Source organism: Nesoenas mayeri (assembly GCF_963082525.1).
Source record: "Nesoenas mayeri genome assembly, chromosome: 19".
In the NCBI taxonomy this organism is placed as follows: Eukaryota; Metazoa; Chordata; class Aves; order Columbiformes; family Columbidae; genus Nesoenas; species Nesoenas mayeri.
In genome coordinates this window covers 5,644,264-5,928,651 of record NC_137568.1, presented here as the reverse complement: position 1 = coordinate 5,928,651, position 284,388 = coordinate 5,644,264, and the positions used below count along the sequence as shown (strand labels likewise).

The 284,388-nt window shown below is 50.0% G+C and overlaps 8 protein-coding genes across 12 annotated transcripts; 2 read left to right on the top strand and 6 right to left on the bottom strand.

Moving 5' to 3' along the window:
• Window positions 1-61,993: 61,993 nt before the first annotated feature.
• Window positions 61,994-63,142, bottom strand: LOC308047812 (urotensin-2 receptor-like; the record flags this gene model as incomplete). Its single annotated transcript, XM_080356557.1, has 1 exon — window positions 61,994-63,142. The coding sequence occupies one exon, from the start codon at window positions 63,140-63,142 to the stop codon at window positions 61,994-61,996; it is 1,149 nt and encodes a 382-aa protein (XP_080212683.1).
• Window positions 63,143-90,646: 27,504 nt separating this feature from the next.
• Window positions 90,647-93,918, bottom strand: QRICH2 (glutamine rich 2; the record flags this gene model as incomplete). The annotated part of the gene is made up of 11 exons (XM_080356758.1): window positions 90,647-90,666; window positions 90,744-90,825; window positions 90,975-91,113; window positions 91,286-91,351; window positions 91,933-92,054; window positions 92,209-92,373; window positions 92,644-92,721; window positions 92,935-93,057; window positions 93,225-93,419; window positions 93,527-93,635; window positions 93,779-93,918. 11 exons carry the CDS (start codon window positions 93,916-93,918, stop codon window positions 90,647-90,649), a joined length of 1,239 nt encoding a protein of 412 aa, XP_080212884.1.
• A 4,399-nt stretch (window positions 93,919-98,317) lies between these two features.
• Window positions 98,318-118,455, bottom strand: PRPSAP1 (phosphoribosyl pyrophosphate synthetase associated protein 1). 4 transcript variants are annotated; one of them, XM_080356728.1, is made up of 11 exons: window positions 118,402-118,455; window positions 117,818-117,931; window positions 111,992-112,044; window positions 111,008-111,074; window positions 107,817-107,989; window positions 107,323-107,438; window positions 106,578-106,633; window positions 105,940-106,085; window positions 100,836-100,906; window positions 100,026-100,172; window positions 98,318-99,358 (listed from the first exon to the last, which is right to left on the bottom strand). In XM_080356728.1, the coding sequence occupies exons 2-11, from the start codon at window positions 117,898-117,900 to the stop codon at window positions 99,200-99,202; spliced, it is 1,071 nt and encodes a 356-aa protein (XP_080212854.1). In that variant the 5' UTR covers window positions 117,901-117,931; window positions 118,402-118,455; the 3' UTR covers window positions 98,318-99,199. The 4 variants fall into 4 exon arrangements, with proteins under 4 accessions (XP_080212854.1, XP_080212853.1, XP_080212855.1 ...); XM_080356727.1 differs by lacking the exon at window positions 118,402-118,455 and adding an exon at window positions 118,053-118,066; XM_080356729.1 differs by lacking the exon at window positions 118,402-118,455 and adding an exon at window positions 116,080-116,189 and having other exon boundaries at window positions 117,818-117,929.
• Window positions 118,456-127,297: 8,842 nt separating this feature from the next.
• SPHK1 (sphingosine kinase 1) lies at window positions 127,298-135,046 on the top strand. The gene is made up of 5 exons (XM_080356402.1): window positions 127,298-127,845; window positions 132,433-132,582; window positions 132,904-132,998; window positions 133,229-133,344; window positions 133,778-135,046. Exons 1-5 carry the CDS (start codon window positions 127,431-127,433, stop codon window positions 134,559-134,561), a joined length of 1,560 nt encoding a protein of 519 aa, XP_080212528.1. The 5' UTR covers window positions 127,298-127,430; the 3' UTR covers window positions 134,562-135,046.
• A 3,497-nt stretch (window positions 135,047-138,543) lies between these two features.
• UBE2O (ubiquitin conjugating enzyme E2 O) lies at window positions 138,544-198,811 on the bottom strand (the record flags this gene model as incomplete). The annotated part of the gene is made up of 18 exons (XM_080356578.1): window positions 138,544-142,340; window positions 143,937-143,994; window positions 144,685-144,888; window positions 145,413-145,549; window positions 146,461-147,118; window positions 149,444-149,533; window positions 150,657-150,782; window positions 151,853-151,965; window positions 153,306-153,460; window positions 156,222-156,727; window positions 157,517-157,667; window positions 158,496-158,605; window positions 159,256-159,399; window positions 161,165-161,228; window positions 162,733-162,830; window positions 163,738-163,848; window positions 168,548-168,607; window positions 198,437-198,811. 18 exons carry the CDS (start codon window positions 198,809-198,811, stop codon window positions 141,577-141,579), a joined length of 3,924 nt encoding a protein of 1,307 aa, XP_080212704.1. The 3' UTR covers window positions 138,544-141,576.
• Window positions 198,812-209,444: 10,633 nt separating this feature from the next.
• AANAT (aralkylamine N-acetyltransferase) lies at window positions 209,445-211,105 on the top strand (the record flags this gene model as incomplete). Its single annotated transcript, XM_080356481.1, has 3 exons — window positions 209,445-209,601; window positions 209,901-210,055; window positions 210,800-211,105. The coding sequence occupies 3 exons, from the start codon at window positions 209,445-209,447 to the stop codon at window positions 211,103-211,105; spliced, it is 618 nt and encodes a 205-aa protein (XP_080212607.1).
• A 937-nt stretch (window positions 211,106-212,042) lies between these two features.
• RHBDF2 (rhomboid 5 homolog 2) lies at window positions 212,043-231,822 on the bottom strand. Of its 2 annotated transcripts, none has more exons than XM_080356465.1 (19): window positions 231,753-231,822; window positions 223,249-223,381; window positions 221,970-222,119; window positions 221,741-221,865; window positions 220,886-221,078; window positions 220,611-220,814; window positions 220,321-220,449; window positions 219,683-219,816; window positions 218,732-218,944; window positions 218,473-218,584; window positions 217,898-217,972; window positions 217,143-217,304; window positions 216,594-216,694; window positions 216,094-216,157; window positions 215,853-215,947; window positions 215,556-215,631; window positions 214,893-214,993; window positions 214,536-214,689; window positions 212,043-213,954 (listed from the first exon to the last, which is right to left on the bottom strand). In XM_080356465.1, exons 2-19 carry the CDS (start codon window positions 223,333-223,335, stop codon window positions 213,535-213,537), a joined length of 2,595 nt encoding a protein of 864 aa, XP_080212591.1. In that variant the 5' UTR covers window positions 223,336-223,381; window positions 231,753-231,822; the 3' UTR covers window positions 212,043-213,534. The 2 variants fall into 2 exon arrangements, with proteins under 2 accessions (XP_080212591.1, XP_080212592.1); XM_080356466.1 differs by having other exon boundaries at window positions 220,886-221,051.
• A 10,963-nt stretch (window positions 231,823-242,785) lies between these two features.
• On the bottom strand, window positions 242,786-254,152 carry CYGB (cytoglobin; the record flags this gene model as incomplete). The annotated part of the gene is made up of 3 exons (XM_080356725.1): window positions 242,786-243,311; window positions 244,135-244,366; window positions 254,010-254,152. 3 exons carry the CDS (start codon window positions 254,150-254,152, stop codon window positions 243,147-243,149), a joined length of 540 nt encoding a protein of 179 aa, XP_080212851.1. The 3' UTR covers window positions 242,786-243,146.
• Between the last annotated feature and the right edge of the window lie 30,236 nt (window positions 254,153-284,388).

Here is a 284,388-nt window from a genome sequence, read left to right as displayed (position 1 = left end):
TAGAGCTGCTTTTGCCTCCTCCGGTCTGCTTTTTTAATAGCCTGGATGTGGATGGATGGAAAATATTTCCCAGGTCAATGCATAAATTGGAAAAAAGGTCATGGTTTTCTTTCACCTTTTTCTTAAGCCTTTCCTCTTTTTGTACAATTTGAGCCCCGTCTCAGCATCCTGAAACTCATGGAAGACATTTGCTATATGTAATACATAATGAATATTGCCTGTTGGATGCTGTAGCATGAGTATAGACTGCAGGGGATCCTCCTGGCCACTGAGTGTCATTGTTAACCCAGGAGAAATGGGGTAATGACAAAAATCAATGTAACTGGGGAAGAATGGGAGATGAATCTGTGTGGGGAGCTTGGGAAAGCATTGAGATAATTGAAATGGCTTGCTGAATGTCCAGGTTCATCTTCCTAAACACTGTGGTGTGTCTGCAAGCGTGCTGGAAGCTGGATGTGGTATAAACTTGCGAAATATGTTTCCATGTTCCCATGGGTGAATGGGCTCCTTGGCTGAGTTGAGTTTAATACTTTGAGTTTCGGGGATCCTCTCATCTGGGCATCTGAGGTTGCTCTGTGTTGCCTCAGCATATCTCCCCATCAGCCCAGGTCACTGGGTTCTCCCCCAAACTGCTGGCACTCCTGACATCTCTCTGAGCCCTCTTCATTGGGACTTGTGCCCACTGAGGTTATCTCTGTTCTGCGGGGTTAAAAACGGCACTTTTCTACCCTACGCAGGCTCTAGCTGGTGCAGAGGCTGAGGGAGAGGGGCCGGTGCCTCTTTCAGCTCACAAAACCTTGAAATGCAATAGTCCAGAAGAGAGCCATCACCAGCAGAGGCAAAATTATTTCCATAGAAGGAAAAATACTAGAAGAGAAATAGTTCAAATAGTGGTTTGTGCAGCTGTTTTCAAATAGCGAGTGAGTTTTATTACCTGTAAGTATCGCCACTTTTCTTTATGGCCGAGTGGGTTGTATGAGCAGAGTGCAATTTCCTCGTACCTAAACTTGTGAATTAATGCTCTCACTGAATGTATTATTCATAGGCTTGATTGGGAGCTTTAAAACTCCCCTGCCCTACTGTGGACTATTTGCTATGCGAGCTAAACTCACCTTCATCATCATCAACACTGGAACTAAGACAAGGATTCTGTTTTCAGGAGTTTGGGCTTAAAATTGTGCCCTGCATTAGCCTTCATGTTAATAACATTGACTTCAGTGATGGCAAGAGGAAAGGATGTGGCTGGAAGGAATGAGTGTGGGGTTGGGAGAAGGAAACTATCACAGGTAGGAAGGAATGTGATTGCTGGGGTTGCCAAATGAGTAGCTTTCAACTCTTCTTCTGAAAACCACCTTATTCTTATGTCTTTGTGCTACCTCTCAAAGAGCAGTTTCTCTGCAGGTTTGCCTTCAAGTTTGGAAAAAGCAGGGTCTCTGCAGAATGGCAGATCTCTCTTAGAGCCCCTATATTATTGGAAATAAGATACTGGTGTTTTACTGACAAAGCAGGAGAGAAAACCTTCTCCAGCTGCCTTCACCTCACTAGGGTTTAACAGCAAGATTGCTATTGCCTAGTAGTTACGCTGCCATGAAAACACCACCTTTCTGGCCTTAAAACCTACTTAAACTGGGCAGCTTAGGCTGGAGCAGGGCGGCCAGGAGGAATTCCACAGTCTGCCCGTGTCTCGGTGAGAGTGGAGAGGGCTGGTGTGGAGGGAGAGGCTGGTGCTTCGCCAGAAACCACCTCCTTCCGTTGCTCTTTTCCTTCTGTAGCCCCATAGCTGCGGTTTAGCAGCCCCAAAGTTGCAGTGGTTCTCTCCTACCTGCATTAAATCACTTTTATTTCTGGTGGGTGTTGGTGAACGCAGTGGAAGAACTTTCTGAATTGACTTGGAGGCCATTGTTTTCATTCCCATGCTGTGGAGCTTCTGTGATTTCTCCGGGTCTCTGGTTCATTTGGGCAAAGTTTCAAGTGCGAGAGGAGCATCTGGGAAGTCTTTCTGCCCAAACAACTTTGCTATAAATGTAGTGTGGGATTTTTTTGGTGGTTTTTTTTGTTTGTGTTGTGGGTTTTTTTGTTTGTCTTTGTGTTTGGTGTTTTGTTTTGGTGGTGGCTGTTGTGTGTTTTGTTTTTTTTCTTCCCAAAGTCACTCTGCTGCTGCGGCTGAAGATGTAATTCAACTCTCCTTTGATTTGCGACCGTTCAGATCCCTCTGGGAATCTGGGCATATTTTTGCTCCACTGTCTGCACAGTTCCCTGCCCACTCAATTCAGAACCACTTATCTCCAACTTCTCTTGTGCAGCTTTAGTTAATACAGGCTGCAAAGAGACCTCATCTGTTCTGGGCAAGGAGTAGCATTAGCATCACACCAGCGTGTCCATGCAGCTGCTGGGGGAAGCAGCACATGGAGACTAAGTGGAACACGAAAGGAAGATAACATTAAAAAACATCACATTTTCTCTTTCTTGTCAATGCTTATTTTTATGAATAGCAAATTGAAGTCCTTAATTGCTGCCTCTACCTATGTCAACACCAGCTTTTGATGCCGTGCTGCTAGTGTCCCCTGACCTGGAAGGTGTCTGCTTACACTCAAAAAAACCCTTCAACAAATAGAGCTACTTGGAAAGAGTAAATGTACGATTCATCTGACATAAGGCAATTCGGGCAATTTTGACTTAGTTGTACTTTGAAACAAACTGCTGGCTCCTTAGTGAAATTCTTCTTGCATTAGAGAAGCCTGATAAGAAGGCTGTAAAATGTGCTTCAGGCTGAGGAGTCATTATCTGTTGATCATTTCTGTCAAGTATCTGTCACTAATCTTTAATTTTTCTCATTCTCTTCCCAAAATACTTCAAATATCCTGATACCAGTATATCTAGTCTGGGGACCAGTTAAGTCTGCTGCTTTACTCCTTGCCCCAAGAGGGATGAGGGAGGGTTTCTGTGGGATCTTGCATCCCTCGTTGGACATGTATAGGGGCAGGATCAGCCTCAGAACCAAGACAGCAAGTCAAGGGTCACTTGGTCACTTTTGCAGTGGCTGAGATCAGCTGTGCTTGATTCTTGGACAAGGATATGTTGACCAGGTGACTAACGTTGGATAAGACTGCATAGTGAAATGCCTATACTTAATTCAAATGACTCATTCTATAGAAAGGCCTCTCTTTAGATTGATGCATAACATTTTGAGGTGATCACATTAGTCAGTTAACTTTAAAGCAGGGCTTGATGCATCGTCTCTGTTTTTATTTGGATTCAATTCTGTCCTGATTCACAACAAGACCCACAAAAAAACGCTAAGGTAAATACATTCCACCTGATGAAATGAAATGCATCACAGCTTTGGACTTGGCACTTTACTCTTTCCTCATGAAATAACGTTTGGGTGACTTTTGTGTTGGTGGGGCTGAAAGGGGCTAAGAGAAGTGACTAAGATCTGGCACGGCAAGGAGCTGCTCCGCCAACTTTTTCTCTGGCAGCTCTGCCAGAGACCTGTGGAGAAGCTGCTTTTGCATTCTGCTCTGCTTGGACTGGGACGATGATTATTTGTGGTCTGTGAGTGAGCACCTGAGCCGCAGGGCGTTCCCTTGGACCAAAACTCTTCATTTTTCTCTGCTCATTTCTAAAAGCCTTGGGGTTAACAGTTCCAACACAAAGGTTGACGTGGCAGTGTGCTGTGTTTCCATACATTTCTATCTTTCATGAGCCTTTTTGGAAACAAAAATTGTAATTTGTATACATGGAAGGCCAGCAGAAGATGTGTTTGACTGACCAGAGCGCTTGCAGAGCCTGCCATAGCAAAGGCGAAGCGCCATGCACCAGGGCGGTGCTTTTGGGAGGTACGTTGGCATCACCCCAAGCTGGGAAGCAGATTAAAATAGTGGCACACACTGTCTCTTTTCTATTTCTGAAATCCCATTTCAGCCTCAAAAATATGCCTTTTAAAAATAATTACATGCTTCCAAACTCTGTAGTATTCAGCCTCATAATAATGGTTCCATTTTTCCTGATGGTTTCTCTGTATGAGAAGGCAGTGACTTTCTTTTTCATTTCACATTTGGGGAGCAAAGCGGTGAAGTGACTTGGCCAAAGCCTGAGCAGAAGTCACCGCTGCACCGGGTACCAAAACCACATCTGCATTCCCGACTTGTGCCTTTCCTCTTGCAGCATCAGTCGTCTGCGGCAACCGCATTTATCTTTGGTATCTTTATTTTTGCAGGTACATCTGCCCACATCTCAGTTGTTATTTCATATCCAGGTGCTGGTTTGTGTACCCTGCCCTGGGGGTGCTCAGGAGTAGGGGGCTCTCCCATGCTTATTCCTTGGCTCTGCTGATACTACATCCATCAGCCTTACACTAACACCTCATGCTCTGGATGGGGGCTGTGGTGCACCCAAAATAAACAGATGATGCAATCACAAAGAGTGACCCAGAGCCTGCATGGGAAGGGCTGTCCTGGTGGGGAAGGGAAGGGACATGGCAGGTCTATCAGCTGCTTTCCTGCCTTGTTTTTAAGGCAAGTGAAACAAAGTGGGGAAAATTATAGTTTTTGCTGTGAAAATACCCGGACATATATATAAATACAACTATGCCTGCTAGAAATTCCCACCCCTGCCATCCACCCCTGAGTTCATGCTATTGTCTGCTGCTGCTCCCATGTCAAAGGATTTCTATTTTGTGAGACAAAGGCATCTTTAGCTCTAATGTAGAGCTTAAGTACTTTTCATTTTGACTGAGGAATGTGCTCTGTTGTCGGTGAAACTTCATTTCTGTGCCGTGCTCCTGCGGGATCAGGCAGTTAACTGAGTAGTGTGTGTGGTGGGATGCAGCCCTGCGTGCCAGCACCACTGGTAGCATTCGGCCAGGATGGGACCCTCCTCCATGGGCTCCCACCACATCCTCACGACATGGCTCATGTCCCTCCGGCTCAGCTGCCACAGGAATTGTCATCACTTTTAGTTATTTCCAGGGCAGAGGGAGCTGTTTGTTCCCTCCTCATCTGCTTTTACACAGCATTCCCTGGGCGGGACATAGAGATCTCCATCCCCAATCCTGCAGAGGGGTCCCTTGTGAGTGGTGTAATCCTGTTCCCCAATATTGAACAGAGGGTCATAACATGCTCCTTATCAAATGCTTGACCTGGAAAAGTGCTTATTTGGGTTAGTCTCACAATCAGATTGTGCTACCTGTGAACTGTTTGCTGCCTCAAACAATGTCAGGATGTACCTTCCTTTCTAGGTGTCATTTGCCTTGGTCAAAGACAGAACAGTATTTGTATTTTATTATGATAGTATGTCACTCTGAAGCAGTAGTATTTCTTTAATGAAGAAAAATGAAGGAGATGAAGGACTTTCACCATCACAACTTTGAGCTGTCCTCTACTCCCAGCTTTGTCTCTGATCGGCTGGGGAGTTTTTGGTTAAGTCAGACCCTTTACTCTGGGCAAGGCTCTGCTCTTGAACTCAGAAGTAACACAAAACCCAGCCAGGGCTGAACTTAGCAGGAGAGCTAAACATTCCAGCATGCTGCAATAATGCTGGCACCTGTATGTCCGAGTAACTTGATAACCTGCTGAAAACATGAATCCTTCTCACCAGTCCCCTTCCTTAGTCAGGACTTCCCAGATACAGAACAACGAAGCCAGTGGGGAATGATGTGGCTGTTGGCATGGCCAAAAATCAGCAACATTTGCTTGAAAACAGACCATTAGTGTTGTGGAAAGGCACAACAGGCTGTCAGGGCATGAATAGCTTGAGGCCTCCAATTTGCTTAGGAGACGGTTATTAAAACACAGCAGTAATTGCAAGAGGAAATAGGGAGGTTTTTGACAACCTGTTAGAGAGAATAATTAGTCTGTTTGGGGACGGTAAAGGATGAAAACATGAATTGGGGAAAACAATGAGCCAGATTTTCATTTCTTGTAAATTGGCTTTCAAGTCAAAGGAGCTTTTCTACACAGAGAATTTGCCTTGCTGTACTTCATTTTTTATTTTTTCTTTGTTTTTATTTTAAAATACAGTCCTCCCAAGGCCTCAGACATCTTTGAGTAATAGCCTAGTTTGTTAGTTGTGCTGAATTCCAGCCCTGAAGTCAGTCTGTGCAGGACTTCAGATGCTGGAGCCTCCAGCTTTTCTTTGTATAACAAACCAAAAAGAAAAAGCAATTCTGATAATTCTGATTGTCTTCCTTTCTTCACTTGTTAGAGGCTTAAATTTTAATGATTCAAACTCCTTTAAAGGACTAGTGTGACTTTTTATTGCTTATAAGCCACTAAAGTAATAAGCTTGAGTCTAAAATGGCATATCTTTTTAGAAAGTGCCTTAATAAGAGCAGTTGAACAGGGAGCTGCTGCGTGAGCCTGAGTGATGTGGTGGGGAAGAATAAGAAAATGCAAGTTTGGGAGTGGTGCCTGTCAGTGGGAGACAGGAACAAGAAATGAGAGGTTACAGCTCCAGGTGACCCCTCCAGTGCTTAAACACAGTAGAAAAGTAAATTAAATGAATAAATTCAAAAGAATTACTGAAGCCCTGTCCTTCTGGTCAAAGAGAAGCAGACAGGGGCAACACAGAAAGTATTATTTTCATGCATAGAAAAATAAGAGATGTGGCAGAACAGAACAGCTTGACTTATTAGAGGGTGTCTTGCCTGGGTACAGAGAGACAATTTTGTAAGAAATGGGTCCAAGTACTCTTCTCCGCAAAAAATACAAGACAAAAACTTTAGGAGAAGTACATTCCCTTAAGCTTAAGATCTCTTATGCATATCAGCAGATTTTCTAAACGCGGGAAATTATATTTACCTTTTGTTTTAGAAATGAAGGAAACTGAGGCATGGAGGCTCTGTACCCCAAGTGCCAGGTTCTGCAGAACACGGACTCTTCTGGCCGTGGCTCCGCTCTCTTGCACACAGCAAGCCCCATGGCGTTACCCACTGGGCACCTCCCTGTTGAGGCCCCTGCCCTGGAAAACTCTTCCTTTCCTCTCCCTTACTCCTGTGCAGAAGCAACCAGGTGCCCAGAGGGGCCGGTTGCAGCCTCTCAGGCAAAACCTTTTATTCATGACACCGAATTCCTGTGCTGTTTATTAACAGGAAACCTTTTTTGGGAAGGTGTTAATGACCTTAATCTCTATGAATTACATGTCTTGGTTAGAAAAGCCATTCAGAGAGGTGTCTGAGGAACATTTAAATGTTCCTTAAATAATCCCAGGAAATATTTTCCTCCTGGGCTATGTAAAAAGCACACTCCGCATCTACATAACTAATGACATATTCTTGCTGATTGGACCCTAAGCAATTACTGCATCCTCTGATTCCTAATAGCTGGGCTGTTAAGAACAGAAGAGGCTCTATTAGGTGACAGAGTCCCAACCGGGAGTGTCACAGGCGATGCCAGCTAATGCAGTCTCAAGTGTGCACCAGGAGTTCAACCCGCACATACCTAATTAATCAGAGCGTGAGTCACCTGCAGCTCTGGGTTGGTGTTAATCAGGCTGGGCTGGGGACCAGCACGCTGTCCTGGGCTGCACATGTTGCTAATGGGGAGGGCAAGCATCAGCTGCAGAGAGGAGGATGCTCATCTATTTATTAGCAGCAACTTCATCATGCTGCCCTCTCTTCCTTGTTTCCTGGTGCAGATCAACTAAGAGACAAAAGGTTGCATGTGACAGCTTTCTGGGCAGCTATTGTGGCCAAAAGAAAGTCTAGATGACAGTGTTTTGTTCTTGCAGAATAAATGATGCGGTGCTTTCTCTTCTTGTAACAGCAAAACAAAGTGCTGCCAGGAGCCTGGTTTTTCTGAGGAGCCCTGCGATAATGAATGGGAAAATGAAGCCCAGCTCTTGCGAAAAATTTTGTGTGTTAAATAATCAGAACAGCGAGATGTCGAGACTATTAGGAAGAACACGCGTTTCTCGTTGGTAAGAGGATCTGGAATAAAACCAGAATTATTGCTTTTGCTGTGTTTAGTTATTGATCAGCAAACACCACCACCTCGCTGTGGCCCATCTCACCTGGCTGTAAAGAGGGAGAAACTGCCTTAGTAGCCCGAGTTTGTTAGCATTCAAGATGTGCTTCAAAGTTCCTATTTTCTCTGTATTCTTCAGGGAAAAGGATAAATATGTGGAATTTGGATGATATTTCTTATGCGGTTTATAGTATAATGTTGATTAAGTCACTCTGTCTGTGATAATTTTGTTTAACAAATATATATATATATTTCTGGTGGCACAGATACAGTTCTGTGCCACTAGATATTCAATAAGAGTGATGAGAGCCATCTAAGCGTATTACAAAGGAAGTCTGGGGGTGACCTGGTGAGAATCTGTTGCGCTGGTTGTATTTCATGTGGCCTGCAACTGCTTTGAATTTGGGAACTTCCATGAGTGTCATAGCTCACTAATACTAGAAGAGCTTGCGAATTGTTACGAAGTTGGTTAATATTGGAGTTTCTGGTGTTGTAGGTATATTCCTTCTTGTGCATTGTTGCTTCATCTGCAGTAGAGCTTTTTTCAGAGTCCTTTTTTCACAGATGTTGTAATATTTTCCTAAACCTTTCATTCTTAATTCAACATTAGGGTATGGAGGACACTTAGTTTTTTCTTTCCATTCCTGTGGCAATGTTCACTTGCATGGCTCTCTTCTGCATATTTCATTAAAAAATAGCACTTAACCACCTTCTTCCAGCTGAGATTTGTCACTGCAAAATTAGGGTTAGGGTTTACTGTTTACTCCCAGAATCAAGTTTCCTTATTCCCCCGATGATAGGAGTTTGCAGATATATCAGCCCCCAGCCTGTGCATTGAGGTTTTGCCACAATAAAGGTGGCTCAGCTTTATTTCAGAGATCATCTGGCTCTACAAAGCCGAGGGCCCAAAGGGTGTTTGTATTTGTTTTGTATTGACAGAGTCTTGTTGACTTGAATGGGGAGTTTCCTCTGGGGATGCTCTGGAAAGAAAGTCAGCTGGGACTGGAAAATGAATGGAGATTTCGTGTAGTTTGCTTCTTTCTTTGTTTCCTGTTAAATATTTTGATTTCTTGTATTCCCCTAAAGGCTCAATTCTGGCTGTAATGAAGCTGTGGGTAAGGCGCCTTATCTAATCAGGCTAAAGCTCATGTTCCCAGAAGGAGCATCTAATCCATTAAGCCTCTCTGCCATCTAAACACTTCACTTTCCTTTTCAGACCTGCTCCTCAGCTCTGCCAGGTATTTTTGTTTGTTCTCCTGTCAGCCCGGGTCTTCAGTCTCTTTTCCTTCTCTTTTCTTTGATTTCCTCCAATTTGTCATTGCATATTTTTAAGTTTTTCTTCATCTTCAGATATGACTTTAATCTACAATCCCTGGAGACTCCTGGCTGGGAGAACAAGAAGAAAGTGTTTGAAGTGTTGTATTGTTCATTACTGAGGCTGAATTGTCTGCTCGTTAGAGAACAGGGTTACTGTGTGGCTACTGGGGAATCATCAGAAAGGTGGTGGGTTTCCTTTTCTCTTCATTTTCTGCAGCTCTACAGGAGCAGCTGCTTTAATTGCCAGATGGTTCTTCCTCTTATGTCCCATGATGTGCAGACCTCTGTGCTCCTGTTCACTGCTGAAGAACCTCTGTTAGCCAATCCAAGTGCTTTCACAACAACATGAGGGATATTTAAATAAAATCATATTGCAGTTATGCAACTCCTTATGTTGAAATATAATCCATTTTCTCTGGCTGGAATGCACATGTTTTTTGTCTGGCTTTGGCTACTCATGCTCTCTCTGTGCTTCATGATAAAATGCTAAAATGAGACAAAATGCAGTAAATGTAAATCACATGAAAAAGGAATTAGGCATGAGATGATGATGAAAGACTATTCTAATTTTGAGTGTGTATTCAAAGAAATTGTGAGTCCAACTTCAGTGGAACAGAACTGAGTGTGTATTTGAAGATGTCGACAGAGAGGACCTGTAGCATATATTATGGACAGATGTTGGTAGTAATTTATTTACTATACCTATACTTTATTTACTATACCTAAGTAGCTCTTTGCCTTGCTGAGGACTGGTGGCAGCAGCAGCCTGTGGTTACCTATCCAGACTGGCATAAAGGAGGAGGCAAAGAGAGGAGAAAGACTGATTTGAAAATAAAGTACTTCTGTTTTATTGATAGGGAACCAAGATCCATCTGACAGCGAGGGCTTGTGAAGACTTGAGAATGTGCCATGTATTTTTAACATCAGCAGCCTCTCCTGCATAAGTAGAGAAATTTTGCTGTCAGCATTCCCTGCGGGATGAGATGGCAAAGAGCAATTACAAATGGCGAGCTTTTTAGCAAAGAGCTGCTAAGGAGAAAATGTCTGTGACTTGGAGTCTCTGGAAGATCTACGCCAGCACCTTGTCCTCCAAACTGCTTGTGCATCTCATCAGGTCTGGGAAAAGGTCTCTGTAAGATCCAGCTCTGACCTCCCCCTGGTGCTTTATCCTGCCTGTTCTCAGCAGGTTTTGGGGTGGGAAGTCTCTGGAGGCTTTAAGGATGAAGCTTTTCCCAGACTCCTGGTAAAAATAGTTCCTCAGCTCCAGCTACTCTTGAAGGGCTGTTAATCTTCCATATAGATTTTAGACAGTCATAAATACACTTCTTGTTATCATTATGGGCTAGTACCACAAACCAAATTCTCAATTAAATGTACCGATCTAATGATCAGCCTGGAAGTTTCCAGAGGAAATACATATAGATGTCCACAGATGTGCATAGGACACATGTACGTAAGATTTCTGCTGGAGCACCCTAAATGTATTCAAGCAGTTTCAGTAACAAAATCCAAGACCTAAAGGTTATCAATTACACTATGAGAGAAGCAGTAGTTTTCCAGATTGCAGGTCCCTCGGTGATTATGAATGCTTCTCTAGCACCTGCTTTCCACTGATAAGGGGTAGGAGTAATAAATTCTTCTGAGACTGCTTTTCCCTGGCCAGGTAGACATGTGGATGAAAGACTGCAAGCTTCCATCTGTAATGCCACCTGTTGGGAAGTATATCGAGAGCAGCAATAAGAAAGAGGGAAATTGGAGTGGAATGGTGTTTTTTTTCAAAAAACAGCCCAATCTTTCTGCACAAATGGTTGAATAAATTAGAGAAATATGTTCATTTCAGCAGTATAAGCTTCAAAGAAACACCCAAGGTGCCCTGAGGGCGTTATGCATCCACTGCATCCCCTGCTTTTGGTATTCTCCCAGTTGCACCTTCACTCCATGCATCCCCTGTTCCTGCTGCAGAAGAGGCGGCTGCTCGTGAGCTCCACGGCTGGTGTGGGCAAAGGAAGCTCGTCCTGCAAGGGGCTTCTTGAGTAACTTCTCACCACCACTTGTCAGATATTCCTGAAGATGACACAATGAAAGCTAAATTAAGCCACCTAATTATTCATTTTCTAGCTGTTCATTTACATCCTGTTGTTTTTCTGCTCTATTGCTGGTTGGAAAATTTTCCTTTATTTCACTTTTTCTCCCTCCTCACCCTTTTTCTGGCAGGAAGTATTGACTTCTTCCAAAAACCACAATGAGAAACCACAGTTTTTCAACTAAGTACAGTCATCTGTCTGGGGAAAAAAAAAGTCAACTGGATTCAAATTCAACTTCATAACAAAAGGTACTTTTGCTTTAAAATGCAGGAAGTCTTATTTTCATTGAGACAGATGAAAGCTCTTCTATTGAGCTAAATCATGGTGTCTAACTGGACAAAACTCTCTGAATGTGATGGAAATGTTGACTTGATAAGGGCAGAGACATTCAGACTGTGTAAGGCTCCTTGTTCTGACTCTGCTTTTCAGCATGTAGCTCTTAACAGTAGTTGTCACCTGCCAAAATGGTTCAGATAAGTAATTCCTTTTTTCCCCTGAAATTCTGAAAAGACAACTGCTGCTTCTCACATTTGTAGCTAAGTTCAGACAGAATTAAAGTGTCTGTCTTGTTTCGCTGCTTCTCGTCCTGGCTTCTATTTCTAATTTGCAATTTGTCCCCTTGTCCCAGTGGTCAGTCCATGTATTTTTCTCCATTTTAAAGTCTATATATCTAGCATGTGTGAGGGCTTTCTATGTTCTATCTGAAGACATTGGGCATCTTTGGAAAACACAGAAACATGCGGGCTGGCAAAGCCTCTAGGTCGTTCTTGTCCTGTTGGTTATTTGTGATGGAGAGACAAACGCATTCTTTGGGTCAGTGGTTTCAATGAGTGCAGAAGCAACAGAAATGCGGTAGAAATCGCATTTAATGACTGTTTAATAACTGAAATGTAGGGCTTGATTTCCGCCTTTGCATTATGAGAAATAATGAAGAATATATCAGCGTGAAGGTTGCTCTGGGGCCTGGGAGCTTTGATCCTGGGTGGGCAGTGGGAGCATTCACTGGGTACATTTCATGTGCCATTTCCCAGTTTTTATGCTTTTCTTATTTCTTCCTGATTAAAATTGGTGTTGATTTTTTCCGCTTGAAGCTGGTAAATCACTTATTTGAAGCCGATCTGTGTTGCAAATTATTAGCCTGTTTGAGCAGTTTATCTTTTCATGAGCTGCTATGATCCTTATCTTATTTCAGTCACCCTGGCTCAGTGCCATGTCCATCTCATGGGAGTCTAGGAATTGCCTGCTTGTCTCTGCTGCAGCTTTTCGAGATTGTTCCTGAAAGTGGATGTGTCCTTCAAGACTTTGCTGGAGAGGTCAGTCCTGAAGCTTTCAACAGCAAGTCAGGGTTTGGATTCCTTTTGTGTTATATTATCAGGGCCAGGACGACTTTGTACGAAGTCACTTGGGATTGAAAAGAAGGGAACGAGGGTCTAACAGCCCCCAGTCTGCAGCTTAATATATGTACAGGTTCTTTGGATGTCTCTGCAGTGTCATTCTGAAGTTCCAGGGGTGTTATTATAATATGTATTGGAGCAGGCAGGGTGGAAGCACAATATTTGGATGGCTGCACTTGTGGGATTTGCACATGGTGAGAGCTTTGCCCCTGAAGCAAAGCTGGCTCCTGCCATCACTACTGCAATCTCTCCCCTTGTCATAAAATTGCACGGGCAGGAGCTGTGGGGTTTCCTGAGCTCATCCTTGCTCGTGGCAATCACTGCTTCCTGCTCATAGCAGAGTAGGACAAATCATCTGTTCTTCCTCCCCATCCTGCAGTCCAGAAAGATACTGATACGAGTCAGCTCCTCTTTGGTGGCACCTTCATTGCCACGAGCTCTTGGGAGTGCAGCTCCCGGAGTGTTTCTCAAATGGTCTGGAGTCTGGAAGTGATGGCGCCGTGGTGTCAGCTGGCCTCTGCTGTGTGCCTGTTTTATCACAGCTTCCAGCAGTCCTTTTGGTTCACCGCATCTTTCGGATAGCATTGATTTCAGATGAATGTTTCTTAGATCATATCTCCATTTCTGTGTGATAAGGAAACCTATTTTTTTTACTTATGAGATTATGTAGCATACATTTGTTGGAGGGTAATTTCACTAATTCTCCTTGGGTATACTGACAGCACAATTATCATCTCACTTGACAGCTGTTTCCTTGAATTTTAAACACCCAAAACACATCCAAGGGCATGCGAGGAATTTGGTGGTATTACTGTCTGTTGCTAAGAAGTGTTGAGCTTTTGGGGAGGAAAAAGTGTATTTCTGCAATCCCAGAGAAGACATATCAAAACATGTAGATGCCAGTTATCTGACTAGAAGGGATTTGGGAAATATTATCATATTTAAGAATGAAAACTTAAAACTAGCAAAATTACCGGAGGCAGCAATTATGATCAAACAGTTGAGCAAATGAGATAAAACAGAAAAATAGGAAACACTAATTTGGTAAAATGAGGCAGTTTTTGCAAGTTAAACTGCTTAAATAGAACATGCAAGTATTTAAAAAGAAAAAGTAGTGAGAATCATTAAACATGTATGAAAATCTTGATGCCTTATGGTGAATTGTGCTTTCTGCCCCCACTGTGGGCCAGGATGCTGCGTAAAAGCTTCAGGGAGAAAAGTTTGGGGACCTCACTGCGTGACACGTTTCCCCACTCGGAATGGACCAGAGGATCCTTTTGCCTGACGGCTGTAATGTCTTCTGTATTAACTGGTGAAACAGTAAACCAGGAAATAAACATTAATGAGATAATTTCATTTCTCACACTGCTGAGGTCTGCCTCTCGTTGCCTTGGAGACAACACAGCTATTGTCTGGCAGGGAAGGGAATGGGCCGTATAGGATTTGCCTGAAGAGTGCACTTGAGTTTCTGTTCTGCACCTGTCACGCAGCTCATATAGCCTCAGTTTTAGGAACAGAGCTGTTGTTCTAGGTCCTTCCTGCATCACAGAGATATGTTTGTCAATAAACACATTTTATTTTCTATTTATATAGATAGATAGATATTTATTTATATGCTTATATTTTCTCTTTATGTTTGACTAAAAGCTGAGGTCAGAAAGCTGGGGCTCATGGTACCCTCATAGCAGAGGAGGTGGTTCAAGATGGTGAAGCATTTCAAACTGCGCCAGTTGCAGATGGGTGCTTAGGGCAGAGCTCATGTCAATGCAGAGCACTTAGAACAAGGGAGAGACCCTGATCAGACAGAGCGGGATCCTGCTGTCCCTCCTGGGACGTGTTCAGCAGCTGCAGTAATTCGCATTCGTGCCAGGGAAGTTCTGGTTATTCTCTGTGTTGCTGTATGCTGGATCACTCTATACAATTACAGACTTCGCCTTTTTACGCATTCTGTTGGACTCTTCTGCAGAAAGTGCCACCGGACAGCCCCAAGTATTCAAGGACTAGAAAGTATTAATTCATGTGTGCTTTCTAACCAGTATTCACCAAATTGGGCAGCAGCTTCCCATCATTACCTAAAATTAATGTAATTTGTTCCTCATTCATATTGCCAAGGAATGAGCTCATGTCCTGATCAGCCCTTTCGATTGCCAATTGCTTATTTGATTCCCTCCTTCCCCTATTCCTGATAAAGTGAAACTGCTAAGATCCATCACCTTCCTCCTTGGCTGGTTTAATGAGATTATTTTTGCCCTTGAATCTTTGCCTTAGCTTCACCTTTTGCTCCCCAGTATATCTGCAAAGTGTTCCCAGGTCTTCTCTTGTAGATATTTGTGTACTCCCCTCCTGCAGATGTTTCCAATTCCCCTCCGTGCTCCATCGTCCCCCCAGCAGCGTCTGTCTGCATCTGGTGCTGCCTCCACAGCACTAGGTAAAACAGTTTCCTGATGGATGCACACTAATACCTTTACCTTTAGAACACAATCTTTTTTGTACTGTTATTAACTATGGTGATTGTTCAGGCCTGTGTTTGCCATTGAACATGTTGTACTTACTGTGCTTTGTCTGTGCAATCAGCAGGATACGGAAGGGATTCTTTGGCACCTTTGCTTAGTGATTAGTATTTGTATAGCACTTGAAAAGCTTAAAATGCTATAAGAGGGATAAGTAGTATTATTAATATTGACATGTTCTACTATGAAGAATGGAGCTTATGCATATTTCTGGTGATAATCCCCAGTCTCATCTTTTCCAAACACTGTTGTCTGTGTGATCTGCCTGGAGCTTCTCTTCTGAGCACTTGTCAAACAGCTTTTCTTCCTCTTCTGATTAAAAGCACCAGGAGAACAAAAAAACCACCCCTTCCTGTTAACAGAGAATTTAGCCTTCAGGTTTTGGTGGCTGTGCCCAGATGTGCTGGCCACAGTTTCCAGTATTCAGGGACATTGACCTAATCAGTTTTCCACTAATCTCCTGATTATCTGTTGCTGGCCTAAGATCTACCATTCATTAAAACCCATTCAGTTTTTGGCAGCATTTGGGGTTTGATCTTCCTGGAGGAGTGCTCTCCTGTGTCCAGGTAATGTTTCATCTGCGCTTTTTACAAATTAACTTATTTTTATGTCACTCCCTGCAGCTTCTCCTTGGAGGATCAGCTTTGTGACTAAGGAGAAAATGAATAGGTACATAGAGAATATCTGAAGCCTTTGTTCTTTTAATGCCTGACGCAGAGTTAATACGAAGTTTTCCCTCTCCTTTTTCAAGCTGAGAAAGGTGGGTGAATTTTGTGTGTTCACCTCTCAGCTGTGCGTTCCTAAAGTGGTGGGTGGCTGCCGGGCCTTGGTGCAGAGAGAGCTGCAAAGTCTTCAGAGGACCTTGTGTGCTTGGGATTGACCAGGTTGACTTGGCCAGACCTTTCTGGCCAGGGCACTCTGTGTTTTGACCTCCTGTTTTTGCACCCGTGAAGCTCTTTCTGATGGTTTCCCACACCCCAGAGCTCCAGCCCTGAGGGCAGCCTTCTTGCCATGCACCCCAACCTGCCTCGGGCTTGTAAGAGCTGTATTTAACCTCTCCATGAGCCCTTCAGAGCTCTGGTTTTGTGGGTTCTCTGCCACAGAAATCTTCAGGTGAGGGGAGAGGTTATTTTAGGCACATGCCAAGCCCCTTCTTTGTTATTGCTCTTAATCTCATAATAAAGTGGTGATACCAGTCTTACAGATCTAAATCCAGACCTTCTCTGGTATTAGTTAAAACCCCTTTTGAAACATTTGGTTTGGGTGACAGCAGTGAGGTTGTCATCAGCACTTCTACCTCTTCCAGGGTGAATAACATATATCATGGTGTGGCTTCCTTGGGTACTTCTATGCTTTTATTTTGAGGAAGTTAAGGCAGGATGTCCAGAAGAGTTTTGATGGAGTCAGAGGGGTTGTACACTTGCTGTGTGATGGTTGTTCCCTTTTGGCAGGACCCCTTTCAGCACAAAAATAGACATGTGCTCAGTAGCACAATGGCATCATCAGACTTCAGGGACTGTGCTGTAAAACTTATAGGAACCCCTGGTTCTGTTCATTGCCAGCTGACTGACCCTGGATGTTTTTGCAATACCTGCCCAGACTTCCAGTGCTAGTAGCAAAGTTTTGGGGTAACTGAAACCCTCCTGGTGCTTTACCAGGAGAAGAAAGATAATAGTATATCTTTGGGAAAGGGAGGCACAAAAAGAACAGTCTGGGTAGCAGGGCACCTCTGTAGAGCTTATAAACACGAATTAAAGAAAGGGTTAATTCAGATACATCTGTGTTCCTGAGGAGCCTTGAAGGAGTTGTTTTTGCTGAGCTCTTAAGTGTGCTGTCTGGGGATAATGGGAGGAAAGGAGCTGAAGACAGAAAACAGTGAGCCAATAATGAATTGTCAGAGAAGGCGTATGGGAGCGCTCTCCGATGATACTTTGCAAGTCCTTTTTATTTTCCTAATGTGACCAGGTTTTGAAGTTGTGAGTCAGAACTTGCAAGTGTACTTTGGTTTTGTCAGCTTTTAAAAACAATAGCTGTGACTTTTAGGCTGTGGAAGTGTCTTTACAACAATTTTGACTGTTTTTCAGCTCAACGTGGTGGGAGAACCGAAGCAGTGCAGGGACCAGTCTCAAAGCAGAGCAGAAATTAAATGACTGTGGCTCCTTCCTCCAACCTGGATCACCCTATGAACCAGACCACCAATTTTCATGGGACAGAGAGTCCTGAGCACATATTCTGGTGAGCAGAAGGGAGGTGGGGGGCTGGTTTTGGGGACAGATCAGAAACCAGAGCCATCAGTTCTCATTGTGGGATGAAGATTCTGGTTGCCCACTTTTAGACAAATCTCACTTTTCTATGTGTCCATGATGAATATTTTGCCCTGATGGTTAGAAGCGTTGAGCACTTCTTGTTCTTCTGTGCTTAAATGGAAACTGGTCATATTCGGGACTCGCAAAAATCAGTTGTCTTCATTTGATTGTCCGGAGTGTAAGCACAAGAAAAGAGGCCCCTGTTCTAGTGGGGTCTTTTTGGCTGCACACTCAGGACTAGAGGCTGGGAGTCATGTCAGCAAAGACCTTTGAGAAAGAAAATGTGAATATTATCAGGAAAGTTTTATTTGTCAGTCAGTTGTATCTTCCACTAGACTGGAGGGTAAGAGGGGAAAAAGGGCTGGTACTTGGGAACTGCAGCATTTAAAAGAGGCTGAAATCCTTGATGTACAGTGGAGACAGAACTTGCTGTGCCCATCAGGCAGAAGATGCAGAACTGGGGTGCAGTGCATGTTTTCTGGCTGTGAAGTAGCAGGAAATTATTCCAACCCTGGAGTTTTTCAAATGAAACTCAGTGCATGTGAGTTGGCAAATTCCATGTCCCTCCCATTCTGACCAAGGTCCTGGGGTGCGTGAGCCTTGCACAGGTACCCACTGCCAGTGGTCTGAAATTAAGAATTTCAGAATTTCCCCCATATACACATGGTATATCATCTCCTTTCTGACCCGATTCTCTTAGAACTTCAGTCATAAGTACAGTAACAGCCATGGAAACACGAAAATAACCGAGTGTGCTGAAGGGGAGAATGAGGATTCAGAGGAGACGACTTCTTCCTTTTTAGAAATATGTGATGACCAGTCCAATTACCAAATATTGCCAATAAAAAAATCAATATTGAGTTGATGCGTCTCTTTCAATTACCTGCAGAATGTTCAGAGACTTGAGTGTAAACAGCAATTCAAAGCTGCCTAGTGCGTAGAGGCTTTAATTAACTCTAATGATAATTGCAGAGCATGTGTTGCCATTTTGGGCAACAATTACCCAGCTTATGTGGGGAATTTTGTGTGGGTGAAAAGTGGTGGGGAAGAAAAAAACTCCCTAATATCTGAATATATATGCTGGATACTAACTCAGACTTTGTTAGATAGAGGAAGATGCTGTCAGCCCTGAGAGAGCTGGTCCTTGCTGCATGAACTCTCAGGCAAACTCAGGAAAAATGCTTTTACTTTGAAAAGGCAGAACTGCTATCTTTGTTTTTATTTCAGTATTTCAAGGATCTTTCAGAATGGGGACAAAAAGGCTGAGTTTTTCTTCCCTAGAAGCATGCACTCTTTGAGAACTGGAATGGATAGATGTTGGTAGTAAATTTAGGCTATTTTGAAAGCGCCTATGCTAATAAGGTTGGCACCCATGGGGTTTAGGCTTCAAGCTTCCCTTGGCTGTCTTGAAAAGCCCAGCCTAACTGTAGCTATTTTGAGAGCACAAACAGCCAGTTCTTATAAAGACCTATCTTTATTAATTCTGGAAGTTTTCTTGGAGGTAAGTGGGACGTGTCCTTAGTGAACAAACATAATTCCACCAGCAAACAACCTCAAGTGACCTCAGTAGCTTTCCTTAAATGTACCCTTCTTCTTCCTTCTCCTTTTCTATGACTCCATGAGAATTAAAAGTATTGAAGACTTGTTGTATGTTAATCTTGCCCTAGAAATGGAGACCCAGCTCCTTGGGGTTCCTGTTATTGTCCCTTGTTGTAGGGACAAGTCACCTGCTTGGAAGCATCGCTTCTTAAAAAGTGAGCATTTCATTTTTATTTCAAGAAGTTGGGAACTAACTCAATGGAAAAAACTTGCCCACTGTTCTCTTTTTTTCCTTCTTTCTTTCACTGAACATGTTTGGACTTTCAGAATGCTCTTATTTTTGTAATGAGGACAGTGAAATGATCTCTGAATGCTGCATTCCACATTTAACAATAATGTAAAGCATAAAAAAAAATGGATGAAATGCTGGATTTCTTACTTTTGACTAGAAGAGGTTGAAAATAAAAACTAGTGTTGTGGAGACACAAAAGAACCTCCCTTACAAAGACTTGTGAAGCTGTATACATAGACGTTTTGAAAGCTAAACTAATGGCCTTATTTCAAAACCCAAAAACAACACAGCCAAAATGTTTCTTTTTTTCTGCTTCCTGATGTTAGAAAACATATCAGATGGGCAAAGTTTTTTAGAGATAAAAATAAATTTCAGCAAATGCCTTGCTCCAAAGGATCAAGTTAGATTGTTTATAAACCCTCAGATATACTTACTGCTTGGAAAGGAAGAAAAAGAAGCAAAGAGAAGATAATCTGTAAAGAATATGTTAGTTCTGTATTTGGTAGAAACATTTCCTTAACCTGAAGACACCGTGGGGTCTCTTTCCATATCTATGCTGTGTCCTGGTCTTAGGTGGAATTAACTTGTTGCAAGCTGAGAGGAGGATTGCTTGGTTAATTCATATCTCCTTTATGAGTTCAGCCATATTCCTTCAGCCTTAGGGTTCTTGCAAAGGTGACTTCTAGTTTAATTGGCAGTATCTACTGCTTGATCTGACACTCTTTTGGGACCTCCCAATGGATCATTACTAATAATTTGGGTATGAGATGAGAGAGAACCAACAGAGAAAACTGAACCAATCACTGTGCTACTATAGTGATAGTAATTTTTGTCATGTTGAGTTTAAAAGGACCCTTTTGGACATAGATTGCAGTCACTGGGTGTCATTATACGTATGTGTCTTGGTGACTGTTCCATGCTGTGGCTCCCTGGAGTGTTCAAGATCATAAAAGGCTGATGAGTCCTGTTTTGCACCAACTCCAATCAGGCACTGATTCTACAATAAAAGGCCTGGAAATGATTCTGAAAGCGTTAGACCACCATATGATACATGCTTGCTGAGTATGTACATGTGCTTTTGTGCATTGAAACAAAGCTGTTCTTTGTCCTTACACAATTATGAATTCTCCAACAGTGCTTATTGTCCTGGAATTTTGGGGAACCACTCTTGACTCTTATCATGGCATAAAACCACATCTGGTCATGAAGAAGCAGGTCAAACCTAGAAGATAAAACTAGCTTTTAAGTTCTGCTAGTAATGCTGACAGAGAACGCTGCTCTAAGTAGTGCACTTTGAAGTAACACAGCAAGGTGAGCACTTCCCAAGGTTTTAATATATGCAGGACCTTTGCAATTATTCCTCGCTATTGTATGGTAATCAGAATTGCAGACTTGCAAATGACTGTGCTACTGCTGTGCTACCGCTATTTTTTCTCTCTCTGGTTGTGCCAGGAAAAGACCATTAATTAAAGCTTCAGCGCTCCAGCAACCAACCACTCCAGTCTCAAAAGTTGTATTTTCTTCTTTTCCCCTTTGTTAATCTCCCAGAATTTATTAATTTTCAAAACTATATTTTGCACCTTGGAGGAGTTCAGACTCCAGTAATAGTGCGAAGCTTCTTGGTCCCCACAGAATGGTCTTTCAGGAAAAAGTCCCTGTTCCTGTGTCCCATGACACGGAGACAATTCTTTGCTATGCTGGGTTGGTACACATTTGACATAACAATACTGGTGGTGACAGACAGACATTCTCTGCTAGTCTTGTTTTCTGCCTGAGCTTATGCAACCGCTGCTCTCAAATGATGCTCATGTTGACTTGGCTCTGTCTCCAGTGACAACAGCAATCCTGTTGTGGCAGGGGATTCAGGTAGAACATGTATTTCATTTCTTGTGGCTCAGCATTTTTTGTTGGTGCAATAAGTCCTCTTTGGTTCATGAGAAACTGTGGTGTGTCATACTCAGTTTGCCTCTTTGCCCTGATAGTGGGAAAATTAGGTGCATAGTGACACAATAAACATCCCAGGACAAAGTCTTGTGTTTGTGCTAGAAAAATATATAGACTGGGAAAGAAATGTAGGGTAACAGGCTGGATGGGATTGATCAGAGTGCCTTTGGTGGCTGTTCATGGGCATGGAGGAGGACATTGTCAGACCTCTATATAAATTCTCATGAATTAGACTGCTATGAAATAACTTGTCTTGTCACTTCTTGTGCTAATCCTGAAGTACGGGGAGAGCCCAAACTAGAGGTGACAGCAGTGCTTTTAAGATATGGATAGAGGAACCTGAAGTCTGTGGTGAACAGAGGGTAAGTGCTGGAATATGGGCTCTGCTGTACAGCATTTCCCAACTTGTCCTTGTTCACAGGTCCTTGAGGGCATTAAATTGATGCTTCTGTCAGAGCTTAGCAACCAGGTTAACCAAAGCCATCATGTTACTCAGACTGGCTGTTGCTTGAGCTTGCCTAAACAATGTGCACAATGGTCTCCCAAGTGTACACTATTGATTGTGTTCACAATAAGTGGCTGCTGAGAAGCCTCGCATCGCTGCTCTGCAAGAAGATTGTGTGATGCTAATTGCTCTGACTCAAGGGCAAAGCAAACTTTAATTTATAAATTCATTACTGCACTGTAGCTATGGCCTTTATTAGCTACTCACAGGTAATTGTATTGCTGGAAACTCCTCTGATCAGGAACAAAATTATTTATAAGATTTAATAGCAACCAGTTTTAAAGACATGGGGATAATTTTCAAAACCAGTGGAGCAAAAACTCTGCACACATTGGTAAGTGGAATAATTCTTGCAAACTCCAGAAATATATATCTCTCAGCACAGTGTCCTGTAAGTAATAGCAGATGCAGCTGTGGGTCCAGAGAGAAAGAAATGAGATGCACACCTGGAAATAGATAATGTTCTTTTTGGCAGAAGGTTCCCAGCCCTGTTGTGAACAGAGTCCCGTCCACATTTAGAGAATCTACCTGCAGATGTTCCAGACAGGCAAGGGTCATCCCTCTCTGAGTTCTCTGGCTGGAGCTTGGACCACTAAACATTTCTGTATGCGAACATACGGAGACCTCGATAACTCGATGAGTGAGTTGGAATGATTAAGCAGCCTGGATTTCCATTGCAAAGTGCAATCACACAGTTACACTGCCACAGATGCCCACCAAAGTTCTCCAGAGTTTCAAACAAGATAATTCAGCTAATGGGGCTACACAGGTACAGAAATAATGATAGCAAAGGGTTTCTGATTCAGAGGGAGAGATACGGAGTTTTGTTCTCCTTTAAAGATTTCAGCTGCCCTTATTTGTAAGATTTCAGGAATATTTATTCAAGTACTCGTGCTCTGGTTGTGCACAGCCCCACAGATCCTTTACAGCCGACTTGAGGTGCTTGAGAAACCAGAAGGACACCATTTCCTTCTGAAACGTTTGTCTGACTTGGTGGCAGCGGTGGGGTGAACAGCATCCCTGGCAAGGGAAGGTACCAGGTCAGCGCTGCACTGAGATGCTCAGGGAAAGTGCTGGAGATCAGAGGCTGAAAAATGTGCTCTTCTTGTCCCAGCAATAAGCAATTGTACAGCAATTCATGAAAACAGCAATTGCGAGGAAAAGGTGCAGTTGTCGCAAGGGTCTGAGGGACATGAACCCCAAGCTGTAGATCAAATCTAATATCTCTCAGTACATGGGAAACTGAGAATTGGCTTAAATGTTATTTTGGAGGAAATTAGAGACATTAAGGATCTTTGGAAATTCATATCCAGAACTAGACTGAAGAATAACAGTTTGGGCATATTTTAGTTGGAAAACAACCAAAGTGCAGATGACACAAAGTCCCTTTAATAGTGGTAGTAACTTTCAGTAGTGGCCTATGGCCCCTTTTGAAACAGAGCTTGGGCCGACCTGAATATTGGCTCATCCCTTTCTCACTTTGAACCGTGATGATCAGCTCTTTCCCTTTTAAACTAAGATCTGACTTGGTCTATAACAAATATGTTAGTTACCTGGGGAAATGCTGGCAATCCCTAATTTTTTCACAGCCATGAACAAATCTGCCTTTCCAAACAAACAGAAGCAAATCTCCTTTTCTTCTCTAATGAATCCCTGGAGGGAAGTATGGATTCTGCATGAAAATGTGCTTTGCTCAGATTACCTGGTTTTAAGTGTTACTTTTTCTCCCTCTCACTTATTACTCGGTTCAGCAGTATAAATACTTTGCCTCCTTCCCAAGCCTGAATGCTTCTGTAGCAAATCTTTCTCTGTGAACTTACGAGCCGACCACAGTGTCCCCAGACACTTAAAAGCGGAGCAAATAGCCCAGTTAAAAGCATTCAACAAGTGTCTGAGCAGAGATCAATGCTGTGCCATGCGTGTCTGAGGATCCCAGCTGTAAAAAGTCTTGCCATCGGCTTTCACTGCAGGAATGAACTTATCTGCCCACACCAAATCACTAAGCAACGTTCAGCTTCATTCAGTCTGTCTGTGTCTCATCTTGCAGCCATCCCCGGGGACTTCAGGCATCTCCTGGTCCCTTATGGAAAGCAGCATTGGCTGGTGGGTCAGCTTGCTGAGGAAGATTGTGCAGAGTCGTTTACATGGTGACTTGAGCCATTTCCAGGGTTATGGTGTTTGCGGTGTGGGAGGAGGTTTCTTCTCAGGTGGCCCTTGCGAGGGGTCCAGGTGTGACACTGTACCTTCTCTGCTCGTACCCCATTACCTACGGTGAAGGAGAAGGGGTTGCAGAGAGGGTCTCTGAGCTACGTTGGTGGAATAGAGGGAAAATCACCAGGAAGCTGTAGGATTTTTGTGTGTTTTCGGAAATAACTGTGTCTTCAGACTTGCTCGTTTTGTGGCTGTGTTCTGCTCTGGTTTTGTGAACTCTTGAGATCAGCGGAATGAGATTGGGAAAGGATTGATGATACTGTTTTGTAGGAGGAATATAGAGTTTAATCCTTACATGGTTTTATATGTAACTCCTCTAATTTACGCCATAGCTTTCTGCTGCTTGCTAAATGTGGCTTTCAAACTGGAGGCTTTTAGGTGATTTATGATCTTTCAAAAAAAAAGACCCAACAACAAAAAATGAAACATGTTTAATCAAGTTTTGTGAATAGTCTAGAGTTTGTTCTTTCTGAGAACAATAAAGTATTGGAGGTGACATTATGTGGGAGAGAGCAATGAAGAGCACATGCTGCAGGCATTTAAGCCCATTGCTTCAACCTGAGCATCCATCAGTGGTCACTCAAGTGAACCATGAAGCTCTTCCTGGGACCAGCTCTGGGTTGATGTTTGGTGTTCACTATCACCTAACGTGAAAGTTCATACATTTGCTACTGGAAACTCGGGTCTGAGGATAAAACAAATAGATGTTGCTTGATGTTTTTAAACAGTCACCAGGGACATACTCTTGTCTTGGCTAAATTGATATACCTCCAGGGCAGATCGCTACAGCTGCTCCACACTTCTATTTTAAAATATGTATGACAAATATTGAACTAGAATAGTAATTTTTAAGGCCACTTGCTCTGGGGTTTTATGATAAAATCACACATTCCGGCTTGGGTCCAGATGTCGTTTGCTATGCACTAAAGGGATAACTTCCCTCAGAGTAGATAGCAGTTTTATCACTAGATAAATCACTCCTGTGTGACTATATATGCTGTTATCAGACAATAACCAGATGATTGCATGTCGAATTACAAGCCAGAAATATTAGCTGTGTTTTTTTTCTTGCTTGCGGTAGTTACTGAAAACTTAATGTGGGAATTACAGCATGTCAGCTGCCGTGCACTGGCCAGGTATTTGTTGGATACCTTGTGTTTGCACAGGCAGTACACACCAATGCGTGTTATCCACCTTGAGGAGCAAACTCAGTGGTAATATGGTCTGTTATCTCCGGGACAGTGATTCCAGCCCACCTCCAGTTATGTGTCAAGGAACTGAGATCTGGATCTGGTGTGTTGGTATCTGCTCTCTTCAGTAATTTGAAAAGCTGAATCCTCAAATGTGCTCATTCATGAGTATATTTTAGACTGTAGGATCCCAGGCACTGATCACTGATTACATTACAGGAGTGATTTATTTCTTTCACTTGTGTCCAAAGGAAATACTGAATTTCCTAGCTTTCATTTATGCCATTAACGAGGCACAATTTTTTACTAATAGGCACTAACAGGCACTTGATCACACAAATTAAGATCTTTAAGATCTAATCTATATAATTATCAAATAATTCAGTTCTTGACAGTGATGGAGGGAGGAAGGGAATCAGGAACAGCATGTCTGCTTCCACTACCCAAGTCTTCCTCCAGCAGGAGAAAGCAGCAGCTGGGATAGTTGTGTTCTTCCTGCCCTGACCCTCCGAGGGGTTTGAACCCAGACCTCACATCAGACCTAGTTTTGCAATAGACAGAAGCAAAAGCCCAACTGTGGATAGTCCCAGAGCGTGGAAGATATTGGACCATAGCCAAGTCATGTTTCTTGACTAATCGTTCCGAAATGTGGTGATACCTTCTGGCTTCAGACTTCCTATCATTATGTTCCTTTGAAAGTCCATCCTTTTCTTGAGGATGGAACCCCCTAGAGAAAATTTGATAACTTCATTTAATTAAAGGTTAGAGAATAATTTCTTATTGTAAAAAAATGATAATTATTGCCAGGGCAAATGTTCCAAAACTTTAGAGGAAATGTCCCATTTTCTTGAGTTCAACACCTTCTGCATGACTGAGCCCTTGTGGATGGCCTGCTGCGTCGTTAGCACAATATGAATCATTCTAGCAGCTCCTTCCCCACAACATATGGTTCCCTAATGCCCTGGCCCTGGTAACGTGCTGACAAACAGCAGGTGCCCCTGGATGGAAAGTGAGAGATTTGCAAAGCTTTCCACCCACCAGCTGGACACATGCACATTGGAGCTGTTAAATGGCTTTTGCAGGGTGGTTTTGTGAACCACAAAGTGGTTCAGATGGGAGTGCACGGTACCATCTGGGCTGAGATGAGCAGGTTTTGTTTTCTTTCATTCCAGTCCTTCCTAATCATTTGCTTAGAAATAACTGGAGATAGCAGTGGCCGTTCAGACTTTACAGAAACGCAACTCTTCTGTGTATCCAGAGGGAAGCGGTCCCTCACTGGGGGACTGTCTCCATTTGGGGTTGTTTCAGAAAAATTAATATCTCTTTTATCATCTGCTATAACAGAGTCAAAGGTTCTGAACTGCTTCAAGCCTGACTCCAACATTTTTGCTGTCTGGCCTAGGTCAGCTAATGCTGAAGATATGGTCCAGTTTTACACAAACAGCATGAGTAGCCCCCTTGAGAGGTGAAGATTGTCCATGCGCTGCTCAGAACTAGCAGAGCTATAGGCCTTCAAAATGCTGGAGATTATGCGGCAAGTTAAGTAAGATAGAGCAAAGAGTTCAATCTGTTAATAATATTTGGTGAATATGTCTTGAATATATTTAGCCCCAGAATATCATGGTGATTGGCATGCGTGGGAAGGTGGGCTGATGTTGAGGCTGGAGTTCTATTGATTTCTTTCCTCTTTAAATAAAGCACTACTTCTATGAAGGTTAGTTAGCCAAGCAAGGCACGGGCATTAATGTCATTCAGTGCCCTTTCTATCCAGCTGGAGGATTTTTGTGTCTGCTGATGGCTGGGGCTGAGCTGCAGTGGCTTGTTTCCTTCTCAGTCATTTAGGGTGTTCATCCATCAACCCTACTAAGGCAAAACTAAACAATGGTGTTTATAAGCCATTGGATGCAAAAAGAGTCAGGAAGTGCATTAATGAGCCTATCATAATGGATGCTGTTATAATGCAGGCAAAACGTAGTTTACTATTAATCACAAGAGGAAAGAAGTCAAAGGCCAGATATCAACAGTTCTGATTGTACAAATAAGAAATCTTCTAAGAAAGCCTGTGTGAGCTGCACAGCCCATGAGCAGGGAGGTGGGGAGCACGTGTTTTGTCCCAGGGTGGCACCTTCTGAAGGGGTTTGCCTTGGTGGCGAAGAGCTTGGGTTGCACTTAGAGAGAAGGAAGAAAATCAGTGACATTTGGTGGCTCTTTAGTTTACATGAGAATTTCACTGCTCAGACAGAAAACTTACATTTGAAGGAGTAGATTTGTGGACTGCATTTTCATAATACATAATAGGCAGGAATAGAAGGTAGATGTGTTTTCTTTTTAGTCTCTCAAATCCTCCCTAATCCTTTTAAGAGTCATGAGATTAAAAATGTATTGGATAATGTTCCTGTCAACACCTACACACTGTTGAAATGTTGGGTCTGAGATAGGAAGCGGCAGTTGTGCTACATGACACATTCTCCTGTGCAGAAAAACTGCAGCTAATTTTTGGTGATGCTGTTGGAAATTTTCTCTTCAGGGAAGGAATTATCCATTAGGAAGGGGCTCGAATAACTGAGATAACAACTGGAAGAGGAGACAGTTCTAGGAGCTATTAGGAAAAGTATCCTTAGGTGGTCAGAAATGTTGACCCTATCTTGAAGTGATTGAAACATGGAATGTGAAATTGTAAGGAAACGTTTTTATTTTCTCTCTGGTTTTGTGGATGATCGTTTTCGGGTGTTATGAGGTACCACCACCTTTGCTGGGTGGTGTATTCCCCAGTATCCAAAGAAGTACTACTGTCCAGGTTTAGGATACTAGAGAAGCACTAATTGGGCAGGTGACACAATGTTATTGCATCTCATTGGCGTTGAAGAAATCACTGATGAGTGTTGCAGGAAACCTGAGCTTGCCAGGTACGTGGTGTAACCTCGTGCAACATCCTCTGGTCTTGGTGTGTTTGAGATGCTGCCAACTCCTCTTGCCTCTCTATGTCCTCTTGGGGAGCCTAGATAATTGGGGGGGGGAAAAAAAGGCCCTGCAGCAATCCAGTTTCTTTGCTTCATGGTTGTATTGCACGAGTTGAAATTCTCCACTCAACATTTATTTTTCATGGCCATGTTGATGTTCCTATGTGTGTCTATATACACACACATGAAATGTGAATCTCCCCCTCTTGATACTTGACTTTAAGACTTCTGTTCTTTGAATTGTTTTCATTTATTATCCACCTTTTACATATACAACAATTCAGTGCATACCCAGCTGTATGTGTGGCACCCTCTCAGTTTTTCTGTGGTGCTGTTAATGCATAGCTGGAGAAAATCATGTAATAAAAGACCTTGGACTTGAACAGCAAGGCAGTGTTGCTGGAGATCTGCCTACAGCAAAAAGCAGGCAAGTGGCGCTTAGAGCCTGCAGTACCCAGGGATGTTAAATTATAACATCAAGTGTTTTATGTGTTTCAGGTTTTTTTTAATATATATATATTTTTTTTAAGTTGTTTGTTTGGGGGTTTTTGTTTATGTTGGTTTTTAAATTTATTTTTATTTTTTAAGAGGTAATTTTAAGCTGGGTATCAGCAGCAGAAAGGCAGAAGGCCTGCCCTGTCTTTTTGGCAGGGTTAAGCCAAACTGCAAAACTCAGCCCATGTTCAGAGGGTGGACAGAGCAGCAGCACCACGAGAGCTGCAGGTTTTCTCTATATGGGCAGCTAGACACCCCAGCAGAGCTTAACCTTCTGCACAGCCTTCTGTGCGTTAGAACCAGCCAGCCCAAACAGAAACAGTGGAAGAAAGGGAGATTGTTGCTGAGTTTTGAATTGGATCTATTTCCAGAAAAGACCTTTGGCATCCAGCATTTCATCTGAGAGCTTGAGGTTGCTGGTTTGTGACGAGTTTAATAACTCACTTCTATCATTTAACTTAGTTTTATCTCCAGCTTCTGCCGTGCTCTTGTGCCCGTTCATAACTGGTTATGTCAAAATACAGTAAATTATTCTAAGCCGAACTGGCATAAAATCCTGTGTACAGAGTTGGACCAGTTTGACCAGACTGACATCACATCACATCTCCATGTGCATTTTACAGAGATGCACATATGGCGCCTCTGTATGTGCATAAAAAACAGTGTGTGTATCCCCAGGTGGGCTCTGTCACCTCCAGCAGTGGGAGGTGGCACTTCAGCCCTGCTCCCACTCAGACCCTCACTGGGCAGGGGGGTTCTGGTGTCTCTAGATCTCTGTTTCTGCAATCCTTGCCTGTCACCAACTTGTCCCTCTCCAGCTTATTATTGTCCCTTGTAATTGGCTTTTTGCTAATTTGTTTGGTTATCTCTTGGAATATAAAACATGAGAACGATGAAGGTGACTTGGCATAATGATTCTCTGGTGGGTTAATGGGGCCCTTCAATAAGCACACAGTGATTATAAACATTAAGTCCAATTAGGAACATGGATAACAGTTCTTGGGAGAGATACACTTCTATATTTTCTGAATTGTGATGGATTTCCTCCTTTGCAGAGCTCAGTGTGTTTAGCTTTTCTGTATTTGTGCAGTTCCTAGGAGGGGAAAAATGCCCATAAATACAGGGCAACAGCCCCTAGCAGGGTAACAAGAAAGGGGATGTTTTGACTTCTTTAGCCACTAGCCCTGTGAGTTGCAATAGGATCCTCCAGGAGGAGGAGGAATATATCAGCCTCTGGGGAAGTGAAATGGAAAACAAAAACCAAAAAGAATGAGGAATTGAGAAATTTTCCAGGCCAAAAAAGCGAAGGCATTAATAATGAAGAGCTCTGGAGGGCATGTGAAACAAGTTGCTGTGTGATGAGCGCAGGAGGCTGAAGCTTTCTCCAGGGGCTCAGGAGATTGAGGTTGGGTCCAGCACATCAAGAGGGAGGTGGTAGCCTGAGGTTTGGCTGGGGAGGTTTTGTGGAAGGGAAAGAGAGGATCAGAATTGTCCTTTAAATGCTGGTGAAATGTTACAGGGTTTATTAGTCACCCAGACTGCAGGAATGCAGCGTGGAGAAGAATGGACTTCTCAGACTCTGAAAATCTGCAAGTCACTTTGTCTCTTTTTGTTTTATTGGCCTCAGCCATAAAATCATGCTGAGTGGTATGTATTGCTGGCTTATAAAGTGCTTGGATGTCTATGTGCAAAACATACTAGACAGGAACTGACTGAAAAATCTCCTCTGTACTCTATTTGCAGTGCTTACCAAAAAATGGGCTATGAAAGTGATTATGTACTTCAGATGGCGGAGCCTGTTGTGGATGCAAAGGATTTGCTATCAGCATAAAAAATTGCAAAAAGTATAAATCTAAGAACCATGTGAGTCTTTGAGGTAAATGAGATGAAAAGGGTGGGAATGGGAAATGCGCAGGGTCATATTCTGATAGTTTTGCACAAAGCAGATGCTGCTGACAGTAAGTGAGGCAAGGCAGAGCTGGAAGATGGCGACTCATTTGCCTGCCAGGTATTTGCTACCAAGAAAAATACTCTTTTTCTGTGCCAGGTTGACCAGGCTGAGGACATAGCTCCAGTTGCTTTGATTAAAAACTCCCCTGCATAGCTGGCTTGTGTCATTTGTGCAGCAAGGAGTGACAAAGTGCTGGGAGCCGTGATGAGTCTGCTCAAGGTCACGATCACAAAATTTGCTAAGTAAACTGTTAAAATTAACAGTAGAAGAGAGTGGTCCCAAGTTGGGCTTTGGGAGGAGAACCAACAGGCAGCAGGTCATTTAGGCAGGGAAAATGCCAAGCTCTTAAATAGTCTGCTGAAAATACACTCATGGGGCAGGGACTCTTGGAAAAATAAGCATGGGCTCCAAAGAAAATGAGTGTGTGGTAGTGTGCCCAAAGCCAGGGCTGCGCTGGGACCTGCTGCCAGCTGCCTGCGGGGACAAGGCACCAGGCAAGGCGAGGGGCGGGCACCAAAACCCCTTCTGGTTTTCCTTGGCAGAGGTGGATATGCTGACCCTGTTGTTGCAAAGATGGGCTGAGTCCTGAGCAGCAAAGGGATGGATGGAGGAAAAGGTCTGTGGGTGTAGAGGAGCTGCTGTGGACAGGCTGTGGTCAGAACCCAGGCTGGAGCTGAGCTGCCAAATGCAGCTCCAAGGGAGATGAGCATCGTAAGGTTGTGCTGCTCTAAGACCACCCCAACAGGAGTACTCTGTGACACAGTTCTGAAGGTTGAAGATGTATGAGGATGAAAAGTCTCCCCAGGGCAGGTGAGGAAGGGTGTGAGCTCTCAGCTTTCAAGCTGAGAAGAATTAATAGCAGTGTAAGTCTGTCATCGGTGCTCTGTCTGCTGTGGGATTGACATAGAGCGGTGATGCAGGAAGCTGTTGTAGAGCAGGAATAACCTAGTTAAATCCGAGATACAAATTGGAACAAGACAGGCACCAGAAAAATCACTTAAAGACAAAAGTAGAGCAAGGCAAGGAGTAGAAAGCAACTGGTCAGTACAAGGTGGGAATTAAAGCAAAATACTTAAGAATTGTTTCTTGTCAGGCTCTGTCCCCGTAAAGTATTTTTGCTTGGCTTGCTTGCTGAAACCTCCTTGTACAGTGAAAATCCAATTCCCTCTCCATCAGTTCCTCTTGTAATTAAACAATTAGAAAGCATCCAGTTAGTTGTACTGGGGCTGCTCTCCTCCCAGACTGGTCGCGGTCAGAAGGGTCTTGGGAGTCAGCCGGCTTCCTGTGAGTTGTCTCTGATTCATATTTAATCAGAACTTGGACAGAAGACACCGGGTCTGAGCCCAAACCACTAACACTCAGTGGAAGACTATAGTTCAGAAAGCTGTGCTTAATCAGAGCTTGGGTACAGGTGGCTAGATTTTTGCCAGTCTCCAGATTAATTATCTTTTATTAGTTGTCTTTGGTCTCGATGCCCTGTACCTAACTTGTTCCACAGGAATGCAAATATGGTTTGGCTTGGCTCAAGCTCTCCTTTCCCCTGAAATGTTTTGGGTTCGTGCAAGTTGCTCCTGTTTTCCTTTTAATTTCCTGCATTATTTTGCTGCCCTGATTCCCTGATTGATGCTCGTGCTGCTGCATCTACCTCAGCCCGGGAAAGGCCCGCGTTGGTTAAACCTGCTCTGTCCGTGTCCTGGCTGAGGAAGCGGAGTGACCCTCTGCACCGGCGGGTGGACGATTTCCATAGGGAGAGCTGTTTAACTCCATGTCCACACAGGGTGTCTGCAAACCAACAGTCTGAAATGAAAAGCTCGGACTGTGTCCTGTTTTGAATCCTTGTGTGGTACAGGAAAGGGAGGAGGCTTTTATTCCCCAGGGAAAACCCATTAACTAACTCCAGACAAGATTCTTTTTCCAGCGTGATAAATATTCTATGGGATTTATACTGTAATCACGGAGCTGAGAGGATACCTGGCATCTGGTCCAATGTCACATTTTATCTTTGCGTTGTCTGGGAACACTCGCTTCAGGAGCTATTTTGAGAGGGAGCGATACTGCAGCTCCAGTGCCCATGGCCATGCGATGCTGAGCCCAGGCTGCTGCTTCCCGGCACCTCCGGCCTCTGCCACATCGCGGTTCGTTAGAGAGAAAGTTTAATTTGAGCTTGCGGTGAGCTAATTCTGTACTGTCTGGAGTTTTGGTTATGTCATGAGTTATGGCACCGTTCATCCCCCACTCTTCAAAGTGCTACCAAAGTATTTTTCATCCTTTTCTATTCTTCATCTAGCAAGTCTTAAACTAGTAATGTGGTGATGTTGCATCAGGGCACAGAATAGCAACTGTGTCCACAGTAACCAAAATAAAAGTGACACGGGCTGTTAATCAAGACAAGTCAGCTGGGGTCAGAGAAACGTTTCCAGCCATTTTGCATAAGCAAGATACGAGCTTTAAATCTTGTTGCTGAACAAGATTAAATATGCCTGTGGCCTCTTCCACCACAGAAATTCTGACATTGTGGCGTGAAAATGCCAAACATTTTTTTCTCTCCTTAACCTTGTGAAGTGTGGCAGCCAAAGTCTTTGGCCAGAAGGTGCTTGATTCATTTTATCCAGGGTCCAAACACACACGGAAGCCTGGATTTATCCCATGTAGTTTCAGCATCTGAAACTCCTCCTTTGTATCTAATCAAGGAAGGGAGAAACAAGCACTTCCAGAGGATGCTTCAGTCACACTAAGATTTAATGTATCCCTGATCAGCCCTGGCTCTCTGAACATGAGTCCCCATGACTGTGGTCCAAAGCTCTGTGCTGTATCTTGGCTGTTGGAGCTGAGCAGGATGAATGCACAACACACAGGTGGAAACCAGAGCTGAGGTTCATTAGCCGAAAGAGTAGCTTAAGACATTTTAGTTGGTCTCGAACTGAAGCTTCACCCTGGGATATCATATCCCTTAAGGCAGAAATTCAAGAGGAAAAATCTTGAATGAAATGAAAAAGAGTATATGGGGGTTTAAAATGTTCTATATTGTTGCCTCATGTATTCAAAAATGTGAGTGGATGTGTCTTTGTGTCTCTTCCCAGTGCTACCAAAGCGTGGCACATCAGCACGTTTTTGAGCAGAGCCCATTCAAATCTGTCTCTCCCTTGCCCCAGCGTTTCCCTTGGCAGTTTTGTTACTGATCACAGCTGTATCTTGTTTGACCAAGTTATTTCTTGTCTGCTTTCTTTAGCTCCCTTCTCTTAGCCAAGTCATAAATCTGGATTTGCAGCTGATATTGTTTGCAGGGAAGCAGGCAGGGAAAGCGCAGACGGAGGGTTATGACTTCCCTGAGGGACGTGGTCGAGAGGAAGAATTGGCCTATCAAGTGGAATAGACGCAAAGTAGTAGGCTGAAAATAAGGGACAAGTGAACTGATGTGGAAGGAAATCACCCTTGTTTTAATTACTGTCTTCAAGGGAAAGCCCTTCATCTCCACATCCCCTCCCCTCTGAGATCTCAGGCTGTTCTTGAGGATTTGAATCATGTCAGCTGTTTCATCACTTGCATTGCTTGTGGTGTGCTGTGTGTTTTGTTGTTTGTGTGTTTTGTTTTCTGGGATCTTTTTCTTTTACCAAGTTGTTTATGAGACTGAATTACAAAAAGTGATTCCCCAGGGACTGTCCCCACTTGGGAGCTAAAGTGGCTTCACAAACAGGTAAAAGTTCTCTCCGAAATCCCACAGTCCCAGGGGTAATGGCTTATGAAAAACAAAAGCAAGCAGCATGAATTTCTCAGGTACCATCTGGGTTTGGCTTGTTTGGGACCAAGGGTCCTATTTAGCTCCCATTTGCCGTACTGAGGAGCAGCTTTAGGGGTCAATGAGGAAACATTGCTGTTTCCAACTGCTGCAACCTGCTCTGGGGTTATCTGGCTGCTCAAAGTTGGCACCAGTGGAAATCCTGACTCCGGTGTATCCACCTGCCGCTGTTGCATGGTTATTTCTCTCCATGGCTCTTACTGAGGTTTAAGAACTTGGTTTGTTTAGTCCCTGAGTCTGTGCTCCACTGTGATGATGTCAAGGATTTTTCTGCAGTTGTAAAATTGACCATTCATGTAAATGCATCTGAATCGTTTCCATGGGAACAGGGCACTCAGCTTGCTCCACACTGGGAAATATGATTTGCATGTGTGAATAAATACGAAGCCTTGCTACCTTGGAGACCCTGGGCTGGAAAAGGAGCAACTGCTGGCTAAGAAATAGAGTTTGAGGGGCAAATGCAGCCAGCAGAAAGGCCAATATCTGGGTGAGAAGAGGCTCAGACCTGAGCTCTGTCTAAGCCTTTGGGCGCAGCACTCTTGGAATAGGACTCCTGACCATTTGAGAAAATTTGAACTTTTCATTTTCTGACCATGAGATTCAACAACTTATCACAGGTCTTATTGTCACCACACTGGTAACTGGTGTGAAGTGTTGTAGGGCTTTCATGTTGAGGGCACAAGGGTCTGAGGTGAAGGTTTTTCAATTATTTTGCAGTTCACACCACCATCCTGGGGCTCAAGAAGGGGCATGCTTTTGCGGCAGGAATTAGAAAGATCCTTGTAAATATAAATTGAAAGGCAGCTGTGAATGTACAGGACCAAGTCCATTCCTGCTGTATCTCTGGGGTCTTGATGGAGACACACAAGGGATTAGCTTTCTCTTTCCAGCTTATTTCTGCTCTCTCCGAGGATGGGCCTGAGAAACTGCTTCGGAGTTGTCAAACTGCCTGAAATTCTCACACCTTTGCACTGTCACTTCATGAGGTTTTATCTTCCTGGCAGATGACACTCCTACAGTTACAAGTTTCTGTAGCTCCAGGGCACCCCGTTCTGTTTTAACCCTGCGTGGCAGCACTGCAGCCACCTCCGAAAAATGCCTTGAGAGTCCTGCTCACCGAGCACAGGACCCTTATTTTTTGATAACTTTTCAGGACACTATCTTCCTCATATTGTTAACTATATCCCTGACCTCCTTCTCTGTCTCCTGTTTTCTCCATTTTAATCTTGCTCTTTTTCTCTCCCAACTCAAAACCATTTTTGTCTCAGCCTCACCACTTGCCCTGCCGCTGCATCTGTCGCAGCCTCCGTCAAACCTGTGGTGCTTGATAACATCTGAGACAAGTCACCTATCCCTACTCTCCATTCTCAATCAGACATACGTGAAGTGATGGTTTTCTGGCTTTATTAATTCCATGAAGTGTTAAACTCAGAGATAAAACTTAGGAGTAAAAACAGAACTGAAGAATAAAGCACACACTAGTGCTTTTTTTCACCTAGCATCCACGTTAAAATATGAGAAATGGTTGAATACTGTAACTGTTTGGTCCTTTTAATGAAATCTCTGATTTTCCAAAGGGGATGCGCAGAGGAGTTACGCCATGGTACATTTGGGCAGCAGAGGCCAGCAGAGGGATCCCCTGGTCCGCTGCTTTCCTCCTTTGGGTTATTCTTGCTTTGTTGAGAAATTTCCAGGTATGACGGAAAGAAAAATGCAAAGTGATGGGACAGTGTCCGTTGTCTGCTGCTGCATCCAGGCTACTGTGGATGATGTCCCCTGTCTGCCCCATCCACCGTCCCTTGGTGCTCCGTGTGTCTGTGCCAGCTGAATTAACGAGCAGGTCAAGCTGGGATTGATTTACCAGAAGGAGGGAAAGGCTCTGAAAGTCAGTGTCTGTATCACTGACCCCGTTAGAGCTGGCATGGTGCCCACATGTCATGGACACTGTGCAAGCATGGAGAGTGAGGATAATTTCAGTAAAATGGAGTTTTATTTTCCATCTCTTCTCAACACAGAAGTATGACAGTAACGTGAGTCTGTCCGAGTGACAGCATAGCTGTCTGATGTGCTCATGTGCTGGGTAACAAGTTCCTGCTCTGTAGATGTGTAAGGGCTGGAAATAGCAGGTGAAGGCATGAACTGTTCCCTCGGCTCTTTGTCTGTATCACAAGTTTTGCAAAGGTCAGCACGGTGGTACCAACCCAATTCCTGTTCTCTCAGCTGCGATCACCACTGGTAGCTCAGGGACTGAAGCAGCACCGATGCTCCCTGGAGCCGCTGGCTCATATCTGAGCAGGGCTTGACTCACTGGTGTTATTTAAAGCTGGATCCTGCTGTTTTCCTTTGAATTGTCTTTCAGACAAGGACTTAGTCACTCTCCTTTCCCCTCATCTGTGGTTACAGAGCGACCAAGCGTGTTGCACGCTGTGGGGTCATGCTGGGACACACGGTGACATGTATGCACTTGGACAGAATCTCAGAATCATTTTGGTTGGCAGAGACCCTCAAGATTGACTCCAACTGTTAACCCACCCCTGGCACTACCCCATGTCCCTGAAAACCTCATCTCTGTCTGTTCAACCCCTGCAGGGATGGTGACTCCAGCACTGCCCTGGGCAGCCTGTTCCAATGCCCCACAGCCCTTTGGGGAAGAAATTGTTCCCAAGATTCAACCTCAACCTCCCCTGGGGCAACTTGAGGCCATTTCCTCTCAGCCTGTCACTTGCAGCTTAGGAGAAGAGACCAACACTCTCCACGCTACCACCTTTGGTTTTCCTCTTGTGTCCCACCCTGTGCATGCTGCACTTTTACCCTCCCAAGGGCACAGGGTTTGCTTTGGTGTAAGGGCTGCTGGAGAACCAGCTGGAGGTGCTGGTGTGGGGACATCCCCACTGTGCTTCCCAGTGCCATGTGCCCCCATGTGATCCCAACACCACCTCATTTCTCTGCCTTCCTTACCCCAGGAGCTCCCTGTCAGTTCAGAGATGCTGAATTTTTAATCCTAGGATGCTATTTTTCACCACTTTTCATAATTTTCTCCCTCTTTCTTTTTTTTCCTGTGTTTCCTCCTGATGTCCCATGTCTCCATGAGGAGAGGTCTGGGCAGTAGCTACACAAGCCAGTGCTGCTAGAAGCCATTGTCCTGCTGCATGTAGCTTTGCATTTGCCTTCTTTACCTTTGAGACATAACAACCCTGAATTTTTTACATTGCTTTCACCCTTTTCAAGACAACAATCAGGGAGTTTCATAAAATGGCTCCACAAATCATAATCACTATTAAGCAAATCCTGTTTTACTTTTGCAGCAGCATGGCTGTTTCAGGAATGGCACGCGAAACCCTGAAATTTCTCTTGAAAAGCCATCGTCAAACAGTCTGTCTCACCCTGACATCCCAAAGACCACAGGCTGCTTAACATCTGATACATTTTGGCACCCTGACTAGTTTGTGGCCATTTTTTGGTGTGTTATTTAAGATGCATTTTGGCAACCTGACTAGTTTGTGGCTGTTTGTGTCTGTGTTATTTGAACTTGCATGAAAATACATGTGATCTATTACCAGCAAAGCCCAGCGACAGACCAATAGCACGATTTATTTTCTCCTAGAACTAGAAAACAGTTTCTGTCTCTATAAGGGCTTATCTCCCAGACAGTATCTTTAATTCTTCCATCTAATGTCAATTAAATGTATCTTTGAGAACATCTTTTCTTTTATCTTAAAACTTGTGGGTTTTAAGCCCTGGAGGTTAGTTTAATACTTAAAGTAAAAGCTGCACAGCTCTAAAACCACCAGGTCGCTGTTGTTGAGAAGGGGTAATATTTAAACATCAGGGCTTGTTTTCATGGTTCTCTGTAATAGAGACACATACATTTGCGAGCAAAGAATTACCCAGCCATTTGAAATATTGGTTTTTTACTTTATATAGATGAATTAAAACATAATGTGGGCCTTCAGTAGATTAGGAACCATTTAAGATCTTGTCGGATCAACTAAAGTATATTTACACACAGTAAATGATTTGACATGGGTCTTTGCAGCAGCTTCTTCAGATTTCAGAACAGCTGAGGTTTTTTACTGCTTCATTTTTCTTCTGTAGCTGTGCAGAGGCTTTGGGTCGCTTTATCAATGACCGGTGCAGCAATCTGCTCTTGGTAGCAAGAAAAAAACCACATTGCAGTGGAATTTCTTAGCTGTTTTTAAAACTGCAGGCCAGATTTTCAAAGGCAAATGCTTTTACGCTTGCTGAACAGGACAAAGGGAGGTGGGTTGGCAGGGGTGCAGCCCCAGAGAGGTGCTGGACAGCGGGCCATGGTGTGGTCCTGCTTTATTTTGGGGGAATTTGGCCTATTTTACCCTGCCCTGCTGGTGAAGCACTTTCCTGACTGTAGGAACGTTTCTGTTGAGCAATGCAGAACTGTTGCTGAGACGAATAATTCACAGAGTAAACAGCCATGGCAGAAACTTTCAACGCTTGTTCAGATATTTTTAATTTTTTTTTCCTTTTTTAATTCAGGCTATTGCTGACCTAATTTATATAGAGGATGAACTTAGCTGATCTGGACAGACAGGGATTAATTTAATATTAGAAACTGCAGGCAATGATGTGATAATGAAATACTAAACCCTTTTACTGCCTGGCGCTGCTACCCGGCCAGCACAGGCGCGTCCTGCGCTCAGTGTCCCCATTGAGCCTCGGGCACCGGGTTGAACACGTGGCTCGGTACCTGGGACCGGGACTCAGGGCTTTGGATCCATTTCAGCTTTGCCCTGTTGAGTGAATTTGGAGCTTTGGATCCATTTCATCTTTGCCCTGTTGAGTGAATTTGGAAACGTTGCTTCACTTTTCTGTGCCGATGCCACCGGCCGCCGTGGATTGCTTTGAGGGGCAGGAAACACAACCGCAGAGGATTGTTCTTGCAGTTTTGTGCCGAGACCTCCACAGAGGGGTTCTGCTTCTGTGCTCTGGTTGTGGAGATGTGTTTAGTATCAGGAGCATAATGGGGCTCCCATCTGAGAAAATATTCACAATGTTTTTATTATTCTTTGTGTTTTCAGGTGTCTGGATTTCTTGTCTTCCCCTGAATATGGCAAAGCACAGCCTGTTTTTGGGGTGGGAGGAAGGCTCTGAGGAGTGAGCATCATGTCAAGGATGACTGACGAAACCTGTGATACAAGACAAGAAACCCCGTCCCATCATAGCCAGAGGAGCCTCAATCTCTATCACTGTTTTCTGCTTTTCCTTCAGTGTACCTTTCTCTGTGCACTGTACAATTAACAGCTTTAAAATCAGAGTCATATTTCATTTAACTCCTAAATTGCTTCTGAATAAAGCTATCTGTCGTAAGACATAAAGATGACATGTACAAGTCAAGGGGCTGCTGGTCCTTTCTCTACACCAGACAGGCTCCTAAAGCCATGAAAGCATCAGCAATCACCAGCAATGTGCACAGCAAGCCATGAGCAGTGCACAGTTCCCAGTCCCTTCTGGGGCAGTATCCCTTGTTTGTGGCGGGGTCTTGCTTCGCCTGGCTGCTGCATGCAGTTTAATTTGAAAATTAACATGGCATTTTGAAGAAATTAGAAGAAGCAGTATTACAGAAAAATATCTTTTTTTTGTACAATTGCAATGACGGTTGAGATGGAATCCCCCGTAGCTGGTAGCGTGATGTTTGTTAAGTGCGCTGGTTATTTTCTGATCTCAAATGTTAGTGCATTTGCTGACTGACTGTATTGGTTTGCTCTCGGGGTTTCTCTACATGACTTTCAACCCGTATTCGATACTGCCTCTCACCACTGCTGGTATATGTTCTTATTTTGTAATTTCTCTGAAGGTATTGTGTGTTTTCTTGCCTACTGCTCTGGCCTATCCTCTTCCCTCCTGCCATCACTCAGGAGTCTGCGCTGGATGTGGAAATAGCTTCACTGCCACATCCACTCAAAGAAAAGTGATTTGTGTGTGTGTCCTGCAGGTCAGAGATATTCTCCTCACAGCCCGCAGCGGGTAGCATAAGCTTTATAGTCAGACAAGAATTTGGAGGCTAGCATTAGTGGTTTTTGCAGCCCCAGCAGCAGGGCTGGCTGTACCCTGAGTGCTTCCCATTGATCTGCTCTCTGAGATGATGCTCAGCAAACTCAGCCCTTCTGCCTCAATTTGTTAGGTGTTCCAAAATGAGAGATGAGGCTCAAAGGAGAACAAGTAGAGATTTTAGTAAGACTAAAGCTTGAAGGACTTGAGGCTTTCACTGTAAACAAACAATTACAAGCACAATCAGTCCCAGATAATTAGGTTTTTTTAGTTGTTTTGGTATGTCCTCTCCAATTTCAGGCCTTGCTGAGCCTGCAGTGTGGGCTGGAGGGGGGGTTGCATGCTGCTTGCTCTTAAAGTAGTGCCTGGGAGTCAAGACATTTCTTTTCGTTGGTGCAACAGAGTTCCCCTTTCCTGCCTGTGTTGGCTTTTAAATTGCTTCTGCACTGCTTTGGCTGAGACGGCTTAATGAGTATTCCTGAGCTCTTACTAGAATAACAGTCAGTTTTGCGTCATACAGGAGAGAATTAAAAAAAAAAGCAGGAGTTTAATTATAAATGCCTTCTGTGATGTGTATGCAATGCATTAATTACCAGTGTTTTATGGCGAGTGCCCAGGACACCTCTTGGTACATTATTAACATAGGTAACAAGGTGCTTTGTCTGAATATGTCTGTAAAAGCCTGGTTAGCTTACTTTGAGCAGCTGGCTGAGAAAGAGCATCCACTGGGCTGGGGAAGCAGAGATAGGACAGTGAAAAGCAGGAATAGGATATTGATCCCCACTGAGCTCAGGGACAGAACTATCTGAGCCGTGTACATTACCAGGACTTCTTCTTGGAAGTGTGATCCCACATGAGGTTATTTTTACAATGGGAACAGTGTACAAAGGGTCAGAGGACATTATATCCACCCTGGCTAAGCCCGTCGTGATCTATTGATAGCGGTCATTGGACTCCTCCTGAAATCATCATCATCATCACAGGAATTCTTCACCCCAGGTCAGCCTTAGCAGATTTTACTTTCAAGGACAAGCAAAACTCAAGTGCCAGGTGAAACCTCTTGTCTTGCTATAGCACTTACTTTTACCCTTGTTGAGTTACCCAAATCCAGGAGACTGCTGTGACTTCCAGCTGCCCAGGAGGACCATTCATGCGAAGGGTTTGGACAGGTCTCTGGCACATCTGGGTGCTCCGGCTTAGCAAGGTCCTGCCCACAGAGTGAAACCTCTGTCACCAGAGAGGTGACGGACAGGAGAGTCCCAGGCTGTCCTTGTTGGGGACCCTGCATGCGTGGGCAGTGACGAGGAGTTAAATTCCCAGGTCCTGTTGTGTGGATTCTCCTCTGTGGGGTGGTCCATGGCACAGGGGCATGATGAGTAGGTGGGGTAAACTCTTGTTTAGGAGTCCTTTTCCAGTTAGAAACCAGAACTAACAGGGGAGATAAAGTTTTACCCATGCCATCTCTCATCCTGGTGTCAGAGGAGGAAGGTAAATAAGTGTGAGAGGATTCCTTGAGCTTTCATTTGAAGTGACTTCGGTTGTTCCATTGAGCTGACATCCCACACACTGATGCATTTCTGCACTTGCACTTGCACGTCATGTCATGTCATGGTAGTTAATCAAAGCTATCTCCGGTACTATTGCTGTGCCCCTGAACAGGCTGATAAAATCTAGAAGCCATTAGGCTGCTTAGTTTGCAATGCAAAATGTTCCTGAGCTCAGCTGTTATGACTGCACCGTAGTCCCGCTTTATTTTTGTGCTTTTTGCTGCTCAGTGCAATTCATCTGCTAATTGTACAAGTACCTCCCAAATCACAGTAATTTAACATTAATAAGCTTACAGATTAGTAGGTTGACTGGATTATTGATGTGGAGGGGTGAAGGATGTTCTGGGGGTGAGAATGAGCTGTGAGTTTGAAGGTCTGTGCTCCATAAAGAGCTTGTGTTCACCCTGGGTTGTGTAGCTGGACCAACTCTGGCACCTCTGTGAACTCAAGTATCTCAGCATTGCATGGGAACCTCAACACAGCGCTTCACACTTGCTTTGGGTTCACCATGAATATTCATGTCACTGCACGTTTTGCATTGATGGTAAATGAGGTCTCTGTATCAGCTGTAGGTTGTGGGGGAAAGGGTAGACTTGGCTTTATTCCCTTTGGAGAAATTCTTGGCATTTCTTGTAGCTCTCAAATCTCTGTGTGTGGCCTAGGTCCTAGTTAGCTCTAAGTTGTGTTGTTGGGGCACTAGCCACACTGTCCCAAAACTTTCTGAAACTAAACTAAATAGCAACTTTCTCCCTTGGATTTCAATGATGCTGCTACAGTCACATCTCCTAGTCTGTGCCCTTTCACGTTGCAATTCCCACCTGAGGGCAGTGTAAAGACCAGTGGAGTCTGGGGAGGGAAACACTGAGTACATGCTTGAAAACACCATTATATTTTGTATTTTCTCCTTATTGAAAAGGTTTTGGGGATACTTTCAGAGCAACTCTGAAGGTCTCTTTTGTAGTATGTAGCTGAGAACTTGTGCTCTGTAGAAGAGCTCAAGTCTGCTCATAGCTGAAGACAAGATTTTGTCTATCATGCAAGTGTTAAAGGCCAGGCCGTGGAGCTGGTTTCAGTGCTCTGGGGCTTTTTTTTTCAATGGGGGCTAATAAAAGGTAACTCCAGAAGCATCCTGGCTGATGTCTTTTGGAGCCACCATAGCCCAGATAAGACACTGCAGAGTGTAAATGAGGGTGTTCCTGTATGTGCCAGGCAGTTCCCATAGATGTTCCTTAGGCTTCCAGGGGGGCCCGTGGAGCTGGGAGCATCCTTTGTCTACCAAACTTTGGCTGCCAACCTCATCTTTTAAAAAAGATTTTAGGCACCCATCTTGTGGACTGGACAGCTTCCCGATCTGTCCTAGAAGTGTCATGATTTCTTCTGTACCTTCTTATCTTGGTTATAGATTTGGGCATAGATCAATGCAATTATTCGTACAGGGGAGATAAAGCTGCTATTGCAATTTTCATCAAAAAGCCATGAGCAACTCCTGAGATCTTCTGGTCAGCCATAAACTTTCTAGCTGAAATCCGTGTTTGGTCATATCATTTAGGTCCCTTTTTGTGGGTTACAAACGCCAGCTCAGCTGGAGGCAATTATTATCTGATATGTACCCTGAGTAGAACATAATTACACTTGTCACTAAGTGGCACTGTGTAAATTACTCTTTAATTGCTACGCATCAAATCAGCAGCTATCCAGTCATTTTTCTGGGAAGATAAAGAGTTCCAGTATTAGCTTTGTCAGTCTGGCATCTGCCTTCACCCAATTTCTCTTTTGTTCTCTTTAGTGCTTAAGATGTAATTTTATGTGATAAAATCTTTTTAATGTGTTTGGCATTTGTCCTGTAAATCCTCTGTTGGACTTAAATATGGTGATCGAGTTTAATGTTAAAAACACAGGCAGTAATGTAGAAGATATGTCCTCCACGTACTGCAGTTGAGATGATTATTGCATTATCATCTGGGGCCAAAACCTCTTTTCTGGCTGGTATGTTGATAAAAGAGGGGCCATCACAGGGGCTGAGGAATGTGATCCTTTATCATGGCTTGGTTGGGCTATGCATATATATTTTTGGCCTTAGTATGGGGCAGATAACTGCATTTGAATGCTGTTAATGCGGATGCACTTTAGCCCTCTTAACCCTTGATAAGTTAGGAGCAGAGGGGAGGGAAAATCCGATCGCCGCAGTCCAAAGCTGTTTATCTTATCTGGGAACATCTGGAGGCCAGGACTTGGACTAAATGGCTTCATTTGGCCGCATTCCCATGCACTGGCCATGTTGGGGTGGATGGACACGTATCCTGCTGGTTCATGCCGCCGAGGCCGGGGCAGGTTGGAGCCCCAGTCCGTGCCCTCTCCTGCTCTTGGCTCGGGGTCCAGCCTTCCCCAAACCTGCTCTGCAGCAGCAGCTCTGAGCGTGTCCCACCCAAAACACTCCAGTGTGCTTTCCATCTCCGTGCTGATGGATTGAGAGGCCATTTCAAGAGGCTGAGTTGTACGGCGTTGGGGTAAAATCCAGATGTGGAGTGGAAATGTGAGGAGAGTGTATATTACAGAAGAATTGCTGGAGGGCTTGTTGTGCCCAAAATGTGGGCTCTTTCTACCCCTTTTTTTTGCAGCACAAAGCAGACAGGCTTGCTCGGTTGCATGGGTGGCTGCTAGAGCGAGGTGTTTGCTTTTTTTAATGCTTCTGCCCCTCTTTCTATTACTGACACCAGATACCCTTTGGCAAAGAGGCTATGAGGAGCAGCCAGGGCCAGCAGCCAGCCTGCTCCGGCTTTACATTCCAGGGCTGTAATTTCGAAAGCACTTTATGCCATGAAGCATGGACAGACTGTTCAGAATAACAGAAGGAACGTTTCCAGTTAGAGAGAACCTCAGCAGTGTGCTTACGTGAAGCCTTTTCAGCCTTCTGCCTTGGGGAGCAAGCCCCGCAGCTGGAGCAAATCTATCCAGGGAAGGTGCTGCTGCCCTGCCTGGAGCTCAGACATAAAATTCAAAAGGTTATTGATTCAAAGTGTGTGGAGCTGTATGTTATAATCAACATATAAGTGCGGTTGAAAGCCAGCATTTCAAATTCCTTGCAGCCTGCGAGCTTCCCGTCACAGGGGTTTGATTTGGGTCTGCTCTGGTGGTGCTTTCTCCAGGAATTTGCCATCATACTGAGGAAACGCTGGATCATGAGGACCCAAAGTTTGCCATTTTTAATTATCTTGTTTCTTTTATCTTGCCCCTTGTCTTTGTTACAAGGCTTTCTCAAGACGGATGTGCTGAGTGGAGGGCAGACAATGAATCTGTATGTGTTGGGGAGCAGGAGCATTAGCCCTGAGCTGAGCCTGAAGTCTGGCCTGGGACTGGCTTAGGTATCACAGGATGGTATGAGAAAATAGACCTGGATTTCTCTTTGTCATCTTTATGAGCTAATCTGCGCAACCCGAGGGGCTAGAAACCTAACAGTATACTATTTTTCTTTTTTTTTTTTTTTTTTAAAGAAAGTTGAGGTTTTCCAACAGTCCAGGGATTTCTACATCTGAGACTTGGTAAAAAAACTTGCAGGAGTTGGTGGCACAATGTCCTGCTGTAATCCTGATAGGGCAATGACAGATCTGGTTTTAGAAGTCCTTGATTTACATCTCTGTGTAGTCATTATTTCTGTCCTGTGTATACACTAAATAACATAGATGGACTTCGACATTTATTTTCCATATATTTGATTCATTGAGATCTCAGTTGGGGTGCTATTTAAATGGTGAATTTAATGTTATACAACACTGGGGAAATTCAGGACTGTGGTTACAGTTTATAGCCATAGACATTTACTCTAGACACCCTACCCCTAAGTGAGACTTCAACACCATCTTTAATACATTCAAACCATGAAAATCATTGTAGACTAAGTGCCTAAATGTGCACTGTTAATGAGAAGCCTTGGCAAACGCAGTGTTTTCAATAATGAGCTGCTTCTATCTGCCCTGTGGAAGGAAACCAAGATGTGACGGCTGGTTCCAGCTCCGGTGGCTTTGTCTGCACCAGGAGGATTTGCATGGTGAGATTCCAAGGGAGGGGTTGCTTTATTCCCACCTAACCAAACACTGAAGCTGGTCACTTTATTTACCTTGTGGGTATGATCATATGGTCTCCATCCAAAGACGACGTTACATTTTTCCTCTGTTGACTCCTCTGCTCTGAGAGCTCCAGGATAGCAGTGAACCTCCTGGAACTGTGGGAGACATAAATCTCTATGATTACATAAAACAATCTTCTCAGCGTACCCTGTGAAAGGTTTCTCACTGTCATCACTGGCAAGGGCAGATCTGTGAGCTCCCTCAGAGATGTGCTTTTCAGAACCTGTCTCACTTTCCCTTCAGAACACTGCCAGGAACTTACTGATGAGTCGACTCTTATTAAACATGGACTTCTGTAACCTACAGCTGGCAAAATCTGTCCTTAAGCTACGCTTGGGAGCTTGGTAGGGCTTTTGGTGGCTGATGGCAGCTGCTAGATTTTACTCAAGGTAAATTTTGTTTCCCCAGAAGAATCCTCATGATTTCCTTCCATTTGGGCTTTCTAAATTAGACACGGATGCAAGGAGTATAATTACTGCGGGATGGCTGCGGCAGAGGATAGGTGCCATTTTTTAGTAAATATTTGTCAAATTAAATGTTGCATTTGCTTCTGCTGCTTTTTGTGGCCCTCTGTGGTCAAATCCCCGAATACTTGAGCTAATGCGTTTGCTGGCAGGAATGCTTTTGGGTAAAGCTGCTGTGATTGTTTGCAGGAAGCAAATGTGTCGATTTGCAAGCGTGAAAATTTTCATCAGAAATTCCAGGTCCGTGAGTGTTTTTCATCCGGTGTGGGACCAGTAGCAATCCCATCTGACACTAGTGTCCAGTCCAAACCGAGCGACAAAAATCAGAGCGTACTTTGAAGAAATACCTGCTCGAAATGAATCCAGTTGAGAAAATAACTGGGTCTTTTGTAAATCATGAAAGGCAAAGAAGGAAAATACATGGAAGAAATTATTGTCTTTGCCTCACTCTGAGATGTGGCTTGCTGATTATAGTTATTTTAGACTACTTTGATGCCCACGTATCTCTCCTGGATGCAAAAGAGCCATGTCACAGGATGGACAATTGGGTTCAGGATCTAGTTAATAGCATCACAACGGATGCTTTCCCAGTCTGTCTTATTACGGCAAATGAGCACTGTCCTCATTGCACGATTTCTTGGAACTTGTCACTTGTAATTCCCCGTTAATACATCAGTTGCCCAGAGCATGAAGGTGACTGCTATCTCCATAGTGGTGCCAGCGAACTGTTCCCATATCTGTCCTTTTTTCTTCCCCGTACTCATTAACTGAGGGGCAAAAAGTGTTGTGGGGCAAATACATTACGCTGGTAGTTTAATGAGTTTGTTGGCTTGTGTTTGAAAGTGCAGATGAATCGATTTAGAGAAGATCATGAGTAGGAAACAAATGCCTGGTGGCTTTAGTGCTTCAGCATAAGGCACAATTTCTTTCTTCTTTTCAAGGAAGTTAATCCTCCAGCCAGCCAGCTTAGTCGCTGGTGAGAAACACCGGTGATGATTTCTCTTTACGTTTTGATCATCCCAAAAGTTACTCATTCCTGTGCAACTCTTTGATCTGTTACAACTGGGAGCAGCAAAGGAAAAGCTTATCTTTAATAAATACTGGATAAAAGACTATAGATGCGACTGTTTAGTTGTATTTATGTACCGTAGCCTGGGGGGTGTGTGTCTGTGTCTGCCACTTGTATTTACAGCTGGTATGAGATGCTGATGATAGCTGCAGCATCAGAAGTACCGGCACAGCCATATTGTACAATAGCATCTTTCTTCCATTTGTCTGATGCTTCAGGCTGTAGCTGGTGGTGTCTCGGCTCTTCCCTTATCTGCTGTTGTTAATTTTAAGCAGTGCTGGCTTTCCGAGTCCTTTGCACACGTAAAGTGAGGCAAAGAGGGAATTGCCTTAGGATGGCCAGATGTCTAGGTTTGGCTGGGGTAGCCACAGAATATGGGTCCCTGTCTTCCTGCCAAAGGTTTCTCCAGGATACACTCATTCATGGTTTTGGTCTTGGCTACAGGATTTTCCCCTTTTTTCCTTTTCTGATCATGATTTTAGCAATTTACCTTTTCCTGACCTGTGGTGCTAGACCAGGACACCAGTGACATATGCTGTTAGAAAACCTGCTGTGAGGTGTGTGCCTGCTGAATATCCCATACGGGGTCACATGCAGAATGTGTGCTTGTTTTTTGCTCACAGTCAGCACAGGTTGAGTTTTACCTGCCAAGAATAACACGGATAAATACTCTGGTAAAGCTGTGGAATAACAGGAGCAGGTGGGCTCTTGTCCTGCAGGATTTCTCTCAGCGTCCCCAGCCCTATCAGTGGTCCCACCTCATTCTGAATGTATGCATGTTCTCTTTGAGGCAATGGAGCTAATTAAAACAGGCTCGCTTGATAGAGAAAAGCAATGCCAGCCTCTGATGCTGTCCTGCTGGCATCAGCAGTGCTGGCAGTGGCTTGTGCTGGTGCAGCGTGGCACCCGTGTGCCCGCCCAGGGCCAGCATCGCTCCCCACCGCTGCTCCTGGCTGTGTCGAGGGCCATGTCAATGGCACAGGACAGATGCCATCAGGTCCCTGTTGCTCAGAGGGAGCCTGGCTCCATCCCCAGTCTCTGCAGTATATCACTAATTCAGCTGATGTGGGGTCTGACCTATGGAAGATTAGAAGGGGATAGCATCTCCTAGTGTCGCTTGCTTGTGCCTTTTGATCTTTTTCTTTCCTTTCTGCTAAGTTAGTAGCGTATCCCTGCCCGTTACTCGTGAGAGCAGACCTGCCCTGCACCTTCTTGCCAGCAGAACATGTCCCTGCAGATGGAGTGAGGCGGGAGCCTGAGCAAGCACGACCCTCTGCAGAACACAGTGGGGTCCCACTCAGTGTTACCCCATGAAATGCTGCCCCTTGATTCAGGTCACCTCCTGAGGAGGTAGATTTTCATGTTTGAGCCTGTAAAGATGATCTTTAAATTGCCATGAAACAGTTAGACACCAAAAGTCCAGGAGGCTTCAACCCATCCTGTTCTGCACTGTGAGGTACAAACCGGAGTTTGTTCCATTTGTTGGGCACATAGAGACCAGAATTTCTGAGTGCAAATTGTGCTGGAGTGCTTCAAACAGTTGCTGCTTCTGGGAGTAATGATACCAAGCCACTAAAGTCTTTCAAATATCTATTCAATGTGATATCAGTGCTGGCACTAGAATGTCTGTGGGTTGTTTCTCCCACCGCTGTCTGCTTTTTCACTCTGCTTTTTGCAGTCCAAAAGCCACTAGTGTTACTGCTGATTGGAATGAAACAAAATGCAGAGTCCCATCGGAGATTTAAAATCATTTAGGGAGGGGAAAAAAAAATAAAACAACAAAAAAACAAAAAAAAACAAACCAAAAGCCTGGAATAAATGTTAGTGCTTGTGGGAGATGAAACCAAGAGCCCTGTCCAGGGCTGGCGCTACGTGAGTGTGGGTTTTTCTCAGCCAAGTTCTCCTCCTCATGCTCCGCAGGGATTTCAGTCCGTGCTTTGTCTTGGATGGAGAGGGAAATTAAAAAGGCTGGTGACTTCATAAGGTGGAAAAGTGTCTGTTTGTGAGAAAGTTTAAACTACCGAGCTCTTTTGAAAAGGCCCATGTTGGGTGCCAAGGTAACATTTCCATAAAACATGATATTCCAGGATGAATCTTAGTTAAAAAATCGGTGGTGATAGCATCCCTTCCTCTAGGGAAGGATTCACATTCCTTTCTTGCCTGATGTCTGTGGTCTTGGTTTCTAGACATCTGTCCACTTAATCTGTTCTCATTACTGTAGTAGCACCAAGAGCCAAAGTGTTTGATATCCGTCTCTTGACACCGTGCCTTGAAATGGTAATTTGTTCTTCAGGCCTCAAAAGAGGCAGGACCTGGATGGTTTCTCCATCCCGATGTGCTGGGGCCAGCCCGTCCCGCTGGCTGCAGACAGGACTTTATCCCCGGTGCTTCTAGCCCAGCGCTGCTGGTGGGAATCTGAGCCCCACGCAAGGGCCCAGCTCTGCGGGAAGGTTGTTCTAAAAGTGCTTACAGGGATTTGATGGATCTATGACAGTTTTGAAGGTTATTCTTTGTGTAAATGCAGCTGCTTGAGGATACAGAAAACAACTCCCTTCCTTTCTTTGTGTGCCATGCTGGAAAAAACTTGGAGTTGTTTTATGAATTGTAAAATTAGAGGTTGATCTACAGCAGTTTTTGAATGGTGACAGTATGCTACTCTGGCTCTGGATGAGCTTCCATGTCTTAAGCATGTGGTAAATCTTTTTTCGAGCCTCTTGAGGCAATCTTGTGCTGTTAAATACTTTGATTTGATGAGAAGAGCGAGGGGCCAGGAAATGGGGAGACAGGCGAATGTGTGTGAGACCGCAAAAAAGGGAGCACACTTTTGAGGCTATATCCAGCATTTTTGTTCAAATCACAGCACTGAGCAAGTGGGAGGACAAGGGAGGAGCTGGGTGAATAATTGGACAGACGGTTCTCCATGTTTTAAAAGTGTTTTGAGAGTGAATGAAAATCTTCAGAGAAAAGGCTGTGAGATAAAACACGTATTTCTGTTGTGCCTGTGTGAGCGGAATAGGCGCTGTCAGTCCTGCCAGCTGTTAATGTGCCATTACCCATGTATCTTCAGATACAACATCATTATCTAGTAATTAATTTTAAAGTGCTTATTTTAAAGCTTTCCCACCCATGCACACCTGCTGTTTCTCTACAGTAGCTTCTTTAATTTCTGATATATTGAATGCCTTGGGGATTGTCAAAGAAAACAGAAGCAGTTGGGAGGGGATAAAAAAGATTCCTGTTTGTATCTCTGCCAAAACAGGCGGCATCCATTTCACACCCCAGGGAGCTGGGGCGCTGTGAGATGGACCTGTGTGCTGCAGAATGTGGGCAGGGACTTGAGACAGCAGGAACACGCAGTCCTACGGGGGCTGATCCGAAGCCCGCTAAGCACAACGGGGTACTCAGCACCCTCTGCAGTGGCCTTTGAACTGGTCCCATATTTATTGTGCTTCAGATAATAGTGATTTGCTGCAGGGCCCCGGTGCATTGAGCTGCAGAGTTATATCAAGCTCTTTTATTGTGGCTTGGTCCAGCAAGGTACAATTTCCTGTAGGATAACCACATACTGTACAATGCCAATTACTCTGATTTTTCTGTTGCTGTCACGTACTGCCTAATGGTATTCAGGCTCTGCTAGTTATAGAGGGTGCACACTGTTCCTGTGATATTTGATTTCAGAACCAGCCACATTTTCTGCAACTCCTGTGCTATCTACAAAATTATGAATCAAATTGGAGGATCAGACGTTGATGCTGTGACTCCTGAGTGATGCAGATCTATCCCAGGGCTGTGTGTGGAGACTCTTCATTAGGTTTAGTCCCTACTAAGAGGTAAATCCCTCCCAGGATGGAGAACAGCCATGGGGTGCACTTAACTACATCGACTGTAGGAGGGCATGGACACCAAGGTCACCTCCTTGAAACTGGGATGGGTTCTCACCCCTGTGCCTCTGGCTGTTAATAAACTGAGCTCCTGGGCAGTCTTTACATCCATTTTCACATTTGTGTAATTACAGGTGTGGCAAAGTGCTTGCAAGTGATGCTTTGCCCACCCTTCGCGTGCAGTGATGGGCCCTTGCTTTGTGAAATTGTGTTTGCCAGCTGTAATGCAGCTTGTTACTGCTGCTGAGGATTTTCCAATGTAATGGATACAGAGAATGTAGAAATTCATTGTAGCCCAGTATAATTTTCTGCTACAGGAATGGCAAAGGACAAATTGTTCCTCCCTTGCGGGAGTTTTAGGTGCTGTTATTACAAGGCTCTTGTATTCCCCTGGCTTTGTTAAGCTGGTTTGGCACCTTGCAGCAGGAGATGCTTAGCGGCTGTGGGGTGATGCTAAGCAGATGTGATACAGAAGTCTGGGAAAATTCCTTGGATGAAAATCAGTGCAAATGGCTCTTGATCGTCTCGCTGTGACCCTTTATCCAAAGCATACACTTGCTCTTTCCAGACCTGAAAGGCAGCTCTGTTGTCTTTGCTGCTGGCCCACTAGGAATGTTAAGGAAGCTGCCTCGGAGCGTGTCGGGAGGAATGTGGTGCCGTTGCTCATGTGCACAGCCATATGTGTGCACTGAACGTGGCACTCGTCTGCCTCTGTCATGCACAAAAGGATTACACAGTTCCTCTTCCCAGCACTTTCACGGTAACACAACCATGTGCATATGCCCACTGATGTGTATCTACTCTCCTATGTGGTTATTCTGTTCTCCATAGACAATTTTTGGTTCCCCCATCAATGGGCATCGGCAAGTCCCTTCTGCCACGTGGGCTCTGCACAGCCCTGAAAGAGAACAAAAAGTTCTCAAGATTTACATAAATACATAAAACAGAGAAACCTCCGCAAGAGTGCTGCCTTGGGTGGTGCCAGAACAATCCCATTCTGCATCCCCCGCCAAGCTTGAGTCTGAAGAAACATCTGCCATATAACTCAACTCGGGTATATTTTTCTTTCATTTAAAAAAGCGGCCTTATAAACATCACTTCAGCTCGGGGGAGCGCTGCCAAGGATAACTCGGCATTGTCGTGCCTCTGGGTGAGCGGCGGCATGCTGAGCGGTGTTCACATTTCAGCTTTTCCCCAGGCGTACCCCGGTGCTGCAGCGAAGCCATGACCAATCCCCCAGGGATGAAGTTGTCCTGCACCATACCAGGTAGATGGTTTCGGCTCAGCGTGGCCTTGGGCAGAGCTCTCAGGTCTCCCTGGCTTGTATCCGATATTACTTGCTCCCTTCCCCAACCAACCTGGCAGATCCTCTCTCTTCCTGAAAATTATTTCACTTAGAAATAAAGAAAACATATAACTCTGTGTTAGTTTATGCTAAAGCGAAGATCCAAGCAGTATAGAGTGTCCTGTTGTTTTGTGCATTGATCTCAAAGGACTTCAGTAAGGAAAGCAAATATTGTGAGCTTTTCTGTATTGACACTTGTTGAAGGTCCAGACCTTCCTGAGGAGAGGCGGAGGGGACACCCTGACATGCCGTTCCTCCTGGTCAGAGCTCAGCAGTTTGAGGTACGGGCTTTTCTAGAGGTAACCCCCAGGAGACAGCTGTGCACAGGCCTTGTCCATTCCTGTCTGGCAAACTTCTGTTACCCAAAGCTCAAAAGTCCTTTCCTCCATGCACACCAGCTCGCCTCCCTGTTTCACACCTTTGCTCCGGTCTAATGTTCCCACCTCCTACCCCAGAGGAGCAGTTCTGCAGGTTGCTGAGCTGCAGCAGTAACACATGCAGGCGTTCACAGGCTTGTGCGGAGAAGCCCCATGAAAGGCAGTTTCTACAGTTTCTAAACCCTTCCAAGCCAATTTTCAGATGTAGCTTGTAGGCTCAGATTGGCTGTGGGGGTGTCAGGGCAGTGCTGGGTAGTGCCATGGATACTTGAAGCTCCCAAAGCTGGAAATCCAGCTGCCCTCTCAAAGGAGAAACAACTGCATTGAACTAATACTAAGGTCATCTGACATTAGCCTGCTTTCCTTAGCCAAGATATGCAAAGTGATAGCTAAGCCATTTGGGCAGCATTTTTACATGTCAGTGATGGATTTACCTGACCAGTCAGAGAAACTCCAAATATGCCAGTGCAGCTCTTCCATAAGCACATATCCAGACAGATCCGTTCTTTTCACAGCAGGGCAGAAAGGCTGCTTTATTATTCATTGGGAAAATAAATAAATCCTGCAATGACTCTGGAGGCAGGTCTATAACCTGGCTCATGCAGGGCAGAGATGTCCCACAGAGCGAGGTCTCTGCTGCTGCAGACACGTGTGCTGTCCCTTCCTCGCTCAGGAGCACAGATGATGTGTGCTATATACTCTCTTTCCCCAAAAATAAGACCTGTCCTGAAAATAAGACCTAGCATGATTTTTCAGGATTTTTGAGGGTGCTCACAATATAATCCCTACTTCAAAAACTAGCCCTAGTTACAATTCATTTTAAAAAGTCAATTTAAATAGTGTCTAGGCAGCTATTAATGTAAAAAAGTAATAAGTTTTAGAGCAAAAATCAATAAAAGACTCTGTATTATTTCCTGGGAGACAAGGTATGTATGGACATCTGACACCACAGCAACAGCTTTGTCAAGGATTAAAGCCTCTCTGTAGTAAATACCTTTGCTTTTAACATTAGCAGCTGAAATTTGTTGTTTGTATCATAGCTGGTTTTGAAGTCACTGGTCACCTTCGTGGCCCTGCTGTACTGAGCATCTATGCAGGTTTTGCGAGAGGTACTCAGTGTCTTGGGGAATTTATATCCTAAATAGACACGAGGGACAAAATGTGGGAGAAAGAAAGGGCAAGTTAGTGATGAGAAACTCACAAAAAATTAATTGACTGGCCTGGGTTCACATGAAAGTCTGTGCTGGAGCCAGTTTAATTAGAATTTCGTCGATTTCAGCCACATGTTTTCAGCACAACCACATTGCTCCCCTTTGTTCTGGGGGACAGTGATTCCCTGGTGTGGGGAGGGCACAGGAACCACCGCCTGTCCCTGGGAAGGGTATTTTGTTGTTCAGCTCTGCGGATATAGGCTGGGATTTTGCTTTTCACCACCAAGGCTTTGAGGAGGGTTTTTTCCTCTAAGAAAATTCTCTAAAGCCGATATTTGTGATTCTTAAAGCACCCGAGATAATCCTCAAGCACTCCAAGCCCACGTATCAAAGCCTATAGGCTTCTGTTTGCAGGTAAGGATTTTAATAGTCCAGCATTCCTGCAGAATGGGAGAAAGATGACTTTAGGTCTTTGGTGGCTGAGCACCATTCTTCATGCATCACAGTGTTTGCTTCAGGGTATGTTCTGGTGCATATTGGCCCAAAAGCAGATCTTTTAAAGCACAGGTTTCAAATCAAAGAAGGAGTTTTAGACAGCAGAAAGCAAATCAAGCCCCAGCAGCTTACAAAGATGTTTTCTTCTTTAATTAGCTAACCTAAATTGTAATCAACCCACCAGCTAGCACTGCTAAATGAGGGATTGCTAAATGGGGAACTGCTCTTACTATTTTTGGTCCATCAAAAAAAGCCGGGGACACGATGATGTTTTAATGAAGCCAGATGGCCAGAGCTGCTGTACTGAAACCCAGCCATGAAGAAGAAGGCTGGAACAGCACAGGAAGGTTCAGCACAGGCTGCGCTTAAAGAGAGGAAATGCACCGTTTTCTGATGCTCCAAGGACTGGAAAACTTTGGAAATTCCACCTTATTTTATATTGTTCTGCACTGTTTCTGATGTGACTTGGGGTAGGCCTCCCATTTGAATACTGCAAGTCCTGGTAAATTGATTATCATTCATGAGACCATTTGCTATCTTGATTCTTATTAATGTAGAAAACTGAAATTCATATTTACTGGAGTCAAAGGGCCAAAAATGTTTTGGGTGGTGTTTTTTTTTGCCATAGCATAAATTGGTACAGCTGCATTGAATCCAATGAAAATCAACCTATTTGTATTGAGACTTGGCCCTGTAGGTTTTCCTTGGTAAGCACAGCTTGCATGAAATAAGAGATTCTTAGCTGTGCTTGAAAACATAGGCAGACTTTGTGCAAACTTAAACATGCCTGAACTGTATTATATCTCTGTCTTAGTCCTGGACTCCCTGTGTGGTTTGGCCCATAACCTTCACAGTTAGACTTTCTTTTCCATAGGCCACCTGCACATTTCAGCCAACGCCAGGTGGGACCCACCTACTGCTCCGCTCCTGCGTTCTTCCTCTCCGCGTTTTGCTCTGTGTTGCCAAACTATCCAAATATTTTGGCAATAATGTAAGGCAAAGATAAAATCCACAGATTTCTTTTTTCTCCCTTGACTTCAGTGGAGTTGCTTCTCAGCTGAAGTCAGGTCCAGCATCTCCCAAGTGGACTCTCTGGAGTGCTCCACCCCACCAGAGATGTTGTCCAGCAAGGGCACCTGGTCCAGGAGCTGCTGGGGCTTGTGTCACACTGTGTCATCCTGCCACAGCCTGGTTGTCCTCGGTACCGAGATCCCTCTGGTCCCTGTTCTGGGCACAGAGCAGAAATCTGCCTCTGAAGATGTCACAGAGTACTAGTGACTCACCAGCTCACACAGACATTTGGGATGCAACAATTCTGTTTGTAGAACGCCTGCAGTTAATGAATTAATTATGTAACTCTCTCCTTTGAGCAGTAAATCATAAACTAAACAAGCAATCAGCAGGAGGCTGGATGGGTGTGCTTCCCTTAGTGTTTTGAATAAACACAAACACAGGAAAAGCCGGAGCGCACCATTGTTGCCCATGTGCGCTCAGGTTTGTGCAGCAGATTCAGTAGTTGAAATAATTTGTGATTTCCTGCAAAAGAAAACCTTGGAAGGAGTGTTGCTACATTGGTTCCCAATGCATGTAGTTACCTGCTGCCATTGTGCAATGGATAAAACCTCCTTACTGATGCTCATGCTTCACTATTGGCATTTACCTTTCTTTTCCGTGAGGACTGATTTATTTTGAGGATCTGTCCATTGGTGGGTGCACCATTTGTGATGCCTTTGGCCCATCTGAAAAAACAGGTCTTGAATGTTTTGTGGCTGGAACTGCAGTTGATGCCAATGAATTAGCTGTAATGGGAGTTACAGGATGTCTGCGTGTAATGTGTGACGTCTGAATCAGCCAGGACGGTGGTTACAGTCAGAGCTGTTGTGATAAATCCTGTCCTGTCTGGTCCTGTGTCGGTGGATGTTTCACTCTCTCACTGAGTCAGGTTCTTTCACTGATTCTTTTTTTATATATATTTGATGTTATTCTGTTGTTTTATCCTCTTCCTAGATAGCTTTAAACTAGTAACAGCAGCTACTTGACATGTAATTAAATTTAATGACAGTTAAAATTATGCATGCTTGAGTGTTTTGCTCTTTGAAACTAGATTTATGATATTTGCACTTTTTCCTGTGGCAAAAACACGAGCTCTCCTGGCAGACAGATGCCTTGCCAGGTGATAAACATTGGGAAGACTGAATTTAGCAACAAGCCTTCAATTTGCATATAAAACTCTGACTTTTTTGACTGGTAGACTCCTTGATATCCCAATATATTGATGGGGTGTTTGTTCCTGGGAAAGCAGAATAAAAGCGAGCTAAATTTTCTCTTAAAATGTTTACTGTGCCAACTGCATTTGGTGAACTGCTGGGATTTGGCCTTATTGCTGCCTGGGGAGACTTGCAGGAGTCAGGTCCATGTTGGACTTATGTGCTGTGTCCTGTAGCATTCAGACCTGTAGCGTTTTTGGGTTTTCGCCACTCACAGTGTACACTAAGTGATGTGAAGTACCTTTGGTCATTGCATGTGACAGTCTGATGTATTTCAGTAACATGAGAGCTGAGAAACTGAGGAAAATCTCTCAGTTTTAAATCAGAAATGGCTGGGCTGGGTTGAACCAGTTTTGCTCTTGCTGCCTTTCTGCACAACTGGCCTGTTTGCTTCTTGCATTGCTGCTGAACATTTGGCTGGTGACGTGTTATAGCTCCGAGGTCCATTATTTGGTGTGTAAAACTAAGATTAATTTTCCTCGTAGGTGTTTCTTTGTTAATATCAGCAATGCATTTATCTGCTGCTTGACATTCACTCAACAAGGTGAGATATTTTTCTGCAACCTTTGCAGTTAGCTTTCAGTTTTACTGCCTTGAAACACCAGGAATCAGCAACAAATTGCCTGCTTTCCCTCTGCCTCTCCTTTTCCAGCACATTTTCAAATATGTCTCCCTATTCTTGCAGCATAATTTGTTTTCTATTACATTGTCTCCTTGATTGCCTTGATTCCACCACGTTTCTGATATGCCTGGATCAGTATCCTTATCGGCAAATCAGGTGTACCAGGGTGTAAGCAGCACTTACAGCTGAGATATTGAACTTGGACACGCCAAAGTGATCAGAATCACTTAGAATTGTCACTTTTTTTTCTAGAATATGGCAGCTCATGCAATAAATAGATGGTAGGAATCCCCATGCAGAGCTGGCCGAGATCCGGGTGTGCACGGGATGATATTCAACATGTCTGGGTGTCACTTTGACGCAAAACTGGCCAAATATGAGAGAAGGTCAGGTACTTTTAGTTTTTTATTTCAATGAATTCTCTAGTGTTGCACCGGAGACAGCTGGAGTTTGATCTGCAGAAGGAATAATAATAACTGAGGGTTTCGATCAGCTTAAATCAGAGAAGGTTTGCGCCTGTGGTTGCTGCGACTCTGGGACCTGGGCAGAGGGTGTTTGCTGCACTGCTCCCCACTGGGGGTGCCCACCCCATCCTGGTGGGTTTGGACAGGGATGCACAGCACAGGGAGCAGCTGCTCTCTGCTCTGCAACTTGAACTTCTTGTGAGAGTCCTTTGGTTTGAACAAAACGGGCAGAGGGTTTTTAAAATTGAGTGTAAGAAACCCGATGAATAAAACTTCATCTGGAAGTGAGAAATTGTGTTGTTTTGCCTCCTAAAGGCTGAAATGAGACAATTCAGTATTTGGAAAAATTAAAAGAAATAAAGAAAAAAAAAAAAAACACCTTTCCAGAAGGATTCTTGAATTTCTGGGTGGATTTGCAAATAGTTTGGGTAAACACAAACGTCATCCTTTTCTGGCAAAGACACTATCCAACTGAAAACATCGCCTGGCCCCAGCTGTATTTTGCCGCTTGTTTCAGCCACCAGAGTGGGTACCGACCTTTCCCAGCTGGTAGGAGCTCCACAGGGACCAGCATTTCTGTCCTGGCCCTTTCTGGACACCCTGTGTATTTACAGCTGCACTTTCTGTGAGTTTTGAGGCACTGCTGAATGCAGCCTGGCTTAAATGAGCAAAACATCGGAGTTTTGACTTTGCCACCTGCAGCATCCTTTTTATACTGATTTCAGATTTTGTTTATGAAAAAATCAGCTCTTGGATCTTTGACTGGTGGTAGATTTCTGCAAGGAGGAATAAACAGGGCACAATAATTATTTTATAGCTACTGCTAACCAAGCAATTAATTTATATCTTGGAGGAGGCAGTTCTATCTTTGGACCTCGCTGCCTACCAGGACACCTCCATTTATATTCAGCCGGCTCTCGTGGCTGAGTTGCTGTTTGGTTTCAAGGTGACAGTTGTCTAATGTTTGATATCTGAGTGTGGCTGGTAAAGTTAGTTTGGGATGCAGAGCTGGGGTATATGCTGTGTGTGAACTGCTCAGAGCCTTGCTCTTACCTGTAGACATGGAATAATATTCCCTTGTGCTGAGTGGTGATGGATGCGAGTGTTTGAAGGAGAGAAAAAATCTCAGCCTGGGGGGGAGATTGAAATGCTTTAATGGAACATCTCAGCATTCAAAGATGACCCGGTATTGACGGACACATCCCCTGCAATCATTCCCTGACTTGCGGGTATCTTCTTTTCTCTCGCCTTTGTTGTGCTGATTTGACAAACACACTTGCAAGCCCCTGTGGAGAACACAGCACAAGCTTCAAACCAGAAACAAGAAATAAGCCCGTGCAGCCCAGGGCTGCGGCTGCGTGTTCTCGGCGGGGCAGGGACCCCTGTGCCCGGCGTTGAGCCCAGCTCAGCTCCCTGGGCACAGCAGGACCTCTAGCATGGCCCTGCTTCCACGGCACGATGCTCGTGCTGCTCCTCGGGTGCCTGTTGCACCTACAGAGGCTTTGTGCAGATATTTTCTGAGACGTGTTGGTTGTGGTGGGCTTGGGGACGTTAATCAGAGCAGTCCCGCTGGGGATAAAGGGGTTAGACTGATTAATTCTGGGGACAAATCTGCTGCCATGTCTTTTGGTAACTCTTCTTCACTCACTGGTGTGTAAAGCCTGGATGAGTTGAGATTTCCAAACCGCCTTCTCATTTGACTGTCTGATACGAGCAAAGATGGACTGTGCTGTCTAAAGGTTCAACCCGCTGTGTCGTTGCTTCACAATGATGGGAAGCGCTTGTGCTGTGCTTGTCTTGAGCTTGTCTGGCTATTTCTGAGCAAGGAGAAGTTAAAATTGTAATTTCAAAGAAAAAAAAGGAGGCAAAATTTTGCATTCTGACCTATGATGAACACCTGACTGTGAAAGCGGAAAATGAGTTAATGAATATAGCAAGTCTCTTCACCTCCCATCCATAGACTCCTCCTTCCTTAAGGAGGGGTGAGTGATGCTTTAGTCTCTCTAATGGGCTTTGGCTAGTGTGTCTCCAGACCGAGGAGTGTCTGAAAACTAACAAGTACTGTTGGTGTAGGAAATAGCCATATATAATGGTGTTTCTGCCCCTTTACAATCAAGAAGGGGCTTATCCTGAAGTAGGACGTGCTGGGCAACATACTGCACTGCAAGCAGGGTCGTAAAACTGCATGCATGAGAATATTCTTTCATGACATGTGCAATCTTCCTCATACATAACAAACTTTATGCATTAAAGAGGCAATTTCTTTTCCAAGTGTATAACCCAGGGAGACTGGAAGCAGAGTTTTCACTGTCCTCATGAGCAATGGCCATTTAAATACCTTGGAGGGGAATAAATGCTTAAATCCTAAATTCCGTTTCTGTGTAAGCAAGCGGAGTTCACTGCCAAATGGAGTATCACACTGGAGGCCAGAATTTATTCCTAAGTGTTAATTTGCTTCTAATTCTGTAACTTGGTTAGAGTCGTGTTGGCATTGCATCGTTGTATCCTTGCTAATGAGGTAACGGGGCTAATGCAAGCAGAGGGCTCCTTTACAGGTGTTGGCAGCATCCCAGAGAAGGTACTTTTAGACTTGTTGGGCAAGCGCCAGACATCATGGAAGATATATTTATACCAATGATTCCTTATTATCAGTGAAAGCCAGGGCAGGCAATGTGTTTGTGGTGTAGGCAGGGCTATAGTCACTTTTTGTAGCAGTAAAGCAAAATAATCTCCTGTGAAGGGAAGAAGTAAACTCTCTAGAAGGGAACCAGTGCTTTTATAATTGAGAACATTAGGTCAGATAGCATAGCTTTGCCCATTGGAAATCACATCTCCTCACCCTCCCTCCTCTCCCTCTGTCCTTTCCTGCTGGCCTCGGTGATGTAGGTCTGGTCCCTCAGGCTGGATGTTGCAGTTTGTTGATGGATGCCCTGAGAATAACAACAGCAGAGGTTCCCAATTCCTTCTTGGACGAGGGCAGATACCTGTGTCCAGGATAGGTGATGCTCCCCAACATGGGTGTTCATGTGTTTGGGGTCACCACATTAGGGGATGCTGAGTGTTCCCTGTGGCACTGTCATGGGAATCCTGGCTGGCTGGCGTGAACCATGGTGTAACTCCACTACAGACATCTCTGTGAATGGAGCATCAAGCCCAGTGCATACATGAGCATAGAATAAATGTGAATATGACCAAAACCAGGACAAACACCCCTAGATATGCCTCATGCACATTGTGCAGTCCTACCCCAAATTCAAACCAAATTACACGTCACAAACAGCAGCTGCTTTGTCTTTATTTCTTTGTTTTTAGTCCTCGTACAATTACAAATTTAGCATTACTGCTAAAGAAAGAGCAAACTACAGCCATTCACAGGATAACATAATTTTAAACTCTGTGAGACGGCTGATACTATTAAAAAACATGGCCCTGTTATAGGCTTTCATTATTGATGGCTACTTGAGGAGACGTACACTATAAAATACAAAGATAAAAAGCGAGAGGCTATTTAGATAGATATTCAGCTGAATGTTGCTAGCATCAAATCAGTGGCACTGAAGAAAATGAGAACAGACATACGGCACGGCCTCCGGACTGAATGTGTGCACATGATGGATCTGCTAAGGCTTTGCCTTTACAATGTACACTTTAAATCAAAGCAACATTGAAGTCAATATTGATTGTTCTGGGAGATATATTTTACCTTCAGGCACTGCTGTTTCCCAAAGGAGCATGAGCAAGAACATATGTCTCTGTGCAGTGCTGACTGCTCGTGGACAGGGATCTCCCCGAAATCCTCTGAAAACGATTCCTCCGTTGGAAGTACCCGCTGTTGCTGCTAAGGGACCGCTGTCTGTTCTTCAGGTACTCCCGGTAGTTTTTGGTGAGCAGGGTGTAGAGAAAAGGGTTGATACAGCTGTTGCTGTAGGTCAGACAGGTTGTCAGATAATTAATGTTCTTCATCACCTTGGGAGATAAAGGTAAGGATTCATAATACTGGAAGAGGAGCTGCCATATCCAGAAAGGCAAGAAGCAAGCCCAGAACACCAGCACTATTGTGAAGATTAAATAGAGCACCTTTTGATTTGGCAGCCGCTTGGTCTGCTTGAAAGATGCTGTTTGCGACACCCAGTAAATCTTAGCTAATCGGATGTAAAGGTAGCCAATGATTACCCCTGGGCCCACGATGCTGGTACCAAAAAGGATGGTGAGATAGACTTTGTAGGATGTCTTGCTCCAAGTGGGCAGGCAGATGCTTTTGTTGTCCCTTTGCACCAGCTGGATCATGATGAGCATTGGGAGGGTGAGCAGCAGTGATACCAACCAGATGACAACAGCGATGGCCTTTCGGTAACTCTTGGACCTCTTCACTGTGTCCAGGGGCTTCAGCACAGCAAAGTAACGTTCTGTGCTCATGACCGTGAGGGTGAAGATGCTGGCGTGCATAGTGAGGAAGTCCAGACTGAACAGAATGCGACAGCCAATGTCCCCAAAGTACCATTTCTGAATAAAGTAGGTCCCAACAATGAAGGGGATGGTGAGAAGGTACAGCAGGTCCGCCAGCGCCAGGTTGATGATGTAAATGTACATGGAGGCAGATGATCGCAAGTAATGGCACATCACCAGCAAGGTGTAGACGTTGCCTGTCACCCCGATCACGCACATGAGGGAAAGGATCGTCCCGATGGTGCAGATGGCGATCATGTCCTCCATGGAACCGGCGGCTGGGACACCATCCCCGGTGGCATTGGTGGAGGCGTTGGGACCGATTCTGAACAGGCTGCCCTCGCTTGTGTCTGTCACCATGTAGGGGGTCGCGGAAAAGTGGCTCTCCAGTTCATCAGTGAGGGACATCCTCCTGGCCTTTGAATGCTAGAGGCTTTGCTCATGCCACAGGGCTGCGAAGATCTGTTTCTTCTGCTCCGAGAAATGCGACCATGGGGAGACAGTGAACCATTTTGTAGCAGGGTCTCATCCAAGGATGATCTGCATTCTCCACTAGAGGAAAGACATCAGAAACCAACATATTAGAAATCTGCCAAATCAACACGAATTATCATTTAGAAGGTACCTGTCCCTGAGTACGCATCTGTTTACATGTACCAAAGGTCTTCCGCACTGAGGCCACTCATGTGTAAGGTTCATTCTATTGTTACACGAGCACAGCTTTGAGGAGTGACATGTTTTAGCGTGTCCATGGAAAAGAGACAAGAGAGACTGAGCTGATCATTGGAACCACTTGCTGCAATCCTTAAAGTTAGTTTGGGGTTGAGGAAAAAAGCGTCCTTCCTAAACCCATAATGGCAACTTACAGACGTGTCAGCATGATTGCTTATACCTCTTTGCTAAGCTCTTAGCTCTGAAGAAGTAAAAGACCCCAAAAGAGGGAAACCAACCTTTGGATTTACCACTTGCAGCCAAATTGTTGCCTGTTTTGTGTAAGTGATACACTCAAAGTCCTGCCCAGCATTTCTGCAGTGCTTCCACAGAGCAACGTTTCCTTGAATGAGAAGCTCCTGCTGTGTCCTGACCTGCAGTTTCAAATTGTAGTTGAGTGATGGAGAAAGAAAACACATTTTCTATCTATAGAGCAAGCTGTAGGTTGCACTGTGGGTTTCATATGTCTGTAAATGCTGTTTCTTTTCATGCTCTCTGTCAAGTGTGATCCCACAGCTTTTCATGTGTCCACGCATGGAGGTATTTCAGACAGACCTGTCGGTGAACCTGTCTAAACAGCCTTATTCAGCGAGGTGTGAGATTGTTCTGTAGTGTGTTAGACAAGCAATCGCTCTTTGTACGCAGGAGCTTGTGGTAAGATCGAGCCCAACACTATATAAATAGTGGCTGTGTGGCTTTGAATTTATACTGACTCTGCATGTAGGCAAAGGGTGATCACACATACCTGTGGGAAACACTGAAGAAGTAGCTAAAATGCCCAAATTTTAAGACATACTAGAAGCCTGTGCCAACCAAAAGGTCACTGCGCACAGAAGTATGTTTGCACTAGGTGTTTTATGGAGCTCAGATTGTCCTTTTATTTGAAAAATGCTGTGAGAAGGGGTTCTGGACCACCTTGTCCTTGCAGGGCTCAGCAGGCAAAGACCTCCCTCCGCCTCATTCCGCTGGGCAGGTTGAGTTGGTTTTGTCCTGGGAATTTTTTAAATTTTGCAGCTTTTCCCAGTGAGTTCGGTGTCCCTTTGCCTCCACACCAGCTCTGACTCCTTTCCCTCTTTCCTCCCACTTGCTCTTTGGCAGCCGGATCGCAGCACCAGACCCTCCTCTGCTGCCCTTGTGCGACAGACCCCAACAGTGACCCCTGTAGCACTAGAGGATGGACAGTGTTCATCCTCTTCAGGGCTTGCCCTCATCTTCTTCTCTTCCTGTTATCACCTGTTGTGGGTCATGGGTGCTATGGAGATGTCATGCAAAAACTCTGCATAAAAGAGATCAATATAGGACAGAGAGAGACTTCTCCTTGCTTAACAATTGAGATAGGGGCGAAAAAGAAAAAAAAAAAAGAGAGAGAAAAACACAATACACAGAGCTCATCTCCCACAAGAGTTCTTTCTGGTACGTCTGAGGGGGAGAGACGAAGCACAGTCCTGCAGTGCTCAGTGCTCCTTTGGGACGTCATTCTTCTGGGCTGCTCTCCAGCAGCTTCACCAGCATCTTGGCTTTCTTGGACCTTGCAAACCCAAATCTACCCCCTCCCTCCCCGGCCGTGCTGTGTGGTCTCCTCCTGCATGGCTTTGGATATGTGTTGCCAGCCTGTCCATTCACCAACTTGTTCTCTCGTTGTCCACTTCATCAATATCCATGGATGAGCTGTGCTGGCAGCTACAGCATCACGCATGAAGGAGATGCAGACGCTCGGCGAGCTCTGCCTGCTCCTCTGCCACACAATCTCCAACACACTTGGTCAGAAACAAATGGCTCTGCATGGGGTGCTCCAGCCAAGCCCAGAGCTGGTCATGCACACAGCTATCGAGCTCAGTTGGATTTGTAATAGCTCATTTTCAGGAGTGTGTTTCCATGGCCCAGGTCCTGTCCTCCTGCAGCTGCTTCACTTTGAGCTCCAGGCACCTGTAGCAGATCCGCGCCCTGCCTGCGCACGTCTGTGAGGTTCCCTGCCGTGACAGCTCCTGCAGAGAGAGCTCAGCGCCGCGCATCTCCCGCTCTGCTCCTCTGCCACTGAACCTGCCGTTTGCTTCATTCATAAAATTCCCATGGCACTAAATGCAATCCGGCCACTTCACCTGCCTCCAGACAGAGCCCAGAGCGAGGCAAGTCCTCACTCCTACAGGAGGAAAATTAAGCAAACTGGGGAAACCTCGCATTGTTTTAAAGTTACTGTCATTGCTGCACTTGTACGTAAATCCACACACTCACATGCACACATGCAATACAGAACTTGTTATTCCAAGCAGCCATTCAAGCATCTTATGGTCTAAGCAATTTTCCCAGCCAATCCTGCCTTTTCCTCTACATTATTATCACACAGGAGTACCATGCACATTCCAGTAGCTACAAACATAAATGAATTCCTCCTGCTCAAACCTTGCTTTAAGTCCAGCAGATGAAGTTTCCTACAAGAAATAAAACAAAAGCAAATCTTGTAGCATTAAAGATGAAGCTTAAAAAAGGAAAAAAAAAAAAAAAAAGAGAGAGAGAAAAAGGAAAAAAAGAGAATCCTCCTTCCTGGGCAGCCAGCGAGAGATCCCCGTGCTCCGTCGCATCTGGAAGGGCAGCGGCAGGAAGGGACCGCGCTACCTCGCCAAGTATGTTTGAAATCTGTGCGCTCTTGATACTCTCATTCTCCTCCCTTCACTCATGCCTGCTATTTCTGTTCCTCGGTGACGTGAGGCATAGCGTGGTTTTGACTGCAGCCAGCGAAGAGCCTTTTTAAAGCAGCAGCATTTTGATAGCCGGGGCTTGTTTAGGCGGCTCCCCCCACCTAGCCAAGAGCCAGCTGGGGATGCACAATCTCAAGGGTGTTTTCATCCCAGGACCAGTGATACAAAAAGCCATTCCGCTCCTCCTCACATCGCACTGATGAGCGCTGATGGCTGATATTGCCTGAGCAAAACCATTGTGAGAGCAGTTGGGCCAGGGAGGGTTAAATTCCTGCAGGAGGGTGGGTTACCCAGGGAAATGGCAGAGCTCCTCGGTTCAGAGATCAATTCCAAAGTGAAGCCAAAGTTTATTTGGGTTGGATGGTGTATCAACAGACGAATCTGTGTGGTGGTATCACACACCACAGCATCTGAGATATTTCAGACTGGCGGTAACAAAATGTTACCCAGGTTGTTTGGGATTCGGCTGGTTGCCTTTCCCCAGTGATACTCAAGGAGGGTAAAGATGGAGTGAGATCAACCAGGCGCCTCGAAAAAAATGCCTGTGAGGAAGGGGCTGGTGCTGAGAAATGCCAAAGCTAAACTGAGGATTATTTCATTAGCAGCTGCATATTGCGCTGGTTGCCTGCACCAGTGGGATTGCTGGTCCTCCCAGTTCCTCGCTCTGTGGACTGCAGGGAATTGCTCCTGATTTGTGCCGGTGGGAAGCGAGGAGCACTCACCTCTCCCGGGTGTCTCCCAATGGACATAGGGATAGGAGAGATGCCCGCCAGGTCTGTTGCTTGTTCCACCAGTTTGCATTTGGGCAACCATTGCAATGAGGAGATGCTTCCCAGCATGGGGCTCCTGGGGGGCAGCTGGACCCAGATCATCCATCCTGCATCACTGTAACTGAGATCTATTTCCTCCTCTAAGTCCTTCCCCTAGGTACTCATTTAATTTCTTCATCTCCTTAGCCTTTTACACTCTGCTATCTGGGTGCTTTGAGATGCATCTTGTGTCTAATGTCTTGTGTTCCTGCAACATGAACCCAGTTTTGCTCAAGCTGCACAGGGTGACTGGGGTAGCACTGGGAAAGATTGGCGAGCATGAGCAGTGGCTGTCCCTGGTGTGCACAGCACGGTCCCTCTGTGGTACGGCCTTTCAAGGGTGCTGAGGACTTGGGTCAGGCGTGAATCCTCACATAGAGGGTGGATTTTTGCACTGAAAATAGATTGTATGTTAACAGCTCTAAAAAGGGCTGCCTGAGCTCTGAAATCTCAACCCAAACACTCCCAAATGGATGAGTGTTCTGCATTAAAGGTTTTTTCTAAATGTGCATTTTGTGGCTCACCCATTTGGAAAAGTGTGGTCTTGAAGCTTCTTCTCACCCTGCTTTCCAGGTTAGATGGAGCTGCCCGTCATCTGCATGACTCCGGTGAGTGGCAGCGGTCCCTTGGTGAACACCAAAGGCAAAGCCATTGGCAAAACACTTTATTTGTGGGTGATCCACTGGCAGCAAGGTCATTCACACAGCAGCCTCCTCTCCACACACAGAGCAGGGACAACCTGCTGCTGTCCCCAAATCCCTTTGCTCCTGTCTGCGTGCAGCTCAAAGGGCTCATTGGTACAAGCCCTATGTGTAGGAACAGTGCTGACTGGGGAGGGAGGGAGGTGTCTCTGCCAGACCTGGTTCAGCTGTGCTGCTTCCATCTCCAGTGCCTGGTAGGTGTGTGCACGTCTCCAGGCACCTACACTGGAACTGTCACCCTCCTGTCCCTCTGTCACTGTGGTTCCTGTTGGGTTGGTATTGACGCATGACCATGGGAATGAAGGGGGAATGGAATGGGGGAAGGTTTCTGCCCAACCCAGCATTTTCCTGGACCTGTTGGTCCCAACCTGGTAGTTCCTTTTTTGATGTTTAAACCTTTTGAAAAACATTATACCAGTGGGTTTGTTTATCAGGAAATCTCAGTGCCCACGAGGCTGCCATGAGAGGAAGCTGGACACCCATACGTCTGTGTCCTGCTGGAGTCATTAGAGGAGGTGTCTGGAGAGACGTTCAAGAGCAGCGTGGACAGTGTCAGGTTCACAGACCTGGCTCAGAGGGTTGTTTGTGGTTGTCGTTTTGCTGCTTCTGTTCCTCTTCTTTCCTCATCAATAAAACAGAGATCATTGAGCTCACTTATCTCCCGGTGCACTGAGTTTCAAGGCTTTTCACTTTTGTCAGATGCTATTAGAGCTATGGACAGGAGTTCCAGCCCGCCTGATTTTTAACAGGACTAGGAACTGCACAGTCAATGTTGGATGAAAGTAGGAGCCCTCTGAGATAAGAAACAGGCCTGTTTAATCATTCAGGCAACATCCACTGCTACAGGGCACAAATTCTGCATAGGGGCCTGCTGAAGTTACTGCAAAGGTAATAACCACTATTATTCTACTAAATGCAGGGCAAAAAAGACTCCTTCCCCCCTTTAGTATGAGGATTTATGCCAGTGCTACGCTAATTTGATTGTGTTTGGTTAATCATTCAAACCTCATTGCATCCTGACAGATGTGCACCCCTCCAGCTGTGCACCCTACCAACTGTCTGCTGCTTCCCTTGGTCTGTGCAGAGCCCCTTCAACATGTTCCACTTTTGCTGGAGCAGTTTTAGGAGCAGGTTTACCAGCAGCCATAGGCTCCCTTCTGCTCCAAGCTGGATGTATGTTTGTCTATGTGTCCCATTTTAAAACATGTAACAAAGTGCTGCTCCCTCCGTGTAGCGAAGGACATGTACAAACTCAGCCAAAACTGATAAAAGAATCTCATGAATGTGTCTGCATTTTTGGGCTGGGTCAGGTCTAGAGACCTGTGCAAACTCAGGGTAAGATGTGATTCCCATTCACCTGACTCAGTTTACTCATCTCCATGCACGACTCCCTTTAATACCCAGAAGTAGTCATGATATAGCGTACGTCTTGTCTCCAATGCAAATGTTATCGTGCTCACACAGAAATTCAAATTAGCTTATGAGAAGCTGTCCTGACAAAGCAGACCAAGCACTTGCAGCATCCTGCTGAGCCCAGATTCTCCCAAAGCCACGTGGACAGCTGGGAATGACACAAGTGGCAGCAGCTCCTGAGAGAGATCATCAGTGGGGTGGTTGTGACCCACCAAGCAGGACCTGGCAGTCCCCATGGTCACTTCTTGTTCCTAGGAAAGCTGCATTTAAATCCCTCTGTTCCAGCACTCATAGTATTGGACACATGCAAATGTGAAATCCAAATTCCCAGCTGGTCCCCAACTGCTTTTCTCACTCTTCCTGCTATCTGTCCCTGCCAGTGGAAGAGCCACCCAAACTCGTCCAACGCATTTGGAGACTTCACCGAGCTTTTGGAGCTCTCTTCCTGTTTATTTGCAATATGAAACTTCAGTTGTCCTTTCCGAGCCGGTATGGCTTTGCTCTTGCCTACTTTGTGTGAAAAGTGAGACCGCGGGGGCTGAAATCACCAGCTTGTTTTCCCTCATCTAGGATCTCTTACTCAGATACCGGGTTTATAGTGACTCTGCTCATGGATGATGTTCATCCCTTGCTGAGCTCTCTACCAACCCCAGAGGATTTGTGTGTTGCTATCAGCTTTTCCCCTGCACAGGGATAAATTGCACAGACAGCTTGAGGAGTGGTGCTGAAATGGGACTGAGATGCTGTCCTGGGTTTTTGGCTACCACATCAGGTGTTTCTGGGCCAAACAGTGTCACTCTCCATGTGTCTTTCTGTACCCAGAACTACATGGCCTTGTGTGTCCATCAGGCTAAATGAAGTGGTTCGGCTTAGTTGTTATTTCCCATATGCAGGGACTGGATATTCATTGAAAAATGAGCATGCTGGTGCATCCTGGCTGCTGTGTGTGTATTTCCTTGCTGTCTGTTGTACCAACACGCTCACCTTGCTGGCTAGGCTGGGAAGAGGCATGTCTGAACCCTGTTTAGTCCCTGATTTTGGTAAATTAAAGGAGATCCTTACTGCACAGCAGCTGGATGTCTGAATGAGGCTGGAAGACAGGACAGCAGGGAGCAGCTCCCTCCGGCACAGCCCGCTGTGTGACTGCAGTCTGAGATAAAATGCAGAAAACACCACGAACACATGAATATGGGTGCTTTTTCTAACGCAGAAGCCAAGGTGCCCGGTGTTACCACATTAAACTGGTGCTTGGCCAAATGGCACATCTGTGTGTAAAAGTTTCTGCCAACAGGGAGCCAGAGCAGCGGTTACACTTCTTGGTTGTTTGCATGCAAAACAAGTTTTTAATGTGCTCCTTTATGAGCAGTATCTAATGCCAAAGCAAGAACTTAAATATATTGATTTACAATATATTTGGGCTTTGCAAGTCTGCTTTGCCAAATCCATTTACCCCTCAGTGTCTGGAAAAAAACAAGCATCCAGGACCTGCGAGGAGAAGCTTTCCTCACCTCTTTTCTACTGCTGCGTCAAGAGTTGTTTTTGGAGTACCAAGACATGCAGAGGACAGAGATAAGGATGCTGGAAACCATTGCTAATGAGCATGTATTTTATAAAAGTATAGCAAATCATGATTAGCAGTGAGTGGTTTTATATCTGACATCAGTGATTAAATGGCTGCGCATGGATTTGTCTCAGTCGAACGCGTCCCTGGCCAGGCGCTGCTGTCTGCGGTGGAAGAGATGGGTCCTGCCTGGGATGGCCTGAGCTAAGTCATAAGCTTGTCTTAGTTTTAGCTGTTTTTTGGAGAGGTTTTAGCTGTGCTAAAGCTATTTAAACAGTGCCCATAGCTGGGTGCTGCTCATTCAAATGAGCTGGTGACTTTGCTGGCAGCCTTCTGCACTACATAGTATGGCCAGTGTGTCATTTGCACAGCTGCCTCATTAAAACTTCTAAATCAAGCCATCCTGCCAGATCTTCCAGGACTTTGTGAAGACAGTTGCCATCCCCACCCCATCTGCACAGCCCCATTTACATTTCTATTTACAAGGCCATCACTGCCCTCTTTGCTCTTGCCCTTTGGGAGATCCTCTTCAGCACAAAAGAGAATTTGGACTGGCTAATATTTCACATTCTCCTCCATGCCAGTTATAATATGAGCATCTTTTTGACAGTATTTTGGGAGTGACTGTGGTAGGGGGAGACAGGCAAATGTTAATGAATTCTCTGTTGGAACGATAAAGGACTCAGCATTCCGATTCAATGTGAATCACGCAAAGCCATTTATTACAGAAACAAGCCTCCTTATATACGCAACTATATTCTAATCACGCGTCCACGCTCCAAACATGGATTCACTAAATGAGTATCATGGGCTGTCCATGCGCTGGAGTCTCACTGATGATACGTCCGATGATTCACGACCCCGCTGATTGAGGAATGCCCCTCTTTCTCACAGCAGATTTTGTTCTCAGCTTCTCGAAGCGGCCTTGAGATTCCTTTGAGCCTGACTAATTCAGCAACAAATCCTTAACTATCAAAACCCCTCCACAATTCTCTTTATTGCAAAGCACTGAAGATTAACAAATGAAAAAAATGCAGCAGAATTCTCCTGGAAATCCTCCCAATCATCACCAAAAAAGCCTTGGGGAGTACAGCCAAATGGCGAGAAGCACCTTCCACGGGCCAAAAACCTGGTGCTAGACTAGAAACAAAAGTTTCCTTGCTGTTATTTGCCATTACTTATATTTTGTGTAGCACCTCCATGTTCTGGTCTGCATGATCGTGCTGACCACAGCGCTGGTTTGCAGGCTGGTTCAGTGTCCTCAGTCATCTCTACTCTTCCCTAGCTGCCCTGTTCCCTCCTAGGAGCTATTCAGTATTTCTCAGCCCAGTTCCTCATAGCTGGGAATCAGAGGATTTAGCGAAGTGTTTTGGAGCCAGAAGACTTGTGGGGAAAAATTCAGGCTGCCACCATTCCCAGCCAAAGCTCCTGTTGCTGGTCCCAGGGGTTTTCTCAGCACGGAGGGCAGCGCATCCTCAGCTCTTGCTGCCTCTGCTTGGCAGCAAAGATTTCTGCTGAAGCTTTCGAAAACCTCTTATAAGATACACAAGACGAAGCGTGAAAGATTGTCTGGCAGCTTGTAAAGAGCAGCAAATGTCATTGCGTAAAGTTGATGGACTGTGGACTCTCTGGTGGCATTTGCCATCCTGCACACAGCGGGGCAGAGCTGGGAGGATCTGGGGATGGTGACAGTCACTGACAGCTGGTAGGGGTCAGCTCTCTGAAGCACCAGATGCTAATTCAAATTCTCCTTTAAAAAGCTGCTTTTCTATAATAAACCATACTCCCACATAATACATTTTCTTGCTTACTCTGATGAGCAACTTCTCTTCTGACTGGTGATAGCTCAGTGCTGACTTCTAGTGCCTGTCTTCACATTGCTGTGTAAAAGAGATGATAAAGTCCTTTTTTTATTCCTTGTGGCGGTGTCACCAAACTCTGAGCTGGAGTGATGCTGTTTCAGCCCTGTGTGGGTCTGCTTCCCTCTTTCTGCTGTATACAGTGTTCCCTCAACTCTTTCCAGGTCCTCTCTTAACCAGAAGCATCCAGTCTGTCCCAGCAGTGTGGTGGCAGAGCAGAAGTGTGGGGGTCACGACGCAGGGACAAAGGCTCCGTTCCCCTCCATCAGTCACCCCTGGCTGCAAGAGGGACCGTACAGCATTTACCTCCCATGTTCTGTGCACTGCCATGAGGTCCCTGCCAGGGCAGGTGGGAATGACTTCATGCCAGGTGCTTAAAAGCCTTGAAGCTAAAAGCACGGCCAGAAATGACAGGTGTTAGCTAAAAGACTCAAAAGCCATTTTAAATAAAGCATTTTGCCCTCCATGGGTTGCTTCCTGTGCTGAGGAGCAGGTAGCAGATGTGTAACTTCTTGGCAGGGACTCCTGCGTCACCAGGATGAAGTCTGGGCAGCAGCGATGGACCCCGCGGAGCACAGGGGAGGTGGTTGTGTGGTGTTCGTTCCTTTGTTTGCTTTTTGATGTAGAAACTGGCTGGAGGACGCTGTGTCAAGCAGGTACGGGACACGGCACTTCACCCTGAGCGGGGACCTGTTCCCCTTGGGCAGCGGTGGCTCCACTTCTTTCATTCCGCTTCTCCAGGGCATGGAGCTCCTCTGCCCGCTGTCCCTTCCACCATTGCCTGCTCCTGCCTTTTATAAACCCTGCCTGAGAAGGATGCAGCTATTGGCATTTTATATCAGAAGGGAATTCTCCTGGAAATGGCTCTAATGTAGAAAAAGAGGCTTAATTCCCCAGTTGAAAGCAGTGGGAAGACTGAGCAGGCACCTGGTTTCACAGCTGGAGAGCAAGTTTTATTGTTTGAAGATACTTTTCTCTGGCTTGATTTGGTCCGAAGTAACATTTTGCTTAATGGAGGCTTTCTGGGTGTTGAGTGCTGCACCACTCCGTGGGAAGGGGCTGCGTGCAGCAAATGGATGGGGACTGAGGATGGGGCTGGGGTTGCTGGGGGCTGCACCCCAGCACTGATCCTGCAGAGAAGGGGTGTGCAGGGGAGGTAAATCCGCCCATTTGCACCCTGAGAAATGCCTTTCTGCCCCTGTCAGACTCACGAGGCTGATGTAACGCCATTTACTGTGTGTTTGCGTCACCGTGGTGGCTGAGGCCGCTGGCCACGCCAAGGGAAGCGCTGATGCCCATGGGCTCATCCTGCCCAGCTGTGCTGCTCCCTCCTGCGCTGAGCTGCTCCGACAGCGCCCTCCAGTACAACTAGATCATTTTCCTCTTATTCCTGGAGTATTTGGTGCTCTTCAAAACTGCTCTCACCTCACTTAAACTCTACATATGGGCGCAGCATCTTTCCCGGATCGGCCTCACTGCAAATATTTTATTTCATCTCTGCTGCTTTCCCAGCAGCGGCTGAGCCCAGCTGTGCCATATCACAGAAAAGCTTGTTGGCAGCAGCCACAAAAAAACATTACCACGAAGCTGCCACATAAAAGTCACCGTGAAGCTGCGGCATAAAAAGCCGTAGTGGCTTTAGAACATTTTTATTGTACCATTGCTGCGCATTTGGAGGTCTTGTAAAGTCTTTCTGTTTGAAACGGGCTGTTCCCAGGGGACTGGGAAGTGCCTGTGAAGCGTGTTGTGGCCTTTTGTTGCTGTGTGTGGCTGAACAGTGGAGTTTTTTCAGGTTTTGGAAGTGGCGTCAAAGCCACAGCTGGTTTATTGCGGAGTCAAAGGGAGCAGCGTCCCTTGCGCATCCCTTGCTTTCCAGGCTGTAAATGCCAAAATATACAAACACCTGCATTAGTGAAACAAAACTCAACCAAAACATTAAAATCTCTATTTCGCACAGAAATCAGTAGTAGGTTGACTTGCTCTTCTCTGTGTCTCCAGACCCTGAGCAGGTCACCTCTTGATTCCCATCAGGGTGATGCGGGATGCAGTTTCTGGTGACATGACTGAGCTGTCGTGGCTGGTACAGCCGCACCTGCACCTCCTCCTGTTCCATCCTCCTGTTTTGGATCTCACCTCACTCTGTAGCATCCCGGGGTTGTGCAAATGAAGAGATTTGCAGGAAAACAAAGTGCTTCATTTCCCATGCTTACGAATCATAGCTGTGCTTAAAGCCGTTGGTATTTCAATGCGGAGGAGCTGCAGAGGGGTTTCTCACGCAGCTCCTGGGCTCCGTGTGCCACAGGTCGGTCCCTGTGCCCACCAGGGCACCCAGCACAGGGGAGCACATCAGCGCCTTTGCCATCCCCGCCACACAAATCCCCACAATCTCTTCTTAACCCACAAACTTGCTCTTCCCGGGCTGCCACCACCGTTTGATGTCCTTTGCTGACTGTTTTGAATGAAATGGTTCTCCAGGCTAGAAGGGCAGGAATAGAGACAGGCTCGTGGGGCTGGGGCTGGCAGGATGCCTTTAAGCAGTTAGTACTTCGCAAGTCAACCGTGTCCAACACAAATGAGAGATATTGGGCACCTGCTGCGTGGGGTGAGCGGTTCTTGCACTGCCCATTGCTGTTGTGAGCCTTTAAACACCTCAAGTGTTAACTGCAAGCAAAACATTCAAGGATCGTAGAGACTTACAGCTACTTTTGCCAGCCTGCATTAGCAGTGTGTGACTCAATGCAATTAGTTATCCCACAACTTTTGCAAAAAGGCTCTGGGTGACCTGTGCCGCCCCCGTCTGAGCCCCAGTCCCCTTGGGACATTACCCAAGTGTTGATCCAGGACTGTGTGCCACTGCAACATCTGGCCGTGCCCTTCACCACACAGCTCCTTATTCCTCAGCTGTGCACAGAAAGCAGCGGGAGCTGACAGCATCTCCCTTGATCAAAAGGGACGGGCACCTTTCTGCCTTCGCTGCCTGTGTCAGGGGCGGCTCTCGCCAGCAGTATAGAGCGTTTCTCTTTCAAACTCATCTGCCTTTCACCACCAGCCCTTCTCTGGAGCTGCCCATTGCCACGGGGTCAGCCGTGCCCGTAACGCTGCAGCACCACAGCCACACAGTGCAGGAACGCAGCTGCTTTCATTGCCTCAAATTAATTACATTGCAAAGAGCCGTCAGGGTATTTGTAAGTGCAGAGGAGTAGTTGCTGCTGGAGTCCTGTTCTGCATGCAGACCTAGTTGTAAGTCTAAGATATTATTGGAATCAAGAGGAAAACCAAATTTTTGCGTCTTTACTATCCCGAATCACTTTGTGTCATCAACAAACTTTGTCATTTTCCTGTGTGGTCCTTTTCTTCCAGATCATTTGTGAAGGCCCTGCATGGCTGGACACCACAGGTGAGTCTACCTCCTCTGAAAATCGACCATTTACTCCCACACTTTGTTTCTTATCTTTTAACCAATTATTTATTTGTATTATGATCTTTGCTCCTGTCTCATGGAAGATTAGTTGTTGAAGGACCTTGCTGAATGCTTTCTGATAACCCAAGCGAATGACATAACTATATTTCCCCTTCTTGCACCCTCATGGGCTCCTTCAGAGATCTCCAATCTGTTCGAGGCAGAACTGCTCATTTGAACACCTGTTCTGCCTTTTCCCCAGTATACTTATCTATATTCACTCTCTTTATTTCAGTTTCTCCTAATTAATCATATTTACTGCTCTGTAGTCCCCCCGATCATCATTGAAACCTTTTTGGAAAACTGATGTCACATTAACCACTTTCTAGTAATCTGCTACAAAGAGAGCTTTAAGCAATAAGTTAATGTCATAGTTAATGCTGAAGCTATTTCATCCCTGGGCTTCTTTATAGCTTTTGGGTGAATATAGTTCTAAATCTGGCATCCTTGAAATAAGTTCATACAGGAGGGGAAGACTGTAGTCTCGTGTATTTATTTTACTTCATTGACTGTCTGGCCTTTAATTCACCGTATAATCTATGTTTCAGGACATGTGGTGCATCACACTGACTTAAGAATACCTGGGCTGGGAATGCTGCTTTTAAAAATTCATTTGAAATAATCAAGTCTGGACTACTGACCCCAGCTCTTTTCAGAAGGGATAAGGGAGCCGTTAAATGTCCCGCAGAGCGTTCTTCAACATCTGCAGCCCTTAATACATAACCCTTGGCATTATCTGGGGGGCTTTAGAAAGAAAAGAAACAATGAACAGGAAGAAAAATAATAATAATCTTTCTACTGTACAGAACACATTCTTTCCTGCTGGGACTGGTCGTGCCCAGGCTCTCGCTGTTCCAGGCTGCCTGTTTGCAGCTCTGTTTGCTCTCTGCCATCATAAATCTTGCCAAGAATCTGACTGTTTCTGTGTCTTTATTCCGCCTTCTTAGAAGCACTTTCTGTAAATTTTGCACACACGAGTCTGGAAAATAAATCCCTACAGGTGCTGTTAATGCAAATTGAGTGTGTTTAAGCTCAGTGAGTTGAGTGGCCTGTCAGCTGTGATGAGAGGTGGGCTGCATATATCTGTTTCAGCTGTAATTACAGGGTTAAACCATGGAAAAGTAGCACCAGTATTAGCTGGGGAAGTCCAGGTTTGGGGGTGGCTGTGGCTTGAGGAGCTGCTGAAACTGCTGCCGAAATCTTGTAGGTCCAGGAGGGCCGAGAGGCAGCAGGAGTCTTAGAGCACGAGCACACAGAAGCTCTAAGTTTTGTTATTCCTCGTGAAAGGTCTTGCTGTGTTTTGTGTTTGTACCCAGTAGCAGCTGGGCCAGGGGGTAGCAGAAGTAGCAAAAGAGCCTTATCCTTATAAGAAATGAAAACCATGGTTGATGCTTGAAGTACTTGAGCATCCAGTGTCCCCCAGGGTGGCAGAGCTGCCCCGTCTCTCTTGTTTAGCAGCACCCAGCTGGGTGGGAGGCTGGTGTCTGCTGCCAGCTCCAGTCTGGCCCTTCAGCATATCCCTGTGCTGGGAAATCCCTTCTCCTCTGTCCCTCCATAGGGAAACTCTTGTTTTTCCTCTCAGGGCCCTGGTTCTGCACAAAGAAGCAATCTTTTTCTCCCTTGCACAGTCTCTACCTGTTGCAGGCGATTACGCTGTGGCCCTTGCAGTCTTCTGAATGCTAAAGCGCTTCAGGTCTTTCCCATTTGAGTCATCCTTCTGCCTTGGATTTTCTGCATTTGTGATTTCTGCTCATTACTATTTTCTTATTCTTTTCTTCCCAGGCTAAGATAAAGTTGACCCCGCGGCTCTTCTTTTTATACATCTCACGTAAAAGTGCAACCCTCCACCTCCTGCTGTCACCGCTCAGACTGTGATAAAGCAGATCAAAGTGCGGGTGATGTTGGTTTTGCCAGGGGAGCCTGAGAATTGGGATTTAAAGCTGACATGCTGTTCACTCCCCTGGTCTGACAGCAAACCTGCTGAGATGCTGTGCCTCTGCTGACTCGGCTTCCTCGCGCCTGGGAGATGCCAAAATGGGCAAGACTTTTGCTGGGGATGGCTGTATCATTTTCCTCTTTACAACAATATCTCAAAGCAGACAGTGTTAGGTTAGTGGTGCTCCCTCTTTGCTGCAGGTCCATGATACCAAACACTAGAGCTCACTCAGCTCTAGTTCATTACTGAGTAGGTGAAAAAACTTGATGAAAACCCATGCCCTCCTGAACTGGAGCTGATGCTCTCCCCTCCTTCCCAGCCAGATGAGGCTGGAACATGAGACGTGCATAGACTCGTGTCTCTTTCCCGCAAAAGCATCCTACGTGAATAGTTTTGCCAAAGGGACAAGTAAACTTGCAGAAAACTCGCAGCTGGAGCCTGTCCCAAGAGCTGCACTGGCTGTTCCTTGGAGCTGTAACTCGCAGCTGAACAGCACACAGCTTTTCCATCAGGGTAATTTTTCAAGACTTCAGAATATATAAGGGGAGGAGGAATGGGGAATGAAAGCGGTTTTCTCCCATTTTGACCAGAGCTCCTTCTCTCAAAATTTGGTAGGATGTTGTTCAAAAATACCCCAGCTCTCACTGGCCAGCCTTTCTTGACAAAGCTTCTTGTCAGGACATCTGATGAGTTTTACTGTGATTTCTGCTGGTGTCTGCCAGCACCTAGGAGACAACATTTCTCAAACACTTCAGTCTGCATTGCTCATTCCTCCCTCATGTGCCAGATCCCACCTCACCTGTTTATCTCTCGTCTTGCACAACCCTTGCATTGTGCCAGACTTCTCCGTCTCTGTCACCGCTCCTGCCTGCATCCATACTCCCTACGCTCCAGCTGAGCAAACCCCAAATGTCCTTGTATGGGGGGCATCTAGTAACCAGGCAGCACAGACAGCACCTGGGCCTCCGAGGTCTCCTTGGTGTGCATCTTTGAGGTGCTTTCTTTACTTTCTGTGGGTGCTTTGAGACTTGACCTTACCAAGAGCTGCTGTTCCCAAACCTGCACCCATCTAAAGGTCTCTGTGACTGTGACATCCTTGGCAGCAGCAACAATTGGGTGCATTGGCAGATGGCAAGTGGGACCCTTGTAGGAGAGCATGGTAAAAAAATTGAGAGTGCAGAGGAATTAGGAAGGTATAGAGTGAAGAACAACAGAAAATCTGGCAGTTTCTTCTTTGGGTTGCTCCAGTTCAGAAAGCTGGTCAAAATGTCTGCTGGCTTCTCTGAAGGTTGCTAAAGCCCACCCTGACCTTGGTGAAAGCTTGAAACGGTTGGTGTTGCTCATATAGATCAGTATAAGCTGGGTAGACACAGGTTTAGTGTGTGGCGACCTTGGTGTTAGGGTACGTGTGTGCATAGACCCACTTCGTGCTTTTAGTTCAAGGGTCAAGGGGAGAAGCAAAGACGCTTGTCTGAACCAGTTAGACTAGATCGTGTGTGTGTCCTGCGCTGTTTCTGACAATGGTGGAAGGAAAACTTCATGTTCTTTCTCAGACATGTGTGGCAGTTGGGATTCACCCCCCCCCACCTTCCTCCCCAATCCCCCCCCAAAGCCACAGAACCTTCTGGACTGATGAACCACTATGGTCAGACACATGCCTCTTGGTTGACAGACAGAGCCTTTGGCCGGTGAGACGCCTTGGTAGAGAGAAGTTTCTGGACAACTACCATAAGTGCCCACAGCACAGATTCAATTGGGGTATAAAGGGGACTGCCAGGAACCACCATTTTGTTGTTCCTCTGAGAAAAGTGTGAAGGCGGTTGGAGTTCTCCTCGGACTGGCCATCTAAGGAGCCTTGCCCAGGGATTGAGGCACCTCATGGACCTGATAAGCAGTCTGGGTACCCTTGAGGGTCCTCACTTCGACAGAGGGTGGGAAGATGTATATTCTGAATCACTGCTCTTAGGGTTTCGGGGTCTGATCCCCTTGAGCTGGTTGTACAGTAAGTGAGTCCCTAACTGATATCCCAGCCTGCATCGTAAGGTTTCCAGAATGCTGAATAATTTTGGATAAACCATGTTTGTAGTTGGTTTCTGTTAAACAGCTCTGGTTACAACAAAGTCTGTTGGGAACTTGTTGCCTGCCCAGATTGACTTTTGGGGTGAACTTTTTGTTGGGGGGAGCTCTGAGCAGACTCATGTGCTTGGCGCTGTGCTGAGCTCCGGTCCTGAGCTCGACAAGCACAAAAATGTTTGGATGTAGCAAAATACTGTATTTCAGTTGAAAAGAAACTTCCGCTATTCTTATCCAGAAATCTTTAATGTCCCTTTTATAGCTCATGAGAGATCTCAGCGGTCCAGCTTTCCATTCCAGTTTGGGGTAGAAAGTAATTGCAAATACCTTGAGATTTTTGAGGGGAATCATCACTTAGCCCTAAAAGGGAATTAAAACTAGAAATAAAATACCTTAGTTAACATGTGTAAGCACCTGTGCTTTGTAGTGATGCTTTAATTTCACTCAGCACCAGTTTCTGCCTCAGGCATCCAAGTGTGAGTTGTACTGGCGAATCCAGTGGTTTCCTCAGCATTAGCTCTAACAAGGGGAATGCTCCCATAAAGGGAAATGGGTTTATTTAATAGCCTTAATTGTGTCTTCATGTGGACAGAGCCAAATAAAAATGCTATTAAATATTTTTCTTCTCTTCTTCCTCGGAGCCTTATGGGTTGTCACTGCTCTCGTCCATTGAGGGAGTGAGGGGTTGGAGCAGTGAACTCGAACTGGGGGAGTTCTGGTGAATTTGGTAAAGGATCTGAAGCACAAGTCAGATTTTTCCAAATAGGAATGCATACTAACTTGCGTTAGCCCTGACAGCAGAACCTCATATGGTACATACATGTCTCGTCCAGAAAGGCTGTGTTGGGTCGCAGGGGCACCAGTCTCTCCTTGTATGTCCCTTACAGATGTGTCCCCTTTGATGCCAGCTGTTGCGATTTGAGTTGATGACTCTAATGGGGAAGGGGAGGGTGGGTTTTGCCTTGATTTAATTCTTTCTCTTCCCCTCTCCCACCCTGGGTTTCTCATGGCACAGCTACTCCTGGGAGGTGGATGCAGGGCTGGTCAGGAGCCATGCGCAGGTGAGGATGCTCGGACTCCCCTCCTTCCAATTTCATAGTTCATTGAGATGCATAGGCAGGAGAGAAGGATTACTGCAAAGCCAGCCCTTCTCTCTTCTGACTGCAGAATGGGGGTGGGAAATAGCAGTCTCTGAACCCTGAACTGTCTCACTGAAATCCTCTTGAGGTATAGGACCTGGAGGTGTAGTCTCTGCTCTGCCTCTTCTGGGGTGAGCCCTTGAAGAGGGGATCTCTTATTTTGAGATTTTGAATATTATACTGAGGATTTGACTGCAGCTGGGCTTTAGATTTTTTTAGGAATAAGAGCTGACTTCATTTAGAGTGAGAATCTGGAATTTGAGCAGGTGCAGGAAGGGTGAAGCGTGGTGCCTCCTCAGAGGGGATTAGGGAAGCTTTGCTGGGCTCATTCCACCTGGCAGAGCTGAGACTGGCAGGAGCTGAAGATGAGGGAAGGAAAAAGGTGCTTAAACTGATAGACTGTCGTACTTAATAAGTGAGAGAGTAGGTGCCAGTTTAGGAGTTCCTGGGGCATCCTCCGCAGCGTACCTTTTCAGAGAAGATTTGCATTTTCCTGTTGCAGATCCCAGACATGCCTTAGATAAGTGACTAATTCTTGCTCTGAAGGACCAAATGGCTGCAGGTCCGTCGTGTGTGTTTTGTAGGCTGTGTCCTGTGCCACATTGTGCATCACTCCCCAGCCTAGGTTGGTTGTACCCAGACCTCATGCTTTCCCTGCACTGGCTGTAACATCCACGGAGACGGGAGCAATTGCAGTCTCTGAAACACAGAGCTTGGAAAGCGCTTCCTATCTGGAGCTCAGCTCTGGCTCTGTGAACCTTGGCACATTCGGCTCAGTAATTCCCTTCTAATGCTGGGAAACCTTATCCAAGGAGGTGGAGGAGTGTAGCAGGGAGTGGAGTGTGGGGGTGTGTTTGTTATTTTTGGTTGGTTTTTTTGTTTTGTTTTGTTTTTAAGGCTTTTCTGTGTTATCAGCACATGCCCAGCAGTGGCACTTGGACAGCTATAATTTTCTTATTGCCCCCAGTGTAAACCTGCCTGGCATCTCAATGCTTCCATCAGCTGTTGCCTCCAAAGGATGGAAGGCAGGAGCTGTGAGCATCCCGTGGCTCTCAGGGAAGATGAGGAGCTGTTGTTGTCTCACCTGCCAGTTTCCAGGATGATTTTGGATTTCCACCCTCTCGCCACCCTCCCTGGGTGGAGGGAGGGGTGCAGATATCCCTGGAGGCTTTGCTAGCCCTGGCAACTGCAGCAAACTTCAAAGCAAGCAAGGGAAGGGGAGACAAAGGGAATATCCATACTGATATTTTCTACAGCTTGGCCAGCCCTTGTCATCTAGCTCATGTCTCCCTGTATCTATTGTATTGTGCTAATTTGCTAAATGATTCCTGTGTGTAAAAAGAAAAAACACAAACCCACACTCAAAACAACAAATCAATCAAAAATATGCCACCCCCCCAACCCTAAGGCCACATTTTCTTTCTTATACTGTTACTAAACACAGTCTTGAGATTTTACTTCAGAGGGCAGAAGCCAAGAGTGGAACAGGCAGAAAAGCTCACTAGAAGTCTCAGTTCGCTATAGCAAATGGTTCAAAGTGTGGTGAAAAATGAGCCTGGATTTATGTGACTCTGGGAACTATAACAACTTTGTTAGTCCTGGTCTGAACTGCGTTCTGAGATACCCCTAAATAGGCAGTGATGAAGCTGACTGATTGATTAATGCCTCTGCCAGTTCTGCTTTGGTCCAGCCAGCAGCCCTACCTTGCCTGGCCTCAGTTTCAGTGCTCCAGATCTGAATGGCTCTCTGTTACTCTAACGCTGCCTCCCGTGCAGTCTCTTCTATTAAATAATCCAGCATCAGGGAGGGGAGAGGGGAAGTTTTAAAATTGGATATTTTCTTTTATATGTATGAAATACTTGTTCACGAGGGTCTGTTTTTCTCTCCCATGCAATGGAGTGCAATCTGTGTGGCCCTGTGCAGTGGTGAAATAAAGCTTCAAGTCCAGTGTTTGGTCAGGGCCAAGAACAGAAAGCAGAAAAATCACAGAGTAGTTTGCTTTAGAAGGGACTTTAATGGGGCACTGCGCGATGTGGAGACAGTAATGGTGATGGAAACTGGAAACAGGTTGTTGTCTTCTTAGAAATAAGGCTACAAATAAATCTCCTCTTGCTCTCTGTGGAGCAATTAGATCTTCCTTTGCACTGCATGGGGCTGTTGAAACGTCATGTCCTGTTTCCTTTTGGTTTCTCTGGTACTGTGGGAGCTCAATGGCTCATCTCAGAGGGACATCCTGATGGACATGTACTTGGCCACACTCCTTATGAGGCTGATGAGTGCGTTTGCTGCTGTGTTAACGATGAACTGGGCTGTGGGGACAGGCCTTGCATCACTAGTGACTCAACATCCCCCTGAGTCATGGCATTAGTATTCAAGAGGGAATTAAAACGCAGGTGAGAGTGCGTGCGCTGACCAGGAGAAAGCCACTCAATAGCTACATGGTACAGGTCACATTAGCAGAGCGGTGGGAGCATCACTTTCAGATTCTGGGAACTACTGACGAAGTTCTAGATGCCTGAAGGAAAAGTCTGCAGGGGAAGAAATACACAAAAATATTTGTAAGGCTTTTGGGTCTTCCACTGTTACTCCCTGGTGATGGTGTCATTTTTTGTGGCACGGGGACTGAATGGTAATCAGACCTCTGGTTTCTGAGGTGATGTGGGGAGCAGCTTTTGGTGCTTCCAGAGCAAGGAAATGAAGTTAATTTTGTTTGGTAGTGGGAGAAGGGACAGTACAGGAAGGCAAGAGGTGTTCTGAATCAGACCTCTTTGCTGAAGGACATACAACCTGTATGAGAAAAGAAGTATAATGACATTTGGAAATGAAATTATGCATAACTGCAGTGCCAGCTTTTAGCCTGATTTCTCTTCCTGTCTTCTGATGAAGCCCGTATGACTCTTCCTCTTCTTCTGCCCCATTTACAAAGCGTGTATTTGTGCATCTTATTGCCGTGGAAGAGGTTGAGGCTGTGATGGGGGAGCTGAGGAGCAGGCTGGGGTCAGGTTTGCCACTGAGCTTGCCTGCGAGCCAAATATCACTGCTGGCTTTGGCTCTTGGGACAGCATCGCCCTGGTCTCCCTGATGGGTCTCGGCAGGTCCCTGCTCGTGGTGTTGGCCCTGTCCTGCCGTGGTGCAGCAGAACAGTGTGTTCTTTCACGGGCGTTCGTGCTGCCCCAGCACAGCAGCTCTTTGCAGACATGACGGCTCCTTCTCGGGCAGCTCATCAGGAATTCACCGTGACTTTGAAGTGCTGTGTTTGGGAATCAGCAGTGCGGATTTCTCAGTCCTGCCCGGCTTGGAGCAGTCACGGTTGGTGCCTCTGTACAGGGCCCGTGGTTTGCTGCGCTGACAGTTACCGTAAAACTTCTTTGCTTGCAAATGCTGCCTGGAAGACGTTCGTGTTCGCCAGTTTAGGGAGGCTCAGGGGATGGCAGAGTCAATCTGCCAAATTCTAGTGTCCCATGGGATGAGTTTTCTTCCTGGCACATGGAATAGGGACACGTTTGTTGACAAGGTCTTTCCTTATTCCATATGCTTGTAGCCCCGTGCCCACCCGTGCTCAGGCATTGTTCAAGATGGTAACATAGCATATTTATTTCTTTATTTGCCTAGGTGGTTGTCAAAGGCCTCTCAAAACAGGGAAGGTGGCAGCACTTCATCTGATGTGGAACAGTCTGTCCTTTGTCATCTATTTCTGTCTTTTCTCCCCTTTAACTTACCTCTGTAAATCAGGAATATTCCCTCGCACTCCTTCGAGGTCAGACTGCATATTTTGATAACAGTGTTATGCTCAAAAAGATCTGAAGTTGCAGAAGTTTCAACAAAGGAATTGTGGTATTTTGGCACAACCAGCCTGAGGCTTAGTTTTCCCCAAAACCCTCAGCAGAGGAAGTTCAACATCAGGAGTACTCATATAGTAGGATACATTTACGTTAGTAAAGTAAAACTAAATACCACTGATGATCTCTGCTTCTGTGGCATTTTTCTCTGGAAGGTCTCTGGGCTTCTATAACAAAGTTTAAATTTCATTGTGAACAGATGAGAATTTAAAATCTGATTCTGCTACAATCTCCTTTAGTGACTTAGGGCCAAAGAGATTATCTATCTATCTATCTATCTATCTATCTATCTATCTATCTATATTTAAATTCACTCTACGGCATCCTCTGTGCACCCAGTGACGTTTGGGCTGGGTGAGAAGTTCCCTTGAGCTGCCCCACGGGCAGGACACGTCCCCAGGGAGGGGAGAGGAGGGAGGAGAAGGCTCTTGAGGGTGCTGGACTTTGTGCTGAGCTGACAGATAATGCAGAACTGGTTTTAGTGCATTGAACTTGTACTGCTGCACCAGAAGCCAAGTAGTGTACTATGGTCTTGAGCGTAGTCTTTAGGGACCTGATATAACTCCTTGACACATGCTATCCTCATAATGAGATCAGGAGTTACAGTTGTCAGCAGACGCATATTATCTCATATTTTGCTGATGAGAGGAAGCAGAGGCTGCAATAAATGCTGGGGGAGACTGCCAGGGTCAAGAAACCTCTCTGAATCCCCCCGCCGAGGCCCTCGTAATCAAGCCCAGCTCTGTTGTGAGCTGGAGATGCTCACCACGAGCTGGAGATGCTCACCATGAGCTTTGCTGGAAAGGCTCTGTGGTCCCAACCACCAGCAGCGCTACCGCAGCAATGAGTGGCATCTTCCCTGGCTGAGCCAGACAGCTGATGTATTGAGACCAGCGTTAGTTTTGTGTTACATCCCTGCTCTCAGACTCTGGATTTTCTGCCTGTGAGTGCCAGAATGTCAGTCCTTGAGGGGAACAGGGGAAGCAAGGAAAATGGCTCAAGTTTTAAAAACCAAGGCAGCAAATTCAGAATCCCATTCAGCCCAGCTCGGGAAGTGTTCACTTTTAAAACCGTGGGGAAAACCTTTAGAAAGCACAACAGGAGCACAAAACAAATGCACAAACAAAAACTCTTCTATCCCCAGCGATAATCTAACCACCAAAAAGGGAATTAGCCCTTTCAAAGCATGACTGATCAGGCTGGGGGGGGTGCAGAGTAAATGCAAAGCTGCTTAGAACAGTACAACTCATGTTCCCTCTAATGGCCACTTCTAATTTCACCTCCTGTTTTCCCTGGAAAGCAAGCAGAGTCTTGTTTCTTTTGGATATAATAGCTTTGGGGCAAGCCAGGACATTTTTCGTATCAGTTTTCTGTGGTGGTTAAATGTGAGCAGTGCTGTTGCTTGGTGGGAGAGGCTTCACCATTGCAGTCGGTGACCAAAACCTGGGGCTGCATGTGTTTTGGTGGCATTTTTGGCTGTGCTGTTGATTTGCTGCCTGAGGTGGACTTGTGCATGGGGAAGAAACCTTGGATGAGGCGTGAGCTGCAGAGCTGGAGGCAGACCCAGGGTGTCGGAGCATTGGGGTGATGTGGAGCGAGACCCGAACTGTCCCAGGCTGCAGTTTCACAAGGGTTGGGGTGCTCCTTGTCACATGTGGGTTCGTGGGTGTATTCCTCCTGAGAGGGATGCTATACCGAGGCTGAAGTCTTGCAGTTCAAATGTAAACCATCAAAACTGTCATACTACGCAAGTGCTCTGTGTTGTAGGATCGTGGTGCTGGAAGTCGTTCTGGGGTTTTCTGTATGGTCAAAGTCACAGTCTGTCACTCATCTGGTCTGTCCTACTGGCATCTCCACAGGTCAGTGGAGGGGGACAAGGGGTGTAAGAAGCACAAGGCAAATTCAGCCCCCAAAGAAGCTGGAAAGCTGCTCTGACCTGTCCTTTGCAGGGAGGAGGATGTCGGGGATAGAGATGAGGCTGGATGTCCCCATTGCCCTAGCTGGAGAGCAGAGCCCTTGGGGTGCGGTGATGTTCAGCAGAAGTGGAAGCTCCTCCCTGAAGCCCCTTAATTTGAAAATATGCTTTGAAATCTGAAATATTCCTCCTGAGCTGCCAAAGGAGCGATTGCATTACTGGGAACCTCAGCTGCAGCCAGTGGAGTGATAAAATGATCTGGTTCCCCCCTTGACTTTCTCATACTCGCTGTACAATGAGCAGAGTGGAGCGAGAGCAGCTTGAGCTGCCTGTGTGCTCTGTGATGCTGTCAGCTCCTTACACTGGTGCTGGACGAGGCGCTGGACATCAGTGGTGCTGCGAGGTGCCTGACAAATCTGTGCCGCCGAGGTTTGGCTGTATTGACACTGGGATAAAAATGGAAGCTAAACAAACAAGGATGTAGCTGGAATTCTGAACAGCTTGTTTGCAGCCCGGTTAGCTGGAGCTTTGTGGAAATTGGGTTGTGCAGCAGAGAGCCATGAGAGAAGTATTGTGGTTTTCGGGATCATGTTGCAGAAAGCTTTTAAGCAGGTGAAGCTGTTTTCCGGTACCCAGCAGAGCTCGCAGCCCTCAGCCCCTCTTCACACTGGTCACCACAATCATGCCTAATAAAGCTGATCCAGCAGGTAAACACCACCACTCTTAGCACTGTTCTGTCTCCGAAGAAGCACAGTTCAGGGAGATGCTGTGATGCATGGCATAGTTAGGGCTTCGGTATGGCCAGCTGGGCCTGAAATGGATGTAGTTTCTAAACTGAGCCTCTGCTTTGGAATTAAATGGTAATTTTGCTTGGCTGGAGTAACACATACAACCCTTGTTGTGGTTCATGGCTTGGCCATGTATGTATTACAGTGTTGTGTAGGGTGCCTGGCTGTGGTCTGGATCCTGCTAAGTTGGCCCTGCAGGGAGATGAAGTGAGAGCCGATCCTTCATTTGAGGCCATGTAGGATTTGCTTTGATTGAGCCTTCTTGAGCAGCACGTTTTGGGAGAGTGAAGGGGTTGGGAAAGGCTCCTGGGAAGGGATCAAGCCCGGCAGATTTAACGCTGAACTCCTGGAAGGTGGCGTCAGTACAATGGCATCTCATTTGAAGACATAGGGGAAAGGGCATCTCTGCATGCACTGCCATCTGTTTGGTGTGCTGCTTGAGAAAAAGCTGCTCCTTTGGAAAACTTACTGAACAGACTCCCAGAATGAATTGCTAACATTTCTTTTTTTTAAATGGAGTTGTCTCACTCCGGTGCATGCACGGGGTGAAAGCATGGCTCAGCTTCATTAGACAGCTGGTTCCTGAGAGACATGAAGAATATTCATGAAGCTGCATCTTGGAAACCATGGGCCACTTAGTGAGTAGTTAGTTAACTCAGACTGTGAAGCAGAATTCCATTTTCCTTTTTCTTTCTTTCTAGTGAGACAGCCTGTGCCTGGAAAAATGAGAACTACTGTCCTTTCTAAAAACCGTGGCTTTTAAAAATAATTATTTGCATGGATTGTGGATGTTTCTCATAGGGTGTGTGAATATTTCACCTTTCTCCTCAGCATGCTCTGTGAGTGCTCGCCTGTCTGCAGGTATCTCCTCTGGGTGCCGCACACACAAAGCAGGAGGCACAACCATTGCTATTGCAGGAGCTCTCCAGAGTTCAACATCTCTAACATCACTCAACACGCTGCACAGGTTTCGTAATTATTTCATGGTGATTAGTAGTCCAGAAAATCCCACAAAACCAATTAAATACTGTGCACCTGACTAGAGGCTGCTCGCAGGATCCAGCGGTTGCAGAGCCCAGGCAGTCCCCACAGATTGAGGATTTGCCCTGGTCTGGGCAGATCCCACCAAGGGGAGGAGAAGCCTCCAGATTTTTGCACCATCCTTGTCACTCGGATGAGGAATAAGGGCAAAGTGCTACAAGTGTAAGGTCTTACACATGATTTAGCCATTGCACTTGAGTGCATTTGCATTACATTTGGCTATATTAAAATTCTGTTTAAGGATGAGCTCCTGGGGTAGTGGGGGACACGCAGGGTGGAAAGGAAAAACCTCATTCTCACAGCCACCCTGTCACTGTTCTCCCCTGGGAGATGGTGAGGAAGAATAAATCTTCACTGCTCCAGCTCAGCAAGGGTTTGTTGTCTCAGCAGAGCAGGAACATCCACCAGTGCTCGTATGTGAAGTGGCACTTGGTGTAATGTGTAATGACTCATCTCACCTGGGTTGAATGGATGTTCCCAAAATTAAGTGTTATCGGAACTGCTGCAGCTGGGTTGAAAGAGCATCACAGTTGACAGGGTTTTAAACAGGCATTTTCCCTTTTATTATGCAGGCACCCCGTAAATTATTTATCCAGTTAATTATTTTTCAGCTCAAACAGTAGTTGCTTTGTATGGATTTAGTAATGATGCCATTATTAGTAGTAGCAGCAATAATATTTTCCCCTGTAAGTGCTCCAGCATCTCTGGGTTTAGGTCCTAAAATGTGTGTGCTGTGGCTTTTCTGACCCCTGAATTACTGTGTCTGCTTCTGCTGCTCGTGCAGGAGGTACCGGGAGTGATGCTGCCCAACCTTCCTGGAGTAAATCAGCCACACAGCCCCAGTGTTAATTGGACTCAGTGTGTGCTCACCTCCCTTGTAGGCACCTTATAGGTGGCTTGGGGAGCTTGTTCAATTTGGGGAATCAGTTGGGCAAGGAAAAAGCTGTTCGTTTCCCTCCCCCTGGGCTGCTTAAAACAACTTTTAAACATGTGACTGTTTTCAATAGTAACTTTGTTCTCATGCCAAAAGAGGTGGCGGAAGGATCTTGACTGAGGAGACTCCTTCCAAAGGCTCAGGTGCTGAGTTAAAGCTATTGCTGTGTTTAGTATTAAGCAGTGCTGTGGTACAAGTCAGCTGAGCGGGACCGATGGACTATTTGTATTCGTTATACTCAAGCAGGCAAAGTGTCAATTGAGACAAGTGGCAGCTCCATCCACGTTCTCCGGGAGCTCTCCAGTGGGCTTGGGGTGTTATTACACCTTTGATTTTGCACTGAGCAGCTGAGTTATGGGCAATAATCTCTTTACAGGTTCCCCTTCTTCTCCAGTCTCCTTCAAGCAGTTTTGGAGAATTTTGCTCCCCTTGGGATGTTCCCACCACCGTGCTCCTGTTGGTAAGTGTCCTGAGTGTGTTCCACACCCCCCACTCTCCCTCCCTTAAACACCCCCAGGGCCTGGGGGGATAAACAAGGTGATGCCCCAGCCCCCATCCCCGTCCCTGCTGCTTGTGGACCTTCCCAGGGGAGCTGGGAGGCTTTTTAGTTTTCTTGCCCCACAACCCCCCCACTCAGATGACACCAGCGCTTGGCTGCCCCTTTATTGCTGCTTGCTCAGTGCCCAGGAGCCCCGTCCTGCCAGGCTGTCAGGGTGCTGATCCATTTTGGTGGGGCTGGGGGGGCGGGAGCAGCCCCGGTGCTGGGGAGAGGTGACCGAGGGCTGAGGCTGATCCTTGGGACAAGGCTCCTTGGTGCTCCAGTGAGGAGGGGGTGCCTGGAGGTGAGGAGCAGGGTCAGCACAGCCTGCCCCCTGCCCCTTGCAGACAGGATGTTCTCTGTCCCCCGGTGCCCTGACAAGACCATACCTGACTGGCTCAGTGAGGACGCAGTGTCTGGGCTGTCCCTTTGCCTTAGGGACAGCTCAGGGTTGTCCCTCTGAAAGCCTGTCAGGAGAGACCAGAGCAAGCCAGGGGAGTCATTGCGGGGGGAGAAAACCTGGCACCCCACGGCCACCCTGCTGCTGTCCTCTTCATGCCACCAGGATGGCCTCCACAGACATGACCCAGCCGTACCTGCCTGGTCCCCCAGCACAGGCAGCTGCCCGTCCTGCTGGCCCGCACTGATGCTGTCCTGGCACAACAGCATCACGTCCTTCTGGGAAGGAGACAGCAGAGAGAGCAAGGGTCTGAAACACAGGACCAAATTCAGCTCTCCCTGGGGAAACTGAGGCACAGATTCCCCCGCTATGCGCAGCATCCCAGCCTCGGTCATCCCCACCATATCTCCACCTCCATCATCCTGACCTTGTTCGGGCACCGGGCAATGGGTGGGAGCCGCCGTGGGGCGCTGGGCAGGTGGGGCTGAAAGCGTGGGGGGGTGAGGGTGTGTGGGCCCCCGCAGCTCCGTGGAACAGTGGGGTATCTGCACTCGCCCGTCTGTTCCCTGTGAGACAGGACGTGGGGTGCTCAGTGCCTGACACAGCAGCACCCCAAGTGTCAGCCGATGCCAGGGAGGGGCCAGGATCATGTCAGGGTGGGACCCCCAAACCCTGGTGCCTGGCACTGCTGGCACCCACCTCTCCCTGTCCCCCCCTGTGGGGCTGGAGGCTACTCACGGTCCAGGTGCCAGCATGTTGAGGGGCCGGTCACAGGACAGGCAGTGAAAATCAGCCAGCAGCTGCCTGGGGTGGGGAGAAAAGCGCTGGGAGAGCAGCCAGGTTACAGTGTTTGCAGGGGGAGCCCAGGGGGCTTGAGCCTGGTTTATCCCCCAGCCAGCCCAGCAAGGTCCCAGCCTGCTGGCTGGGTACAGAATAAAGGGGGAGAGCGGTTGTTTGTGGGATCCCACCTGGGAAAAAGCTCCAGCTCGTATCAGGCACCAGAGACTATGTAGAGGGGAACACCCAAACCCACCCTCCCCCCCCCCACCATGGGAACTGCTCCCACAGCACCCCAGTCCCATGGGAACTGGGGGTGCTGGCAAGGACACCACCTTTGAGGGTTCTTCTTGCAGGAGTGGGATGACCCCAGCCCGGGAGCGAATGTTGGGCCTGGGGGCTGCAGAATTGCCACTTTTTAGGACAAGCTTTGTCACAGCTGTCCCGAGGATCAGGGTGTGCTGGCGGCTCCGAAACATGGCAGCTGCTCACAGCAGGCAGGGATGTGGGGTGAAGGACGCAGGTGCCCACACGGACACCGGCTGGGACAGCCAGCAGGAACAGGGCCAGCGCCGTGCCAAAGCCACCACTGTCCCCATCGCACTCACTTCCTAATCCCAGCAGCATCGTCACGCTCTGGCTGCACCACCTTCTCCTGGACCTGCCCCCTCAGACTCCGCCACCGCTCCTCCTGCTGCTGCCGGAACGCCCCCAGCTCCCGGCGGTCCAGCTGTGGACGGGTGACACCCTCAGCCAGCTACCCCAAGATGGGACATGGCGGTCCCTGGTGGGGACGGCCAGGACAAGGGACCCTCGCAAGGAACCTGCCTTAGGCTGCCAAGCCCCAAAGGTGCCAGTTCTGCATGGAGGGGACGAGCCCTCACCTTGGAGTCCATCTGTGTCTGGAGCTGTCGCTGGAATTGGTGCCAGCCCTGCTCCTGGCGTGTCACCCGGCTCGTCACCTCCTCCATCATCTCATTCAGCCGCTCCACACTCACCTCAAACTGGCTGCGACTGACTTTGTCAGCCAGGGCGGCTTTGTCTGCTTTCTAGCAAGAGGGAAAGGCAGGAGAGCGGTGGGAACAGGATGGAGGGACAATGAGAGAAGTAGCTACGTGGCCCTGTTCACCCCATCACCCCCGTGGGGTTGGTCCCACCAGCCAAAGGGACTCGGTGACAGACCTGGCAAGGGACCTGCAGCCAGTCTGGAAGCCCACCCTCCCCCTGGCTGGTTCTGCCAGCCGGCACCCAAGGGACAGGGGTGTTTGTCACCCTGCCTGGACACCCTTGGCTGGCACCAGGGCCCCTCGAGCCCGTACCTCATCGATTCCCAGCACCAGCAGCTCCTCCTTGTCTGCTTTCTGCTTCTTGATTGTCTCCAGGGCCTGGGACAGAGCCTTCCAAGGCAGACAGCAGCCCGTGATGCCACGGCAGGGTCGGAGCGGCCCCCAGCCAGCCGAGCACCCCCTGCCTCCCCACCCCGTCAGAAACCTCCAGGAAAGGCATTGGGAAGCTGTGCAGGGCTGCGAGCAGGGTGGCAGAGGATGAAATCCCTTGAGTTTCCCCGCCTGGAGGATCCTGCGACTCCCTGGGAGTTTTCAGCCACCCACCTCGATGGCTTTCTGTTGCTGGTGATGATCATCCAGGAGGTTCCTGAGGACAGAGCTGAGCTGCTTGTACTCCCCTTGTACCTGCATGATGGTGGCCTGGATGCACTTCAACAGCTCGTCCTGCTGCAGAAAGATGACAAGGTGGTGCTGAGCAAGGAGGGGCAGGCTGCTGACTCACACAATACAATTTGGGCAGCAGCAAGATGCTCCCACACAGGACAGTGAAGCACAAACAGCTGGGGGGATTCCAGCAGCCCCTCCCCAAACCCCCCACGCCAGCATCTCCTTACCTTGCTCCTTCCCAGCAGCTGCCTCACCATCTTGCCCACCATCTGTTGGGACATGAAGGACTCCACCAGCTCCTGGAGCTTCTCATAGCGCTGGAGGAGCTTTGCCACCTGCACCTTGGTGTCTGAGCTGCAAATGGGGCACCCTGCCTGCTCCTGCCCCCCGCTCTGCGTGGGCAGCCTCGGCTCGTCCAGCTGCTGGTGGAGGAGAAGAAATGAGCTCTGAGCTGGGCTGGATGCCGCCTACAAGCCCAAGGACTCCCCCCAAGCCAGCGGGGGCTGGGAGCCCTGCCCCCAGACCTCACCTCTGCCTGCAGCTGCTCGGACGTCTTGGTCACCAACTGCTCCAGCGTTGCCTTTGTCGTCTCTTGCTGCTCTGCCTGCAGCTCCTGCGTCATCTCGCGCTGCGGGGACCTGGCCAGCGGGACGGCAGGGGCAGGCTTTGCTTCCAGGAGGCTACTCAGTGGGGAGTCCCTTGCCCCCCCCAAAACAGGATGCTCCCAGAACCCCAGGTTCCCTCACAGCCCTGCAGGGTAGGAAACCTCCCATCTTCTTACCCCATCAGGAGGGCGATTTGGCCACTGTCATCTGCTTTTCTGCCAGCTCCATCAAACCTCAGGTTTCCAAGGGCGCTCTCCAGCTGCCTGATCTGGGAACAGCGGCAGGGGCAGAGTGAGGGCACAGCCCGCTGTGTCATTCTGGCACGGGGGCCCTTTGACTGCCCCTTCCTTGGCCAAACTGTTCCTGGCATCCTTGCAGCCCTCTTGGGGACTGCTGCTGGCTCACCTTCTCCGCCTTCTCTTGGAGCTCCCTGGCCAGGCCCTGCAGGTTGGCCAGGATGCTGGTGGTGCTCTCCTGGCCTAGAGAGACGTGGTCCAAGAGAACGTGATGTCAGTGAGGGGGTGTCTCACCCTTGGGGCCAGGCTCTTGAGTATGATGAGCTCCTGACCCAGGGTGTCCCCACACCAAACAACGCCTGCCAGCCCCCCGCATCGCTCTCACCTCTTTCCAGGAAGAGCTGATGCAGGTTCTCAAGCTCAGCACGGTCAGACTTGGTGGCTTCCAGCTGGGCCACCTGCTCCTTCAGGGCAGCACAGAGGTGGCCAAGTTGTCCAATCTGGTGGAAAGCTTGTTCGACCTCCACAGCAGTGCCGCTGGAGCCCGACGATTCCCAGGGCATGGCTGGCTCTTTCCAAGGTGATGTGGCCCTGGGAGCAGTGTTGGGAGGGATCTCAAAGCCCTGGGCAGTTGTCAGTATGGTCTGCGCTGCTGGGTGGCCTGCCTGGGCAGGTACAGTGCTGGGCAAAGCCTTGTCTCCATGCCTGGGGTTTGTGGCATTCAGACGTGTCCCTTGAGGTGCCAGCTGCGTCCCTGGTGTGGTGGCACGAGTGCCAGGTGACCCAGGCTGCATCCCTGGGGTGGTGGCATGAGTGCCAGGTGACTCTGGCTCCATCTCAAGAGTGATGACATGAGTGCCAGGTGACCCTGGCTGCATCCCTGGGGTGGTGGCACGAGTGCCAGGTGACCCAGGCTGCACCTCTGGGGTGGTGGCACAAGTGCCAGGTGACCCAGGCTGCATCTCTGGGGTGGTGGCACGAGTGCCAGGTGACCCTGGCTGCATCCCTGGGGTGGTGCTTTGGGTGCCGGTGGCCCCAGGCTCTGTGTGCAGAGTGGTGGTCTTGGTGCCAGGGGACCTTGTCTGCATGCCCAGGGCAGTGCCCTGGGTGCTGGGGGACCCAGGCTCCACCCCTGTGGTAGTGACCTGGGTGTCAAGGGATTCTGGCTGTGTTCCTGTGGTGGTGGTGCTAGCATCAGAAGTCCTCATTTGATCTGAGGGAACATCACCCAACTTCTCAGGGGTCACCAGTGTTCTGTGTGACCCTGCTTGTATCCCCAGGGAGTGAGACTCTGTCTCTGGAGTCCCCTGGCTGGTCTTTGTCCCGTGTTGTGTCCCAGGTCCATTTGGACCCCGTGCTGAGTTCTCCCCGTGCTGGGTGTCTACATCCAATTCGGGGTGCTCAGCAGAGGCAGACTGGCCCCCACTGTCATCCTGGGGAGAGGAGGCAAAGGACAGCAGGTTTACTGGCAACCACGAGGACAAACTCCAGAAACCCACACCGTGTTCCCAGCCCCTGTCCCCAAACTGGTGCCTCACGGGGCCAAACTGGTGGTCAGCCCGGCCATGGAGCCGGGAGGTTGGGACCCCCAGGGGTGGGACCCCCCGCATCACTGCCCGGCACCCCCAACCCACAGGCTGTGCCTTGAGGCAGGAGAGCTGGTGTTCCCGAGGGAGCCGGGGACACCGCCGCCTCCTGTCCTGGTGCAGGGTCCAGGCGCTTGGGCCTTACCGCATCGCTGTCCCACGCCGGCTGGAGGCCTGACAGCTGTCCTGCAGCATCCTGGAGGGGAGCCCTAGTCTGGGAGAGCAGGTGGCGGGGTGAGCCCAGGGGAGGGTCCCTGGGGACCTGGACCCCTGCTTGGGCTTAGCTCAGCCATTGGTCTGAGGGCAGCACCACGGCAGCGCGGAGCCCAGAGGGGGTGTCTTGTGGGTGAGCACCCAGGGGACCAGCAACAGCATCTACCTTGCAGATTTCTTGTTCCTCTTCTGTTGCTTTTGCCATAAGATCCTTGATCACCAGCATGTCCTTCCTGGGCAGCTGCTCCTCTGGCTCCTGGGGCTGCTGCCCGGTGCCCAAGGCTCCGTCTTCTTCCTCCTCCCAGCCAGGCTGTTCCTTGGTGTCCTGGTCCTTCTCCAGGCAGGAAGTCGGGCTTTGCCCCGACTCCAAGACAGGCAGTTGGTGCTGGCCCAGCTGCCCGATCATGGCCTTGAGCAGCTTGTGCAGTGCCCGTAAGTTGAGAACCCCATCATGGGGTATCTCAATAGCAGTGTCCAGCATCTTCATGAGGTCATGTGAGGCCATCACACTGTGCTGGAAAACACTGCGCCTTGTGTGAGGGGAAAGGGCTTTTCACCAGGAGATTATGTTGGAGGGCTGGCCAGCCGGCGGCCTTTTACCTCTCCCTTCTCCGCGCGGCGCGCAGCGGAACCCCGGCCTGAGCGGGGATGGGCGGCGGGGCCGGTGCCGCCCGGGGATCCCAAGCAGTGCTCTGCGCTCGGCCCGCCCTCTCCCTTCATTGGTTCCCCACCGGCTCCCTTACCGTCCATTGGCTGAGGCCGCTGCGTCCTGCTGGGGGGCGGAGCCAGTGGAGCGTCTCCCGTTGCCTAGAGACGCCCCGTCCCGGAAGTAGGCGCTCCCGGCTCCCTGCGCCTTGGACTTGGGCTGGGCTTAGCCAGGGGATGGGCTCAGGGCCTGGGCAGCGCTGCTGCCTTGCCCACTGACACCCAAAGTATTCTTGGGGACATTTCATCTTTTGCAGCATGTCACTGCAGCCGCGTGTCCCTCACGGGCCGGTTGTCCCTGCACAGGGCTGGGCTATGGCTAGGGAGATGGTGCTGCTGCCATGCTGTGTGCTCCAGTCCAAAACTCTCCTGAACATGAGACCAACGAAAAACCTAAACGTGAGGTGGGTTTCTTCCAAGTAGCAAAAACATGACTTTACTCTCTCTATTAAACATGGCAACAGTGGCGGGCTGCTGGTGCCAACACCAACACTCCAGCATCTTGAGCCAGCAGAAAAGTACTTAGGAAAATAACCTCTCTTACAGCCTCTCAGCTTTGACCTTCCTGCAGCCAGAGCACTGACACCTCCCTTCTTCACAGGTGCTTGCAGAGAACTTCAAGGAAAGGAGGGTGGGCAAGCAAGAAAACAGATGCCTTGCTTGTTTAAAAGATACGCAATAGCTATTTTCAGGCATTAAAACAAAAGCACGTGTATCTGGTGTGTGTGCATGTCTGCTTTTCTTCTCCAAGCTGGGAGGATTGCTTTCAAAGAGGGAGACCCTGGGATGGGAACAAGATGCACTGAGGGAAGAAGCCAACAGTTGTGGGAGGGATCCCAGGCCTGGACTCCCACAACTGGCAGAGCTGCACCTAGGAAGCTCAGGCTTCCTCACAGCACTTGGGGCTGCCAGGAAAAGCTCCAAGACCCTTCAAAAGGCCCAGGGCCATGTCAGCACACTGGTACAGCACCAGCAAGGGCTGGGGATCAGGGTAGAGGGGAAAACAAGACACCAGGCTCCATGTTGAGGTGATGGCAAGCTTGGCCCAAGCTTGGTCAGGTTGGGCACATGCCATGTCCTGGTGTCCACCAGCCCAAACCCATCATCCCTGAGCTTTGAGGCCCAATGGATGTGGGGTACCACTGAGACAGGAACATCTCCTGGCTCCAGTTTAACCAACTGCTTTTGGCTTACAGGCAGGGTAAAGTTTGAACCAAGGCCAGGGGATAACTGGAGCTGTGTCCTGAGAATCAAGGGGACAGAAGCACAACACTCTACTCACTGGTTCCACTGGCTCTACCCAAACAGAGAGCAGTCAAAGAACCCTGAGCAGGGCAACAGCCCTCAAGAAGCCCTGACCTCACTCCTGGCATGTCTGACAAGCAGCTGGGAAGAAGAGCAGCACTGCTCACATTTTTAATACTGATTTCCTGTACACAGAGCACATTCTGGTACTGGCTCCAAACAGGGCAGCACACACTTGTGGGTCCGCTCAGGAATATGGGCAGCACAACAGTGCTGTCACACTGGGCCAAGGAGCCACACTGTGGTCACACAGCACAGCTGCAACCTGTTCTTGTACTTGGAAAACCATCAGCAGCCTTAAGACCTCATCCAGCCCTGCACACCCCTCCTGGCATTTGGCTTGGAGGGATAATCCATGCTGGATGCTGGAGCGTGTCTGTCTCATCAAGGGGGAAGATCAGAGTTTGAGGATTTATTCTTATCCTAGAGACAAAGCCCTTCACAAGCACCTTGTGCTGCTTTCTCAAGTGTCCCCTCTAGCCACTGATTAGTGTCACCCAAGGAAGGAGCAGCGACTCCTACCTTCCCAAGCAAGGTGTCTGTGAGCTGCCCAGTGAGCCCAGTTACACCAGCAGCCCCACAGTTCAGACGCAGCAGCTGGGCAGAGGGCACAGGGTTCATGGGAAGCACCAAAAATCAAAAATCCTACACTTTTTATTGCAGAGTTGGTGTTAGTGTTTTGGAGAGCACAGCTGCATTAGAGGCAGATACTGTTCCAAGTCCCCTTCCCCATGATGCCGCCACAACTCCTCAGCCCCAGGCAACGCCAGAAATTGCACCTGGTTTTGCAGTGCACAGGAGAGCTCCAGTGAGGAGCTGGGCCCTCCAGTGACTTGCCACTGAAGAACAATCACAAGCCAAGCCTCGCACAATGACACAGTCAGCACACTAATGAGCACACCTTGCCCCGCCGGGAGACACACGTGAGCTTGTTCGGAGCACCCCGACACAAGGCTGCGAGCAGCCCTGCCCATGGGGTGCCCTGAGCTGCCCTTTCTGCATGTTCTGCTATTCGGTTTCCATGGAAGTCTCTGCTGTGCACGGGCTGAGGCCGCTGGGCTGGCACGGAGCTGCTCTGCCCTCGGCTCTGCCAGCAGCCCAGCCCGGCCACCCCAACAAAGCGCTCCCCCATGTGCCCTCGGGCGAGTCACGGTCAGAAACAAGCCCACAGGCTGCCCACATGCAGCAATGAACAGTCTCTATTCCCTTCTCATCAGCTGACAGCTACTTCTTTTTTGCTTTGCTTCCGCTTTACAGGGCAAGAGATAACACACTAAAAAAAAAAAAATTAAAGCAATTCAAAAATTCACCACCACCTGATTTCTCCATCTCAGTTAAGGTGTAATCCTCCCCACTGCCAGCGGCCGCTTCTATTCTCCTGTAAAGTGCTGGTCAGGTTGATTTTTTTCTACTAGATCTCATGGCTCAAGTCTCTGAAAACCTTCACCCTTCTACAAGAATAAGCAGTTGTGTAACGCCTATAATTTATGGTATTGCCTTTTCATGCATATTTCCTTCTCTCATGGAAGCCAGGACAGGAGCAGCACCAGGTCTAGTCATCAACAGTGATGTTGCGAAAGAGATAGGCCATGGACTCGCCGTTGTGGATTCGCCGGATGGCTTCAGAGAGAATCAAACTGATATCCACAGTCTTTATCTTGGGGCACTGCAGCTTCTGCACCTCGTGAGGAACAGTGTTGGTTACTACCACCTACGGAGAGCCAGAAAGAAAAGACCATTAGTTGTGTCACCAATACGCTCACCCTCACTGAGCTGCCACCCTGGATGAACTCCACAAGTGGTGCAAACCTGCTGTTTCACTGGGGGGGGGAGAAATCCTTGTATGTTAGAAAAATAGATTAAAAATAAATGTTCTCCACTACAGGACAGTCAGATCTGTTGTAGAGTGCTGGTTATGCTGGTCCATCAACCACCACCTCCACACAGGCAGGTGGGTCCCACTTAGATCTTGGGATCCTACATGTTTGTAACTAAGGGCAAGGTTCGAAATCTCATCCTCTCAATGTACCCAAGAGCCCGGCGTCAGCTGCGGAGAGGGGCAAGTGGAAGGTCTGCGCAGTGAGAAAGCAGCCGCATGCACCCAGCTGCGGTCAGGGAAGCATCCCAGCAGGGATGACTAATATCTATGCATCGGGGAGAAAACATACGCAGCGGCAGATCTGTCTGAACAACTATAAATCACACATGCTTTTTTCATTATTTTTTTTCTCCAGTGAAGAACCAGCTAACTGAAAGCATCTGATGCAACCAGTCACTTCAGAGAAGAGCTACGTGGCAGGGGAAGAACATCAGCTTCTGGTTTAAATCATCACAGCCCCAGCACCAACCCTTCCGCACAGCCCCGAAAGCAGACGCACCTCATCAATGGAGGATTCCTCTATGAGACGGGGGGCATCTGCTGACAGCAGCCCATGAGTGGCCATCACGAATATCTTGTAGGCCCCACGCTCTTTCAGGATCTCTGCAGCAGCTACGAAACTTTCCACGTCATCGATGATGTCGTCCTGAGAAGAAACAGAAGTAACGTCAAAATCAGAAGTTTACCAAGCCTGCAGGGCAGGAGGGGATCTGCAAGGTGCTGCAGCTTTGGCTGCGCACACAGCCAAAAAAGATGATCCATGGCCACTCCAGCTGTAGCCATGTGCACGACTTAAACCTGTGAGCACCATTTCCCTAATTTACGGACTCTTTTGGCAGCATGCAAAACAAACACTATGTCTTGGAAACAAATTAGTCTCTGCTTCTGCACACACAAAAAGCTTATCTTCAGCAAGGTATTTTTTGCATGGGGATAGAAGCTGCATGTTGGTTCCTGACACTGCAGCATGGCACAGAAAGCACGCAAAGCTCAGCAAGTTTTTTTTGCTTGCTTGGTTGGTTGGGTTTCTTTTTAAACACTTCAGGAGATTTCTCTGCATGTCCTGGATTTTTTGGGTATTTGTAGATTCAAGTGAACAAGGAAATTTCAGGGCTTAAAATGCTGAAGTACAAAGGGTTTTCAACAGAAATCTGAAATGACCCAAGCAAAACTGGAGAAAACAATGGAACAATGGAACCATCACATTCCCACCCCTACACCAGCAGTCCATCCTGCCCTCTGGGATAAAGCAGCTCAAGAAAAGATGCTGGGAAGAAGCCACCCCCCCTCCTCCCCATCACACACATACCACAATGATGGCAATTCTTCCTCCAACGTCTCCAACCACAGTTATTGGCGGTTTCTCCTTGGCCATCATCACTAAAGAAAATTAAAGAAAGAACAGGTCAGTCAGCTCCACCATGTGAGAGGCTCAGCCCTTAACTGCACCTTACGTTGGTGCATAGACACAAATGTGCTTAACATGATCCTGACAACCACCCGAGTGAGCAACCACTCGGTTTGGCTCATGCAAAAACTACACACGTAACAGGCTTTATCCTGTATCCTGAAAAACATCGTATAACATAGCAGTATAAAAGAGAACAGAAACATGAACTAGGATGCACTGAGAGTGTCCAGTTGTAACACAGTCTACAGACTCGCACCAAACACCAACAAGGCTCTGGTGGACAGCAAGTCCCTGGCCGGTATAAGCCAAACCTCTTGCTTGGTTCATCCAGTGAATGCTGTACAAAAACTCCCAGTACGGAAAGAAAACAGCGGTGGGCACGCACATGTCGGTAGGTGATAATCTGGGCTGATCGAAGCACTGCAGCAAACACGAACACGCAGCATTTTGTAACACTTACCTGGCTCACCTGCACCCCCCAGGTTTTATGCTCTCTGCAGGGAGTTCAGCAAAATGTCCTACACTTTGTACCCTCCTCTTTGTAAGCTCAAGTCTTGCCAGGATTCCAGCACCAGATGCCTCTCAAACACCAAAGCGTTTTGGACACCCCACATAGTAATATTTTTCTCCTTTAAGATAACCTGCTTTGCCATAATACTTCACACTTGAGCAGTATGAGAACAAGCAGCATTGCCCATCAAAAAGCCTGTCTGAACGCTGATTTCTGCCCTCTGTAGGAAAATCCTACACAGAACTCGCTGTCCTGCACAGCTGATCCAGTGCTCTTGCCACACTCCTCAGGGCCTGGGAACACTCACAGCACAAGCAAAGCTGGGACAGCGAGTCAGACTGAGGGACGTGACTAGAGCAGCTGTACCGCAGCTCCAAAGATTCAGGTGCAGAGCTGTTCTTCTCATGCATGGCATGCCCTACAGACCGGTTTTCCGTCAGCCTACCAAAACTGCACAAAAGGTGTCCAATGGTTCCGTTTTGACCCAAGTTACATCACTCACTGCTAGGTTTTGCAGTGGAAGTCACAGCTACCTTGGACTTGAGAGTTAATTGCTCTTCGGAGCATAGATTCCCCAGCCTCCCTTGCACTGCCATTCCTGAGTCTCCTATCAAATGCAAAGTCACGCCTAAATCCTGAGGGGAAAGCACTCTTATGAGAAGGAAGAGTATTTGTAATGAACTAGGATCAAGCACCACAAAAGATAAGCAGACCATAAATTTCAATTACAGGCACTACCTACCTGCTTTGGTTAGTTATAAGTTTATTATCTAGTTTGGACAGTAACAAAACTCCTGGAGGGAGCTGTGAAATACCGAAAGGATTCCACATCTGGCTGCCATCCCACCCTCCGTGTGCATCCCCAGATGAGCACCATTCCTGTTTAAAACAGCCAGGCTAGGGAAAACTCTTGTCTAAGCAATGGTGAGCACACCTTAGGAAGCTCAAATTCAACAGTAATTTACTGGCAAACACGTGAAATTTCAGCAAATCAGTATCCTCCCATTCCATTAAGGAAGCAGATTCCTCGCTATGCTCAAAGGCTAACACAGCAGCTAGCAACGTCAGCACTGCTTCACATCTCCTGTCTGCTTTTAAATGCTGTATTTCAAGTTTGCTTTATTTCTGAAGTACGGTAGGCGGCGTGTCGACCTACCCGGATCCTAAAGAGATGTTTTCCCTTTTTCTTGATCAATTTTCTCTGCAAAGAAAAGAAAAAAAAAAAATGCAAGCCAAAGATCTGCGCACAACCACATTAAATCGCACGTGAACTTTGATTGCTCCAATAAGATAAGAGCTTAGGCAAGAGTTATTGTAGCCAGTTTCTCTTTCTTCCAAATCTTGGGACATATCAAGATGTGCAAGTCAGAACCGCTATGAGAAGGCAGCTTGAAAACTAACTCAAACAATAAAGAGTATTTTCCTCCCCGATACAAAACTTCCATTTGTATGTAGACAAAAGATGGCAATAAGGTAAGCCACAGGTGTACTTCTGCCCAGTGTGACCCCTTGGAATATGTACAAGTTTAGGTTAAGAGAGTTGCTATTTTTTTCTGGAAACTCAGAAAAGGTGCTTATGGCATCTGTAGCTTCTGGGACAGGCGGGTGGGAAATAAAGAAAAGATATAAAAACAAACCATTTTTAAAAAAAACCCAGGATATCGAAGAACACTGAAGGGTGGTGGAGCGATAATTTAATGAGCCAAACACTCTAACCTGCACTTTCATTCTGATGTAACATACGCCAAAGGCGAGATGATCACTGACATGAAGAAATAGCATCTCCCAGTGCATAAACCTGTTGCTTTAATTGAGCAGTCAAAAATAGGTGAAGGAATGCTAAAACAAATTCTGTATGGAGCTGACAGTGTGTATTAAAGTGATAATCACAAGTAAAGCAATGCTGCATCTACAACAGAGTAAATGAGCAAAAGGCTGCTCAAGAATTAACTGGTTTGTGTAGAGACCTGGAAGGACAGAGAACATCCCTGTGCACGCCCAAACACGGGAAAGAGATGGCTGTAAGGGAGTAGGAACAGACCGATGGTCACTCCAGTTTTCACCCAAACTCTCTTCCTTCACGGTGCTTTGCTGGGCTCTGGGTTTGGAGCAGACCATTAGCTATCTGCATGAATCACTGAATTCCAAATCCACTGAAATGGTTTAACAGCTGGTGCTCCACTCCTTTTCTCCAGGAGGAGGAAACACGCAAAGAGCCCCCATGCATTTGTTAAAGCACAGCCCCAAGCCAGCTGCAAGCTCCAAGACACAAAGAGAATCACCTCGGACTGACATCACATCTCAAAGGCTCCAATTTCTGGGTTTTGAGTGACGTGAGCTGTTGCGGCCGCTTTAGCACAGCATTTTAAGAAGCACCTTGGGCATTCTTCTGTTGTGACCAAGCAGACCCAGAGACCAGTTCTACTCTGAGAACTGGAGGTTTTTCTAGCCAGTTTTGGCGTAAGGAAGCACAGAGCTCTGGGCTCACAGACACCACGGGGACACGGCTGAGCCCTGCATCACTCTGCCATCGGAACTTACAGCACCGGGATTGCTGGTGACAGTTCACACAGCAGGAAAAGTGGATCCGGGGCTTTGTTTCATGTGCCACACAAGGGGAGAAGACACTTTTCAACTGAATCGGACAAGAACGGAGCCGTAGCGCAGAGGGTCAGTGCAGACTCCCAGCACTGCCGTCCCTGACCCAGCTGCATTTTCACCTGTCTGGCAGAGCAGTTCCCCGCAGAGCCTGCGACACAACCAGGACGCAGGAGAAGCTCAGGCTGCTTTTAGACAGACATTACTTCGGTATTCTGCACATCCAGTAACAGAGCCCAGCTCGCCCAAAACTCACTCAGAACCAAGTATCCACTAAGATTAGAAAACTGGAAAGAAAAGCAACTTTCTGCTGAGAGTTCGGGACAAGCTCACCCCATAACCCACCCCACATCTCACCCCCAACAGCTACCAAGCCACAGCTTGGTTGTTTTACACTTATGGCTCAGCCATGCAGGAATTTAACGTCATTAGTCAAGTGCTGAGTGTCTGCAGGAGATAAAATAAGGAAGTGGTGATACACAGCAAATTAGTTAATGTGTGGATAGCTGGGGACTGAAAACATTTTTCCACTGGAATAATAACTAAATTGGACAAGGGCACATTTCTGTATGAGCTACTATTTACGGGACTCTCCAGCAGCACAAGCTCCTACAGCTGAGCTTCCTTGAAGTGACACAGTTGTAAATAAAAATACAGTCACATCAATGTCCTGTCCAAGCAAATGTCAGCTGGTGATGTTTTGGGGGACAGTGTCCTCTTCAAAGGAGCAGGGGAAAGAAAAGGCCAAGAGTAACTGTGCAAATTCCTGTTTTGCTGGAAAAATCCCCTCATCAGAAGGGGAACAATCAAGGTGAAGTCCCAAATTTCATTGCCAAACTCCCGCCTGTCCCCAAGGTCCAGCAGGAGCTTCACCAGCAACATAAGCATTGTTTAACTGATTGTATCATGGTGAGCGATGACTGGGGTAACGTACAATGCCTGCAGCCTCACTTCCTCACACAGTGTTTGGATGTTCTCCCTAAACTCCAAAAGACAAGAGGAGACTCTTATCAGTAGCCCCAGCCACTGTCAGTAGAAGGAAGTCTAGCTGCAGGATGGACATCTTATCACCCACAGCTACACGGATCCTTTCTCACCATCAGTTCTCAGCCACACTCATTGCACTCATGATTTCTGTTCTACCACCATCCCCCTAAAAAGCTAAAATTCTCCAAAAGGGAGCTGCATTTTGATTTTACTGTTGTTGCTGGATTGCTGCTGCTGCAGGAATACGAACAATCCTAAGAGTGCTGCATTTCCCAAAATACAGATTTCCTCCTTTTTGCTTTGCTCTGTGCTACCAAATCAGCAGCTTACCAACTGATGGCGAGAGCACGCAAAGCAGCTTAGCAATGCTCTCAGAGAACCTGTTTGCCCAAGCCACACAAGCTGCAAAACCTCATCAAAACAGCCACCAGGACATGATCACCAGGCTCTCAAGATAGAGAAAATCTCCAGCAGTAACAATGGCTGCAGCAGGAGGGGAAGACAAAGGCCAACCCTCCCCTCCACGTCGCGGACAGCAGTCTGTCCCAGTGGCTGTTCCCACCTTAGTTATGCTTTTGTATTTATTTTCTGTTTCATGAGCTCGACAAGTTTTGCTGCTGAGCACTGTAAAAGCATCACCTTTATCAGAGGTTTGTCAGTCCAACACTGTTGAGTGGGCAAAGCCAACGGGAGCAATGCTGACACTCTGCCCAGCCAGAAAGAGTTAAACAAAAACCTTGCCCTGTACCACCTTCTACAACTCGCTGATATCAACCCTTCCATTAGAAAAATTCCACCGGTCCAACTACCACTAGGTTGGTTCCACCTTCACAGCCAAACCAACAGCTATTTCCTATCAAACTTTTCTTCTTTTGCCCAAAGATAAGCAGAGAAGCTTCATCTTACATGGCAGCTCCAGACCGGGATGCACTGTTGCATTTTTGACCATGGGAGGGGAGTGACGTCCATCGTCCATGTCCTGCTCCGTACACTGGGCCTCGCCGTGGATCACCGCCAGTCCCAGCCGCAGCCGCTCGGCGTAAGACTGAGCCCTGCGGGAGAACCACAGCGGGTCAGGACGACGTGGGGCTGATGCAGCAGCGCTGCAGGCCGCTCCCAGAGGGCCCAGGAGAACAGCACAACAGCAAGAAACTTCACTGGAAGTGACTTTTCATCCCTCCTTAACACCCCAAAGCCCAGTCTACCCCTCGGCTCCACCACAGGCATTCCTTCATACACTAAATGCTTTCGGCGGTGGTCAGGCACTGCTAGAACTCATGCAGCAAGTGTGATCCTGGCCCCAGGTGAACCACCCAGCTCCGCAGCAGCAGAGATCTCCAGAGTTTACTCCCATGGGGCTGGGACTGCAAAATTCAGCTGCCCATCTGCACCACTACAGACACCCATTCCATTTCCAGCCACAAAAGACGATGGATCAGATCGCTGATCCATTTGCAACCCTCCCATGTTTTTCCTGACGTGTTTCCCATCAGCCCAGATCTCTTCCAAGTGACTTTTAACCAGGTAATAAAACATCCATTTACCTTTTAGCTGCATCAGGAGATTTGGCTACGATAACTGCGTTTCTGTAATCTGGAATCTGGATGTGATAAAAAGTTATTTAAGTAAAGACCTTCTTGTGATTTGATACTTGGCTGAAGAATCACACCCCCTCCCTTTCCCTGGCCCCACATCTTCATTCTGCGGTAAAAAACTAGAGGGGCAATTGGACCAGCTGCAGTAACTTCTGTCTGCAGGGGAAGGTCTGAACCCAGTACCGCTCTCCGGTACGGGGAAGCCCTGTTCTCACCACGTGGACACAAATCATCATCTTTTGCACATGGAAAATAAAACCTCCATGCCCTGCCCCCAGTCCCGCTGTGCTCAGCATTCCTACACTCAGCCCAAGACAAAGTCTATATCAATAATTCAGAGCAGTCAGACATGTACCGCAGAACAAAAGGCGAGGGGAGACAGTTTAAGAAGATTTTAACAGGATTTAAAAGGTGATCAGAGGCAGAAGCATAAAGAGCATCTCTCAAATGGCACTGGCTCTAGAGAGCAAGCTCATCTTCTGCTTATGGTCAAGAGTTCAATCATGCAATATAATATAATATAACATTTTCCCACTTTCCTGAGGAACATACAATAGGTACCCACTAAGAAAGAACTCACGAACAGAACAACTGGCTTGGCAGCACAACCTCTGCATGAGCAGAGGCCCAATGCTCCTATCACATAAAGACAAGTTAAGACAAGGTGATATATATAGAACTAGAGTAACCTCACTTCTTCCTGTATATACTGAAGCAAGAAAGGGGATGCTCTCAGGTTGTCTACTGGGAAGCTGAAGAAACCTTGAATTTCCTTTTGATGAAGGTCCATAGTGATAATATGTGTTAAACCTAAGGAAAAAAAAGATAGCAATTCACTGAGATGACTCCCACGTGGCTGGAGTTCCTCAAACATCTATTTTAGCTATTACTCAGACTATTATGCCATGTGACAAAACAAGCATAAACAGGTTAACATAAAAAGTTCCACAGACATAATGAGAAACAGGCACGCGGTAAGTTCCAGCACTAGGCTGACACTGTATTTCAACATGACACTTCTAGGCCACTTCCCCAGGTGCGAGTTACAAAGAAATAAAATTAAGTTGAAGAAAATGGATTCACCCAAAGCAGCTCAAGGGCTTGGCAGCACGTCCCCACAACAAGCAGGAGAAGGACGGAGGGACAGACGCCCTCTAGGATGCCCAGCAGCATCCCAGTGACACTCACCAGCCTTGGCCAGCATCGATGCCAGCAGCTTGCAGACTATGGAGCCCCTCTTGCGCATCTTGCTCTGTTTGCTGTAGGGGAAGTACGGGATGACCCCGATGATGTTCCTGGCACAGGACGTCTTCAGTGCATACGCCATTATCAGCAGCTCCATGACAGCTGTGTTCACATCCCTGGGAGATTCGAAAACCATTTCACAATTAGTGGGTGTTTTCCCAATGCAACTTCTTTTCCTTTTAAGCCAATATCTTTCCTCAGACTTCCAGGCAAACAGTGCTACATCTTATCCTAATGTATGCAAGACCCAGATCATGATCTTAAAGCTCCTTCCATCAAGCCACAGCACATCACAATCAGCTGTTACATGCACGGGACACGACTCCAGCACTCGAGAGCTGCGCACTGGAATTTGATTTTGTATGCTAACATTAACGTGTATGATGATTTCCCTTTATCATCATAACAAAAAAGGCATTTTTTCATTTATGTTGGAACAAATGTCACTTCATGCAGTGCATTTTGAAATAAAATAGTCTTTTAAAGAAGCAGCACACATGCAGCCAATGCAACTTCACACACACTGGATTTATTGGGCTATTTTTATTCTTAACAATGTAAGGCAGGTTATTTTTCCTGCCTTAAGAAATACTGCATTCTGGAGCAGTACAAACTCCAGACACATCATTTTGACGGAGGTCAGCATCTTCACGCTAGCTAGCTATCTATCTAGATGGAACTATCTATCTAGAGATGGAACAACAGCATAGTAAACGCTAAATGACTTTTACTTGCAAGAAAAATAAAACCAAGCAATGTTGGCAGAACATATCTACAGACCACAGCAAGGAATACACATAAAACCCCATTTTCAGTTAGCTTGACAATCATGGCTGAAGTGGCCCTGCAGAAGCGTGTTAATCTGTACCTGAATTCATTGTGGAAAAAACCAAGCCCTTTTAGCTCCTCAAAACCAAGAGACTGCATCCTCACAAACTGACTCGAGACCATTTGGGAACTGAAGAACACCCACTTCAGAGGAGACAGAGGGACAGGGAATCCTTGCACAGCACAGATGCCCTTGCTTGGGAGCTTTCAGCACAGCCTCAAATGACACTCCACATCCCCAGCGTGGTCCCCTGGAGGGTCACACGGGGGTGGCTCAGCCCTGGAGGTGATGGAGCAGGGCTGACTGGGGCATCTTTCCCCAAGCAGCAGAGGAATAAACAGCACAGAGCAGCTGAAAGATGCTCGAGGACCCGTTTTCCTCCTGACCGCTGGGGAGGGCTTCCCACAGAGCTCAGATACCATTTCCCGAGCCTCTGTTTGCATGTGACCCGTGACAGACCTCTAACCATCCCCATTTCTCCACCGGTCCCCCTTCCTTCAGAAATCAACCTCCATTTGTGTCTCTTCAGCTGTGAGTGCCCCGGGTCTCTGCTCTCCCGCTGCCCCCAGCCCTCGCGCACAATGTTGTTTGCACACAAGAAAGCTTTGTTAGCTCCGAAGCACCAAGCCAAGAATTACATAAAACAAAGCCCCTGCCACGTAGGACAACGAGCAGACAAAGAGCCACTTCTTCCCTTTGGTGTTTCAGCTGTGCCAGTGGGGCCACGAGAGAGGAAAAAGATGCTGCTATCAGTGTTGTGTAAAAACAAAGTGGCCAAGTTTAAGCCTATTTAAAGGTCATCCAAGAAATTCAATATTTTCCATCACTATTTTTCAAATTACTTAAAAAAAAATGCATGTATATGTATTTTTTCACATGGAAAGCAGATAGAGAACCAGACTGCTCCTGGAAGAAAGTGTTACCACTGATTTCAAAGGGCACCAGCAGTCCCGGTGCTGCTGCGGGATGCTGGCAGCTACGCTGATGGACAAGTTACTGGAGGAGAAAAACTACTTTGTTTTTCTACAGTCTAAACATGAGCCATTTGGTTTTCACTCATATGAACGCTTGTCCACACACCAACAGTCCTGGATGATACTTGTCTTTGTCACTGGTTTAGTTGTGCTGTGGGATTTTTGGACAGGGAGCTTCTATCAAATATTCAGGTCTTTCTGTTCTCTCTCTGTGCATTTAAGATGCAGGCCGAGAATTCACACTGCAGCGTAATAAGGTTGCTTAGCTCTCTACTCCTTTTCTACTAAGTCCTAATATTTTGTTTGCTTTTCAAACTGCTACCGAGCATGGAAGTCCAATCCTCAGATTAATCAGCACAGTTGTTGTTTTTACTCTCCTGCAAAGCTCCCTGAAACCCACAGCAAAACAGAGATGCCCTTGAACCTGTCCTCTGGAGCAATGCAGCAAGGCACAGCTGCAGCTTAACAATAAAAGATTACTTGGCTGCACAACAGTGGCTCCTCGCCTGGAGGGTCCTGAACATTTTGGCTAAAAAGGACCCATTTCTTAGCCCATATCTCTGAATTCAGTTTATGAAAAAAACAAGGGGATCAGCAAATTAAAATCAGGGGAGGTTTTCTCCTCCCAAAACTATTGCTGTCCCTAATACTACAAGTTATCACTCTGAATACCTTCTCTGTTTCTTGCTTACACGGCTCTCAGTTACAAGTGATTTCAGAGAGCTCTCTCACAACAGAAAACACCATGGCACTATTCACACAAAACATAAACCTGATTCAGTGGGTCTCCACCTTGCAGTGATTTGCTTGCTCCCCAAGGGAGGAAACACTTGGAGCATCTCTCTGGAGAGAGATGAGCTCTAGGAAAACGTCTCAGCCTGCAAGAGGAACCCCAGAGGTGAGCAACCTGATCCTGTGGTCTGACTGATTTCTTTAACAAGAGGCCAAGCATTACAAATAGGGAATAAACTTCAATTCTCACTGGGCTCTATTTCTTCAGCAAGAAAAAAATTCTCTTTCCAGAGTATTCTGCTGTCTGCTTGAGCTCTGGTACTTACTAGTTTTTGTGACCACCAAAATCTGAGAAGAATTTGGTCACCTGAAAAAGGCACCAGAGCAGGAATATCCTTGTTTTGCTAACTGTGCAAAAGACGTCCTATCAATACCTCATCTCTGAAAACAGCATCTCTCCTGCTCATAGCTGGTCATTTTGCAGTTATCATTTGTGTACAGGCTCCCTTCTGCTAGCTTGGCTAATGGTGAGAAAACCTATCGAACCATCTGTGAACCAGAAATTCAAAGCATATCACAGCTGTGAAACCATCCCTTACCTGGGGATTGTCTGTATAATGAAGATATCCTGTCCCCGGACAGATTCTTTTATTTCAACTCTTGTTTCTGAAGGGGATTGAAAGCACAGTCAGTTTTGTTTCCAAACATCAGGCTTACCGTGATAACACAGCATAACTCAGCGGAAAGCAGAGTGACGTGCTGTGCAGCAAAGCACTTCAGACCTTGTAGCAAGCAACCCGATTTACAGCTAACCCCAAAGGGGGGAGAGCTCACACTGGCACGAACCCAACACCAACCCGACCATCACCAGAGCAGCTTTCACACCGCGTGGCCCGTTCTGGCTGTAAGAGCCGCAGCACTACCATAAATCCTCATGCCAAGCAAACACCGTTTCTAGCCCTTCCTCTCACCCATATCAGCTCACTGGTTCTAGTCTCCTGCAAACACAATAACTGATGTCTCGAAACAGTCAATGACTCTTAGCCAGTGAACCCTATTAGTCAGTATCCTTGTGTTTTAGCCCAGCATCTCAAAACAGACACCTCCTACGTTTAAAGACGACAGCAAGCTGCAAGAGGCACGCTCCCCAGCACAGCCCTGAATCCGTGCTCTTTAAGGCAAGAGGACAGGTCCTTGCTGTAAACTGTTTGTGGCAGGGGAGGGCTGGAAGAAGAGGATCCTGTAAAAGTTTGCAAGGCAGACACTTAGAAAGCAGGCCATTGCTTTTAAACATGGGAAATGTCTTGCTAAGTGCAAGGGCGTGTAAGATTGTCTAGCAGCTAAGACCCAAGGTAGGACCCTCCTTTAGAGGAGAATCAGCTGATGGACAAACAAGACAACAGGAAAACAAGAAATATTTAATTGCTTTGTCCAAGGTCAGACATGGAGTTTTAGCAGCGCCAGTCGCAGCAGGAGCAATCACAGTTGAATCGCTGCACTTATTCGACAGGTTTGGCAGAAGGAGCTACCCGGTATTTCTAAGATTACCTCAAACAGTTGCAAATAGTAAAGATTCCTCTTACCTCCATTGGTTTCCTGGTACACCACAGATTTCCCCAGCTCAGCACCGAGACGCCTGGAGAGAAATAAGAAAATGAGGAATGGAAGAACCCAGCAGTTCTTCCAAACTAGAGATGTGACCAAACATTACACACCAACAAACCCCAGCACTGCCTAGCAGGGAGCAGAGTGCCCCAGGCAGGCTGCAGAACCACACAGCCGCCCCTTCCCTGGGGTCTCCTTCACCCCGAGGGCCCTGGGCCAGACCCCGGGACATGTTCCTCTGTAGCAGGTCAATGTCAGTCCTCGTATGACTGATCATAAGCTGTGATTCCTGATGGCAAAGGACATCTTGCCATCAATGCCACCTTAGGTGGATCTGCTGTGGAGCTAAACATTAATAATTTAGTCAGACTTGATTAATGGCAACTGAGTCACTTTTTTGACTCCCACGCTTTTCTTCCCTGCCCCCCCCGCCACCTTCCTTCCAAAATAATTCAAGTCGTAAACTTCAAAAAGCTTACTCTTTTTTTCAAATTACTCCTTCCTCTTCTCAAATGTCAAATCTACAACATTCATCACAACAAAGATTACAGTCACTCACCTTTTTATTTCTTATATAAGAAATACTCCTTTTGAGGAGCATTTTAAAAGGCTCCAAAAGGCAGACTATTCCCTCAGGTGACACTTCTGTATTTAACTGTACTGACAAGTAATCCATTAGTATTTTGACTCCGAAATACCTTTGTTCAACACGTTGATTACGGCGGCAGTTTCCTGTCTGCACATAAACTGCATTTACCTGGACACAGGCCAAAATTATGTGCATCGGGACTAACCCCAAATGAAGAGCCCACATTTGTCACTGGCTTTCCCCTGGTCTCTCCGCATCTCCACAGCCACAGGCTTGGCCTTATCCTTCAGCTGTCACAAAGATTTGTTTTTCCAGGAGTAAATGAGCGAGGCAGCCCGACCCTGGCATGCTGCTGGACTCAGCTGCAAGCCCGCACGCTGGAGCTGGCCTGGAAAGCATGGCCGGGACAGCTGCGGTAACAGACACTCGAATGCAATGCAATATATTTGCATACAAAGTACGTATTTGGCACGCACGCATTCCCCATAATGTGTCTGGCAACACGTTTTGCCACGGCTGGGGGTGGTGAGTAAATGAGCACATTGAGAATCATACACACGAGACTGTAACTGGTACAGGTACCAACTGTGGCATCACCTGGGGACCCTGCAGTCCAGGGCAGGGAAACACCCAAACCTCTAACCCATGTGAGTTTTGCAGATGGGATCCCTCAAGTTCTCACTGCCCATCGGGATCCCGCTGTCTTTCTGATGATAATCGGGCATCTGCAACAACTAAGCTTTGGCTTAACCCCTGCCAAGGCATCCAAGTCCAAACAAGCTCAATAATCACACACACACACAAAACAAACCCATGTGTGGGGGGAAATGTCTAATGACTCACACTTGTTCCTCCAAAACTGCAGGCAAGCCTTGCAAGCTCCCTTTGGAGGCACGTGTGCCCTGACTTCACTGCAGACAGCACATTCCTACCGCACTAAATAGAAAAAAAGTCCATTAACGAGGCTGTGCAACCACCCTTGGTCAACCCTGCGTCTCATGGAAGGAGGGAAAGCTTCAGAAAGAGTCCATCTGGACATATCTCAGCAAAACACCCCTTGGAGGGCAGCACTTCCAATGCTAAGAGGTGGCAAACACAGGCAGTGGAGGTTTGTGATGCTCTGCGAGGATGCAGCCGGCAAGAAGAAAGCAGAGCCCAGTGCTCCATGGTTCGGACTACACAGCGGCAATGCGGTTTCTGTGCTGTTGAAATGAGGAATCACAAATATAAGTTTGCTCCCCGATGGAAAAGGGGACACTGAACAGCTCAGTTTGTTGAACCTTGGGGCAGAATCACAATTATCGTACCACTTGTCTGCATACACGGGCACATCTGCACAAGGGAAGGAATGGCTGCAACTACAGGTAACCTACAGCACACCCCCCCGTGCCCCCAGATACAGCTGCTTCTTGCAAAAATAATACTTTAGGTCCTGTAGATAAATCACATCTCCAAGCACGATGAGCTCCATTAACAAAAGCTGTGCTGTGTGGTGCAGTATTTGGCTACAGGAACACGGGGGCTTTTGCTGATTCTAAATCATTTAAGGCTGGAGAACGGTCCGGCTGATTTTACAGAATTCACAGGAATTTCACTTATTAACCAGTGTTGAGCAGACACCAGAGCCAAAGTTCACTTCTGGAAGCTCCTTTCTGAACCAAAGAGAGACAGAAACCCAGTTTGGTGTCATTTTTGTTTTTAAGAGCAGCAGTCCTCAGAACTGAGACCTGTTCTGAAAAAGCTCCGGACATGTGGCCCTGCCAAGCGTGGTGCAACAGATCCAGGTATTACTGCTCCAGCTTTTGAAGTTTTTAATGTCATCTCAACACAAGCTTTCTCTGTGTGACCACTCACTGCTCCTGATGGGGAAAGCCCAGCTCCTCACTCTGCTCTGCCATCCGCTCAGCAGCTCCGTCACTAAACCAACTCCTCTAGGACCTGAGAACATCTAAGAGAAAAATTCTCTTTATGGCTTTAAACATCCTACTCAGACCAACCGGCCAGTAAAAATTCATATAGATCCGAAATCTGTAACCATTGCCCAGGAAAGACAATCTGACTTTCCACAGTCTCAACATACAGCAAGAAGATATTGAGCTGTGGATACAAAACTGTTTATAAAATCAGTCTCAAATTCATGGCCTAAATGTGAACAGCCCACAAGTCACCTACAGTTTAATAAGGAAGTGACACACTGGAGTATTTTAGGAAACACCACAAGGTTGTATTAGACTGCACTTTAAAAGATCCTCTGAAGGCTGTCAAAAACCATTGTACCAGCCTCTCGAGACAAAGGACGGTCAGTTTAAAGAGACTTGATGTTTAGCTGAATCAAAATTCAAGAGGCAAGTTCACTTGCAGTATTTCATGCCACCAGAGCATGTTTCAGTACTGCTGGGAAGGGCTCCCAGCCTGGGCCATGTTTCCTTCTCCTACACTGTGACGAGCACCTAGAAGACGTTAAAGAAGTTGTTGTTGAAGGAAGACAGAACAAGGAAGGCTGACATTACTCTTCTCCATCCCATCAGAAATGCTCCTTCCTTCAGCTGAGGAACGCTCCTTAGAGTCCTCCTAACGGGCCATCTCTCCGAAAAGCAGTGCTCACCTTCTGCTCACTCACAGAAACCATCACCCTGGTTTCAAATCCAGTATTTGTGCCCTCTGTGCCCAGCGCAGCCAGCGAGAGATCTCAGCGCATCTGTTGGACTCCAGAGATTAACAAGACTTGCTAGACCTCCCTCCCCACAGCAGCACACAAGACCCATCACGGACCAGCACTGATCACAGAAATTATCTTTCTCCCCTGCAAATGCAGCTTGTAATCAGGTGCCAAGTGTCCTAATTACAGCAGGAGTCTTCTTTCCATCTGGGAAAGAATTAAAAAAATATCCCTCTCAATTTAGAAGATACAAGTGAATATATGTTTTTATTTATGTTTCAGTGGTCCTGAATCTTAGGAGCATCTTTATTATTTAAAGTTTCACAAGGTAGTTGGTTCTCATAAACCAGAACCATCTCCCCTCCCTGGCAGACACTAACATAAACCAAAGCTCCGAAAACTCAAAGTGAAAGTTAGATTAACCATTTAGTCATTCCTCCTATAACCAGACCAGAACACATAATGGGAAACTGCAAAGATGGGAAGCGTGCCAGAACGCCACACTCAGAGCCTGAATCGAAAGCAACTCTGGAAGTTTTGCATTAAATGAAGCAAGGAGACTGAAGAGCTTTTTTATGTCTGGTTTATGTCACTCTGCTCCTCCAAAGGCCTAAGATTTTAAAAAAGGATAAGCCAGGACTCCTTGAGTACTGATTTAAACATACCTACAGGTAAAGAGCAACAGAGCCTGGATGGACAAGTGACTCAAGGGGCCCTACTCCCAATATTGTGTGTTGTTTTAAAGTTCTTTTACTACTCATACTAAGGGTCATAAAAAAACTTTAAAAAGAACGCACAATATTAGAGGACAGACTCACCCTTGTAAGACTGCTCCAACCCTATTAAGAGGCGCAGCTGACCTCCCCAGCAAAAGGCGGGCTGGGATGTGACACAGTGGGACAGCCAGCAGTCACGCATCTTTTGTGACCTGAAAAAACAAGGGATGGATTACAAACGGGTTGAGACAGCCTCTGCGCTCCTAAAGGAAGCCAGGGGGTCGCTCTCTGGATCCTGCTGTCATTCCCCCTCAGAGCATCCCTGGGAACCCTGCACAGGGTTACAGCAGCACGTCACACAGCCCGGAGAAGCCTGCTCTGTGTCTCTTCTCATCACATCTTTACAAAAAAAGGGAGTTGTTTTTAAGACAAAGAGCAGAAAATAAAGACTGCCCGTTTGCTCTTTTGGTCCTGAGAACTTGGAGCTCGTCCCCAGGGGACTTCAGCTTTGTTCAGTGTTGACGCAACAGGACGAGCCTGGTAAAATCATGGCCCATCTCTGCAGCAAAACTTTTTTACAGAGAGACTTTCTTTTCAGAGTTGTATCAGTGAAGGGAAAGTGATACAGAACTGACCCAACACAGCAAAAATACATGAACAAAAAAAAAAGAGCTTTCCACTCCCAAACACAAGGGTTTCTCTTGCTGCCTCACACCCAAAGAAGTCCATTGCTGTTATCCACCACGTGTCCCATCAACACCAGCGATCCTGGCCAAACAGCCAAGTCAGCTTCATGGAGATCATCTGTGCTAAGGATTGAACACTGTTTGTTAAGCTAGCTGGACAAATAGCAAAATGGTCTTGCAGTTAAAGGTGCCAGCACACCTGTATTTAGTAATGGTTCCAGTCTAAGCATACCCTAGTCCTCTCGATCTTGAGAGCAGCTTCCCATGAACTGTAGCTGAGAGGAAACAGAAAGGAAACCCAAATCCTGCTTCAGGATGACAGCTCCTCAAATCCACAGCTTCCTGCCTCTTAGAAAAGTGCTTTCAGCTGGGAGTGCACACAGGCCAGGTGCCCTGATTTGAAACAAACTAACTCAGAACAAAAGATCAAGTGCTGGGAGAAACCCACTGCTGGTCTGAGTGCCAAGAGCCCCATTTCAGAGCCAGCTGTTCCACACCTCCTGCAGCAGGACCCAGCGCATCCATCCCTGCCAAGTCTAGGTCAAACTCTGCCCCAATTGATGGGCTGGACAAAAAGGGGCTCACTTCTATCCCTAAGCTAAATCCTCTTTTGTCAGCACGTGCTGCCCACCTTTCCTACCCCACTGAAGGGCAGATTAACTGATCCACTGTGCTCAGTGCAACTGCAGGTGTTGCACCCAGGTTTGCACATGCAACACTCTCCCAGCACTGAGTCTGTTGACCAAATGAGGTTGCCAACCTGCCCCTGCAAACAGCAGCAGAGAAAGTCCTGAGCATCTCCCAAAGCAGTTAAAATGCTGAGGTTTGCTCAGCCCAGTTTCACCTCCTCCCTCCCCAAAACTAACAGCCTTTGCTGCAACTCCGCCTTCCCAGCATCGAACTGGGCATCAGAGACGCAAAAGGCAGAAAGCAGACGGTCTGTTTTCATCACTGGCTCCAACCGAGTTATCAGGAGGAATGAGCTGGCGCTGCAGAGGAAAAGGGCAGAGCTGCTGAACCTCCCCAGCAACGGTGTTTGCAGCAGACGCCTTTGGCTTGGGAAGGCGGGGGGACACCGGGAGCTTCTGCAGCCGCTCTGCACAGATCCTGCTGCTCGGGGAGGGGAAAAGAAACTTGGAAGAGAAGGAACTTACTCCGTGATCCTCTTGGCCAGCTCGGTGCAGGCTGCCGTGGAGTTGGCCGAGAAGACCCGGTAGCCACTTCTGGCTGCGTTCATCGCCAGAGAGTCGTGCAGCCCCGGCGGAGCTCTGAAGTGAGAAAAAACAGATTTGTAAGGCAACAACAGCTTCCGTGGCATCGTTTTCTTCCTCTCCGCCACTATCACCGCCCCTAAAGGGGTGGGGAGGAGGAGCGGAACCCTTCCGCTACCTGCGATTCGGCGGGTCCGCTGCTGTGGCCCGGTGTTAAACGGGAGGGAGGAAATGCGAATATGAAAATAAACCGGAACAGCAGCACTCCCGTGGGGGAACGGGTTCCCTGCAGAGCGTCCCCCCCGGAGCCAGAGCTGGGCTCAGCCCGACCCAAACCCGCCCCACGCCCACCCAGAGGCACCTCAGGCACCAGGGGACAAGTGACCCCAAGATGGGGGGTAGGAGGGCAGAGAGGGGGTTCCCTCTGGCTGGGGAAGGAGGGGAGAGTCGAGGGGGCGCCGGGAAGTTTGGAAAAGGGGAGGGGGGCTCCCTGTGAGGCAGCGAGGCTGGAGGTCCTGTCACCTCACCCAGCCAAGCGAGCTCCGCCACCCGGCCAGAGCGGGGCTGCCCGCGGCCGCCATCTTGTCCGCGGGGAGAGACCGCCCCCGCCGCCATCTTAGGTGAGGGCGCAGCGGCCGCGGTCTTGCCGCACAGAGATGGGTATAAGCCATTGACCGAACAGCGCCGCTACCTGAGGAGTCGGCGTGAAAACGATGTAAACTCCCCCTCCTCCGGGGATGCACCGCCCGCTTCCCGAGTGTGGCTGGCAGCGCGGCCACCTCCCTCCTCTACCCGGGGGTACGAGGCACGGCCTCAGTGCGGCGGCTTCACTGCCCGTGCTTAAGATGGCGGCCGTGCCGGCGGAAGCTGTACGGCGACGCTCGAGTTTCGCTCTATGGTGCTCGGGGCTGGAGAGGTCTGGGCTGAGCCCGGCGGTACGGGAACCGGGAACCCACCGCCCCACGGCTCTCCCCGGCCCCCGGGCTGTGCCGGCGGTGGGATGGCGGTCCCAAGGTGCTGCTGGAGCTGCAGCTGCTCTTTGCACCGTTTCCCAAGGGGATACTCAGTATCAGGCTCTTCAAGGTCCTCCAAGCTCCTTGGACATGAGGACAAAGTCCCACTGGGGTGCAGGCGCTAAATGACTAATCTAAGCAGTAAACTTGTGTTCCAGCCCACCTGACAGAGCTCCGCGCTGACCCTTCCAGGCCCAGGAAATGCGCTTTATATCCCAGGGAAGCCAAACGGCATTAATTTCATCACCAGAATCACGTCACTTAGTTCACCCTGGAGGGACAGGTTTTTCCCAGCAGTTCCTAAGCCACTGTGTAATTTCGCCATCCCTTGTCCTGTTATCTCCGGGCTGAGGGGGGAGGTCGCAGACATGGAGGATGCTCGTCTCCCTGGTTCAGCTGCGTCTCTCCCCACTGCCAGGCTGCTCTGGGATGTGCAGCCGCTCGGGTACGTGACAACGGTGGTGCCTCTGGCGACGACTCCTGTCAGAAACATTTCGTGTTTAGCTGGGAGCCGCAGCATCGCCATCGGTCCCTTTCCACCCGACACTTCAGTAAAGATTGTCTCCCTCCAGCCTTCACTAAGACGCACCATCCTCAATGTAAATAAGACACTAATGCGCCAGTGTCTCCTCCATGTGCCACAGCTGCACCTCCTGAGCACCAATAAGGACAGTCTTGCCTCCCTTCACCGTGCCTGATGACATGTATTTGTCCCTACAGCGTGGATCCATCCCCACATCGCCCTCCACAATCACTCAATACCAGCCCCATGGGGTGTATAATCCAGGAGAGCTCTCTTTTCAGCTCACCAGCTGCCTGGGTTTGCTCCCACAGCAGGATCAGGCCATGGGGTTCCACATGTATGCCCTGGAACAGCCGTAGCCCAGACCAGTGGTCTGTGCTGGGTTGGTGGTGACTCTCGAGGTCCCCTCTGTCCCCAGCAGGTCCTCCATCCTTGTCCTGGCAGGGGCTGTTCTAGCTCCGCTCTGTCATGGAAGGATGTAAAAAGTCAAGCTAGGCAGATGGCAGACTCAAAAGCAGAATTTATTTTTACCTCTTCCAAACAAAATCCTTTAACCAGTGATTCTCTTAATCAAAATCGCTTTATGTTCCAACAAACATTCAGTAAACCAAAGGGTTGAAATAGTGAGGGGAATCTAAATAGTACACAGCAAATTCAGACTCAGAGGATCCCCAAAACCTGAGAATAGTGATTCAAAATGTGCATTCCCTCACTCACAGAAAACAAGGACCCTCAAGGGTAACCCAGAGTATATGATCGCTCACCAGTAAGGCAAGGGTGCTCAGTCCTCGATGAAGTTTCCTTAGACAGCATCCAGGATCCAAGGAGGAGACTCTTTGACTGAAGACCCATTGATCAACTTGAAGCGGGTCTCAGCAGCTCCATTTACACCTGAGTCGAACCTAAGCTGGGGTCATTTATGGTCAGTGGTTTAGAAATTTCTCTCAGCAGAGGCTCTGTCTGTCCACCAAGGAACACATACATGACCACAGTGGTCCCTCGATCTACAAGTTTCTGGTTCTTTCGGGGCACCTGCCACAAACTCCCACATCCCTCCTTGTCCCCAGTGGCACATAAGTGAGAGGAGAGCTCACAGTACCAGCTGCTGGGATCCACTCTGTGCCTCCGCAAAGGCAGCACAGCCGGGCATGCAATGCTAATACGGCCCTCAAGCTGGTGATTACCCTGCAGCTTGGGGTGAACTGCCAGCTTCCATTTGCCAGGCAGCCCAGAACCCCCTCGTGGGCACCCCTGACCCAGGCTCGCCCTCAGCCACATACACAGATGCATGTTTAGCAACAGCTGCCGCTGCCCTGCGAGGGACAGTCATCTGACAGTGGTCACAGCACCCGTGCTACAGCTGTTCGCTTGTCACAAGTTGCTGGCTTTGTCTTTCAAAAGGAAGAAGCTGGGAAAAAAAAAAAAAACAACCAAAAAATAAGGCTATATTTGTGATGTGGGGAGCTGGCAGCTCCCTGAGGTCCCTCTTGCACCCATCAGAGAAATGGCAGCTCCCAGGGGAGCAGGAAAACCCCAAGGGATGTGGACAGCAGGGACACCCTGGTTTGGACAGGAGAAAGGGAACAAGTCCTGAGGGTGGGGATGGAGCTGCAGTGCAGGGTGCTCAACATCATTAACTCCTTCCCAGCCCCTGGGGAAGAGACTTGCTGCTGCCTCCCTCTTTTAAAGCACTTCCCTCCTGGCTTGCAATGCAATTCAGGTGTGTGGGAGAAGGCAGGGCTGTTCAACCCCTTCCTACTCGGGGCCTCAGCACACTAGCCCAGGGCTGAGGCTGCGGCTGTGGCTGCTTTGAGTGTCCCCAGCCTCTGCTTTGTCCCCCAGGTCCTTCAGAACCATCCCTGGCCCTCATCCCTGCTGCCCTGCAGGGTGCTCAGCGCCATCCCACTTGCAGGGGATGGATCCTGCCCCTGTTGTCACCTCCTCTCGCTTTCCCAGCTGCAGAGACTGAGATGCAAGGAGTTTGTGTGTTCTGCTGTGGGGCAACCACTGGCACAGCAGATCCCAGGTGGCACCTCTGCGGTCACCTCAGAGGGGCTCAGCAACATGTCCTGCCCCAACACTCCCCCACTCTTGTGTTTCTGAGCCCACCCAGTGCCACCAGCTTAATCCCCGTGGGCAGAGGCCCAGCAGCCTCGCCAAGGTGGCCCTAGGGGTGCCATTGAGGTCGCCCTGGGGTTCCCACCGGGATGGTCCTGAGGGTCCCACAGGAATGAGTCCATGAGTCCAACCAGGATGGCTGCAGGGTCAGAATCAGCCCCCGAGGAACCAGGGCAGAGATCACGGCTGTTATCAGTGCAACATCCAACCATTCTCCTGGAAAAATGAGTGACTCTGCTTTCTCTGCAGGCTGAGGGTCACACCTGGTTTTACAGCCAGGCAAAGGAGAAGAAAGAAGCGATTCTGTTTACTTGGGGAGCAATTAATACCCCGGCTCCCAGCACATACAGACGCAGAGGAAACCTCCCCCACAGCGCGGAGAGCAAGGCTCTGCAGCCCTTTATTATTTCATTATCAGACGAGCAGGATTAGGAGGGTGGGTCAGGGAACAGCACCAGTTTTATGCAGGTTTAGTTCCTTCGAAAAAGCTTATCCAGGCTCAGCCTCACTTGCTGGCTGCGACGCATTTTTGTGCTGAGCAGAGGGGTTTGAGTAATGTTGGAAGGGGGCGGGCAGGGTGTCACACATTTTTAATGGCAAAAAATGGTAAAGCTTAGCAGGGAAAACCTGGGAGGTTCCTTTACCAAGAACTGCCTTTATTTGTTGAATTTCCACAAGCAAGGAGGGCAGTTTCTCAGCTTTGCCAAGACCTCCATCTCCCCCCAGAGAAAACCAGACCCTCGGTGCTGCCCTGTCCATGCTGGGGGCTTTGGGGCATGGGACCAACACAGCACCAGGGTGGGACAGACATTGTCAGGAGCTCCCTGCAGAGCTGGGTGAAGTTTTGCCCTTTTCCCCTTTACCAAGTTCCTCCCTGGAGCCCGGGTGGAGTGGCTGGAGTGCGCTGATCCCAGACCAGCAAGGGAGGAGAAGCCATGGGAACCACAGCACCAAACCCCTCTTCTTCTTACCCAGGCCAGAAATGGTGGGACAAGCGTCCCCATCAGTAATTCTGCCCCGGCGGGCAGGCGCCGAGCATCGCGGTGGGGATCCCACTCATCCCAGGATCGGATCAAGTCTCCCAGGTGGTTCTCATTGCAGCCGCTGACTCACCTCCCAAAAATGCCTTTGCTCACATCAGAGCAGGAAACCGCTACTGGGAAGTGGTGAAAACCCTGCAACAGCCTAAAATTTGTCTTCCTCCAGCTAAGGCGGAGATCAAACAGCAGCACTTGGGCCTCAATCCCTCTGACGCCAGGGCAAGTCATCGAGGTGACTTTTCGGCTGAGCGAGTGGGGTGTGTGGTTATTCCAGACTCAGCAGCTTCTCGTGGAGCCTTTGGGAGTGTTTCCCCGTAGGAGGCCTGACCTTGGAAACATTTCAGAGTAATTCGTCAGCTGAGAGGAATGAGCCCAGCTTGCCACTGTTGTCCAGGGCTCTCCAGGCGAGCCCTGTGGTCCTGGGCTGTGCCAGCGGCCATGGAGAGCTCAGCTGAGAGTCGGGGCTGGGTAGCAGCCCACAGTGGGTCACAGAGCTGTGACTTAGGAGCTGCTGTAACCTGCAGCTCCTCAGAGGCTGAGAAGCCTGGGCCCCATATGACACCAGGGTTGTGGGTGCTACCTGCTGCCCATGGGTCATGGAGACAGAGACCTGGGGTGCAGTCACTTGCCAGAGTCCTGCAGCAAATCAGTGGCAGACCCAAAATCTGTGTCCCGGCTTGTGCATCTAGGTGGGATGTAATCCCAATCGCTCTCCTCCAGGAGATACCTCTGTTATTTCTGTCCCCTCCTGCTCGGTGCTGGTCCCCTGTGTCAGCAACAGCATCTCCCTGGGGAGATGCAGGGTGACTGTTCCCTGTGAGCCCCCATGGCTGGGGGCTGAGAGGGGCTGAGCCACAGTCCCTGGGCTGCGTCTGCCCCAAAACTGCTGTGTCTGCCCCAAAACAGCTCCGTCTACCCCAAAACATCTCCATCTCTGCACTGGCTTCTCCTGCAGGCGCTGGCTGGAAAGTTCCCAGTGCTGCAGTCGGTGCCTGTCCCCCTGCCAAACCCTGCAGCCCTGCAAGCCCCGATGCAGCGCAGCGCTGCGCTATTTCTGGCTCCACCTTGAGACATGTACCTTCAGCAGTGGGAACGATGCTAAAAGCGATGGATCTGGGATGAGTGCATCCCCTTCCCGCTCCCATCCCTGGGCGGCAGAGCGGGCAGGGATCCGGAGGAGCATCCAAGTGAAATGCTGTGGTTCATCTTGCAGCAGAGCTGTGTCCTCTGCACGCCTCCCCTGAGGCTGCCCGGTGTAGGCAGCGGGAGCCTGAAATCCCAGCCTGTGCTGGCACAGAGAGCCCCAGGTCTGTGCTGTGGACGGGGGGACAAATGGTTACGGCCGGGCCGGAGAGCCCCCAGGCTCTCTGCATTCTCCCCCCAGGACATGCTCCCTGGGGGGACCAGCTCCTCTGGCAGCTGGGGGCAGGAGCAGGAAGAGCCCAGGGGCAGGAGGGAGCTGAGGGGGTCTTTAATTGCCATATTTAACCCTTGGTTTCTTGTACAACTCAAGGCAACCCTTGTCTGCTGCTTCTGCCTCTGTTTCCCCAAACACAGAGCATCCATCACCTTCTCCAGGGGGCCCAGGGCACAGCACGCCAGATGTACAAGCCTTCTCTTCCAAATTACATTCATGGGGTCTGGGGTGCCCCACGAGCCCTCCCAGAAGAGGAGTTTGTGGAGTGTTTGCTCTTGAAGCCTGGTGCCCTCTGTGGTCATTGCCGAACCAGACGCCCTGTGCCCTAGGTGAGCCCCCTGTGCAGTGAGAAAGGATGTGGGGGGATTCACCACCAGCTGTCCCCACTGGCATGCTGGCTCCGTGCCACATCCCCACACCATGTCCCCGTGCCGCCCTCCCACGCACACGGGCAGGAATGGAGCCGATCAGGACAAACCCGACGAGCAGACACCTGCCCACAGCACGGGACCCCCGGCTGCTGAGCACATTGCCAGGCTGCCGGTCAGGTCAAGGGAGCTCGTTAAGGCTCTCCTAATTAAGATAGCCCCAAACAACTGTTTATCAGCACTGAGCGGTGATGGAAGTGATCCCATTTCCGTATTAGACATCATGTCTGGAGGCAAACAAGTAGCGCCTGAGCAGGACTGAGTCGAATCAGCAGAGAGCAAAGGGACTGGTGGTGGGCACTGGGCTGGCCATGGCACAGAGCAGGCATCTGCCAAGGGTCGCGTGGCATCAGGATTGGCTCATGTGAAGTCCCCATAGACCAGCACCAAGGCAGAAAAGCTCTGCCTGGGTGTCCTAAGCCATCACGGAAGCTGTGATTGTGCTGGTCCCATTCCCCACCCAAGAACAACCTGGCTGTGGCCCCCCCATCTCCCTGCCCTGGCCGTCCCCACCATGGCCATCCCTGCGCTCCATGCCCAAGTGCTGCAGCATCACTGGCTCCCACAGCTTGCAATGAACCCGCTCTCAGTCCCGTTCCCCAGCTCACAGCATGGCGATGGACAACACAGCCCGGCTGGGCGTTCGACTCCTGTTTAAAGCACAGGCTGGGTGAGGGGGATTCCTCTGGCACGGGGCCACAGACGGATGTAGCGCGGTGAGGACAGAGCCCGAAGTTGTCCCGTGGCACCTGCCAGCAGCAGTGAGACAGCTGCTCCCACATCCTCCCACCACTTCTCGTGCCTTCCTGGGCGGAAATGGGGAGCGGGTTAGTCACCAGGAAGGGTGAGGAGCAGGTCAGGACGCTGCACTGCCAGCATCCAGCTATTTCCTCCCGTGACACCTTGCTGAGGATCTCGGGGCTGTTTACAAACGCTGGACCATGGCAAGGCAGTGGCGGGGGAAGCAACCATATCCAAATTTCATCCAGAACTGGCTGCAGGTGCTGCTGTTCTCCAGCCAAAAGCATCAGCCAGCAAATGGCTGGGAGGGGGTCTTCTCCTGCCTCCCGCTCTAAGCATCTAAGCTCTAAGCATCTAAGCATCTATTTGCACCTCCCTTATGAGGAAAGGCTGAGGGAGCTGGGTCTCTTTAGTTTGGAGAAGAGGAGACTGAGGGGTGACCTTATTAATGTTTATAAATATATAAAAGGTGAGTGCCATGAGGATGGAGCCAGGCTCTTCTCGTTGGCAAACAATGATAGGACAAGGGGCAATGGGATCAAGCTGGAACACAAGAGGTTCCACTTAAATTTGAGAAGAAACTTCTTCTCAGTAAGGGTGACAGAGCACTGGAACAGGCTGCCCAGGGGGGTTGTGGAGTCTCCTTCTCTGGAGACATTCAAGACCCACCTGGACATGTTCCTGTGCAACCTCACTTAGGCGTTCCTGCTCCAGCAGGGGGATTGGACTAGATGATCTTTTGAGGTCCCTTCCAATCCAGAACATACTGTGATACTGTAACCCACAGCACACAGGGAAGTCTTTTTGGAAAGCACGATGCTCCAAATCATGGCACTTAAGCTCTCATTTTAGGTCACTCTGGGAAAGCAAGACTGAACCACATTATTCACCCAGCCGGTTGTCCTGTGCCCTCCCTGCAACTTTTGGCCAGTTCCAGCAGGTTTAAGTGGGGACAGAGGGCTGAGGGCTCACTGTTAATTAAACTGCTCTAAGTGTGAAGAGCGATGCCTCCCCAGGGTGCGAGCTCAAGGTTACGGGCTCTCAGGCTGCTGCTGGCCCAGCAAAACCCGCATGAGTATTGGCACAAAGGGTGGTCTGAGGGCTGAGGAAGGGGTGAGGAAGGCCCGGGGAGGAGGAGGGAGGCACTGGGGCAACTCTGTGTCTGCCTTACCATTCCCATGGCGTTTGTCCAAGTGCTTATCACCCGCTTCCCCATGCAGAGGCTCAGCTTTGTTTTGGTTTGAGCCTAAGGAGCACAAAGGCTCAGCTGGAGCACATGGAGCAGAGATATATATCCAGGGGAAACTGTTTGGCCAAAAAAATCCTTATTGGGCTGGGCCAGACCCCCTGGAGCCCAGCAGCCCCTCGGGAGGGTGAGCTCAGTCCTGGTGCCATCAAAAGCTGCTGTCAGTGATTTTTGCCAGCCGTCACAGACACAGAGCAGCTCCCAGCTGTGCTGGCACCCTCCGGGCAGGTCCCCAGGGCTCTGTCCCCAGTGCTCTGTGCCCTAAGGTGGGGTTCATAGCACAGCCCCCCCCCCATGAGGCTCCATGCCCATGGCACCCTCCAACCCGCAGATACCTGCTGGCGAGCCACCAGTGATGGGCAGGACATGGTCCTCCTCCATGCTCTCCAGGAGGTGTTCTCTGCCCGCTGTCCGCCTCGGCCCTCACTGTGCCTTGATTTCTTCACGCACCCGCTCTGCTCCTCTCACCCTGTTCCAGCTGGAGAGATGCAGAAACGGTTTTAAATGCTGTTCAGCCCAGCGTGGGGGTCAGGGGACTCAGCCAGTGCCTATCTGTGCATTGTTGGACACGCTACTCCCCCGCACTTTGCCACTGGTCTCTCGGCACCACCGCGGGTGGGTGCTGTGCCGGCCCCGCACCGTGGGAGCACCCACGCCAGACACCCACCCCGGCAGGGCAGAGCCACTCACGGCAAACCCACGCTGTCGATTTGCCCCGTGTCTGCAGGGTCTTGCTCCAGCCGGGCAGACCGGGTCCCCCCCCGGGTCGCCCGCGGGGAGCCGCCGACCGCAGCCCTGCCCCGGAGCGCGGGGCGGCGCTTGGGGAAACTGAGGCAGGCGGAAGCGGGGGGGGCCTCGGGGCAGCCCCGGGACGTCCCCCCCCAACTCTCGGCGTGGGGGGGCCGGGTTAAATTTTTCTGAATGGGGCCGCCCCGCCTGCCATTGCCGGGCGGCGCGGCGGGTGTCAGCAGCGAGCAGCGGCGGGCGGCGCTCCCCGGTGCGTCCCGCTCCCGTTCCCGTTCCGCCGCCGATGGCCGCCGGCCGCCGCGCTCCCCCGGAGCCCGGTGGGGGCCCGGTGTTACTTCAAGGTATCTTCGGTGCGGGACCGACTCCCGGTGGTGCCGCTTGCTCGCTGGCTCTGACGGCGCGGGAGCTGCAGGTGCGGCGTCCCGGCGGTTCTTCCGGGGGCTCGGCCGGTCCCGACGCCGCGCTCCGCCTGGCCGATTGCGTGGGCTCCTCCGCCTTCCCCGCCGCCGCCGCCGCCTGCTTCTCCCTGGTGTGTTACCCGCTCCGCGGGCCGCGCTGGGGCTCGCCCGCCCGCCAGCGCCTGGAGCGGACCTTCCGCGTCTCCCTGGGACCCGACGCCGAGGACAACCTGCGCATCGCCCAGGCCTGGAGCCGCAGGATCCGGGAGCTCTCGGTGCCCGCCGTACCCACGCAGGACGGTCAGTACCGGCGCCGCCGCCCGCAGCGGCCGCCCCCACGCTCGCCCGGGAAGAGACTGTCCCGGCTGCGCTGCGTGTCCCGACGGAGCGAGCGCCGGGAACGGGCCGGGGGGGTTGTGGCAGGACCGGGGCCAGCGGGCACCCGAGGGCTCTCCGCTGCCTGTCCCCCGCGGGACGGCTGTCCCCGTCCCCGTCCCCGAGGGGCAGCTGGCACCGAGCCGGGGGCTCTGCGCCGTGGTCGGGCCCCAAGGCACAGGTCAGGGCCGGAGGGGATAGACGGAGGCGATCCCCATCTCTGTAGGGTCACCTGGATTCCCCCCCCGCTCAAAGCCCGGGGGGCGACAGGGACATCCCTGTGCACAGCCCCAGGGTCGGGGGTGGCTTCTCCCTCCTTTTAAATCGAAGGGGCAGCAGGGACGTGGTAGCACCACAGGGGCCCTTTGCACGCCCCCCCCCCCCCCCCCCCCCCCCCCCCGCATCGCTTTCGTTCAATAACTAGTAAAGCTCCAAAGGGCAGCATTAACCAAGAAAAAAATAAAGTCATCATTGCTGACGCAGGCAGGACAGGAGCCAGGGACTGTCCCCAGCAGGTCCCATCCATCACTTGGGAGGAGGCGAATCCCCCCGGGGACCCAGCGGGGTCCCAGGGTGGCACGGAGGGGCCCGGGTTTCAGTTCCCTCTCCCCTCCAGGAGCTGCCACCAGCTCGAAGGGGAGCGGCTGGCTCGGGGACCAAGTCCCCCAGCTCCTGCAGTCAGGGCAGGGCAGGCTGGCATACATTTGAACATCTGAGCAGAGATTCAATTATATGCACTACTTCATTTATTTAGCTGTCCAGTCGCACTGATCAGACTTGGAAATTAAGAGGCATGCGGTTAGAGGGATCCTGTCAAATCATATTTAGCCCAGCTCTTCCCTGCTTGCATTTTAAAATGCAGCTTTTTTACATGACCTGCAGCTACAAAACAACTTTCTGCTACTCCTCCAAAAGAACAACAAAAAATCCAGTGGAACAGGGCGAGGGCAAAACCAGTTCCCTGGCTCTGTTTCCAGCCTGAACTCTGCAGCTGTAAGTCTCCAAGCGTTTTAAAACCCTCACCCTTTTAGCAGGCGGTGCGAGGGTGCTGGGGCAGGAGCCGCTCACTGCATGGCAGGGACCTCAGGGGAGCCTGAGGAAGGAGGACGGGAGAAGGTGGTGCGGGATTTTGCAGTTATTTTTCTAGCTGAGGGCCAGCAGGATTTGCAAACCTCCTCCCCCAGTTTGGGACAGAGCTAAAAATGCCTCTCGCCACACCCTGCACTCCAACGCACCCTCACGTTCCAGCATCGCGGCGTGTGCGGGGCAGATAAGGCCGTGCTGGGAAGCTGCGTGCGAGTCCGTGCAGAGCAATCCTGCCACCCCATCCCCACGGGGAGGACAGCCGGGGAGCCACCAGCGATCCATCCTGGTGTCATCTCAGCTCCAGCATCCTCTGGGATAAAAGCCCTGTGGAGAGCTGCAGCACGGGTGAAGTTTCCTCCTCCTTATTTCACCTCAAGGGAAAGAAAAAGTCCCTCGGCAGTTATAACCGCAAAGCTGGGGCTTCCCACAGCGTGCAGGGAAGTGTCCCACCCTGCGGCTGGCCAGGAGGGACCAGCTGTCCCCAGGCTTGTGTCCTGGTGAGGAAATCCAGCCCCAGTTGCGGCAGGAACCTGCGGTTGAGCTGTCAGCAATGGCCATGGCACCGCGGTGTGTCAGCAGCAAGTGGGACTTGGCCCTGCTGCAAGCCCCTGTTTTGGGAGACCCCCTTCCTGTGCTCATCCCCTCACTGTGCAGGGGACAGGAGGTGACACTGCAAGAGGTGACACACAACAGGCATATCCCGGTCTGTCCCAGCCTCACGCCACCCGGGTCACCGGGCAGGACAGCCCTGTCCCCTGTCAGCCTGGTGCGCTTGTTCCTTGTGCCCAATGAGTTTCCAGAAGGATGCGGGGACACAATGGAGCAGCTGAGGCTGCTGACGGTGGAGCCGCGGCAGCGTGGTCGCGGCCCGAGCACGGCCAGGACATGTGTCCCATGGGGGGACGTGGGCGGAGGGGGGAGAGCAGAGTTTGTGCGCTGGCAGCAGCAGCTGGAGCCCCTTCCTCCTGCTGACTCAGTGTCTGCTCTGCGCAGCGTTTGGGGTTGAAAGCAACCGCGCTGTGCTGGGAAGTGGCTGAGCCTGGCCGAGGGGCCGGGGCCGGCCGGTGTTGTGCAAGGGAGCAGGATGCTGCTGAAATCTGTCCCCCCGGCCTGAGCATCGCTGTGGCCAAGGCTCTGAACCAGCACCCCCCACTCCGGCCATGGGAGTCCAGGCCGAGACTAGTGCTGCTGGTGTCACTGGTCTCACACTGGGATTCTGTCCCCATTCTGGTTCACACCCTGGTAGCAGCAATCTGTGCCTGGTGATGGAGTCACACCATCCTGCCGTGTGCTGACAGGGTTTGCCTTTCCCCCTCCAGCCAAAGAGCGTGTCTGCGGGGTCCCAGACGTACCCCACTACTATTCAGGGACCACGGGGTCCAGGCAAGACCCAGGTGCGGCTCCGTGTGCGTGTCAGGAATGATGTGGCTGATAAGAAATGTTATGGGTTTAAAAAACTGTGTTTAGGCTCTTGAAGAGTCTCGTGCTCTCACTTTGCATCCTCTGGGGTGGGAAGGAGAAAAAGGAGAGAAAAGTCCCCCCAGCCCCTGCCTCTGGCAGGTGGGACTTGAGCACAACCCCCTTGCCCAGGGGCTGGGCTGTGTTTGCCCAGAGGGGATCTAGTGCGGGTAGGGACCAGGGAAGGCTCCGGAGAGGGGGGACCAGGGCCAGCCCAGTCCTGGGGCTGCTGCCCGTCATCCCTGACCAAAGCTGGGGCGGCCTCACTGCTGTCCCCAAGGGCTGCTGGTCCCCTCGCATCTGGCACCCACTGATAAGGGGCTGGGGAGGGCGGGGGGCAGCCGGCCGCTTCCCCTGGCCCTGGGTGGCAGTGGGGAGAGAGCCCAGAGCCTGGCCACAGGCTTGGCCCTGCCTGATGGGCTGTCATGGATGCACCTTGGCTGTGGTCTCGGTGAGAGGTCCCCAGGTATGGGGACAAGGAGGTGTCCTGGGGGATGACAGCCTCACCAGGTCACTCCTGGGGGCAGAAAATCAACGTAATAGTGCCCAAATCAGTACAGCTCTGTGTGCTCCCCAGGGCTGCGAGGGACATGGAGATGGGATGGATGGAGCTCCAGGCATGATTCCCTGTGGGGCAGCTCTGCCAACCATCAGGGCAGCCCCAGCGTGGCTGTGATTGGTGTGACGCTGGGTGTCACCCAGGGGAGGTGGCACACATGGGGACCTCCATCGCCCCAGGCTCCCCTCGCCCCTGCACGCCAGCAGGAGGGGGGTTAGCTATAAAAATGCTGCTTGTGTTCAAACAGCTGGAATCACCCCCTGTGTGCAGCCTGGGGGGCAGGTTGCTGACGCCCACCCTCCGCTCTGCCCGGGCTGGAGGGGGGTTCCCAGCCCCAGCAGTGCCGGGAATCGCTGTCTGCTTTGGTGACTCAGCTCCTGACCAAGCAGCTCTTTCTGCTGACTCAGCAGGCACAGCCCCCATCCTGTCCCGCAGAGCCCCTGTGACCAGGCTGGCACCCACTGCCTGGGGACAAATCACAGCTTAGGTGGCCCAGAGCTGGTGGGGACACCCCCACACCTCCCCAAAACCCCGTCACCCCGCAGGGCTGGGGCTTTCCAGTGGCGCTGTGGAAGCTCAAGGCGCCCTGCCCTCCTCATCAGGGTTTGGGGTGTCCAGGGAGCACCTGGGGGCTCTGCTGTTGAAGCACACGGCCACCAGCTCCCCCAGGTGCCATCGCATCCCTCCTGCCGTGTGGGGACCACTGGGCTGGGGGGCTGGCAGAGGCATGCGGGCCCCTGCCAGGCGTGTAATTACAGCCCAGCCAGGGGCCTCACATGTGAAACTTGAGCCCCGTGGGGAGCAGGGGAAGCAGAAGCGTCCGTCTGCCGGCGCAGGTGTCTGTCCTGGCCCTGTTCCATCGGGGGTGGATGTGGGGAACAGGGACCTCAAGGCCCCTGGCCCTCATCCCCCTCTGTCCTTGGCTCTCTGCACATTGTGTCATGAACTGAGGGGTTCACAAGGGAAAACTCACAGCTGAGAGTGTTTGGGGCCAGACGCCCTTGGGGAGGTTGTGTTTCAAACTTCGCCTTTGCTCTCCCTTTTCTTTCCCTGGTGTGTCTGTAAGGGCACCCGGCAGCGCCCGCAGCCCGGGGTGCACAGGAACGCTCAGGCTGCAGAGCCCCCGCTCCGCTGCGGCATCGCTGGGCTGCTCGGGGCTCCGGCCTGGGCGTTGAACATCTCTGCTGATTGCAGGAGAGCTCAGGATGAGTCCCCGCAGGACCCCCTGTCCCTGCAGGACCCCTTGTCCTTGTATCTGCCACCTCCCCTGCTTTCCCAGCGCCTCTGGGCAGGTGGGGATGGGGGGCAGCTCCCCTTCCCGCGGGGCTGTGGCAAACGCTGCCCTGGTTCGCAAAGCCCTCCCTGGGCAGCACCACGGCCCCGCCACCCTGACCGCCTGTCCCCCGCAGGTGACAGCTATGGGGTGCTGCCCCGGCCCTGCCGTGCGCTGGTGCTGGTGAACCCGCAGAGCGGCGCCGGCCGCGCGCTGGAGGACTTCCAGGCGGTGGTACAGCCCATGCTGGCCGAGGCCGACATCGCCGCCACCGTCTTCATCACCGGTGAGTCCGCCAGCAGCTCCCTCACCTCCTCCTCCCTTCCTCGGATGCCACCTGGGTGCTGCCACCCTGGGATGGGCGGCTCCGAGAGCCTTGTACCTTCTGCATCACTGCAGCTCCAGCTCCTGTGGGGCTTGTTTGGACAACAGTATGGGTGGGCTGTCACAGGGAGAGGTGACAAAGGGTGTGAGAGGACATGACTGCACTCAATAGGGGTGGCAGCCTCACCTCCTGCACCCCCAGCTAGGACCATGGGTCTGGGGTCACTGTCTGTGGGGTGGCAGGAGGATGGAAGGTGATGCTCGACTCTGCTTTTCCCCCCAGAAAGAGCCCACCATGCTCAGGAGAAGGTGCGGGATGAGGACCTGTCGCAGTGGGACACGTTGGTGATCATGTCTGGGGACGGGCTGCTGCACGAGGTGAGAGTGAAACCGTAGAGCATCCCCAGGCAGGATGGGCACAGAGCAGGAGGAGAGGGGTGCCCGGGGCACGAGCCAGGCAGGGAACGGCAAAGGAGAGATGACACCTCAATTGGAGCAAAGCAGGGCAGCTGCAGCCTCAGCGCTGCCCTGGCCAGGGGCACCATGGGCTCCCCTCTCCCTCGTCCTTGCACGGCCCCAGGTGCCACCAGCTCTGTCCGTCCTCACAGGTGGTGAACGGGCTCATGGAGCGGCCGGATTGGGCAGACGCCATGAAGAAGCCGCTGTGCATCCTGCCAGGTGGCTCTGGGAATGCCCTGGCCGCCTCCATCAACTACTATGCTGGGTGAGTCCCAAGGCAGTGGGGTCACTGAAGTGAAGGGCTGAGTGCAGCTCCAGCGCAGGGGACGGGTACCAGGTACAGGGATGCCCAGCACAGGGGTGCCCACCTGTGTCCCCACCTCGTGCAGTCCCTGCGAGCATCAGCTTCCATCCCTTTGTCCCCTCCAGGCTCGGGGTCTGGCACAGCTTCACTCCAAAGCAGCCGCCCCGGTGTGGGAGCCGGGATTGCCCTGACCCTGCAGCCCCAACCTGGTTCCCTCTTTCAAAAGCTGCTTTATCCTTCCCACCCCCAGCAAACCCTGCCCTGAGGGACACTCACCCAGCTGGGATCCGTCCCAACCACAACACAGGGGTGAGGGCTGCACGTGGATGCTGGGATAGGAGGGAAAAACCCTGAGCTGGGTCCAGCCCAAACTCACCCTCTCCGTCCCTCACAGCAATGATCACGTCGCCAAGAAGAAGCTGCTGACGAACTGCACCTTTATCCTGTGCAAGGGGCTGCACACGCAGATGGACTTGGTCTCGCTGAGCACAGCCTCGGGCAAGCGCCTCTTCTCCTTCCTTGGCTTCGGCTGGGGCTTCATCTCGGACGTGGACATTGACAGCGAGAAGTACCGCCGGCTGGGCAATGCCCGCTTCACGCTGGGCACCCTGCAGTGCCTGGCCAAGCTGCGGGTGTACCAGGGCCGCCTGTCCTACCTGCCCGCCGTCCCCGAGCAGGGCACACCCCTGGCACACAGGGACCCCCACGCACCCGTCACCAATGGCCAGGCTGCTCACGTCCTGCCACCAGCGGGGACAGAGGCGCCCGGTGCTCTGCCCACCGACTCGCTGCTGGTGCCGCTGTGCCAGCCGGTGCCAGCGCACTGGACTGTGGTCCCCGAGGAGGAGTTTGTCACCGTCTACGCCATCTACCAGTCCCACCTGGGCACCAACCTGCTGATGGCACCGGCGGCCCGTCTGAACGACGGCTGCATCCATCTCTTCTACCTGAAGGCCGGCATCAGCCGCCTGGCGCTGCTGAAGATCTTCCTGGCCATGGCCAGGGGGACACACCTGGACTTGAACTGTCCCCACCTGTGCTATGTCCGCGTCCGGGCTTTCCGCCTGGAGCCGCGGGCGGCCGCGGGCATCATGACGGTGGATGGGGAGGCGCTGGCCTGTGAGCCGGTGCAGGGCCAGATCCACAGCCGCCTCTGCCGCATTGTCAGCGGGTCCTGAGCAGCCGGGTTCAGCCCCCGGCACTGAGCTGCCAGCACAGCCCAGCACAAGGGCAGCAGAGCCTTCCTCCCACTCAGGAACCTCCTCCTCCTGTAGCAATAGCTCTTGGGGGCCATGGGCACTCATCCCTTCACTTGCCCCCATGCTTAGCTTTACCCCCCTTGGGACAGCCAAAGTGCTGCCCCAAAACTGAGCCACGAGCCCCATCAGGTACTCGGTGCCGACAAGACACCGGTGTGTTTTATCCCGGTACGAAGTCCCGGCCCAGGCGGCTGCGCCGGCACAGCCCCTTCCCCTCCCCGGCTCGGACGCACACGGTGGCATCGCTCGTGTCCCTGCCACGGAGCCAGCGCCACCTCCCAGGGATGGTCAGGACCAATATATCCGATACAAGAAATCGACTTTTTTAAAGAATGTTTCTACCCAAAGCTTCCTGTAGAAGCAGAGTTTATTCTTGTGAGAAATGCAATAAATATCTAGAGTTTTCAAAAAGAGTCCTCCCTGGGTTTTCAATCTGAGCTCCTGGCTGCTGTGGTGCTGTCACCCTGGACCACCATCACCTGGGGTCAGGATCAGCATGGAGCGATGGCCACAGGAGATGCTGGCAGGGCAGGTACCTCAGAGGCAGGACATAGGGCAGTATTGCCACCCACCCTAATTTTTTGGGGTGTGCTGGTGCCTCCTTGCACAGCCTCACACTGGGGTTGATTGAATCCTGGCAGCTCAGCACCACAGCATTGATCTGGGACACCTTGGGAAAGGCTCCAGGGTGGGGAAGCGGTCAGGGAGGAGGCTCAAGGAGGGGGGTGTTGGATCTGTAGGGTTTGGTTTTCCACGGGGGCCCTATGGGGAGCTCAGGCCTCCCCTTTCCTGGGCAGCCAGGCCAGCTGGAGCCCTGCAACAGGTTCCTGCCCAGGGGGCTTGCCTGGGGGGCAGGATTACTCAGCCTGCTCGGTATAAAATTGCAGTAATTAAACCTCATTTACAGTGCTCAAGTACAAAGTAGAAGAGCAAACAGTGGGGGTTGTTTGCATTTATTCATCTGCAAACTATGCAATTAGGACTGCAGAGCTGGGGAAGAAGAGCACAGATTGTTCCTCCCCCCCCCAGCCCCACTCACTCGCAGAGAGCTGAGCTCGGGTTCCCAGGCCAGCCAGGCAGGCAGGGGCTGGGAACCCCCGCCCAAAATGAAGTTATTTCCCCCATGGCATGGGGCCAGGTGTAAAAACAGGCTCAGCGATGGTTTGCTGAACACTCTGATCATGTCAAACAGCCGGGGGAGGCTGCGGGGGAGCCCAGGGCAGGGGATGTGCTTGGAGCTCTTGGCTGCCTCTGCCAAAGGAGACGGGTCACTGGAGCGGAGCCGCTGGGGTTCACAGCACCTGAAAGGCTCCGTGGAGCCAGCCCTGCGCTTCTCTGGGGGATGGTTGCATAGAGTCACTGTCACGGAATATTACCCCGAAGGACAACAGGGTCCAAAGCAGCCTTTATTAAACTGGTGAAACAGGGTTTTAATATTCCAAAGTGACTTAAATACAGGTTCGAATATCAGCTGGAAACTTATTTAGGGGCGGCAACCACTACAGCAGGCGGTCCACAGAGTGCATGCACGTGGCTTCACTCAAAACAATGCCGGAGTCGCCCCTGAGTCCCGGAGAAGCACACACTTGCCCAAGCCTATCCGTAATTATTTTAAAGAGATAATTTAAAGTATGTGTGCAAACGTGCACAGAAAGTATGAATATACTCGCAATCCTGCGAGAAGTTTTACTCACGGCCGTGGCGGCGAGGCAAGCGGAGACTCCGTTCCGGGGAGCTGGGGGGGGGCCGTAGCTCCTGGCGGCAGTGGCTGAGCTCGTTCTCTGAGAAAACTCCAACCAAAGGGGAGTTTTCGACGAGTGTCCCGTTTTTTAAGAGCTTGACCTGACTGCAGTCATTCCTCCTATTCCCGGAAGCCCCCCAAAAACATCCCCCACCCTGGGTGTGGGCGCCCAGCGGCTTTTTGCCCCTAACGACTCTGGTATGGGTGCTCTGGGGCCAGACAAAGAAGCCATTAGGCCCATGGCAGCCAGGAGAGAGGGGGATGTGCCCACTCCTCCATACTGAAGGAGGGAGGGGGAGAGTGGGGGGCAGAAGAGGGGGAGAGAGGCGAGGGGGGGTTGCATTCTGCCACAGTCACATAATAGTTTGGGTTGGAGGGACCTTCCCAGCTCCCCCAGTGCCCCCCTGCCATGAGCAGGGACATCTGCACCAGCTCAGGTTGCTCAGAGCCCCGTCCAGCCTGGCCTGGGATGTCTCCAGGGATGGTTCATCCACCACCTCTCTGGCCAACCTGGGCCAGGCTCTCACCACCCTCAGGGCCAACAATTCCTTCCAGCCTGAATCTCCCCTCCTTTGGTTTAAAACCGTCACCCTTTGTTGTTTTGAACCCCCGCAAAGCTGCAAGCTTACCTTGTGCTGAGGATTTGCTTCAGCCCGGGCCTGACCCTGTCTGTGGGGCAGCAGCCAGCTGTTGTGGTTTGACCCGAGCTGGCAATATAACAGCTGCTCATTCACTGCCCCCCTGGCACCAAACAGGGGAGAGAAGCAAAAGGGGAGAAACTCATGGGTGGAGATAAACACAGTTTAATAAAATAACACTAATATACCACTACTAGTGCTAATGTATATACAATGGAAAACAATACAAAATAGAAGATGGTCCAATTCCTCACAAACTTTGCCCGCACAAAGCAGCCAGTCCCAGGGAACAGCACCTGGTCCCAAACAGACAATCCCAGAGAGAAAAGAGAAACAGGCAGAAAGGCCCAGAGGCCTCTGCAGAGCAGCAGGGTGACAAAAGGCCAAAAGAAAACTCCCCAATGGAATTCCAGCACCAGCCTCCCCCTCCCGGGCCAGAGAAATCCAACTCTCAAATATGAAGCATAAGGAACGTTTAACAAAGGAATGTTGTTTTTATGAAACTAAGGAGCTGGTGCCTGACCCCAGCAAGGGCAGTGGGGAAGGACTGAGACACATCAGACTATGAATCCTTAATGTAAAACAAAGTCTGTTCTAACTAATCCCAGAACGCAAATTGATACCTGTATTAACAAGTTAATCTAGAGGGAAGGGTAGCCAAAGAGCCAGGAACCTGTATTTTAAATTGATTGATAAGGGGAAGGGTATTGTTCAGATTAGAGGAATGAAACATGTAAACTGAGGTAGGCATCAGGTAGTCTGTAAACCCTAAAGAACACAAGCAATAGGGAATAGCGGAGGGAAATCGCGACCGGGATCTGGGGGGAATATAAGCAGGAGCTTTTTGCCCTATTACGTGTGCCTAACTTTAGGCAGAACACTTGATCTTGCAAAATTGTTATTAGAATATGCTTTGCTGAGAGATCCTGTCTGGGCCTATTGTATTTGCAAGGTAATTGTTTCCTACAGGAAGCACGAGACCAAGGGCATGGAATGTTCTTATTGACCAGTCTGGATGCCCACAAGGTCTGTCCCATCCACGCCCCCTTCGCATCTGCCCCACACGGGTGGGCAGACCTCACAGACCTTGGCTCCCAGACAACAACTGAAAAACATTAACTCTGTCCCGGGGTATTATCTTCTTGTTCTCAAACTAAATCCAAACACCGGTCGTGCCAGCTACGGGAAAAAAAAGGCTTTGAACTACATGGAGAAAATGAACTCACTTTCAGTCACACCAGCGCGGCAGCGGAGCCCCAGCTGTGCCGCGGCACACGCTGGCAGCCTGCGAGCACCCCGTGCCAGCGAAGAGCGGAGAATAATGGAAACACAGCCTGACAGATGCCTTGTGAATCAGGGGCTTGGGGGGCTGCTTTATCCAGAGCCCTGGGGCAGATCTGCTCAGCTCCCCCAGACTCGCTGTCCCCTCTGTGCCATCAACCACAGCCAGCGGGACCCCGTCCAGCCGGGGCAATGCCAAAAGTGTGGCTGCGGGGGGAAAGAAACAGGCGAGAGTCAGGACTACTCACAGAGGCAAAATTTAATGGCAAGTCATCTTCCCTCCTTTATTACACCTTGGTTAGCCAAACCAACAAAAAAAAAAAAATCTGCAGGTAAAAAAAGTTTTAATGGTCACACAGCACTTTATACATATATCATAAGCAACCAAGCATCCACATCTGCACGTGAACGACACACCTCTAAGCATGGCCTCAATAGTCAGGTCTGTTTTTTTTCTTCATTAAATACTGTACAGAATCAAGGCTACAAACTGATTTTGTAATGCTTCTTCCCCAACCCCAGCACTTAAAACAGTTACAGGCTGCTCTCATTTGTACATCACACAGTCATGTAGCCAGTTTTAAGGCTAACAATATGCATCATGCTTTGGCTTTTTTTGTGTGTTTTTAACTTTTTTTTTTTTTAAAGGTTTTAGCCTTTTAAATTGTTACCCTTAAATATTACATACATACACAAAAAAATTACATAGCTGCAGTGTGCTCACCACCAACCTCATCACCCAGGAGCTTCACATTATCAAAAGCTTTAGAAAAAAAATCTGTAAACCTCTGTGCACGCTTGGGTTTGGGACAGCCGGCTACAGAGAGCGAGCGATGCCGGACAGCGTCCCCTTCCACAAGGCAGATTCGCACCTCCTCGGCAGACAGGGAGCCCCGGGAACCTGTGCAAAAGCTCTTGATGAGGATCAGAGGAACAAAGACGCTTCTTGGGCAAAGGGGAGGACTGGATGACCAGTCCCCAGTGACCACCTTCCTATGGGATGAGAGCTACAGAGAACACAGGGGGACAAAGCTGGGACCCCCAGAGCTCTTCTGTTCCCCCAAGCCAAGCTCGGCCCTGAAGGGTTTTTCTCCCTCCCTGGAGGTCCAGACTAAGGACAGCAACAGCCCTGCATAGGGGACAGAGACGTTTGTATCCATACGTCACCAACTGCAATTTTTTGTGGTGAGTAAGAGGTTTAATCATCTGTGCAACAAGCCTCTGTGCCTGCCCTTCCCCTGCCCCGAGCTGCAGCCTCACCCCTCTGCCCCAACCGACCCTTGGTATTTTGTAGCACCAGTCACAGGCAGAACGTGTCTGGGAGTTCCATGGGCAGCTCAAAGCATCTCTCTGCACCCTCGGGGTCTGCCAGAGCTGCTGCGCAGGGGATGCACCCGCAGAGCGGAGCTTGGGGAGCTCTGCAGACCCAGGTCTCCGTTCACAGCCAAGTCCTGCTACCTCCAGAGCACCTTCCAAAATCCTGACAGCGGATGGTGACACAAGAAGGGCTTTGTGCAGCCAGTCCCCTGGCTTGGAGCATCAGGTGCAGGGAGCTGGGTGGGGGAATTTGGGCCGGGGGGGACAGATCTTGGTGTTTCAAAGAGCAGAAAGCGCTGTGCAAACGTGCTGAGATTCACCTGCTGTTCTGTTTCAAAATGAGAAGACGCTGGCCTGGGTGTGGGGAAGGGACACAGCCCTACTGAGCAAGAGCAGCAGAGAGTTTTGTCTTCACCCTCAGTTCTGGCAGAGCCAAGTGCTCAGCCTCTGTCCTGGGAAGCCTGGAAGGACCAACAGACTCTCCCTGACAGACTGTGTTCCACACAGATGCCAAGTGGGTGCTTCTCTAATGCCTAAACACTGGGCAAATGCAATAGTGCTGGAGGGTGACCTCCCAGCTCCAGAAGTGAAATTAAGTGCGTGCAGACAGAAAAAGAGGCTTCGGGAAGGTGTCTTGACCAAGAGACTCTGGCAAGTCCCGGCTTCAAAGTGCTCACGGTCACCAGCTCAGGCAGCTCTGCTGCTGAAGCTTGGGCTGATCTCACCAGCCGTTTCCCAGCACGGTTGGGATTAGGGACAGTGTGTGCTGTGCCCACAGGGGACCCAGGCCACCACAGGAAACAGCTGGCAAGGGAAGGGGTTGATAACAGTTCGCACCAGGGGCTGATGCGCTGAGGAACAGCACAGGAACAGTCACAAACCGCTGCTGCTACAACAGGACCTCGTCATGACACAACAGCTCCGTTCCCTTGGGTGAGCCTGGCTGAAACAGCTCAGAAATACCCACCTACCACTGAATGATGGAGAAGCAACTGCCGTGCCAGGTTCCCCAGCCAGCCTAGCTGGTGGATCCACAATATGCCCCAAGATCACCCGGTGCTGCCTGGCCAGGTGAGGACGAGGTCCAGGGTGGGTGTAGTGCTGTGAGACAGCCAGGAAGGCTGGAATGAAAGATGCGGATGCCTCAGCAAGTCACACGGGCAGAATCCTGCATCCTGGGTGTTTCTAGAAGACAGGCATGCATGGTAGGGAAAGGGAAGTTTGCCTTACTCTGGAGAAAAAGAAGTGTGGATGGCTAGAATTGCTTCCAGAAAACTGACTAGAAGTTGCAGAAATGGATGGAAAGTCCACAGCACAACCAGGGCAGACCGAGCGCTAGTGCAGAGCTCTGGTTCTGCCTACCAAGTCCTGACTGGAAGAACTTTGTAGCTGTCCGTGAACAACCAAGACCAGAGCAACTCCGTATGGTGTCGTCAGCTTCAATGCAAACACAATCCAATGTCTAAATATGTATAAGCTGGGGCAGACTTCATAAAACCCATGGTAATGCAGAGAAAAATGAAAGACCGGGAGGGCACTGCCCTTCACTTCCAGAACTACAGCAATCGCTTCTCCTGGCTTGAACCCCACCAGAACCAACTGCTGGGTTGGGAAGAGTCCTTGTGTGGAAAGGTGCCCCAAGATGAAAGTGCAGAGGGAACGTGGCTGCAAGACTGCTTCTGTGCAGGTCTCAAATCTTACCATTGCAGGGTCAAACTCGCAAGAGGAGCATGTACATGGGACAGTGGAGAGGAAGAAGGGCTGGGGGCAAAGAGTTATTCATGCTTAGACAACCTTTCCTCAGAGGAGCAATCAGGTCTATCACCTTCTTTGGAACAAACCACGCTGAGGAAGAAAAGCTGGAAGGAGAAGTCAGTTTACTGGTAACAGTGGTTGCTGATTTATTTTCTGCTGCTTTCCTTTCTCCTCTGCACCTGCCTGTCCCTAACCTGATGGTTTATTTGTCTTCTGTCCACTCTGGGATGTTGGCTCCTGCTAAGGCAGCCCGGTACTGCTGCAAGACACCGCGGATGCTTTTAATGAACCCCTTGGACAAAGGGAAGAGGGGGAACCCAATATCAGGGTAACCACTCTTCTCCGGAAGGAAACTCCTGTAGCTCTTTCTCCGTTTCTTTGGTTTCACACTAGGCTGCGAGGCAGAGTGCTGGGCAGCCTTCCCCTCGTCCGTTCGGTCTCTGGCCAGGTCTATCCCCCTGGCTTGGCCTGTGCTCTCCGAGTCTGAGTACTGTTGGAGATCACCAGCGCTGGGCATCGAGGTTGTGAACTCCGACTCGTCCAGCTCCTCCTTCCCGTCCAGCGCTGAGTCGGAAAGCTCGGCGGCCGCCCCCTGCTCCAGGCTGCTGCCGTCCTCCCCCAGCGATCCCGCATTGTCTCCGGGGCTCTCGGCCAGGGTGCCGCAGGCAGACAGGAGGGAGGCGGAATCCGCCCCGTTGGCCTGTTCGTGGCTCCGCTCTACCAGCTCGTTTGTCTCCAGCCAGGACTCGATGCGCGACACCAGGCGCCAGCCGTTGCAGCGAAAATGCTCACGGATTTCGTGCTCAAAGACTTCGACGGGCCTGCGGAGCAGCTGCATCATGGACTGCACCACGCGGATCAGCGTCATCTCGTTGTAGCAGCGACTGTTCTCGTAGCCCTCCTGGAGCCCCCGGTCGCTGTCAAAGCCCGCCTCGTTGTAGTAGGGCTCGTTCACTAGGATGAGACCTGCCAAGAGAAGGGGAGACCAAGGGGTTAAGGGAGGAACTTTACTGTGAATTGCCACCCGAGGCAGACATGGCTGGGCCCTGATGTCTGCCAAGGTGGTTGAGATTTGAGGGTCACAGCACCTCCCTGCTGAGCCATCACACCTTCACCCATGGATAGCAAGCAGGAGAAGGCACTGCAGGGAAGCCATGCTTTGGCTTTGAGCAGAGGCCAGGCTGGACAACCAGGAACCAGCCAGACCCACTGGACGGGTATTGCACGGGGAGCAGCCGTGTGAACGGGTCTGTGGCCTTCTGCTAGGGCGCAGGGATCTCGGACGCACCCGAGAGCGGCATTCAAGATCCTTGGCTGGCAAGAATAGTCTTGAGCAGCGTGATGCAGAGGGCAAACACAGCAGAGGAGGTCAAAAGAGCAGGAGGGGAAGAGTTTCGCAGCTCCTCTCCCCTCCCTCCCCTCCTAACAAAAAACCCACAAATGCAAACACACCCAAAGCTTTTTTTTCTCCTCCTCTTACTCAGGACAAAGGCCAATCTCCATTAACAGGCTCTGAGCTGGCTGGGTCCTGTCTTGCCCAGCACAGTCCCATCAGACAGTACATTTCTGAGACAGTGAGTGCTGTGACAAGTCACCCATGCCGAGCTTTCTCCTGCGTGCCCCTGGTCTAATGTAATTACACGTATGTGGCGGTGGCACCAGCGCTGCCAGGCTGCTGGCAACCTGCCACCAACTGCATTAGAGCTGCTGGAGGTGAGATCATGAGTCCCTCAAAGCCCAGGCAGCAGGAGAGGGAAAAGCAGATTTTTCAGTAGCACCATGTTGTTCCAGTAAAACATTTAGTACTTTGTCTTCTAAATTTGGATCCTCAGCTTTGTAAATCAGAAAAGGCTTTTCTTGTCCTGTCGCTCCCTCACTGGAGGATACGGGTGGACTGTGGGTTGAGAGAAGCAGGAGTCGTCTGCTGACAAAGGCAGGAGCCTTTGCTCTGTGTCAAAGGTTTCGCAAGTCACATGTCTGGGCTCCCTGCATAGAAAGTTGGCCTTGAGGAAGAGATTTGATTTAGTCTGCGCTCAAACTAGATATGGCAGGGGAAGCCCTATGGCAGGAAGCCCTGTGGCTGGTCTAGACACACCCCTGATTATTCTCTGCTTCAGAAGGAGCACAAACACCATCATGTACAAAAACATGCCCAGTGTAGGATGGGCGGGTGACTCAGCGAGGATAAAAAGCAGTCCTGCGACTGAAGCCTGGTTCAGCAACTTCAAGTGCCTTCAGTAACTGGCTCAGGACACAGTGGTTCACCTTTGTCAGCTCAGAATAACAAGTAAAACAGCTCTGTGCTTCACTGCCACAGTGAGAAGGGGCAAAGCATTGTGTCAGAGACCTGGGATGCAGCCAAAAATCAGGGCATGAGAAAATCTTACACCTGCTCCAACTGAAGAACTGGAGAGATAAGGACACTGCTTTGTCCAGCAAGGTGACAGCAAAAGGCAGCACTAACCCACTGGTGGCAGATTCCAATTGTGTCCCCACTCATAAGCCTGCATCTCATCCTCCACCTGCCTTTTCCTGTCCCACAGGCTCTGCAGGAGCATTTACCTTGGATGGAGATGAGTACTTGCAGGAGGCTGGATTTACTGGTCCACCTTTCTGTGCCCTGAAATGCACATGCAAACATGTTAGTTAAAGGGTTGAAGCACAAACAAATTGCTCTGTGGTAACTGTTAAATGAAGTGAGGCCCCAGCTTTTCTGCATTCCTGTCACTGTGGCTCGCACCAGGAGCAAGGGACTGACTCAACAAGCACATGATGTGCTAGTGTCCATTGTACCAATCCATCTCCCCATCACTTTTTGGCAGCACCGCACCCCATCAGGCCAGTTCTGCCTGGAACGCTGTAACCCCACACACCAGACACCAGTTCCAGTCCCTCCCCAGCTGCCCAAACACAGCATTTCCCTGGCTCTGTTCATTTAAAGTCTCCAGTTGAACTTTGTGCCACACTACATGATTTGGCTGTAGTGTGGGAAACAGGGACACAAACCACAGGAGAAAACTCATGCTGATGTTGGCATCTCTGCTCTGTTCAACCAAGACACAGCCTGGCTTGGTCTGACCAGAGGCTTCTCATCAAGGAAGGGCAGACAAGAGCCAAATACAGTCCCAGAAGAAGCCAAACTGTACCCGTTACCTGTGCCAGACATCCAAAACAAAGCCCAAACCCAGAGCTATCACCAGCTCAATCACCACCTGAGACCAGAAGCCACCCAGGGCTCTTGGCCCTGGCTTGTTCCAAAACCAGCCTGGCACAACCACCACTCCCCACAGACAGGGGGATGAAGCATTACCTTGCCTATCCATGTCCCCAGAAGGCTGACACACACTTTGCCGTTGTCGTACAGGTTGGGATTCAGTCTCCCGCTGCACTGGGAGAGGTAGCGGAAGAGAGGTGGGACAGCAGGGTAGATGTTGGGGAGCTGGATATCGAAGAGGAAGAGGCCATCTTCATAGGGTGTGCGTGTGGGGCCTTTTATAAGTGCTGAGAAGAGGTCCTGTGGAGAGAGGCAACAGAAGCCAGGACTGTGAAATGTCCTCTTACCTTGGCAGGGTTGTATTTACATAGAGGGAGAGAGGGGATGCGATTAACTCAGCCCTTGCAAGAGTTAAAACAAGAAGTTGCACTTTTTCTGTGGCCTGGTGGCACTTCAAGCCTTCCAATCTTTGATTCCACAGGCTGAAGGAGGGTTTCAGCAGAGAGCCAGCAATCCCCCAAGCCGCTCTCTGCTTACACCAGCCCCTTGAAGGCTGTCTGCCTTTCCTGCTCGGTGGGACAGGCAGCACAGCTAGCAAAGCACCCGAAATAGGCTTTCCGCAATGAGGAGCTCACCATTGTTTGTCACTGTGGCTTGGGGAATGCGAAACCAGCCGTTTACGGTAATTACAGCCATATTTCACATTCTGCACGCATTCCCACGGCTCTAATGCAAAGGATTAAGGCTAAGTAAGGAATTCCAAAACAAGCAATCTGGATGCTGAGCCCAACACTACCACACAGGCGTCTGAGAGCGACACTTGCCATTCGATCCTCAAAGGTTTTAACCATGATGCCATCGGGCAGGGAGGTGGCCAGGAGAGCCATCTCTTTCCGCACAGTGCTAAAGAACTTCTTCGCTTCTGGGGGCTGGAACTCCATTTTCTTGAAGGCATGGCTGTCTGTGGGGCAGGAAGGAGAAAGGGATTAATATCAGCCTTTGGGAACTCCCACAGGTTCCTTGGGAAGGCAAATTTATCTGTGTGTTAAACCTATAATTTGGAAGAGAAGAGCTGACTTGCTTTGGTGCTGAGCCAGGAGGCAGCCTAGAGATTATTTGATTTTTCCCACACTGCACAGCAGCCACAACCTGCATCTCCTGTTCTCCTGCTCCCACACAACACTGTCCCCATGCCCCACAAGGAGCCCTGTCCCACAGCCAGGACAACACCACATTGCACAGACTCTTTCTATGCAAAGCCTAAGCATAGCTCCCCATCTTTATTTATATACATCTGCAGGTTTAAAAGAGTTGGGCCATCTTCTCAGATCTGGCCCAGCTACCTGGCTCACCGAGCACCTTGGGCTCTGCTGTCACCACACAAGCAGATGCTCTCTGTTATTTTTGGCTCATTAACATTGGCGCAAGTGAACAAGGACACTCACCCACCAAGGACACCCAGCACAAGAACACCAGCTGTTCCTGCTCTGCTTCTCAACCAATCCATCTCTGCAAAAAAGCCTGAAGAAACCCTGCAGCTTTCCAGAAAGCATCCACAATGGATATCAACTGATGTCCACAGGCCTCCAAAGTTATTTCCAACATGGACAAATGGGAAGTCTACTTCTGTGGCTTGAGAAACTATGGTAGTGCCTACAGATGCCATCTAAAAGCCACATTTAAGTCCCAGAACAGATTGTGCTACAGAACTTAATTTTTCCTTCCCGGTTAAGGAGCTATGAAAAGGACTAGGAAGAAGATAAGAAACTCAGTCTAAAAGGCCTAAAAGCAAGTGTTTTGGAGAAAGAGAAACACAGCAGGACAACAATGAAGGGCAGAGTATCCCACACCGGCCTGACCTGGCACACTCACCTGGAGCGTACTCCAACACAGAGAAGACTTCTCCCTTGGCACTGGTGAAGGTGACGCCAGGTTTGCCTCCACTCTGCTGGCAGAGCACTGGTGTCTCACTGGGCCACTCCGACCTCACGGGTGTCTGTGCTTCTGCTTTTTCTTCTTTCTTCTCTGTCTCCACCATGGCTTCCATCTTTTCCTCCTCTGCAATAGCCACATTATCCAAAGTCTTCTTTAGATTTTCCTGCAGCTTTTTAATATCGTCCAAGAACTTCTTCTCCCGAGTGGGTTTTTCCAGCTCCACAGTTGGGGAGGTGGGAGAGCCAGTCAGCAGCTGCTCCACAGTCATGTTTTTCAGGCTTTCCAAGATCTTGATGGCCTCCTTTAGTTCTCGGAAGCTCTTTGGGGCTCCGTCCTTGCCAGCTTTCTCTGCAGCAAGATCCGCAACTGCCATAGCCACAGCTCCCTGTACTTGTTCCTCCACTTTTTTCACCTCCTCTGCTGCTGGCTCCTCAGGCTCCAACTCCTCAATTTTTGGGTGGTCGTCTTCCATGAGGCCATTGTCTGTCTCCCAGCTGTCGCTTTCATCCTCCCACTCAGAGGATGCCCCGCTGGTGCTGCCGTCAACAGAATCGTAGTCTGACTCCTCAATTTCTGATTCTATGTTGTATAAGTGCTAGAGGAGGGTTACAAAAGACACTAGAGTAGTTAGGTTTAAACACAGTGTTTTTCCTCCCCAACACAGGCAAGTCAGTTCTCCCTCTGAAAAGGGAGCTCCCAGCTAGAATTTCTTGGGCTGTTTCAACTTCTTCCATCTATACAAAGTGGACTGTGTTTGATCCAAACGATGTGCTCAATGACCTGCACAAATCACTAATCAGCATAGCCCCATCCTCACCTTTCAAAGCAGGGCACTTGTGGAAAACTAGGGCCAGTTCTAGGTGGGCTGCAGCAATCCGTGTGGCTGGGATCCAGCCACCAAGGAGAGCATGCAGGCACCAAACAGCCACCTGGATGCCCCAAGGTTTCTGAAAGCAGAGCGAGTTCAGAAGGTATTGGGTATCACATGTGAAGTCAGTATTTCTGCTCCTGCTTCTGCACCAGCATCTGTGCTGGCACAGAGCCCTGGTCTGGCTGCCTCCACACTCCATCCTTCCACAGAGACAATGCTGGAACCAGGGAAACATTCCCATACCAGCTTTCTTCTCCTGTGGCACACACTACTTGCCCTCAGAGCCCTGCTACACTGCTTTAGCTGTTGGATGTCATGACTGCTTAAAATTCAGCTGGGACAATGAAGCCTAACCCAAGCTGCTGAATAAGGTCTTACACAAAATGTTCTCTTCTCCTTCACTACTGGAAGGCAAACCCATTCACACTCCGTCTAGCCTCACCTCTTATAATCACGCTTTTGCATACACTACATCTCTCACAAGGTTTCCCTGCAAAGGCTTATAGACCTACTCCAGCTAAGAGCACCAACATAGAAGCAGAGGAGCAAGAACAACTTCACAGGGCTGTTTCAGGAGTTAAAACATGAAGCATTCTATCCACAGGCTTCTGACACTTGAATGACAGCTCAAGAATCCTCTTAATCTTGCAAGATGCAACCCCAGAGGCTAAAGCACATGGACACTCAGTCATCTTGTCAAAGCCTTGAACTGAACCAGCTCTGTTTGGCCAGGCCTGTGCCACCCAGAGACAGGCAGTCAGCAGGGGTTAGTTGGGTTCAACACAAGTGACTGCAGGCAGGAAAAGCCATCAAAACGCACTGCCCTCGAAGCTAATCTCAATCTGAGTCAGAAAGTTAATTAGCCAGTTATGCCATCTTTATTTTTAGATCTGAGAAAAAGCACCCAGACAGCTCGTCTCTGGGCACATGGACAGGCATTGATAAATCACGGTTTTATCAACTGATAATTCACGCTCCTGGCATTTCCCCAACTCCCATAATTACGCAGATGAGCAGAATCGAAGGGACCAGCGTGACACAGCAGGAGCTGCTGCAGAGCCCCAGCACCGCAGCGTGAGAACAGCCCTTTGTGGAGCACACATCAGAGCTCCGATTGTGCCGGTGATCCGAGTGCATGTGACAGAGGGAAGGGAGACAGCAGCCTGCTTTGTAACGCTCTGCTCCACTGCCATAGTGCAGGCATTGACTATTCTACTGTAATTAATGCAGAGCTGCTCGGTTTAAAAAAGGAATCTTGATCGACTGCTTTCTACTTGCAAATTCATCTCTGGAGTAGAGGCAGTGGTGTTCTCTGCCACTGTGACAGCGATGGGACCCTACAGAAGCAGGTCTTACATTTAGGCTGTCTGCCTTAATTTGAGGCAACAAGAAGAGATGTGGGATGAAACTGTATGTGGAATAGTGAATAAAATTACAAGACAGTACAACGAAAACCTAAGACCAATGCAGAAGACAAATCAATGAGGTTAAGTGGATTAGTGTGGCTATATCCGTGTTTTTAAGTTTGCATTCAACTCCTGGGAAGGGGTCTGGGTCTGATCCCTAGGTTAGCTAAGATTACAACTTGTGGCTCTAGCCTAGCTTCTGGAGGAGCTTCTTTAGCCAAAGTAAACACTGTGGTGCCATTTCACAAGCAAGACAGAACAAGCAATTGTCTTTCAGCAATGCTGTAGCTGGGCAATGCAGTGAACCAGGGCTCAAGTCAGAACTGGCCATCCCCGAGCTCTGCAGAGCAGCAGCAGTAGGGCTACAAACACAGTGCAGCTTGTGACAGGAGCTACAGCCTACTCATGCTCTCCTGTTCTCTGTGTTCCAGAGCAGTGATAACAAATTACCTGCCCAGTCCTCCTGACGAAGGATTTTTGTGTGCTAACAGAAGTGGGAAGCCACCCCATCACACAGCAGGGCAGCAATAAATAGAGCAACGTCCCCTTACCCAGTGAATGTTTCTGCACACAGGATTTAAAACCAGGATTTGTCACCCAGCTCAGAATTACAGGGATACTGTGAGCTGGAATGGGACCTCACCTGAGGCAGAATGATGGTCTTGGAGTTGTCAGCCCACACCACTTCCACTTTACTGCTGACATCCACGCGAGCCACCTGTCCCACTGAGGGCTGTGGAAACAAGAGCAGTTTGTCAGTACTTTTTCTTTCCCAGGTATTTCAGTGTAGAGCTAGGAAAGTTTGGACAAATAGATATTCCCCAGCCTGAAGACCCACCTAAAGCAATGATTGCAGCCTGCCGCAAAAGTGGCAGGAGCCCTAGGGTCCATGGACAAAAAACCTACAGACAGGGTTTCCACAAGAAACCCCATAACATCTCTGCAGAGACAGGGAAAATTCCCCTCCAAGGAGAAGAGGACCAGAACCACTCGATCTGGCAGCAGATCCCAACTTCTGATCATGACCAGGGCCATGGCCTTTTGTCAGCGACAGGACAGGTCCTTTCCCTGCATGGGGGTGCCCTCTTGTGGGGTGCCAGCGGCCGGCCCTGCGCTCAGCCACCCGGCAGCAGCAGCTTCTCCCAGCAGGGAGAGTGCAGGCGTGAACAGACAAGTCACAGTTGGCACAGGGTGTGTGTCACTGGAAGGAGGTTATTTAGGTCAGCTGAGCAAGCTCAGATGTGTTCCATGCTGCTGAAACTAGAACCGTAGTAAGAGCTATACTACACCTTTGAATACTTTTTAGGGCAGCGGTTTCAAAAGCCTTCCCTGCACAGTAAGGAAGCCTGTTTCCTAGCAAAAAGGGTATCTGCTACAACATAAATTGTTCCCCTTTTTCTCCCCAGATCATCAATCAGCTCAATAAAATTAACACGTATATAACAATTCAGATGAAAACCAGAACCCCACTCTTCTGTTGCCAAGTGAAACTTGTTTCCTGACAAACCACCTTCACTTTTGCTCAGCAGCCCACAGAATATCCTCAGAAGTTACTCTGAAATCCTAAGCAAGAGTTTTATGAAAACCCCTCAGGCGTATATTTGATTCTTGCCTCAACTTTGTTCTTGCGCTGCTATAGACTCTGCTACCAAGGTGAAAGGATTTTAAGGTTACATCTCCACCAGACTTAGAGACTGGATATGTTACTCATGACAGCAGGTGACACTGATATAAAACTAGCAAGCTAGGGAGTTTAGGATGCCCATATGGGGCTTAATGCCCTCCTACCAACTCTTTCAAGAGTCTTCACTAATACCTGGTGACAGTGTGGTCACCAAACTGCACCCAGCACCCACCTCATCTTCCTTAGCTGTGGCCCCATCCGAATTGCCAATGCGAATGACGATGTCAGTAGTGCGGAAGCGAAAGTCTGGATGATCAGCAATATCGTACACGCTCACATCCTCCTCCTCCCCGATCAGCTGCATCGGAGACAGAATAGGAACACGTCAGCCCCAGGATGCTGCACTGACCTTCAGAGCACACCTTCAACACTTGGAAGTACTTTGTGTTATATTTTTGTCATTTTTCAGCTGCTCCGACAGCCTGCAATGTCCCTTCTTGTCACCTCATCCTGTAGCACATCAATCAAGGCACAACAATGAAAGGAAGAAGATATTCTGTCTCATCTGCTCACCCTCACCTTTACTTCAGGTTCTCTACAATCACAAGACACACAAGAACAACATTTTGTTCCCTTCTGAACACCCTGGTTTCTCAAAGCAGTTCATTGGGGCCCAAAGGGTCAGAGTTTACTTTTGAAACATTCACAGCAACAGGAAGTGTCTGACAAAAAAAACTTGTCAATTAGTGGGAAACACCTTTCCATTGATTTCTCCTGGAGGAAGAAAGCCAGAAGCCTAAAAATGAGGAATGGGTAAAGTGGAGTGTAACTCCAGGCCAGACCAATGTTCTGCTTCTGGATATAAAGGGCCCTACTCGGTTATGACAATGGGATCTCCCATCCTAAGGCAGAAAACATAACACCAGATTCGTGTGGTTCGAGTTTCCCTTCCCATCACCAACCAGACCGCAGCCTGTCGGGATTCTATGATCCTAAGACTCTGCAAAATACAGCATTCCTACAAGCCCTGAAAAGAAGGTATTAGGCTGATATAGGCAATAGTGTCTGGCAGAGGCAAGTAGGACAACACGCAATAAATTGATTCTTTTTCCATGAGCAAAGACACAGTGAACCCAAGAAATCACTGTCTGTGACAACTTTAGCAAAAATCTTCATCCATACCAGAGCCTGATGTTGACTATGGGATGTAAACCCTCTGCTTGGTCTTCACTGCCTCGCAGGCAACTACAAATATGAAGTGACACCACCTCTAGCTAAGCCTCTCGGGCCCAAAAGCACATTGCTTTTCCCATCTTCAAGGACAAACTCCACTGCATAGCTGACTCCCAGGCTTATCTGTGAAGGCTGTGCTGTTTTGTGGCCACTTTCTCTTAGCTGGTTCCAACAGGCACTGACTCCTGCACTCACCTCCACATCATCTCCGGTGGGTTTCAACTTGAACCACTTCACCACGCAGGTACGGCCAATGTGGTCACCAGACTGCACGACTCCGTACAACCCAGGGTCCTGAGAGCTCTGAGCTTTTGGTCGCAATGGTAGGGGAGAAAACAGACAAAGTTAAGCAGAGGAGCACAGACTTCACACAGCAACTGAGGCTGTCAGCTCCCAAGCTCTCACAACTGAAACATTCTGTTTGTGAATGGCATGTTCTTCCTACACAGTTAAAATTGTACTCTGCTAACAAGTTGCATTTTAACAGGGCATGGCGTGAAGACAAAAGATTATGTTGCATTGGACTGGGTGAACACATCCACTTTGAGACCACTTCCGAGCTGTCACCAAGAAATAACACACAGTCACCTTAGTGCTCTGCTCTCCAAACCAGCTCCACATCAAGGTGGTCAGAGTTTTTGGACAAGCTGGACAAGAGTTCCCAGAGAGCTGCCCTGTTCTTCATCTAGAAATGTGTCACCCACAAGTTTTGCTGCTCTGGAAAAATGGACCGGAGGGCAAAGGTGGAAGGCAGGCAAGATGCAGGCAGGGATACACGTGCCCATACATACATCGGGGATCCAAGAACATCGAAGCTGGGTCTAAGCCACCTCTAGGCCTGGGCTGTTATCCAGCACGCTGACATCCAGACATCTTTCAGATTTATCTGGCTGACAAACATTCACCGACTAACATGCTTAGCAGGAGACACAAGGAACTGCAGGCACCCCAGGCTGCTTGGAGAGCGTGTCGGACACACAGAGGAATACAGATTCCCAGGGGCAAAGTACAACTGTAGAGCTGGAGCTGATGGATAACTTTAGTTTCCACAAACTATGTCTAATCCACAGCAGCAGACTATTGCTCATCAAAAATGCCCAATGCAAAACAGCATTTTTTTTGCTAAGCCAGCTTCCCCTCTTCCCAACCTGACAATACCTTGTGCTCCTCACTGTTGAATGTCTAAGCCTGCTAAAAAAGGAGCTGAGAGCCAGATGGCATACCATCAATATTTCATATCCAAAAGCTGTAAGTCTCCTTGAACTTGTACTGTGACCCTCATTAGTACCATCAATTGGTTTGGTGAATAAGAGAGATACCATTCACACTTTGAAGGAGAAGGTGAGCCACCTCTACAGAAACACTGGGAATCCTAGCTCTGTTCCTTGGCATTTATTTCTTCCACATCTTGCTTGTTGTCATAGCTCAACTTTGGTATTTAAATAATGACTCTCTGCTGACATTCATGTTACGTTGGCTGAATCACTGTCTGCCCCTTGTTAGGCTCCCGTGCCTACCTCAAGTGATCACAACTAACAGTCACCATAAAAAGGGCTACAATGTACATTAGGAGATCCAGACTGAAGAATACTTTGCAATTAAGAGCATGTTTGTCCCCCTAGGAGAGCATTGTTTTGACACCCAATACCTCTTTTGTCCACCACAAAATCGCCAGGGCAGAACTCGTTGTTGTCCAGATGATGGACTGGAATCAGCTCGTTGGAGCGAATGTTTGTCTCCACGGTGCCATCCTGCCACATCACGTCAGCTGAAGTCATCGTGGTCACCACCTCTACAGCAACCCTGGGAGCACAGAAAGGCAATGAGTCACCAGAGGAAACATGCACGAGCACAACCAAAACATGATGCTGTCAACGTCAGGAATCAAGACGCATCTCGGCAACACAAACACACGTATCGTCAGACTGGGGAGTGGGTCAGGAAATCACATCTAGTCCCAGTGGAAGCAGCTACGCAGCAGGCTTGGTTTTGATGGGTTCTCAGTCACTGGAGACGTTATATTGCTCCAAGTCTATACTGCAGGAGGACTTGCTTTCCAGGGAACTGATGCTGAGCTCACTTTTATTCCTAGTGGAGCAAATCAACAGCTACCAGCACCCACTTCCTACCCCTGGCAGAGGCAAGACAGGAGCTTCAAATACTTCAACACTTATAATCTCCACTGAAGCATGTTCTAGCCTGGCAGCTCTGAGGAGTCTTTGAAGCTAGAGGAACATGGGACTGGTAAGATAAAGCAGCATCCATCTCAGCCCTTCCAGAAAGCGAGGAAAAAAAGGCAATATACTGAATGTGGGTAAAGAAAAAGGATTTTGTTTGAGAGAGAAAAAAATCTCCTTCCCAGCTGTTCAAACACGTGCATGTGTCTCTCTGCAGCTCAGAAATGAAACCCAAACATGCAACAATGGACCACACACTGGTGCTCCATGCTGGAGCTCGACAGAGTCGCTTGGAATGGCAAGTAGCTTGGGGGGCAGGAGGAACAGAGCTGCGGTCTGGCTGGGCAGACTCTTCTAATGAGCCCTCCACCATTTTCAGCTCTCCTACAGCACAGAACAAATTGAACCCCATGCTGATTTTAAATCCTTTCCTTATTTGCTGGCCAGGCCTTCCAGCTGTAACACAAGTGCTGCATTTACATTCCTTTTAAGTCAAACCATACAGAAGGCACAACAGGCAAATACAACTGTTTTCTCCCAGCCCCGTTTCTATGTCAGAGAAATATTTGTAAGTGGAAATAACATGAAGTTTCTAGTAGGGCCAGCACTCAACAAGAGAAATTATCAGAGAAGGAAGTCTGGAAGAGGTCAGGTGTGGTGGGTGACATTCCAGGACATGGTTCCTTGGGGGAAGTGCAGCTGAGGATGCGAGAGCAGAGAGACAGGCTGCCAATGGAAATGATACAGTCCTGTCTGCAGTGCAGCTTGTGCAGCTTCACAAATAAAAATCATGACTTGACATTAATAAAAACCCCTGTATATCCTCACTAAAAAATAACCAGGGGCCTGTGTGCTGCCCAGAGAGCTGCAGCAGGTCACTAAATGATGGAGAAGCCACATGCTGAGTTGGCCACCAGCCTTCAGAGATGCCACGAGCTGACACATCAGATGTGGTGACAAACTGCAGCGAGCCCAGCCACTCCGCATTTCCCAGCAGCGCCTGGCAGCACCTACTGATGGTCTCACCAGCTTCATCTGAGTATCACCACAGTGAAGACCCCTCATACTGAGCCATGACCAGCTGCCACACAAGCCCTTTAAAGTATCAGCTGAGGTTTCATATTCTGTGCTGAAAAAGCCTCTATTTTGTATTCTCTGTGACGCGGTCATCTCTGCAAAGTGTCCTGACTCCTGATCTCTGCCTTTCCTGGTAAGGAGCTGCCCAGATCCAGCACAGGAATCTGTCTTGTCACAGGGATTTCTCCCCACTGCCTATATAGTGCAGAAATTTCCCAGGTTTACTAGCTAAAGTCTCCTTAACAAAACTGTTAGTGAAGTAGTGACACTCAGTATGGGGGTGAGAAGTGAAAAGTGAACCCAGAGTTCCTGGGAACTGATTCTATTACACACACCCATTTTTGCTTTCACTCAACTACTGCTCTGTGAGGTTTGTGATCTTCAAATCCAATTTGTTCAAAACCCACAGGGACTGAAAGAATAGCTCTCCTTGCATACAGGAAAGGTTAAAACACCTGAACAAAATGCCAGTGAACTTCAGGGCATTCTCAAACTACTGGATCTCTTGAATCCTGATCACATCTCTTTTCTGGGAGGATTCTCTCATATTATTTTGCACTAGTTCATCTCTGATGCAGGATCTGTATACAACTAAGCAGGCAAGGGAAGCCAGCAGGAGAGGCTAGCCAGTCATCAGATGTCTCTGCATCCCCTGAAAACAGTTTAAAACATTCTCAAGTCAGGAAAAGGTAAGAGCTGCTGACATCCCATTTTATCTAGGAATGAGCTACTGAAATCAATTCCTCCAAGGCTCTCAAGGAGTGCATTTTGCTCATTAAAAACCCAATAAAAAGTGTACTGCTGGCAAAAGTTGCCAATTTCTCTCCACAGCGGATAAGGATAACGGAGACCACTGCAGCATGAACCCCTGCCAGCACAGAGCTCCGTGCTGGTCTGGAGACAGCTCGCGAAGGATAAAATGTCCGTTCACAGTCCATCTCAGCATCTTCGCACAAGCTGCCAATGAGGTGATCAATTAGTGTCATGTTGAAGCTGTATGATCTGGATTCACCTGTCTCTTTCTCTGCATACAGAGTCTAGCGCAGCACAGAGATTCTGTCGATGCCCTGAGGGGTAGCTGAGATAAAATAGCATCAGTGTCATGTCACGTGGCCCCAGTTTCATCACAAGCTGGACTAAGACCAAGCTGATTTCACACAGGCCACTGCACAGTCATCACAAGATAATTGCTGTTGGTTACTAACACGAGACACACCATCATCCACCCAAGCTGTGGAGGTAGTTTACATCTAAGAACTTTGATAAGGGAGATTTTGGCAAGTATACCTGGGTTTGGAAATCCAACTCACCTGTCTCCAGGCTTAAACTCTCGTGAAATCTTGGTCTTCTTCTTCTTGTGCTTCCGCTTCAAGTTCTTGATGGACAGAGGGATGCTTTTCTTGCGGCCGGTGCCGCTGCCGCTCTGGGATGAGGCAGTGGAGCTAGCAGAAGAGGTGACAGAGCTAGTGTCATCGGTGTCATCAGCTGCCTCATCATCAGCATCTTGCTCCATGGACTGAAGCCGGTAGTCAGACGACCCTTCATCTTTGAGCAGAAAGGGAGGTTGCTGCTGCTGCCGTGCCGCTGTTCCCCCTTTCTCCTTCCCTGTTTCTTCAGGCTGCTCCTCCTTCCTCTCCCCAGGACCTGGTGCACTGTTGGAAGAGTCATCCAGCTCACATTTTGATGCAGGCTTAAGCTCTTCTGATTTTTGGTCAGCAGCTGCAGTAGACTCTTTGTCAGCAGCTTCAGTGGTACCCTGAGACTCTGTGGAACATGACATGATCTTCACGATCTGCTTCTTCAGCAGCCGCCTCACCTAGAGAAAGCAGATCTAGGTCAGACAATACATCCGTGCACTCAGCAAGCTGGGGAAAGGTTTGCTTGGACACAGAGAAAAACAGCACCTCACAGGCCTCTGCACATTTCACCTGCACCAGCACACTCTGTAAACCGGCATCTCACCAGTGCTTTACTCAGGACTAGTCCAAGGAAAGCAAGTTTTGCTCCTTAAGGCTATTTTAAGCATGTTCTGAACTTTTTGCTATGGAAGGTCACAAGAGGCTACACATGTTAATCTATGTAACAGATGCAGCCAAGCAGGGAGGTCACCATCCAGGCTGCTGATATCCTGTTATTCTAGGAACACCGCTGCTCTACAGCCAGCGTGTAGAAGCCATAGCATGACTCACTTGGCCTAGGAAGCAGGGACTTCTTTCTTGTCTCCCCATGGCAAGGATTTAACTGAACAGTTCAGCTCCATAAGAAACCTGAAGTCACATTAACGAAAGCAACACGTGTAACTGTCCCAGCTGTCAGAGCACACCAGCTCAGACACTGCTTGACCCCTGCAAGGTGACACCTCTGCGGTCGAGGTCCCGTTCACGTTCTCTGGCGGCACTAGCTGCGTGCCCCAGTGCAGTCAGACTGCTGTACAAGGTGACTTCGCTGCTGGCAACACGAAGCCATTACTCTTTACAACTTTACAACCACCACTTCAGGAGTCACATTTCAGACCACATGACTACCAGGAAGATTTCTGCTTTCAAAGCCACAGTGACCAGAAGCGCTCAGAGAAGTCCATGCTGCTTTTGACCCCTCAACTCACCTTTCTGGCAACCGCTCCTTCGCCCAGGACACAGTTCCTCTCGGGGCATTCGCAGGTGATTTTTGCAGGTTCCACTTTGTCTGGGAACACATAGAGGCATCTTTCTCCAAGCTGCCTTTGGGCATGGTCAAAGCACCCCAGACGCTTTACCCTGGCAGAAGAGAACAGCCGTGAGCAAAGCACAAAAGCAGTAACAGAACCCAGCAGTGACCAGGGCCTTCGCGAGGCTGGCGCGCCATCATGCCAATGGCAGTGCTGTGGTGGCAGGAGCCAACACCACACCAAATCTTTTCCAGGCACACAATTCTAAAGGAGGAGTGGGAATCTCACCAGGGACTGGGTGGGGATACAGAGGGTTTGGGTGAGACACCAATCACTGCTCTCCTTCTTGCTCCCCCTCCCAGAGACAGCTGCCATGAGACCTTTGAAGTTGGTATTTTTATACTGTTATCCCAGAGTTTCTCTTCTCCAGCTTGCTCAGGAGCTCCAGGCAGGAACTACACTGCATTGTGCTATTAATCATTTGACTTTTTCTTTCTGAATTTTGTCCAGCCCATTTTTGCAGCTGTAGCCTGCAGAGGGCACCAGATGATCCTTCAGCACCAGCCTGGGCCCAAAGCAGGACTCCAAAGCTGCCTATCGCACACAAACCCATAGAAGATGCAGCCTGCTCCAGACACAGGCAGAAGGACACAGGAAAAAGTGAAATGATGCCAGAAACTACATTCTTCTATGCACTTGTCAGTTAGAGAATACTTGAAGAGAACTAGTGGAATGCTAGCCCCTGTACTGGTAACTCAAGTGTCTGCTAAACTAATGTTGAAGCTATTCTCTCACATTTTTAAAGCTCTGGAATATATAGCCACACAAGGAGAAAAACAAACAAGACACTGGGAAGAGCAGCATTGTGTCTAACAGCTGGTAGGCAGCATGTCACAGTCTGTGCAGGGTGTGAAAAAGGGTTTTCAACTGATCTCACCTGGACAGGTTCTCCTGGCTGATTATCGAGGGAGGAGGGCTCACGCTGTCAGTACCTCCAGGACAGAAGCTTTTAGTGATCCAAGTAACCTTTAGTTCTACCACCTGGACCTAGAATGTAAAGAGAAAGAAAGTAACTGAATTTTTCAGAGGCTTTCCTAGACCAGTGTCTAGGATCTGAATGTTTAAGCACAGGAAAGCAGCAAACCCACTTTTATAATTTAAGATGTCCAAGCACAGTTTCACCACATCCAGGAGCACTACAATGCTCCCATAGCATGGCTCTCAGCAACGCCAAGGGCTTCTACAGTTTTTACCTTCAAGAAAGATAACACCTGGCTTGGGAAGAGAGCTATAGTACATACAAATCTGTGGTTAATGTCACAAAGAGACATGGACTTGGAACTCCTCCCTCTTTGAACAAAGAGTCAGCAACATTCCTCTGCTTCTGTATAGCATGCAACTAAGTTTCAGTAGAAGAGGTGCTTCTACTACCTTAATGATCCACAGTACTGACTTCTAACTATACTGGCACACCATTCACTTTACAGAGTGCTGGTGGGGACCCTTTGGAGGAAACACCAAACCACACTCAGAAGTCCCATCAGCCCACAATGAGAAAGCTGTCACCTCAGAAGAGCAGAGCCACAGTGCGTTTGCTCTTGGAAGGTTACACCCAGGCAAGCTGACTCTGCTCCAAAACACCAGCCAGGGACTGGTCTGTGCAGACAGTGGCTGTGTGTCCATCTGCCAGTCCTTACCTCTTCCACCACCACTCTGAACTTGCTCTTTGTGCTCAGAACAGGCTTCACACCCGAGAGCCACTGCACGCTGGAGAAGACTTTTGAAGGCCCAATGAGGACTTGCCCAGGATAAAAACCATATGAATCATCAAAGAAGAGACCCTGTAGGGGGGAAGAGAGGGGAGAAAAAACAGCATAAAGGACTCTTGCTTTTAAGATTTAAGATTCCAGCATTTCTTTTCTCTCATTCATCATCAGTAAGATTAACCACAAAGGAAAAGTCTGCAAGTTGCCCATCTCTTGAAGCTCATTCTTCTCCTGAAGTCAGCCCAGCAGTTCCTATAGCAACCTGCTCTGTCACACATCCCTGCTGGACTGACTCAGCGGAGGAGAAGCGAAGGTACCTGGAGGAAAAAGATGCAGGTTTCCACACAACAGTTCTCAGTAATGAGATAGCCAAGGCAGACTGAGTCCCAGACAAGGACACTCCTGTCTTTTTCCATGCTCCAATTCAAGCACCTACAGCTTTCAGAGCCAGAGGACACTTGCCTTCACTCCTCTGCTTGTCAAATTAAATGTGTATTACTCCTGTCTTAAGCGGACCAGTTGATTTGACACTTCCCTGAAAACAAAACGGGATGATAAATACAACAATCGCTGTCCTAGAGTTCTTTCCCACTGCTATTTAGACTGACTTTGAGCTGAAGATTCAGAATGTGGGGGTGGACAGAGCAGTTTAGGGTAGATAACATACTGAGCACAAAACTGTATTGAGTCTTGTAATTTGTCAGAAAGGGTAAGAGCAGTGTGACAAGATCTAAGTTGAGAATCTAACACACAGCAATTCTGAGTACGGGATCAAGAGAAGCACCGGAGACAACTCACGTTTTAAACCAAGCCGCAAGTCTCCAGAGGAATATGTACCTTTTAAAGGCAGCCTGACTTAGAACGAGGTATCTCAAAATTGCTGCTACAGCATCCATTTAGCAAGTAGAAAACATGCTGTACAACCCAAAGTAGCAGACACTAGGACACTGGAGAATATCTAGCAACAGACCACCCCTTTTATGTACAGAACAAGAAAACCACAGCAGCACATCCCATTAAACTGATATTCCATTTGCTCTTCAAGAAACAGGCACCAAATTTTAACAGAAGTGCAGTTTTAGATAAAAGGGACTTTTGCTTTGAAGGCTGGGGAGGATGAGGGCTGACTGCATTGCTAGTTCCTAAGAAATACATGTCATTCTCAGTCAACTCCCAATATTGCTGCCAGGAGGGCAGCACGGCCCTCCTGATGCCATTTGGAAGAAAAAGAAAGCTGTCGACAGCCTTTGAAGGTGAAAGGTTAGACCCCATCATCACACAGGCACTATGTTTTACCTAAAAATTAGCAAAACCCTTCCCACCACATGACAGAGAAAATTCCGGTATGGTGGCAGGTCTGCATTCAGAGAATGTGATGTATGACAACAGCAAGAGAGACAGTATTTTATATGACCTGGAAAAGTGCTTCTAGCAGAACACCTTTTAAACATTATGACATTTTCCAGAACGGGAACAATTTTGAAAGCATTAAATGGAGTAAGAGCCTTTTCAGGCACGTACAGATACAATGAACAGACAGTGAACTGCCTTGACATCAGCCATCTGACTGCATGTTACGCGAGTTGTTTGCAAAGAAAGCAGTCGGATGTACTAACTGTAATACCTCCTTGAAACCTGCTCATTACTAATATTACCTTAAAGCTACATCCTGTTGCAATTACTTCAAGTAAAGACCTAGTTAAGTGTTTTTCAACTGTGATGCACCATTTAATTTTTAGGATTTATAAATGCTTATGGTTTTGCTTTCCCTCTCCTTCCTGCACAAAAACCTTACAAGGTGAAGCTGATCAAAAGACTCTCAGGAGAACCAGGAGCTCACCGAGTCACTGACGTGAGGACAGACGTCATACAGCTTGGCTCCGTCTTCTGTGCTCATAGAACACCTGGAAAACAGACAGAAAACAGTCATATTTCCAGAGCCACCCACCTCAAAGCAAACAGCCACTGCCTGAGCAGGTCTGTCCATACACCCAGCAGTATATTGCCAAAAGTCTCTGTGGTCCAGAGCAAAAATGGTTATAGACAAGCTATAAAAGTACTGCCTGGTATCTAAAGGTTCCATTCAGCATGCAGAAAAGAAGAAATTAAAATAATTAAGTAATAGGCAGGGTGCTCAACAAGATTTGCGTGCTGCAAAGGTCCCATTTGTTATTCACACCAATGCTGGACCCTAAAGGCAATTTGGGTACACTTGCTTCAGTAATAGATGAATGTCCAGGGCAAGTTCTAGTGGGATTTCAAATGATTCATTAGGAAAAGATTTTGAAAACAGCTACCTCATTTTACATAGCCATGCATGAGCTCAGAACAGAAACCAGGCAAGGCTTTAAATTGTACCAGTAGCTGCAGGCGATACAGATAGAGAAGTGTAGCTATTTTTCATTCCCAGTTTAACATATGTGTAAGAGCCTTCCAGCCTGATTTAACCAAAAGCTAAAACAATCAAAATCTCAGACGCATCCACCAATCATCTGTTACAGCTCTCGCATTACTGGCCTCTCTTTGAAAGACTCGGAGCTGGCTGCAGGGCTGTGCGTTTGTTGTTTTCCTTTTGTTTTTTAAAGCATCAATGTCAACACTTGATTTACAAGACAGATGGGTTATTCCCCAGCTGCCAGGCCTATAAGCCTCTTGGCTCTCCGCTGGTTCCTTCCTCTCCTTGCATCAATAATAGAAGTTTGTTGGACAAGACACGGCTCAGTATCAGAGTGAACGTAATGAATTCAGAGGGGTCCACAAGTAACTGTCCATCATGCACAAGCAACACAATTCAGATCCTTCTGCTGGCTTCGCAGCACTACAAAATAAGTTAACTAGGTATTTCTTTAAGTATCTCTGGTTAAATCTCTCTAGAGATATGACGATGGTGTATGTCTGCATTGAAAAAACATTCCTAATAGAGCTGCAAATAACAGTGCAAAAAGCAAAGCTGTTCAATTTGGGGTTGCTATTTTGTCTTTGATAAAAACTACTAGCTGGCAGGTTTCTTCACAGATTTTATTCTTTTCTTTTTAAATAAGAAATCTCCTTCCCTGCATCTCTGTTAAGTAACGCTCCCCTACTGAGAAAAGGTCTGGAGTATTTGATCTTTAATAACCACTTTTCTGGGGGAGATAAGCAGTTTAAAGACGAATGTGCTTAAATTCTGGAGCACTGACCTGCAGCAATTGAAAAAAAATTGTCACCTTTCAGATAACAGCTTTTCCACCAAGTGAACAATGAATCTCAGTGTTTTCATAGAAAGATGTTTTCTTACTCTACATGTGAAGTTAGCACAAGCAGATAACTTAGCAGTGTGTGAATGAGAAGCCCAGCCTTTTTCTAGCTTTCTTAAAACCAACCAGGGTCATGAAACCCAAGGGGATCGTCTTCAACAGAAACAAGTACCTGGCTCCATTGGAAAGCTTGAGGATGACCTGGTTCTTCAAATCATAGACCTTGCCCAGCCAGCAGTCATAGGCTATGTAGTCACCATACATGAAGGGCTGTGAAGAAAACAGTAAACAAAACCTTATAAATGTCAATGCTTGTACTTTGAGCCATCAAGTAAGCCCTCACAAAATGCAGGCTAGATAGCAACCTCAAAGGGATTTACGACAGCAACTGCAGATCTTGCTGTAAACTGGAATAAATGTACACTGAACAGGTTGCTTGACAGTCAGCACACAGCCTGGATTCTCCAGTTAAACAGCTCAGGCTTTCTGGGATTTTTTTTCTTCAGATCTTAAAGTCATGCTTGCCTTCAGGCAATATTAACAATGAGTTTTTAGTACTGAGCCTAATATTCCATCCCAAGCAGAGAAGCCTGTGGCCCACTGCCCTTCCACAAGCTGTTTCTTGAGAAAACTTGTGACACACCTGCTCTTCACTCCCAAATTACCTTTTCCTGAGAAGAAAAAGGATTGAAATCCTATTCTACATGGTCTCTAGAAAATCACCCACCCCCTCAAAAGGGAGAACCAGGAATGTTTCAGACTGTTCCAGGTCAACAGAAAGATACTTCACTCCTCTCAGCATTTTTAGTCTGTTTAACAGAACCAATGCTGCAGCTCAGCAGCTCTGTGCCACTGCCATGGGGCTGCCCCAGTCAGGTTGTCACACCAGCACATCTCAGTGCAGAAGTTCTCACACAATTTAATGCCAACCCAGCCCTCTCCACGTCAATTTGGTCTCAGCGGTGTGATCAGAGACACAGAACAGATGGGAAGATGAGGCAATGCTGCATCGCCGCCTTCCAGGAAGGATGCTTACAGTAAGTTTAAAATAAAACCAAACCACAGATGCATCTTGCGCTATATGGATGCCTCTTTTGCATGTGTTGCTTGGAACACAGCAGCATCCCTCCACGCCACACAGGCCTGGCCCCCACATGTGTCTCAGCCATGTTCTCACCCAGATATGTTGCAGGTCTTTGCTGTTGACAGGGTAGAGGATGCAGTTGGTTCCGACCAGCTTCACAGCACACTCTATGTTGACATCAATTACAGTCCCACACTGGCTGTCCTGGAAACCCAAAAGAGAAATAGGGTTTATCACCCACAGAAGGTCCTACACATACATGTACATGCTCTGTGCACAGATGGGAAGTGCAGAGACAAGTCTCAAGAGTAAACCCTCCTTACACCCTTCAGACCCTTGTTCTGAAGAGGCATTTCACATGACCCTAAGACAACTCAGAAGGTGAGATCACTATCAAAGACTCATAGTGTTTTCTTCCCAGTTAAAATTTGCAATGGCTGCTAGTGCAGCAATCCAGAGACTCCTGCATCTGGACAAGTAAGACCACGCTACATCAGAGGATTCGCATTTACTGGCTTTAAGATCTGTGTGACTCCTTGGTCTATTCAACCGAGCAGATCTCTGCAGCTCCATAGGACCATCCTACAGGCATTGCTCTGAGCCAGCAGAGGCAGAAGATCAACCCCAGAACACAAGAGAAAGCCTTTAAAGCTATATGTGACTTCTCACGTAAAAAATTTGCAGGAGGACATTATAAATGGTCTTCACTTGCTGCCATCAAAAAAAAATCTGGCACCTTTCATCAGATTTCAAGGTTTCAAGCCAGATAATTTACAGTTGGTCCAATTATGAGATGGTTGTCATTAGCCCCTTCACTTTTTAGCAAAGTTTTAATCTCTTCTGTCCCCAGGAAAATAATGCATGCTGTCAAGAGCCTTCTGGGGATAGTTTGGCAGGGAACACGCAATATGCACGTTGCTCACACATATGGCAGAGGCCTGCAAGGAAGGGCTGCTAACCCAAACACTGTCAAACGCAGCAGCTGCCCTGGCTCCTGACAGCTGGGACAATCGATATTCTTATTTATTAAAGACTACAAGCCCATTATAAAAGCTGACTGAGAGCCAGCACAACTGCCCCGCTATCAGCAAATTCTGAAGCTGTCCTTATCTCAAACATCAAGGTCTCTGCTCCAACAGGACTTGAGCATAACACTTGAAGGGCTTATACCCTGTGAGAAGTGGATTTGTTTGCTCAGTCCACTTACAAACATGCTGTTCTTTGCACCACGTTAAATATTTATTCAAGGCTTTCACTCAGAGCCCTGGGCGGCCCTTTTGGGAGCCAAGGAGTTTGTTGGCGCTCATCTAATCCCGTCTCATCTCGAGGACTGGTAGTGAGAGCAAAGACACCCTCCAGACACCCGCGGTCCAGGATAATTCCTGGGCAGATTGCTCAGCCCGTTTGGCTGGCGTGCCTTCCACCTGCCCGCTGCATCACACAAACCCTGTGCTCTGCATCCCCGGGAGGCGGTGAGGAGGAGAGCAGGTCCTGCTCATTCCCTGCAGCTGCTCCATGTATCACCCCCATTTCTTTCTAGAAAGGCTGGGAAGCAAAGGCAGCCTTTCCGAGCTCTATTGTTAGACACAGCAGCTGAGCATGATGTAGCTTGCAGCCCACACTGGCTGCAGGACAGAGCCCAGAGCTGCACCATAACCTCACCTGCAAAGGGTTTGCCAGGACGATGGGACTCACAACAGCTGCTGCCAGCAGGATTGGAGCCGTAGGATGAGCGAGGCCTCCTCAGAAGTGGCACCTGCTCAACAAACCCACAGCTTCTGCAGGCCAGAACACAGTCACCCACCCTGCTTTTCCTCCAGATTAAACTAAATTAAGTATACCCAGTCCATCCTCTGCCTGTGCTTTGCAGTTCAGGCTGGTGGGTTTTTCATTTCTTAGTAGTCAGAACATTAAAAATAAAACCCCTGCCCTACCAACATTGAGCATTTCAGAATTAATTTTTCCTGTATCAGCAGCCAACACGACAGCAGCTCTGAGACACAATACAATCCAACACCTGCAGTTCCTGCGGATCACTTGTCTCTGGGCCTAAATCCCCTCTTTTATTGATGATGAAAGAATAACAAGTAACAAAACCAGGACTGGGGCCACCGACATACACCAATACCCTCTGTCCATTCTCTGACAGTTTCCCCATGGAGAAGATGCTGGCACCACCCTATGAACGTGTCTCACATCTATTGCAGCTGGGTGCCACCTTTTCATGGGCAAAAGTGCTGGTTTTAGTTCATCTTGCTGCCCCTTCCAGTTACAAAACGCTTGAGCGAGCAGAGCACTGTCTGCGGTTAAGAAATATCTATGTTGTAAAGCAGCCCCAGAAGCTACAGGGCTGTTGAGTCACAGGTCTCCTTCCTCACCTGCCACTGAACCTTTGTTTATGATGAAGTTATTTATTTCACTGTCACATGAAACATTAGCCTGCGACAGATTTGCAGGCTGAGGGGTTCTGCTGAATCACTCTGTGAAATTACAGCAACGCAGTCCTGGAGCAAGGAGTCACCAGCTTGTTCCTTGTCTCCCAGGGCAGCTCTATGGTCAGAGCACGGCCCCCACCAACCTGCTCGAATGTAACTGGCCTGTTCATTAGATGCTGCAGCTTTAAGGCAGAGCAACAAACTACCATCTAAACGAACAGCAGCTCAGCAAGCACAAGCTTCAGTCCCCTATCTTCTACCTCCCAGCCTTCTACTCTTTTCCTCAACACACTCTTTTCTAATAAAGGGATCTTCAATTATTCCTTTATTTAAAAGGCACAGCATTGCCCAGCAACCTTTGAAGCAACAAAATCCACCTGTCTGACAGATTACAGACCTATTTTGATTCTTTCCCCTAGATTAGTGTATCACCTGGAAAAATGAACTCTGCCACCTTCACCACTTCTCATCCAGTTGGATTAGACTTACAGGCCCAACCGCATTCAGAGGAAATGGTCTCATTATATGTGTTACCCCCAAAGCAGTGTTTCCCCACTTTCTGTGCTGGATGAGCAGCACATGAATTGGACTTGGCTCCCTCTTCCTGAAGAAGAGAGGATTTTGAGTCCTTCCCACCCAAGGTTAAAAACAAGCCCTAAGAGTGTGGTGAATACAGAATAAGTTCCACATTGTGCATTTGCCAGGCCAACTGGTGCAGGGCAACCATCCCACATCTTGAATTTGGCAGGCTGACACTTGCAGATTTTCTGTTTTAAATGCTTTTTTGATTTTTGCAGTACATTTGATTAACAAAGCAAAGGTGGTCTTTGGGATAGAAGGAGTTTGTTTCTTTTACCATTGACACTGAGAGCATACTTGAGGGGAAGGTGAAGCATAAGGTATCTTCAGATTCACTATGCTTTTGAATAGAGGGGAGAGTAAAAATGGAGTTATACCCTCATCACTTCATCAATTAAAAAAATTAGGTTATCAGCCACTAATAAAAATGGTCAAGCAAAAGCGAGTGTTTAAACACGCAAACAGACAATAAAGGAGTGTGCAAGTGTGCAAACCAACTGCTGAGAATGTATCTACTGATATATGTGCAACAAGCCAGAGAAGCCAGGTTCTGCTCAGATGAGTATGGAAATTGCTAACAAAAGCAACACATTCCATGTTTGCCAAGAGAACAACTTGTTGTCCCAAAAGCTTAAAGTGACTTTAAGCAGCATTAGAGAACAAACAGTTGAGGCAGGACTCTGAGCATCCTTCTGAGTGAGAAGGATACACTATAGAGTCCAGCTGTGCCAGGTACCATGCCCTGAACAGCTGATATTTCAATTTGCTAACAGTTCTTTGTTTTGGATTAAAACGCCTTCATAAAGCTGCAATTTTAGTAAGATGGCGACTCCAAATTTCCATTTCAAACAAGAACTAAATTTCTTAAGGAAATATTTTGTCACAGTATTTTTCAAATTACCCTTCAAGTTTTTCCTCCCTTCTCTTTGGAACATTATGTGAAAAAAGGGGTGGTTTTGTTTTTTTTTTAATAAGGCCTTTTTTGTCAATTAAAAAAACCCCAACCCAGGTCAGAGAATGGCCTTCCCCATCCCTGCAGCAGGGTGCACGCCATGTGGCCAGCTGCCTGCTTCATCACAGCCTTGGTGGCCACATCGCTGGAAGTGAGTCAAGAGAAGACGCTGGTGCACACATGGCCGGCCAGATGGCTCAGGGTTAGAGGTTAGCTGTGCCAACCCAGCTAAGCTGCTAAAGAGACCACATCCCAGCCCATCATCGATCTGAACAATGTTCCCAGTATTCCCTACACACAAAAAAAACCCAAATCCACACATCTCTGATAAGCAATAAATGCTGTATAACTAGAACAGAATGATTAGGAATTAAACTAGTATCCAGTAAAAGGGAAGGTGACGATTATAGGCTGCTAAAAATCAGCTTGCTTTCTGCAAACCTAGTTGTGCCAGATGCTTCAGCAGTGTTGGGATTTGCTGTATTTTGGAAAGCAATTGGGCAAGATGGTGCACACTGCAGACTGGGAGGCCTCCCTGAAAATATTTCCTCCAAAGTCCCCACTGTAGCACACAGTGTAACGTGATGTGTCTCCACTCCAGCCTTCCCGTTAGGTCCAAGAGAGAAGGTCCGTGCTCCTCGCACCTCAGAATGGATTGATTTAAAACATAAAGGATGGGGAGAGAGACAAGCTTCTCATCTCATTACCTGACATTATCAGGTTCGCTTACTCAGGAGACCTTTGCCGATATGCAACAGTAGAGAGGCAGCCTTATCAGCATTTCATTTTCAAAGGATGCAGCTAGGACTATAAAACACACTAAAAATAGAACATGCTCAAAGCATTACCATTCAGCTCCATTCAGGCAATTTGGCAAGTCTCAGAAATCCATGCAGCAGTATCACAATCAAAAAGGGACAAAGAGAAAAGCACTTACACTGGAGCTCCTGTGTCTGACCACATCTCGAGGGACCACAGAGCGATCTTCAAGCTTCAGCTAAGGGGAGAGAGAGAGACAGACACAATTTAGCGACCCCAGATGATACCTGGTCAGAAATAATATGATAAATACCAATGCACAGTATCGCATTCCCCCAGACTGAGCAGGTTGTCAGCAGAGGATGCTGAGGTACTTCATACACGGAGTTAATCCCCTCGGCATTTTCGCAAAATCCAATGGACAGATCTGAAACATAGCAACCAGGCAACCTGTGCTCTAAGTCAGCAGCCCCATCAGAAAGGGTGCAGACATTTTGCCTTGTTCATTGCTTCAAGTCTCACTCTTCCCCCGTCTGCATCACGCAGCCTTTCCCACCCACATCCAGTCTATGTACTGGAGAAGACAGAAGACACAGGAATAAGCACATCACACCACAGTTTGTGTCTTATCCTGCACACTTTTCACCGAGGATACCCCAAAATATCTGTGGAGACCCTGTTTGGCCTGGAACTTTTTAAGCAAAATACTGTATAGTGAGAAGACTTAGCTCACAGGAGAGCTGGCTTTGGTGCCAAATTCACTACAGCAAGCGTTTGACTTGGAACAAGAAAAGAGAAATGGGTGCTGCTGTCTTCAGGAGCCCCCAGGTCCACACAGGTTAGCACAAAACATCAATAAGGGCCTTGCTGGGAAAGAGCTAGTGCTGGCAACAAAGATGAAACTGGACCAACATTACACATGTTACATCAGTATATTGAGAGCTCTGGGCATCAGGAGTCAGTACTGGTACGAGGAGGTATCACTTAACGAATCTCCAGTGAGTACTGGCCAGTTGACCAAGTGATGTCCCTCCAAAAGTGGTCCTTCCCCAGGCTGCTTCAGTGATCTCAAGTCTACTCACAGGCTACTTGAAAAGCGTTATCAACAAGCTCAAAACTGCAAAATGCAGTTGCCATCGAATACACTATGAAAATGCCACACAAGGGTTAACATCGGAAGTACATGAATCAGAAGTCCATGGGATTGAGCTCTAATTTCAGCCTTGCTCAGCCTCCTAGTAACTCAGGTAAGATCTCCTTCTGCTGAACAGGGAGAGTCTCACCTGCCTTTCAGTGCTCAAGAACATATTTGCATCAGTATATCGTTCTGAACCCTGCAAATACACTAATTACACACCACATGTTTTGTGAAGCACCACATGAATGCAGCACCAGGAACAGAGCCCGTTTCACATCCTAATTTCAGAATCCATCTCTGCACCGGTGCTGCATTCAGTGCTTTTCCTTGTTGACCTCCCAGTCCAAATTCCACTGTGCTTTGTCAGCATTTTGTCCTAACCCACACCCTGGCTTACATCCTGCTTTACTAAATTAGACATAAATCTATAATCCAAGGACAGGATCCGCAATCAAACCAAAGTACCTGCATACTTATTGCCTTCTTGATTGCATGTTTCAGTAAGAGAGGAAGAGAGACAGCCAGCGAGGCTTTTAGACCCAGCTTCTGGAGTCGGAACTCCACTGGAGTGGGAAACCTGAAGCTTCCCACAGCCCATTTCTGGATTGTGGAAGTGTTTTCATTGCCTCCCACATCCCACCAGGGTGTATATATATATATAGACATCAATTTTTATACAGCTTTCTAAAGTTCTTTGTTAAAATAAGTACTGTATAGATAGGCTCTTAACATCCAGAAGCAGGCAGCAATATTCACATTCCAGTAAGTGCTCATGTGTGAGCAGCAGTTTGTGTATTTTAACTCCAGTTCTCTTGCTGCAGAGCTCCAAGTGTATAACGATACTTTCATTTCAACACACATTAGGGCAATTTAATCTCTGACACGTGGTGTTTAAATTGATGCATTATGTTTCAACATATCATTGAGCCATATTGTTCTCTATTAAGCAGTATCTGAAGAATAGAGATTGACAAGATGATCTGACGCTACCTGGCAGCAGCAATATTTGTGTGTTTGTCAGCTCTGCTCAATTATAAAAGTTGTAAATTAGTAGCTTTCCCAGTTTGTGATCCTGAATGATACAATCACACAAATCCTTCCCAAAACAACTCATAAAACTTCCTCTGCAGGGAGACTACATTTAATCTGCTTTCAGATCCCTTGATTTTTTTAAAAGCAGCAGGACTATTTGCAGCTTCATGTGCCAGACCCACCTGCCTCAGTCACTAGGATAAGCAAGCCAAGTAGTCAGCAGAACGCCAGCATCAACAATAAATACTTAGCAGGCCTGTCATCACATTAAAGATTGTCAAAACCCAGCAGAAACCCAACCAGGGGAAGCCAGAACGGCTGATGGTGAACACAGGACAGGTCAGTCATTCCACCTCTCGTCTGTTGTAGCCAGAGCGATGGGATCACCAGCCCAAGGTCAGGCCTCTTGCTCAGCAGCAAGGGAACTCAGTAGTGGAGAAGCACTTTTAAAATAGGTACTTACAGCTCAGTTGCTATAATTACCTCTGTGAAAGTCAATATTAACATGACTAGTTTTATGTTGTAGCCATGTGTCTAGATAATAGCCCCAAGAATGAGAAATACAAGTTTCCCAGAGATGCTCTCAGCTAATCCCACACTCCTGCGTTACCAGCTGGGTTCGACACCCTCCCAGCACCTCAAACACAAGGCATGGTTTGTGCCACCTTTTAAAAAGTAAATTCACATCCATGTATGTTAAATAAGGCAATGTCCAACCAACGAAGAACAAAATTTGCTCCAGGGTGCTAGTGTGATCCCACGGCCTCTACCTGCAACACGATCCCTGCAGTGAGGAGAACATCAGTTTCTATTCCAAATACATTTCAGATTTTATCCTCCAAAACAAGAGCTCTGGGAACAGTCACATAAGGATGGAGGAAAAGCAGCACACACCCACCCTCCTTTGGTAACTGCTTGTGAAAACAGGAATACAAGGCACTGAAAAGGAACAGAGGAAAGCATAGTAAAAGAACAGAGGAAAGCATAGTACGGGAGATGAAACTCAATATATTTACCCAAACTATCTGATGGTTGAGATTTTGTCTAAGAGTCAGCAGTGAAATATCTATGATGGTTCTGCCATGGGAGTTAAGTAAGGAGTTGGCAAGCAGTGGTCACCACCACAAGGGCAGGGAAGCCAAGCTGAGACCTGCTACCACTATTCAGTCTGGGCTATTTCTCCATCATCTCAAGTCCCAGCACCTCCCTCATACGTCTTGTGTAACTGATCTCATTTAAACCACTGTTCTCCTGCTACATTAGCGAACAGAAAAAGAAAAAAATTACTTGCAATTTTATAAGGCCTGTCTTGTAATATGGATGGTGAGTTCTCTCAGTGGAACTACAAAAGAAAATGCGATGGGAAAAATAATTAGTATTGTTGTTTTGAAGGGACAGTACCTACATGTTAGCTTGAAAGTCATCAGGGAAACTTGCAGCAATGTTCAGAGGCAAAAGAAAAAACACAGGTTAAGAGCAAATCGTAATGTCTACTGTAGCACCAGGTACTAAGGTACCACAGAGCTCTCTAAATCTCACTACGCACTCAGGGGATGCTCCACAATCAGTTAAAGCCTAATCCAAGTGCTATGAAATGATACCACTTTGCTTCATGCAGCTGACAGACATGCTCCTTATCGGTCTTTTGAATTATGTGGCTTCACAGCACTTGTAAGCCCACGTGAACCAGGACATGGTGTACCGTATTTCCACCTGCTTTCTAAACTTGAAAGCTATTACGTCCTTTTCTCCAGCGCTGAAGCTGCAATTCAGAAACCTGCACCAGACAGCATTGGTTTGTGAGCGGGTTCACCGCATGGCTCTTACTGGAGGTTCAGGGGAAGCTTCCTTGCTATGTGAAGCAGGTCCCGGCCACCAGCAGCTCCAGTCCTGGGCACTAAGAGAAAATAAAAACATGCCAAGAGATGCTATGTCCAGCTGTAACCTGGAGCAGCTCAACAGCTGCCCATGGGACAGGTGTTGGTGGCCGTGGGACAGAAGGGAACACTGCTGGCAGCAGCCAGCACAGCTCAGCATCCCACAATTAGTTTTATTTTTAAACTAAGGTCTGACTACACACCCAAACACTTCAGCTAAAACAGTAGTGTGCAGCAATCATCTCGACACAAGCTGGTTTTATTCAAATCCAAATGAGGTGTCTAAAATAGCAAGTCAGCTGTCCAAATATAGCATAGAGTTAGATGACAAAGGTTCAGAGATTCAAAGACCCAGAAGATCTGAAGCCAAGATATTTTTAATATAAACTTCAGCATCAACACATTACCAGTGGCATCAGATACTACTCTCGGGGAAAAATATGTTCCATGTACATAGTTCACTTCCCTTGAAGACTTCTGTTACATTGATCATATTGTGCTGCACATGAGCAGTCTAAAAAGCAGGAGGAGAAAGGATAAATCAGCAAGAGCAGAGAATCCCAGGGATGCTCAGATTTGGTTCACACGGCAACATCTACAAGTGAAACAACATGTGCCACTTCAACACCCCGAAGTTTCCAACCACACTGGATTTTATGGGGAGAGAATATGGGGAGAAATAAGACTACTAGAAACTCAACAGTCCTAAGAACCAAAATTCTGCTACCCAGAAGAGCTGAACAATACAGGGCGTTTTAAAAACAACCTTTGAGGGATGCAGCTGCAAAACTCTGAGAATAAATCTTCTGTGCTCAGTGGCACAGAAGTTCTGCCTGTGACAGCTCCTGGCTATTTCTGGATGGTGAGCACATGTGGTCTGTGGCTCTTCCAGACAAAAAGTCCAAAATCTGTTTGAGACGGGAGGTTGTGGAGACTCCCAACATTTCTTGGAGAAGAAACATGCCCTTCTGGGACAGGATTTAGGCTTCAGCCTGATGGAGCGGTATATGTTGGAGTGGTATGTGGCTCCCAACACTCTGCTACACAACAGTCTGCCATATAAGTAATGCATTTATATGCATTTAAGTTTTTAGCCATTTTGTTTTTTAACATCAGCATTCTGCATTTTCATGATGTCATGGTACCGCTTGTCATTTCAAAGCACTCAAAGAATTATGAAAGGAGAAAATATATAGAGCTACTTAGGAATTCCACCAGCAGATTAAAAAAATTGGTCTGTATTCAACTCTCCAAAACCTGAGTAATTCAGGAAAATGCAGTTCCCCATTTGGACTGGTCAAAGCAAGGGAAGGACAGCAAGCAGGATCTTTGTTTCCTATATTAGTTCAGTGCAAAAGAGTTCAAAAGCTGGTTCATGAGGCTGTTCCAGGCAGTGCAAAACACCCTTCTGCATAGGGCAGGTTGAACATTAACTTCGCTGCAGGAAGAACGGAACAGGGCTAGGCAGGGAGGAGCCCAAACGTTCCCTAAATGGAAATAAATGCTTTAAGGGACTTCATAGAAGCTAAGATGAAGCTAATAGCTTTGCATCACGTGCAGCACTACCTGCAGCAGCCAACTGACAATGCATTACAATTTCTTTTGTTCATGCAACCGGCATATCTGAATCTGCCGATCATCCGATGTTCAGCACAAACTAAGATTTACCGCTAAGCCCACTCCAAGTAGTGCCCGTTACCAGTGAACTACTGTGGCTTTAACTGTACAGTGTGGACATAACGCTTGTTCCAGACAACAATCGAAAGGCATGATCTAAAGTAGAATTTCTTAATTTAGCTCATGAAGGCCCCATTGCTGGTAGGGATGAGCACAGCAGCTTCCAGGCCATCACACACTGCTCTGGAATAAACTTGCCCACCACCAGCTGAATGTCTACAAAAGTTTTAAAGCCCCTGTATTAAGGGGACATGAATTTTTATCAAATTACACACCAGAGACAGGCAGCACCTGTGATCTTCTAAAAAGCCAAAAAGGTGACTGTGGAGAAAAGCCTTTGCAACACCCACAGGAGATGAGGCAATCTGAAAAATGAGAATGCAGCCATTGGCTCTGCATCACATTCCCTTTCAACGCTGCTAGTGCTGTGGGAAGGCTTGTTCCACTGGTGGCTTCAAAATCCAGCTGTCTCACGAGTTCCATAATCTCCCAACACAGCGAGCCTCCCCGGGGACCTGCCGTTCTAAAAGATAAACTGACAGCTCTTTAATTTGTCTTTATGACATATTATGGAGATACACAAACCTCCAGTTGTGCCATTCAGTTGAATTCCTTCCAACTTCATGCTGAAGCTCCCTAAGCCTCCTTTATCTGCACCTGTAACCGCAGTGGACTTGGAGCTACTTTTGTCCCTATCTACATTTCTAATCACCCTACCTGTTGGGTTTTTTTTTCTCCCTTCCTCTGCTTGTAGTAGAGTTCTTTGGTGGCAGAATATCTTTGCATCCTCCGTAGACAGAAAATTCCTCCTGCAGCATAGTTCTGGTCCTTCACTTATAGCAATACACTGCAGCATCTCCCCTCCTCCCAACAAATATCACCTTTGAGCCTTCTGGCAGACAGACACCAAAAGGCTCTGCTTTCCTTTTCCAAGAAGTGGAATTTGGCTATAAAGTCTTAACAAATAACTGGATGCAACGAAAGTTCAGTTTAATTATAACGTGGGTAAATGCTGTGCTCTGAGGCAGAGGAATCCGGCTTTAACATAAATCTTTTGCTTAGAAAAAGTAAATCTTTCACTTGGATTTCCCTTGTCCAGGACTGTCAAGCATTATTTATTATACTGGCAACAAATCACTTCTGTAGCTCTGCAAATTTACATGACATTATGGAAAACACCACCAGACAGATTCTCTGGCCTGGTATGCACACCAATCTCAAACTGAAGACAAAGTACAAGGCAATAATGCAAGGGAAGGAAGACGAGATGACAGGAGGGTTACTGGGTTATTAATTAAAGGAAAATAAGTAGGTTTAGGAGCAATTCCCAGTAGAGGCAGCAGCACGGTTGGGAGAGAGAAGGATCCTGGAGGGAGAATAAGGAAAGCTGCACAAATCCACCCTCCCACCTATAACCAGCAAATCACAGCTTTTCAGCATCCTTAGTCTCACATTTCTACCTTACATGTAAAAACTGAGCATCATTACTCATCACAAGAGAGATGTGGCAGCAGGGAACCCACTGGCATGTGAACCTGGGTTAGATGCTTGAAGAAGGAGTAAAGCCTACTCAACAGCCTACTGAGCTTTCTAGACTCCACAGGCGAGAATGATCCTCAGTGCAACTGGGAAGAGTTACAGAAAAGTTTGGCTTTGTCCAACCTTGTCATCAAGTGCTGCTGAATTATTTGTTTAGACAGGCTTACATCATGTAAACTCACTCACATCAACTAATAACCAGGTCTTTCCATGTGGGAATGCAAAGTGAACCCCATGCATGCAAAAAGGAGACCTGAAAAATAATTCAGAAAGAATGAACACAATCATGATGCTCAGCATAAAGATACAGAAAGCTAAAGTTTAAAAATACACAGCTATGACTATAAAATATGGAATGATATTGTAAGAGGAGATTTACTGACTAGTAAGTCTAGCAATAAGCCACTTAGAGTCCTATGGGGAATCTTTCAAAGATATCCCAAATTACAGGATTTAATCTAAACATCGGATTTCTCTTCTTAGCAGCAGTTTATAGTAAAAGAAATGATTCCCCATCTCAGTGCTATACTTCTTGCTTCATGTACCCAATCTTCTGGGTATAACAGTTCCAGGAAAATCAGTTCAACAGAAAAGCCAAGACAGGCCTAATGGATCTCCTCCAGGTGCAATGTCCCTACAGCACAGATTGTCACAGGACACTCCTCCTCTCATCTCCTTAGAGTAAGATGGCTGATTAAAAGCCATACTGTCCTACTCCCTCTGCCTAAGAATGTGAGAAAAACTTGATAAAGAGCAATGCTCTAGCACCAGATGGCACTGTTACCTGCAAAAACCCACACGAGACTGCGGTTAAAGCCACAGGAGAAGCTGGTGGGAAGCAGTAAGGAGAGAAGCAGACAACATTTTGCCAGTACATCAGGCAATACTTCTCTGTCTCACTCAGTAAAGTCTGACCTGAAACACAGGTCAGAGCTAGCAACCCACCAGGAGAACAGGTGAGGAGCACAGCACCTCCACAGACACCCAAGCCCAGCTTGTTGAGAGATACCCAGTTCAAGCAGGACCTAAGGGGATGGCTGTGGAAACTGGTGAACATTAACCATCCAGGTGAAAGCAAGGGCTGTGCTGATCTTTTTGGCAGTACCTAACAATGTCTAAGTGAGATGCATTTGCCTGCTAGAAGAGGCTCCAAGGAACAGCTCACCTGGATGCCAGTACCAACCGGTGTGACAGTGGATGCTCATTTCAGCCACCTGTGTAGATCCCAGGGATTCTCAACAGCCTCTGTTTGAGCTTGACAGTTAAGCTGTGTCATCCTTACGTGCTAAAAGAACCTGTCCAGTAGCTCTTTCATTTACCTGAAGCAAAAAAGATTCCTCAAATGGTTGCCTTGGGGGGCAGATGGCAGTTACCACACAACAGGTTTTCCACCTTCTTGCTGGACGGCGCTGGGGTTGCCATCTGGACAGCATCAGTGGTGTAAAAAATCAGTCACTTGCCGCTCCGAGTGGCACTTGGGGCACATTGCCAGGCCTGGAGGACAGAGTGGGGCTGCCTGAGCCTCCACCTGCCTTTCCAGAGGAGAAAAAGGATGCTGTGAGGAAATCTGTGTACTGTTGCTGACCAATTCACTCCTGAGTAAGTGCACTGCCCCATCTACATCTTTGACGGTAAGAATAAAGAGCATATCCAGGAGAAATACTCCTTTACTCCATTACTGGAGCAAACCAGGGAGGGTTTTTCTGTTGAGCCAAAACTGGACTCTGCTGGTTGGAGGTAACTCTACATCAGGGGATGAAGCATCCACTCTGCCCTTGCAATCAGGTCAGCAGTGTGCAGGAGCAACGCCTTATCAGCCCCCAGCAAAAATCCACCTTGCCAAAACTGCCAGGGAACAACAAGAGGGAGACATATCAATAGAAAATCACCGTGTCTGCTTTCCAGCTGGTTAGCTCATATGCTGCTGCTGTGAATACAAACCAGCCATTTAAATTAGCTTCTAATTGTTCACAATTATTCAGAGACAGCATAACCTGCAAGCAGCTTTAAGACAGCAGGCAAGTAGGAGAGAAAGAATAGTTTGAGATGCCTTAACAAGATTCATATATTCGTGCTTTGTGAGTCTCATAGCAATCTCCAGCAATGCTCTAACAGACCCCCTTCCCAGACATGTGTGCTTTGCATTGCAGAGGAAGATAACCCACGGGTGTTTCTACATTCCAGGTTTCACTCTTTCTCCAGTTTTTGGACTGGTTCAAAAATTAAACTGTAATATTTTGGTCTACCCTAGTCCTTCACAGTCTCTGAACACACAGGCGGTTTGAGCAACGCTATTTATAAAGCTGCTTAAAATTCCGGACACAGCCAGAGCTCTTTGATAGGATGTCAGCCATGCGACACCCGAACGTAGGAGGTTGACACAGGACAGTTAGTGTAATACAGCCCACTCTTCTTTCCCTTCCTTTCACCCAGAGCCTCCACTACCACCCTCGCAGGAGGCCCTTCCCCCAAACACAGTCATGTTTCACAATTGCTGCAATTTTCTCTCCTAGGAGAGAGGGAAGATATTAGCCTATTATCCTTAAAACCCTAGTGTGCCAGGTTTGGTTCAAACCTAAGAACCAACACAAGTCCAGTTTGCAGGTCAAACCGCCTTAGGGGCTGAATCCAGACATACCTTAACGATGAAATTCCCTCACACGTTTGGACGCAGAGGTCCAGTGCTGCCACAGAGCCAAAATACTCATCTAGGTCCAGGAACTGCAGCAAATTTAATAAACTAATGCAGTATGATTTTATCAAGTCCAGAATCTCCTAGAGGAGACAAAATAACACTGAAAAGCGATGTATAAATAGCTCTAGCTGAAAGCACAGCAAATGCTGTGTCACGCTAGGCTCCCAGTCAGTCCTGGGCAGCGAGTGCGTGGAGCTGACAGGTCTCCTGTGGCTTCTCAGAGGTTCACGCCTGCTCTGGAACGAGAGCGTCCCCTGGAGAAATATTCTGGGTTGGTCCCACATGCAGAACACGCTCCCCAAACACACCGCAGTGCCCAACTGCTCCGTTACATATGAGAAACGCTGCATGGACAGACAGGCTGTCTGAAGCCCAAGGAGAAGAGGCAGAACAGTGAATGCAACCAAGTGGATCAGGACTTGGGTGAATTTGCTGGCTTAGCTGGGAAATACAGGATGCTTAGGCTGGAGATGGAGGCAGTTTTGATAGCTAGTGATTAAGAGCGCTTGGGAAAACTGAAATCTAATTCGCAAGGAAACCAGCATCCTCACCAGGACATATGTCCAGGGTCACTTCTCCAGTCCCTCCCCACACAGAGCAAAGGCAAGAGCTGTTTTAAGAGACATGATGGCTAACGCTAGCTGCAAGACAGCAAGCGTTCGGCAAAGGCTTTCTGTTCAATAACATGCCTTCTGAAACAGCTGTATCCACAGATATCATATATTGGTGTTTGTTTTTTTTTTTTCTTAAAAAATAGCCTTTATGACCAGCTCAGGGAGGCTCTGGAACACTAGAGAGAATCCACCCAAAACTCAGTGCCAATGTGGGTACCCCCAGCACGCATTTATTCTGACAGCAAAGCCACTCCCCAGCTCACACCGCAGAAGTGTGTGAATGCTGCTGGGACAATGCAGCACGATTGCATCATTGCCCAAAAAACCTCAGCTGCATTTTCTATTCACTGAAAGAGTTTCAGTTACCCTCCCCATACGTAAATGCTGTATTGGCCATTACAAAAAGGAACAGCCCATACTGAATCCATACACCAGGCTACAGAAGCACAGTTATTTGATGCCTGAATTTCTGGAATCCCCGTGCTGTTACGTGCCTTTTTGTTCAAGGGGTGTATTCAACACTTGCAGAATGGCAGGGGGAAGACTAAAACATCTCCCAGCCACAGCAGGTTTAATTCATTGCCTCCAACCAACATTCAATTCCCTTTAATAACGCTGAGAAGATCTCACCAGGACTGGTGGCAGCAACAACGCAATAGGGACAGAAGCATAAAAACTCCTCCGAGTCCAACTTCATACTGTTGGAGCAAAACACTTTTCACCCCCCTTGTACACTAAGTTTAGTGGACTTTTTCTTCCTTATCCTTTCAGTCAGAGCACAAAGCTTTCAATATCACATTTAAAAGCCATCAATGCAATCACACAACGCTACTGTATCATTTTGCCTCCAGGTGTTTTCTACGCTGACTTCTAAACCATTTATCATAAGCTCTTCAGATTTGTGCCAGCAACCTAAGACAACACAGCATTTGCCCAGCAGAACATCTAACATCTGCATGGAAACACCTCTGTGTTACTCTGCAAGTATCTGTTCAGTTATTAATGTGACAATAATTCAAGGTTATAGCTCAGGGAATCTTCTTTTCTCCCTATCCCTTCCTTGGCAACTGAGCAACCAAAGAGCACATATATAGATGGAGTCACTGAGCTGCTGGTATCAGTAAACACTTTCACCAACGGCATAGAAACCAGAGGAGCAATAAAGCCAGATGTTCCCTGGTTTTGAATGAAGTACATACAGTTCCCATTCTAAACCTGAAGTTGCATTATTAAACACCTCTCTGCACACAGGTTTTAAGGGCAAAATCCTTCATACCTGCATGAATCTGTGCCAACCCGGTTTTCCCCTGGACATAGCATATAGACAACACTACACTTCTTGTAGGAGTAGAGCTTTATGCTCCTCAACTCCATACACACTCTACATCACAACGCAGCCAAACAGCTGTACAGCAATCACAAGTTACTGGGAAAAAATATTGCCCAAGATGCTCCAGCCCAGTTTTCAAGAATGGCTTCGGCATTTAGGAGACCCTGCAGAGTCCCCAGGGCAGTAACACACTTCTAAGCCAGCCATGAAACCAAAACCTTCCCTTTTTCAGAGAAACCTGGAACTGCCCCTTCACTCAAAACATTTCTAAAAGGTCACATCTCATGGGCAAGCAATGGGAGATTGAGTGTTAACAGAACTCACCTTGGAGCTGACTATCTCCCCGTAGAGTCAAAGACAAAAGTCTCAGAACTTTCCTAACTGGGGTTTAAATCTGTTTAAGGGATGCTTGGCTGCATCCCTCACCTCTGCATACAGATCAGCAGGCTGCTCCTAGTGGGTTTTTTGGAAAGCCTTCTCCACATTTGTACACCTTCAGCAGGAATATGGGAGCACGTCTCTACCCTCTTCCTGGCCTAATATGACAAACATCAGTGACATCACCTGTAAGATATTTCAGATCTGGTTAGAAAAGATGCTGAAATGGCATTGGGGGATGTCACGTTTGACTTGGCAGCTCTGTCATATATTGCACAGTTACAAAGCACATGCGCCCCCCTCTTATCCTTCACACCCTTTCTCAGACCTGCAAGCTCAGCCTAAGGTCTGAGATGAGCTGAGATTTTCATCTTAAGTATTTTCCCCGCCTCCACGGACTCCGAGGTGTAGCCTGAGTGGTAAGCAGCTCTGCTGAGGCTGCCCTTAGAGCAATAAGTGCTCACTCCAGACAGCATGAGCAAAATGCAGCTAAAAGCCTGTTTGCCTGAAGTCAGCAGTTCTGCCGCCAAACAGACACACAGCTAGTCAGTGAGAAGCTCCTTTTTCCCATTAAAAAAAACACCACAAAAAAAAGCCTTTCAGAGCAGAAAGGCTCTAGATTCCTAGCACAGACACAATATTGAGTGTTGCATTATACCTATGCTAACAGCCTCTTGGGAATTTCTTAACCAAGAGGAAAAAAACACTAAAGACAAATGATGCAGCTAATCAATTACAAAGCCACTGATCCCCATCCCTACAGTGGCGTGACTTCAAATGCGTGCTTTGTACATCTGGATGCCTTTGCATCTACACACCAAAGAATAAAAACAGTCTGGTGAACAACTAATCAATAGCCTCCTCTGCAAAATACATTTTAACTTCTTAAACAAGGTCAATTATCCTTGACAGGGAGCCCTGTATTTCCTGGAACTGTAATTCACAGGATGACTACTTCCTAGAATACCCTTTTTTGAGGATATATTGATGCATGAATACAGTAGGAAAGCGTATATTTTGCTTTAACTCTTTTGCCAGACTCTTCGTTATGTGCCATATACATAATATGTTCTTTGCTTTAATGACTTCAGGGATTTCAGTCCATCACCAGCTCGGTGAAACACTGAGCCATAAACACAGTTCGGGTAGGTTTGCAAACACTATAAAAATACCCTCAGAAGATGATTTAGAGAGCTGAGCTCCCCTGACAGCTGGAGCAGCACTCGGCCTCCTCCTGCGCTGCCAGCAAAATGGAGCTGAGCTGAACTTTGCCTCTACCCAGCACTGCCAAAATGCAAAATGCCCCGGCAGGACTGCCCTGCAAACCCCTGAAAAGGGGACAAAACTGCAGGCTTGTGACTGCGGAAAGTAGTGATGGGACAGCAGATTTCAGAGTCACCCCAAAGCCACACGGCACGAACTGAACAGCATCGGCACAACCATAAGCAGGACCACTGCAAGGTGCTGAGTCCCGGCCGTGTTCTGGGAAGGGATGGTGGGTTGATAAGCCTCAGGCTGCACTCTGTGGGCAGCCTAATTAGACATACAGACACATGGGCAGTTCCTAATTAGACATACAAACTAGGCTCTCCCTTAAAACTGCCCCTACTCATTAATGGCCACTGTGTACTCTGCGGATGTGGCAGGCTTCTGAAAAAGATATGTAACCTCCAGCAGCAACTCAAAACAACTCAGACCAACCACTGCCAGGATACTCCTATGCGTACAACAGCGATTTTCACTCAAAGATTCCCCAGCTTTGCAATCTTTGTGTCTGTAAAGGCACAGTGTCATCAGCTGCTAAGAAAAATCAGGTGCACCGTTAAATAGTGGACAATAATAAGCCAAACATGGCACTTTTCCATTTGAGGGTGTACGCTCTGCATATACTTAAGTATCTACTCAGATACTCAGATATGCAAGATACTGTCAAGATTTCAAAGTATGCTGAATACACAGAAAAAGCTGCAAAAGGGATATTTTTTCTATTAATATAAGTTGCACATTGTGTTCTTACCACAAACTAAAAAAAATAATCCAGAAGGCACCTGATGTGGCACAATCCTGTACTAAAAGGTCCTCAGCTGTGAACACCTGCATAATATAACCACCAGCCTCAGACTCACTGCTGACGGGTATTTGTCAGTTGTTTTTTTATTCACCCCTTATCAGGCGTGCATTACAAGATCTCCTGCATGCTACGACATGCACCTTTACAGCAGATTCATGCAGTGAACACTGAGCACTCCCTCCTCTGTGCAGAGCCAGATCCATCTCACTTAATTTACCTGCCCAGATTCAATTCTCATTACCCCGGAGCTACGTGCCTGGCTCAGATGGCCATGTATGCAACATTACCTTTATCCTCTCAGGTACTTGCCGGTGCCTCACACCTTGCTGCTTTCCTCCTTTACCCTTGCCTGGGGCACCAAAGGCTGAGAACATGGATTTGGACAGAGAAAACAGCAGACAGGAGGATGGAGTGGTCAGAATGCCAGCCATGGAGCCTTAAGAATCACATTTGCCATGGTATTTAGTAGGGCTGAAGCTGCTACTTAATTAGGTTTGCTTAATGAGTCATATGAAATAACGTGTATGTAAGAACAGGTTTTCCATTAGTGTGAGGACCTCACTGGATTATCTAAGTGAAATGCTGCCATTACAATGGAGTCTTTTTTTCATTTTATATACTTAACCATGACCTACATTCCTCTGCTCGAAGGCGGCCCATCTCCAGAGGGAATGTGCCTGTTTAATCAGCTCCAGCATTTTTTCTGGGTTCAGCAGGGATGGCTGGAGCAGCCTCGTGTCTCTTCAGATAACACACAGCTTACAGAAGCTCCAGGAGAGAGTGGTAAAAAACCCATTGCATTCAAATACGGGCAGGCAGCATCTGTAGCCTGATCTGACCCGCACCCTCCGCTCCAGAGACCGCTAGGATCGGTGGACACCAAAGCCCCAATGAGCCCAGCCAGCTGCTTCACCTTGTTGGGCAAGGGGCTGTCTCCTGGCAAAACTTCAATCAAGATTGGGTTTGAGGAAAAGAAAACCAGGAGAAGTCTTTGAGGCAGTCAGCAACCTTAACTCGTCTCCACAGTAAATAAGCCTAACAGCCATTAGTAAAGAGAATGTACAGACAGACTCACCACCTGCATTAAAATACAAAAAGGGAGCAGCAACTCATGTAAGGATTACACCTTACCCTTGTTCCCAGAAACAGGAAAAATCACTGCTTTAAGAGTAGGAGTGTCCTGCTCGTGAGGGTGTCAGGGCTGCAATAGGAACTGAAAAGGGCTAGAAAAAGCCATGACAGTAACACACCTCACTGCCACAGCCCTTGGGAAACACTAATTTGATCAATGCATTCTCAACAGGAAGCATTTCAGATTTACACTTTTCCAATCTTATATCCATTTTAGAGATTAAAAAAACCCAAACAAACAGTTTTTACAGGCTAATCCACATCATTTTTCTACCCTCTCCATCACCACCAGCAATAAAGACCCCCCCGATACCTCTGAAGTCTGTTAGCTTTGTTAATGCGTGATGCAGAACAGGATACACCCAATGCTGCAAAGCTCAACAATACTGACAGCAATAAAAATAACTCCTGCTTTGGTATACTAAGCAGTTAACATCAGGAGGTGCACAGAGAATGGGGATACAATAAGCTGTCACAAAATGACAAGGATTATGTTACACAGAAGCAGGTCTGAGATTTAAAAAGATGAGATCATCGGGGGTGTGGTAAGAAAGCCATGGATAACAAAAAAAAAATCCCCTGATTTTCCCTTTTATTCACATCATCCCAAACAGAACAAACTAAGGAGAGATCAGGCTTAAAGTTCTTTGAAGGAAACAAACACACCCTCTCCTTTGTCATGGGATGAAGTCCTTTCCTTCGCAGTGCAGCTCTGAGACACAGGCTGATGGATGCCGATGCAAAGGGCCTTGCCTGCACGAGGGCAGCAGCCAGGGCAGGTCTGGTAGCCAGACCTGGGCCACCTACTGCAGGCCAGACCCCGGCCACCAGCACCATTCCCATCACATCCTACTCCTTCACTTCAGCACGGACACCTGGTGCTGTTCAGCATCCCATCTGCCAGACTTGGGGAAATGAAACAAAGCAGAAAAGATTTCAACTGCACGGAAAATTAACTCTATTTCAGACAAACCTGCACAATCCCAAACTCAGCTGTGAGCCAGCATGCACACACACACTGTACTTACTCCACCAGAGCATGACAGTCTCGGCAAGGGAAGAAGAGGTGAAGTCTGCTTCTCTTCATCCCCCTCCTTGCACAGCCCTTTGCAGAACTGTCATTTTTAAGTGCTTTGTTTTCAAATATCAGCCAGAGAAGCACAACCTGGGTGTATAGAGCCATTAACTAACTACTGGCCTGGAGTCTAAATGACTAGAGGTGGTAGGACAAGCTGATTTTCCAAAGGTTTCAACCCATGAGGGGCTACCTGCCCAGAGAGCTACATAACAACACATAACAAATCCCACTGAAAATCCACACAGAAGGGTTTTCAGAGCCCATTGTATGACATCCTTGAGGGCCACTGAACATGATAAGCACACTGTGAACTGATCTCCTTTACTTTTATCAGGATTCAGACCTTGGAGTAACAAAGTTACTTTTCACAATTGCCTAAAAGTATGAGTGCAACACTCAGCTGTTTTAGAAGCGAAGTTTAACCCCAGACTTTTAGGGACACTTAAGTCAACATTTATATTTAAGCTGAAACATAACAAGGGCCTCCCCTACTGTGTACTTGACCAGCAGTAACACAAACCTTTTGTGGCGGAGTCCTGGTAGGAACACATGTCACCTCTGAAACCATCCCCTGCCTGCAAGGGTTGCACTGATGGACGGTTTGTATTGAAGTACTGCAATAATTAGTAAATTATTAATTGAATACAAGACAACCATATAGTTCTCCTGTCATAAATCTGCATTTTCAACCCAAGAGAAGAGGCAAATACCACTTTTCTGGGTTAAATGATTTTAAAGAAACTCCAACTCTCACCATCCTGATTTCTGCACCCATTGGGACGGACCCTCCATCTATATTCTTACCGCACTTAGGACTTCCATGGACAAAGCATACATGTTGTTCCAGCCCCAAATTCAAAGTTCTTCCTTAGCTTTCAGTCCGGTCAGCAACCTAGGCTGAGATGGCAATGCAAAGATGGGAATTACTACAATTTCTCTATCCAGTGGTGTGGGGCATGCTTGTCCATCGGGTCTTCTGCCACAGCCACGTTCCAGAACCCTGTCAGGATTGTAAGGTCACCACACTTGCATCACCAGCACTAAGCCTCCCCGACAGCCACAACCAGGCAATGCAGAGGTAACTTCCACAGGCTTTGGGTGTTGGAGATTTTCACCAATACCTCACTAGCTCACTTAATAAAGCAACGATAACTGCAAAAAGGCACTCAACAGTCAGGTTTCTCATCCAGCCACCTGAAGCCTCTAAGCACCTCAGGGTCAATGCATTTACATGTCACCTTTTGAACAGTAACAGCCCAAAGATCAGAAGGTGGGTTAAAAGTTAAAGCCTATTAATTCAAAAATCCCAGGTCTATTTCATCTGGCAAAGATGATTTCAATACAGTAGCTTTCAAAAAGAAAAAAATGTCAATGAAGTTTAAAAAGCAGCTGCCGCTCCCATCTCAAGAGTAAGTGATGATCAGTGTAGAGTTTATCATCTCGGAAAACGATAGCGATAAAGGCAAGTAACATTTGCAATTGAATCCTACTTCTACTACACATACCAATCACAGACCCCTCCACAAAGTTCAAGTAACACTTCAGGGTGGAATGGATCAAGAGAAACCGCAATATTCCTCTCGCAGAAAACAGCATCAGAAGCCCAATCCCCACCAATGCTGCAGAGACGGCATGCGATGGATAAATATTTTGATGGGGAAGTCACCATAGCTTACGCTTTCAGAGGACAATTGTAAAAAGAGAATTGTGAAGATACTTGAACAGTGCATCAAAAAGCATATTACTAGATGTTACCAACAGTCTGGGCACTCAAACAACACTTCGCTTCATAAAAATGGGGAAAAAAAACCTTTGTGATGTGCACAGAAGTAGGGAACTGAAAACTGTGTTGTTTCCTAAAAATAAGTAAATTAAAAATCACTGACAGTGGAGGAGTAGGGTGGGATACAAACAATACAGATCTATTAGTGTGACATTTTAACAACAACAGTAGCTTTTGTGAATGGAGCACTGAGACTATTCAAGGAAACATTAGAGTTTCAAACCACTGCAAAGAGAAGTGCTGATAAACGGCCATCTCACCATTACAACATCTCTTGGCAGGGATGCGCAGCTTTCGATACATCCGATAAAGACAATTCCTCTCTCTACTCAGAGACGTGCATTCTACACATCACCCAGATTTCACCCAAGTGACATTTCAGTAGCACCTGCCCCCAGTTAAAATCACTATTTATAGCCAGGTGGGTGTCAAAAAGGGCAATTTCACCCATCACTTAAGGTCTAGGCACAAATCACAGACTACAAGTTGTCATTTATGATTAAAAGCTCTTCCTCTTCCTGGGCTCTAATGGAGATTTGCCACTTTGCTCAATCAAAGCTCTAATGGAGATTTGCCAACATGCTGAATGTGACAGGTGCCTTCTTTTCCCAAAAGCACAGGAAAAACCCAGCGGCAATGTCTGGATGAGGCTGAGCTGGCAGGAGCAGCACTAGCTATGCACTCAGCAGGTACTAACCTTGCAATGCTCCTACCAGAGCCTCATTTCCACATAGGACCACAATAAACATCCTTTGTTTCACTCTTCTTTAGCACACTCATTCTCCTAACTACTTCATTTCAAATACCATAAAGCGATTTAGTGGGAAAAAAATGCCTTTTTAGCTCCCATACCAGTGTTATTCATTAGCAGGAAAACCCAAAAACCCAGCTTAACAGCACTGCCTGGTTCAGATGGAACACCCCCAGCCTGGCAGGTCATGCTTAACCAACAGAGCGTTTTGAGAACATCCAGGGATGTTTTTCTGATGAAACTGTGAAAACGAGAGGGGAAAATGGATGCCCTGCCAGGCAGGCAAAGCATCAGTCAGCTCTGCCACTGTCATGAGCCAGGTAGGGACCGCTTGCTTCAAAGCAATGAACATGCTATTGCCCTGAATACCTTCACTCCCAGAGAAAAATGCAAATAGGAAAAATAAGGGATGTACAGATAAATGGGGAGGGGGAGAAAGGGTCTTTGAGGCACCAGAGATCCTGGCGCGGGGAGAATACTAAACCTAATCAAAGGGCATAAACACGTAAGGGCCTCTGAAGTAGCAAAATGGTATAAAAGTGGAAAAAAAGAGCTATGAAAAAAAGCCTGCTACCACAACAAACTTTTGTCTACAGCAGCAGTAAGACACCTGATCCTCTTACAGCACAGCAGGAACCAGCTGAGCTAAGAGCCAAGCTAGCAAATATCTAAGAACTGCAATTTGGTGTCTTTTCTACTGTGCTCAATAGCACACACAGGTTGGACAATGACGCCGTGAACGTCATTCTGCATCTAAACCCTGATCTTTTGTTTTGAGCCCTCATTCAAGCGTTGCCAGCACTGCAGATCAGAGGCACGCAATCCAAACTGAACTGGAGCTAAGTTAGCAGCACCGGCGCGAACAAACAGCATTTCACAGGATTTCTTAGGCTGCTTTCCAAAACGAGTATCACGGGCTCTCCAGCTCGCGGGGCATTCGGTTCGCTGCCGTCATCGCATCAACGCATTTCTTCCAGCACGAAGGAGATGCAGATAGAAGCTGAACAGCAGACTAAGATCACTCATAAACGCTTCTACAAAATGGCTTGCTGGTTAAAACAGTACCAAGCAATCATAAAGATTCAAGTTCTAGAAAGCAAGAGCTCTCCACCCCGAGTTTGCTGCCCCCTCCACGCGCTCACCATTAACACAATAAAGGCACAACACTCATTTAGAGAAGCAGGAGCATGGAGACAGGAATCTGCCCTACAACCACCACCTTTAAAAGCTGATCTTTTCACTCCATTTCTCACCACTGTTCTCCTGACAGCAAACACTTATCAATGCCTGATTAGAAGAGATTAATTAAGCTATCACACGAGAAAGTTAAGGTTCATGTCAGTCACCACGGGCAGTAAAGAACACTCCATATTAGAGATAGGGTGGGTGATGAGACCCATCCACCCAACTACGGCCAAGGTGAAATGCAGTTTGTCAAACCCAATGCTTGGGGATCACCATCAGTTTCCAACTATCTACACAACTCCTAAAGGAAAAAAATAGCTTTTGCCACAGGTGTTCACTTTACAGCAAGTGTGACAGCCGTGAGAGTTCTCAGATAAGAATATTTTCTCTCCAAAACTGCCTTGCTCACACAGTTGTACAGACGCTTATCAGGAAGACTGCGGGAATCTGAAGAGAAAGGAACCTTGTGTGGCACAGACAAAAGAAGCCAAAGCAGCAGTGAGAGTGACAAAGTAAGAATACACATTGTGTGTTTGCACCTGAATGGCAATTAAACAGTAGAATACACAGAATTAGTGCAACATACACTTGGGTCACATTCATTGTGCTAACATAAGACACCATTCAACTCACAACTACTTTAACCATTATGCAAGAGCAGGTAGATTGCCATCTACAGATACTGGTTACCATTTGGAATCTGGTATTAAATTATGTTACTGAGAACAGGAAAAGAAAAATACAAACATGATTGCGAGGAAGCCAGGAACTCAGGCTGGATGTCTGCCAAAGCTCCAGGTGTCAACACTGGAGGAAAGAAAAACAACCCAAGACACCACACAGAAATGCTCCACGAATTAAAGATTTTACACATGCATTACAGTGACCACATCAATTACTGTATTTGTGATATTTATTTCCCATAAATTGATCTTTCTCTAAGATCCCCACAAAATAAGAAGTACGAGAGCAGATCACATAATACTCCCGTGAAATACAAAGAGTGCTTGATTCGAGAAGTGTGAAGTTTCCATCTAACACTCTGGCTCAGACAAAAGCAGCTTCAGGGAAGAAACATTAATACAACAAGGCACTTGAGGCTGATGAGGGCGGCCAGAGCCAATTCTGATGGAGCAAGCACGGTGTGAACTGGAGCAGGAGCAGCCAAAGGCTGCAAGAGGTGCAGGGAAAGAGCCTGGGAGTTCCTGCCCTGCACATTTTATTACAGTGAGTCACCCTGTACTTAGCACTTTGCTTTATCATTACACAGCAGATTTCGTTTGTGAATGAAATGAGACATTTCCGTCATGCGCCAGCACAATCCCCAACACCACATAGAGCTAAACCAAGGAAGTTTCTAGGCCGAGAGTCAAAAAGGCAAATAAACCAATTCAGCTGCACAGGTCAGATGTTCTGGGTGAAAAGGTAGTTACTGAGCCAATAACACACTCTGAATCCAGTTGTCTAATTTTTACACACAAAGTGAGATCCAAAAGCAGTGACAGCTGGCACAGGAGGATAATAAAAATATCAATTAATATATTTTTAAAAATCCTGAAGTTTATTCCTAATGTAAGCAGCCAGGAATTCTGGTATTTCCTGTGCAGTGTCACCTTCCCTGCTGTGTAATTCTGCAAGGTGATCTCTTCTTCCTTATATTTTAGGAATATACAGAGGTGCATAGTCTAGGAAGCAATTTGCTTTATCCAGGACACAGCTTGCTTCATCTTGTGAAGTTCACTCCAGTTCAGAAAGCTTCCCCAGTCAGGATAATTCAGGTCTATGTTCAATCACAAGCTGCATTAAATACACCCCAAGGAGGAACCATTATATACTACTACACCTCCTCAGGAAGAGCTTCCTAAACTCTTTGGAATACACATGAAATATTGGCCAGGCCACCTCTTACAGAAAGTAAATGAATCATCCACACCCACAGATTTCAAAAACAAAAAAAGGATTAAAAAAACCCAACTAAACAAATCCAACCAACTCCCTCAAATACAAAAAAATAAAACATGAAACAACCTAGAAGTTTTGCAGGAAGGATGGAGATTCCTCCCTCTCCCGCCTCCCATTCTCTGCTTTAAACTGCAGCCAATTTGCTAAGCTGAGCTGTACTGCAGCGTGGAAAACCAGAGCGACTTTTACAACCTGTGGCACAAGGACAGAGAAAAGGCTTCTGACATAACTTGCATGTGTTAAGGACAGAACAATAAAAAAGAAGAGGTGGCTCATTATGTACCATTTCCAGCCACACAACTGCGTAGTAATTCTAATTTTAGAAAAACGTGGTTATTTTGTCTCAAGACTAATGCTGTTTCAAGGAACTTGGACTCAGATGCCGAACAGAAGCACGAATATTTCTTGCAGTAGTCATGCAAATTATTCACTTGGATTAGACACATAAACCACCTTCCAAGGAAAAAATAACCAACAACTTCCATCTTCAAAATCAGACAGAAGGGCAAAGCCAAAGGACAAATCCACTGTAGGGCCTTGCTAGAAGTCTGATCAATTCTGAACAAAAATATCAAGCTCCAACTGTGTTTCAGCATAGCTGCTGCCAACAATTTCACCAGGGATGGAGATGTAGGACCAGTTATTCAATATATTCAGGCATATATATAGATTTTTGATTCTAGAAACACCGCTATGAACCACGCTAACAGCCTACACCTAGGCTGCACTTCACCGACTACATTTCTTTCTAATCCAGCCTCACAACACTCACATCTCACTAGATTTACACCTAAACTAACTTTCCAACTAACACCTTTCCAACATCCACAGCCAAAGAGGTTTTGTTTTCCCGGCTCTGATGTGGCACTTAGAAAGTAAGTAGCACTTTTCATCTTCAAAGTATCCTTATCAGCAGAGAAGCAGCACAGTTTCTTACAACCAAAATGATTAATATGCAACATTCTTTTAGTCTCAAAGAAGTTACATCCTTTCAAAAGTAGGTTAAAAAGTAAATCAGTCCTGATGGAACTAATTCCAGCTCTCCCAGTATTAGTGTGCTGCACTAAGCAGAAGGTTCATGATCCACCAATGAATGAAAACTGTACCCAGTTTCTTCAACAGGACTGATGCACCAAAGACTTGCAGCTTTGGGCTAAGAAATAGAGCTAAAAAGCCTTAAGATCCTCAGCTTTTCAGCTGGTGATTAAACAGCCCGAGTCACTTGTCAGTCTGCAAACCCCTCTCTCACAACCAGAAAAACTAACAGCTTTACAGGCAGCAGGAAGGGAAGGGAAGCTTCATGCTTCCAGGACTGCTTGGGCTTTATGATATTCAGCAACAATGATTTCCCAGTGTTTTGACTGCAGAAAGCAGTCATGGAAAGCAGGAAAGGAGCACACAGAGCAAGAGGGTAAGAAATCCTGGCTCATCTTTTATTCACATCAAGGCTGTGTTTGATGTGTGCTGAACACAGAACCACATGCGACTTCATGGAACTGCAGCGATTGCACGGTACGAAATGAACGCTGCTTAATGGACCAAGGGCACTGCTACCTAGTTTCTCTTCAGCTCAAGGGACTGTAACCAGAGGCTGTGAAGTGATACCACTCCAAATGCAAGCCGAGCAGGGTTTCCTTGTTCCAAATTTACTCCCAAGATACACAGAGATGCTTTCTATCAAGAACCACACTGCGCCCACATCACACCGAACTGCACAAGGCCGGGCTGCATGTGCCCAGGACCAGCCAAAGGATCCTCCACACAATTCGTGTGACACAGACCGAAAAGAGCAATAAAAATTAAAGGACACCTGTGAGCTTGAGACTCAGATACATCTGAAAGAGCTGCAGCTATCGCAGCAGCAATCCCCACCCACCTCCTACTACCAAAATCACATTTTTCATAGAACTTAATGTTTCTAACCACCCCTTAGAATCATTATTGCTCCACCCCCCACATAGTCTCCTGCTCCCTTCACAGAAACACTTAACACTCAGAAATTTAAGAAGAAAAAACCCTTACCAATATCTGTCAAAAAGAAATCCTCATCCAGTCCCAGAACCTTGCCATTATGAGACAATTACCTTTGCTGGAGTTTGGTAACTGTGCAAATTCAAGTTCGCAGAATTGTTTCAGCCACAAATAGTTTCAGCCACAAACATGCACACATCTATTTTGCTGCCTCACAGGCAACAGCAAACGGGAAAAAAAGCCCAACTATCACCATGGAGTCTCCCTACGGCTTTTTATCTCTAGAAGGTGGAGTTCGCATTCTCCTACCTTGCCATAGCTCTAAAGGTCTCGGGAGTGGGACACACCAGCTACAGAAGGTAGAGCCTGGACAGTTACAGGTAAAGTGCTCCAGGGCACCAACATACAGCAAAAATAACACAAACCACACACAAAAAACGCAAGCCATCACCTCACAGTTTTGGGAAACGCAGGACTGACAACCCCAAAAGCAAGTTCAAAGATTTCAGATGAAAGTATCAGCTCCTGTGCTTGCAATGACCCATTTGGGCAAAACCCCAGCACACCGGAGGTAGCAGCAGAGTGGAAACAATGAGGCAGGTTTTTCCTAAGTAGCATTTAGGAAGGTGCCATCTCCTTCTGAGCTTTTGAAATCCCCCAAATAATTAAAGAGTCAAACAGTCAAAAGAGAGGAGGCTTTTAGCTTCACAAACACCGATTATTTCCCAACACAGATACTGAACATTAAAAAGTGTCTTTCCTATGAAGAGAGGAGCTGAGGACAGCTGCCATAAGCAAGCAAGACCTTGCTCCAAAAAGCATCTGTCAAAGCTTCTGCCATTTAACTTCAAGGAAGAATCTTCAAGCAAAAAAGTAACTTTATACAATTGCTTAAAGCTGCTTCTTTGCAGAAGGCTGCACTGGAGCTGCATCACATCAGCAAAACGCCTCACATGGGTATTTCAGAGTCTGTCATGGGCTTTGACTGATTCCTTCTAAAGCTTTTAGCGCACATTAGTTTGTTTGCTAGTCCTAAGTGCATTACTAATTTAGCTTTTCTTTTTTAAGCTATACCAGCACACTGAAATTGAGCGCATCACAAACCACTTGCTCAAGGAGAGGTTTCGTTCTTCTTAAAAATAACACTCCTGCCTAGATTTAGAATAGTTATAATTAATTGCTTAGCCCGGGTGGCCACTTGCAATGCCTGAATTGTCAATTCACTCTGCACACTGTACACAAAGCAATTCTCCACACAGTAATAGCGTACACTATTCAGTACTCCTGCGATTTCCATACTGCAAGTTGTGCCAGATTCCACTTTTGCAGCAAAATATTAATGATGATCCCCAAGTCTATATTGCAAGAACCGAGCACATCAAAGTAAAAGGGGGAATCGACTCAAGGCTACATCACCTCGCAATGGTTACTCACAGGATGGAAAGGTCACCCATTAAAGTGGTTCTATTTTACACAAAAATTCCAGTAAGCCTATTTTCTTCTCCTGCCTCTAACAGCTGCAAACATCAGGTGGTTTCAAAGAACCCCCTAGGAGACTAACTGAAATGTCAGATGCAAGAAGAGGGTTAGATACAGCTTCCTCGTGCAATAAACCCAGTATGAATAGTTTATGGGCATTGAATTTGTGTGCTGCAATAAAACCAGAGCTCTGCACTGCGACCAGCATTTCCTCACGGCTCCCAAAAAGGACCCTGCAAGGCAGAGCTTTCCCTCTTCACCTGCTGCAACAGACCCACGCTGCACCGCCACGCTTCCCAATGGCCAACTCCTGGCCAGGCTCGCAGATGGAAGATTTTTAAGGCTCTGTTTTCATGCCTCAATTGCAAATAGTTTTCACAGAGTCACTAGGTAGGACTAACACCTGCAGAGTGCACGCCGGTGGGCTGGGATGGCAGCAACAAGGGCTGAGGGTGGCTGTAAAGGGAGAAAGGGAAAACAAAAGCCTTCAGTAAAAGGGAATATTTCCTTCACCTATAGTATAAGCACAGAAAGGTTGCAACTTAAAAGTTTAGATCGCAGCAGTGACTACATGGCAATATTCAGACAAGAATCAAAATATTCATTAAAATCTTGAAATGATGGGAGTACCATATCATCAGGAACTTCTCCTGCAACTTTATATTCACAACTCCATGTCTGAGGTCAAGAAATTTGAGCAGTGAAGGGTGGGAAGGAACAGAAGGGCTGTGTGGGATGAAGCAGAGTCAAATTTATATGGAGACTTGTGGAGATAACATCAGCTCATTTCCAGCTAACAAACTGATCAGCCCCTGGATTATGTCCGAGGAGTCCTGATAGTTTTAATTCATTCCCAAAGCAAAGCTCACACCAAATTGTATTTGGGACCTTACTAAACAAAAGGCTGCTAAAAACCTAAACAAAAAAATAAATAAATTGCACCTTGACTCCTACGGCAACCCCAGGACCCCAGAAGGTCCCCAACATGTAAATCAATCAGTACTGTGTGCATACCACAGTGTCACCCCAAGTCACCAGCACAAGCATTTGCTCCCCCAGGCAGGAACTCAGCCACCAAAGGCCTGAGATAAGGTGCTGAAACACAACACCTGCACTTTCCACTTCCCCCAGCTGCAGCTCCTGCGTATCTGCCTTGCACAGGCTTTGTGAAAATTAAAGGTGCCAGAGAGCACTGAGGTTTTCAGGCACGAGGAGGGGTAGCAGCACTTTAAAGCAGCCTATGAGCCTTACTAATATTGAAAATGTCCAACATTTTTGCGAATGCCCAAAGGCAGCTCAAGTGTACAGCAGGAACGCTATCCTACAGCTGAGAAATCTTGACATTAAAATTCAGCTGGGTCTCAAGCAATCCTGCTAATTTGTTAGAAAAAGCATCAACTGCTGACACCAGTTTGCAGTACTTTCACAGCTCATGTCACAAATTCCATCTCACATTCAAATGAAGAGATGGCTTTAGCCATAGAATAGGAACCGCTCTTCAGGTTTGTTGGGTCGGGCAAGACATAGGCAGCAAACATATTTGGGAAGGGAAGCTTTGTGCTTCCAGGACTGCTTGGGCTTTACAATATTCAGCAACAATGACTTCCCAGTGTTTTGACCAGGGAAAGTGGTCATGGAAGGCAGGAAAGGAGCACACAGAGCAAGAAGGTAAGAAATCCTGGCTCATCTTTTATTCACATCATCATCACAATGCTGCTAATGACTATCTAGCCAGGAATCAAAGGCAGGAATGCACTTGGATAAACTACTTTTTCGGTTGGTAGAGCTGATGGGGCTTTGTACCAAATGCTAGCTCTATCTCAAGAGAAAGTTTCTTTTGTGCGTTAACATCAGCAATTGTGCATTTTGGGTTAAGCGGCAGTCTGCCTACTATTTGCAACACGAAAGAGCAACAGCAAGTGTGGAACTTCTAGAAGCAGCAGCAAAAGTGATCAGCCCACCTATTCCCCAGCTGAAAAAAAAATATTTTAACCCCCATAGTTTAAAGAAAAGACAGGAAAGCTCTAGGATTATAATTGCGTACAGAGAATTGCTTTTGACCTTGCACTAGGAATTGAAGATGCTGTTTCATTGCCCTCAAAATTTGCAACACATTATTTCTCCCCTCGCTCCGTTACAACACTTGCTCTATCCAGTACATGTGCCAGGGTTCATCGATCTCAAAGTGCTTGACAAATAGGAGACAGCAGCCAGCCTTCTACACAAAAGTGGGATCTTACATATAAACAAGGCACATGATGGCACAAGATGGGGTAGCGAAATCCCTGGCTCCAGGAGTACCTTCACCCTCTACACACTGCAGAATTAAGGAAAGAAGAGGTAACAAAAAGGTGCAACAAGCACCCTCTTTAATCCACGGTTCGGCTGTGACCAGGACAGGTTAACATTTTTTAAGTATGTCAAACAAGAATCTCGCAGCCAAAGATGCTAGAGAGCCAGAGTCACAGCCAAAAGATGTATCTGCAGAAAACAGCCGGCAACAGCACCCAAAATTAAACAAACTTTAGGCCCAGGACGACCACGTGGTGCTGATGGTTTGTACCCCTCCCAGCACGGACAATGACAAGCATGTCAGGCTTACCTGGCTTGTTGTCACACATCGGTGTAACACATGAAGGGCTGGGTCACCAGAGAGCTAAAAAACCTGATTATAACCACAAAATGATAAGTCCCACAGCGTGTTTTCAATGGCGTCAGATTTGTTTTTAGCAACCCCGAGCTGCAGCGCAGATCATACACAATGCCTCTCAATTTTGTTAGCGGGCAGCTTTTCAAATGGAAAAATCGATATGAAAAGTACACCTTAATTCCTCAAGCACTTAGGAAACTTCTCCCCAGGGTCTGTTACCAGAGAGGTAAAGATGCCTCATCACAGAAAGGAAAGACAGACAGACCATTTATTTACAGAAGTATCTTTGATTTCTGATCCTTCCCAGCCTAGCTTTTTCTAACACTGCAAAGGGTACAGTTACCAAACAGCTAAAACCAGAGCCATCACTTCTGGATTTGGGAATCCAATAACAACTCCTAAGACAGTGTTTACTCACCCAAACCAAGGCAGCTTTGTTTAGATGCTGAAAACCACACTCGACCTGGGACAAATTTTTGCTGCAACAGCACACAAAGATTTTATTGGAAGGCTGCAGTGATTAAATTGTGGTTCTTTAGAGAAAGATTTTTTAAGGTAGAAACACATTGCGTGGTAGTATCTTTTCTGAATACCTGTTTTCATTTTCCTTATCTCCAACTGGTCACGTGTCTAATGACACTGCCACCTAAATTTAGCTCATTCTGTTAGCACTTGCAATCCCACCGATGCCTGTAGGACTGCAACACACCTTCCTTCATTCCTCTCGGTCTCCCCTCTCTCCTTCGGCATACGTGGCCATTTCTGAAATACCAAAGCAGATGCCAACACCAGAAACCTCCCCAGAGCAGCACCCGGACCCGCTGTGCTGCAAGAACAGCATCGGCCGCCTGTTTTCAGTGCAACGCCCATTCCTCGCAGGCCCCTTTGTGCTATATTACAGTGCCCCCTCGCTCGCTTTTGTCTCCGTACTGTCAGTCAGTCTGTGCTAAACCCCATGTCAGATGAACTTTGGGAAGTGGGAATATTCTAACACATACCTGCACCTCGTGGCTCTTCAGGTATAATTAAGAGGCCACAGATTTACATATGCCTCATCATCTGGAGGGGTAAAGGCTCACGTAAACAAGGGCAGATCCAAGCCACGGTTACTTGCCACCGAAATCCTTATCTAGCCAAGGTTTCCCTATTCGGCTGTGAACTCCTCTAACACGGGCGATGACGACACCGTCCAATAAAGGCAGAGATACTGGCCCACATCCCCAGAGAGCAAGAGGGGTTTGGAGCTGCCTGGAACCACCTTCACAGCCAGGCCTTTCCCTAGAGTCATTAAGCCCCAGTAGCCACCCAAAGAGCCGAGCTTGCCACCAGCCAAAGGCAGGAGCGACATTTGCGCCGGGCTTCCCGGAGCGCCATGCAGGAAGGGAAAGGGACATCAGCCCCTGGAGGACACGGTCCATCTTCCCCACACTCAGGCTACTGCAGCAGCAGGCAAGGGGGGCTCATAGGGGAAAAGGGGCAATAAGCCCCCTCTGGGGTGGCTCCGGAGCAGCCGAACGCCCCGGCCCGCGGGGCAGCGAGCCGGCCGGCAGCCCCAAAGCCCGCAGGCCGCGCAGGCCCCTGCCCCGGGAGGCCTCCAAGGCGGAGCCCCGGCCTCGCCGCCGGAGCCAGGCCCCCCGTGCGGGGACACACGGCCGCAGAGGCCGAGCCAGGCCGCGGACACCCCCCCTCGGCGGGAGCCGGCGGTGCCCGAGGCCGCCCCGGTTACCTTGGTCTCCTTGACGTGCTGCTTGATCCCCTCCGGGTACCACTGCACCCGCACGTAGCCCCGCCGCAGCGGGCTGGCGCGCCCATCCTCCGCGCCGCCGGCCCCGGGGCCTCCCGACTCGGAGCCTCCCGAGCTGGCGGCGCCGCCGCCGGTGCCGCGTCCCCCGCCGCCCTCCTCCTCCTCGGAGTCCGAGTCCTCGCCGTGGATCAGGCGCACCAGGCCGAACCGCACCGAGCCGCGGTAGCGGCCCGACACCAAGTCGTGGGAGAAGAGGAGGCGCTGCGAGCCGCCCGGCGGGGCCGGCAGGGGCAGGGCGGCGGGGGGGGCCGGGGCGGCGGGGGGGGCCGGGGCCGGCTCAGCGGGCTGGTCCGCCATGGCGCCGGGAGAGCGGGAGAGCGCGCGGCCGCGGCGCAGCCTGGGGGAGGGGCGCTGCGGGCCGCGCGCAAGTAACGGCCCGGGGGCGGGACTCGGCGGGGACACGCCCACCTCGGGGACACGCCCACCGGGAGGGACGGGCGGGACGTCGCGGGTCCGGGGCGGGGCTGTGGGGCCGGTGCACCGCATCGTCCCGGGATCACCGGTTATGGGGGGCTGCATTGCATCATCCTCGGGATCCCCGGTTATAGGGGCCTGCACCGCATCGTCCCGGGATCACCATCTGGAATATTGTGTCCGGTTGTGGCCCCTCAGTTCCAGCAGGACAGGGAACTGCCGGAGAGAGTCCAGCGCAGAGCAACAAAGATGCTGAAGGGAGTGGAGCATCTCCCGTGTGAGGAAAGGCTGAGGGAGCTGGGGCTCTGGAGCTGGACAAGAGGAGACTGAGGGGTGACCTCATTCATGGTTATCAATATGTAAAGGGTGAGTGTCAGGAGGATGGAGCCAGGCTCTTCTCAGTGACAACCAGTGATAGGACAAAGGGCAATGTGTACAAACTGGAACACAGGAGGTTCCACTTAAATATGAGAAGAAACTTCTTCTCAGTAAGGGTGACAGACACTGGAACAGGCTGCCCAGGGGGGTTGTGGAGTCTCCTTCTCTGCAGACATTCCAACCCGCCTGGACACCTTCCTGTGTAACCTCATCTGGGTGTTCCTCCTCTGGCAGGGAGGCTGGACTGGATGAGCTTTCGAGTTCCCTTCCAATCCCTGACATTCTATGATTCTATGATTATGGGGGGCTGCACTGCATCATCCCCAGGATCCCTGGTTATGGGGGGCTGCACCACATCGGTGCAGGATCCTGGGTGTGGGGCTGCAATGCATCATCTTCAGGATCACTGATTATGGAGGGCTGTATGGCATCGTCCCTGGATCCCTGTGTATGGGACTGCACCACATTGTCCCGTGATCCCAAGTTATGGGGCTGCACTGCATCATACTGGGATCCCTGGGCATGGGGGGCTGTACTGCATCATCCCGGGATCCCCAGTTGTGAGGCTGCACCGCATTATCCTGGGATCACCCATTATGGGGAGCTGCATTCCATCATCCAGGAGTCCCTGGTCTTGAGGGGCTGCAATACACCATCCCTAGGGCCGTCAGGCATGAGGGGGCTGCGCTGCTTCATCCTGGGATCCCAGTTCCTTGGTCATTAGTAGAGCAGAGAAGTCCCCAGCTCCAGTGCCCATCTTGAGCAGCTGATGGGTCTCACCTCATAAGTGTGTGCACCTCTACTATGAAAACCTCAATATTGCAACCCCGATGCAGGTGTCTGCACGGGGAAGGGACACAGAGCCCACCCTCTGTCCCTCATGCACACCTGGGCCATACCTGTCCCACTGAGATGACCACCCTGGGCACGGGGTGGGGGCCACCCTGGCACTGGGCACTGCCCTTTGCTAGGAGGTGCCCCCCCAGCTGACAGCAAAGCCTGGTCTTGCTTTTTATGGCTCCTAGAAGCCCCCATTGGGGTGTGCCAATCAGCCAAATATTTGGCTTCATCAACTCTAAGGGGTTTTTTTTCCCTCTCCACCTGCAGGGATTTTTGATACAGAAGTGGTTTCTTGAGTGGGTCTTGTTGCTCTGGCAGGCAAAGGGCTAAAGGAATCCAAACCAGCCTTCACTGCCTGCCCTTTACCCAAAGATATCCTGTCTTTTTGCTCCCTAGAGCTCCCCACCTGAGCAGCATTGGCTGGAATACTACAGGAATGCCCCAAGTCCTCAGCCTGACTTGTTTTGGTGCAGAAAAAACCCCAGGAGTGGCAGAGCAGTGTTTTTTCTCTTTCCCTCTCCCTTCCACAAATGCAAGGATGCTCTTCCTCAGTTAGATCAGCCAGCTGGCTATCATTGCTCCTTCCAAGGGTTTTCCTTTTATGAAAATCAACAGCGGTAAGGGTCTGCCTGTGCTCACCTCCAAGATTCACCACCCCATGAGGGAGCAGGGACCTTCTCCTCAGGCCTGCTGGGATTTTCCAGCCTCGAAAATGGCCCTAAAACCCTGGGAGGGAGCTGGGAAGTGGCTGGAGCAGAGGGGTGCTACATGGATGAGGGATGCTCTGGGAGCTGGCTGGCATTTCAGCTCTGCCCGGCTCCTCGGCTGTCCCAAGATGTGGGCAGCAGGATGCTCTAAGTGGTGCAGAAGTATGAACTATTCCTGTCCTGCCTCCAAATCAGGGAGTTGTGGGGATGGTACCTTCCCCTGAGCCCAGGTCAGCTTGACGCCCACCCAGCATTTGATTGCTTGCTACAGCATCATTTTAATCAGAGGAGTATCGTGTTGATGTGGTTCCCTGCTGGGTCATTTCTCAGCATCCACCCCAGGGATGAGGAGCAAAATAGAGCTTAAAGGGACTATTGGGTAGGAAAATAGCAGCGTACCCGTGGGGAAAGACAGTTTAAAGATCCATTCATTGCCACGTGCTTGTACAGCTGTTTACAGGGATGTGCTTCTGGGAGTTCAGACCTCTGTCTACAGGCCATGACCTCTGTGAAGTGGATGAGACAGAGGGCAGAAAGGCAGAGCTCAGCACTTGCTGAGCACACAGGTGCCTCTGGCATAAGGATTTTACTCTCTGACCACCGCTGTGCTGGGGGGTGCAGCACATAGAATCATAGAATCCTTTCAGTTGGAAGTGACCCTCAGGATCATTGAGTCCAACCATAACCTAACCTAACTCTAGTACTAAACCATGTCCTTAAGAACCTCATCTAAATGCCTTTTAAGCACCTCCAGGGATGGTGACTCCACCACTGCCCTGGGCACCCTTTCCAACACCTGACAACCCTTTCCATGAAGAATTTTTTCCTAATATCCAATCTAAACCTCCTCTGGCACAACTTGAGGCCAATTCCTCTTGTCCTATCACTTGCTGCTTTGGATAAGAGACCAACACCCTCCATGCTACAACCTCCTTTCAGGTAGTTGTAGACAGCAATAAGGCTTCCCCTCAGCTTCCTTTTCTCAAGGCTAAACATCTCCCCCAGGCATTCAGCCACCCCACCTGGAGCTGGGGACAAGGTACTGACCTCTTTCCCTCTGTAGTCTGAGAGAATTGCACTTTTGAGGGAACTAGATCAGGGCTTTGGGAGGGGGAAAAGGTGCTTTTTGGCTCCACGTTCTTCTCAAGGTTTCAAAGTGCAGCTTTATCCAGCATGGTGATGCTTCTCATCATCTCCTTAATGTACATTGAAACAGCAGCTAATAAAATATAGATAACATGTAACGGGCATACGCATGTGTGTAGATGGAAACTGTCCCCCTTCAGAGCAATTATATGCTGAAGAGCATGTAAGAGCCACAAATAGCCATGCAAACAATCACATTCCACAACCAACAGGCTCACAGCAGGAGGATCTTAATGGGGACAAGTCAGGGCTGTTCACTCATTAGCAGGAGTTGAGGGTGGTGTGTTTCTGCACTGTGATCCCAGCTGGGGCTCTGATGTGCTTCCTTTGGGAAGTGACACTGAGGAAGGACTCATCACTTTTTCATGACACGACAGCCCAGGGCCTGGACTGCCACAACGCTGATGTGCTTCGGGCATGTTGCAGCCCCTGGGTGTCAAAAGGAGCATCTTCCATTCAGCAAGCCACAGCCTATTTGAATCTCTACCGAGGGACCTCAGCAAGTCAGGCCAGCCTGCAAAATCCTGAAGCAAAACCAAGTAGCATTTTACATGTGTGATTTTTTTTTTTGGCAAATGAGTTAGATCACCAGCACCTCCCTGTCAAGAAACTGGCGAAAAGCAAGCCCCACCCTTCCTCTTTGGGACCCACCTAGTACTGGGTACACCTCTCACAAAGTGTCTTTGCATGGGTTAATGGGCGAGTGCTGAGAGGCCTGCTGGGTACTGGGATGCCCCGAGAGTGCTGGGAATGCCAGCAGGGTGCCAGGAGGCTTGGAGGGTGCTGGGGATGCCCAGAGAGTACCAGGATGCTCACAGAAAGCTGTGATGCTCACAGGATGTTGGGTGCCTGCAGGTGCTGGGTATCTGCAGGGCTCCGAGATGCTTACAAGGTGCCAGGATGCTCACAGGGTGCCAGGATGCTCGGAGAGTACCAGGATGCTTGAAGGGTACCAGGATACTCACAGCGTACTAGAATGCTCACAAGTGCTGAGATGCCCGCAGGTACCAGGATACTCACGGGGTACTGGGATGCTCATAGGGTGCAGGGATGCCCAGAGGGTGCCGGGATGCCCGCAGGGTGTCGGTGCCGGACCCGCGGCGGGGCTCTGGTGCCACCTCGTGGGCTGTCGCCTCCCGTCGCCGCGCAGGCTCGGGCCCGGCGGCTCCCGGCCGGGCGGGAGGGAACGGGCGGTCCCGGTTTGTTGGCCCAGAGGAGCAGCAGCTCTTATTTATGAATCCCCTGATGGGGCTGGTCCAGGCCTAGCCTTGCTCTGGGATGCAGGATTTGGCTTCCCCATAGGTGGCATCTGGCTCCCATCCATCTCGACAGGGTCACCTTGGCTGCCACCAGCAGTGTGCTGGGGCTGGACCACATGCAGGAGAGCTCCTGTGGAGCTGTGAGAAGCAGGACGTGCCAGTGAAACATCACCCAACTGCCGTGTCCCAAAGTCAGAACTGGATATAAACCAGTTGATGTCTTGGGACTGGAGGGTGGAGGCTGCCTTTGCTGGGCTCCTTCACACCTCCTCATCCCTCTCCTCTCAGAGCTGTACTCCAACCTCCTTCTTCCCCGGGATTGTGTCGTGAGTGGCCATGACCTAGTTACAAGCTGTCACAGTCCAGCAGACAAGGAAAGGAGGCTAATCACTACCTGTGCCTGTGCTCTGGGCAGGGGATAAAAAAGGTCTCAGATGGGTCCTGGCCTCCCATTTTTGGCTGAGGTTGCCATGACCAAGCAGATGTGGGTAAAACTGTCCTCTTCTGTGCTTGCACTCTTTTCTCAAAAGCCCATGCAGAGGAGTAACAAGATATATCAGCCTTGCAAAGGCACATGTTGATCCGGAGCATGTCAAAGCCTCAGTTCGAAGCCTGAGGCTTCCCTGACCATTGCTGGGATCCCAGCCAAACTGTGAAGCAGCATCACCTCCCCAGCTCCCCATGTGAGGGTCTGCAGAGGGAACCAGCCCTGTGCTCTTGCAGAACAGCATCAGCTGCACTGATGGGCCAAAAGGAATATGTCAGAGGAAATGTACGTATGTGTGTGTTTGCATAGCAGATATATATAAACATTTCAGAGCACAGAGCAGAACCAGCCCCTCTAGGGTCTATTTGGAGGCTGGGGCTGGGGTCTGGCCACCATCCATAGGAGCCCTGTACAGCTATTTCAAAAGACCACCAGCTCACAGGCTCCTAAGCTGCACCAAATGCCCCACTCCAGTGGAGAGGCTGGAAGGACACTGGCTTTGTGGGACCTGCTGGGGATTATAACTGCTCTTGGCAGCACAGGAGCGGAGCACTGAGGGATAAAAGCAGCAGGTAGCCAGCCTGGCAAGTGCTGAGAGTATCGAGTATGTCCAAAGAGCCACATCCTACTGAGAAGTTCCAGCAACGATGAGCACTTGCATGCTGCCAGTCTGCAACAGCTAGTGAAAAGGCGGGAGAGAAGGGAGAATGAAATCGGAGCCTGCGGCTGACCTTGCAGCGATGCCAGGCTGCAAAGTCCTGCTGCCACCCTCCTATGTCACTGCCAGGAGAAAAGCGTCACTCTCTTTGGGTATGTGGGTCCCCTCAGCTAAGCCAGGGGAAGGTGCAAAATGGGGATGTAAGCAGAGTGTCCAGTTTGGTAATTATGTCAGTAATTATGTGAGTTTGGGAGAGAAACCTCCTTAGATGGTGCCACATGGGGGAGGACACTGATGCCACCTGCGTCCCCTGTGATGGCAGACCCTGCCCCTTGAGGCCAAGGGACTACAAAGGCTGCAGCCACCCAAAGCAGCTTGTATGAGCCCACACAGGCAGATCACGGGAAAAGCCACAAAACCATGGATGAAATTCAAAGAGTAAATTTATTTCCATTACCTGGTGAGCTGAGCGAATCTCCGAAACAGCACTCAGGCAGGAATGCAGGTACCGTGGAGCTCAGGCTTTGCTAGCAAGCGTGCAGCTTGCTGGTTTTCATTCATGCAGGCATAGTTTTTCCACTGTGCTTTGATCTTTTTAACAGCAGAGCAAGAATCTCAAGGATGTTCAATAGGTGCCTCTGAGTCTATCACTGACCTATGTTATTTAAACACAGGGTTCTACCAGTCAAGCACACAAAACTAAACAACCATGAGTGTGATATATGTGGTTTTCTACACCCCAGGTTCAGTTCACTTTCGTGCCAATCTCCCATTATACTCCCACACCCCACTGAGCACTGGGGTAACCCCGCAGTGTGACAGGGACAGTGACAGAGGGCAGCACAGCTGAGGAACCCCTTGGCTGCATGTGTGTTACTCCATCCCCAAGTCTTGTCAGAGCAAGGGACAAATAGTGGTTCATCTGCCTCCCACGTGTCGTCCCTCATTGCAAATCCTACCCAGAGATAATTGCCGTCCTTCTGAGCGGGCACGCCAATGGAGGGACCAGCCGGCTGCGGGGCCGGCGTGACAGCTCGGGGCTCTTTGAAGATGCTGAGAGAGTTGCTAAATATGTAAATCTCAGCATGCTGCTGTGGCTCTCTTTTAATGGAGTTTTTGACCCTCTGCAGCTGTGTGGGAGCAGGAACAGACAAGGACCCAGCTAAACCCACCGAATGCAGCATCCCTACTTGGCTATTCCAGCCACGGGCCAGCCCCTGCTCTGCTGGCCTCAGTTTAATGGCTGGGAATTGCTTTGAAATGCCATTTCTGAAGAGCAGAAAGCTGCTGGGTCATATTTCTGTCTCAATTCAATGAAAAAAAAACTTAAAAGAGGGAGTTAAGAATGTAGCCCCAGGTCACTTTGCCCACGGCTGGAAACTAAAGCATGTCCTGAGCTCCCCTGGAAATGTCCTGGGTGCAGTGCAGCCAGTGCTGCCTCCTGCTCCGGGCTTCTTTCTGGGCTGCACCTGGCTCGTGATGATAACGATAAAGCCAACATTTAAAAATTCTTATTTTTGCTGACCTTCCCAGTCATTTCCTTTCTAGCAGCTCATGTCTGGGATAATCCCCCTTTTATTACACATCCTGACGGGGACAAATATTGCCGCTTTGCCCGTGCAGTTTCCTATGTAATAGCTCTCAGGGACCAAGGGCTGTGGAGGAGGAGACACTTGGTCTCTGCAGTAAGGTCCTTAGAGAACAAACCTTAGGTCTGGCCCCCATCCTACAAGAAGCCAGCTGATTCTCCTGAGAAAGTCCCCACCACTCAAGCCCAAGGGACGGTCACGCTTGGCATGGCCAGCACATCCTTGGTACAAAGAAAGCTCATCCACTCTCAGCAGGGATGCTCCAGCTTCTTACAGGCTCCCAATGCCATCTGAGAGGTCTGGATCAGGCATAATGTATCGCTTTTTGTCCCTAGCCAAGCCCTCTGCTCTCCCTGCCCGGCTTGCAGAGCCGAGCAATCAGCTAAATGTTTTATCCCTCTGCAGGCAGTCACGCCAGAGGAAAAAAAAGCAAGCCTGATGGGATCCTTTTGCTGGGCTGTCACCTTAAAGCCTCTCACCTCTCCCTGTCTTTCATCAGGGTTATAAACTCCTTAGGATGTCATCACGTGCCCCATAAATAACAAATATATATAAGCGGGGGCTGCGGAGGGTGCAGCAGACAGAGGAGGAGAGGGAAAATCCCACTCCTGGCAGCTGCTGGACGGCACCACCGGGGCCAGGCGGGCAGAGCAGCGGCGCGGGGTCCCCGTACGGTAAGCACCCATGTTTCTGTCACATCCCGGTGGTACTAACAGCCTTCGGGACAGCTGCCTCAGCGTCCCAGGACTGGGGCAATCACCGCAGAAGGGAGGTGGGTTGGTGTGTGGAGCTTGGCTTGCCTGAAAAATTACTTTGGTGGAGGTAAGAGAGTGACTGTCATCACAGCCCCTGTCCCATCCTTGCGCTTCCAACGCGTCCTGTCAAAACCCGTGTGTAGTAGGGACTCCTCTCATTGAATTTCTCTCTGCGTTTGGGGTCTGCAAAGAACTTGAGCTCTTTTGTAAAGAATATTTGGCTTCAAAACTAGGTGAATAACTCCTTACTACTAGTGAATTTAAAAATTCAGGCTCCAAATCCAGGTAGACACCCATAACATAATACAAAGATGTCATTAGTGGGATACTGCAGACTTGCCTGGTTATTTACATGTGAACATCACTATGTACTATATGGATGCTTTGATCTCTAGTGCACAAACACGAGTTTGGGGAAAATTTACAGGAGGAGCTTTTGGGACATTGCTACATGTGCACATATGTATTGATCGATTGATATGTACCAGGTCTGGTAAGGAGCTACAGCACAAAATTTAGCCTGGGGTTTGGGAGACTTGAACAATATACAGGAGGCTGTGTTGGAGCATGAAAGACAGATGTCTTGAGCCAGGGAAACAGGAGTTTCTTCCTTACATGGTTTCTTACTTACTCTTTGAATTGGGGTGAGGTGAAGGAAACCTCTGCAGGTCAGATGCTTCCCAGGTGTAACTGCAGCCCCGGTATCCCCACGGATGTGCAGGGCTTGGGATCAGCTCCAGGAATGGGCTGTGGAGGATGACAGCTTTCTCTGAGCTCTGCAGGCTGTATATACCCACCACAGAAGACGTTTGCATGTGCAGGGAGCGGAGAAGCAAAGCAAAAAGTTCATTTCCAGAAAACAAATATATCAGCCCTCCAGCTCTATAACCTGGGTTGCCAGGAATAAAATGCTGGGGAGGAAAAAATATGAGGAATACAAGCTAAGGAGCAGCCTTTCCACATCACTAGATTCTGCTCTGGGCTGTTGCTGGTTGGGGTCTCAAGACATTTCTAAAAATAGCTGGAGGGATCCGACTCCCCTTTCCCTTCTGTCTCCAATGGGAACAGAACAGCCGCTCACACAAGGGTTCTTGAGCCATCTCCCAACTCTGCAGATGTCCCCATAGAGACTTTCCAGTATTCCGTTCTTTACAGCCTGTATATGATCTGAGACAAAGACTCACTCCGGGACAGTGACCTGGCTACTGGTGAGCAAACCTCCCTGGAGCATGAACCCATCACCATTTCAGTTAGTCCTTGCACACACCCCTTGCTGACTAGAACCAGCACTGGGGATGCTATATAATTCCCCCGCCAAAGAAAACCTCTCTCCCTGATGGACCCGATCCCTTGGATACACATCCACTGTCGAATCAGCAATTCATTGAAAATAAATCACAACAACACCTCGTCTCACCTCAGGCAGGATAAAACAGGCATTTCAAACACCCAGCCCTCGGCATTTCAGGATGGAAAATTCCCAGCTTGCACCGGTTCTGCCCTGTGCTATGTTTGTGCGGGTAATGCTTTTGTTTCTATAAATCCTATTAGCTGGAGGCAAGCCTATAATTAGCAGGCAAAGCTGGCACCTCTCAAACAATAATCAAAAATGACCTGGCTTCACATTGGCTTTGCTGCAAATTGCTTGAATATGGGGCTGAGCAGTGCCGGACAGACAGACAGCTCTGGCAGCTCTTCCCGCTATTTCTGCCTGTGGGACGCATGTGCTTAGCAAAGTTATTCGCTCAGTTTGTGGTTCTCTCTGGATTTATTAACTCGGTTTGCTTGCACATGAAGCAGGAGGCAGATTGAAGCGACAGGCTCTGATCCAGGTCAGGGGATTTGGCCAGGCAGTGCAGGATGGTGCTGCTGAGCTCGCGGGCTGATGACCCTCCTGGGAGAACTGGGTGGTCTGGGGTCCTGTGTCACAGGTGGCATATCCTGGGGTGGGCTGTGCCTGCTGGGATTACACTGCCCAAAGCTCCTGGCACAGGGGGAAAAGCCTGGGGGCACCTCACCCATGTGCGATGCCCAAGGCTTGTGGCATTCACTTGTCCTGCCATTGACCTGTCTCAGTAATGTCTGTGAGCACAGACGCAACCAAAGAGCCCAACAGGGACTAAGCTGTGTCACTTACCCACTGAGCAAGCCACAGAAGGGAGTAAATCCTGGAACTCAAGCTGTCTCTGGGGGGCAGACCTGCCCCCCACTCCGCTCTTCTGTCTGTTCTACTGCCTGGCTTTGGCACGGGCTGGGGCGGGAGATGTGGGGCAGGAAGCTCAGCCCCATGCCTGCTCCTGCTCCTCTAACAACCCCTGTCACTGCTCTGTCCCGCTGCCTGGATGGTGGCAGCCGGTCCCCAGGCTATTGTCCCCCATGTCCCTGGGACCATGAGTTCCTTACAGTCCACAATTTGTGCCAGGCTCCTGCACCGGCACCAGCTTGCAGCAACAGCAGGCTGGCAATAGGGTCACTGTGGGCGGGTATTTGCTGTGTATATCCATATATATATATATAGACACACATATGTGTAGGAAACGAGTGGCAAGCAGCCTAATCCTGTGTGTGATCAACAGGTATTTTCAGCAGCTAAGAGCACTGGAGGATATTGGCTGAAATAAAGGGTTCTGTGGCACCGGGAGCTGGCAGAGGCTGCGGAGCAGAGGCAGAGGTGGGACGCCAGGCAAGAGGAGGAGGATGTTGGCTCTCAGCGCGTTGCCTTTCCTGAAGCCCCCTCACCTGAGGTCCCCCCGCAGCTCGCCCGGGGGCCAGCGCCGCCACACGCTGCCCGCCAGTGAGTTCCGCTGCCTCAGCCCCGAGGATGCCACCAGCGTGTTTGAGATTGAGCGGGAAGGTAAGGGGCTGTCCGGGGAGGTCCTGCCCCATGGCACCAGCTGGACATGTCCCATCCCTTCCCTCCAGAGGTCCCTCATTCTCTTCGGGGGCACACCTTGGTGGCAAAACCCCCATGCATGACCTTGTGGGAGATAAAGGAGGGAACCGGTGACTGTGACTTGTGGCCAGGGCACCACAAGCTCCTTAACAGGGTGGGGGAAGATGTGATTAAGGAGGTGGAAAGCTACAGCCCCCAGCTCACCCACATGGGGAGTTGTCTGGGTCCCCTTCCCTGTACTCACTGCTGTCCCTCTCCAGCCTTCATATCCGTCTCTGGGGACTGTCCTCTCCACCTCGACGAGATCCGCCACTTTCTGAACCTGTGCCCAGAGCTCTCCCTTGGCTGGTTTGAGGAGGGGAGGCTGGTTGCATTCATCATCGGCTCGCTCTGGGACCAGGACAGGCTCAGCCAGGTAAGAGCTAGACCCAGTTCTTCCCAGCTTGTGTACTGGGAGAGGCTCTGCCAGAGCCTGGGGAAGAGGAGCAGCTTCCTGGGGCGCTGAGGCTGCTCACCAAGTCTTAGAATCATAGAATAGTTTGGGCTGGAAGGGACCTTCCAAGCTCATCTAGTCCAATCCCTGCCATGAGCAGGGACATCTTCACCAGCTCAGGTTGCTCAGAGCCCCGTCCAGCCTGGCCTGGGATGTCTCCAGGGATGGTTCATCCACCACCTCTCTGGCCAACCTGGGCCAGGCTCTCACCACCTTCAGCATCAGAAATATCTTCCTTATATCTAATCTGAACCTCCTCTCTTTTAGTTTAAAACCATCACCCCTTGTCCTGTCACAACAGGCCCTGTTAAAAAGTCTGTCCCCATTTTTCTTATCAGCCCCTTTAAGTAATGAAAGGTGGCAATAAGGTCTCCCCAGAGCCTTCTCGTCTCCCAAGACTAATTGCTACAGGGCTTCTCCAGTGATAATGAACGCCCTCATTAATTAATTTAACAGATGCTGTTAAAAAAATACACTCAGTAATTCCCCCCAGCATTCATTTTAAAACAAAAAACCTTCAGAGATGCTGGAGGAGGTGAAGGGGATGGCACCAGCACCCTTTTCCCTTTGTGGGAGGATGCGGACTCTGTTTCACTGGGGTGGGGAACTAAGACAGATGCAGGATAGGACCCCCCTGGTCACACTAACCTTGTTCCCTCCTCACAGGAGGCGCTGACCCTGCACAAGCCGCAGGGCACAGCAGTTCACATCCACGTGCTGGCCGTGCACCGCACCTTCCGCCAGCAGGGCAAGGGCTCCATCCTGATGTGGCGGTACCTGCAGTACCTGCGCTGCCTGCCCTTCGCCCGCCGGGCCCTCCTCATGTGCGAAGATTTCCTCGTGCCCTTCTACCAAAAGTGCGGTTTCAAGGCGCTGGGTCCCTGCGAGGTGACGGTGGGGGAGCTGGCGTTCATCGAGATGCAGCATCCTGTGCGGGGACATGCCTTCATGCGCAGGAACAGCGGCTGCTGAGCACCCTCTGGTCCAACCATGGTTGGGGGGCCTGGGGAAAAGCTGGGGGTGGGGGATAAGAGGCTACGACCCCTCTACATCCCCACCACGGTGTACATCTTCCTCCCTCTGCCACATCTGCCTTCCAGCCAGGTCAGACGTGTCCCATCCATTTTGATTCCATTTTTGGGACTGAAATCCCCAGCCTGGCCCCACTGGGAGCGCCAACCCCCCAGCCTGGTCTCCAGTTTAGCTGGAACAGTATCAGCAAGGCTGGGGGGGCTGCAGGGCTATGTGGCCACGTTTTGCTGAGACCCCCAGCAGAGCCCATACATGCACATACCTCCAGCCCTGAGTCCCCGCTACAAGTGGAGCCGCCCTGGCCAAGCCCTCCCTGAGCAGCCCCCAGACCAAACAGGGGTCCAGACCCCCAGAGCACACCCCTAGCTGCACCTTCCAGAGCCTCCCTGGGGGGCTAGTCCAAACCATTTGCCCCCCCAAACTCACAATGTCCCGGGACAAGCCCTCTGCAAACACTTCGCAGCAAATAAAGATGTGATGGTGGTTTTCTTCACAGCTTGTGTGTGTTCCTGCCCCACTCTGACCACTGCCTCACCACAACAGCCAGAGTGGGGGCACCACCCAACACCCCTTGGGGCATCTGAGCTTTTGGGGAGATGGGGCTAATCCAGCCCTGGGTCATGCAATGGAGGGTGGGACACAGTTGGGGGGATTCTGCCCTCGGGCAGGATCAGAAGGCTCCGGGGGTCTTTCTGCTGCAGGCACTTGGCTTCTCCTTCTGCTGGAGATGCTCCAAACCCCATTCCTTCCCAGGGAGGGGTTTTCAGGGGTACAGTGCATCCTCAAAGACCAAGGCACGAGACCATCACCAAAAGAACCAGAACCCACTAAAAGTGCTGCATCCCTGTGCCCAAGAAGGGAGAAGAGGCCTTATGTGTCTCATTAAATACAGGTAGAAATTTATTAGGGAGGAAAAAAAAAACCCACAGCTTTTACAAAAAGTATCAAAAAGAGACAAATGAGGTGAAATGTCTGTCTTTGGCTGGAGGAGTTACCAGAGGGACGGAGCAGGGCTGAAATCTGGCCCATGGTGGAGGTAGAGATGGAGGGAGGGATGGAGGAAGGGATGCTGATGCCACAGAGCTCCTGGGATCACCCACACAGAGCTTGTGGACAGATGGAGCTGAGCTCCCAGCCCTTGAATACTCATCCCAGGACATCCCATTTGGGGGATTTACACCTTCCCCCATTTAATGGCACTGACACTCACCAGCACCAAAGCAACACACACCAGAGGAGGGACAGCTTGGCACCAGCTCAGGTCCAAACCAGCCCCGCAGGGTCACCTGGACCCTGGGAAGGACCTGCCTTCATGCTGAGGCCACTGGGAGGGAGGAGGAGATGCTGGGGAGCAGCAGCCCAGGTGCTGGGGACAGGTGGGGACAGGCAGGGACGTGCAGCCTCAGGCAACTGCTCCCGTCCTGCACTTCTCCGTCTGTCCAGCCCTATTCAGGTGGGAAGGGCTACCTGGGTCTCTACGCTTTGAAAAAAACAAAAGGGGTAACAGTGGGGACTCCAGGCAGTAGCAAAAGGTGGGAGCAGCGATGGCTTCCTGAGCAGGCTGTGGGCTTGAGGAGCAGCCACACAACCCCCCAGGGTGGTTTTCTCCCCACCTGCCTCCCGGTATAGTGTGATGAAGGCAACACGTGCCATTTCTCTGCTTCCAAAAAGGGAATTTCACTGAAATAGGGGGAAAAGAAGCCCCCCTCGCCCCAAGCCCTGCCCCTCCATCCAGCAAGGAGCCCAGGTGGGGAAGCACAAGCTCCTTTGGCAGCCTCAGGGGAGCATCGGGTATGAGAGTGGGACTGAAAAACACCTTTGAAGCTCAGCTCTGAACACCCCAGAGCCACAGCAGAGGCACTGGGGAGCCCAAAGCGGAGGAAACCCTTGGCCTAAAGAGTTGCAGATAAAAACAAGTGCCCCTGCAAAAAAGGGGGTTGTGTTCACAGTATGAGCTGCAGCACCCAGGGTCACTGAGACAGGACGGGGCTGCAGGCAGGCAGGAGCATAGGCAGGAACACAGGCAGGAGACCTTGGCAGCATCATTGTCAGGTGCTTTCAAGGTCCATCGCCCCAGAGCTGGGGGCCCAGCCTGGCTGTGGCCGTACCAAAACCCCGCTTCCCTCAGCCCTGGGTCGTCCCCAAACCAGTTATGGCTTGCCAGCACCAAGAGCAGCCCCAAGGGGTGCAAGGCTGGGCTGGCTCCAGCCCTGTTCCCCACTCCATCTCCTGTTTAACTGGAGTGAGCCCAAACACGCCAGCACTGAGCACAAAGCTGTGCCTGGGGTCTGCAGCCACCACTTCCCACAGGCTGGTGAAGATCCACTCCATGGAAAACATCACCACCAGCCCCGTCCCCGCCAGCAGGGTCAGTGCAGGACCTGGTCCAGCTCGTACTTCTCACAGAACTTGCTGGTGAAGGGCAGGCAGGTGAGATATTCCACCCAGCGCCAGTTCACGGGGTAGACGTAGAGCCAGACCACCAGCGAGGCAAAGAGCCCCACGAAAACCAGCAAGGAGACGATGATCATGGCTCGCTTGCGGTACTTGTCCACCGTGCCAAAGGTGATGTAGGGCAGGAAGGCGAAGGAGAGGAGGAGGCCACTGAGGAAGCCAAAGAGGTGAGCGATGTTATCGATCCACGGCAAGAGGCCACAGACAAAGAGGAAGAGGACGATGCCAAAGAGGTTGAGGAAGGCTTTCCAGGGTTTCTCCAGCACTTGCCAGCTCTGGAAGAGCTCCACGAAGAGGCAGGCCAGCAAGCCAAACTGGGACCCAGCGGGGCCCACCTGCAGGGATGGGGAAAGTCATGGCCAGACCCTGGACATGTCCCTGTGTGTTCCCTGGGACTGTCCCCTCTCCTTGCAAAATGCATGTGGCTCCTGCATCCCTCCAAGGGCTGCACTGCACTCACACTGGCACAGGAGGAAGAGGAGAAGCATGCTGGCACTGTTTGGGCAGAGCCAGTGCTTTTGGTGACTCAGCAGGCAGGCAGCATCACCACAGCCCTCCCCCAGCCTTGTCCTGACGCACCCCCGTGGGGATTAGGGTGCTGGACGTGATCGCATTTAAAGCCTAGCAGGGTTTTGCTGCCAGCAGATTAGCCATCTGCCTGCTCGAGAGCCCTGTATGCACATTGACACAGGGTGACGCGTGACCCACGAGTCATGTGCAAACCCCCACACGTGGGGCAGAGATACCCTCCTTGTCCCCCTGCCATGCGGGCACCAGGGGCAGAGAGCTTTGTGCTGCAGCCTGCAGCCCCCTCCCCAAACCTCTGATGGGACAGGGATGGGCAGGGGTGTCCCTTTGGTCCCTGGGGAGGTGGCAGGGTTTGGGGTGATGTGGGTAAAGCCCCCCCAGCCCTCACCTCTGCCCTGTATGGCAGGAAGATGGCACTGGCCAGGTTGCCTGTGATGCCGCTGAGGATGAAGATGATGGAGATGCGATGCCAGCCCGCCAGCTTCTCCAGGTCCCTCAGCACTGTCATCTGGAATGTCACGGACACCAGGCAGTGGATGATGCTGGGGAAGAGACCCCACGTTAGAGACCCCTGCCCAGTCCTCTGTGCTGCTGCCCTGGGGCATGAGATATGGTACAAAACACCCTCCATGTGTTGCTGTGGTCTGGGGGTGTCCTCCCCACTTCTCTCCCAGCCCATCTCAATGGATACTCTGTGGTCCCAACTCACCCCCCATGTCCTAGGGGTGTGGGGGCCGTGGCTCACCCGGCATGCAGGAACAGGGACAGCCACAGGCGGTAGAACTGGTCAGGGACCTCCGGGTTGAGGAAGGGCAGGAGACCACAGACCTTGTCCAGGCAGTGCACCTGCAAAGGTGGGGGGTTGGAGGGTGATGAAGGCTCAGCCCACACCCCAGTGCCGCAGGGAGCAACAGATGGGTCACAGGGACACGTGGCTGGTGATGCCACGTGTCAGTTGTGGGGGGACCCTGAGTGGTGTGGGGCACCTGCATTGCCCGGGTGCTGGGGAGGGAGCAACTGAGCACCCCCAGTGCCCCAGGAGATGCTGAGGGGCTGTTTTGCCACCCAGAATATCCCTTTCTCAAGGACACCAGGGCTGCCTGGGTGAGACCACCTCAAGTTCTCTCTGGGAACCAGTGACAGGACCCGAGGGAATGGCAGGAGGATGTGCCAGGGGAGGTTCAGGCTGGACATTAGGAAAAGGACATTCTGTGATTTTAAGTCTTGTGTTTGCTGCCCCACAGCAACAAGGCAGCAGCACCAGGAGCCCGACTGACAGCCGAGCAAACCCCTGCACCCTGCATCCCCTGCTCACACCCATCCCAGGATACTACAAAACCCTTTGGCATCAGCACAGCAATGCATGACCCACCTGGCAGCATCACATCCTGCCTCCCAGCCCACTCACCTGCGAGCAGAGCGTTGCCTCCTCATGGAAGTAGCCGTGCATGAACTCACAGTACTCCCGCGTCGTGATCTCGCAGCTGGGCAGAGGGCAGCGGGCTCAGACCAGGGCTCGCTCCCCACTCCCCTGAGCACCCCCCACTGCTCCCGGCAGCCAGTCCTGCTGCCACAATCCTTCCACCCGCCTGCAAGGCTCCAAAATCCCCATCTCCCCCTGGCACTGCTCCAGACACTGACAGGGCAACAAAAGGCAGTGGGGGGAGCTGAGCCCTGGCCAGGCATCCCCATCGCTGTGACCCACCTGCCCTTGGTGCCGATGCAGCAGGGTCTGCCCTTGATCTCGCAGTCCATGTGGGCAAAGCCTGAATGGTTGGTTTTGGTCTCGTAGGTGCAGATCTAGAAGCAGGAGGGAGAGGAGCCAAGGTCACAGTCTGCTCCTAGGCTCTCCCCGCAGCCCCTGTGCCTGGCTTGTCACATGCTGTGCCTCCCATGGAGGCTGTCGCCACAGTGTCATGCAGCTCATGGTGTCACCAGGCTCTTACCGGCCACTTGGTGATGTCGTCTGGCCACACATGGGGTGGGTTGGATGCTGGCTCCTCGCATGTCCTAGTGGGAGGAGTTGGGGAGTCAGGACAGGTCTCCCTCAGCACATCCCTCCTCCCAGACCCACCCTGGGCACAGACACCCCCAGGACCTGCCCTATCCCCTGGCTTGGGAGGGATCTTGCACCTTGGTGTCCTACATCCCCTCGCAGCAGTGCCTTCTGCAGGTGAACCCCACAGCACTTGCATCTGTCAGACACTCCATCGACGTCCCCTCACAGCATCTCCCATCCCAGCTCACCCCCCATGGGACCCCACCTCAGTTTCCCCACTGATTCCCTCTTCCTTATCGCTCTCCTACAGTGTGTAAGGGCCCCCTAGGCCCTTGGACATGAGAATTCAAGGCAGCCAAGCTGGAAACGCAGCCTCATGCAGCACCTCTGCCATGCCCTGCGTACAGCCAGGTGACTGTGCCACCTCTCCCCAGCTGTGACTCCTACCTGGGGTCCTGGTGACACACAGCTCCTGATGTCCGCTTCTTCCCCGAGTCCATGGTTGGTGCATTGGTGCTCGGCCACTTGATGAACGTTGCCAGTGTCTCCTGGGGAGCACGAAGAGATTGAGGATGTTGCAGCAAATCACAGAATCATTTTGTTTGGAAGAGACCCTCAAGATCATCGAGTCCAACCATTAACCCACCCCTAGCACTGCCCCATGTCCCTGAGAACCTCATCTCCACGTCTGTCCAACCCCTCCAGGGATGGTGACTCCAGCACTGCCCTGGGCAGCCTGTTCCAATGCCCGACAGCCCTTTCTGTGAAGAAATTTTTCCCTAACATCCAATCTAAACCTCCTCTGGCACAACTTGAGGCCATTTCCTCTTGTCCTCTTGCTTGTTACTCTGGAGAAGAGACCAACCCTCCCTGTGCTAGGAGTGCACTGCTCTGACCCCGCACACCCTGTCCTGGTGCTGTGCAGGGCCGAGGTGTTTTCCCCTTTTACTCCAAGGATCCCCAGCCCTTCCCAGTGCCCGTGGGGGTGGCACACACCGAGCAGTCCTGCGGCAGTGTCTGGATACAGCCCGATCTGTCGTTCTGGACACAGCAGCCGGAGCCGCGCTCCCGGTCCCGCTCGCGCTGGATGAGCCGCTCCACCTGCCGATCCTTCCGGATGCAGGGGGAGAACTTGGCTCCCAGGTGGATCAGGTCAATCTGGGAGGGAGACACCAGTCCAGGGGATGCTCCATGTACCCCCCACAGCTCCCCTCCCTCCAGCTACCCCCTGGGAGTGCTCAGTAGGGGCAGAGGGTTCCCAAAGGCAACCATCCCGACTCTCCAATACCCCAGTGGGTGGAATAATAGAATCACAGGATGGTTTGGGTTGGAAAGCTCATCTAGTCCAACCCCCTGCAATGAGCAGGGACTTCTTCCCCAGCTCAGGTTGCTCAGAGCCCCGTCCAGCCTGGCCTGGGATGTCTCCAGAGATGGTTCAGCCACCACCTCTCTGGGCAACCTGGGCCAGGCTTTCACCACCCTCAGGGCCAACAATTTCTTCCTCATGTCTAGGGAAAGCAGGTGGGAAGGGGATGTGGCCTGTTCTGACCATCCCAACGTGATGCTGCAGCTCTGAGCTGGGATCAGGAAGCAGGTCCCAGAGGGATGGGGACACTGATGCCCTGGGGCAGCAGGCTGGGACAAGGGGTCCAGCTCTCCCCCTGGAGCACCCCAGGGCCCCCACTTGGCTCTGGGCAGGGGGAGCAGAGGCTGGCAGGGGCAGAGCCTCAGTGGTCCAGCAGAGCCCTTACCGAGCTGGGTCCAATCCAGAAGTTTTCCTGCTGGATGTACTTGACGCTCTCATAGACGCCCTTGTTCCGCAGCACCTGCCGAATGAGGCCAGGGTCAGCTCCTGCTGAGGGGGCTGTGCAGGGGTGCAGCCACCTCTCCCTCTACTCGTGGGGGGCTGAGCAGCCCCCTTCATGTGAGGGGAAGGGCTGCTGAGTCCCATCAGTGATGTGGGAGAGAGAACAGCTCTGCTGCCAGCACACATGCCACTGCAACATGCTGCTGACTCCCCATCCTGGCTATATAATGGAGCCTTTCAACCAGCGGGGGCCAGCAGCACCCCAAGATGCTTCCAGCCCCAGCAGGGAGCACATCAGCGTGAGACACTGGAAGATGGATTCAGGGCGCTGGGGGAGGAATGCAGCCCTGCAGCTCCCCAGGACTAAGCCCAGAAGGAGGATCAGCCCCCAGGGCATTGCAGGTACCCCCAGATACCCCCCTTGCTCTCCTCGGCAGCCAGCTGGTTGCCATTTCAGAGCCAGATGTGTGACCAGAGAGCTGGGAGGGGACAGCCCCGGCTGGTAGCTCTTAAACTTACTAACTCTGTCGTCACGTGCTGGGCGAAGCCAATGGGGGCAATGCCATAGGTGCCGATGACCAGCAAGGTGATAAGGATGTGGACAAAGGTGAGCCAGTATGTGAAATATGGCCTGTGGAAGAAAGGACCCCAAATTTGAGCAGCTCAAGGGTGGCTGGGCAAAGAGACACTGCAGTCCCCCAAGCATGGAGGGGGACATGCATCTGAGTTCCAGCTAAGGAGCCCCCTGTGCCCATGCTGGTCCCATCAGACCCCTCACCGGTGGCTGTCGGTGATCTCCAGCTGCGACTGCACGATGCTGCTCAGGCTGCGCCGGTACGTCCTGTTCAGCCACTTCCCCACCACCCCCAGCCCATAGTAGCGTTTCTTGCGGTCGAAGGCGAAGTGCATCACTTTGGAAGTGATGCGCATCCCTCGCTGGGGAGCTGGGCCAGCGCTGGCAGAGACCGAAGCGAGCCGGACACCCTCCTGCCTGTAGAGAGCGGAGAAACCCAGAGAATCATCAAATGACTCTGGTTGGAAAAGACCTTTAAGATCATAGAGTCTAAAGGTTAACCTCACACTGCCAACTGCACCACTACCCCATGTCCCTAAGAACCTCATCTCTGTGTCTTTTAAACCCCTCCAGGGATGGAGACTCCAGCACTGCCCTGGGCAGCCTGTTCCAATGCCCCACAGCCGTTTGGGGAAGAAATTGTTCCCAAGATCCAACCTCAACCTCCCCTGGTGCAACTTGAGGCCGTTCCCTCTGACCCCATCATTTGTTCCTGGGGAGCAGAGCCCGACCCCCCCTGGCTCCAAGCTCCTTTCAGGCAGTTCAGAGATCAGAAGGTCTCCCCTCAGCTCCTGTTCTCCAGCTGAACCCCCCAGGTCCCTCAGCCTCTCCCATCACACTGGTGCTCCAGACCCTTTACCAGCTCCGTTCCCTTCGCTGAACTTGCTCCAACACCTCAAGGACTGTCTTGTCATGAGGACCCATCACGCCTGCTGAAAGGGGCCAGCTGAGGAATCCCCTATGTGCAACCCCAGAGCTGGGGCAGGACAGAGGATGCTAGGATGAGGGCTGGGGGCACCTCTTGGCTTCACCCTCCCAGCGACACAGCAAAAGTACCCAGTGCCCCATGGCAGGGATGGCTGGGGACATTGTCCTGACTGTGGCAGGGGACCTGGGCAGCCTTTGGGGCAGCATCTGCTGAGAGCTGGTACTCACGAGGTTGGCTGCTCCACCTCGGGGGACACCCTGGCATTGTCCCCCATGGGGCGCATGCGGAAGTATGTGGCGGAGAGAGGTGGCGACTCGAAGACATCATCAGGCATGGAGTACGTCTCGTCGTGCATGTCCATCTGGAAGGAGGATGGAGAGGGGTTCTTGGGTGTGTGAGATGGGTAAGAATAATAGAATCACAGAATCATTTAATTTGGACAAGACCCTCAAGATCATTGAGTGCAACCATTAACCCAACAGTGGCATTAAAACATGTCCCTAAGAACCTCATCTACGTGTCTTTCAAATCCTTCCAGAGATGGCTCCTCTTAAGACTCGTTCTCTAGATCCTTCACCAAGGAGAAACCCCTCCTGACTGAGTGTGGCCACCACCAGGCCAGCCTGGCTCCAGGGAGTGGGCGATCCTCATCAATATCTCATGAACTGCATGTCACAGGGTGCGAGATGTGCCCACGATGGCAGCGTCACTCCTTATCATCCCCAAGGAGCATCACCCAGATCACGGCTCTGCAGCACTGGGCACAGTGGCCACGGATGCTCCTGCTCCCAGGCGAAGCACCAACACACAGGTCCTCACCAGAGCCCCCCCAGCTCCACATCCACCCCCGTGGAATAGCACTTGCCTTACTGAAGAAGGACGAGTCCAGGGTATCAGCAGCATCCACCATGTCCTCCTCCATGAAGCTGGGGTACATGAAGCTCCTCTTGTTGCTTCTCCACTTGGGAGCCAGTGGCTCCAGGGCAGAGCGTCCCTTTGGCAGGGGAAGTAAACGATGGTAAACAGCCAGAAACCCCCCAGTTTTTGCAGCACCAAGGGTTTCTTGCAGCTTCCCTCCCCAATGCTGAGTGGCAGGGATTAAATCCCAACAGAGACAGAGCTGAAGAAGATGCTCCCCAGCTTCCCAAAACTCACGCGGAGAAGCGCAGCGGCTGCCTTGAAGCTCATGTGGGCGACGGACTCCCTCTTCCTGCGCGGCAGGCGGCCGTAGCCCGAGCGGATGCTCGTCAAAGAGACAACGCCGGGGGTGAGCGGGGGCAGGACGTGGTGGGGCGTGTGGGGACGGTCGGTGTCATCGGGATGGCGAAAGGGACGGCCCCTGGCCAGCGGGTCCACGATCTGGAGGAGGAGAGAGGTGTGGGTGCTGCGGGACCAAGGCTGGGAGCCAGAACCCATGCCCTGAGCTCTACCTTGGGCATCTTGGCAGGTTTGGGTGACTCGGTTCCTTGGAAGGAGGGGACCTCCTGGCTGGGCAGCTCCAGGTCACGGTAGGCAGGCTTCAGCTTGCCGTATCTCATGCTGCAGTGCTGCAAGCTCTTGCGTTGCCACTGCTGCCGCTTGCCCTCCCAGTCGCTGCTGACGCCAAACCATTGTGCTGTGCCCCTGCACACATGATGGGTGTCATTATCAACCATCTGGTCCCCCCAGTCCAGGTACCACCATCCCTCAAGGTGTCCCCTCCAGCAGGCAATTTGGACTGGGCTCTGAGCAACCTGATCTGGTTGAAGTCCCTGCCCATGAGCTTTGACAGTCCCTTCCAACCCAAACTATTCAATGATGCTGTGATTGGGGTTGGGATGTCTCAGCTCAGCTGGCAGCAGGGCAAGTTCTGAGCTGGCTGTGGGCTGGGGAAGGGAGGCGCAGAGGTGTCACTGGCCTTTGGGTCTCTCTGCAGAGGTAACTCCATCACCTTGCACGGGACAGCGCATCAGGTCTGGGCTGCAGCAGATGTACAGCTCAAGGTGATTGTGAAGGTCCTACATAAACAGGGCTAAAAAATCTCCCCAGTGCGCAAAACAACGGTGTGAATTAGCACTAAACAATTCTGCTGCAGAATCATCCCCAGGTAGACACCAGGGAGTCAAAGCAGAGCCGCACAAAACCCTCCAAGGTGTTCCCTGTCAAGCTGCGCCTCCACATCCCCATCCCAAGTCCTTTGTGGTACCCACAGCCATGACACCCCGGCAGGGACCAAGGGACCCCTCAGCGACCCAGCCACCACCGGCGCCTGCCCTGCCCTCGCGTCACCACTCCCCGTCCCTCACTTGCGGATGCTCTGGGACAGGGACGTCTGTCGGCGGAAGCCGGGCGGGCGCTCTGAGCCGTCGCATCCCTTTGAGCGAGGCTCTTGCAGGCTCTTGCTCTTTCGGTAGATGGGGACTTTGGAGGGCTGGAAGGCACAGCAGAATGTTAGGGATGGCACAGGAACGGTCCCCTAGGGATGGCAGGTACCCCACGCCCAGTGTGGGATGGACACAGCTCCCCATCACTCACCTCCTTGCGGGCGCCGTCCTCCTCTGCCTCCCGGGGGGGGATGATGATGGAGAGGTTGGGGGGCTTCTTGCTCTGCAGACGGCTGCTGCTGGAGCAGCTGTCCCCGTTCTTGTTGCCGGCTGACATCTTGGGCTGGTGGCGGTTGGCAGGCTGGGTTGTGCAAGGAGTTGGCAAGGTGAGAAGAAACGTCCCCCCAGGATTTCAGGCGTGGGGAGAGGATGAGTCTCAGCAGGAGATGAGGCCTCACCAGCATCAGCAAACCCTGCCACTGACCCTGTTGTCATCAGCTCAGCCACTGTGTCCCTGACATCCACACCCCCTCCCCAGGTTTGGGTGGGCAGTGGGTTCCATCTCCCACTCACTCCCAGTGCCCCAGGACCACCCATTCACTTGCTGAGAGCAGAACGAGAGATGGCAGGAGAGTGTAAGAGCATCCCCATCACCTGCCTGTGAGACACCTGGGTTGTGCTCCCCACCCCATTGGGATGCACCTAACCCGCTCAGCACATGCACAGGAAATCAGGATGTGCAAAGCCTGAAAACACCCCATTCTCAGTAAATTCTTCACAGGACAGCTCTTTCTGCAGTGAGAGGAGCTGGAGCAGCCCGTGTCACCTCCAGTCCCAGGTCCGGGACACAACACATGTCGTGGTGTCCCCATGGGATTCTCCCCTCTGGCACATGTGTGCATACACCAGGCTGGAAGACTGAATCCTCCTCAGCACCACGTGCAAGTAGGAGGAAGCTTAATGGCCAAGAAGTGGTTAATTCCTCCAGCAATCCCCTCCCAGGGGTCCTCACAGCCTGGCTCTACAAGGCAGGACCTTATGGGAAAGGTAATTCCATCTGAGTGCAAGGGAGGGAGTCCAGATCCTATTAGGGGCTGTGGGGGCTCTCAGAGGGAGGCACAGCCCCCTCCAGCCTCTTCATATCCGCCCTGCCACGTGCCCATGCCCAGTGGACTTGCACAGGTCTTGTGAGCATCCCCAGCTTGATCCCAAAGCCTGGCTCCTCTCTCTGGCCAGAATCCAGCTTTGTAAGGCTCCATTCTCTTTTGGCAACAGCTAAGTGACCAGGACCCGCCAGTCCCCTCTGCAGCATGTCCCTGAGCAGTATGCACAGGGACACTTTTGTAGCACTCTGAGTCCCCAGCACAACTGCCCCTGCAGACCCCACCACAAGCAAAGCCTAGCTTTAGGAGTATCCCTATGGAAGCAACCAGCACCCAAATTTCTCCTGGGGGCTCAGCCAGTGCTGGTCCCCACTGAGGTTTTCCTACCTCATAAGAGTGGCAGGGATCCTGTGCAGCACGATTCAATGGCAAACACCGACGGCGGCCTTCCTCTTCCTCTTCCTCCTCCGTCATTCATGCCTGGGAGCCCCGGCACATGGCCGAACTCCTCCTGCCTCGCCTGGTGGGGAGAGATAGAGGCTGCAATGAAAAGCCATACATGGGAAAGAAGTGGAGGGCTGCAGGAGCATCGTGAGCCCTGGGGACAGGGCAGCCAGACACTGGGGACAGGGACCAGGCGGTGGAAGGAGAAAAAACTCCCATTAGCAGTGATGCACCTCGCTTCGTGGCAGGGGAACGGCATGGGGCTGGCAGGGAGCTTTCACCCGCTGCTGCCGGGCAAAGCCCTTGGGCAGTGAGACACTCGTGAAGAGTGGACGCGAAACGCAATGGCCTCACCGAGGTATTTAATAGCTGCTAAGCTGGGAGAATGCCAGCCGGGCAGTCCAGCCCCGGCAAGTAAAACTTTCCGTCCCGCTGGTGAGATGGAAACGCTGTTTGTTTTCCTCCCAGGGCTGCCAGCAATGAGCTCAAGGTGCCAGCTGCTCTGGAGAGCTGGGATGGGGACACACTGGGGTCAGAGCAAGCCCTGGAACACCCTCATCACCCTCCTCCGACTCCAGGGAATGGCTCAGCGCTAAAAGCCGACACAGCCAGGAGCACAGAAATTGCATCACTCAGAGGTGCGAGGGGACAAGGTGCTCTTGCACAGTGCCGCTCTTACACCTCTATCCCAAAACCCCATCCCTAATTGCTCCCATCACAAACCAGGCAGCTCTTGGTGAGGAACCTCTAGGCTTTCCAGTGAAGCAGGTTTGCAGGACGTTGAAAACCCCAGTCTCAATCCTCACCAGCTCCCCACGCAGCGTGGGTGAAGGGACAGACCCAGTTTCCCCTGAGCTGCGGGTGAGGTGACGCAGCTCCCGGAGGAGCTGGCACAACCCGGCGGCACCTGCCGTCCCGTCACGCGGAGCAGCTTTCACGATTCTGTGCGTTAATGCGATATTTGGCACCGAGAGATGGGGGAGGAAGGGAGCAGCCCCCGAGGGCTGAAGTCCCTTCGGCCACGTGGGTTGTGGGCAGCAACAACCCCCCAGCACAAATCCTGACCAAAAAGAAGTTTTACCGCACACCAGCCCTGTCCCCAGGGCACTCAGGGTAGATGTCGTGGCTCTGCCCTGGGGACAGGAAAGGTAAATGAGAGGTGACATGGTGCTGGGGGATGGCTGCACACCCTGCCATGGGGACAAGGTGGTGACAGCAGTGAGGAGGTGATGGATGCGGGGCTCTGCACACAAGGGTACATCCTGAGCTGTGCTCCCAGCCTGGAAGAGGGGTCCTAGGACAGCACAGGGTCACTGCAGGCTGGAAAAAGATCTCCAGGGAGAGAGAAGAATGCACTGTGGACCCTGCCACCACCCATGGGGGAGTGACAAATGGGTGGAGGGGGGTAACCTGGTCTGGTTGATAAGAAGAGGTCACCCACCATCACCACCTCCCCTCACAAAGCTGTCACATTCACCAAAGCCTGATCTCCAGCAGTGAGAGACACTGGTCTCGCCCCTGCGACAAGCGGGTGAAGCTCCCATCCCCTCCTAAGAGGGAAGCTGTGTGGGGGGCACTGGTGAGCAACTGGGATGATGTTTTAGTCTTCAGCCAGGAGAGGCACAAGAAGGGTGACCAGGGCTGGTCCCAGCCCTGGGGTGAATCACGGCCAACGCTGACCCAGGGAAGCACGCCCAGGAAAGAAAGTGATGGAAAAGGTGATGTGGCTCAGGCGTCACTGTCAGACATGCTGGGATGCTCCAAGCAATGCAAAGGGACGGTTTGCAAGGCCAAGTGACAACCTGCAGAGCTGGGGACAACCCAGCACAACTGTTGTACGAGACATCAGAGACAACCCTGCAGAGCAGCCCTGGTCAGGGGGAAATTACACAGACACAGAGGCTCATACAAGGACTGGGATCGCAGTCCCTGAGCCCCTTGGCATGGGGGGAAGCGGCATTACCGGTGCTGACATAAAAGTCCATCGGGCTGGTGCAATTAAACAGGGAGGAAAACGCAGCTCAGAGCCACCTGAGGGTGCGGGGCCAGGAGAGGGACCCTCAGAGCATCCATCGCACCCCTGCTCTGCCCTCTCCATCTCACAGGGGAACAAGAAGAGGGTCAGGGATGTCCCTGAAAAGCCCCCGCAGCCATCGTGACGCTCACGCAAGAGTCGTTTTTCCGTTAGGCAGAGCGTGCCGGCTGCCCATAAATGATTCACGAGAGCGTTAAAGACTGAAGCCTCGTTAAAAGGTGCTCCTGGTTATTAAGAGCCCCAGACAGGAAAGTCAATCGGTCCAGCTGCTCCAAGAACTGAGCCCCTGCGGACTCGCACCTGAGCAGAGAACCCCGAGCAGCTGCCCAGCACCTTCCCCCCCTTCTCCTGCCTTTCTAAAAGCTTTTTATCATTTTCCAGTCTCAAATTTCAGACCCGAGAGAAGCAGCCCAGGATAAATAGCTCTTGAAATGAAAAAGGTATTATTAAAAAAAAATAAAAAAAAAAAAAAAAAAAAAGGACAAATACTTATAAGGCAGGAAACTAAATACCTTAATATTTCTATTTCTTCTTAGAATGGAAACTGGAACGGGGAGACCTGGAGAGCACCAGCCCTGTGAGCTGAGGAGCAGCCAGGCTCCAGCTGCCGCTTATTTTTTGTGCTTTGAGTAGTTAGGCTCCTTTTTAAAGGCCAAAATACACTTTATGGCCCTGCTGCAGGAACCCTCCTGGCCCTAGGGGACCGTGTGTCCCTGCATGGCCCCGTGCCCATGACGGAGACCCCAGCCCACACATGGCCATTTCACACCCCAGCACCACAACATCAGGCTGATTTTTCTTCTCCCCCCACCACAGAGAAGGCAACTCCATCTTTTCCCCACGCGTGCTGGTTGGTAAACCCATAAAGATGCAAAGTTTCACTATGAGTCCTGAGAGAGGATCGCTGTGTTTCAGGGGGTGTTTTAAGCCGTCCCCTCCCTCACACTGTTGAGCCACACGATCGGCATCATCACCCACAAGAGCTTTAATCCTTGTTTCCATCTTGGCGAGGTTACAAGGTGGGGTACAGATGCCCCGATGGGTGATGAGAACCCAGCCAGTCCCCGCTGTGAGCAAGAACCTCCCCCGCGCTGCCATGAGGAAATCCTCTCCCATTTTCTACATGGGGCAGGACATTGGGCAACCGCAGCAGGTTTGTTCAGCCCGAGCGAGCTTGGAGCGCGCAGCACGTCCTGGGAGGAAGCAAAACCACCGCAGGGGACACGGAGGCGGCCGGGGGGGCTGTGCTGGGTGCAGCTGATAAAGCGCGGCGGGCAGAGCCCTGCCTGCCTGCGGGGAAGGGAAGCGGAGCCGGGAGGGTGCGCGGCGGCTCGCGTGGTTGCGCAAGGCAGCCATGTGCTGGGCTCCATCGCTGGCGGCGCGGCGCCGGTCCCCCGGGCGGTGATGCCGCTGGGATCTGCACGGAGAGGGAAGGGTTCACCCACGGGATCTGGCAGCAGATTGAAAAAGCCACGCAGAGGATTTCCCACAGCCCGTTTCCCACCCTTGTTAATTTTTACCAATGCATTTACCCACCTGTCCCCGGCAGAGCGAGTGCCAGCATCCAAAGGCTTCCCAACCTGCTGGCGTGGGTGATGAGCCCTGGTGAGTCGGGGTCGCTCTGTGCCGCTGCCCACCCACCCCACACCTCCCCAATCCCCTTCCTGGGGTGTTTACACACCCTCACCGCAAAATAACCCCAAACAGGCGGCACTGCACAAACCCACTCCGCTTCCCACGGTGGGGACACGCCGGCAGGGCAGTGGGTGCTGCCGGCACCTTCCCCGAGCTGGAGCCCTATCTGAGCAGGGGACGTGCACGTGGAGGATTTGAGTCGTCCCAAGGGCTTCGGAAAGAGCAAAGTGCAAAAGTCTCTGCTGGCAGGGAGGGCAGCTCCAGCAGGGAAAGCATGGGGGGTTGGCTGCTCCCTAGATCCAAGAAAAGCTCTTTTCCAGGCACCACACGGATTCCCTGGGCTACCAGGACTGATTTAACTTGGTTTTATCTAAGAGCTGCATTATTACTCAGTGCTATTCCAATTCCTCGTTAGCTTGGCTTAAACACAGGACACATGGGCACGATGGTTTGAGTGCTCCCACCATGACTGTGCCTTCTGGAAGGGGCTGAGCAGTCCCAGGTCGTCATTTCTCCGAGGCAGGGGGTGAGCAGCCTGCCTGCCGTCCCCATGCCCAGGTCATTACTGAGCTCATCCTCCCTTCTATATTTGAAAGAAAATTCTTGGTGTGAGAGTGTGATGGGGATGGGAGGATTTCTTTCACTGGTTCTTCTGCAAAAAACTCATTTTGACAGCAACACTTGGTGCAAGGGCTCAGGCTGGACTTGCAGACTTCCCCAATCCTCTGCTGCCCATTTCAGAGCATACCAAGCCACCCGGAGCTGGGAGAAGCACCCATATTTACAGAGTCCCCTCACCATGAGCACTGAGCATCCCTGTGCAGCATGGCATGCAGCAGTGGGAGGTGGTGCTCAGCTCCATGTACAAATTCTGCTCATCCCAGGCAGAAGATGAGCCCCACACTGGGGGCAGGACGATCGGCTCAGCTAAAAGCTAAAGCTCCCTATCTTTAGGAACAGGCTCCTTATCTCAACGCAACCATTACAAGGCTCACGCAACACACTGCTTGCCCCGCTGGCCCCTGTGCCGAGGCAGAAGCTTGGGTGGACACCAGCAGCCTCCTTTGAAGCACCCAGGTCCACATCCTGAAGACAAAAACCTGAGCAAGAGCAGCTCGTCCTCATTCAACACAGCACAAGCCTGGTATGGGGGATCCTCCACCCCCCAGTGCCTGTGAAACCCTGTGATGCTCTCCCCACGCTGCAGCGTCACTGAGGATCTGTGCCAGCAATGCACTTTGCAGCCTTTTGGCTGCCAAGAGCAGGTGGTGGGGTCTCCCCCACCATCCTCATCCTCTGCATCCCATCCCAGGGATGCTGCACCCGCAGGGCAGCAGCATAGCTCGCTGTGGGGACTGGAGGTGCCCATTTTTGAGGAGCTGTCTCCGTACCATCCCCAGGAGCCATCAGATTGGGTTAAGCTCCTTACAAGTCCCCCAGATACAAGTTATTTAAGTTGGTGGAGGGTGAGGGAGGGGAGAAGCCCTCACATGCAAACCTCACAAATGTTTGATTTCCACAAGGGGTGCAGGTTGCTCCCCTGCCACCCAAACCAGTTATTTGGGGGCTGCCCCTGTGCTAACGTGACCTGCACCCCATGATGTCAGCCCTCACGGTGCATGTCACCAAGGACAAGGGGGACACAGGGGTCCTGTGCAGTGGTCAGGCAGAGGGCAGGGTTAGTCCTGGAGCCACACAGCACATGGACCTTCCCCAGGGCATCTTCCCTGCATCCAGCCCCCACCCCAAATGCCTCATTAAGACACCAACCACCAACTAAATGCATTCTGTTTTGGTTCAGTGCCTTTTTTTTTTGTTTTAAGAAACAGTGATTAAGTGAGAAAAAGGGTACCAACACCAAGGGTTTCTGTTCCACTCGCAAGCACAAGCCCAGCTTTCAGCACTGACCCCAAGGCCAGGAAATGACCATGACCCAAAGCATTGCACTCTCCTAAATGACCGCGACTCCTGGATCCTCATAATTACGGGACCGTGTCCATGTGTTTGCCTTTCAGCCCAGCACAGCCAAACAATGCAAAAACCACCTGAATCCCCAGCTCACCCCAAGGAATTTGGCTTCCTGACAGAGAGATGGCTGTGCTGGTTTGGCTGAATCAAGGTCATTTTCCATGCGGTTATTCCATTTTCCTCTTGGTAGCTAGCACAGTCCTTTGAATTTAGTTCGAGAACAATGAGATAGCACCTTGGGATAAAGTTAAAGTTTTCTTCCAGTAAATTTCCCAGTGTTTGGGACTTGGTATAGAAGAATGTAAGACCTCACTGACACGTATTGCTGCAGACACCAAGGTCCTTCCTCAGTTTTCCCTGTTTTGCAAGGAAGCAGGTGTACAATGCAGGGAGGAGCGGATCCAGCACAGCTGACCCAAGCTGCCCAGCAGTATTCCATACCACAAACGCTCTCTTTCCTCGATGGTTGCTGCTTCTGAGGAGTCCCACCCCTGCTGCTGCTCCTGGAGCCCAATTCCCATGACTTCCTCATGCCCACTGTGGTCTCTGCATTCAGCTGGACTCACTGTGTCCACCTCAGGTGTTCAGAGTTGCTTTGTTGATGATAGAACAGAGTTGCTTATCTGATGATAAGAGTTGCTTTCTATATCTGATGATATTCACATTATTATTCATTCTTCTTTTATTATTGTCTTACCAAACCTGTTTCTATTTCAACCCATGAGTCTTCTCTCCTTTTTCCCTTCCTTCGCCCCAGGGAAGAAGAGGCAAGACACCAGCCATTTGGCTGTTTAGCCACATAGTAACAAGGACCTAGCTGACCTCTTCCCCAACCAGATTCACATCCCCACGTTCTGCATCCCCAGCTCTGAGCTGCCTCCCAGCTCCTGCCGGCATCTATTGTTCCTCCCACCGGCACCCACGGACACGCTCCAGCAGCGCCGCTCACACGTGCATCTGAAAGCAACACCAGGCTCAGCCCCATCTTGCAGAATTTGTTACAGGGCAGCTGTTTGGGTGTCAAACCTTGCTCCCCCCTGCTGTGGTTTACCCTTTCGCGCCCTGCAGTTTCCAGCGCAGCTGCAACGCAGCCCAAAGAAACCCCTGACCAGGGGAAGCGGGGAGGCCACCAAGGCTTGCTTTGGTCACCAGCAAACAGCAGAATAGGCAGAAGCCACCATCCAAATTGAGGAAGCAGTAACAGGTGTTGATCATGCTGTTAATTGCAAAGGAGCTTGGAACAGCAGAGCCCAAGAAGCCACTTGTGAAGCCAGTTGCTGTGCAGAGCCCGTGCCACCCGGGGCAGAGCAGGCAGAGGTGGCCCTGTTTCTCCAGGGTATGGCTACGGCTGAATCCTCCAGCTCATTTCAGAGGTGGGATGTTTCCAAGCTGCAGGAGGTTTTCTACCTGGGAAACATGCAGGAGTCAAAGGATACTCCTTTGGAGGGCACGACGGATTGAGCCAAACAAGGCAGCATTTTCCTGCTCAGGACAGCCATGGGATGGTAGTGAGGTGTCCCCCCAAACTCTGCAGCCAGACGATGTGCTGTGAGCCTGGGAGAGCAGCGAAACAATGAGCTCACCCTGGAAATCCCTGGGAGTGACCATCCAGGACCCGGGCACATGCAGGCAGGGGACCATCCCGGCTCCCTGTGGTGGGAAGGATGACGCCACGCTGGGGAAGAGGGCACTTCCTCTTGCCGCAGGGACCCAGAGCCGACAATGTGGCCTCTCAGGTCCCCTTTGCCCTGCAGAGCGCAGGCATGGAGAGACGAGAGAGAGCTGTGGGGTTTCAGGGGGAAGAAACAGAGCCCTTGGCCTACCGTGGGCACTGCAATTCCGGTGCAGGCAAGCACAGAGGGACGGCTGCTGCCTGGTCCTGCTGGGCTGGCAGCAAGGCAGGACAGGATGAGGGTAAAGCCCAGCCTTACCAATCTGGCCCAAAACTGCCGAGGGCCAACAGCAAATACAACTGGCTAAAACATCCAGAGCCAGCATCCCTCTGCTCCCTGCGGGATGCATGTATGGATGTAGGATGGCGGGATCTTTCTGATCACAAAGGGTTTTGTTTGCTTGCAAAGTGCTGGCAGCAGCACTTGCCACTTCAAGCAGCACGTGCGAGTGTGCTAGAGCCTTTAAACCAAACCTCAAACCAGCAACAACAACAAAGCCATGACGATGCTCTGGGGCATCTGGGGCTGCTTCCCTGCCCACCTGCCTGCCCTCGCCTGTGGCTTCGAGGCTGCTCCATTTCCTATGGGCGCCGCCAGCCCCGCTCGCCTGGAAGGGGAAAACCCACAAAACAAAAACACAACTGCACACCCGCTTGTTTATCGGGCCATCAGCTCCAGAAAGTAGGTTAGTGCTTTCCTCCCAGCCCGGGCAGAGGAGCCGGCAGCAGGCAGGGGAGCAGGCAGGGCCGCCTTGCCACGCGGTGTCCCCTCCGCTCGGCCAGGTCACCCCACCGGGACACGCACCCGCTTCCCCCGCGAGGAAGAGGAGGAAGAGGAGGGTCCTTCCCCGTCCGCCCGGGCTGCGCGCCCCGGGGACGCCGGCCAGGGCGAGGGGCACGGCCGCAGCCCGAGCAGGGGTCCCGCGCTGTCTCCCCTACCCCGGCAAATGTCCCCCGGGGAGCAGGGGCAGACACCCACCCCCGGCGGGGCCGGCACCCCAGGCAGAGCGGCCGCAGGGCGGAGGAGGAAGCTGGCGGGACGCGGCCGGTCACAAAGCAACAACAACCCGGGCGGTTGCGAAGCGGCGCGGGGGCACTGGAACCCCCCGCTCCGCTCCCACCCTCGGCCCCGCTCACCTCGGCACAGCCGCGGTCCCGCTCCAATCCCACTCCCGGTCCCGCCGGCACCGGCCGCCGCTTCGCCACCGCCTCCACCTGGGCCGGGTGGGACCCGGGGGCGGCACCGGGGCGTGGTCTCAGGTGGGCGGGGCCTCGTGGGGCGGGGCAGCCTCCCAGGGTTCCGCCCCGCAGAGCGCCCGCCCACGGCGACACGCGTGGATCAGGCTCTGGTAGGACTGGTTTCTATTAGGTCTGGTCATTATCAAGACTGGTCACTGTTACGACCAGCCAGTATTAGGACTGGTCATTATCAGGACCTTATTAGGACCAGGCTCTGTTAAGACTGGCCGCTATTAGGATGTGTCATTATCAGGACTGGTCACTATTAGGACCAGCGTCTGTTAGGACTGGTCACTATCAGGACTGGCCATTATTAGGACTGGTCACTATCAGGACCAGGCTCTGTTAGGACCAGTCAGTATGAGGACCCCAGGGCACAGACCCCCCGAGCCCACTCCCAAGCCGTGGGGACCCTGATGTTCCAGGCAGCGCGGCAAGCACGGTGTGGGCTGGCACAGCCTCAAGGGCACCACGGGCCCAGGCACGTCTCACTGGCCAGGCTGGAGCCGGGTGACACATGGTGAGGCTGGGACAGTGATGGAAGAGCCAGTCGTGTTGGCTTTCGCTGTGGTGACTTGTCCAGATCCTGGCAACATGGAGCCCCTTGGGGAGCTGCCCCTACTCCCATGGCTCTTCTTCCCCGATAGCCTCCCATCCATCTTCCTGACACCCCTATAGAGGAGCTTGGATACCAACAGGATTTGGGGGGCTGAGGAGAGACCTCTAAAGATTAGACTTGGCATGGCTCTGTTGCTGAGGCTTTTATATAAGAAAACGTGCCCTGGATTTTGCCACAAAATAAATAACTTGATTTGTGACTTGCTGCTGGTTTCAGGTGAGTGTGGACTGAATTTACAGCCAGGACCAAGCAGGACCAGGAATTAACTTTACCTCCTCATTCAAAATTGCATTTTTCTTTCATATTTATCTTACCCACACAAGGACACTTCAAGCAAGCCCTCTGTTCCTGGGTGCTGCAGCTGGGCTCCAGCGTAGATTCACTGATGTCTACCTGGACATTTAGCTCATGCTTGCTGTGGCCCTCCTCTTCCACTGTCATGGGTTCTTGCTCAGCAAATCTGCTCTCAGTTCCTGGTTGAAAAAAGGGTGGAAAAAGCTTTCGGTTCCTCCCAGCTCCTTTGAAGTCATGTTTGGATGCGAGTGGAGAAGGGGAGAGCCCGGCTGGTGCCAGGGTGGGTGGCTGGGCATGGATGCCCCAACGTGGGCTGTGCCATGGGGCGGGTAGAGGCTCCTGCCCGTGACTCAGGGGTGAGGTGGGGGCATCCCCAGCTGCAGGCTGGGGCAGGTGGCAAAGCAGGGACCTGGGCCAAGATGCCAGGCACTGACTTCTCCCTGCGTCTGGGAGGGGACAGATCAGCCTGTCTTTGCGTGGGACAAAAAACAACCGATAAAGCCCATCGCTGCCATGTCCCTGCCTGCATCCCGCTCCACGGCTTGGACCTGCAGGATGTGTCTTTCCATGGAGGAGCCAGGCAGAGCCCCATGCGGGCTGGCAAGGCCTGTGGAGGGGAAGGGAAGGCAGTGACTGGCACCTGTGCAAATGCTGCAGAGCGTTGGGCAATAAGGAAGCGAGAGAAATGACCGAAAAACCCCCAAGGGAGCACGGTCAGGGTGTTGCGTCAGCGTGCTGGGGAGGTGCTCTGCAGCGCTTCCCTCTGCTGCGCAAACTGCCTCACAGCTTGGCCAGAAATAGTACTGGTTTTCACAGCGTTGTAGATTTTTGGTGTAAAAAGCCCATGTTACCATCCTGGGGTTTGTCTTTCCAACACATCAAACAGTTCCTAAAACATCACAGTCCAGGTTCTCCAGGAGTTTTTTCCCACTGTTGGCTCTTCATGTGCCCCCCTGCAAGTGGGTATGAGATTCCCTGGGTTGTCTCAAGTTGCTCCCACATGCAGGCAGATGAATCTGTGACCCCACAGCCCTTCTGGGAGCCTGTTTCCCCATGCCCTCATCCCCTGGTCTCTTGGCACACAACCTGGGGGAAAAGCCCCGTGTGGAGGGAACATGTCTTGCCCCAGCCCTCACCACTGGTTTGGACCCCCCCATGTCCCACTCACACTCTGTCTCAACTCATTCAGGGTTAAAAACTGCCCGTCCCTGCCTGTCCCTGCTGCCACCATCACCTCAGCCCGCTGCAAGCCAGCACAGCCAGCACTGGAGCAGCGGAGCCGGAGCGGCTGCTGGCAGCGCTGCCGTTCCCGGTGCGAACGGCAGAGGCCAGGCCGCGGCCGCGCTTGGTGCCGCTGGGAGTGGGTGGAAGCTGTTCCCAGCAGCAGCCGAGGATGCTCAGCCTCCGCCATCACTCACCGCTCCCTTCCCTCTCGCCTCCATTCCCCCATTCCCCTCGGTGTCACAGCTGTCACCCCTGCCCAACCCCCGAGGGACACGGGGCACCCCTGGACCACCCGCCTCTTGGTGTGTCACGCAAAGATGGGGGGAGTGTTTCTTATGAGGCAAAGTGGGAAAATGGGTCTGGTTGTGTGAGGTTGTTGCGGATGGAAAAGCTCCTCCAAGCTTTTCCACCAGCATGGCAGCGCTGGTGGTGGCACCTGGCTGTGCAGCTTGTCATGGCGTCCTCACCTGCCTGTCCCCTGCTGCTCTCCCAGCCATCGAGGGGCTCAGAGATGGGGATCAGCACCCATCACCCTCTCATGCAGCTGCCCTGTGCTCGGTCACCTTTGAAAATACAGGGATCTCCTGCTCACCTCAAAGTCAGCAGCCCAGGGGGCTGGGAGACCCCAGATCCCATCCTCAGAGGCATTGTCACCCCCAGATCCTGACATAGCCACCCTAGTAGTGCACAGACCCCTCCAGACACAGATATTAGTGGGAAATTTGTATTTTACTCCCTCCAAGCATTGTTTTTTCCTGCCCTCCCTTCCTCCTTGACCAGCCTGCGATGGGAAAGCATTAAAAAAATAAAACAATATCAAATGCAATCAGAGACAGGCTGGTGGGAGTTTGTCTTCTGGGTTTTCCTTCTCTTTTATTGCTTTCCCAAAGAATAAACATTTGGGAGGGCTCTGGGGTGATTTAGTGGAGCAGGAAAGGGCAGGAGGTTGGGAGCTGCCTGCTCCCTTTGGCAAATCTTGCAGGATGATGGTCTGGATTTGGGGATTTTCCTTCCAGTACAAATGACTGCCCGGATAGAGGATAAGTTTGGGATAAGCCTGGCTTGATGGGGAGGCTGCTTCACCTCCCAATACTGGGGCTGGGGTCAGTGGGAGCTACTGGGACAGGAGCTGGGGCAGAGGATGCTGCCATGGGGAGGAGGAGGAGGGACTGAATGGGGGAATTCACAGCAGCGCAGAGGAAGCGGTGACCTTTGAGAAGCAATCTTCCTTGCCCACTGCTGTTTATCCAGCCTTCCCAGAGGCTCCTGCAGCGGAGCACAATCCTGAATGCGTGGGCCAGGCTGGGCAATGCTGGGCTGCCCTGGGGCTGAGCTGCAGCTCTCCCTTGTCCAAGGGTGGTTCTGATTTGAGGAGCTGAATGCAATGTTTACTGCTGGAACGGCAGCTCTGCAAAGGTCTGAACCTCCCTGCCTGACAGGTGCTTTTAGGCAGGAGAACTAGGAGGAAAAGCCACGTGTTTGTCCCCGAGCATCCCCCTCGTCCACCTTCCCTGATGCTGCTCAGGTGAGCTCTGCCTGGGCTCGGTGGATCCACACCCTGCTGAGCCGAGGCTGCAGCTCCATGTTTACCTGCACAGCGTCTGCATTCACCTTCAGAGAGGTGACCTGCCTGTCGCCGGAGCCGAGCCAAGCTGCATCCAGCAGCCGGGCTGTGTGGGAGCAAAGCTCCGACCAACCGTGCACCACAGACCTGCCAGCCCCTCTTAGCTGGGGAAAGGCAGGGGCCAGGGGGGTGTTGGCATCCCAATGTGCAGGAACCCAGGGGAGATGGTGCATGTAGAGAGCAAGGCTGGACAGCCAGAACATCCTTGTGAGCACCTGCACCTCTGCTGGCATCCTGCCTCTCCATAGGCACAACATTGCAGACACCCCATCCCCACAGGCACCCCTCTCTGTCATCATCCTGACCCCTCTACCAGCCTCCGCTCCCTAAGCAGACCGTGCCATGGGTGGGTTTGCACGGAGAGCAGGACAGCTGCTGTCTCACTGACCCTCTACCCAGCCCTCATCGCTTGGATTATTTCTGAAATCATTTTCCTGAACACGATGGTACAATTCCAGGTACAATGCCTTTTGCACCCCCTCGTTACTGGCAGCACCGGTACAGATGTCACCCGGTGCCATGGCAGATGTGGCCAGGGACTTTCTGTCACAAGGGACATCAAGTGCCTGGCCCCATCCTGGCAGCAGGCAGGACACGGGCAGGATGCAGGCAGGACACGGGCAGGATGCAGGCAGGACATGGGCAGGACACGGGCAGCATAGCCAGCCCCGTCCCCAGGGAACAGCAGCAGCACCATGGGGCGCACACAGCCATGCGTCTCCTGAGCAGCACGGAGACCTCAAAATACATCTATAGGGTGTAGGCAGATATAAAATATATTGTTAAATCCTGAGTATAACCATAACTTGTTGGTAAGAGAGCTCCAACTGATGCACAGTTCTTGGCAGACAGACGAGACTTGGGCTTTCCTAAGTTTAAAATAAACCAGCTTAACTGCCCAGGCTCCGTTGGCCTTTCTGACAATCAGTTTTTCCCTCTACCAATAAAACAATTTTAAAAAGTGTAAATATTTGTAGTTATTTACTTAAATATCTGAAGAAAGTAACTGAAAATCACACAATTGCTTAAAAAAGTATCCCCCAAACAAAAGTCTCTGCTACATAAATATAAAACCACAACAATGTGGCAGAGCCTAATGATTATTTTGTTTCAGGAGCTGTTTGGAACATCACCCTGAAGACTGATCGAATATACAAAGAGCATCTGCAGGGTAGTTGTCTAAAGCTTTCCCTTAAAGAAAATCCGTCAGTTAACGAGAAGGATTTGTAATAAAGAGCAATAGGGGATGGGAATCCTCACATCAGCAAAGCTGTTGGGTTTGGGTGATCTGGTGTTCCCAAGCATCCTCACTCCCTTGGGTCCCTGGGGGAAGAAAGAGGAGGAGGAGGAGGAGGAGGAAGCAGCCTGACCCCCCCAGAACCTTCTTCCTCCTCCCAGCCCTCTCCCCATCCTCCCTCTGCCCTCGGCTCTGCTCTCTCTCAAAAGTGCCTGGGAGAAGACAAACCTGGCTATAAATTAGCCAGGAGGATTTTTCAATCTGAGAAGTGCACTTCCCCCCCAGCTCGGCATCCCCCCGACGCTGTTATTTCATCTCTTGGCTGCCAAACTCCCGGGAATTAATCCCGGTCGGCGCTGACAGCGTTTACATTCAGCGCTGCTCAGATAAACCATATCAACCGGCGCAGCTGAAGAGGAGCCGGTGCGGAAGGAAGAGCTGGCTCCTGCTCAGTGTCACGGGTGAGTTTTTTCCTGCCACTTTTTTTCTTTTTTAAATATTTTTTCCCCTTGGGTCTTTGCTCTGAGCGAGGAGCCACCCAAACCCCCGTGCTGGTGAGGGTGGCCATAGGGTGGTTCATACAGCAAAACCTGGAGCTTCTGGCTCTTATCTTGATGCAGATAATGGACAAAAAGAAGGGACGTGTCCTTCAAGCCAGTGGGAGCCTGCAAGCTCCGTCTGCTGAGATTTCTCACCTTGTGTCACTCGGCACACAAGGGAGAGCTTCTCCTCACCTCCAGCTCCCCAAATCCAGGTTTTAATAGGTATTTGCACAGCACAGTTATTGCATATTCTGGTTTTTATCTCGCCTTTGCAGATGTATTTCTGTCTGACCCTTGCAGTAACCTCCCGGCTCTCCCTTTGGCTGTCACCGGCCTCTGGACACGTGGTGGAGATGTCCCATGTCTGAGCCTCGTCTGCACCGGGCTTGGGGAGCTGCAATTCCTCCAGCACATGGGGCAGGGAGCACCGGACCCCATGGCCAGTGGTGTGGGGCTTTCCTGGGGCTGGAGCATGGGCAATGGGCTGGGAGCACACCCCCACCATGCCTTAGCTGCCAAATTCTCCTCTTCCTCCATTTCCTAGCCCATAAACCAGCACCAAGGCCACCAAGGTGGTGTCTAAGACCTGGGTCTCCTGCTCCCTGAGGCGAGGGGTCACTCCTGGAAAGCAACATCCCAGGCTGTCACATTTGGAGACATGGTAGGTTTAGCCCCCCCTGAAGCAGCAGGAGCAGGTGAGCCCACCACCCCAGCACCTGGAGCAGTTTTTCAGCGCATCCTCAGTCTCCCACCCTGTCTCCTTTTCCACCAGCACTTGCGGAGCACTGACGTGGCAGTGGGGTCCAGGTCATAGCGTGATCGTCACAGCCACCCCAAAGTGACGCGATGTGGGGGTAAATATTAGTACGAAGTGAAGGGCTGTGTACGTATTTTCTCCCTGCAAGGTGATGATGAAATTCCTGGCTCCTTTTCAACAATCTGTTGGAAAAACCAGCCCTGTGTCAGCATCCTCCAGCCATCACTGTTTCTGGCCAGTCTCAGCCTGGAGTGCAAAGGTCTGAGAGCTTCAGGTCGCCACTGCAACCTCCCCACTCCTGAGCCAACCAGTAGTTTTGCTCGTGGTTTCCAAGCCAATGTTTCCCATCTGGAGCATAGCAGCGTGTGGGTTTGCTGAGCGCTCGCTTCCGCCTGGGTGCGTATACAGGATGTGGTGGAGATCCCGAGGGTGGCTTATTCACTGCATTAACAGCACCAAGTGGTTTACCCCCAGAAAAAAAGAGGCAGTGGGAGAATAATATCGTTGCAGGGGGTGGATCAGATCCACCTGGCCATGGGGCAGCCCCCTGGTGATCCTCTGCATCCCCCCAGCCCTGCAGCCACCCCACCAAAAGAAACCAAGAGGAGCTGGAGGGGTTTGATTGATTTATCCACTGAAGATACAAGTTTCGGTTTAATAACACCATTCTGTCCGGTTACAAACATACTAAAAACCTACAAAAAGAAAACAACAAGTTACACCCATCGTACACAGAACGGCAAGTATAAAACCAGCACAGAAGCGCCGAGAAACACGTACATGGACAGTATCGGCAGCAGGAACAGGAAAGACACGGAGTTACATCAGACCACGTCGGCTCATGTCTGCGGGTCACGGCGGGACTGGTTAAGACATACTGACAATTAGAGACAACCTCGGCTATGGAAAATAATTAGTGTCACGGTCTGTTAAATAGGTCAGACCTTGGTGGGTAGTTTTAATCCCTCCCTTTTGGATTAGTTGGTCCAAGGTGAGCTCGGGGGTTTCCCTTCCAGTCTGGCATCGCTGGTGCTGGTCCCCACACTGACCTCAGTGCACCAGCGGGGCTTCCCCGTGGCAAGGGGCAGGGGGTGCTGAGCTCCAGCCACAGAGCCCAGCCAGCCCAAATCTGGTCCCCACTGAGGTCACTGGGCATGTCCCCAGAGAGTGGGGAGAACTGGGATCCCCTTTACTGGGGCAAATGGGAGCAAACTGGCAGAGATGCAGGAGGATTCCCCCGGGAGAGCCTGTGGCTTGGTTGTGGGGGTTTGTCTTGCTGTAAGAGAAGACGAGGGTGGTGGCACAAGGTCCTCAAGGGTTTCTTGTCTTCTAGTGACATTGGCGAGTCTCTCTAGCTGGCCAGGTGGATATGGAGCTATACCTGCCATGGGTGTTGGCTACAGGGAGGGGGGGACAGAAGGATGGGGTCTGTGCCCCATCCTGTACCCAACGCTTCCAGCACTGAGCTCCCTCTGACCAAACACAGCATCAGACTTGGGTTGGGGGGGACATGAGCTGGTTGACCTGAGCAGATGTCCCCATAGGAGCCAGGACAAGGTGCTCGGGGGGGTGGTGAACAGGGCTGGGGGTGACAAGGAGCAGCCGTGCAGGCATTTGCATGTGTGTGCCAGAGAGCCACACTCTGAGCCAGGACCCAGCCTCCCTTTCTTCTCTTCCACCTGGCATTTATCAGCCCTGTCACTCTGGAATGGTATTTTTCTCCTATTTTCTGTTCATTTTCATCTCTCCCCAGATGAGGATTTTCCCTGATTTCAGTAGTGCCTGCTCTGCTATGGGTGGTGAAGAGGGGGCGTTCGCTTTATCTCTTCCCCCTCATGAGCTCTGCCCTGGCCACCCTCCCCGATTCATCTCCCTTCCTACAGAGCTGGTAAAAATAAATATGTTTTACGTTTGCATATATTCAACCGGCCTGCAATTTGGATGATAGGGAGGCTCCTCGAGGGACAGCAGCTGCACGCATCTGGATTTGTTTTAGAAAAATGTGCCTGGAAAAAAACCCAACCCCAGCACACACATGCGTGGGCGCAGGAGGTCATGGGGCAGTTTTTTCTAGAAACACAAAAAATAAAAAAGAGAGAAAAAAAAAGAACAAGAAGAAACCAAGTCCCTCTCCAAGGGGAGGTGGGGGCGACCTCTCCCTGCTGCTCCCCCAAAGCCAAGGCACTCGAGTGGGTCAGGCATGAACACGGGGACTTTCCACCCCAAAATCGCTTCCCTGCTGATTGCGACCAAGCCCAATTTTGATAGTGGGAAGGGAGAGGAAGGGCTTGCACTGAAAAATTAAAATTCCCACCCCTGGAGAGTGTTAAACTCAAAGGTTAATGTGTGAACTTTTCCTAAAGATGAACCATCCCTGGACGGAAACACCCCTGGCCCAGTATCCGCAGAGCACGGGGAGTACATGAACTCATCCAAAATATGCGTCGCTGGCCTCAAGGTTTTGGCACAAATGGATGGAGCTGCACTTGTGAGAGTCCTGTGATGCACCCAAAAAAGATACCTAACAGCCTTGCTCCAAGCGCTCGCTCTCCAGTCTGGCACCGGACAAAGGTCAAAGGCTGAACAGGTCTTCTCCCATCTGCATGGGCTTCATCCTGACCTTGGCCAACAGTGCTGTTTGAAATGTGTCTCTGCTAGACATGCAAGGGATCATAGAACCATTTTGGTTGGAAGAGACACTCAAGATCATCGAGTCCAACCGGTACCCCATCCCTGGCACTGCCCCACGTCCCTGAGAACCTCATCTCTGTCTGTTCAACCCCCCCAGGGATGGTGACTCCAGCACTGCCCTGGGCAGCCTGTTCCAGTGCCCAACAGCCTTTTTCTGGGAAGAAATTGCTCCCAAGATCCAATCTAAACCTTCCCTGGGCAACTTGAGGCCATTTCCTCTCATCCTGTCGCTTGTTCCTGAGGAGCAGAGCCCGACCCCATCTGGTTCCAAGGTCCTTTCAGGCAGTTCAGAGATCAGAAGGTCTCCGCTCATCTCCTGTTCTCCAGGATGAACCCCCAGGTCCCTCAGCATGCAAGGAACATGGTGGTGGTCCACAGTTTGCCCCTTTGTATGGGCTGCCCCTCAGCAGTGTCAGGGCTGGGGGGCAGAGGAGCCCCTTTGCATGGAAACAAAACATCAGAAAAAAACCCAAAAACATTCCCTGGGGATGTCCGAAAGTGCAGATGAACTGGCTGTGGGTGAGCAAACGGGAGTTTCTGGCTGGCTGCTCCAGAGGAGGGAGGTCTACCCCGGGGGAGTCACTGCTGCCCCCTCCAGCAGTGTCCCCATGGCAGGGGGATGTCCCCAGGGCAGCCAAGGGGACCCAGCCAGGACTATGGGCTAGCTGCCTGTCAAACCCACGTCCAAGAGAGGAGCTGTTCTCTCCCCGAAAGCTGCCAGCTGCTGTCACAGCTGCGGAGAGAGGCCCGAGGAAATCTCAGAAGGGAACCCGCCCGCACTTCGGTAGGTAACATTGCCCTTAATGTTAGAGCTTTAAAACAACAGAGGTATTTTGGGAAACACTGGGTGGCAAGAGTGACAAAGCTTCCTAGCACATCTGATGCTTCATCCCCAGTCCTTCAGGAATCAGTCCTCAGAGCATCCTATAAATCCAAGTACATGTGTGCAGGAGGCAATGGGGCTGCTCCTCCTCCCTTTTCTGTAACCAATGGGGAAACTGAGGCAGCAAAACTAAGCAGACTCACCCACAGGTTCAGGAGTTGGTGTTGGGGGAAGATGAGTGCTGCAAGCCCTGCAGCCACATCTCTTTTTCTGGGGGGGGAGCCCTTTGCCAGGCACAGCAAGGAGCACTGTGGGCCCTGGGGGAGGACACAGCTCCTGCGTGGGCTTGTCTCTAACAGGCACTTTATTTAAGGAACGTAGTTTTACCAAGAGGGCAGGAATATGCTCTACATAACAAGTTATTTATTAATTTTAAGAGAGCAGGGACCTTTCCTCACGCCCAGGAATCCGTCCTGCTATGTCTGCTTCATCTTTCCCCCTCCTCATCACTGCCCTTTTCTCAGTGAGTGGGGCAGAGCTGCCCCAGCCCGACACCCCCACACCACCCTGCTGCTGCTGGACAGACAGACAGACTGACCTCCCAGGGCAATGACACAACGTGTGCCACCCAAGCCCGCCCTCCTGCACATCTCTGCTACATGCGGGGGCTGAAGGGAGACAGGGGGGTCTCACCAGCTCCCTGTATCTGCCACAAGGTTCCCACCTCCACACCCTGCTCAGAGCTACAAGGGGAAGCAGCCCAAAGGCATCCCCCCCTCCCCTACTCACACTGGGGGACAGGTCTCTCCCACCCCCTCGCTCCCTCCATCCCCAGGAGGGTTTGCAGCAGATTCCAAGGAGAGGGATGGGGATGATGGAGAGGCAGAGGCTGCTACCAGCCGCGGTGCCAGGCGATGGGCAGCGAGAGCGGCTCTGACCGTGGCCATCAGCCCTGCCAGGCGAGTACAGAAAGTGCAAAGCAAAGTGGTTTTGGTCCCAGCCAGTCCCCATATGCATCGTGCTCCCAAAAGCGAGGAGCCAGGTTTACCTAGGGGCTTTGCATGGAAAAAAGTTGTGTTGTTCATCAGACGGGGCTGCTGGTCACTGCTACACAGCAGGGCTTGTGCAAGGGACTTTGAGGTGGTGCGAGTGAGGTGTGGGATTGGGGACATGGTGATGGACAGGCCAGGACAATAAAATGGAGCCAACAACCAACGCTCCCCCTCGCGCTCTGCATCCCCTTCCAGCGTCCCCTGCAACCACTTCACCCTGACCCACCCACATCCTTCATTATCTTTTTTTTTTTTGGCTTATTTAGTTTGTTTTTAAACCCCGTGGAGATCAAATTGCGACTTGGCATCTAACAGAGCTGGCCCTACCGGGCTCCCCAGACTTGAGCGAAGATCTTGGAGAAGAGACCAGAGTGAAGTCCTGGGGGGGAGCGAAGCCCCCCCTGCCCCTCGCCCGGCCTCGCCGGCCGCTCACAGGGTGGCGGTGGGATACTGCGCCCAGCCCACCTCCTTGTACGCCGCCGTCACGTGGGTGTAGATGAGGCTCCTCATCTTGGTCCAGGCACCGTGTGCCTCCGGGGTGAAGTCATCAGCGAACTCCTCAGCGATGACCTCCAGCATGACACCAGTGAGTTTCTGGAGGGAGGGAGGCAGATAGCAAGGGGTTAATAACCCTCCTGATTGCAGCTAGCAGCAAATTTTTCCTGCAAAAAATATTTAACCCTGTTGCTGAGTTCTGGGAATGACAACCCTCTGCCGGACAGACAGATGTTTGGGAGGTCTGCTGACACCCCAGGTAACCAGTGTGCCCGGGCAGGGGGAGGCTGAGACCCAGCACAATGGGGTGCTGCTTGCATGTTCAAGTGTCTCCCTCATCTGGGCACCTCAAGTTATTAAGTCCTTCCTATCATGCTTGATTGCTAAATAAGGGACATTCTGCCACAACCACACTGGAGGGGATGCGGGCAGGATGCAGGCAGGTGGGTTAAGGTACTTGATGCTCCAGCATTGGCTGCATTTGGGAATGGTGGCCTTGGGGACAGCATGGCAGTGGGACACTGCAGCATCCTGGGAAGCAATCCCCACCACCAGCCAACCTCCTCTGGGCAAGGACAGGCAGCACCAGCTTGTCATGGCTCCCGCTCTCCTTTTCCTCTTGTGATAGGACAAGGGGTAACAGTTTTAAACTAAAGGAGGGGAGATTCAGGCTGGACATGAGGAAGAAATTGTTGTTCCTGAGGGTGGTGAGAGCCTGGCCCAGGTTGTCCAGAAAGGTGGTGGATGGACCATCCCTGGAGACATCCCAGGCCAGGCTGGACGGGGCTCTGAGCAACCTGAGCTGGTGAAGATGTCCCTGCACATGGACTGAATGAGCTTTGAAGGTCCCTTCTAACCCAAACTATTCCATGAATTTCTAAAGCATCACAGAGATTTTATTTTTTTTGCTCCCATCCTTTACCTTAAAGTAGATGGGCTCCACTTTGTGCTTGAGGGCATGCGCCTTGCCCACAAGGGCCAGGACAGAGGAGACCTTTTCAGAGTCATCGAGGTTCTCCACCACAGTGTTAATGGCACCCATCACCCGCCGAGCGTGCTTACGCAGCTGCAAGCTTCCTTCCATCTCCAGCGGGTCCTTCATGTGCTTGAACTGGCTGAAGTACTGCTTGGCAGAGGGGAAGTTGACAAAAAACCTTCAAGAAAGAATAGACATGAAATACCATCAGGAGGGTGAGAGCAAGCTGAGAGGTTAAAGCAAAGTGTGGAGTGGTGGAGATGTTGGAAACCACCCCCTTGCACCTAACACAGCCAGGGATGGTTCTTTCTTTGATTTCCTTGAGAGATGTGCCATTCAAGCAGCCTAAAAAACAGCAGGTTAATGCCTTTCTCCTCAACCTTCCCTAGCAGCTACAAGGGCATTGGAGCTGGATATTCATCAGCAAAGCAGAGTCAAGATTGAGTTCTTGATACTCAGAGACTCCAGCCCAGACGTGCCAGATACTGGATATGTGCTCACATATATCAAAACATCATGTCTTGTCTCAGAGAGCTGGAGATGAGCATGAAAAACCTCTCTTTATCCCAGTCAGCCTCTCCCTGCCCCTCTTCCCCAGTCCTGCAGCACCTTCCCAGCCCCACGGGCTTTATTCCTGCATTGCCACCCAAAATAGCCACCCCCTGCCTTTCAGAGATCAGCCTCACCAGAGTGCCCAGCAAGATCTCAGCCCTGAGCTCACATCACTGCTCATCCCTGCCAGGAGGCGCTTCCCCCAGCACAAGGATGCCACAAGCACCCAGCCCACCCCTCTGAGGAGCCTCTTTTCCATAGGATTCAACCGATCCAAATGAAATGCAGCTGGAGCGCATGAAGCTGCGGTTGTAGCTGCTGTGCTGAGCTCCCTGGGGAGGTGGAGTGTTGGGGGGGTTGAAGGGCACAAGGTAGCGGGGTGCAGGGCTGGGGCCACCAATACCAGCGCTATCAATACCAACACCACAGCCAGTTGCTCTCACCAGCTGGGGCTGACACTTGAGTCACATTAACCACCTCTTTCCATCTGATGTACATGGGAGAATTGCACAGCAGTGCTGGGTCCCCAGTGTCACTCAGCTCCCTCCGAGGGGGCTCTCCCTGCCTCCTCCCAGTCCCCCCTTCACCTGAACCAGGGCCAGTGAAGGATGCTCAGGAGGTGGCAGACAGTTCCTAGGGCTGTCCCCCACTGTCCTTGGCTCCAGACGGACACCCTGCTGCCTCCTCTTCTCTCCCAGACTGCCATAACCCCCTCCCCAAGTACCACCCCAAACCATGTGAACCCACCCTGCCTTTAATCCCAACCGTCCCCACCTCCCTCCAGGACCAGGTGGGATCCTCTTCCTCTCTCACCACTTCATGGATAATCACAACATTGAGGACCAGGCTCATTTAGCACTACATTATCCTCCTTTCCGCCCCCCCCCCCCCCCCCCCCAACTTCCTTGGTTTGTGAAGGTTTGGGGGCATTGCCAAGGGAGCGGGTGAAGCAGTGCCTGGAGTGCACCCACCGCTTCTGTCGCTTCCCCAAGGCAGCTGGGATTCATCAGACTGCCCAAAATAGGTTTTGGAGGTGTGAAGACTGTGCAGCAGAAAGGGTGGGGGAGGAAGGAAGGTGGAAAGGGGGAGATAAGGTGTTGCTTTTAAAACCTGGAGGGGATCCATGACAAAACTCCTCTTGTTTTTGTGCAGCCTTCCCGCACCCCCCCCCAAAGCTTCTCCTGACACATCTGGTCGCTGTCAGGAGAAATCATGTCCAGGCCTGGCTGACTCCAGCTCCTGTCGCCGCAGAGATTCTCAGTCCATACCCTTCAGCTCGGGGCTGTCAGAGAGGTGGTCAGGGATGGATGCTGGGGCCACACAGATAGCACCACTCACAGGGTTTAAAGCTTCTTCCCCAAGCATTTCCCAACAGAAGGACAAATGTTCCTCTCTCTTAATGGGACCTTTTTTTCCATTTGGACCCAGCATTCTTCTCCCCACATCCTGGACCTCTCCACTGCTGCAGTTCCATCTCTGATCCCTTGAGATCAAAGCTCTCCAGCCATGGACAACAAACACCTCACCAAGGTTGTATCTAAGGGGTTTGCTGTCCCTGATAACAGGTTTATCACCCCTCATCCTTTGACTGACATCTCCAGGGGCACTGGGAGCAGGGGGTGCTGCTCAAGGTGGGACCTGCTGCCCACAGCCCACCCATGCCTAAGCCTGTGAATCCCAAACCATCTGAAGTTCCCCAAAAAGCCCTATTTGATCTCAGCTCAAGGGCACGATGCTGTGAAGAGCCAGGGAACAAGCTGAGAATAATACCTGGTCTGAGTCAGGCTGTTTTAGCAGAAGGCCTACAGCAAGGCGGGGATCAATTGTATCTCCAGAAACCACAGCATCCCACCAAAAGAAGGACTGAAAGGACTCATTGAGACTGATGCCCTCCCAGGAGTAGGAGCTGAGACTTCATGCCTCTCCCGTGGCATCACCTCCACCTCTCTGCCACTTTCAGCTGAACACCAAGATTGATTGAACCCCAAAAAGTCCCCAAACTGGGTGAGACTAGGCCAGTGAAGGTTCCAAATATTCGCTTTCCAACCTTTCCCCACTTTGCAGCCCCTCAAGGTGACACCCCCACGGGAGCTGAGCCCCGCAGCTCTCCAAGGCACAGCGGCAGTGCCAGAGGGGTGTAAAACCAGCTCAACCCCATGTGCCGTCTGCTGATGTTCATCGATGGAGAACTGAATCAGGGGAGCCCAAAGCACCTTTGTTTTGAGTTGAGGAGCAAATCGGTGGCTGGCCAGAGACTGGCAGCCATCGGTCCCTGCAGGGCTGGGAAAGGCAAGGAGCAAAGGAGCTGTAGCAAGAACTTCTGGCCTGGAGCAAATATTTGAGTTGTCGAAGCAATAAAAAGAGGGAAGGAGACTCGCTCAGTGGTACTTGTTAATAAACAGAGAAGATTAATTTAACACAAAGGTTAAATATAACCAGAGGAAAGGAGGAAAAAAATAAAAGGGAGAAATAAAATAACTCAAACAATAGCAAATTAGAAGAGGTGTCAGTCGGGGTTTTTCCATCTACAGAACATTTTTTGAGTGTTCAAACATCTCAGGCTCTGGAATTTTGTTGGCTTATTATGTGTGTGCGTGTGTGTCTTTTGGGCTCTTTTTCTTCATCGGAGTCATTAAAAAGATGATATTTACCATTGCATATCGCACAGAATGATGATTGATGGAAACCAGATGCCTGCATACCAATCTCATTATATTTCTTTTTAAGCGATTCCATTCTGCACTCGCTAATTTGTACTCTGCAAGCTACATCTGGACCCAACGGACAGGATGTCAGGATTGCTTTTCCTCTCTTTTTTGCCCTTTTAACAACTTTAAGGACACAACCATTCCCAGTAGCAGAGCCAAAGGAAATAATTAAGGTGCAAAATCCACTGCAGTCACTGTTAACCTGGTTTCTGTTAAGGAGAGATGCCACTTCTCCTCCCATCTCCCTCATCCTCCTTCTCCCCAGGCCCTGCAGAGCAAAGCCCACATGGAGAAGATCTTCCAGCCATCTCCTTCCCTTTCCCAGCTGGGAGGAGGAAGGAAGGTGTTTGCTTGGTCCCCTTGAGCACCTAAACTCTTGATGCTTCACTTACTCTGTTTGCAAACCATGGGGAAAAAAATGCCAGTGAGCCCTGGAAGCTGCTGGGAAGCATCAGCTGAAGCCCCCACCTGCAATTATAGGCTTTTTCCTAGATTTTCCTACTAAAGCTTTTATGTTTTCTGTCACCTCACCCCTCTATGTGGGAGAAACTCTCTCTAACCAGCCTGAAGTCTCTCCATGTCCCTTTTCAAATCACTTCTCCCAGCTCCCTTCTGCTTGGGTACCTACAAAGCAGCTGATACTGGGTGGGCAGGTGGTGTGTGGTGCTGCTATTTATTACGCTGAGGGTTGGCTGATTGCTTTGCCTGCACCTTTCCCCTGCCCCTCCCAGACACCTGTGTCCTATCATCCTAATTTCAGGCTGGGATAGGGGTGTTGGGTGTTGCACATGTTTACAGTCTCCAGGCCAAGGTGAGAAAGGTCTCAGCCATGCCGATGCCACCACCCCGTGGGACAGAAAGAGGCAAATCATAGAATCACAGAATCATTTTGGTTGGAAAAGACCTTCAAGATCATCGAGTCCAACCATTAACCCACCTCTGGCACTGCCCCATGTCCCTGAGAACCTCATCTCCATCTGTCCAACCCCTCCAGGGACGGTGACTCCAGCACTGCCCTGGGCAGCCTGTTCCAATGACCCACAGCCCTTTGGGGAAGAAAGTGTTGCCCCGATCCAACCTCAACCTCCCCTGGTGCAACTTGGGGCTGTTTCCTCTGCTCCTGGCGCTTGTTCCTGGGGAGCAGAGCCCGACCCCCCCTGGCTCCAAGCTCCTTTCAGGCAGTTCAGAGATCAGAAGGTCTCCCCTCAGCTCCTGTTCTCCAGCTGAACCCCCCAGGTCCCTCAGCCACTCCCACACTTGTGCTCCAGACCCTTTGCCGGCTTGGCCCCCACCTCCTGCACCAGAGGAGGGATTTTCAGGGCTGGTACCGACCGACACATCTGGCACATCCTCAGCCATGGCCAGGGAAAGCACGCAGGCAAAGTGTTCCACCCCCATTGTGTTTTCGCTTCCCTTTGTCAGGGATGTCCTTGAAGCCCTTGGGGTGCCAAGTGGGATCTCTCCACCCACACATGGCTCACAGGTGATGCAAGGGCAGCCTTGGGACAGGGGACATGGGAAAGGCTGTTTTCAGGTCACCCCGTGAGCTGCTGACACAGCTGATGCGGGATGCAGGGATCCCTGCTCAGCTGCCCTGGGCACAAAGCAGCTGTAGCGGCTGGTTCCAGCCGCTGTGATCGGAGAGAAAAGACAGCCAGAGGAAAAGGGGCTGTTTTTTATTAAACCCACACTCACTCCTCTCACCTCTCATGGAGGGGGCTGTTGTTTCGGCAAATGTCCCTTGTGCATGTCCTTGTCAGCAGAGCGGAGCCCTTCTGCTCTCCTCGGCTCCAGAGAAACGTCTCTCTGGCTTGACCACAATGATTCACCAGCGTGTGACAAGCCATGGGATGGGGACATCACTGCATGGAAAGTCGGTCTTTTCATCGGGCCCTTTGCAAAGCAAGATGTTGCAGTGGGAGGATCTTGCCAGGCAGTTTTGCTCTGAAATTTGCCCATTGGCAGCCAGGGACGGACCCTTCCCTATGGACACCTCCACTCAACACATTGGCGCTGGGGCAGCTGTGAAATCATATCTTTAATGCCATTTTAGGTGGATTCATCCTTTTTTTTTTTTAATTCAGCTGGAAAAATTAAAAAAAAAAGGGTCTTCTGCATAGCCAGACTCATTACTCAGGCTCTTTGCTGGTTTAACCTAAAACTTACAATAATGTCTGGCATCCAAGGAGTGCTTTTCTATTTCAAAGCTCCTTGCAAAGTGTCTGAAACCAGGTGTGCTGGCTCAGACTGAGCAGCTGTTGAAATCCGGCAGCCTGATTCTGCATTGGCAATCCTTTTGCTTCCCCTCCTACACCTCCTGGGAGAGGAAGAGCACATCAGGAGTGATGGAGAAGGTAACAATTTTGGAAATTTAGAAAGCTGATGGAGCTGGAGTGGAGGTGGAAGGAACAGTGACAGAGAAACCCTGTGGATGTGGCAGGTTGCGTTGCCTGTGCTTGGCCCGGCATAAACATTTGGTGTGGATTTGCTTGGGAACTAATAGAAACTGCTCCTGGGTTTTATCCTCTGCTGGGATCTGTAAAGTTTTGTGGTCCCACATCTGTGATCATGGTACGTGTGTGTGGGTGTGGGAGCAAGACAATGCGATGCTCAGGAGATGCTCAGCCTTGCACGACGCAGAGCTGAGGCCCCCCCGAGTGATTATGCCCCCTGGCACAGTCTTGGAACGTGGGGTATTGGCAATGAACTACTGCAAGGGCATTAGAGAAAGAGGGATGCCTGGGGACAGCTCCTGCACAGATACCAGAGCTGCCCTGGTCCCCTCAAGTGCCCAGACTCCCCCGCTGCCACCTCTCTAACAAGGGGTGTTTTTCAAAAAGGACCGATTCCTAAATTACATATGGGGAAACTGAGGCACAGCAATGAACTTGGGGACATGGGGAGGCTAGCGCTGGCCAACCGTGCTGGCTGGTGTGTCCACTTGGGAGAGACCCAGCCAAAACACACAGCCCCATATGTGCAGTCTGGGGGTCTGGGTCCAGCCCCAAAGGGTTAAGGCTGCAGATGGAGCCCACAGAGGCCCCTGAGCTCCGGAGGAGGAAGATGAGCGTGGAGGAGGTTGTGCTTCCTCCGGCGCGAGGCTCCCCCACCGAGGAAATTGTCAATTAACCACATAGTTCTTAACCACACAGCGCAGATTCCCATGATCCGGTGGCTGCTCAGCCAGAAGTCCCCATTATTCGTGTTTATGTCCTCTGGGAGCCCAGAGGCCCTGCAAGATCGGGACCCCACCGTGCTGCTGGCAGCACTGTGCAGATTTGTTATGGCTTCCAGCACTAGCAGCAGCCGTGACAGCTGGGGAGCTGAGGCCTAGCTCTGTGCCTCAGTTTCCCCACCTGTAAAGCATGGAAAGGTGGGGGGTGGTGGAGGATGCCTCGAGAAGGGGCAGAGGGAGGCGGATGGGTTCCTGTGGGATGCCCATGCTGCAGCCCTCCCCATCTCTTCCTTTCAGGAGGGCATTGCTGCCTCTGTGCCTCTGTTTCTGAGGCACAGGATCAGGCCCCAGGATGGTTTTTTCCCCCCATGGGAAAAAGTAATTCCCTGCCCTGGGCAGCTCCGAAGGGCTGGAGAGGGGACGGAGCAGGAGGGCACATAGAGACCCTCTGCCACCAGATACAGGCAACTCCCCACTCACAACCCCGACAGCAGAAATGTGGCTGCTCACATATTCACCTGCTTTTACCTCTCTGCACAAGGGGATGCACCAAAGCAGGGGCTCACAGCTGTGTATCCCCCTTCCTTCACCCAGGCACCCTTGTGCACATCCCTTCCTGCCTCAGTTTCCCTAGCAGGGTGATGAGAAACACCAGAAACAAGCAGTAAAGCACAGAGGTGGCTGGAGCAGCTCTCGGCCCCCCGCACACCGCATGTCTGTGCATCCAAAAACGTGCTGGGCAGGTCAGCTCACACTGTGCCAGCAGCCCCCATGCTGCCCCCTCCCCAGCCCTGACCTCTCAAGCTGCTGAATCATGTCTTGGGCAGCGGCTGCCGCCCGCCTGGGCTCCCGGCGGCCTCCACGCGTGACCCACTTCTCCCAGCAGCTGGTGCCAGCTGGGAACCACAGCGGGAGAGCGGCGGCAACCAGTGCCCCAACCCCGGCCAGGGCTGCCCATCATCTCCTTCCCCGGGGAGCTCACGGGGAACAGGTTGGAGCTGGCAGGGGAATGGGTCTTAAGGCAGCAGCACAAAGCTCTGTGCGTGAATGGAGTTTGCTGCTGGGAGGGCAGCCTGGCCCCCCCAGGTCATGGCACAGGGATGCAGGCAGATGTGCTGCTCCAGCTTGTGATGCTAGAGGGGACAGTAGCTCCCCCAAACTATACTGACATCCCTGGGGACACGCTAGACACGAGGAAGAAATTTTTTACACTGAGGGTGGTGAGAGCCTGGCCCAGGTTGTCCAGAGGGGTGGTGGATGAACCATCCCTGGGGACATCCCAGGCCAGGCTGGACGGGGCTCTGAGCAACCTGAGCTGGTGCAGATGTCCCTGCTCATGGCAAGGGGGGTGCTGGGGGAGCTGGGAAGGTCCCTCCAACCCAAGCGACTCTATGATCTATGATTCTATGCACCAAAAGTCCAGACCTCACTCTAAGCATCCCAGGGAACCTCTGGCTGAGGGAGCAGCTATGGGTTTAGCTGGGATGTGCCAGAGCATATGTTATGGCCAAGCATGTAAATGCTCACAAGGAGCCAAGGCTGACCCGAGGTCCCAGCTCAGTCCTGCCCTGTTGGCACAGTCTGGGGGGAAACCCCCCAGCATGGTGCCACAGCTCTCCCTGGAATGAAAAAAATGGACCAGAAACTTCTACAGGGAAAGTTTGAGTTGGGACCAGAGCTCGGCCCTGAGGTTCCTGCTGCTGCACCTCGCTGCCCCTCGTCCCCAGCCCTGCTCTGAGCCCCATAGCTGCACACAGGACACTGAATCAATGAGCTGCCTTGGGTGACTCCCCCATGGCATTGACATGAGTCCCTCAGTGACAGCCAGGGCACTCGGACACCCGCCCTGTGCTCTGTCTCTGGGGGACACCGGGGTTGGGGGACACTTGGCTGAGCTGACAGATGGGCTACGGCATGGCCCAGGTGCCAGGTAAGGAGCTGCGGGCCAAGTCCTCTGCTGAAGCTCATGGGATGGGGAAAAGGGGGATTTTGCATCCTCCAGATGTCTGCAGCCTTCACACAGCCCAGGTGGGGTTGGTGTCCCCAGCCGTGGTGCTGTGACACCCCCTGACTGCCCCTGGTTGGCTGCACAGAGCGGGAGCCTTGGGGGAATGGGCTGAGCCATCAGCTGGCTCTGAGAGAGGGAAATGTCTGAGGAGGTGGAGAGGGAACTCAAATGTCATTCTGGCTTCTCTGTGGAGGGGTCTTGCTGGAAAAATCCCATTGCAGTGCTGGCAGCGAGCTGGGAGAGGACCCATCTCTGCTCACTGACATGTCGGGGAGCTCTGCTCCCTGCAGATCGCAGGGGCTGGAAAACTTTTTGCTGATTATTAATAAACAGTGCATCTATCCCAGCGGTGCTCTGAGCACCCACAGTCCCCGACTGCAGGAGCAAAACGGGAAGGACACAACCCAGGCTCCTGTTTCCTGTCTGGGTGCTGGGGTTGGGTGTGGGGGGAGCCCAGGGGGATCCCTGTGTTGCTGCTCCCTGGGATGGGCGGTGGGAGATTTGTGTCCCTGGAGCATCTTTGTCAACAGGTCAGCACAGGCACCTCACCTGCCCCTCTCCTTGCTCTGCCTGTCCCCTCTTAAATAAGGGCCACAGCCCACTGGTGATGCACCCCATGGACACCCCAAACTCCTGGTGTCTGCAGGATTCCCACTCAGTGCCTTTCCAAGGTACCCCAAGCTATGCAAGAATGCCCAACCACCTTTGATCCCCACCTCAAGAGCATCTCCCTGGTTTGCTTTCACGGGGTTTGTGACCACCAGTCACAGCCCCATGCCAAGGGTGATGCTCCGCACCCCACTCCTGGGGTGGCTGGGTCCCTGTGCCCCCCATGCCCCCCATCTCCTGCTTGTGCCCCCCGCACCCCCTGCCACCGCCAACTTCAGCGCTCTCCTTCCCGCCGACGCTGCCGCCGGAGGGACAGATGGTGCCCTGGGAGACACACCTGCTTGGGTTTTATCTTGGCTCCCAACTTGCATTATTTCACCCGCCAGCCGGCTCCGTACCGCTGCCATCCGCACGCAGCCAACTGGGGGGGTAAAGAAATGAAATACCCCCAACGCACCCAAGCTTGGTGCTGCTCTTCCCCCTCCTCCGCCACCCCCCAGGGTTCGTCCCCAGGCTAAGGTGACCTTTGCCAGGGAAGCAGCTTCCCCCAAAGTCCCCGGTGAGGCTCCCCCCGCCGCCACCACCCGGCTCCAAGGTGTGGAAATCAGAGGAGTGCTGTGAAACCTCCCTGCTCCCCGCCAGCGATTGCGCCCAGCCAGCTCCCCACTCGCTGTCATTCATCTCACTTCAGTTATATATATTGTTCTGCCTCTTCCTCAGCTATAAAGAGATTTACTTGGATTTGCTGCTTCCTTTTTTTTTTAAATACCTGATGAGTATGGAGACACCAACGTCCTCGCAGTTTGCATATACTCTGCTCCATGTCTCTTGAATAACCTTTTTCTCGGCGTCTGAAATCTCTTCACTTCTTTCCCACCTCTCAATCTCCATTTCTCCCTGGACTTTCTCCATGAAAAACAGCCGGCAGGATCCTCCGGGAAGCCAGGAGGAGATAAAGCGAGATGCGTGCGAGCGGGTATATCCTGCGAGCAGAGACAAGGTGTTTGCTCAGCGGCTCTGCCGACGGGTGGATGTATATGTGTGTGTGTGTGTGCGAGCGTGGCTGCCTGCCGGCGTGTTTAGATATCTGTAATTTAAAAAAATATCCCGGCAGTGTGATGCATGCGATTAGATCTCAGCTCTCCTAGTGCTGGCCATGGCTGTAGTTCGCTTCAGCTCGGCTCGGGTGTGTGTGGCTGACTGATGGGGAACTGCCTAAAAGTAAAATATTCAAAGGCATCGCAAGACCAGCCTCTTCACTAATGTGTGAACGTGAGCTCACTTTCTCCCTCTCTCCTCCTCTCTCCCACTCCTCCCTCCTTCCCTTTTTTTTCCTCCTGAAAGGGAGGGATGAGGGAGATGTTCTGGGAAACATCAGGACGGTGCTGGGGGGGCTGAGATAGGGCTGGAAGTTGCTTTTTTGTTATTTTGGTTTCTTTTTCCAGCCCTTGTAAACAGCTCAGAGGGAATTCAGAATCCAACGTGCTGAGTTAAACTTATCCAGAGCGCCGACTCTGCCTCAGCTCCCCCCTCGCAGCCCTTGGTTTGCGTTTGGAAGGACAGACCCTCGCTCGCCTCTGCTGCCGGGGCTGGATGGGGAGTCAGGGTGAGGGGGACGGGAGGTGCCCCCACCCATGGGTGACTCTTGTCACCCAGAGATCATGCCCTGTCCCACGGGGGCTGTTTTAATGACAAGGATTTGCTCACCCTCCCCATAGCCAATTGTAAATGCATTTAATGTTAAGGCGCTTGTTAAATCAAAATATTGTTATTCTGTGATTGCATCGCTGCTGGTGGTGTCTCAGCGGGGATGCGGCACATGGGAACACCTCCCCACCAGCCTTCCCGCCACCTTCGTGTTTGCCCTTTTTGGGCTGTTTTTTTACCCAAATGCCATTTCCAGCTCCCAGAAAATCCGACACGTTAAACCTGCAGCACAGTCCATTTGCACAGAGAGAAGGAAAATACTACCAAGACTTGTAATAACCGACAATCCCCCAGAGGGGGATCAGAGACAAGAGAAGCAGCCTGGTGTTCACAGCCGCCTCCTGCACCCTGTCAGGGCAGACAGACAGACGGACAGAGGGGCTGACGGACAGCCAGGCTGAGGGTGCAGCTCTGACACCAGCCGCACAGGGGCTGGGGGTGGCTCAGCCTGTTTGGGGGCTGAAGCTTCATTATTGCAGATATGCAGAGGGTAAAAAGCTGTTATTTCTCCTCAATACCAGACTGGATTAAGAGCAGCCAGACCAGTAGTGTCAGCAAACTGGCTCTTGCAGATCTAATGGGAGCTGGTGAAGAAGCTGCTGTCCACGTGTCCCCCATTCTGGGTCCCCCACCAACTTCATGCTGGGACAAACTGAGAGCCCCACATGTCAGTGAACCCCTTGGCTTGGAGACACAAACCTGGGCTTAACTGGGATCTACCAAACCCACAGCAACGCGGGCAACACTACATGGTCAGGCATCATTCAGGTCCCCAATAGCACCACCTCCAGCTTCTAAATAATCAGATTTTCATCAGCCAGCGTAAAGTTTGGCTTTTCCTCCTGTCCATTAGCCACTGAGATGAGCATCCATGAGCCCAACCTCAAATATTAACTACAATGTCCCCAGGTGGCCACCATGCAGCAGAGAAATGTCCCCTCTGGACCTGGCAGGGCACGGCCAAGCGTATCGCCCTCTCTTTAAAATGCAGGAGAAGAGCTGCTGCGCTTAGACTCGGCTTAAAACCAGAGCAAAACTGCAATGCAGCACTAGTGCTTTCAAAAACGGAAAAAAGCCTCGAATTCTGACAAATACGAACAACCGGGCAATAATCTAGGTGGACCATTGGTTAAGTTTTTACTCACTGTGTGTTTAAAGACAAGGACTCTTAGAAGCTTTTGGACCCTGTGCCTTAGGCAAAGCTGGGCTCACAGCCTGGTACCTGGCTGCAGCGTGAGCCTGGCTCCTTGGCACCGGCAGCCAAAGGATCTTGGTTCAAGAGTCTCCATTTAGAGATCTTAGAATATTAGAAAAGTAAGTGGGAAATCCTCCATTCCCACAGGCGCAGGGAGTGGGGATGGGATCCAGGATCCCCGAGGCTCTGCCACATCCCTGTGGGAAGTGTCCGCACCTCCACCAGCTTCTCCCACGCCCCCTGTTCCCCCCCATGTTGCCTCTCCTCCTCCCCGTGTGCTGGGTGCAATGAGAAATGTACTTGGCTCCCAATCCTTGAGTGGGAGGTGGAGGTAAAAAAACCCGAGACTTCATCTCTCCAGCGTGTGGGATGCGGCTGACAGCAGATCCCCACCCTTGACTCTTCCATGGTCGCTGAGGCGAAGGCGGAACCCCCAAATCCAGACCCTTAGGCTGAGCCCAGCTTCTCTGGTGTGTGGGGACAGCCTCGTTACATGGTTCTTGGAGAAACATGGGTGACTTCTTGTGCCCCTTGGAAAGTCACTTCCCTGGGACCTTCTGGTCATGGTGGGAGGTGGAAGATGCTGCTACAGCTCTTTGTCATTTTTGCTCCTGCCGAGGTGGCCGAGGGCCATTGAGGGCACATGTGTGTGCCAGGCTGGGTGTTTGTCCTTCGTCCTTCCCAGCAGCCACCTCTCGTCTCCTCCCGGGACCACTCCAGGCTGCTGCACTGTCTCACCTGGAGACACTGGACTTGTCATTGCTGAAGCGAAGCCGCTGGTCATCAGCACAGCTCACCCAGCACTGCCCCTGGTGTGCGGTGCTTTTCTCTGCATCTTCCTAATCCAGCTCTGCTGCCAACTGCACGGTCCTGGCCTGAAAAGGAATAACAAGACTTTAGGAAAGGGATTTGCAGCGCCCGCTCCAGCCAGATGCCCTGGGAGGGAAAGATTTAGTCTAAAGCCTGTATAAATGCTCTGTGCTTATTGCAGGTTTCCTTCCCCCGGCTTCTGCGATCCCAGGAGACTTGTGCACAATCCCGATGCTCCAGCTCTGTGCCAGCAGCACCTGCGCCCTGCAAGCTGTCACTGTGGGAGTGGGCTGGGGACAACATAAGGGGGCTTAAGGGGCTACAGGATCCCCCCAGATCCTGCTGGGGTTCCATTGCTGTCTGCCTCTCCATCACAGTGGGATGGTGAGCCCATGCAGGATGTCATGGGACCCCAGTTTAATCGTGCAGCCATTGTCTGTTTTACTGGCACACTCCATTGCTAATTAACTCATAAAGACCAGTAGCATCAAGAGACTGGGATTCCCCCCAGCTCCATGTCCCCAACACAGCTGGGAAGAGCTGAGCCAGAGAGGTGACAGTGTTGGGAGCTGCTGTCCCCCCACCCTGGCTTGGGCAGCCCCAGGGAAGTTGAACCCAGGCTGGTTGTTTGGAGCAGAGCCGGGGCAGACATTCTTCTTCCTTGGACTGAAACCAGAGCTCAAGAGGAGCTTCCAGAACTGGTATGGAACGTGTTGGAACCAAACCTACCCTGACTCTCCTTCCTACATGGAAACAGGGTTCATCTTCTCTGCAGTTGAAGTCCCATAGGTGCAGCTTTGTGCAGAAATTGAGGTCTGCGGTGCCACCAAAGCAAAACTCCACAGTGGGATCTGCCCTGAGCCCCCAGTGCCCACCCTCCTCTCTTGCAGCCCCTGTATCCACCCCGACCTCCAGCCCACCACTCCCATGATGGGAGCAGGATGATGTGGGGTGCTGGGGACACCAGCTGGGGACCAGCATGGCAGCAGGGCTGGGGTGATGCCCAGGATGAAGGATGGGATGAAGACACCTGGGCAGGACTCTCGGCAGCAGCGGGTGGGTGAGGTGAGGCCAGCACAGCCTCCCTGTGACCTGCTCGAACCTTGTGTCAGCTTTCCGCCTCCCACCCCAAAACGTCCCTACAAACCCACACAATCTAAAAAAACCCAAACAAAACAAAACAAAGATTAGGAAATGCAAGGTAACAGAAGGAAGCAGAGAGAGGCCCTGGAAGTGGATCTGGGTGCTGCCCAGTGTTCGCAGGCAGGACAGGGCAAGAAGCTGCCACAGCAGCCCTGGAGAGCCCTTCCCACCCAAACCAGCCTGGTCCCAGCCTGGGAACTGTTGCAAAACCCCCCTAGTCCCACCCTGGGATTTGAGGAAACTGAAACCTTGTGATGCAAACTGGGAGGGATGAAGCAAGAGATGCTTTCTCCGGAAGCAGGTGGTGGATCCAGCACCATGGGGCTGCACAGACAAGGCCACCAGCGGGCTGCTAAACTTCCTCAGACTCTGACCAGCCTCCGGTGTCACCACCTTCCCCTTGTCCTCCCATGCTGAGCTCTCCCACTGGCAGGAACCAGCTGCCCCCACAGGAGCACAGCCCCTGTCACAGCTGGACCCATCAGTGGTAAACGAGGATGACAGGGTTATTGGGAAACAAGTCGACACTTCCAAACAGATTCTCTTTGCTGCTCTTTTCCTTCCTGAAGCTGGTCTGAGCGTGGCAGGGGTTGCTCAGGAAAGCCAGCAAGCTAATATATTCATGTCATCTTGCGTTTAGTGCCAGGACATGAAGTAAACACTGTCAGGGACCTCGCTTCGGTTCAAAGACAAGCCCTGTTTCTTATTCCAATCACATTATCCATGCTCCCCGTACAGCTTCATTGATTCATATCTTAAAAAGAAAAGCCTTCAAAACCCATTAAGTCTGCCTTGCCGCTCCAGCCCAGCTCTCAAGGGCTAGGGCAAGAAGCATTAACTAATCTGCTCACATTACCTTGCCTTTGAACCGAGCATCTCTCGGTGTCAATCAAGAGTGTTTGGAAGCCATACACTCCCACGTGGGTCCAGTTTTGGTTGCTGAGGTCACCCAATGTCATGGAAGCAGAGGGACTGGCACCCTGCACTGAGTCCCTTTGGCATCCACGGTCACCCAGGGCTCATGCCCACAGTTTATGGCCCCTGTTCGGTTCTGGAGATCCATGCACGTGTAAGCAAGCCCATGAAGGAGCAAATTCCTGCGGATGCTCTTTCCCAGGGCCTCAGACAGCACCTGGGGTGCAAGAGCAGAGACTCCTGGTGTCAGCCCGGCTGGGTCTCAGCGAGGGGAGATGGCTTTGCAAGCAGCAACGTCCTCCCAGGGATTACGAAAGCCACCGCTGCCTATTGCCAAGGAAAAGAAGGTCCTTCCAGCCTCTTGGGCTCCAGCTCAGCCAGCAGCTGCTGTTTATTTGGCTTCGGCAACTTCCCCGCATACCGAAACGTGCTCCCGGGAGCCCAGCGTGCTCCAGCGCGGCCGGCCGGGACGTCGAGCTTGGCCACCCCGCATGCTCCCCAGCACCTTGCGTAAGGCAGCACCGCACCCTCCGGCCTGACTTCCACTTGGGAAAGAATTATTCACTCTTGTTTCCATCTGACTGGAGGACACACTTGGGATGAAACACCCACCGCCCTCCCGAAGGCTTCCCATCCTGCCGGTGCCAGCAGCGAGGCCGGAACCGTCCCCTCTGCCCTTGGCTGACCCCCACATTCAGGGATTGGGACTGTTTACTGGACGGGCTTAGAGGGATTTGATTTTACTAACATTTCAAGTGGTACTCATGACTGTTGTTTGTGGGGTTTGGAGCACTTTGAAAGGACATGTCCACCAAGAGGGGACTAACCACAGCTGTCCCAGGCCCCTGTCACTGCTGGACTTGGGGCATCTCCATCCTCAGCTAGTCAGGGATGGAAAGCCAGGCTTCCTGCAAATCTCAGCTTTGCTTTTTCCTTCAGGCCCAACCAGTCATTAAACCCAGATCAATCCAGGTCACTTGGATTCGGTTCTCGTTTCAAAATCCTTTTGCCTGCTCTGGGGCTCTTCTGGTCAGGACCTTTGTGCACTATTAAACCCCATGTGTGAGTTCACGTGCATGTGTGTGAACACACAGCTGTTTTCCTCCCTCTCTGTCTCTTACAGAGGATTCTTCCCCGTCTATTCTCTTTAACCTAAATCCACAAAGTCACCTGACTCCACAAAATGTGTTTTGCATTGCAAAGGGCTGAGCTGGGACAAGGGGAATAAAGGCACTTAACAGCCCATGGATAGGACATTCATGGAGTTTACAGGGCAGGGAAAGGCTTCCCTGGTGAGATACCATGCACAGAGGTCTGTGGGGACACCATGGGGCCAGAGCCATGCTGTGGGGAGAGGTGTGCGTGCTGCTGAGCGATGGCAGAGCCGGGAGGAGGAGGCAAACCCAGCCTGGGCGATGGGAGGATGCAGACAAGGTCTCGGGATCAGCTGGCTGAGATGCGTCCACGGGGAATTACATGCAGGTCTGAGCCTGTCAGATTACAGGAGCCGGGAAGGGGGGAGTGGGTTGAGGCAGGTCTGGCAGGAGAAGGGAAAAGGGAGCGGGAGACAAAGGAGGAGCAGTGGGAAGGTGGGTGAAGTGGGGAGCAGAGGGGAGCACCCAGCCCTGGTGGTGACAAGGATAGGGGGGCAGGAAGATGGGCTGGGTGGATGGGGTGGGAAGGTCCATCACGTGTCACTCCCAGAGCCCACCTGGCCAAGGTGTGGGGATAAAGACCATACGGGGCCTGAGCTCCTCACGCCAAAACCAATTAAGTGCTCAAGGGGTCACAGTCCAGCTGCTCGGCTCCCTCCTGCACGAAGGTCAGAGAAAAGCGTCCTCATTTGTTGCCTCTTAATTAGATCTGATCCTGCTCTAATTCCTCCTAAAACCAGCCCTGAGAGCCTTCAGGTGGCTGCTGGGGAGAGGTGCCCACCAGCCGGGGTGACAGGCCAGCCAGGCACGGGTGACAGCCCCGGGCTGAGCGGTGCCTGCGGGAGGGACGCGCGGGGCCGGCGGCGCTGGGGGTGATGGAGGAAGCGCCATGTGCACCACCCTCCTGCTCCTCGGCACACTCGTCATGATGCTGCGGCGCCGCTTCTTCAGCAAAGTAGAACCGTATGTCCTCTCCTGTCCCCTTGGGGCCCTGGGGCTTGGGACGAGAGGGTGAGGGGTGGCCCTGGGGTGGAGGATCTTGCTACTCAGCCTAAGACTCATCCTTGGAGATATTTGGTTTCCTTCTAGTTTTGATCTTCTGGGCGACAGCCATTCCCTCGTGCAGGGCAGAGGGGAGCTGTCTGTGCTGTGACCTCCTCCTCGCTGCACCAGGGTGAGCAAGGAAGACATGCAGGAATGATCTCTTGACTTTCTGGTGCACAGGGACAGATCTGAACTCCTGGGATGCTTTTATATGCAATGATCAAGGTGTTTCCTAAATGAAGCAGCCCAGCGCCCTGCTATCCATCCAGACAAGCAGCCTGGCTGCCTGTTTGTCTTCATACCGTGGCTGGAGAGGAGACTGAGCAGCACTCTGGCAGCCTGGGGATGTCCCCATGGCTGAATGACACTCAGCAGCACCCAGCTATCAAACCTTCTCATGCAAAATAGCCCTGGGGAGGTCCTGCTCCATCCCTGAGTGCTGGGAGCAGTGGTGAGGGTCTGGGTATGGAGGGTGGCTGAGAACATCAGCTCAGTGTTGGCTTTTCAGAAGAACCACCACACTGCAGCGCTGCGCTCCATGCCCACACACACTCACTCCCATCCCAGCTCCCAGGCGATGGCAGAGAGCAGATGGAAAGGGACTTGCTGCAGTCCCCCATCAAGTCAATGACAAAGCCGCGACTGGAGCGCAGTGTCACCTCCTGCTCAGTGCATCCTCACCATGTGATGGGCACAGGACTGGCAGCTGTGGCTTCCACTTACCTGTAGCTCCCCGTGGCTTTGGGGAGGGAGTTTTGTTCCTGTTCAGCACTTGCTTGGCTTCAGCTCAGCGGCAGCAGGACCACATTCTTGGCAAGGTCAAGCATCACCCTTATGCCAGGCTCAGATCAAGGAGGTTTCCACTGGAGATGCACAAATCTATTTGCCAGTAGAGATTGGAGACATCTGAAAGTGGGAAGGTCAAATTGACACTTAACGAGACAATTAAGTCAGGAGAGGGAGAAACAAGACTGGAAGCAGGGAAGGCATCTCCCGGCCTGAGTACCACAGCCCTCCCTTTGCTACCTGCAGCATCAGGACTAAATTAAGGACTCATTAATTAAGTGCCTGAGCAAAAGTGCTTGCTGCAGAGGTGGGGGCTCTCTCAGGGCAGGGGGCACAGGGGCAGCTGGCGAGGCCAGCAGAACTGGCAGCCAGCAGGTCTGTCCCTTGGGAAGCTGCTGGGAGAGCAGGCAGCGCCGGGGGGACACGTGATGGGACATGGCTCAGGGACAGGTCACCTGAAGCGATGGCAGCAGTCCTGGCAGCGAGCAGGGAGGCGGCTCCAGCCACAGCACAAGCTGTGCCCATGGGAGCTGCCTTTGGGCGCCTGGGCAGGGATGCGGGGACAGCTGTGCAGCTGGCTTGGCACCCTTGTAGGAGCAAGGAAAATGTGCAGGTGTGGGAGGAGGTGTCAGGGATGGTTGTGGCTCAGCTACTGTGTCCTTGCTTTTAGCAAGCAGTGGGAAAGCACAAAACCTCACAGGAGGAGTTAGGATATAGCCTGGAGCTGAAAAAGCTGGGGTTAGGAGGGAAAGAGGGGTTGCTGTGGCTCTTTCCACTCATGCAAGGATCAGCAGCTGTTCCACCACATCTAAACCAGGCCCTGCAGCCTGGTCAGACCTCACACCTGACTGTCATCATCATCACCATCGTCAGCCTGTGGGCAATGGGACAGCAACACAGCGTGGGGAGAGAGAATGCATGGACTCAGCTTGTGGAGTCCCCAGCACAGCACTGGAGCCCCAGGAAGCACAAGGGAGACTCACAGCTGGATGGTCGGGAGAAGCTTCATCTGAGCCCCACTGCAGCCTTCGGACCGGCACTCGGTCAGGATGCAAAGACACCAGCCGACAGAGAAGCCATGTGCTGCTAGATTAGCTCTTCTAGTGATTAATTGCTTTCACCATTGAAGACCAGTGGCTATTAAGAGGTTTTCTACTTGCTCTGTTTTGGACATTCATCTACTAACCTTGCTCTCTGCTGTCATAAATCAGAGCAGTTCCACTGACAGCTTTATACCAGAAGAGAATTTGTCACCAGCTTTTTGTATTTTGGAAAAGAGACGTTGCAGAAGCAAGAGAAAGAACTGCTGCCAGACCGGGGCTGGGACAAGTGGTAAAGGTGACCGAGGCAGAAAGACTGAGGCTTTGGATGGGCATGGTGGAGGGCAGGTCGCATCCTCCAGACCTCAAACAGATCCAAGGCACCAGAACCCCAATCCAGTTTCGATCCAACTGGATTTCAATGAGTTACAGGACCAGGCTCAGGCTGGGCAGGCACTAGGACTCCATACAGCAACAAAGACCAGGATTTTCCATATGTGCACTACTCTGGGTGACCCCTGGATTGAAGACATCCCTGAAAACCAGCACACAGTGAAGAAAGACAGGAACTCACATGTTCCATGGGATAAAGCTGCCTTGGTGCAGGAACGTCCCCCTGGCTCTGACGTCCCCGTGTGCAGAGCAGAGCGTGCATCCTGGGCAAAGGACACAAACAAACAGCACAGGCAAGATCAGATTATGTGAAATCCCCGGCTCACTTGACCTCCTTCACGTCCCGTCTTCTATTTATAAGCCTTGGGGCTGTCAGGGACAAGGCAGGTTGTCCTTGGCCCACACTCACAGGGCTGGGGGGCTCAGCTGTGGGCGCATGGGGTTGGGGTTGGCCCCTGGAGCTAGTTGCCACCATCCCAAAATGAGAGGTTTGAAAGGTTTCCTCCTAAAAGCCCAGCTGCAAGGTCTGCTGTTCCCCCTCACTGGACGTGAAAAACAAACCTGTGCCAGCCTGGACTAACCCCCTCATGGAGGAACAGGAAGGTCATGCAGGACTCCTTGGGCTTGGGTGCTCAGGTTTCCTCAACAAACAGTGATTTATTCTTTGTTTAATGTGGTATTTAACAAGAAGGTCCTGGCTGGGGGCCAGGGCTGGTTAAGGATGTCTGCTCTGTTTACCTTTCTCATGTTCTTCCCCTCCGGTCCCAACCCGGCGGGAGCTGCTCCCCACCTGCTGCTCAGCAGTATCTGGGTTTAGGGAGCTGGAGGTGCCGCTGACCCGGAGCCCTGGGTTTTGTGTCAGTGCTGTGCAGTACGGGGGGGATGTAGGGCAGCAAGGACCGAAGGGAGCCCAGAAGCACCCACAGGATCCTGCTGGGAAGAGAGGGAACCAGTCGGGGGCTTCATGGGGCAGGGCTGGACTGTAGCAAATCAATGGAGGCGCTTTGGGGAAGTGAAATGCGGATTTGCCTTTACTGCTGCCTTCCCAGCCCTCACACAACAAGCTGGACATGAACCCCCCAGGCTCCAGAAGGGTTGTTTTCCTAGAACTGAGCCATGGGAAGAGGGAGCATTTAGTGCCTGCACGCACCTCTCCCCCCACAAGGACACCCTCGTTGCACCCTGCACACTGCACTGCAAGGCGAGAGCAGACCCTCTGCACCTCAGGCTGGAGAAAACAGAGCCGGTAGCTTGGCATCATCTGGATTTAACCTTCCAGCTTAGTCCCCTCTGGGGAGCAGGACGTGACCTCCTCATTTCTACCACCCAGGCACGGCTGGCAGCGGCGGCACAGGGCTCTGCATCTCCGGGCTGGAGCCGTCAGCGCGCAGCAGGCATGCACAGACAAGTGTCAGCTGAATCTCTGTACGACTTTAAATACATTAGCAAAGCCACAAACACAGTTCCAAAGTGCTGCAGGCACAGCCAAGCCGATAAATAACCCCCAAATCCACCAGCAGGAAAATGACCCCCTTTTTCCATGGGAGACAAGGTTTAGCATCACTTTCCCCCCTGTATCCATTTAGCAGCTGAGCAGATCCACTTGCTGTCTTTGAATCCAGTACCAGAAGGGTCAATTCTGTGCCACTTCTGCGGAGTCATTATCCTGCCGGTTATATAAATGTCTGGGCATGCACAAAAGGCAGTGCTGATACAGTGGCTCCGACACCAACTCTCTCCAACACCTGCTTTTCAGCTGGAGAGAAAGCCGAGCACAAGAACATCTCGAGAGCTGTCACACAGAAGGCTGCTGGCTTTCAAGCTGAATGGAGAGCTAAATAGCTCTCACTTCTCCTTTAGAATCTCATTTCTAAATGCAATTAATACTGGCACATGCATAATGAGAGACTGACGAGTGAATACAGACTCCGGCAATAAAGAAGCCAGCCCCAAGTGCTATGTAAATATTACAAATCCTCAGTAGAAGCTGACCCGGGGAAGACAGCTTTCTGATGATTAAACCCAAGTGACAATACGACTGGATTCCTACATCTGTCACAATACTACCTGCTGATACATAATGAGCTACGCTAAAAGAACTAGCTCTTGCTGCTCTTCAATGCAGATAAAATGTCTATTTGTAGAATGTAATTAATCTCTTCTTCAAAATCAGGAACCTTAGTGTCCTTGGTAACAACATGCCAGTGACTCAGAGAGTGTCTCTGGCTTTTTCTTCTGATTTTTTAGCGAGTTATTGAAAGTGACCCCAAATTCTATCACTGAAAAGGTGCTGTGCTTCAGGAGTGGAAAAGCCAGCTGGGTATCAGGAGGCAGGGATGGGTTGTACCTGCACTCTGCAGGGCTCCTTCGGCTGCTTCAGGAGGTTCCTGTCCCTGTTTCAGCCACATTCCCTGGGATGAGATGAGTTCTGTCCCCAAGACCTGATCCTCAACCCATCAAGCACAAATTCACTTTTACCATCAGGCATAACCAGGCTGGTACAATACTGAAAGCAGAGCAAGAGTGAGGATCCCAAGATGAAGCTGCTCCCTCCTTTGCCTGGTTTCCACAGGCAATAAGCCAGAGATGTCAAATTCATTTTCATCAGGGGCCATATCAGTCTCACAGTTCCCTTCAAAGGGCCAAATGCAATTTTAGGACTGTATAAACGTGGCCCCTGGTGAAAATTACTTTGACACCCCTGCAAAAAGTGGCTTATTTCAGCCAAGTATGGCCAGGGATAAAGATTCAAGGGCATCTAGAACCTACCAGGTAGCAACAATGCAAAGCCATGAGCACTGGAACAGCAGAGGAATGCGGGGACATGTGGCTGGCACAGCCCTGGGTCCCTTTGGGGGACCCAGCCACCCTGCTCCAGGCTGGCTGAGATGGGTGCTGAAAACGCAAATTTGGGGCACTGGAAAGCACTCAGAGGCCAATTCCGCTTTCTATGAATTTCAGTGGGAAGCAACCGCTGCTGGATGTTGCTCACTGACCCAGTTCCAAAGCCCAGGGGACGGATGGGCGGTGACAGAGGGACAGCTGATTGGAGAGAGTGAGTGATGGAGGACTTGCATGATTTATTTAGTTTCTGGAAGAAAAAAAAAAAAAGGAAAAAAAAGAATTGTTGGATAAAATCAGCATATTCCAGACTAAACTGTGCTGCGGCAATATTTATGAGACAGGAGTTGAGGTGCTTGGTCTCAGCAAGCTAACATTTTTCATTTAAAAAGCCAAATTAGTCCAGAGGCTCTGGTCCCACAAGGTTTCAGAGCAATTTGCCCCTGGGCTGCAATCGGCACAGCTCACCCATCTCTGTCCCCAGGCACCCCGAGGGAGAGGACGAGACCAGGAGAGAGGCCGACTCTGACCCTTGCACCACGTAATGCTGCTTCCGAGTGAAAACCAGGTGGGATGTAGCAGTTAGCTGCGATAGATGCAGCTTTGGGGAAATTGTGGGAAGAAAATGCAAGCTTGAGGTAAAAAGCTTCGTCTTTGCCTTTCTGCCCTACTCACAGACCCCATGGGCATTTTAATGATTGTTTCTTCCTGTTTCTCCCAGAATTTATAGGTCTTTCTGCCTGCTGGGGAGGCTCTGAAGGCTCTAGAAAAACTGCTCACCCTGGGGGAAGGAAATTAGAGCCTGAAACAGACAGATTAGAAGGGAAGAAGCACATTTTTCAATCACTTTCAATAGCAGCTCAGTTCCCAGGTGAGGACACATCCAGCTGCCCGGGTGCCAAGAGCATCTCGCAGGGACAGGAAAGGCAGCAGAGCTGGCACTGGTCCCGCTGCGGTGGGCATGGGCTATTTGTGAAGTGGAGATTTGGGACTGATATGGCTTTGTCCCCTGCACAGTGACCCCAGGGACTGAGGGCCAGTGCCAGGCTGCCCATCTACGGCTCCCAGCAAAGGTAGGACAACTGCCCAGGAGAAAACCTTTGGTTTTGGGTGAGGGGATGCCAGCCTGGGGCACATGTGTGGGGGTTTGGGGGGAATTTGAGGCCAGGGCTGTGTATCCTAATCCCCTCAGCCTACAGGGCACTGCCGAACGCCCGCAGGCAGCTCAGGGACTCACCTTCCCTTCCACAGATCCCCCAAAGCTCATAAACTTATCTGTCCCAGCTCAGCAAAGCATCAACCGTGACTCCTTCTCCTCCTGCAGCTCCCCTGCAGCCGGGACCCGGTTCAGCACACGCCGAAACTCTCAGCAAAACAACCCACGACACCAACCAACCCACATCCCTCTAACTCCTCTCTTGCAGCCCAGGGGGGACCAGACACCGGCTGAAATGCTGGTGCAGAACAGAAATTTGCCTGTTTTTAAGGCTGAGCCCTGCGGGGTGGCCAGCAGCCCCACGGCGATGCCCCCCCAAAGCCATCACGCATCCCGCGGGCACAGGGCGATCAGGCGTCCTGCTCCCGGCAGCGGGGTTCACGCACCCTCTGCAGCTTTCCCATCCACACAAATATGTTAATAAAAGATCAGTTTGCAGACGCAGCTTGCTGTAGATGACAGCATTAGAGGCGCATCTGTTTCTACTAAGCACCAGTCTCGTGCTGGGTTTATTTGGTCCATTTGCGGTGGGGAAGAGTTGCTTTCGGCATTCAGAGATGTCTCGTGTCTGGGAGAAGCGGGAGGGGGAGATATATTTTTGGCTCTATTTAACCACAAAAATTTGGGTTTAGAATAAAGAAAAATATTCCTGTTTTCTGTTTGCTGCCAAACCGAGGCAAACGATTTCTTGTGCAAGCCTTCATCTGTTTGAGAACTCAGTGTCCTGTTGGAAAAATAAATGTTCTGATGGGAAAAGTCTATCAGAATGTATTGATCAGTCATCGGTAGACTTGCAAACATCAGCTTCACCCTAACTGAAAAAGCAGTTCGCAAAGCTTTTGCTGATACACGTGAGGCAGAAGGAACCGAGTCTTTGCTTGTTTTGGTGAGTGAAGTAGTGACAGAGCAAAATCCTTTCTGCGGGCACAGTTGCGCTGGCCTCACCATGGCTGGAATGAGTTTTCAGTGCCAAATACACCCTTTTGAACCCAGAACAAGCTGTTTGCTCTTTTCTGAGAGCCGACCACACTGGTGGCCAAAAGCAGGACACAGTGATGGTGGGGAAAGAGCCTGGGCTGTGGCTCGTGCCCAGGATGCTCCTGGCTGATGGCAGCACCATCTCCCCATCCTGGGGCTGCAGGGTCACCTGCCACCAGCGAGGTAAGGCCAGACACACAGACAAGAGCTGCCAGCAGCTTGGTTCTCCACAGGGGTAGTTTCAAAAATGCCTACAGAGTTTTCCCAAAAGATTTTTTTTTCCCCCTGAAGCTTTTTAATTAAGCTTTTACAACCTCAACTCACTTTAAACAATTTTTTTTCCTTCTTTTTGGTAAAGGAAATACTGTGATCAGGAAGAATTAAACTGCTGTTTTACCTGGAGCTGCCTTCATTTTATAGCAGGTTAAAAGCAAGATGGAGAATCAATAATGCCAAGGGGCGGGCGGGGCGGTCAGGGAATGAACACAATGAACATGCACTGAAGCCAGTGCAGAAGAGATTGGAGGCTGGAAAGACAAAAGCTTCTCCAGATTGAAGCTTCAAAAGCAGAATCAGCTCCTCAGATGATTTAAATCACCTGGACTCCCCTGACATGCTGATATCGCTATAGCAGAGCTTTCATATATTTATTTAAGGGAAAATAAAGGTCAGGGGTTTAGCTGCAGGGGAAGCATCAGGACTGAGGCTGTTCAGCTCTAGGTGGGCAGCAATGAGCAACAAGGAGGATCTGCATTCAGGAAAGGTCAGAAACAAGTTGGAGAGGAGCTCCAAAATGTGCCTATGCTGGAGCTGTGAGAGCCCCAAAGACGAGGAGCGCAGTTTGTTGGAACCCACTGAGAGTAGCCAACTGGAGCCCCAGTTTGCAGGGTTAGCCCAGGCACAGTCACCCTGGGCTTAGGGAAGATCCAGATTTCAGTCTGGACATTACCATCAGTAACTCTGACCTTTCTTCCCATCTGGACTTGCACAAACAAAAATCCCAGCAAGGACAACGCGGGGCCAGCTGGAGGTGGCGCCTGCAAATGTCACGGTGCTGCCGGGAACGGGGTCATTGAGCTGCCAACCTGGGTGTGCAAACACCGCTCGCTAAACCGCCTGCACGGGGGTGTTGTGTATTTGGGGGATAAATGTTTCCTGAGCCACGGAAAGGCCAGCTCTCCATCTGGGGACCTCCGAGAGGGTGGATTTCGTGAGAAACATTCATTATTTACTCAATCAGCCGCAGCCAGCAGCTGAGTTAAGGGCAGGCGAGTCTGCCTGTAGCAAGCGGCTGCCCAAGGGTTGCTGGCCATGCCGAGGTGTTTGCTGTCTGCGCTGAGATTTGGGATGGTCCCGCAAGGCCCTTGGTGGGTGGGAGTGGGAATTTGCTTAATCCTCTCTGCTGGCCAAAACCACCCTTTACTTTACAAGAAACACAGAATTGAACAGCACTCACAGGCCAGGCGTGGTGTCACCAGTGGTCCTCTGAGGATGCTGGTGGTCTCCTTGGGGACAGGAGGCTGAAGGACATGGTCCTACCATCATGGTCCTGTTGTTCTAGTCCCGCTGAGGAGACGCCGTTTGTTTGACAAGGAAGGAAGGAAGGATTGTGACATCTCTGCTCTTCTTCTTTCCATATCTGTTCCTACTAAAATACACTTTGGGAAAAACCAAAAGGGAAATGAAACGGCGAGTGGGCGACATGCAGCTGGGGTGGTGGAGATGGTGTGGGACCAGCAGCCCGGAGGAGGGGGTGAAGCTGTGTGGCCTTGCTGGGCCCAGCTCCCCAGGGTTTATCTGACTGTCTGTTTTCATCATTTCTCTGTGAGAAGGGAAAGGGACCACACAGCAGCAGAAAGTCCTAGAAATCAGTGAGGGGGAACATTCCCAGCACCCTTCCCTCCACCGCCGCCCCTGCATACAATTGGCTATGGGGAACGTATGGCTCTGTATAGGCTCCAACTAAGTGAGATAACGCCTTGCAATTAAATTCCTAATTACAGCCAGCGAGTGCACTTTCCCAGCTCTGAGCCTCCTGTCTCGGTTGCACACGTGGTTGCTCTGACAGACCAAATGGACCAGGGCCGGGGTCACCTCAGTTTGACTGGCCTGTCTGGTCCATTCCCTCCATATCAGACCCTGCTGTCCTTCCTCTGCTCCCATTTCTCAGGCATCCTAAAGGCTGCTCGTGCCCTATAACTTCTCTTTTTCTCAAAAAAAAACCCCCAACATATCAACCAAAAAAACTACAGTAGAAGCAGAGGGAGGAAATTGCTTCAAGTTTCTTAACTGTCTCATGGAACAAAAATGTTTCTTAAGGCTGTTCAGGGAAAGAGAGGGTCAAATGTCCCTCATTAACACTGATTTACTGAAAGGGCTGGCAAGTGGAGGAAGGAGACAGTCCAGCTGCCTGTCGCGGTGCACAAGGAGCCCGGTTTGCAATCCAGGCTGGGGGGTGACGGCTGGTCCCCCCCAGGATGTGACTGGGGTGGTGGGTTCACCGGCAGAAGGAACAGTGGGGCGCAGGCTGCTGGGCACCCACACTGCACCCTGGAGCGGACCTGACCTGCGCTGGCACCAGGGGCAGGGCAGAAGAGCCCTTTGGAAATGCGGTGATTTTCTGAAGAAAAGAGCTGCAGTTGAGCCCTTTGCAGGGGGGCTGGTGCTGGGTGGGGGCAGTTTCCTTGCACCAACCTCAGCCCGCGCTGCCCCTCGTCGCGCAGCCTCCAGCCAGAGCCTGGCAGAGGGGAAAGGGAGAAGGCTGGCCCAGATTTCAGGGTGTAAATCAGCAGGGTTCCTCTCCAGAGCGAGCTCAATTACATTGATTTACACTTGCTGCGGATTTGGTCCATTCAACCCAATTAAAACTCCAGAGGAAGTGCAGAGAGGCAGGATGTAATTACCTGCACTGGAATCCCAGTTCAGAACAGGAGGCAGAGCTCTCCGGATCAAATTAATCCCTGGTGTAACTCTGCCGAAGTTACACCAGGGCTATAATTGGCCTGAAACATTTTAACTATCTCATTTAATGTTATTCATGCTCTGCTGGAGAGGAGAATGTTTATCCTAAATGAGAAACTCCAATGCTCCATAGCAATAATAGAGTGTGAGGCTTACACGGTTTCTCATTTACGAGGATGCTGGGGAGGCCAGATTGTCACGGAAGATGCAGCAGATCTGGGCTCCCCAAATCTTTAACCGTTTCCATGGCTCCTGCAGTGGCTGGTTGTCCCATTGTCCTTCCTCAGGTCTGCCCACCCTCCTCATGCCCAGGTTCCTTTTCATCTCCTGGAGATGCTGGGGGCTGGTAGCCCAGTGCCAACCAGTGGCAGAATTAGGAGGAGATGTAAAGTGGTACAAGAGCAAATGGAAAGCACCAGGAGAGGCCTTTCAAGATTAAAGCTCCGATAAATCAGCAGAAGAGAGATTTCCCGGCAAGACTTGCCTCCCCAGTGATGCTGAAAGGGGGGATTTCCACCAGTGAGACCTGGCTCTGCGGTTTTCCCCAGGTCACCCAGGGGAGCAGCCGCCCAGGCTCCTGCAGAAGGAGCAGAGTGGATGCTGCAGGCGGCTCAGCTGCCCCAGTTCCATGGGGAATGGGTCTTGGGAAGCATGATCCATCCCAATGCCCTTCCCATGGCGATGCCATTAGCCAGCCCAAGCACATGTCCTGCTGCTTGGAAAGCAAAGCTTGCGGGTCACGTTCCGCCCCAGCAGAGTGCTGGCTGGCAGCACCCTGCCAGGGATGCGTTTTGTCCCCAGACCTCTGCTGCGTGTCCTGCGTCCTCCCCGAGCCAGCCCTGGCAGGTACTGCTCACTGCGGGCTCTGCATCGCCAAGACCAGGCTTTTGGAGGATTGTGATTATCCCTCATTAAATCGGACTTCCACTCCCCAGGCTGTTTTTAAGACAGAGCCCTGGTCTTTCCCTCAGCTCCCTTGCCAATGGAAACCACAGGAAAGGCAGATCTGTTTCTTCCAATGCAATTTTTAGTGCCCTGTAGCTTAGTAGAGGCTTGAACATTACAATTCAATCTGGCTCCTCTCTGTTCCTCAGAGGATATTAGATCTTTCTCTTGATATTCCCTCAGTCTTTGTAGCTGTTACCCTCGTTTCAATTTCCAGGGCTTCCAGACTGTTTTTAACAATGCTGAGCTTTCAAGTTGCTTCCTTCAAACTTTCTCCAGCCATGCTTTCCCAGAGCCTAAATAGCTTTGATTATTCCCAGATGTTTTCAGTTTGTTAACTCCAGAGTGGTATTGTGTAATGGCTTGGAAAGACGACTGGTAACAGGCATCCTGGGTTCTCTTTCCTGGTTCATCAAATTCCTTCCCGAGCACAACATCTATAGGATTTATCCTACAGAAGCAATGCCATTAGCACCAGGTTATCTTGCTATAGAGAACATGACTAGAGGTGGCTGAACTCCTCAAGATGCCCCTTTGAAAGCATGGGTCATCTTCTCCACCCAGTTCCTTCTTATCCTCTCTGCTGAGATTTTGAAGCAGGATGACACGCTGGGGCAACAAGCCCACAGGGAAGCCTTGAAGCAGGCAGCATCGAGGCTACCAAGCAGCACCTGATGAAAAATACCTTAGAATCATAGAATCATTTTGGTTGGAAGAGACCCTCAAGATCATCAAGTCCAACCATTAACCTTGTTCACCCCCAGGCCAGGCTGGATTCAGGCTGTGGCCATCCCTTCCCACCAGCCAACAGCACAAAAGCAGCTCTGCTCAGGCCAAGCTTTCCTTGGCCTGGGAGGATGCCTGCGTGTATCCTGACAGGCCAAAATCTGGGGAGTAAAGAGTTTTACACAACTGGCTGAGCTCCTAGCAAACCTCTGCGGTCCTCCTGACTCCAGCAGTGCTGCCGCTCTCATTCTTAAGCCATTGCATTGCTAAACACACATAGAAAACATCCTGATTCCCACTAGTAGAGAGCCAGGGTGTAGCCGAGCTGGCAGGAGACACAGTTCCTCTCAACCATCTATAAATCTTCCTGAGATAGAATCATAGAATCATTTTGATTGGAAGAGACCTTCAAGATCATCGAGTCCAACCATTAACCCAACCTTGGCACTAATCCGTGTCCCTGAGAACCTCATCTCCGTGTCTGTTCAACCCCTCCAGGGATGGTGACTCCAGCACTGCCCTGGGCAGCCTGTTCCAATGCCCGACAGCCCTTTACGGGAATAAATTTTTCCTGATATCCAATCTGATATCACCTCAAATACTCCATATTTCTTGGTACTTCCACCCATCCTGCTGGATCCTTCCACTTCAGTTTCTCAGCCCAGTGCTCAGCTCTGCAAGGCTCAAGGTTACTGGGATGGATGTAAACACATCACACAGCATCTCCCTTTTGTATGCAGAGGATCATGCCTGGGTAGGGCAAGGAACAACAACGAAGAAGGAGGAAAATAAGATGGGAACAGGAAAAAAGAAGCTCTGAGCTGGTGGGATGGGGGCTGCACCCAGAGGTGCTCAGGAGAGCAGGGAGGAGGTTGAGAGAGGAGGACCAGAAAGCCAAGCTGTGAGTGAAGAGTGTCAGCGCTTGGAAAGCGCAACCAATTTGCTTTTAGTACAGTTCATGCCTCTCCAACAGTGCCTAGAATAACAAATTTGCTCCACCCTCCATGCCTGAATGCTGGAGGAAGCTGCTGAGAAACGTAATTGATTAGCTGGCTGCGTGCACAGAAAAAAATTGCCCAGCATCAAGGAAGTCACTGTCTTGACAGTTAATGCAGACACTGGTGGGAGATAGAGAGACCAGCTGCAGGGTTTTTATCACACAACCCCTTATTTTAGCCTGGGAACAAGGCAAAGGCTGTTTTGGTTGGTGACCCATTTTGCGGTGCCATTGATGGGCTGGAGCACGAGGGCTGTGTCCAGGCTGCGCTCACCACCCACCCAGGGCTCGCTGGGTGGACACGATATGGCCCTCAGTCCCAGCATCTTCAGCCAGGAAGGGCAGGGAAGCAGAATTTGGGCTGCCTGCACATCTCACTCCCCACTCTCCAGCCCCAAGGGTCCTATCAGCCCTGGCAACTCCTGAATAAGCAGAAGGAGATGCCCTGAGAGTGACTTCAGCATCCGGGGTGCAGTGAACAGAGCTGAGCGCATTGCAAAAGCTGAATTTCCAGATGCCTCACAGCGTGCCCCCCAAAAAAAGAGGTACCCAGCTCCTCTGGCCCCTGCAGGCCATCTCCCTGCTCCCAGCCCCTGCCCAGGCTTTCTGCTTTGCTTTCAGCATGTCTAGCACTGCCTCACCAGAACAAGGTCACTGCATAGGATTGCTTCCCCCGTTTGGCAAAAGAAAACAAGAAGCCAAAGGCCTGCAGGGGCTGTGAACTTGCCTGTCATGTTCTCTGACAGTATCAAAACCTTTTGCCGCTTGTGTTTTTCGCAAACTGTCACCGCTTGTCACACTCCTTGTTTAAATCTCTGATCCTGAAAGCTTTCCCTGAACCCTCTGCAAAACAAATGGAGAGAGTGTGGTCTGTTCTCCAAGGAGGTCGGACGCCACCGCAAAAAGCAGTGAGGCTGACAATGCCAGAGCTCCCCGGAGCAGGTACAGGCAGAGCCAGGCGTGTGTGCCTGCGCTGTGCGGCTGCCAGAGGTGGGAGGCAGGCAGCCTGCTAACTCTCCTCTTCCTCCTCTCCCTCCAACTGCTCAGCTCCTGCTTTTTGGCTCTGGGGAGGATGGAAGGGAAAGGAAAGGGCTTGGCCCCCCTGTTTGCTCTCTGCTGTGCAGCACTGCTCTCCTGCCCCCCATTTCCCCTATTGCTGCTATTTGACCTGAGCAGCCCAGAGGAATTTTAGTCACGGTGCATTCCTAGCACAGCATCTGTTTTCTAGAGCAAAACGGGAACAGCTGCCAACAAACAAATCTTCCCCTGACGCCTGGCACTTCTCATGGGCGGAACAAAACTTCTTGAAACCCCCAGGGGAAAAACCAGCAGAGCTCAGCTGCAGCAAAACCCATCCCACCCCAGCCTGTCCCCTCCAGGGGTTTTCTGCAGCATGAGGGGGCTCAGACAGAGACTAATGAACATCATGATAGCATCCATACGGTACCACGTCTAAAGCTTTGAGTGAAAGAGGCGCTAAAGAGAGATCTCTCCTTTAGCTGAAGGCAGAGCGCTGTGGGAAAGGCTGCATTCTGTCTGAACACCCCCAGCATCCAAGTCCAACTGCGCTCAGTGTCCTCTTACCTGTCCAGGCCTGTTGTCCCTTTTGTAACCAGGCAGGATAAAGTCAAGTAGGTGGTTTCAATACCGGACACGCTGAGTTCACACATGGCTTGCTGTGAAAGAGCTTTGGAGGCTTGTCAGGACTAAGTGAGGTTTGTCCCCAAGAGCTGTGAGAAAGGCTGGTGCTTTCGGAGCCAGGCTGGCGAGGAGGGATACACATAGGGCTTGCGTGGGCTGAGCTGGCTCTCGGATTTCAAGTGGAAGTGTCTCTGCCCATGGGATTGCTGCATGCTTGAGTAACAGAGCTGGCAGATGTACAGAACCCCTTTCCCCATAAAGGTTAAAATCTCCTCCAGGTATTAACCAAATATGGGACAGAGCCTACAACAGTTTCTCTGCCACACTCCTCAGTTTCTTCTCAGATTGCTGTGGCTTAGCACGTTAAAGACAGATGTACAGAGTCTCTGGTTAGCAGGAGAAGGAAGGAGCAGAGCCGCTCGGGAGCTGATGCAGACAGGCAGAGCTCCAGCGATGCTTTGGGAGCAGCAGCATTACTGGAGAAGAGGGAGGTGGTCAGAAATAGCCAGAAGGTAACTAAGGAAAGTCTTTCTGGAGGCCCTGTGACCAGCTGAGACACACAAGCAGCACATGGTTTCTCGGCCCTTCCGACTGAGGGAACACTTGCTCTGGTTTGGTCACATCTTGAATGCGATAGAATAAGGTCAGAAATATTGGTGACCCAGTTTCTTGGAGGGCTAACACCAGCTGACACCCTTTTTTTTGCTAAGCAGGTTCCACCCTCAGTCACAATGCAGAAAGCAGCCTTCAGACAATATCAAGGCAACACGCTTTTTCTTGCTCACCTTGATTGAGACTGAGGTTTATCTTGAAATAGCCATTGCAGTTAGTGCTCAGCAGTCTCAGTCTGACAGTAATGGAGGTTCAGCTTCACCTTCCCAGTCCATCATTTTAGCAGGACACACTGGAACAGGCTTAGCCAGTGACATTACCAGCCAATAACTCACAGTGGTTTGCTTAAGCAGGGGCATTGTTTCTCCAGCTGTGAGGATTTTTAGGCATGAAGCATGTAGAGTTCACAGCTTGGACAGGAGTAGCACTGATCTGATAAAGCCTAAGGCAGGGACACTAGGTTAGCCCCACTTAAGATGCATTTAGGTTTTCTGTGAAGGTTACATGAAGTTCAAATTGCAACACACATCACATCCTCGGTCATTAAGAGTCCCAGGAGATTGCTGTGAGTGCTGCAGAGCGACAACAGCTACTGACTGCAGGCAAGTCATGACAGCGCTTTAACTCATAAATGGAAGATGGCTGAAAAGTCTAATCCTTGAAAAAACAAGAGTTCCTTGGTGATCCAGGCTTTCAGGTCAGGTTTACATAATAAGCCAGTCTCAGCAAGACTAGGCTGCAGCTTCTCATTCAATTTCTTGGCTAGACCAGGCCATTCTGTTATAATAACACAAGCAAAGTCCACTGTTGCAAACACCATCTGCTGAAGAGGAGGAAGGTTTCACACTGTGTCAGTCTCTTTTATCTCGGTGTAGGTTCTGCACAGGAGCTGGCTGGAGCTGGAAAAGCAAAGGACACCCCAGCAACAGCTTTCCCTGGTGCAGCCCTGCTCAAAAGCTAAGCCAACTCAGCTGAGCTCAGTCTTTCTGCTTCATATCAGGTCACTCCACAACAAGCGAAGAAGGAACAGCAAGGCTAGGACTGGTGGTATGTTTATGGTTGGACTTGATGATCTTGAGGGTCTCTTCCAACCAGAATGATGCTATGATTCCACGAGGAACCACTACACTCATCTTCCCTCCCGTATCTGCACTGGGGTACGGTCACACATGGGTCAGCAGTAACAGGTTCAGCTTCTTAAACCACTCAACAGGTATCTGAGCTTCTCTGGAAACTGCATCTTCAGATCACAGCCCAGTACTGTCGTTAGACTGAACAGCTGAAGCAGGAACACACTTCTAGAGACTGTAAAGCAAATACAGCACATCAGAGCACATTTCTATAGCAATATAGGTAGCACACACCAGCCAAAGCAACTCACAGCAGCAACACCTCATAGCAGCAGGCAGCTACCGATGCTGAGCTGATATATACCCCATAGCTCAGCATGGGGCTGAGCAAGATTGGGCAGGAGCAGAGCAGGTGGTACCAGGCAGAAAGGAGCTTTAACTGGGGGTTGTCAACCAGCTGAGACCTCAGGCAGGTTGGTGGGAAGTAGAGTCTTTCTCTGCTCCCCAGGGATCTTATTCTCTTATGTCCTCCTCACAGATGCACCCTCATTTTGCCAGCCCAAAGTCTCCCCCATGCTGAGAACGATGCCTCCCCCCGCCCTGAGATCCCACACAGATGGTGCTCCAGGGCTTGGGATTTGGGACCCAGAGCATCAGATCTGCACGGAGGTGGGAGGGCAGGCACTGACTCCCAGCAGCCTGCGACACACAAGGCTTCAGATCGAGTCCCTCTCAGCCTGGAGCCAAACCAGGATACAGCTCCAGCTCTTCAACAGTAAAAAGCTGAATTAGTTCAAGTCATATTGCCAGCTGTGTATTTAAATAGAAATTACAAGGAATTACGTAGGGTTTCTGCTGCAGTAATGCACCAGGTGCCTGCAACACTACTGAGGCGGCTGAGAAAGGAGGGGAATGGGATGGGAACTGGGACCCCCATCTCCTGGGAGAGGTGCTCAGAGGAAGGAGAGGATCCTCATTCCTGCCGCAGCAGCCAGCACCTTGCTCCTTTGAGCTCCCTGGCTCCTGCTGGGCTTTGACCATCGTGACCCACAGGTCTGGGGAAGAAAAACACCATCAGGAGAGCCCGCAGCCACTGAGTCCCAGAATAGGTGCCCTGGCCATGAACTGAGACCTTAGAGCACGAGGTACTGGCCTATCGCAGACATCAAAGGTGGTGCCCATGCCAAACTGCAGCCTCTTGGAGGAAGATGTTAGGGAAGCGGTTACACATTTGAAGCTTTCCAAAGCATGTTGGCAGCTGGATCCTCTGGATGAATAAAACTCTGCCAAAAATTAAGATCTGTTTCTGTGAAGCTGAAACAGCAAACTTGTTTGTCTTTCCTCCTTCCCCTCCCAACCATGTTGTTGTTTTAAACATTTACAGAGACCTTTATACTGTTTAAATAATGATTTAGGAGCAGGGGGGATTGTTTTCATTTTTTTGCCAGCTGCTCCAAGTCAACAGCACTTCGCACACAGCTTCTGGTAAATCAGGTGCTGTGGTTTGAGGCAGTACCACCCACACCGTCCTGCTTATCCCTGCCTCAGCTGACCTGCCCCACAGCTGATCGGGCAGAAGGAACCCACATAACCCCCCCTAACCCTCAGTTGTGCCCCCACCAGCTGGATGAGGTTACCCAGAGACCAGTGAGCCACAGCAGCTCCCTCTCCTCTGCATGCTCTGCTATGTCAAGTGCAGCACCTGGTTTGCTAAATAACGGGGTGTATGTCCTGCTCTCACCACACAGCCCCCCCAAAACTCCCCACAGCACTCATCAGGCCTCAGAGCTCATGCAGGGGTGCTGGTGCACACATACGTGCTGGGAAGCCATGGTGGGGTTTTCTCCCTGACATGGCGAGGAGTGATGGAGGAGCAGGATGCTGCCACGGCTGAGTTCTCCCATCCTCGAGCACAAGGAAGATCAGGCATCTCCTGCGGTGCGTGTTCTGCCGCCCACCTCCTTCAGCAGCCAGGCTGCTGGAGATGACAGCTGAGGGGAGAAAGGAGAGAGCTTGAAATGTGCAGGGGGAGAGATGGCTGAAGACTGACCGACCTCTATGCAACAGCAGAAGCATTAAGTCAACAGCAAAGCAGCAGTAAATGTGCTGGTAGTTAAATCAGAAAGGCACATGAGTTCCTCCCTTGTGGGCAGATCTCCAAGAGTCTGGGGGTTGTGTTGGGCTGATTGAGTTTTATCTGCAACCTGGCAGGAGCTGGGGAGGTTTAGGGAAAGGGGGTGAGGAAGGCTGTGCAGGAGAGCTGGAGGCTTTTTGCAGGATGTTTGGACTGAGCGAAAGGACAGAGAAGTGAGTCCCAGACATGCTGTGGAAGCAGGATGTGGGATAGAGAAAATGTTTATACAGTCAACTGTGGGCTAATCCATGGGAGGCTTTAGAGACCATAAAAGCCATCTGCAAGTGGATAAACCGCATTCTGTAGGAAACTGGTGGTTTAAAACAATGCTACCCTTACTCTTTGATCTGTTCAGAAGAGATCAGACTTGGGACCCTAAAGAGAAGGGCAGGATAAGTAGATCCATAAGTTCTGCCTGCACAGGGTGGGTGGGAAGGACCATTTGTGGTCTCTTCCTATACAAGAACTGGGGGCCGTCAGACAAAACTAACTGGAGCCAGACACAGAACAAAAGAAGCTGGTCCTTCCCGCAGCGCAGGCTGACCTGTGCAAGTCCTCCCCACAGGAAGGAACGGCTGTTACAGGTTCACAGTGGGACCAGACACATTGATGGAAAAATGAGTTACCAAAATCTCCATTCTAGAGAAAACCCACTAGTGGAGGCACTGAACTGACGTCTGGCTCTCGAAGTTCACACCCATCAAATGGCTGGCAGGGTATGGGGAGATGCTTCATATGGAATCACTGTGATCCTGCCCTTTCCTGGGCACCCATTTTGTGCATCTCTTGGACTCAGGACATTGCTCTGGATGGCTCCTCTGTCCGATATCCTGCACCAGGTTCCCCCCAAGGAGATGTGACCGAGATCTTACAGAAAGCAGGAAGAATAACTGCAGCTCTTTAACTGACTGCTCTCAGCTTACCACTTTGGACTCGGTCAAATGAGGCATTTGTGCTTCTTTCCCTGTGTTAAGGGCAAGAAAGTGACCTAACAGGTCCTGAAATAATGTGACCTTTCGTCATTTAAACATGTGCTTTCCCACTAAGCAAAGAAAGTAGCAGAGATGCTATTCTTAAACGTACCTCAAAGTAATTACCTCCTTCCTCTGGTATAAACGATGGGAAGCAAGAGGTGAGGCAGAGATACAGCATTTGCAATTCTCCATTTTCAGTCTTTGGTAGGAAGAAATGCTGGTGATTTGTATTTTGCTCTGACACAACCACTTGACCTCAGCACAGCTTATGCTAATTACTTGCAAGAATATGTTTGCTTGCTCCATGCGTGCCTGGCATATTACTTGTATCTGAGCTTGATAGATGAAATATTGCTTATACATCAGTGCAGACTGGGTTGACAGAATCAATGCTTGGTTGTCTGAGAAATCCAGGCAAACAGAAATACTGTTTGTGATAAAAGAGGACCTGAGAAGTTCCTCATTAATATTGCCCAGATGTTTTTATACCAACTCACTCCCTTTCTGCTTACCATGCCTGTAATCTCTCAGGCTGGCACAGGACACAGAGAGGATCCATCCTTTGCCTAAAGCAAGCTCAACTCTCAGTTCCTGGTAAGTTTTTATCTAGCTTGGCCTTAAAGACCTTCTGTGATGGAAACCTTAGTCTTGGTTCACTAGCCTTACAGTGTTAGGTTTCTCCCAGCATTTTTGAGTGTGTTTGTGTAGCTGTACGCATCTTCCATCTCTGGGTGTGCTCTGAGGATATATATTTTAATTAAACATATTAATCCATGAAGAAGCCGGATTCCTACTGCTATTGTTCAACAAGTGCATATGTCTGGCCCCAGGATTTATCCATGCAGGCACTGCAATTGGAACAATTTGTCGTGTGCTCTCTGTTCCGATCGGCTCCTCCAAGGAACGAAGCTGTGAACGCAATCTGGCTAGCTCTGACAAGATGGTCACTTCGCCTAGCTGGGACATCAGACATGAAGCGATCAACTCAGTTGATCAGCTTGTCCCCATTCCCCTGATGTGATTTCCTCAAGCACCGTTCCCCATCACACTTGAAGACAGGGGGTTTTGTTGCACTGCGCACAAAACTCAGTTGAGGAAAGGGGGAAGAAGTGGGAGGAACAGCTGAGGGAACCTCCAAGGGACATGGTGCTGGTCCAGGGCTGAGCTTGCTATTTCTTCTGCTGTTCAACACCATTGGGAAGAGAAAAGGGAATCTTTTCTGCTCTCACCTGCAGGAATCCACACTGTAGCTCTGCCCACAGATGCCATCATGGTCCCAGAAAAGCCACCCCTTCATTGCACAGATATTCTGTAAAGACAAAGCTCTCGTTATTCAGTGTACAAGGCTCAGCCTTTGAACAGGCCCTGGTAATAGCAGAGCATTTCTGAGCCTGCTAAAATTCTATGTAAGCACACAGGGCGTGCTGAGGAGGAATGGGCTTAAGCATGTATTTAACTTTAAATGGAGGCTTAAGAGCTTTGCTGCTGGGAGAAAGGAAGGACGTTTTGTTTGCAGCGAGCCTTGTCCTGTCTGGAAAGATGCTACTGAGCTCCAAAGAGCCTTTTTGGTATCGCTTGGGACTGCTTTGAAGTGGCAGACACCAGGATTTGGGACCTTGAGGCAGGCTTTTTTTATTTTTAAACACTACAGATCTTTTCTCTCAGAAGTCTGGCACCTGCAGCACCAGCAATCTCCAGCCGTACCCCAGGAGACTGTTCTCTGTGCGCCGCTGCGCACACAGCGTCTGTAACAGAGACAAGCACCAGCCTCAGCATCTCCTCGTGCTCCCTGCGCTCGAGCCACACAGGGGGCTGGTGCCTGCGCTTCTTAATGTGTTCAAATACACTGTTTTTATCCCGCGGCCATATGTCAAAGACGATAACCGCAGCGGGGCGCCTCTGAATGAGATGCTTTGTTTCTCCAGGCTTGGTGGAACACTGTCTGCAGGGTGGGACTGGGATGGGCAGAAGGAAAAAAGAACAAAACAAAAAAGGAAATCAAATTGCTGTCAGTAAGTGTGGAGAGTTTCTTCCTGGAGGGACTTACAGGCAGCCAAGAGAGGGAACGGGTAGGAAACTGGGAGGAGACCTTGTCCTTGAGTTTAAGCGTGGGATCAAAGCTGAAGTTGGAGAGGTTCTATCACTGATTTCCATTCAGTTGTCTTTCCGCCTTTCCCTCTTGTCACATATTCTGCCCATTCTCCTGTTATCTGCTCTGAGGATAACCAAATACCCTACAGCAGAGCTCACACTTCTTTGTAGAGGGAAATGCTGTGACTTTGCAGGACACACACTTGAGTGCCTTGAGAAAGCAGAAAGATGGGGGCTTAATGTAGCATACAGTTTGCTGGAGAATGCAATTCCCCAAAGATCCCCAAAGTTGAGAGCTGCCCCAAAATGTCCACATGTAGAAGATCTCCATGCCCTTTTAGTAGTTTTCCTTACCCGCTCAACATGAACAGAAGTCCTTTCAAAGACTGGAGCAAGAAAATACCATAACTGATGGAGACTGGCCACAGGAAATCTATGTGCAAATTATGTGCAAATTGCCTTTGGGAGCAGCAATGCAGCTGCCTGAGGAGGGGGAATATGTCCAACCAAAACTGTTCTGAGCAGACTGTAGCTCCCTTCACAACCGCAGGAAGGGTCAGAGACCCCTCAGAAGAGCCACCATGTTCTGCTGACCTCTGGGAGGCTTTGTCTCGTACTGCAGCTCCCAGGCAAAGCTTGCATTGTGAAGATGTGTGGGACATGGTCGCCCCCTAAAGGGAACAGATGAGAAAACTTAAGTACCACACAGGTGAAGTTGCGGAGATTTAGGAGAGAGTGGGCACAGGCAAGGCAATGACCATCTCTCTTCATCCAGAGTGTTTGTTCTGCCTCTAAAATATGCTTGGAAACATTATCTGTGCACTGCAACCATGAATAACTACAGTCAATCTACTGTGCACTTTGCTTATGCTGTTCTCCTGAGCTTTTAATTGTTGAGTCAGCTCATTACTCGGTACCTGGCAGAGCTTAACCCATTTAACAGGCACAAGCAGATGGTTACTCTATGCTCCGAGCAGCTTCCACCCAAAAATCCAGAGGGTAGCAAATCCCTCAGCACATCCGACTCTGTATCTTCTCTCCTTCCAAGATCTGAACTCTGCACAAGGGAGGATTTTAGTTGTTTTGTTTTATTTTAAAACTTTGTGTCCCTTGAGGACTTAAAGAGCTAATTCTAGTTGCGGGGGTTTATGTATTTGCTTGTTGGAAAAGCTAAAATTGATCAGGCAGACTGCCAGCTGCATCTTCACAGAGCAAAGGCCACCACAACCAAGGCTGCGGTAATTACTGCTATTCTGTATCAACAACCACCTTCCCACCAGGCCAAACACCCCTGAACCAGGCTCCTGCGGGGTGGGAAGGTGCTGAGGCCCCATGTCCCTGCTGCCCTCGGGCTCCTGCTCAACCTGCCAGGGCAGCCTGGAGCTTTCTGCAGCTGGCAGAGGGCACAGAGCGCTGGGGAACACCTCGGAGGCAGCCACTTGTGTTGGAAGCAGCTTATTTTTAACAGCATGTTGGCAACTCTTTTAGACTTCTTGTACCACTGGGGAAAAAATAAAAAAGTGCCTCTTGCAATCTGCTGACTTTTTAAGAGAGACTTTTAAGAAACAACATGGGCCATTCTGGAGGGCAAAGAACTCATGAGTTGAGTTAAATCTATGCTCTGGAGAAAAATAACAAAACAAAACACCCACAAACAAGCTATATATCAAGTTCTAAAATAAGAACAAGCCAGGAGGATCCAGGTTCTAAAAATAACCATGAAGTCACGCTGCCTTTCCCTGGGAACGCTACTGCCTTGCCCGGAGTGCGGTCTC

Coding starts and splice junctions, on each gene's coding strand:
- PRPSAP1 (XM_080356726.1), bottom strand. CDS start 117,981: ATGCCACGGAAGCTGTTGTTGCCTTACAAATCTGTTTTTTCTCACTTC. Junction 107,439..107,816: donor ATCGATGCTGGCCAAGGCTG/GTGAGTGTCACT, acceptor TTTTTTCCTTAG/GTTTAACACATATTATCACT. Junction 106,634..107,322: donor TTCAGTATATACAGGAAGAA/GTGAGGTTACTC, acceptor TATCACATCCAG/ATTCCAGATTACAGAAACGC.
- SPHK1 (XM_080356402.1), top strand. CDS start 127,431: ATGGCCGCCGGCCGCCGCGCTCCCCCGGAGCCCGGTGGGGGCCCGGTG. Junction 132,583..132,903: donor CGCCACCGTCTTCATCACCG/GTGAGTCCGCCA, acceptor TTTTCCCCCCAG/AAAGAGCCCACCATGCTCAG. Junction 132,999..133,228: donor GGGACGGGCTGCTGCACGAG/GTGAGAGTGAAA, acceptor CCGTCCTCACAG/GTGGTGAACGGGCTCATGGA.
- RHBDF2 (XM_080356465.1), bottom strand. CDS start 223,335: ATGACGGAGGAGGAAGAGGAAGAGGAAGGCCGCCGTCGGTGTTTGCCA. Junction 216,158..216,593: donor GTGTGTCACCAGGACCCCAG/GTAGGAGTCACA, acceptor TCCTCCCACTAG/GACATGCGAGGAGCCAGCAT. Junction 214,690..214,892: donor TCCCTGTTCCTGCATGCCGG/GTGAGCCACGGC, acceptor TCTCTTCCCCAG/CATCATCCACTGCCTGGTGT.